This window comes from Anomaloglossus baeobatrachus, chromosome 1 (genome assembly GCF_048569485.1).
Source record: "Anomaloglossus baeobatrachus isolate aAnoBae1 chromosome 1, aAnoBae1.hap1, whole genome shotgun sequence".
Taxonomy (NCBI): Eukaryota; Metazoa; Chordata; class Amphibia; order Anura; family Aromobatidae; genus Anomaloglossus; species Anomaloglossus baeobatrachus.
In genome coordinates this window covers 751,174,891-751,463,248 of record NC_134353.1, presented here as the reverse complement: position 1 = coordinate 751,463,248, position 288,358 = coordinate 751,174,891, and the positions used below count along the sequence as shown (strand labels likewise).

Here is a 288,358-nt window from a genome sequence, read left to right as displayed (position 1 = left end):
TACCTAGCTGTAAACAGCAGATACGCTCACTGTCTTTTTCACTGTGCAGCGGGCACAGCGAAAGTGAAAGCAAGTCATGTGTAGTACAGGAGTCATCACATGACCCTGTGCTACCATGACAACTATCGGAAGTCACGTGATCGCGTCACGTGACTTCCGGTATCGGGCAGTAAGTAAAAGTTTACCGCGATCGCGCTTATAATGGCGCTGTCACATATTGACAGCGCCATATAAGGGGTTAAACGTCACGAGCAGATAACGATTCTGCTCGTGCCTAGCAGGCACACATCTCAGCTGTGAAAATCAGCTGAGATGTGTGCCGATCGCGGCATGCTGCCGCCGGCAGACCGCGGGCAGTAACGTTATGACCGCTAGGACGTAATTTTACTGCCCGCGGTCGTTAAGGGGTTAACATGCAGGATTGCCTGCCATACATATTAATGCCGTAGCCATGTTGGCTACTGGCATTACTGTGATTGGCCTGCCGCATTGCGTCATCGAGTCTCATATAAGACCCAGTGACGCAATGCTCGGCATACTCTCCTCTGGAAGTAGTTCAGGGAGAGTTGATCTAGGAGGGAGAGCTCAGATTAGAGCAGGCATATGGGCAGTGTTTAATTCATATTTCAGTAATTGTTTACCGCTGCTGCACCATTAAAACAAAAGTCCTTTTCAGGGCTACATACTGTACTTTCTCTAGTAAAACTGCTGTTACCTGCATTCAGAGTAGGGATAGCTATTGCAGGAGGGATAGTTTTGGATTACAGGCATACAGTTAGGGTATGTGCACACAATCAGTGTCTGTCCAGGCTTTCACACAGCTGAATCTCCACATGAATCCCACACCTCCGCTCACTTGCATTTTTCATGGCATTTTCTTTAAATACGTTTTTGCTGCATGTGTTGTTTTTTTTTGCTGCATGCATTTTTATCTAATTAAAGTTGGTTGAAAGTCCTGAAGCAGAACAAACAGGAAGTTGACCAAAGCAAAGTAATGTCCCCGCCCCCTACATATGATACACTTGCACCCTTTAGTGCCTTTCATGTGGCACTAAAGGGTGTTTAGCAATGTTAAAAAAAACCTGTGTGGTGTCCCCCCTATTTTTGATAGCCAACCAAGGTACAGCAGACAGATGGGGGTTAATATTATCAGTCTGAGTAGATCCATGGTTATTGGGCCCTTCCCAGTTTAAAAATACCAGCTCGTAGCTCCCCCAGAAGTGGCGCATCACATTAGATGCACCAGATGCTTCACCTAGGCTCTTCCCAATTGCCCTAGTGTGGTGGCAGTTGGGGAGCTACTGAAGCCATCATGCAGTGACTACTCAGGGCCATTATGTAGTATGGGTGATTACTAGAGGCCATCATACAGGGAAGGTGGGGTGTCTACTGAGGGCCATTATACAGTGTAGAGGACTACTGGGGGCCATCATGGAGTGTGGGGAACTACTGGGGGCCATCATGCAATGTGAGGGCTACTGGAGGCTATCATACAGTGTGGGTGGTCTATGGGGGCCATAATACAGTGTGGGGGCTACTGGGGGCAATCATGTAGGGGTCATCAAGCTACATGAAGGGGCTACTTGGAGCCATCAGGAAGTGTGAGAGGCTACTGGAGGCTACTGGGGGCCCATCATGTATCCTGTGGAGACTATTGGGGTCCATCATCAATGTGGTGGGACTGCCGGTGCCATAATGTATCGTGGGAAGCTACTTGAGACCATCATTTAGTGTGGGGGACAGTTGGGGGTCATCATGCAGTGTGGGGGGCCTACTAGTGGCTATAGTATGGTGTGGGAGGATCTACGGGGTCATAATACAATGTATGTGCTATTGAAGATCATTATACAGTATGGAGTGGCTACTGGGGGCCATCATACAATGTGTGAGATCTATCTTACAATGTGTGAGGGTTACAGAAGCCATCATACAGTGTGGGGGTTTCTGAGGGTCATCATGTATCGTGGACTAATAGGGGTTATCATTCATTCTGGGGGGCCTACTGGTGGCTATCATGCAGTGTGGTGGACTACTGGGTTCATCATGTATTTTGAAGGGACTGCTGTGGGCCAACATGCAGTGTGGGGATTACCTGGAGCTATCTTACAATGTGGAGGGCTACTGGGGGCCATCATACAGTGTGGAAGACTACTGGGGGCATCATGTATTGTGGGGGTTACTATGGGTTATTATGCAGCGTAAAAAGACAACTGGGGGCTATCAGGCAGTGTGGAAGACTACTAGATGCTATCACACATGGAGGGGGGACTACTGGGGGCTGTCATGTTGTCTGGGTGACAATTGGGGGCCATCATGCAGTGTGGGGGGGCTACTGGGAGCTATCATATAGTGGGGGGGTTCAGGGGCCATAATACAGAGTATGGGCTACTGGGGGCAATCATACAGTGTAGGGGGCTACTGTGGGTCAGTGTGGGGGTGACAGCAGGAGGCGAATAGATGGAGACTTAATTGGAAATGTGAGACATCACATGTGTCTTTGGTGTAAACTGCAGACGAGTCGTGGCTGGAAGAAGTTATGACTGTGTGGGTCAGATGGAAACGTGAATGACTCCATGAGAAAGAACGTCAACTGTAAGTCGCAATCTATAACTGTACTGTAATCTCTTGTATGTTCTGCAAGACTGATATCTACCATTATATAGTCATCATATGGCAGTAATATCAGTGCTAATCTTTGTATAGTGATTTTTAGTAACAGCATTATTATCTACTGAGGTTCCCCTATACCCACAATTAGGTGCCCACTCAGCTGTTTTGCACCCTCCCGCCATGAGCTGAACCCCTAGCTTTGCCTTTCGCAGAGATCTAAATTAACAAATTATTTTGAATCTGTTTGTGTCAAAATGTCTCTCTCTCTTTCTCTATATATATCTCAATCTGCTCAGCTGCTCCATTTTCATATCATGCTGCCCACCGATCGTACAGCATTAACAGGCTGCATTAGGTTTCTCAGCCATAAAGTTCTTTTCTTAAGCCTTAAGGGCACTTTACACGCTGCGATATCGCTATCGATTTCGCCAACGAGCGTACCCGCCCCCGTCGGTTGTGCGTCACAGGCAAATCGCTGCCCGTGGCGCACAACATCACTTACACCCGTCACACGGACTTACCTTCCCTGCGACGTCCCTGTGGCCGGCGAACCGCCGCCTTTCTAAGGGGGCGGTTCGTGCGACGTCACATGGCAGCCATCCAATAGAAGTGGAGGGGCGGAGATGAGCGGGCGGAATATCCCGCCCACCTCCTTCCTTCCTCATTGCCGGTGGACGCAGGTAAGGAGATGTTCGTTGTTCCTGCGGTGTCACACATAGCGATGTGGGATGCCACAGGAACGACGAACAACCAGCGGCATGCACCACCAACGATATTATGAAAAGGAGCAATGTGTCAACGATCAATGATTTTTGACGTTTCTGCGATCATTGATAGTCGCTCCTAGGTGTCACACGCTGCAATGACGCTAACGACACCGGATGTACGTCACAAACACCGTGACCCCGACGATATATTGTTAGCGATGTCGCAGCGTGTAAAGCACCCTTTAGGCCATGTTTGCACGTACCTGCTGAAATTTCTGCAGTGATTTGACAGCACATGTGCGCTTCACATCGCTGCAGAAACACTGCGCAATGGATGCAGTGTTTCAGCAGAATAAATGCCCGGGATGCTGCCCCCACCATAGACAGAGTGGGAGCCGCATCCATAGCGCACAGAATAATTGACATGCTTCTTTTTTGTACGCACGGATTTGGGTCAAAATTTTGGCATCCAAATCGCTGCGATCAAAAAAGCAACGTGCGCACGTCTCATGTACAATCTACATAGATTGTGCTGGGGACGCAGGACGCATGCATTTACACTGCAGTGCAATACGCAGCGCAAATGTATGCAATTACGCAACGTGTGCACAAACCCTTAAACAGTTCATTCCGATATAGTGTTATATGAATATTGGACACAAATGCTGAGTAAAAAAAAAAAAGGTATTTTGATTGCACAATATTATTTTCCTGGGATTTGTTTCCAGGAAATTGTGGTTTTCTAAAATTCCCTATGCAAGCATTTTTGCATTCATGAAAAAAAATGTTTCATGGTTATTCTGACAAAGAGACTGGTAAATATAGAAACAAAGGAACATTCTGTCTTCTGTCTTCATAGATGGATTGATGCATAGTAGGATGATATCATTATTTATTGTTCTTGCTTATAAAGCGCTGTACAAAGATTGTTATTATTCATTCACTACCTCTGCCCAGCGGCAATCACAATCCAGATTTTACTATATCAAACAAATTCACACAAGGAACCCATAGGAAGTCAATTAAAGGGAACCTGTCAGTAGGATACACAATTCTAAGGGGCACTTTGCACACTACGACAGGTGCGATGTCGGTGGGGTCAAATTGAAAGTGCCGTACATCCGGCGTCGCAGGCGATATCGTAGTGTGTAAATCCTTTATGATACGATTAACGAGCGCAAAAGCGTATCATTGGTGTAGCCTCGGTCATTTCCATGAATTGGAAAATACCGATGTTACGATGTTGTTCCTCGTTCCTGCGGCAGCACACATCACTGTGTATGAAGCCGCAGGAGCGAGGAACATCTCCTACCTGCGTCCTGCGGCTCACGCCGGTTATGCGGTAGGAAGGAGGTGGGCTGGATGTTTACGTCCCGCTCTTCTCCGCCCCTTCGCTTCTATTGGCCGCCTGCTGTGTGACGTCGCTATGATGCCGCACGACCCGCCCCTTAATAAGGAGCGACGTCGCAGGGCAGGTGAGTGCATGTGAAGCAGCCGTTGCGATAATGTTCGCTACTGCAGCTATCACCATGATATAGCAGCTGTGACGGGGGCGGGGACTATCGCCCACGGCATCACAGCATCGGCTTGCGATGTCGTAGTGTGCAAAGTGCCCCTAAGCATTCTACATTCATACGTAGGTCATAGGAAGTTGAGCAAAATGATATCTTGATATCTGGGATCTGATGTTTTATTGCAGTGAAAACCACATTTTTCTTAATATGCAAATGAGCTGTTAAAATCTATGGACTGGACATAGATCTGCATGAGAATGTGTGAGACATTTAGTGACTGACAGTCTGCTCTCCTGCTCTACATGTCTCACACTGTTACACCCCCTTTCATTTAATATAAGCTTTGGATGCATATTCTCTGGGAGATCATTGTCATTCTCATAGATCTTAGGAGCTCATTTAGATATTAAGAAAAAATTGGATTTCTTGGGAATAAGACATCAGATTACAGATATATAGGTATCATTTTTTTTTTATTTTTCTATGTCCTACATGCCCATATAGATGGCTAGGGAAGATTTATCCTATTGACAGATTCCCTTTAACATATCAGTATGTTTTTTTGAATGTGAGTGGAATCCAGCGTATCCACAGGAATCCCACATAACCATAAGGGAAAAAACTGTGGAAAGAGAGCGCAATAGGGTCTTACCCCAAAAACAAATAGGGTGAAAATCACATAGGTTACTCACCAAGTGAAGTTGTGACAGTCACAACCACTATAAAGGCATAGACAATGGGTCAGCGGCAGCAGTTACCCCTCGGATGTAGTAGAAGATATTTTAAGAAAAGGGTGTTTATAGTACCGCGCCAACGACCACTCATGCAGGAGATGAATTTAACGTAACTTTATTCCATGCTCAGGTCTACGCGTTTCAGGAGGCTCTGCTCCCTTCCTCAGGACAATACAAGCACAAGAAACATCAAAATCCTTTTTTTTTTTTTTTTTTTTTTTTTTTAAAAAGAGGAAAGCTCTAGTAGTACTACTAGAGCTTTCCTCTTTTTAAAAAAATAAAAAAAAGAAGAAAAAAAAAAAAAAAAAAAAAAAAAAAAGGATTTTGATGTTTCTTGTGCTTGTATTGTCCTGAGGAAGGGAGCAGAGCCTCCTGAAACGCGTAGACCTGAGCATGGAATAAAGTTACGTTAAATTCATCTCCTGCATGAGTGGTCGTTGGCGCGGTACTATAAACACCCTTTTCTTAAAATATCTTCTACTACATAACCATAAGGAAAACATACCGTCTCTATACAGATTATATGCTTTACTAGATACCATCCCAGCATCTCACTGTAGCATTGCAATAGTCCAACAGTGCTAATCTCCAAGAGACCATGCTGCCAGTGATGTTAATAAGAAGCCAATACTGTCCTGGAGTTTGTGTGGCGCCCTGGACAAGCCAGGGGCCACAGAGAACAACACCCACACACCCCACACTCCTGGTCAGGCACACCGAAGTAAGACACAAACCCTTGTTGCCTTCCTCCAGGGGCTGATGTCCACACCAGGGGGTGGGCCAGGCAGTTGGCCCCGCCCACTGAGGAGTTCACAGTCCTGGAGGCGGGAAAAGCAGACAGATCAGTTTGAGAGTGGAAAGTGAGAGGAAGGAAAGTGGTAGTAGAGCAGACTGAAGTTGGTCCGGGTGTGTGGCCCGGACTGATCAGCAAGGTTGGCAGACGGTGGTGACCGTCTGCAGGAGTGGCCTATTGGAGTTAAGGACCGTGGACGGGTGGTGGCCCGGCGGTACCGGACCGTTACGCAAAGAGAAGCCAGCACCATCCGGCAGGGGCTTACGGACCCAGGCAAGGCTAGGAGTCGCCGTGAATTTGCCAAATCCGTTAGTGAAGGGAACCTCCTGGGTTTCCCAGCAGCCAAGTCCCGTCAGAAGGCAACCGTCCAACCGAGAGAGGGAAACACAGTCACCGCCAAGGCTAAAGTTCCCAGGGCCAGAGCCTGCGGGCAAAAGGGGCTCCTTCGGCAACCATCCAAGCTGGGGAGCGGGTTACCGGTGGGAACCCATTGGAACCATTAAACTACATAGGTGCAGGGAAAGGCAGTCACCATCAACCTGCCGGGAGAAACAACACCGCAGCCGTCTGTGGGACCCGTCCATCCAGCCGTGTGTTTTACCGAGAACTGTGTCCTCATCATTGGCTGAGTGAGTACCACAGTGCCGTGCGGCACAGCGCTGCCCCCGTGACCCTGCACCTCACCAGGCCCCGTAACCCGCCTGACATCCATCCCTACCCCATCACCGGGCCCCGGGACAACCAACCCCCTACCCACGGAGGGGAGAACTAACATCAAAGCTGCTCCCTGTCACCGCTCCCGGGATCCCCGTCCAGAGCAGCGGGGGTGTCACCAACTTCACCACAACCGTGGGTGGCGTCACGGACAATAACCAAATCCCCACTGTGGCGCCCTGGGCAAGCCAGGGGTCACAGGTCATGACACCACCACACCCTACACCCCAGATAGGAACACCGAAGCTACACTAAAAATCCTTGTTGCCTTCCTCCAGGGGCTGATGTCCACACCAGGGGGTGGGCCAGGCAGTTGGCTCCGCCCACCGAGGAGTTCACAGTCCTGGAGGCGGGAAAACCAGGCAGTTGAAGTTAGAGTTCAGTGGAGAGAGTTCAAAGTGAGAGGAAGGAGAAGGAGGACAGTGAGAGTAGTGACAGAGAAAGTGAGAGTTGAGGAAGTCTGAAGTTGGTCCGGGTGTGTGCCCCGGACTGTGACAGCAAGGTCAGCAGACGGCGGTGACCATCTGCAGGAGAGGCTGATCGGAGGTTGCCGAAAGGACCGTGGACGGGTGGTGGCCCGGAACGGTATACAAAGAGAAGCCAGCACCATTGGCAGGGGCCTTTCGGATCCCGGCAAGGCTAGGAGTCGCCGTGAATTTGCCAAATCCGTCAGTGAAGGGGACCTCCTGGGTCTCCCAACAACTAAGTCACGATTGAAGGCAACAGTCCAACCGTAGGAGAGAGACACCGCCACCGCCAGGGCACCAGTTTCTCAGTGCCAGCGCCTGCGGGCAAAGAGGGGCTCCTCCGGCCCATATCCAAGCCGAGGAGTGGGTTACCAGTGGGAACCCATCGCTACCAACATTTCATTAGGTGCAGGGGGACGAAATGGCGACTGGTCGCATGTAGACGCGGCTATACAAGCAAGGACGCTGGGACCCTGCGATTTGCTGAGCCTTGCAAAAAGATGTCTGTTCCACCTAGCTATGCGGAGGCTACCGAGTCGGTATCTGCCGACACTACCGGAGCCAGATCTGCAGGCTGATGGAACAGTGGACCGCGGAGGTGGAGGATGCAGCTGCAGTTGCACGAGTGTATGGAATGGAGGCCATGATGGAGGAGCTGGTGAGTGACCCACGCCCCTGTGTCCCCGAGGGACCGGCCGCTGCGGCTGAGGGACCCGGTCTACCCCTGGCCCCCACGCCACCTCCGTCCTCCTTGCCCGTGCACCGCACTGCGCCTGGCCCGTCGGGCGTATACCCCTCCGTGACAGTGGCGGAGAGAGTGGCAAGCCTGGAAGCTGCGACAGCTGGCGGCAACCCGCCTGACTCAGGGACGGACGATAGTGATTCCGGGCCTGATACCGAGCCCGTTTCGGAGGAGGATGAAGGAGTCGTCGCCCTGCATGGCATGGAGGCCACGTATATTCCCCAAAGTGGAAATAACGGGTATCGGGCGGCCCTTCCTCGCCGTGCTTGCTATGCACTGGAGGGGCTGGTGCCCGTGTTCTTCCACCCAGAGCCGGGTGGGGAGGATGAAAGTGCACAGTAATGGCAGCGGAGCACCGTTGCACCGTCCCCGTTGGGACCACCTGTGTGTACAAGTTAAAGTTTTGAAGTTTTGAAAAGTTTTTGAAGAAAATGAAAATGATTACTGAAGGTTAACCTGATTGTCTGCAACCATGATTTGAAACCAGCCGTTGCCGGCATTGTTGTCCCCGTGGGGACCATCCACAGTTTTGCATAGGGAACTCTCTATGAACAGGCCCGAGAACTTGCAGGGCAACCACAAACGTTAAGTGGAATGTAAATAAATATGTTTGTTGCAGCTAACCGTTACCGCCTCCGGAGAGGCAGGTTGGAGGGAGGGCCCGCAGTGGAGCAGGCTGGGGCCCAGCCACCACCGGAACCGGTGGCTACCCTCTGGAGGGGAAGGACAGATCCCGCTCGGGTAACTTGGTTCAGGACTGGGGTCAAGGGGTGCTGCCTGTTTCTTAGAGGCAGCATCAGGGCCAGGTTACTTGGGTGGGAGAGAGCGGCAGCAGCAACCGTTAAATGTTACCGTAACGTTTAAGAAAAGTGCCTCCCGTTGTGGGATGATGTTATTATATTTGTATTTTTGTTTTTACCTTTTTCAGAAAAATAAAACCGGTGTTGGACGGGCAGCCCGCGGACGGTCTGCATTTTGCTAAGGGGGAATGTGACGCCCTGGGCAAGCCAGGGGTTACAGGTCATGACACCACCACACCCTACATCCCGGATAGGAACACCGAAGCTACACTAAAAATCCTTGTTGCTTTCCTCCAGGAGCTGATGTCCACACCAGGGGGTGGGCCAGGCGGTTGGCTCCGCCCACCGAGGAGTTCACAGTCCTGGAGGCGGGAAAACCAGGCAGTTGAAGTTAGAGTTCAGTGGAGAGAGTTCAGAGTGAGAGGAAGGAGAAGGAGGACAGTGAGAGTAGTGACAGAGAAAGTGAGAGTTGAGGAAGCCTGAAGTTGGTCTGGGTGTGTGCCCCGGACTGAGACAGCAAGGTCAGCAGACGGCGGTGACCATCTGCAGGAGAGGCTGATCGGAGGTTGCCGAAAGGACCGTGGACGGGTAGTGGCCCGGCGGTACCGGAACGGTATACGAAGAGAAGCCAGCACCATTGGCAGGGGCCTTTCGGATCCCGGCAAGGCTAGGAGTCGCCATGAATTTGCCAAATCCGTCAGTGAAGGGGACCTCCTGGGTCTCCCAACAACTAAGTCACGATTGAAGGCAACAGTCCAACCGTAGGAGAGAGACACCGCCACCGCGAGGGCACCAGTTTCTCAGGGCCAGCGCCTGCGGGCAAAGAGGGGCTCCTCCGGCCCATATCCAAGCCGAGGAGCGGGTTACCGGTGGGAACCCATCGCTACCAACATTTCATTAGGTGCAGGGACAGAGACTGTCACCGTCAACTACCGGGGAAAAGCAACAGCAGCCGTCCGTGGGAACCGTCTTTCCAGCCGTGTGTTTTACCGAGAACTGTGTCACCGTCTCAGGCTGAGTGAGTACCACCGTGCCGTGAGGCACAGCGCTGCCCCCGCGACCCTGCATCTCACCGGGCCCTGCACCGGCCCTGCCATCACTCATCACCCACCTCATCACTGGGCCCCGGGACAACCACCTCCTACCCACGGAGGGGAGAACTAACAACTTTGCTGCTCCCTGTCACCGCTCCCGGGATCCCCATACAGAGCAGCGGTGGTGTCCACGCAATCACCACAACCGTGGGTGGCGTCACGGACAATAAACAATCCCCAAAACCAAACCCCTTTTCACTCACGGGCGAGGAGCGCCGCTCGAGTCCCCGGGATCCGGCCCATCGCTCGAGCTACCGAGCAGCAGAGGCCGCAGCAGCGGCGGCCGGACACGAGCAGGAGGAGAGCGCGGCGTCCCCTCCTCCGCCCGCGACACCACCATCCAATCAAATCCCCTTTTCACTCATGGGCGAGGAGCGCCACTCAAGTCCCCGGGATCCGGCCCACCGCTCGAGCCACCACCGAGCAGCAGCGGCCGGACCCGAGCAGTGGGAGAGCGCAGCGTTCCCTCCTCCACCCGCGACATTTGTACATGTCTATTCTAGAAATACTGCTGTGAAAAATACCCCTTGTGCAATATTAAGAGAAATAAAATTTGAGTCATTACAAGTAACCTTTTTTAAAAGATTCTTTCATTAAGGCATAGATGTAAAGAGTTATTCTGGCTCCACTCACATGGGTGCAATCTACAGCATAAATTGACATAATCCAGGTGTAAAATCTGGTTATTTTCTTTGTGGGTTCCACATGGATTTGTGCAAGCCCTTTAATATATAATATAGAGGCTGGTGGCTGTATATATAATATAGAGGCAGAAGATGCATATATTGTGTACACTGCACTATACTGTATACACATATCCACACTATATATATAGTGTACACAGATGTACTGTAATACAGGATATAGTTTGCACCTTACATTTACAGTATGGTGCAATGCATGAACCGAAAAAAGGGGCCTGAAGATAAACACACACAGATTATACTCACCAGATGCAGGCAGCTCCGACACTGAAGACAGAAGGTTCAAATGGAGTCCTGGCACACTCGGTGGTGATTGGTGGGATACTCTCTCCTCACGGCGACGTCATTCCATTCCGGTAAGGTCCTGTTTGTACTGCGCATGGTAGTTTCTTCAGTGCATGTGAATGTCACTATGACTAGGGGATAGTGGGGAACTGGGGTTCCTAAGCTCTCCCTAAAGCTAGGGGGCCCTATGATATCTCTAACCTCAGGGATACTCCTGATGATGGAGGGGCCTGAGTCTTCTTGACCCTGCTCCTGACCAGTCCTGATCTGATTCCCCCTTCCCCTCTGACCAGGGAGGGATGGGACAGGAGTGTGATGAAACCCAGAGATGAAGACAGACAATGGAAAACAAAAACTCTATCACACAGCACGCGCACACAAAGGTAAAGACAATAAGAGGTTCAGGAGGAATCAACAAGAGCAGGTAGAAAGCTACAAAACAACAGGCAATGAGCACAAATTTCACCAGTAAGTCTGGGACACCACACCTCACAGACCAACATAGAATAAATTATAGTAAAGATGGAAGCACGGTCTGGTAGAGCGCTAAGGAGGCCACAGTATTAGATTAATTTTTGTATAATTTATTGTTTTCTATCAGCCACAACGCGTTTCGATATACACAATATCTTCATCATGTGGATATAAAACGGAATGTGGAGAGTACTATTTAAAGGGGCAGGTGCGATTCCATTAGTCAACACCAAATTAATTGAAATGTTAACCATTAATGTATCACAACCAACCCTTCACAATAATATAAAAGCTGATAAAAGATATTTAAAAAGGATTTTTCAAATAGACTCTTTGCCATAAAAACATTGTTTAAAAAACACATGTGATAATATAATCATATAATCATATATTAACTCCTAAAACTGAATACATAAAATCATGAGAACTTTTCAAAAATGATTTGAGTATGCCTGTACCAGCTTTTCAGGAATTTGCTTCCCTGGATGGACATCGTGGGCTAACAGGTTAGAAGATTACTGACACCACACTCCTGCCTTATACCGTGGTTGTGCGAGGGCTGCACAACCACATCAGGTGAGCAGATTCTTTTTCTCCTCCTCACCGCTATCTCCCAGACCCTTCACATGCGCTCCCTTGTTTAATTTTTTATTCATAGAATAAATTATGGCATTGGTGGAAGGTTTCAACCAGTATAAATAGGATGGGAGCAGATGTGATAGGTCTCACCACAACATGTGATCAAAGGAGCAAGCAGATCAGCAGAGATTAACTCTTGCTAGCCTGCCTATGAATTAGGCACAACAGATTGATGCCCGAGTCTGTCCATGTTGAGCTTAGACAACAGAGAAAAGATCAGGCAGAGTGTCAGAATCTGCAATTTGAAAAGCACCCAACGCCGCCATGACAGTCAGTGAAAGTTGTGAAAAACAACATGTGGCAGTACCCCATACACTAATTTTAATGTGCTGGGGTTGAATAGGGAGGTAATATATATTTTGTTAGTGTCTTTTTGCAGGGTATATATTATACACACACAGCTCTGCACTCACCCTCTCAGGGCTAGTGAGGGCATTAGGTATACTGCTCAGTGACAGGGTGAAAGAACCCATATAGGGACACTACGGAGCTCAGGTAACAGCTCAGGTGAGTTCAGGTGGTGTCCTCTCACTCCTCTTCCTAGCAACAGGGTCCACACTTGTTAAAGTATCCCTAATGTACCCTGTGTGTGTTGGCACCCGATTCCTTGGTGTTGGAAGGAATCCTCGTGATAGGTATCCTATACTGTCCCTCACGCTAGGGGACCTTAGGCTAACCCTAACCTCTGGAGTCCCAAGCCTTACTATACTACTGATGAGCAATAAACTGTCCTCCCTCCCCCAGGGAAGGAAGGGGCAAGAGTGTGATGGAAGCACAGATAAGCATAGACAGGGAAAAAACAAAACTTAGATACACTGAAAACTCACAAGAACAAACAGTAAGTAGCTATGGAGAAAAGCAAGAGACGTAAGGCAACAACAAAAAGGACAACAATGGTTAACACCACAACCCCTCATAACAATAAAGTACTACAACAACCAGTAAGACTGGATCACAAAACCTTACCAGACCAGTATAGAGAAGTCATAGCTGGCATTAATAGAATAGTCCAGCCAGCTATATATGGTAGGAGGGGAGCGAATGTGACTGGATTCTCCACAGCATTTAATCAAAGGAGACTAACAAGCAGACCAGCAGAGATTAACTCTTGCTAGCCTGCCTATGGACTACAGGTCTGTGACATGATGCCCGAGTCTGCCTTTGCTGATCACAGACATCAGAGAAGTTAGCTGGCAGAGTGCAGGAATCTGAAGTCTCCACAGATCCTGATGCTGCCATAACAGTGGGCGATGTTTTTAAAAACCTCCTTGTGACTCACATGTGGCCACTTATTGCAGGTTAGAACACTGTGGGGATCAGAAGTAGGTGAGCATTTAGATTTAGGAGCATAGGCATCACTGGATTTTATTTGGAGGGTGGCAGCCATATTGCTTTTCCATAGTCTTTGTTCTACCAGTAAAGTGGTACACCTTGATATTTCAATTGACAGACAATAGACCTGAGTGAGTGTTGGTTTTGTGGGGGTAAGTTAGGGGTTTTATTGGTAACATTTTGGGGTAAAGAACACTGTTTGATCGCTTTCAGTCAAGGCCAGGATAAGGTATTTCAGTGCCCATCCTATATTATAATGTCAGACCCAAGGTCAGTCATGGAAAAAAATATACTGTAACTTAATTATAATGGGGGCCAATTAGTTTCAATGAAGGTGTCCAGATACCCTAATGGAAACTAACAGACTCCATTACAGATAAATGGAAATGTGTGATGTGTTTTAAGTCCGTCATGTGAGAAATACAGTTTTCAACCAATCCGATGGTGGTTCCGGTGCTCTATAACTATAATCTTGGTGGTTTTCGTTTCATATTCCTCAATTGTTAGTGGTTTAGTGATTTTTTTGCATTGATGGGGTTTTTTGTGTGGTATTCCAGTAATGATGGTAGTTCTTATGATATATTCATGTAGTGATGGTTGTTCTGGTACTGTATTCATGTACTACTGATGGCTCTGGTGATATATTGATGATAGTTCTGGTGCTGTATTCATCACCAAAACCATCATCAGTACATGAATATGAAACTAAAATCATCAGTAAATAGAAAACCAGAGCCATCAATAGCACGTAAATACAGCACCAGAACTATAACCAGTAAATATATATAGGTCACTAGAACCACCATCAGTACATGAATACGTCATCAGAACAATCATCAGTACATTAATGTATCACCCAAACCTTAATCAGTACATAAACACATCACAAGAACCACAGTACCTTAATAAATACAACACAGTACCATCGTCAGTACGTTTGTACATCACCAAAACAATCATCAGTACATTAATTCATTATCAGAACCTCAATGAGTACATGAATACATCACAAGAACCACCATCAGTAAATAAATACAACAGTACCATAATCAGTACATGTTTATGTCACCAGAACCACCAAATGTACATGAATACATCAACAAGCTTAGTTTAGGAATCATTTGTAATGTCAAGTCGGTCCCATATACATTTGTATTTCATGAACCTACAACTCTCAGTATGTCCTTAATAATATTAAGGGGATGCTTGGAGTTGTTGTTGTAAGTAATTATCAGATCGCGGACCATGCAAAAACCAGACTACTGATGGGATGTAGGCTGTTTCAACAAGTAAACATTTACATCTGCTCTGATTGAGTCATTTCTTTCTTTGTGTCTTCATCTTGTCCAGACGCCATGATGACTTTTCCCATCCACAAATTTTCTCTGCAGACGTCCCTCTTCTCCACTGTTCTGCGGCACATCCACTAGTCCCACTGCTGCACTAATACAACATAAGGAAAGGTAGACAAACAGGGGAATCAACAAACGGATACAACACCAAACTTCACTGCTGCAGACACCAAGTCTGCAGCCTGGAACACTTTCACCAACAGAACTACAAAAGCAAGGGCTCCGGCGGCAGCAGCTACCTTCCTCCTCACGGCTAATGTTAGACTGTGGATTCTGTATAACCAGCGCCATCTGGTGGTTCATGACAGTATTTAAAGGCAATAGGTGTGGACACAACTGGATGCACATGTGGAGAGGTAATCACAAGCTGCTAGCAAGGAAAACTGACCCTTGGTGCACCATAAGAAAGGAAAACACATTTGATCTCTACAGTCTCACAAGGCTATGGGAGACTCTGTACTCAAACCTGTCACAGGTCTCCTAATAATGGTCTCTCGCTATTCTGCAGTCACATCGTAACAGTGTGTGACATTATTGTAGTGGGAAGAGTGCACTTAACAATTTCTGGGGTGCGTGACTCCAGAAGCTGGGCAGATGCGCTACAATATATGGGAGCACAATGTATGGACACTAAACTGGTATATATGTAATTCTCTAGAAAAAGAGCGTGACGTGGATGCTATAAAATAATCACTGCAGCTATAGATAAATTACTTTGCAGCTATAGATATATTTCTAAAATTTCTACACTACACTTTCGGGGGGTTTATGCTGCTCTGGCACCTTAGGGGCTCTGCAAATGTCGGCTACAAACTATTTTAGCAAAATAAGTTCTCTAAAAGCAAAATAGCGCTGCTTTTTCTCAGCCTTATCGTGTAGCCAAACTGTAGTTTCTGGTGACATATAGGGTATCACTGTGTTTGGGAGAAATTGGGCAATAAATTGTGAGGTCCATTTTCACCTTTAAACCCTTGTGTAACTGACAAATTTGCAGCTAATATTTTTTTTTTATTTTTACCACTAAAATGTTACATTTCCACTTCCAAATATTATATTCTGTGAGGCTCCTGTGGGTTCAAAATACCCACTATACCCGTAGATGAATTCCTTATGCAGTGATGTTTCTAATATGAGGTTACTTGGGGGGTTTCTGATGATCTGGCACCACAGGGGCTTGGCTAATAAAAGTCACAATCTACTCCATTAGAATCTGGGTTCTAAATTGCGCCCCTTCCCTTCTGATCCCCGCCGGGAACTCAAATAGCAATGCACAACCACATATGGGGTACTGCCATGTTCGGTAAAAATTGCATAACAAATTGTCTTGTCTATTTTCTTCTTTTACCCTTTGTGTGTGTGAGTTAAAATTTTGAGGCTAAAGTAAAATCTTAGCTGAAAAACCCCACGTTTTAAAGCCCAGTCTAATAAAATTCTGTGTAATTTTTGGGATAAAAATACTCGCGACACCAATAGATGTGTTCATTATAGGGTTTAGTTTGCCAAATGTGTGTTAAATTTTTGGCACCTCAGGGGTAGTGAAGGTCAGACTCGCAGATAACTGGGATCAGCTTGTCTAACCGGGTTAAAAAAAATAGTTCCAGCCCAGGAATGATCCCGGTTATCTGGCCAGGTGCCACTCCCCATATATGGGGACCTGAATCCAGGAATGAAAACTTGTGGTACAAGGGTTAAGGGGATAGGGGCAAGCAGGTTGTACTTATGGTGTCTCTGGCACAGCTGTAACTGCTCCAACAGCCACTCATTCACTTCCGGGGCCACTTATTTACCTTCATTGCGTATGCACTACCTTCCCCGTCCACCGGCATCTGTGACTGGTTGCAGTCAGACACGCCCCCACCCTCAGTGTCAGCTTGTCAGCTGATTGCTTCCAATCACATATGCTATGTGTGTCTGTCATGGTATAAAAATAAATAAATAAAACAATTAGCTTAGGGTACCCCCATGTTATGATACCCAGCACAGATAAAGCAATCGCTACAGGCTGCAGCCACCAGCCCTGCATTTATTTTGGCTGTGTATCAAAATAAGAGGATCCGCATGTGGCTTTTTTTAAAAATGATTTTAGTAAATAATTTAAAAAAACAGTTTGCGGTTTTCCCCCCTTCAATTTTGATACCCAGCCATGATAAATCCCAACATGCTTATTGGTTCTCCCAGCCTAAAAATAGGAGCCTGCAACCATCCGGAATTGCCACTTCCATTAGATGTGACAATCCCGGTGCTTTACCCGGCTCTTCCCAATTGCCCTAGATTAGTAATGGGATGCATTTCTGAGACCCCCCATTACTAATCTGTAAGTGAAAGTAAATAAACACAAACACCGAAAAAATCCTTTATTTGAAATGAAAGACAAAAAAGCACCCTCTTTCTCCAATTTATTAACCCCCAAAACACCCCTTCATGTCTGACGTAATCCACACGAGGTCCCATGACGATTCCAGCTTTGATACATCTGACTTCACACCAAGCAATCATAGAACAATTACTACCTGCTGTGAGCTGCAGGCAGAGACTGAGTGAATCGCTCGGTGAGCGGTGACATCACCGAGGTGATTTCCGGTCACAGCTGTAGGTTTCCATGGTCCTTCACTTGTGATCGCAGGTAACCTGACCTCAGCTGACCTCATTAAACTCAGGGACCTCCCCTCAGATGAGGTCTCTGAGTTCACAGACCTGCATCTTCTGACAGAAAACTGCAGTTTTTCTTGCCAGGAGATGCAGATTTGGTTCTGAAATTTTTACACCATATTCCTGCCCTAAATCTACACCTCCTGGCAATAAAAAATTGCATCACTACAACATCATGCCGCATGCTGTTTTGATGCATTTTTTTGTCAGGAGGTGTAGATTGGGTTCATGAATATTATGTAAGACTTTCATCACTAAATTTGCATCTTAGCCCAAACATGCAAGAAAACGGTTTTGACTCAATTTCAGGACGGTTCTCTGCCAGGAGGTACAAATTTGATGCTGAAATTTCTGCAGCAGATTTCAGCATCCAATTTGCACTTACTGTTAGAAAACTACACCGAAACGGCGTAAAAAACGGGGGGGGGGGTTTTTGCATTTTTGGGCCAAGAGATGCAAATTTGGTAATGAAATTTTTACACCATATTCCTGCACCCAATCTACACCTCCTGACAAAAAAATCGTATCACTACCATATCATACCGCATGCAGTAGTGATGCGTTTTTTTGCCAGGAGGTGTAGATTGTGTGCAGGAATAAGCTGTTGAAATTTCAGCACGAAATCTGCATCTCTTGGCAAAAACCTGCTAGGAGATGCAGATCTGTGAACGGAGGTAACTGAGGTCATCTAAGGTCAGGTTACCTACAATCACAGGTGGAGGGCCGTGAGAAACTCCAGCTGTGACCGTAACTAACCTGAGTGACGTCACTGCTCATCACACGGATCATTCATTCTCTGCCTAAAGCTCACAGTGGGCGGTCATGTTCTATGGCAGCCTCCTCTCACTTCAGATGTAGCAGAGCTGAAATCATCATGGGACCTTGTGTTGATTACATCTAACCTGGGTGTTTTTGGGATTAATAAATTGGTGAAAAAGGGTGTTGTTTTGTATTTTATTTCAAATAAAGAATTTTTTGGTGTTTTGTGTTTATTTCTTTTCATTTATAGATTAGTAATGGGGGGTCTCATAGACGTTTCCGATTACTAATCTAGGGCTTAGTGACAGCTGTGGGCTGACATTAACTCCTTATTACACCGTTCGGCAAAGCACTAGGGCAATCGGGAAGAGCCAAGTAAAGTTCCGGAATTGTCACATCTAATGAATGCAACAATCCTGGGCAGCTGTAGGCTGCTATTTTTTTTAGCTAATAAGCATGGGTCTACCCAGTCAGAGAATACTAACCCCCAGCTGTTGGGCCTTATCATGGCTGGGTATCAAAATTGGGGGTGACCGCACACCGTTTTTTTTTTAATTATTTACTTAAATAATTTAAAAAGATATATGTGGTGCCTCTTATTTTGATACACAGCTAAGAGAAGTGCATGGCTGGGGGCTGCAGCCTATAGCCGTATGCTTTATCTGTGCTGGGTATCATAATACAGGGGGACCCTACGACAATTTTTTTTATCTATTTTTATCACAATAGTGACCCACAGACAGGGCCAGTGATCGCAAGCAGGCAGACACTGTCACACAAAACGTTTAAAACTGCGCGGATCCAGACTTTTACAGTCAGGGTCCGCCCATCACTAAAGGAGATCAATCTTATGGGTAATGCTCCATGGTAGAATAGTATGCAAATTAGCTCTCTCATCTTTTTCTGGGACATTGAGATTTGTGCACAAAAAATTATTTAAGTGAAAAAATAACGATAAGTGAGCACAATGGTTTTTCAGTCCATGTGATTTTAGAAGGCGGATTTCAATTTCACCTTGGTTTCTGATGCGGTTTTTGAAGGGCTGTTTCCACTTTTTATTTTTTTTTTACTATGAGGCACAACGTCATTTTATACTTATTTTTTTTTCAGCACAGTTTTTAACCCCTTTCTGACCCAACAATATTTTGCTTTCATTTCTTCGTACTGCATCTTCTAAAAGCCATAACTTTTTTATTTTTTTTTTTGTCTACATAAACGTATAAGAGATGATTTTTGCAGTACGAGTTGTAGTTTCCAATGACACCATTCATAATATACTGGAAAATGGGAAAAAAAAGTGAAGTGTGGTAAAATGGGGAAAAAACCCCCACACAATTCCAAGATTGTGTTTAGAGTTTTGTTTACCTGGACATACGGCTCTACAGGGCAGTACAATTATGGCAATAGCAAACTCGTAAAGTATTGGAATAATGAAAAAAGGGTAAATTTGTAAAAGAAAAAAATGGTTTGCGGTATTATTAAAAAAGATAAGTAATGTTTTTATTTTAAAACCTTACTTCAAGCCTGAAGACCTGCTTTTTCAGGGAAGCGTATTATCTTTCTTCCTTAATTATCTGATATCTTTGATTGGGATAGATGCTAATTGACCTACTTTAAATGATCCTGGAGTGGTGGTATATTTTTCTGTAAAACCTTGGAGAGAATGTGTTAGGAGTATATTGATATAAGCTCTGGGACATATATGGATGCTAATCTAAAACTGGTTTCAGAAAAACTTTTGCAAGATTTGTGTTGAGGTCATACCACTCTAATTTTTTGCGGTTGTATGTATATTTTTCAGGAATGGGGAAATATAATTTGGGGATATAACTGCTTAATTGTATTATATATGTGCAGTTGTACAATTTGATCAGGACTGTCCCTTCCCTGTCATCTCTTATATTAGGGTCAGGGAGAAGGAAAGTCGACATGAAACGGTGGCACCCGGTAACTTAGGGTGTCATACCCTCCGTTGGCAGGTAGGGATATATCCTCTCTATCTAGGGTCATCAGGGTCTCCCTCCCAACTAACACCCTCCTTTCTTTCCCACCCCCACCACATTTCCTTGTTGCTCAAAAATTGAGTAATTACAAGGTTCACCTGATCCAGTGTGTGTTATTTTTGTGTTTTTGGAAAATTCTTGTATTTTTAATGAATATTAATAAAACGTACATTTCAACTAGGGTTTGTATGTTAGCCCTCCAAGTACTCTACCCATTACATATATTTTGTTAGATTAAAGTTTTTATTTTATCACTAATGTGATTGTGTGAGGGTTTATTTTTTCAGTGGCAAAATGACATTTTTATTGTTACTATTTTGGGGTACATCTATTTTGATAGCTACTTATTATATTGTCGAGAGGTGGATACTTAAAAACTGCAATTCGGGTGTTTAAAAAAGGATGTGATTTAAGTTTTTAGTCATATTTCTTTTTTTATATATAGATTTTTTTAAACTTTTTGATTGACAGCGGTTTTGAGGTTAATAGTGGCATTTAAGAGCTTAACATTTAGCACAGTCTTAACAAGTTACCCAATCAAGCTACAACTGCAGTCCAATGGGATAATTTGACTGAGTGCTCTCCCCTGAATAAAAGTGTTCTCTTCACTCCACTTTAGGCCTCTTTCACATGTACGTGCCTCCGGTACGTGTTTGGTCAGTTTCCGCAAGTAGCGGAGACACGTACACACGTAGACCTAGGTATTACAATGGATTGGATACACGTATGTATTTACACACGGAACGTGTGTCCATTCCGTACATACGTGTGTACGTGTATTTCTCATGGCAACATGTCCGTTTTCTCTCTGGCATCACAGGTGTCACATGGAACGCTAACGGGTCACACGTAACACAAACGGACCACACGGTTGTGTTCCGTGTGACATGCACCGGAGAAAAGACATGTGTCTGCGAGAAAAAAAAATCAAAACTTTACTCACCTTCTCCAGCCCTCCTGTCTCTGCCGCTGCTGTCACTTGCTGCTGACCGCCGCTCATTATGCTAATTGAATATTCACTTCACTGCGGCCGGAAGCAGCAGCAGCGGGGAGTCGGCAGGACCGGAGACCGAAGTTCAGCACCACGGACAGCAAAGCCAGGGACAGGTGAGTAGAAAGTTCCCGTTCTCCGTGTGTTATCACTGATAACACACGGACAACACACGGCAATAAACACGGCTCACGGAGGGCAAAACGCACCTCTAATCAGGGCTGTGGAGTCGGAGTCGTGGAGTCGGAGCTCATTTTGGTGGAGTCGGAGTCGGTATACAATGGACCGACTTCAACTCCTAAAATATATAATAAATTGGGTCCAGTAGTTCAGTCCAGAATGTGCTGAATATTTTTTCATAGGAATTTGGGAAAGTTATGAAATCTCCTATAAATGGCTTTTCTATTCCTGATCTAAGGGTACATTCACACACAGCATTTTTGCTGCGTTTATTGAGGATACATTTTTCAGCTGCAAAAGCAGATCAGCTTTTTAAAAAACCGCATCACCTGAAAGGTTTCTGAGCTCATAGATAATGTTTGCAATAGCAAAAGCAGATTAGAAAAACACCACACAAGCTGACATGCTCATTCTTTGTGAGGATCTGTTTTGGAGCCCAAAAACGGATCCTCACAAAACCATGTGTCTGAATGACATAGCTTGAAACCCATTGACCTTGCTGGGATGCCCAGAGCCACTGCATTTCACTCAATTATTTTGCCATCAATGTTCGATATGTTTGTGACAAGAAAGAAATTGTTACCAAGACACTGGCAGTAAAAGATAGTAAAGCTCATCACACCAGCCAGATTCTCCAGGCCTTAGTGGAAAAAGTTCTGCAAGATTACGAACTCAAAAAAGAACAGGTTCTTGCTATTGTAACAATGCTTCAATCATAAGTATAATTAAACTGATGAATGAGAGTAATGAACAACAGCTAGAAGAAAATTTAGGATTCAGTATGTTTGAGATGGAAGGCCACAGTGCTGTTCATGTAACTGAGGAACAAACAGATATTACAACAGAAGAACAGCAAAATGATACTTTAGGATTAGATGATCTTGCTGAAGCTGCTTTCACATTCATCACATGCGCTGTGTTGTGCACACACTGCAGCTGGCAATAAGAGATAGTCTGCAAGAGGGACATGCTGGAAATCTGATTGGAAAAGTGAGGAAGTTGGTTATTGCCACCAGAACCCCTAAAATTCCATCTTGAAAAGATGTGCTGGGAAAGGAGCAATTGTTGATCAAGCCACTCGGTGGGGCAGCACTTATTTAATGACTGAGCGATTGCTTGAACTAAATTAGTTTCTTATAGATATTGTGAACCCTCAGGTAACCTTAAATGAAGGTCAATGGACACAGGTGGCTGAATTGAAGTAATTGCTTAATCACCCATTTACTGTGACTAAAAAATTACAAGCTGAGGATTTAAATCCTGGCATTTTCATAAGGGAGTGGAAAAACTTGCTATTTTGCCTGTCCCAAAGAGGAGGTTTAATTGCAGATGACATTTCTGCTTCAATGAAATGGAGAGAGACACAGCTATTGAAAAATAAAATTCTTCTGGCAGCTGTTTATGTGTACCCAAGTCATCGTATACTGCTTGATGATCAACAGCTTACTAAAGGAAAGGAAGCTTTTGTGTGAGGTAGCAGTTAGGATGAGTGGCCTACAGGACTGCCAGGTGCAAGAGGACTTGGGGCCTGACAGTGCTACTGCTGCCATATCTTCATCCTCATCAGATGAGGAGTTTAACTTTGACAAGTATTTGGATGACATGGAGCAGGCAAAGCGTTGCCGCAAGGAAAAAGATTTCAATCCGTCTTCTATAGCAGCAGATTGACCAGATTTCAGAAAAATTTTTCACTTGCTCTCAAAGAAATGGAAAAATTCAACCGTTCATCAAAACCGACTGTGCATGAGGCAATTCCTTTATACCCGGAAATTGTTAGAGATGTTGCCCATGTGGTTACGGCTTTGCCTCCAACCCAAGTCACTGTAGAGAGGTTGTTCCCTAGCCTTAAAATAATTAGGTCAGATTTGAGGTCATCTATGAAGGAGGATCTGATGGAGGCAATTCTATTTCTTAGAACAAATTCATAGACTCACTGCACAAATTTTATTTAGTATGTTTTTGTTGAAAACTGTTTTTTGCCACTTACATAGTGTATTACATAGTTTTATATATATATGTGTGTATATAATATGTAACACTATGTAATACATTATGTAAGTGGCAAAAACAGTTTTCAACAAAAACATACTAAATAACATTCAGTATATTGCTTATATTTAAGTGAAAAATTTATTGTAGTGCAATGTGAACAACATCAGACATTTAATAATTTTTATGATACAATAATCAAGATATTTAGAGAGAACGTAAAATGTATTTATTGGAATACAACTTTAGAACACAAAAAACTAATAACTTATAAATATGTAATACAATATGTAATATATAAATATATATATATATATATATATATACACACAAGATATATGTAATCTGCTGTATATTACATAGTGTAATACATATTTACAATTTATTACAGTTTTGTGTTGTAAAGTTGTATTCCAATAAATATATGTTATGTTCTATCTAAATATCTTGATTAAATCTGATCTAAATCAATGATTAAATGTCTGATGTTCACATTGTACTGCAATATATTTTTCACTTAAATATAAGCAATATGTGTGGGAGTCGGAGTCGGTGCAAGGGAAATTGAGGAGTCAGAGTCGAAGTCGATGGTTTGGCTTACCGACTCCACAGCCCTGCCTCTGACACGTCCATGAAAAACGTGCGTGGTTTTTCACGAACATGTGAAAGAGGCCTTAAGGAGCTGGAAGCCGGAGCAGCGCTGGGGACTTCAGTGCCGGGGACTGCATCACTGGGGACAGGTGAGTATCCAGCTGTGTGTGTGTAGACATATGTGTGTGTGCGCACGTGTGTGTGTGGACATCACTGCACACACACACACACACACACACACACTGCTTGCTTTGTGAATACTCACCTGTCCCTGCGATGCTGTCCTCGGTGGTGCTGTACCCAGCACTTTCCCCACGATGCACTGGCTTCCAGCTCTTCAGTGCAGTGAATAATCAATGAATATAATGAGCGGCGGTCGGGAGCGGGAGGCAGCAGAGCCGAAGAAAACAGCGCTGGATACAGGTAAATATAGAAAATATTTTTAATTCAAAGACCCATGTTTTCTCCGGTACGTGTCACACGTATGCAAACACAGATGTCACATGTGTGACATACGCATGACACACATATGACACATGTATGACCATAACCATGTGTGTGACTTGTACCTGATTAAACACGAATATCGGAAACTGGCCTAAAGGCCACTTTACACGCAGCGACATCGCTAGCGATGTCGCTACCGATCGCATCTGCCCCCATCATTTGTGCGTCATGGGCAAATCTCTGCCCGTGGCGCACAATATCGCTAGTATCCGTCACACGGACTTACCTTCCTAGCGACGTCGCTGTGGCCGCTGAACAGCCTATTTTCTAAGGGGGCGGTTAGTGCGTCGTCACAGCGACGTCACACGGCAGGCGTCCAATAGAAGCAGAGGGGCGTAGAGCAGCCGCATGAAAGACATGCCCACCTCGTTGCCGGAGTACGCAGGTACAGTGTTGTTCGTCGTTCCTGGAGTGTCACACGTAGTGATGTGTGCTGCCTCAGGAACGACGAACAACCTGCGTCCAAAACCAGCAACGACATTTGGGAAATGGACGATGTGTCAACAATCAACGATTTGGTGAGTATTTTACATCGTTATCGGTCGCTCGTACATGTCACACGCAACGACGTCACTAACGAGGCCGGATGTGCGTCACGAATTCCGTGACCCCCAACGACATCTAGTTAGCGATGTCGTTGCGTGTAAAGCGGCCTTTATGTGATATTTAACAGCAGCAACTGTTTCTCAGCTCTTTTATAGGCAAATGCAGGCTATTAGCCGGCATCTCCTGGAAATGGTACAGGCTCAGCTTCTGAGCCTGCTCCATACAGTCCTAAATTGTCAGTAAGGCTATGTGCGCACTAGGCCGTTTTACCCGCGGATTTACCCGCGGATTTGCTGCAGAAATTTCTTGAGAAAGGTTTGAAATCTTTCTGCAGACATTTCCCAGCAAAACCTATGGGAACAAAAAATAGCTGTGCGCATGCTGCGGATTTTTCTCAAGAAAATTTCTTGAGAAAATGTGCATGTCCATTATTTTCCGCAGGTACCTGCGGAATACCCCCAGAATTTCACTCCATTCACTGTAATGTAATCGCGAAATTCCGAGGGTATACCGCAGGTAGCAAATGATGTGCGGTATACCCCCGGTATAGCCGCGATTTACCTGCGGTAATGCTCATCGCTCCCTGCGGTTTTGCAGGGAGTGATGTCATTATGACAGAAGAGGAAGCGGAGCAGAGTAAACACAGACGTCACACTCCCTGGATGCCGCACAGAAGCACTTCCGTGTGACCTCCAGGTGCCCGTGCAGTCTGTGTCTCGCTGCAGCCCCGCCGCTGCCAGCACAGCAGTGTCAGTGTCAGTGTCTGCCCACAGTGTCAGCAGCTTGTCACGCTGCAGCGCAGGCAGACACTGACACACAGCAGTGCGTGCAGCCGCGGGGATGACGGGCGCTGCTGTCAGGAGGTGAGATGAGATCATAATGTGGCGCCCTGGACAAGCCAGGACGTCACAAGCACAACACCAACACACCCCACACTCCCGGTCAGGCACACCAAGGTCAGACAAAAACCCTTGTTGCCTTCCTCCAGGGGCTGATGTTCACACCAGGGGGTGGGCCAGGCGGTTGGCCCCGCCCACCGAGGAGTTCACAGTCCTGGAGGCAGGAAAAGAGGGGGACGAGTTTTGGAAGTGAAAGTGGAAGGAGGGAAGTAGCAGTTGAGCAGACAGAAAGTGGTCCGGGTGTGTGGCCCGGACGGATCAGCAAGGTTGGCAGACGGTGGTGACAGTCTGCAGGAGTGGCCTATTGGAGCTTGCCGTAAGGACCGTGGACGGGCGGTGGCCCGGCGGTACCGGACCGGTACGCAAAGAGAAGCCAGTACCACAGCGCTGCCCCCATGACCCTCCACCTCACCAGGCCCCGTAACCCGCCTGCCTTCCATCCCTATCCCATCACCGGGCCCCGGGACAACCAACCCCCTACCCACGGAGGGGAGAACTAACATCCAGGCTGCTCCCTGTCATCGCTCCCGGGATCCCCGTCCAGAGCAGCGGTGGTGTCACCAATCTCACCACAACCGTGGGTGGCGTCACGGACAATATCCAATCCCCACAATCAATCCCCACCCTTTTCACTCACGGGCGAGGAACGCCGCTCGAGTCCCCGGGATCCGGCCCACTGCTCAGGCCACCACCGAGCAGCAGCAGCCGGACCCGAGCAGTAGGAGAGCGCAGCGCCCCTCCTCCGCCCGCGACAATTACCTGCTGTGACGATCTCCTGCCTCCTGACGTCACCGCTGTCACTGCCGTCTATGCCCATCTCGCGAGCGGCCCGAGACTGTCACTAGCGGTGACGTCACGGGCTCTCGCGATACTGCTGACAACGCGGCGGGCATAGAAGGCAGTGACAGCGCTGATGGCAGGACTGCAGGAGATCATCACAGCATATAATGATCTCATCTATCCTCCTGACAGCAGCGCTCGTCATCCCCTGCAGTGACCTGGGCTATTGATGTTAGCTCAGGTCACTGCATTGCTCTCCCAGCCAATGGGGAACATTCTGTTCTTCATGGACTGGGAAAGTGACTATGGTATGGATCGCCGTGGGATGCCCCCCCCTTATTGGATTACGCCGGACGTGGAATTGATTGTTCTTATCAATAAATTGGTGAAAGAGGGAATGTGGGGAGTGTTTTTTTTTCAAATAAAACTTTTTTTGTTGTCTATTTTATATTTCTTACTGACTGGGTTTGTGATGTCAGGTATCTGATAGACGCGTGACATCACTAACCCCAGGGCTTGATGCCAGGTGACATTACACATCTGGTATCAACCCCATATATTACCTCGTTTGCCACCACACCAGGGCAATGGGATGAGTTGGGGCGAATCGCCAGGATTGGCACATCTAATGGATGCGCCACTTCTGGGGCGGCTGCAGCCTGCTATTTTTAGGCTGGGGAGTGTCCAATAACAGTGGACCTCCCTAGTCTGAGAATATCAGACCCCAGCTGTCCGCTTTACCTTGGCTTGTGATCCAATTTGGGGGGGACCCTACGTTTTTTGTTTTAAATTATTTATTTAATGTAAAATAACAGCGTGGGGTGCCCTCTGTTTTGGATTACCAGCCAAAGTGAAGCTGCCAGGTGTGGTTTGCAGGATGCAGCCGTCTGCTTTACCCTAGCTGGCTACAAAAATAGGGGGAACCCCACGTCATTTTTTTTTAATAATTTATTTATTTTTTGGCTAAATACAAGGCTAGGCAGCCTTTAGTGCCACATGAAAGTCACTAAAGGGTGCCAGCTTAGAATATGCAGGGGGGTGGGACATTATATAGGTCTTTCTCATCTATCTATCTATCTATTCATCTATCCATCTTTCCCTCTATCCATTATCTGTCTCTATCGATTATCTATCTATTATCTATATTATTTATTTCTGTTTAGCATAAAAAAACCGCAGGGACCAACCTGCGGCAAAACCGCGGCAAAATCGCATGCGTTTTTCCCGTGGATTTGGTGCGTTTTTTTACCGCAGGTGCGGTAATCTTCAACTCTCAGAAGTTTCTCAAGAAATTTTCTTGAGAAAAATCACTTTTCTAGTGCGCACATAGCCTAAGGGGTTAAAACACCCTGTGTGAACACAAACATAGAGAATATTTTTGTGTAAAGTGGTGATTTTTATCTACTAGCCACAAAGTACACAGGCATCTCGCATTTGTTTTCTATATTACTAGGGAATATTACCAGGCTTTATTAGATGTCTTTTCTCCCTCCCTGATGAAGCTAATGGGGTGCACAGGCCCCCTAACAGCGAAACACGTGTGGTGGGTTAGGGGGAACTCCTCTTCCTGAGATCTCGCTGTCTGGGCTCCTGCTACTGACATCTGCACAATTGCACTTTACTGGTGGGTACTATTAATATACTACTAATATCTAATGGTGGCTATCATGCCCTGTGAGTTAGGCTATTCATGCATTTGACACCTTAAGAACATTTGGCATGCTGGCATCCTGCTATGGAAATATATGCACTGACACTTTAATATATCATTTTTTGCCTGTAGCCTTTATATATTTTGTACCCCACTGGTATTTATCATCTTTATGTACCTATCCTTTTCCATCAGATTTATGCATTACATGTGCCTGCACCCAGCTCCCATGTTTGTATGTTTTTAATCACTTAACGTTTTATGTATATCCACTTGAACCCCTTTTGTTCCCCTTTTTTGACAATAAAATATTTGCACTATTTTTTCCTCTCTTCTCCTGTTTATTATACAGTTAGGTCCAGAAATATTTGGACAGTGACACAATTTTCGCGAGTTGGGCTCTGCATGCCACCACATTGGATTTGAAATGAAATCTCTACAACAGAATTCAAGTGCAGATTGTAACGTTTAATTTGAAGGTTTGAACAAAAATATTTGATAGAAATTGTAGGAATTGTACACATTTCTTTACAAACACTCCACATTTTAGGAGGTCAAAAGTAATTGGACAAATAAACCAAACCCAAACAAAATATTTTTATTTTCAATATTTTGTTGCGAATCCTTTGGAGGCAATCACTGCCTTAAGTCTGGAACCCATGGACATCACCAAACGCTGAGTTTCCTTCTTCTTAATGCTTTGCCAGGCCTTTACAGCCGCAGCCTTCAGGTCTTGCTTGTTTGTGGGTCTTTCCGTCTTAAGTCTGGATTTGAGCAAGTGAAATGCATGCTCAATTAGGTTAAGATCTGGTGATTGACTTGGCCATTGCAGAATGTTCCACTTTTTTGCACTCATGAACTCCTGGGTAGCTTTGGCTGTATGCTTGGGGTCATTGTCCATTTGTACTTTGAAGCGCCGTCCGATCAACATTGCGGCATTTGGCTGAATCTGGGCTGAAAGTATATCCCGGTACACTTCAGAATTCATCTGGCTACTCTTGTCTGCTGTTATGTCATCAATAAACACAAGTGACCCAGTGCCATTGAAAGCCATGCATGCCCATGCCATCACGTTGCCTCCACCATGTTTTACAGAGGATGTGGTGTGCCTTGGATCATGTGCCGTTCCCTTTCTTCTCCAAACTTTTTTCTTCCCATCATTCTGGTACAGGTTGATCTTTGTCTCATCTGTCCATAGAATACTTTTCCAGAACTGAGCTGGCTTCATGAGGTGTTTTTCAGCAAATTTACCTCTGGCCTGTCTATTTTTAGAATTGATGAATGGTTTGCATCTAGATGTGAACCCTTTGTATTTACTTTCATGGAGTCTTCTCTTTACTGTTGACTTAGAGACAGATACACCTACTTCACTGAGAGTGTTCTGGACTTCAGTTGATGTTGTGAACGGGTTCTTCTTCACCAAAGAAAGTATGCAGCGATCATCCACTACTGTTGTCATCCGTGGACGCCCAGGCCTTTTTGAGTTCCCAAGCTCACCAGTCAATTCCTTTTTTCTCAGAATGTACCCGACTGTTGATTTTGCTACTCCAAGCATGTCTGCTATCTCTCTGATGGATTTTTTCTTTTTTTTCAGCCTCAGGATGTTCTGCTTCACCTCAATTGAGAGTTCCTTAGACCGCATGTTGTCTGGTCACAGCAACAACTTCCAAATGCAAAACCACACACCTGTAATCAACCCCAGACCTTTTAACTACTTCATTGATTACAGGTTAACGAGGGAGACGCCTTCAGAGTTAATTGCAGCCCTTAGAGTCCCTTGTCCAATTACTTTTGGTCCCTTGAAAAAGAGGAGGCTATGCATTACAGAGCTATGATTCCTAAACCCTTTCTCCGATTTGGATGTGAAAACTCTCATATTGCAGCTGGGAGTGTGCACTTTCAGCCCATATTATATATATAATTGTATTTCTGAACATGTTTTTGTAAACAGCTAAAATAACAAAACTTGTGTCACTGTCCAAATATTTCTGGACCTAACTGTATGTTTGTATGGAATTTGTGCTTCCGGCATGTGACCCACGGGCGGCGCTTTGACCGCAGTTATGACCAGTATGGTATCATGGAGTTTTTCTAACTTAATTATATGTTTTCTATATTACTAGGAAATATTACCAGGCTTATTAGACAATTTGTCCCTTCATTGTAGCTCATTACATTATAATGTGGCTTTCTAGCAACAAGACACTTAAGACTTATTTCAAAAGTGTAGTTCCTCTAAATAACCATTAGATGGCCCTTTAAGCAAAGAATAACATTTTTGCAATGTGTTTTGGGCAAAAAATATTTTTAAGATTCAATTTGAAAATTTAGCACAAGCATAAAAAGTTACCAAATCGAGTTACAGCTGCCGTCCAAGGGTATAATTTATGTTGCAGTCAATTTAGTGCACACCGCTATAGCCCTAAAATAACATTTTTAAAAATTAGATTAATTAATTAATTAATTAAATAAACCAAGAAATTAATGTAAATTTTTATGTCGTTACTAATTTTGTATGGAAATTCATGAACAAACTGAGTGGCCTGATTTTACAGTCCAGTGGGCTGATAGGTCCCATTTATTATAAGATCCCAGAGGATAAGTAAGAGGGTTACAAGGAACACAGCAAGCTAAAGTCTTCCTGTGGGCACACTGACGCAGGATGAGATATGTTGTGCTCCATCATACACCCCGGCTTATCTGTTTCCCTCAGGACACCCTTTCACACATGGATGGTGCTTTAAGCAGGATGTCATTTATATTGGGTTACTGGAGCTGTAAAGGGAATTTTATTGCTGATCGTGTAAAATGAGTAAAAGCAGCATAGTAATAATGGCGTAATAATGGCACATAAAGTCTTTATCTCTTTATTTAGAGGGTTGTTACAGGATTGGATTATCTTTTCACCTCTCAGATTTTCTTACTAAGAAGTATTAACTTATTTTTAACATAAAAGGTTAAAGGGAACCTGCCATTGATCATTGCTGCCTTTAACATGAGCAGCACGAATCAGACACTGGCTATGACTTTCCAGCTCTGTACGCTTCATTCTCAAATGTTGGGGAATGCAGAAAAAAGTACTTTAACCCATTCACGGGACTAACATTTTTGCCATTTTTTAGTTTTCGTTTTTTTTTTCTCCTTTTCCCAAGAGCCATATCTTTTTTTGTAAAAATAATTTTAAATCACATCATTCCTTTCATTATGAGATGCACTGAAAAGCGTGGGGAAAAAATCAAAGTGCGTTGAAGTTGCTATAAAAGTGTAATTTGACAATAGTTTTTTGTTTATTTTTAATTTTCACTATGTGGTAAAACTGACCTGGCAGTATGATTATCCAGATCAGTATAATTATGCAGATACCAAACATGTATATACTTTTTTTATTTTATTTAAGTGGTAAAAAAACAATTTGGGAATTTATAGGCATTTTTTATGTGCTTGCGTTGCCATATTCCGAGACCCGCAATGTTGTCAATTTGGGACTTCGTGATGGCTTATTGTTTGTGCCCTGAGCTGATGTTTTTACAGATATCATTTTGGGGGAGATACGATATTTTTATTGCCTCGTAGTCCGTTTTATTGCAATAAAGACCAAAAAGAAACATAATTCTGGTGTTTTGATTTTTTTCTCATTACACCGTTTACAGATTGGATTAATTTACATTATATTTTGATAGATCGGACTTGAACATGCGATCATCTGATCGCTTGTACTATACACAGCAGGGCATCAGCACTGCTATGTATAGCAAAAAATAGTCTCCTATGAACATTAGCTAAATGCTGGATTTCACAGGAGACTTGTCATGACAAGCACGGGGGTCTTCAGCAAAGCTCCTGGCTGTTATGGCAACCTGACACCCTACGATCATGGGAGCATAAAATGGCACAGCCCCCTGCTGGCGTGTGTTAAATGCTGCTGTCAGAGATTCTGCTGTAAGAGGCAGATGATAGCTGAAAAATTCAGCCATCATCTGCCAGGAAATAGTTGTAGCAGCCTCCCTGTGTCATAACAACCTAATGGCGCCAATAGGTGCACGGAATGGTGTGCCCATATGTAGGCATGCGTTATATGTCGCTTTCAGAGATTTGATAGTTTAATTTAAAATGTTAATAGTTGTGGGCAGAGCTGTATAATTCAGCCATCATCTTCCGGGAATGATGTGGGCACGGCGTGCAAGTCTGCGTCAAAGTCAGGGACACGACATATGCTGTAAATGAACAGAATATGTTGTGAAGGGATTAGAGACAAGCTGGGGACAATGTATATATCTATATATATATATATATATATATATATATATATATATATATATATATATATGTATATATACACATACACACATACACACATACATACACACAAACCTCTTTATGTCAACCCACAGATTTTTAATTGCGCTGAGGTCTGGTCACAGGCTGGTCCATTACAAAACTTTGATCTTCTTTTGGCAAAGCCATTTCTTTGTTGATGTGGAGGTATGCTTAGAGTCGTTGTCATTCTGAACAGTAAAATTCCTCTTCATGTTCAGATTTTAAGCAGATGTCTGAAAGTTTTAAGCAAAATTGATTATTTGGAGCTGTTGATAATTCTCTTCATCTTCACTAAAGCTCCAAAAGCTGCAAAACTGCCCAAAAGCATAACATTGCTTTCACCATGCCTCACTTTGGGTATGGTATGGTTTTGCTCAGCATTCGTTTTGCTCTAAACATACCTTTTGGAATTATGGCAAAAAAATCAACTTTGTTCTCAATAGACTATAACATGTTTTCCTATATGCTTTAACAAAACGTGATGTAGGTTTTACCACAATGTTGCCGGGATTGGCTGTTTTTCCTTGTAAAAATTAAATGCTTCAGTCTTGCCACTGTACTCCACAGGCTAGACATATGAAGGATAGGGGAGTTGTTTTTACATGTAGTATACAACCATGTGCTTGCCAGACATTCCTGCAACTCCTCCTTTAATGATGCAGTAAGGCCTATTGGCAGCTTTGTGGTCCAATTTTCTTTTTGGAATAGATAGCGGACATCATGTTTTGGAGGCCCCTCCTATGTCTAAACAGTGGAAACCAAGTGATTCCATTTTGGAAACTAGGCCTCTCAAAAATTTTATCTAGCTGTTTTGTGAGCACCTTGATGCCCCAGGTGATTTACAAAATTTACCAAAAGTTGAGATGTGAAAATGAAAAAAATACATTTTTACCATATACTGTAAATGTTTCTCCACATTTTTCATTTTTACTACGGTAACAGTAGATATTGGACCATACAATTTGTGGAGAAATTTCTCCTGAGTTTGCCAAAACAACTTTTGAGGCACAGTATAAAGTACAGAAGGGAAGGAGCACCATATTTCAGCTCAGATTTAGTTGGAATGGTTTGCGGGTGCCATGTCACATTATCAAAACCCCTGACGTGCCAGAACAGCAAAAATCCCCCACAAGTAACCACATTTTAGAAACTGCACCACTCAATGAATTCATCAGGGTCGCAGTGAGCATACTGACACCTCAGATGTGTTTCAAAATTTTCTACTATTGGGCGATGAAGAAAAAATAATTACATTCTTTACCACTAAAATATTGTTTTAACCCCAGATTTGCAATTTTCCCAAATTGAACAGGTAATAAAAGGCCCCATAGTATGTTGCACAATTTCTCCTGAATGTGGCAATACCCCCCATTAGACTGTAAAGCAGGGCATGATGGACGCTGGGCCATATGGGCACCGTGCTCCTTTGCCAAGGAGACTCCATGTACATGATCAGGCTTCACATCGTTTTAGATGCAGTTTGTTTCAGTTGCGTCCAAAATGCTGCGATATACAGTACAAGCACAGTGGATGGCATTTCTGGAAATCCCATGCCTACTGTGTGTGTACTGCCCGCATTGTTAACATTACCTGCGGTGCGGCTCTCCTAGCCGCAAGCATGTCAATTATTTGCTGCGGAGACACGAGTGTTCTCTGCAGGGTGAACACAGCAAGAGACCGCAACTGCCCAAACCTGGATCGTGGGCACAAGCAGCTGCAGTCACCTGCGGAGGAGACTTGCAGCCTCACAGGTCAGGACCCACCACTTCCAGGATGCAGCAGGTCATGATCGTGTGCACATACTCTTACTGTTTTCTTCAGGCAGGTGTCCATCACCTCACTGCTGGTCCTCGACGTAGACAAAGTAGTAACCAACGCAACAACAGAGTTCACTTGGCAACCAAATTTGTTAAGTTTTTTCTTCATACATCTATGACAAAAATGGCCTCACTTCTCACGGTTTTGATTCAATTGTTTCTGGGTTCTGGGGTACTCTTTCTTGACCTGTCCCCCGTTAGCTTGTAACTCGTCCACAAGCTGTGTCTGTGTCTCTGTTCCCTTCTTTCCTTAAACCTTCGTCCACTTCTGGGCCCCAATGGCCTCTCTGGTTGCTTGATTTTCTAAGCCTGCAGGGGTGAGCTGTAGGCTCCAGACCTCTTGAGGTTACCTCATGCCGATGTCAGCTGCCTGCTGGCCACTTCACGCTGGCTACAGAGAAGGACGCCGCATGATGTGGGAGCTAGGGAGGGTGAGTAAAATGTGGGGGTTTTGGGGGGAAAGGACAGAATAGAAACATATTTACCAGGAGGGGGACAGATATACCAGGAGGGTGACATATATACAAGGAAGGGGACATATATATCAGGAAGGGCCCAGGATGGAAACATATATACCAGGAGGAGGACATATATACCAGGAGGGGGACAAATATACCAGAAGGAACCCAGGAAGGGGACATATATAGCAGAAGGGGCCCAAGATGGGGACATATATACCAGGAGGGGCCCAGGTTGGAAGCATATATACTAGGACGGGGACATATATTCCAACAGGGGCCCAGGATGGGGACATATACCAGGAGGGACCCAGGATGGGGACATATATACCAGGATGGGGACATATACCAGGAGGGGCCAAGGATGGGAGCATATATATACTATGATTATGACATATATTCCAACAGGAGACCAGGATGGGGACATATACCAGGAGGGACACCGGATGGGGACATATATACCAGGATGGGTACATATACCAGGAGGGGCCCAGGATGGTGACATATATACTAGGATGGGGACATATATACAAGGATGGGGTTATATATACTAGGATGTTGCCTAGAATGGGGACATATACTATATAGCAGGATGTGGAACATATATACCAGAATAGGGGACATTTACCATGATGGTGACAAATATACCAGGACGTGGCCTAGGATGGGAAACATGCATACCCGGATAGGAACATATATACCACAAAGGGGACATTTTTACCAGGATGGGGGAATATATACCAAGTTGTTAGCTAGGCTGGGGACATATATACCAGAATGGGGCCTATGAAAGATGGGGACATATATGTCAAAATGGGGCCGAGGATGGGGGCCATATTTACATAGATGTGGGACATTTTTACCAGAAAGTAGCCCAGGATGGGGGATATTTACCATGATGGGGGGTCATATTTACAAGAAAAAAGCCCAGGATGGGGACATACAGTATATACCAGAATGGGGCTTAAGACCGGACAGATTTACCAGGACGGGAACATATATACCAGGTTGGAGAACATATCTACCAGGATGGCGGACATATTTACCAGGACGCAGCCCAGGATGGGGAATATTTAGCATGATGGGGGGTCATATTTACGAGGAAGGAGCCTAGGATGGGGTACATTAGAATAGGATGGGGCACAATTACTGCATAATAGAATCCAGGGCAACTTGTATGTATTTAGAGGATTTAGAACGCTGAATGAATCCACACATATACATACATATGACCAACATGCGGTTGGGGTGGGGGCCACAGGTCCAAATTTTGCACTGGGGCCCATCAAACTTTAGTTACGCCACTGAGAGAAGGGGTTAAAGACACAAGCCCTGATTCATTATTACCATTGCGCCACCTGTTTGTCTGGTTTTGTGTCTTTTTTTGTTTGCAATCAATTCATTATTCTATTTTTGCCTTTTTTAAAACTTTTATTTTCATATTTTCTATAGGAAGGGTTCTGGGATGGTGGACATTGCCTACAGTATGTAGCAGAGGATGGAGGACATTTCTTACAGGATGCGACCCAGGATGGGGACTTTATTAAAGGAAGAGGCCCAGGATGGTGACATTTCTTAGAGGATGCGGGCCAAGATGGGGGACATTATTACAGAAAGGGGCCAGGATGGAGGGCATTTCTTACAGGATGGGGGCCAGGATAAAGGACATTATTATAGGAAGGGGCCAAGAATGGTGAAATTTCTTAAAGGATGCGGCTCATGATGGGGAACATAATTATACAAAGGGACCAGGATGGAGGACATTGACATGGGGGACAAACACATATATCTTTATAGGATATGAACTGCTGCAAGGGTCCATACATCTCAAATGCAGATGGTGGCCCAAGTTCAAATTTTGCATTGGGACCCACTGAACTCTAGTTCCCTCACTGTTAATATCATTTAGATTTGTCTTTTGTTCATTCACTGTCCATTTAGTTAATTTAAAAAAAACAAAACTATTATCTGTTACTGTTGAAAAAGCCATTAAAACCTCCAAAATGTGGATTATGAAGAAACAAATAAATAAATCTGTTCCATGTTAATAGATACTGTATATGCGCAGTGATGTCCTGCATGAAGCTGGCCTGATAGTGTAGTCGTGATCCTACCTCTCCTGATCACAGGCTTGCTCCTCACCTCTGTAGATCTGTGTACATTCCCTGTAGTGCTGTGTTGTCACTGTACAATGGAGGAGGAACAGTGTGAGCCCACGATCTGTACATTCCCTGTAGTGCTGTCCTGTCACTGTGCAGTGGAGGAGGAGCAGTGTGAGCCCACGATCTGCACATTCCCTGTAGTGCTGTTCTGTCACTGTGCAGTGAAGGAGGAGCAATGGGAGCCCACGACCTGCACATTCCCTGTAGTGCTGTGCTGTCACTGTGTAGTGGAGGAGGAGCGTGTGAGCCCACGATCTGCACATTCCCTGTAGTGCTGTCCTGTCACTGTGCAGTGGAGGAGGAGCGGTGTGTGCCCATGATCTGCACATTCCCTGTAGTGCTTTTCTGTCACTGTGCAGTGGAGAAGGAGCAGTGTGAGCCCATAATCTGCACATTCCCTGTAGTGCTGTGTTGTCACTGTACAGTGGAGGAGGAGCAGTGTGAGCCCACGATCTGTACATTCCCTGTAGTGCTGTTCTGTCACTGTGCAGTGAAGGAGGAGCAGTGGGAGCCCACGATCTGCACATTCCCTGTAGTGCTGTTCTCTCACTGTGCAGTGGAGGAGGAGCGGTGTGAGCCCACGATCTGCACATTCCCTGTAGTGCTGTCCTGTCATTGTGCAGTGGAGGAGGAGCGGTGTGAGCCACGATCTGCACATTCCCTGTAGTGCTGTGCTGTCACTGTATGGTGAAGGAGGAGCGGTGTGAGCCCAAGATCTGCACATTCCCTGTAGTGCTGTCCTGCCACTGTGCAGTGGAGGAGGAGCGGTGTGAGCCCACGATCTGCACATTCTCTGTAGTGCTGTCCTGTCACTGTGCAGTGGAGGAGGAGCAGTGTGAGCCCACGATCTGCACATTCCCTGTAGTGCTGTCCTGTCACTGTGCAGTGAAGGAGGAGCAGTGTGAGCCCACGATCTGCACATTCTCTGTAGTGCTGTCCTGTCACTGTGCAGTGGAGGAGGAGCGGTGTGAGCCCACAATCTGTACATTCCCTGTAGTGCTGTCCTGTCAGTGTGCAGTGGAGGAGGAGCGGTGTGAGCCCACGATCTGCACATTCCCTGTAGTGCTGTTCTGTCACTGTGCAGTGGAGGAGGAGCAGTGTGAGCCCACGATCTGCACATTCCCTTGAGAGCTGTCCTGTCACTGTGCAGTGGAGGAGGAGCAGTGTGAGCCCACGATCTGCACATTCACTGTAGTGCTGAGCTGTCACTGTGCAGTGGAGGAGCAGTGTGAGCCCACGATCTACACGTTCCCTGTAGTGCTGTCCAGTCACTGTGCAGTGGAGGAGGAGCGGTGTGAGCCCACGATCTGCACATTCCCTGTAGTGCTATGCTGTCACTGTGCAGTGGAGGAGGAGCAGTCTGAGCCCATGATCTGCTCATTCTCTGTAGTGCTGTTCTGTCACTGTGCAGTGGAGGAGGAGCAGTTTGAGCCCACGATCTGCACATTCCCTGTAGTGCTGTGCTGTCACTGTGCAGTGGAGGAGGAGCGGTGTGAGACCACGATCTGCACATTCCCTTTAGTGCTGTCCTGTCACTGTGCAGTGGAGGAGGAGCGGTGTGAGCCCACGATCTGCACATTCCCTGTAGTGCTGTGCTGTCACTGTGCAGTGGAGGAGGAGCGGTGTGAGCCCATAATCTGCACATTCCCTGTAGTGCTGTGCTGTCACTGTACAGTGGAGGAGGAGCAGTGTGAGCCCATGATCTGCACATTCCCTGTAGTGCTGTGCTGTCACTGTACAGTGGAGGAGGAGCAGTGTGAGCCCACGATCTGTACATTCCCTGTAGTGCTGTCCTGTCACTGTGCAGTGGAGGAGGAGCGGTGTGAGCCACGATCTGCACATTCCCTGTAGTGCTGTGCTGTCACTGTGTAGTGAAGGAGGAGCAGTGTGAGCCCACGATCTGCACATTCCCTGTAGTGCTGTTCTGTCACTGTGCAGTGGAGGAGCAGCAGTGGGAGCCCACGACCTTCACATTCCCTGTAGTGCTGTGCTGTCACTGTGCAGTGGAGGAGGAGCGGTGTGAGCCCACGATCTGCACATTCCCTGTAGTGCTGTGCTGTCACTGTACAGTGGAGGAGGAGCGGTGTGAGCCCACGATCTGCACATTCCCTGTAGTGCTGTTCTGCCACTGTGCAGTGGAGGAGGAGCAGTGTGAGCCCACGATCTGCACATTCCCTGTAGTGCTGTCCTGTCACTGTGCAGTGGAGGAGGAGCCGTGTGAGCCCACGTTCTGCACATTCCCTGTAGTGCTGTCCTGTCACTGTGCAGTGGAGGAGGAGCGGTGTGAGCCCACGATCTGTACATTCCCTGTAGTGCTGTCCTGTCACTGTGCAGTGGAGGAGGAGCAGTGTGAGCCCATGATCTGCACATTCCCTGTAGTGCTGTTCTTCCACTGTGCAGTGGAGGAGGAGCAGTGTGAGCCCACGATCTGCACATTCCCTGTAGTGCTGTTCTGTCACTGTGCAGTGGAGGAAGAGCAGTTTGAGCCCACGATCTGCACATTCCCTAGAGTGCTGTCCTGTCACTGTGCAGTGGAGGAGGAGCAGTGTGAGCCCACGATCTGCACATTCCCTTTAGTGCTGTGCTGTCACTGTGCAGTGGAGAAGCGGTGTGAGCCCACGATCTGCACATTCCCTGTAGTGCTGTTGTCACTGTGCCGTGGAGGAGGAGCAGTTTCAGCCCACGATCTGCACATTCCCTGTAGTGCTGTCCTGTCACTGTGCAGTGGAGGAGGAGCGGTGTGAGCCCACAATCTGCACATTCCCTGTAGTGCTGTCCTGTCACTGTGCAGTGGAGGAGGAGCAGTGTGAGCCCACGATCTGCACATTCACTGTAGTGATGTGCTGTCACTGTGCAGTGGAGGAGGAGCAGTGTGAGCCCACGATCTACACATTCCCTGTAGTGCTGTCCTGTCACTGTGCAGTGGAGGAGGAGCGGTGTGAGCCCACGATCTGCACACTCTCTGTAGTGCTATTCTGTCACTGTGCAGTGGAGGAAGAGCAGTTTGAGCCCACGATCTGCACATTCCCTAGAGTGCTGTCCTGTCACTGTGCAGTGGAGGAGGAGTGGTGTGAGGCCATAATCTGCACATTCCCTGTAGTGCTGTGCTGTCACTGTACAGTGGAGGAGCAGCAGTGTGAGCCCACGACCTTCACATTCCCTGTAGTGCTGTGCTGTCACTGTGCAGTGGAGGAGGAGCGGTGTGAGCCCACGATCTGTACATTCCCTGTAGTGCTGTCCTGTCACTGTGCAGTGGAGGAGGAGCAGTGTGAGCCCATGATCTGCACATTCCCTGTAGTGCTGTTCTTCCACTGTGCAGTGGAGGAGCAGTGTGAGCCCACGATCTGCACATTCCCTAGAGTGCTGTCCTGTCATTGTGCAGTGGAGGAGGAGCAGTGTGAGCCCACGATCTGCACATTCCCTGTAGTGCTGTTCTGTCACTGTGCAGTGGAGGAAGAGCAGTCTGAGCCCACGATCTGCACATTCCCTAGAGTGCTGTCCTGTCACTGTGCAGTGGAGGAGGAGCAGTGTGAGCCCACGATCTGCACATTCCCTGTAGTGCTGTGCTGTCACTTTGCAGTGGAGAAGCGGTGTGAGCCCACGATCTGCACATTCCCTGTAGTGCTGTTCTGTCACTGTGCCGTGGAGGAGGAGCAGTTTGAGCCCATGATCTGCACATTCCCTGTAGTGCTGTGCTGTCACTGTGCAGTGGAGGAGGAGCAGTGTGAGCCCACGATCTGCACATTCCCTGTAGTGCTGTCCTGTCACTGTGCAGTGGAGGAGGAGCGGTGTGAGCCCACAATCTGCACATTCCCTATAGTGCTGTGCTGTCACTGTGCAGTGGAGGAGGAGCAGTGTGAGCCCACGATCTGCACATTCCCTGTAGTGCTGTCCTGTCACTGTGCAGTGGAGGAGGAGCAGTGAGACCCCACGATCTGCACATTCCCTATAGTGCTGTGCTGTCACTGTGCAGTGGAGGAGGAGCAGTGTGAGCCCACGATCTGCACATTCCCTGTAGTGCTGTCCTGTCACTGTTCAGTGGAGAAGGAGCAGTGTGAGCCCACGATCTGCACATTCCCTGTAGTGCTGTTCTGTTACTGTGCAGTGGAGGAGGAGCAGTGTGAGCCCACGATCTGCACATTCCCTCGAGTGCTGTCCTGTCACTGTGCAGTGGAGGAGGAGCAGTGTGAGCCCACGATCTGCACATTCACTGTAGTGCTGTGCTGTCACTGTGCAGTGGAGGAGGAGCAGTGTGAGCCCACGATCTACACATTGCCTGTAGTGCTGTCCTGTCACTGTGCAGTGGAGGAGGAGCGGTGTGAGCCCACGATCTGCACATTCCCTGTAGTGCTATGCTGTCACTGTGCAGTGGAGGAGGAGCAGTGTGAGCCCACGATCTGCACATTCTCTGTAGTGCTGTTCTGTCACTGCGCAGTGGAGGAGGAGCAGTTTGAGCCCACGATCTGCACATTCCCTGTAGTGCTGTGCTGTCACTGTGCAGTGGAGGAGGAGCGGTGTGAGCCCACGATCTGCACATTCCCTGTAGTGCTGTCCTGTCACTGTGCAGTATAGGAGGAGCGGTGTGAGCCCACGATCTGCACATTCCCTGTAGTGCTGTGCTGTCACTGTGCAGTGGAGGAGGAGGATCGGTGTGAGCCCACAATCTGTACATTCCCTGTAGTGCTGTCCTGTCACTGTGCAGTGGAGGAGGAGCAGTGTGAGCCCACGATCTGCACATTCCCTGTAGTGCTGTCCTGTCACTGTGCAGTGGAGGAGGAGCGGTGTGAGCCCATAATCTGCACATTCCCTATAGTGCTGTGCTGTCTCTGTGCAGTGGAGGAGGAGCAGTGTGAGCCCATGATCTGCACATTCCCTGTAGTGCTGTGCTGTCACTGTACAGTGGAGGAGCAGCAGTGTGAGCCCACGATCTATAAATTCCCTGTAGTGCTGTCCTGTCACTGTGCAGTGGAGGAGGAGTGGTGTGAGCCCATAATCTGCACATTCCCTGTAGTGCTGTGCTGTCACTGTACAGTGGAGGAGCAGTGTGAGCCTACGATCTGTACATTCCCTGTAGTGCTGTCCTGTCACTGTGCAGTGGAGGAGGAGCGGTGTGAGCCACGATCTGCACATTCCCTGTAGTGCTGTGCTGTCACTGTGGTGTGGAGGAGCGGTGTGAGCCCACGATCTGCACATTCCCTGTAGTGCTGTTCTGTCACTGTGCAGTGGAGGAGGAGCAGTGTGAGCCCACGATCTGCACATTCCCTGTAGTGCTGTCCTGTCACTCTGCAGTGGAGGAGGAGCGGTGTGAGCCCACAATCTGCCCATTCCCTATAGTGCTGTGCTGTCACTGTGCAGTGGAGGAGGAGCAGTGTGAGCCCACGATCTGCACATTCCCTGTAGTGCTGTCCTGTCACTGTGCAGTGGAGGAGGAGCAGTGTGAGCCCACGATCTGCACATTCCCTGTAGTGCTGTCCTGTCACTGTGCAGTGGAGGAGGAGCAGTGTGAGACCACCATCTGCACATTCACTGTAGTGCTGTGCTGTCACTGTGCATTGGAGGAGGAGTGGCGTGAGCCCACGATCTGCACATTCCCTGTAGTGCTGTTCTGCCACTGTGCAGTGGAGGAGGAGCAGTGTTAGCCCACGATCTGTACATTCCCTGTAGTGCTGTCCTGTCACTGTGCAGTGGAGGAGTAGCCGTGTGAGCCCATGTTCTGCACATTCCCTGTAGTGCTGTCCTGTCACTGTGCAGTGGAGGAGGAGCGGTGTGAGCCCACGATCTGTACATTCCCTGTAGTGCTGTTCTGTCACTGTGCAGTGGAGGAGGAGCGGGGTGAGCCCACGATCTGCACATTCCCTGTAGTGCTGTTCTTCCACTGTGCAGTGGAGGAGGAGCAGTGTGAGCCCACAATCTGCACATTCCCTGTAGTGCTGTTCTGTCACTGTGCAGTGGAAGAGGAGCGGTGTGAGCCCATGATCTGCACATTCCCTCGAGTGCTGTCCTGTCACTGTGCAGTGGAGGAGGAGCGGGGTGAGCCCACGATCTGCACATTCCCTGTAGTGCTGTTCTTCCACTGTACAGTGGAGGAGGAGCAGTGTGAGCCCACAATCTGCACATTCCCTGTAGTGCTGTTCTTTCACTGTGCAGTGGAGGAGGAGCAGTGTGAGCCCACGATCTGCACATTCCCTGTAGTGCTGTCCTGTCACTGTGCAGTGGAAGAGCGGTGTGAGCCCACGATCTGCACATTCCCTGTAGTGCTGTCCTGTCACTGTGCAGTGGAGGAGGAGCAGTGTGAGCCCAAGATCTGCATGTGGCGCCCTGGACTAGCCAGGTCATCACAGGTAACACTCACACCCCCCCACCCCCCAATAGTCAGTAACATTAGCCAAACACAAAACCCTTGTTGCCTCCCTCCAGGGTCTGATGTCCACACCAGGTGGGGCGGAGCCAAGCGGTTGGCCCCACCCACCGAGGAGTTCACAGGCCTGGAGGCGGGAAAAGTGACAGTTTAGTCCAGGAGGTGGAAGTGAGAGGAGTGAAGTGAAGAGTGTCTGGGGTTTGTGGCCCAGGACGGACAACAAGGTTGGCAGACGGTGGTGGCCGTCTGCAGGAGTGGTGAATTGACGCGGAACCGTAGGACCGGGGTCGGGCGTTGGCCCGCCGATACCGACCGGGGAGCGAAGTGAAGCCAGCACACACAGGCAGGGCCATCGGACCCCGACTAGGCTTGGAGTCGCTGTCAACAGTCAAATCCGAGTGTGACAGGAACCCCAGGGGTTTCCTAACAGCCAAAGACCCGATAGAAGGCAACCGCCCACACCGTGAGGGTATACAGCTACCGCCCAAGGCTAGAGACCCAAAGGCCAGCGCCTGCGGGCAAACGGGCTCCTCCGGCATCCATACACCGGGGAGCAGACTACCGTTGGGGATCCACCGTAATCAATCAAGTACATAAAGGTGCAGGGAAAGACAGCCGCCATCACCTGTCCGGGGAGAGACACTGCAGCCGACTGCGGCACCTGTCCATCCAGCCGTTTGGTTTACCAAGGACTTTGTGCATCTCTTACTGAGTGAGTACACCCGTGCCATCCGGCACCGCGCCGCGCTGTCCTTGCAACCCTGCACCTCACCAACCCTTCCTCCTCGTCACACCACCGGGCCCCGGGACCACTGACACCTACCCACGGAGGGGAAAAACAACATCCCAGCTGCTCCATACCATCGCTCCCGGGATCCTCGTCACCAGCAGCGGTGGTGCCTACCTTCACCACAACCCGTGGGTGGCGTCACGGACTAAATCCCCCAAACCAACCACCCCGTTCACTCACGGGCGAGGAGCACCGCTCGAGTCCCCGGATCCGGCCCACCGCTCGAGCCACCGAGCAGCAGCAGCCGCAGCAGTGCCGGACCCGAGCGTTAGCGAGCGCGGCAGCGGCGTCCTCCCCGCCCGCGACAACTTTGCGACACGAACAGGATTGAACCCATCTACTTACCAGTAGAAGTGCGCCTTGTGATCTCCACCGGCGGTGTCCGGACGAAAATTTTGAAGCGTCGCCATCTTTGACGCGAAAATTTCCCGCTCGAGCATCTTCTCCGAGCAGGGAAGGCGCGAAAGCGAAGCCCCGCCCCAACAAGCGGAAGTGCTGAAGAGAACCAAGGGGGGGCGGGTGTGTGTCTGTCTAATGTAGCCGAGGTTATAGAAAGCGGGGACGCCAGGACTCTGCAAGATATCCCGTTCCTGGAGGCCGAGCAAGTAGGATGTCCGTCCCGTCCAGCAGGCCCACACCCGGAACAGCGGCGTGGGTGGAGGCTCGGGTGGCCCAGTTAAGCCGCAGGCTGCAGACCTGGCTCCAGCTCCTGGTGCAAGAATGGGAGGCTGGAATGCTGGAAGTGGTGATGACCGTGCAGGCTCGTGAGGGGAAAGCAGAATCGGAGGAGCGGGTGAGTGACCCACGCCGCTATGTCCCGGAGGGACCGGTCGCTGCGGCCGAGGGGCCCGGTCTGCCATCGCTCAGCCAGCTGCGTTCCCCGCTGCCCGTATTGGTCGGCGCCACCCTGCTGGCCAGCCCGCTGCTCCCGAACCCGACAACAGATGACATCACTCCCGCCTGCGAAGATCCACCTGCAGGTGCTGCCCGCGAACGACAGCTTGCTTGGCCAGCCCCGACCCCGCTCCCCTGGAGGGTGCCCGCTCCCCAAAGGGAGCCATCCAGCTCGGAGGCGGCCGCACCCAAAGAGGCCCCGGCAGTCCGCCCGGCCAGTACAGAGGCGGAGGGTAGCCCGCCTCAAGCCCGGAAGGTTACGCTGACCGCTCTCAAACTCCTGGCCTAGGCTGAGGCTGCGGAGGTTTGCCGCTGCAAGGCAGCAAAGCAGGCCGCGACACAGCGGTGCCCCCCTAACCAGAAGGTGGCGGTCGTGGCCCGCATCGGGGGGTACCAGCTGGGCCCAACCCCCGCGCTGGAGGAGCCGCCATGTTGGGAGGCTGGAATGGTGGAAGTGGTGATGACCGTGCAGGCTCGTGAGGGGAAAGCAGAATCGGAGGAGCGGGTGAGTGACCCACGCCGCTATGTCCCGGAGAGACCGGTCGCTGCGGCCGAGGGGCCCGGTCTGCCATCGCTCAGCCAGCTGCGTTCCCCGCTGCCCGTATTGGTCGGCGCCACCCCGCTGGCCAGCCCGCTGCTCCCGAACCCGACAACAGATGACATCACTCCCGCCTGCGAAGATCCACCTGCAGTTGCTGCCCGCGAACGACAGCTTGCCCGGCCAGCCCCGACCCCGCTCCCCTGGAGGGTGCCCGCTCCCCAAAGGGAGCCATCCAGCTCGGAGGCGGCCGCACCCAAAGAGGCCCCGGCAGTCCGCCCGGCCAGTACAGAGGCGGAGGGTAGCCCGCCTCAAGCCCGGAAGGTGACGCTGACCGCTCTCAAACTCCTGGGCTAGGCTGAGGCTGCGGAGGTTTGCCGCTGCAAGGCAGCAAAGCAGGCCGCGACACAGCGGTGCCCCCCTAACCAGAAGGTGACGGTCGTAGCCCGCATCGGGGGGTACCAGCTGGGCCCAACCCCCGCGCTGGAGGAGCCGCCATGTTGGGAGTGGCAGCCAAACCTGATGGGCCGGGAGACAGAGGCCCGGGAGAAAGAGAAGGCTGCTATCCTGGCCCGCACCGTAGAGGCAAAGGACGCTCTCCGGAGAGCCTCTCCCGAAGCTCGGGGCCCGATCCTTGAAGGTCAAGTCCGGCAGTTCTACCCCCGGCGTGGATGGGGGTTTATTCACGAGCCAAGCCTGGGGGTCGAGGCGTTCTTCTCCAGGCGAGATGTGCAAAGTCGGCTGTCCCAGGGCCATCCGGAGCGTGACCTCTGTGCGGGAGAGTTGGTCACATATACCTGCCACCTGGGAGAGAGGGGCTGGTTCGCCCTGGATGTTCAGAGAAGGGTGAGCCATGATGACCACGAGCAGCCCCGGTCACCTCCTCCGCCATACAGTCCTAGGGCGGATCCGGAGGAAGTAAGTGGCGATGGTTATCTCCAGTAAAGGCAGCGGTCCTCCGTTGCAAGCAAGTTGTCCCCCATTGGGACCCTCAGCAGAATAAATGACAAAAATCAACCGAAAAGATCATCTGATTAGCTACAGTGATTATCCCGGCCGTTGCCGGCAAGTTGTCCCCGGAGGGACTCTGTGTGTTTTTACCACCCACATGAGGAACTACTCATGAACATGGCCGAGAACTGTCAGGCCACCCACGAACTGGTGGGCTTGTAAATAGTTTTGTGGGATGGAAACCGTTGCCGCCTCCGGAGAAGCAGATTGGAGGAAGGGCCCGCAGCAGAGCAGGCTGGGGCCCGGCCACCACCAGGACCAGTGGCCATCCTCCGGGGGTCAGGGGTCCCCCTGGACGTGGGGTCCCCTGAAGTGACAGCCGGGTGCGAGTAACCGTACCCGTTCCCGCTCGGGTAGCCTGAACCTGGACTGGGGTCAAGGGGTGCTGCCCACTTCTTAGGGGCATGATCAGGGCTAGGTTGCTTGGGTGGGAGAGCGGAAGACATCCGTCCGTTCGTTATTATTAAGTGTTTTGATATGTGCAACGTTTAAGTGACCTAAAATGCTTGTGTTTTGATATGTTGACATGCTATTTATGTTTTTTTACAGTTTTGAAAAAAAAATAAATAAAACCGGTGATGGATGGGCAGCCCGCGGACGCATTTCACCAAGGGGGAATATGGCACCCTGGACTAGCCAGGTCGTCACAGGTAACACTCACACACCCCCACCCCCAACTAGACAGTAACATTAGCCAAACACAAAACCCTTGCTGCCTCCCTCCAGGGTCTGATGTCCACACCAGGTGGGGCGGAGCCAAGCGGTTGCCCCCACCACCGAGGAGTTCACAGGCCTGGAGGCGGGAAAAGTGACAGTTTAGTCCAGGAGGTGGAAGTGAGAGGAGTGAAGTGAAGAGTGTCTGGTGTTTGTGGCCCAGGACAGACAACAAGGTTGGCAGACAGTGGTGGCCGTCTGCAGGAGTGGTGAATCGACGCGGAACCGTAGGACCGGGGTCGGGCAATGGCCCGCCGGTACCGACCGGTGAGCGAAGTGAAGCCAGCACACACAGACAGGGCCATCGGACCCCGACTAGGCTTGGAGTCGCCGTCAACAGTCAAATCCGAGTGTGACAGGAACCCCAGGGGTTTCCTAACAGCCAAAGACCCGATAGAAGGCAACCGCCCACACCGTGAGGGTATACAGCTACCGCCTAAGGCTAGAGACCCAAGGGCAAGCGCCTGCGGGCAAACGGGCTCCTCCGGCATCCATACACCGGGGAGCGGACTACCGTTGGGGATCCACCGTAGTCAAACAAGTACACAAAGGTGCAGGGAAAGACAGCCGCCATCACCTGTCCGGGGAGAGACACTTCAGCCGGCTGCGGGACCCGTCCATCCAGCCGTTTGGTTTACCGAGGACTTTGTGCATCTCTTACTGAGTACACCCGTGCCATCCGGCACCGCGCCGCGCTGTCCTTGCAACCCTGCACCTCACCAACCCTTCCTCCCCGTCACACCACCGGGCCCCGGGACCACCGATCCCTACCCACGGAGGGGGAAAACAACATCCCAGCTGCTCCATACCATCGCTCCCGGGATCCCCGTCACCAGCACCGGTGGTGCCTACCTTCACCACAACCCGTGGGTGGCGTCACGGACTAAATCCCCCAAACCAACCACCCCCTTCACTCATGGGCGAGGAGCGCCGCTCGAGTCCCCGGATCCGGCCCACCGCTCGAGCCACCGAGCAGCAGCAGCTGCAGCAGCGCCGGACCCGAGCATTAGCGAGCGCACCAGCGGCGTCCTCCCCGCCCGCGGCATGCACATTCCCTGTAGTGCTGTCCTGTCACTGTGCAGTGGAGGAGGAGCGGTGTGAGCCCAAGATCTGCACATTCCCTGTAGTGCTGTCCTATCACTGTGCAGTGAATGAGGAGCAGTGTGAGCCCATGACCTGCACATTCCCTCGAGTACTGTCCTGTCACTGTGCAGTGGAGGAGGAGCGGTGTGAGCCCACGATCTGCACATTCCCTGTAGTGCTGTTCTGTCACTGTGCAGTGGAGGAGGAGCGGTGTGAGCCCATAATCTGCACATTCCCTGTAGTGCTGTGCTGTCACTGTACAGTGGAGGAGCAGTGTGAGCCCACGATCTGTACATTTCTTGTAGTGCTGTCCTGTCACTGTGCAGTGGAGGAGGAGCGGTGTGAGCCACGATCTGCACATTCCCAGTAGTGCTGTGCTGTCACTGTGCAGTGGAGGAGGAGCGGTGTGAGCCCATGATCTGCACATTCCCTGTAGTGCTGTTCTGTCACTGTGCAGTGGAGGAGGAGCAGTGGGAGCCCACGACCTGCACATTCCCTGTAGTGCTGTGCTGTCACTGTGCAGTGGAGGAGGAGCAGTGTGAGCCCACGATCTGCACATTCCCTGTAGTGCTGTCCTGTCACTGTGCAGTGGAGGAGGAGCGGTGTGAGCCCATGATCTGCACATTCCCTGTAGTGCTGTTCTGTCACTGTGCAGTGGAGGAGGAGCAGTGGGAGCCCACGACCTGCACATTCCCTGTAGTGCTGTGCTGTCACTGTGCAGTGGAGGAGGAGCAGTGTGAGCCCACGATCTGCACATTCCCTGTAGTGCTGTCCTGTCACTGTGCAGTGGAGGAGGAGCGGTGTGAGCCCACGATCTGCACATTCCCTGTAGTGCTGTCACTGTGCAGTGGAGGAGGAGCGGTGTGAGCCCAAGATCTGCACATTCCCTGTAGTGCTGTCCTATCACTGTGCAGTGAATGAGGAGCAGTGTGAGCCCATGACCTGCACATTCCCTCGAGTACTGTCCTGTCACTGTGCAGTGGAGGAGGAGCGGTGTGAGCCCACGATCTGCACATTCCCTGTAGTGCTGTTCTGTCACTGTGCAGTGGAGGAGGAGCGGTGTGAGCCCATAATCTGCACATTCCCTGTAGTGCTGTGCTGTCACTGTACAGTGGAGGAGCAGTGTGAGCCCACGATCTGTACATTTCTTGTAGTGCTGTCCTGTCACTGTGCAGTGGAGGAGGAGCGGTGTGAGCCACGATCTGCACATTCCCAGTAGTGCTGTGCTGTCACTGTGCAGTGGAGGAGGAGCGGTGTGAGCCCACGATCTGCACATTCCCTGTAGTGCTGTGCTGTCACTGTGCAGTGGAGGAGGAGCGGTGTGAGCCCATGATCTGCACATTCCCTGTATTGCTGTTCTGTCACTGTGCAGTGGAGGAGGAGCGGTGTGAGCCCACGATCTGCACATTCCAGTGCACGCCTGCCTGCAGTGTGGCTCTGGTGACAGCACTGTGTAGCCCGGATTGTGACCCTTTCTCGCCTCCACATGCAGAGGACACTGCAGGACAGATAGAGGCATTCCTGCCGCTGCAGCTTTTACATAACTCCTCATTCTCAGCATGGGGAGCGCGGCTCGTGCAGCCACCAGCGGGGATCCGGCAGCGACAGCTCACTGATCAGGGATCCACTGCGGACAGTAACCTGGGATCTGGTGACCCTGGATCTGGTGACCTGGGATCTGGTGACCCGGGATCTTGTGACCCTAACTGGCTATTACAGTGTGAGCGGGCTGACATGCTCGGAGCCCGGCAGCCTGCCCGTGTCTGACACGCAGGGTGGCTGCTGCTCGGCTCGTCCGTGGGAAGTTATGGCTTGAGACAACATGGGGGATCGGAAGAAAAAAGGCTTCTGCAGGTAACGCGGGCGACGACAGTGTGACTGCACACATGGGAGGCGTGCGACACCGCGACCGCTGCGGCCTGTCACGACATACAGGAGTGTCTGCAGCCCCTGGGAGACTGAACCCCCAGCACGCTGCACATGGGACGTGGGGGAGTCATAGCTTTATAGCTTTTATGGGTAGAAATGGCCGTATAGTGCGCAGAAATCCCTCTGCCCTGTGCTGTTATTATGTACATCGCTACAGCCTGTGCTCGCTCCATTACAGAGGAGGGAGGGTTTTCTGAGGTATTTGTGCTGCAGCCGCCCTCATGTCCCTGTGTGGTGACACCATAATACAGTGTCAGAACATGCACATGGCTGCTGCCCTCCATAGGTCCCATACATAGGACTAGTGCTGTGTGCAGGGTCCATTGTACCCTCATACATTATGGGGTCCTTATTACCTCAGCCCCTTAGTGCTGTGTGCAGGGTCCATTATACCCTCATATATATGGAGTCCTTATTACCTCAGCCCCTTAGTGCTGTGTGCAGGGTCCATTATACCCTCATATATATGGGGTCCATATTACCTCAGCCCCTTAGTGCTGTGTGCAGGGTCCATTGTACCCTCATATATATGGGGTCCTTATTACCTCAGCCCCTTAGTGCTGTGTGCAGGGTCCATTGTACCCTCATATATATGGGGTCCTTATTACCTCAGCCCCTTAGTGCTGTGTGCAGGGTCCATTATACCCTCATATATATGGGGTCCTTATTACCTCAGCCCCTTAGTGCTGTGTGCAGGGTCCATTGTACCCTCATACATTATGGGGTCCTTATTACCTCAGCCCCTTAGTGCTGTGTGCAGGGTCCATTATACCCTCATATATATGGGGTCCTTATTACCTCAGCCCCTTAGTGCTGTGTGCAGGGTCCATTGTACCCTCATACATTATGGGGTCCTTATTACCTCAGCCCCTTAGTGCTGTGTGCAGGGTCCATTATACCCTCATATATATGGGGTCCTTATTACCTCAGCCCCTTAGTGCGGGGTGAAGGGTCCATTATACCCTCATATATATATATGGGGTCCACTTAGTGCTGTGTACTGTCCCCATGGCCGCTGTGAGGGGTTTGTGCCCTTTGTGTCCTGTTTGCTTTTACCCCTATAGAATGTGGCCGTTCTCGTGTCACTGGTGATACAGGACAGTCAGTCAGGAAGCTCATGGTAACATATCCGGATGTATCAGGCACATTGCTGTATGGACTCCCCGTGTTCAGTGCGGAAGCCCCGCCGCTGTACACAGTGCTCGGCCTGCGCCGTCCTGTCAGTCCTGCTACATAGGAAATAGCCGTCTGACATATACGGGATAATGTGTGTATGTGCTGCATTCACTATAGCCCTATTACAGCGCCATCTGCAAATATTCTGAAATATGTTGTTTCTTCCCCAAATTCTTAAAATTATTTACTGTGTACAGGGCAGCAAATACAATATATATTATGGCACTGCAAAGAAAGGTCACTCAGGAGATCTGCATCTATGGCTTTAAAGAGTTTCTTCAAAGAGTAACCTCGTATTAGAGTTTACAGGGAATGAACATAAAAAATAGAATTTAACTTCAAATTTCCTTTATTTTGCACCAGGACCGCTATCATAGCGCAGTGTTTATATCAGTGTGTGTGAGCCAAAAGCAGAATTGGTGGCAGATACAGAGGGGTCCAAATCTCTCTGTTATGGTGTATGTGTATGTGTGTGTGTGTATATATAGATGTGTGTGTGTGTTTGTGTATATATAGATGTGTGTGTGTGTTTGTGTATATATAGATGTGTGTGTGTGTGTGTGTGTTTGTGTATATATAGATGTGTGTGTGTGTGTGTTTGTGTATATATAGATGTGTGTGTGTATATATATATGTATGTAATGTGTGTGTGTGTGTGTGTGTATATATATATAGATGTGTTTGTGTATATATAGATGTGTGTGTGTGTGTGTGTGTGTATATATATGTGTGTCTGTGTGTGTGTGTATATATGTGTGTGTGTGTATATATAGATGTGTGTGTGTGTATATATAGATGTGTGTGTGTGTATATATAGATATGTGTGTGTGTGTGTGTATATAGATGTGTGTGTGTGTGTGTGTGTTTGTGTATATATAGATGTGTGTGTGTATATATATATGTGTGTGTTTGTGTATATATAGATGTGTGTGTGTATATATATATAGATGTGTGTGTGTATATATAGATGTGTGTGTGTGTTTGTGTATATATAGATGTGTGTATATATATATATATATATATATATATATATATGTATATATACTATATATATATATATATACACATATATATGTATATATACTTTTATACATATATATGTATATATTTCTTTTATATATATATATATATATATCACAGTGGATGGTGGCATATATATATATATAGCAGATTGTAGCATATATATATTTTTTTATTTATTTTAATTTTTTTTTACATATATCTTTGTACACAGGGGATAGTGGCATATACAGTATATATACTGCTCAAAAAAATGAAGGGAACACTTAAACAAGGATTTTGTATTTTGGTGTTCACTTTATTTTTTTTATATCTATATCACAGTGGATTTTGGCATATATATCTATATATATGTATGTATATAATCTAGAAATATATGCACAGTGGTGTGTGTCATATATTTATATATACATATATATATATATATTTATATATATCTTTGTACACAGTGGATGGTGGCATATATATATCATGCATAATCTACATATATATATTTTTATATATATATATATATATATACACATATATATACCTTTTATAAATATCTATATATATGTACACTGTGGATGGTGGCATAAATATATATATATATATATAATATCTACATATGCTGTATATACATGGCGGTTTGCGGCATATATATCTACATATATACATATATATATATATATGTACACAGCATATGTAGATATTAATATATATATATATATATATGTATATATATATACACACACACATTTATATACATACCTATACACATATGGTGGGTTTTCAGATAAAAAATCCAAAGCAGCGCTGTGAATATGATTGTTAGGAGATAACGTGCAGTGTATTGTGACAGTGACTTTGGATTTGGACCCTGCGGCAATTTCAATGTATAGTGCAGATGTCGGCACAGGTTGCACCTTTTATATGCAGAGAGGACAATGCGCGGCTAACCCCCACTGCCATCACTGTGCATCTCACTTCTGTACTCCAAAAAAAGAGCACATCCAGCACGTCTGGAATAGTGCAAACTTTATTTTCTTCCATTTAATATTAGCAATCCAAGGATGGGATATCAAAGAGGTCAGAAGACAGAAGTCCCAAGGGAGAACATACTATACTGGTTAATATGCTCTCCCTTGGGACTTCTGTCTTCTGACCTCTCTGATATCCCATCCTTGGATTACTAATGTTTAATGGAAGAACCATGTTGGAGTCTTACAGACGTGATGGGGGATGTGCTTTTTTATTGATTGCTTTACACTGTGGATGTGGGATCCATTGCAGTCGCTTGGACAGATGAGAGGCCATGTCACTTCTGTACTTCCATCAATATCCATAATAATAATAATAATAATAATAGTAATGTTCATTTCTATATAGCGCCAACATATTCCACAGCGCTTTACATACCTCAGCAATACCGGCCCCATTGGGGCTCACTATTTAAGTTCCCTATCTGTATGTCTTGGACAATGGTAAGAACCCACCTGCGCTTTCCGGCCTAACATAAGGCCTCATTCAGACAACTGTGGATCACGGACGAGTTCTACCCATGATTCTGACTAATAGAACACAGGCTTATTATTAAGGTGCTGCTCATATGTCCGTACGTCATGGTCCGTACGTGATGGTCCGTACGTCATGGTCCGTACGTTATGGTCCGTACATCATGGTCCGTACGTCATGGTCCGTACGTCATGGTCCGTACGTCATGGTCCGTACGTCATGGTCCGTACGTCATGGTCCGTACGTCATGGTCAGTACGTCATGGTCAGTACGTCATGGTCCGTACGTCATGGTCCGTACGTCATGGTCCGTACGTCATGGTCCGTACGTCATGGTCCATACGTCATGGTCCGTACGTCATGGTCCGTACGTAATGGTCGGAATGTCATGGTCCGTACATGTTTCACACACATATCTGAATTCGGCCTTCGTGCTTATTCAGACTTCTGATACAAGTTCTGTCCGTGTTTTTCACTGATAGCACTCGTACCTGTGATAATCTATGGGGCAATCCACATGTTCAGGATTTTTCACTGCCCATGCAATCCACGGAAAATCGCACAAACATCCAATTTTGATCCAATCAGTAATGCAAATCTATGGGTCCATGAAAAAATCGGAGATGTCCAAGTGTGGGCATAGACTGTCAGAAAGGAGAAGGCTTTGAAACTTTTCTTTTTTTTTGAGCTTGAGAAAAACTGATGACACTCGGATCACAGTCTGATCAAAGTCTAATCCCAAAAAATCGGTCCGTTTTTCTTATATGTGACCGGACGTCTGAATTCAGCCTCAGATGTAGCTGTAGAAAAGTGAACGAGATTTACTCGTGTCATAAACTGCTTACTGCAAAGAATCAGGGGTTTGCAGCTATATGACAAGTGAATTGTTAACAGGATGCAAACATGTAAAATGTTTCTTTCATGTTAGATGGTATCTTTGTAAGGAAGCCAGTCACAAACAGACACACCATTAATGTGATCTGAGGGATTTCCCCCAATACCTCCCCAGCAAGGGTACACAAAACCTCAGCGTCATCTGGAGCAAAGCATGGTGTTGGTAGCTCATGTTTTTAGGACAGTATTGTTTATTTGGAAATAGCTGATGTTTTGTAGAAAACACAATATAAAATAGCAAAGGCCTTTATAGGCTGGGACCTAGTGGTGAAAAGATGCAGTTTTTATTACCACGGATTTGCCTATAGCAGCTCAGATGTGTATTTAGTAGGGGATCCATGGCTGAAATCAGCGGCTGATCTGTACAGGATAAGCCCCATTCAGCAGGGATACTTCACATGGGGCTTTTCTGTGCTGCATCTGTAAGAACAATGAGCATGCCCTTTCATGTGGCTCTCTTTCTGTGGTATGTACAAAAATCTACAGATTTTTTCCGATTCATGTGAATAGAGATACAAAAACCTAGATGTGGAATCTTAGCAGATTTTAATAAGGATTTTAGTGCTGTTTACAAGAGCTTACAATCTATACAATTTTATTATCACATCACACATACATTGAAATGTCTAATTTCCTAGTTTTAGGTTTTAATATATAGAAATGAATGGGTTAACAACATTGCATTTCCTGACTACAAGTGAGCAGTGGTGGGCTTTCTACAATGTTTGGAATGTGAATGTTTTCTAGAATGAGGGGGAATCGATGTGCAACCACGTCTATGCTGAAATACAGAAAACATCCTGTTACCTGTAGGGTATCCTCACCAGCGGATCTGAACCATAACACCGCATTGTAGGCTTTGGCTCATACATATCGCGCTTCTGGGACTGGGCTCATTCTTCAAACAAAAATCATAGATTTTAAGAAAAATAAGATAAAAAATCCGGAATCAGTTGCAGGATGCCTTTTTCATAAGAGCCCCTATACAGTCAGTGAGGCCCTCCGAGACAGAACAGAAACCTGACCACCACGGAGGTATTGCTCCTAGCCCTGTAGCTGTTATCCTGTGCTATTGAGACAACTGCCAGTATATTGTGTAGGGCCTATATTCTCACCTTGTGGTATATGTACTCCAATGGGAACTTGCTAAATTTTAGGGGGTACTAACAGTATCCTCACACAGTATATGATACTATCATTGGGGTTACATTAAAGCACCACTCGAGCGGGAGGAGGGAGGGTTTCAGCCTCAGAGTGGTGCTTTTAATCTAAGGTTCATGCTCCTACTCTTATTCTCTCCTTCCACCGTCTTCACCTTTTATTGAATTCTGTGGCACCATCTTGTGACCGTAACGTCTGACTGGCCAGAAGAAGTTACATCACAAGCTTTTAATGCAAGTCTGTGAGAGCCAGAATGAGGCTCCCATAGAGTTGTATTGAAGAATGACCCTCGGCGCGCTCCATGAAACACTGGTCACAAACTGCCTGAGTCCGACGGGAGTGACGGTGATAGAAAATGAAAATGCTTGAAGATGAATATAAGACTAGGGTCAAGGACCTTAGATTAGACGCACCACTCCAGCTGTAAAATAACAAGATAACGCTGGAGAGGTGCATTAATGGAATTTATTAGAGCAAGGCATATTTTACTTACTCCCTACAGTAGTTTGTTACTGTGCATTTATTACGTAATAGTAAAGAATGTGTAGATGTTCGACTTTTTTTAGTTTATTAGCATACATTTCAGAATGTATTAACACTTAAAGGACAGAGGGCTGAAAGTAGGCCTGCAGGGTCAGACTACCAACTCTGTCTGTATTTTGAGAACATAAATAGAGATGAGCCACCACCCTAGTGTTCGAGTTCAGTTCGGTTCGTCAAACTTGGGGTGTGTTCGTCGAACGTTCGTTGAACACTTTCGAACACCATTGAAAACAATGGCAGGCAAACACATACAAACATGCACAAACACGAACGCACACACACATATTATGCTCACCTTACCTCCCGTTCCATCGCTGGCCTCCTGGGACTTGCAGTTCGCTGGTACAAGATGTAACCATCAAGACCGATGCCGGAAATTCCGCTGACAGAGCACTGACGTCAAAGGCAGGAGCCGCTTGCCTGTGATTGGCCAGTGCGCTGCCTTTGAGTAGCGTCTGACAGAGAGAAGTTCCTCCCTTGTCGCGATGGTTACCTGATACACATCCTGTAGCGGTGAAATACGTGTGTTGGGTAACCATCGCGACGAGGGAGGAACTTCCTCTGTTATGCACTACTCAAAGGCAGCGCACTGGCCAATCAGAGGCAAGCGGCTCCTTCCTTTGACGTCAGTGCTCTGTCAGCGGACGTTCCGACATCGGTCGCATGGTTACCCGATACACATCTTGTACCGGCGAACTGCAAGTCCCAGGAGGCCGGCGATGGAACGGAAGGTAAGGTGAGCATAATATGTGTGTGTGTGTGTGTGTGCTTGTATGTTTGTGTGTGTTTGTGCATGTGTGGAATGGCACAATAGGGGACCAGGATGGGACATTTAACAAATTGTGGAAGGAATTGTCTGCATTGCAATGATTTCCTATGGGAAATCTTGCTCTGCTGAACGAGTAACTTGGTTAACAAGCACAGTCCCAGAACGGATTGTTCTCGTTAACTAAGGTTCCACTGTATTAACATTGAATGACAGTATTACTGTGAAAAGCCAGTTACGCTTTTGGTGATCGAACGATTATCGAACATAACCTCGAACTGTTGAACATGAAGCTAATTGTTCGCGTTCATCGAACGACTCTAACATCACCTAAAACAGGTTAAATTTGAGATTGGCGAACAGTGCGATTCAAACACCGCTCATCTCTAAACATAAACACATAGCTCGGATGTGCTTTATTAGACAGTAGGAGATTTATATTTTTGGATAATTCACTAAAGAAAACTAAATACCAAAAAATAACTTTCATCCTTTTTACTAATTGTGATTTTTTTTCTTTTGATTTTGGCAGTAACCACGTTGCCTGTGAAGAGCAAGAAATAGATGTGCTTTACAGCAGCCACATAGACATAAAACCTGTAAAGTTGTACTGGTCCTGCTCTGAGGCCTGTGCACACACACTACTCACAAAAACAAAGGGATATTTGGCTTTCGGGTGAAACTTATGGAAAACGTAAAAACTTCACACTACAGTGATATCTTATCATGAAACTAGAGCAATTGCGTAGAAGCATGCAATGGTGATTTCCTCATCCCAAACAATTTATTGAAACAAAAGCCAATAACAGTGTTAGGTACACTCCCAAAAAATGTCAATGCCTCAGTAACTTGTCATGTGGCCTTGAACATCTACTAAAATCTACAAACGACGTCTCATGCTGTTGATAAGTCGAATTATTGTCTGCTGAGGCATGGCATCCACTCTACTTGAAGGGCAGCCCTTAGGTCATTGAGGTTCTGGGGTACACTTACAGTTGACTACACGGTTATTCATCTGATCCCGTTGGTTTTCTATGGGATTCGGACCTGGAAATGTGAAGGCCGCTCAATTTGAGGTATCACAGTCTCCAGTAGCAGCCGTTCCCTAATTATACAACCTCAATGAGCTGGAGCATTGTCAGTCATGAAGATGAAATTAGGCCTGTGTTATTGATACAGAGGCACAATGACTGGATTATGATGTTATTCAAGTAGTAGAGGTTTGTCACTGTACCATTCACAAAGTGTAGGACAGTTATGTATTGGCTAGACACATCTGCCCACACTGTAACCCCAACACCAAAGGATCATCTGGTGACTAGTGACTGATGCATAGTCATCATTTTGGCGGTCATCATTTTTGTTTGGTGTGTTCTGGAGGGCAGTGTTCACAATGAAGCGGGCATCAGTGCGGGATGTAGCCAAAGGACGCCCACTTCTATGCCTTTCTTTGACTCTTCCAGTCTCTCTGTATCTCTGTTGCAACCTGCTGCTGACACTGTGACACTCTAAGCTCAGTGGCCACTTTCTGAGGACATCTAGCTTAAAGGCTTGCAATGGTGAGGTACTGTTGATCAATTGTTAGGTGTTGTCTTGGTCTCATGATGTCAAAATGGAAACCGCGTGATGACAAGGACTGTTGAAAATCACATTAAGTTTACCTGAAAAGGTTAGAGTGCATTTTAGGATCATCCTGAAATTTCACACGAAAGCCAAATGTCCCTAACTTTTTGTGAGTAGTGTATATTCCCTTTAATTAACGTTGTTTGCAAAGTTGCTACTTTTATTCATTTGCATTTTACTAAATCAATTAAAATGTACTGCAAAGATGTACATATTCTGTCCTGGTTCTAGGTTTCATTTAAATTAAAGAATTATTCACAAGATTTAACTTTATCACGTATCATATGGATAGGTAATAGTGTTTTTAATAACCCTTAAAGGGAACCTGTCACCAGATTTGGCTACTATAAGCTGCAGCCACAACCGGTGAGCTCTTATATACAGCATTCCAGAATCATGTATATAAGAGCTCAGGTCACTCTGTAGAACGTAAAAATTACTTTTATTATGCTCACCTCTAGGCAGTCCGGTCCGATGGGTGTCGCTGCTCTCCGGTCCGGCGCCTCCTCTCTGCGGCGATCGTCGTCCTCCTTTTACCCAGTCGAGTATGGATGACGTGTCCTGCGCAGGCGCACTTTGATCTACCCTGCGCATGTGCAGCGGTCTTTAACCTGTTCCTGCACCTGCGCATTACAGTACTTGATCTGCCCTGGGTAGGGCAGATCAACGTGCGCCTGTACAGGACTGCAATGCCGGCCTGTGTGGCTGACGGAGGACACGTCATCCATACTTGGCTGGGTAGAAGGAGGACGGTGATCACTGCAGAGAGGAGGAGCCGGACCTGAGAATAGCGACACCGTTCGGACCGGACCGCTCCCTAGGTGAGTATAATAAAAGTGATTTTTACGTTCTACAGCGTGGCCTGGGCTCTTATATAGAGCAAACTGGAATGCTGTACAGTATATAAGAGCTCACTGGTGCTGACCGCAGCTTATAGTCACCAAATATGTGGTGACAGGTTCCCTTTAAGTGAGGCCTCATATACAATTGGTAGTTGTTGCCCAAACCATTATTTTTCTAGCAGCTTTCTCTCCCTGTGTTCTCTTTGAGAGAGCTGCTGGCTGAATCCAATGGCAGCGGCTTATCTTCCAGAGAACAAATGGATCTGCAGTCCGAAATCAGACTTGCCAGATCCTTTAGTCACCCGAGATCACCTGTATGGGAAGAGTTTGGAGACCCCCCCATACACATTGGATTGTTGGCCGACCTCAGCTTTATTTCCGGGTTCTGCCGACCTTGTGTGGTGGCCCTGTTTCATCATTAGGCTCTTCTTGTAGATGCTGTTGAAGACCACATAAATTAGTCACGTTTATTTGAAAAAATAAAAACGCATTTTCGTTCATCTCTTGTAATGGTGCAATTAAGGCTTTTATAAACACAATGACATCATCTGAAAATCTGACACACGCCAAATCCCTAGAGAGGGGGACGTTTGATTAATCCTGGTGCATGCATTTGTCACTGATCTATTTTATGCCGTGTAAGATTGTCACTAAATTGACAGTTTCACTTTCACAAAAACCACAGTGATTGATTTTTTGTCTCAGATATGAGTGTGCAAACAGCAACATGTTTACATTGACAACGGTCGTGTAGTGAACGTCATGTTCTTCCCTAGAACATATCCATATCAAGCTGAAACATTTACTCTGTGACAGTGACACTCATCCAGAGCGGAAATTGCTCCACACAACTGTACTTGTGCAGATCTCAGGGAGCTGGATTCTGCTCTAAGAAAAGCCCTGTTACATTTTTTCAGTCTATTGGAATGTAGCATTCAGAGAGAAAGGGAAAGTGCGAAATCTGTGTAAGAGACATTTATTACCATTGCATAATCACAGATTGATCAATGTAATTGTATTTTTCATGTTTTATTTCTTCTTCAAGCTGTGCAACAAACATGCATCTGAATGTCACATGGTGTTCGGCTAAAAACTCACTGAGTGTCATGGCGGCATCAGACACTGTTCACACTGCAGACTCAGACGCCACACTGTGGTTTCTCTGGTGCTCCTGAGTAATACAGGCAGGCTTGGACGTAGACCAGCTGTGTGCTCATTAGTGATCAGGCAAGCAGGAGTTAATTTATGCTAGCCTGCTGGCTACCTCTACGATCGCATGTTGTGGGAAACCTATCACAGTCACTCCCTGCCTTTTTAAGACGGTGGAATCTGTCTTTCCATGCTGACTATAGCTTTTCCTAAACCTGTCCATGAGCTGATGTGTTCCAGTTGCTGGTGATTTATTGCAAACTGCTTGCTGTGTTGTGGAAATCCTCTCGTCGTCTGGTTACTTCCTCCCTGCTCTTTATTTCCTCCTTATCACGTATTGTCTTATACCTCCGTGTGTGCTAGCGGTGGTTTTCACGTTTGTTTCTTTCTGTGGGTTTACCCCCAGGGAGAGGGAGAGGGGGTATTAGATCAGGGCTGGTCAGGAGCAGGGCAAGGAAGGCGGTCCAGACATCTTCACCTTTAGAGGTACCTCTGGGAAAAGGGACAGCTAGGGCCCCCCTAGCCTGAGGGCTAGTCTAAGAGCCCCTGTCCCCTGTTATCTTCTGAGTCCTGACAGCGTTGGGTCAGTGTGGTGGCTGTGATGTGTTTAGGGACAGACGTTTTCCTTTACTTAGATCCAGTTTCATTTTTGTTATCAAATATTGAAGTCCTATACACAGTCCTAAAAAACAGCCATGTAAACTTTAAATGGCCTCAAGATAAAATCAGCATTGGTTTTTGCTAAAATTCTCCTTCCTATTATCAGTAAATACATTGCAGCACAGCATCTGAGAAGATTAAAGATGCTACAACCGCAATACTGGAGGCATCATCTGTCCTTTAATAACCAGGTCTTAATATTTTCTGGCTGGTTGATTCCAGAACATCAAGTAATTAAAAATATCTGTACAATAAGACATTCATATGTAGAGCACAAATGATAAAAATGAAGGTAGTGTAGTAGCACTGTCTCCAGCCGGTCCTGTAAAGCTTCCTGTAGGCCTCTGGAATGCCAGCATTCTGAAATGAGCCTGGGAGACTTCACTAATCATAACATTATGACATTTCCAGTATCTGGTTTTTGTTTAGCTGGAGGACTCCGTTCTTTACATCTCAACCTTCTCCCAACAAATCAAGCTAAAGATAAAATACTTCTGTCTGAGTGGAATTTGATTCATTAGAATGGAGCGAGGGTGTTGTGGTAGAATATGGATTTCATCGCTTGTAATGTTTGCTAGTAATATTTTTATATACTTTTACTTGTACACACATTCTTGATTTTCATAGTTTCAAGATTGAAAAAAAAGACACAGTTCCGTCGTTGAGGATCGAAACTCTATGAGGCAGATGTTAATTGTCCAATATCTGAGGACAAATTCCTTCCAGACTGTGGCAAAGAGATTAGTTCCCTGGATTAATGTCCCATCACAGAATCTGGTACCCATAGCCTGTAATATTATGTTTTTCAAGAAAAGCATCCAGGTCCTCCTTGAATTTTTTGAGTGAATCAGCCATTACAACAGTGTTCCCCAACTCCAGTTAGGAGCCACCAACAGATCATGTTTTCAGGATTTCCTTAGTATTGACCAGATGATAATTCCGTTACCTGATCTCTAAGCAACTCTTGAGGAACGGAGTTGGGGAACACTGCTTTACAACAGCATGTGGCAGAGAGTCCCATAGTCTCACTGATCTTACAGTAAAGAATCGCCTTCTGTGATTATGATTAAGCCTTCTTTCCTCTAGATCCATGTTGACCAACCCCCATCCTCAAGACCCACCAACAGTGCATGCTTTCAGGATTTCCTTAGTATTGCACAGTTGATAATTAAATTACCTTCCCAGGTGATGATTCCAACTCTTGTGAATTGCTAAGGAAATCCTGAAAACATGCATCGTTGTTGGCTCTTGAGGACTGGAGGTGGGGAACACTGATCTAAACATAGATGATGACCCTTGCCACCATTGTAGGCATAGGTGTTAAAAGATCAATAGAAAGATCTCTGTACTGTCACTTCAAATATTTGTACATTGTAATAAGATCGCCTCAGCCTTCTTTTTTTCCAAGTTTGATAACCTTGGTACTGTGGTCCACCCTTTCCCTTAATATCCTTAGTCACTCTAGTTCAGCTCCTGTCATGTTCTTCTTATACACCTGAGCCCAATATTATACAGCACATTCTAAGGCTATGTGCGCACGTTGCGTAATTGCATGCAGTTACGCTGCGATCTGCACCGCAGCGTAACTGCATGCATCCTGCGTCCCCTGCACAATCTATGGAGATTGTGCAGGAGCCGTGCCCGAAGCGCGCGTTCTAAGAAGTGACATGTCACTTCTTTCCTGTGCTTTGCCTGCATCCCCCGCCCTGTCTATGGGACGGGCTGCTGTCAGAGCGCATGGAATCGGCTTTTTTTCCATTACGGACTGTTTTCTGCAGCGATTTGAAGCGCACGTGTGCTCTTTAAATCGCTGCAGAAATTTCAGCAGGGCCAGTACGCAACCTGCGCACATAGCCTAAGTGTGGTCTGACTGATGACTTGTGTAAAGGCAAAACTGGTCTTGTCATGAGCATCTATGCCTCTTTCAATTTATCCCATTATTTTATTTGCATTACAAGCAGCTACTAGGCAATGGTCTCTAAAGTTGAGTTTGTTGTTCATCAAAAGACCCAGGTCTTTTTCACTCACAGTTTTTCAGTGTTTTACGATTTAATACATATTTGTACATTTAATTTCCTTGGCCCAAGTTCATGGCTTTACATTTATCTATATTAAATTTCAATTGGCGTTTCTCCACCCAAGCCTCAAGCTTATATATTTCTCTTTGTAATATTAAATTATTCTTCTCTGTGTTGATTATCTTGTGGAGTTGTGCATCATCTGTAAATATTGAAATTCTAATCTGAATGCCCTCAACCAGGTCAGTAATAAATATATTAAAAAGAAGATGGCCCAATACTGACCCTGGTGGCACCTACTGGTAACTGTGACCCAATCAGAGTGTGTTACATGAATAACCACCTTGTTTTACCTGTCACGCAGTCTTTTGTTAATCCAATCTCACTTTTTTTCTCTAGCCCTTATTTTTTGTACCAACCTTTTATATGACACTATCAAATGCCTTTAAAGAGTTCAGATAAACAACATCCACAGCCTTACCAAGATCCAGCCCTCATACAAGCTGATCAGATTAGTTTGATAAGACTGATCCCTCATAAACCCATGCTGATATTGGGTTATGAGGTTTTTTTATTTTAGATACTCCGGGATAACATCTCTTTATAACCCCAGTGAGGTTAAACTTACCAACCTATAGTTTATATAGTTTATGTTGCTAGCGATGTTGCTTAGTGTGACGGTACCTTAAGAGTTAGCTTTTTATCCTCTTTTGAATATTGGCACCACATTATCTAAACGTCTATAGACCCTGCTATTATGGAATCCTTGAATATTAGTAATAATTGCGTATCATATTTCTTAATTCTTGTAGACCTTCCTATCCAGATTTAGGGATTTGTCTATTTTAGTCTTTTGGAAGCATCGCTGTACTTCCTTCCCCCCACAGTGACATCAAATTAGGACTAGTTCACATGTTGGCTGATCCACAACATATTTTTTTTCCATCACATGTGAACATTGCCATAGTGTGATTTTTTTTTCTACTTACTTCAGGTTTCTCCACAACTCTAAAAAGATATTTGTATGTCAATAGTCTTTCTTTAAAACGAGGTGTAATATGGACAGCACCTAGATCATATTATTATTCAGTTGGATTTTGCCATTTAAGTAGAAAAGAAGTTTGACATTTTCCTACTTGGCGTAATATAAGAATTTCTGTGGAAGGAAGTGTAAGTGACTAAATGTCTGTGTTGTCCCAGCCTAATCCTGCTTCAGGGCTTCACGGCTTTTCACTTGTCATTGTAGTTTGGGTTTCCATGTGTAGGTGGGTGTTTGGTTGGGCAGGCAGGAACAGGACTGTAATAGAAAACAAGCAGTATTTTATCATCTCTGCACAAACATCATAATGGCGGCTAATACTGTTGCCTGTTGGCCCTTAGTTTGTTCACAGTATTAGGGTTCAGGGGTGACATGTTGATTATTTTATCTCACAGTCAGATTTTCTGTGATAGTTACGAGGATACAACTGGCATTGGGGCCGTTGCCTAATGCGGGCTTTACACGTTACGATCTATCGTGCGATTGCACGAGCGATCGTACCCGCCCCCGTCGTTTGTGCGTCACGGGCAAATCGCTGCCCGTGGCGCACAAAGTCATTAAACCCCCATCACACGTACTTACCTACCGAGCGACGTCGCTGTGGGCGGCGAACATCCTCTTCCTGAAGGGGGAGGGACACTCAGCGTCACAGCAACGTCACACAGCCGCCGGCCAATAGAAGCGGAGGGGCGGAGATGAACGGGACGTAAACATCCCGCCCACCTCCTTCCTTCCGCATAGCCGGCGGGTGCTGCGGGATGCAGGTAAGCTGTGTTCATCGTCCCCAGGGTGTCACACGATGAACAACCGGCGCCATGTTAAATAAACAATTTTTAAAACTCAGCGACGAGTACACAACTCACGATTTGTGAGCGATTCTGCTTCGCTCGGAGGTGCCATACGAGACGGCGTCGTGAACAATGCCAGATGTGCGTCACGAAAACCGTGACCCCGCCGATGCATCGCACGATAGCTCGTCTCATGTAAAGCCCGCATAAGACTATGCTCAAACCATCGTAACTTCGGTCCAAAAAAACTGGTATCACGTGAACCAATGTTATTCAGTAGGGGTGTTCAAGCTGATGGGTTTTTTTTAACACAGACCAAATGTCCACGTGAAAAAAAAATGGCAGCAGCACTATTTTTCTCCAGATTTCAGATGAGACTCACCTAATCAAATCTATGGGTGCTTAAAAAAATCGGATCCTAAATTCAACAACTGTATAACATTCACTTTTTACAGCTAAATTACAATTCTTTAACATAGGAAACTGTATTTGCCCTTGGAAATTTTAATAACTGCTGATTTATAAAATTGATGTTCTATAAATTGCATACAGGAGAAAAAACATACATATTTGGGGGCTGGATCAAAGTCGGATAATTTTTTTATATGCTTGTGGAAATTAGCCGTAGGCTATGTTCACACCTTGTGTTTTTGCTGCTTTTTTCTGCAGCCACAACCTGCTCTCTTGGCTTCCAAAAAGCAGGTTTTGCTGCATTTTCTGCCACTTATTTGTTGCGTTCTTTGGCTGCGTTTTTGGCCTCTTATTTGTCTACAATACATGTTTACGGCCCTGTGCGTTTTTACCCGTGGTTTTTTTTTGCGGTTTTGCTGCAGAAATTTTTTGAGAAAATGGTTGTAACCTTTCTGCAGACATTCCCCAGCAAAACCTATGGAAAAAAATAGCTGCGCGCACACTGCATTTTTCTCAAGAACATTCTTTCTGCAGAATTTCTTGAGAAATAGATTGTTCATGTCACTTCTTTTCTGCAGGTACCTGCATTTTTTTGCAATAGATAATGGTAAAAAAACGCAGGGACCAACCTGCGGTAAAAACGCACAGAAACGCGGTAAAAGCGCATGCATTTTTCAAGGCTTTATTGGTGCGTTTTTTTAACACAAGTGCACTAATCTTTTATGTTTAAACTGTGTTTATTAAGCAATATCGTACAAAGGAATATCAGTACAATATGCATATACATTTTTCCATGAAATACAGAAAAGAGAAACAAACTTGTAATCCTTTAGACTCAAGAAATTTCTTGAGAAAAATCCTTTTTCTAGTGTGCACAGGGCCTAAGGCTATGTGCGCACGTTGCGTTCTGCCATGACAAATATTCCGCAGCGTCACTGCATGTGCGTTTCAAAACGCTGCCGAAAAGCTGCGTTTTGGATGTATTTTGAATGCGGAATTGATGCGGGCTCTGCCCTAGACAGAGAGGGCAAAGCATCCAAAACGCACAAAAGAAGTGACATATTGCTTTTTAGAACGCAGCGATTCGGCCACAAATTTCAGCACGCAAATCGCTGCGTTCTAAAACGCAACGTGCGCATGGAATTTGCACAAGTTACATAGACTTTGCTGGGGACGCAGAATGCATGCGTTTACTCTGCAGTGCAAAGCGCTGCGTAAACGCATGCAAAATGCACACGTGCGCACATGGCCTAATAAAGTTAGTTTCATTCACCACAAACGCAGCAAAAGCGCAGCGGTTGCATTTTTCAATGTTTTTGCACTTTTACATTGCTTTTAATGGTGAAAAATTGCTTAAAGAGTCGACGTGATGCTTTTTTAAAAACTGTCAGTTTTCTATTTCAATCAGGAAAAAAAAGCAATTCTGTGCATGAGGTTTCTGAAATCTCACAGCTGTTGCTGGTACTGTAAAATGCAGCTTTTTATTTGCATAAAAGGAATGAAAAAACGCTGCAAAAAAGCTGCAAAAAAGCTGCAAAAAAACACAACATGTGAACAAAGCCTTAGTGAGCATTCACACATTCAAGAATATTGTCCGAGTGCTGTCCGATTTTTTAAAGTACAGTTCTCAGACCCAGAGAGTGTCACTTGTCCATTCACACTTTCGTGATAATAACAGATCCCAGAAAAAAATTCAAAACATGTCCTATCTGGTGTTGAGGATTAGAAAAGGATTAGAAAAGTGTGAATGTACAGTAAAATGAAATTTTAATAAAAAAATTTTTAAGACACTTACTTAACCCGTTCCCACAAAAGGACATACTATTCACATCTTGGGAAGAGGTCCTCACTTGTAGAGGGGGCACACGAGCTAAGCTCAGATCAGCCTACAGTCATGGCCAAAAGTTTTGAGAATGACACCAAAATGATATTTTCACATGATCTGTTGCCCTCTGGTTTTTAATTGTGTTTGTCTGATGTTTACATCACATACAGAAATATAATTGCAATCATATTATGAGTACCTAAAGGTTATATTGACAGAATGAGTTAATGCAGCAAGTCAATATTTGCAGTGTTGACCCTTCTTCTTCAGGACCTCTGCCATTCTCCCTGGCATGCTCTCAATCAACTTCTGGACCAAATCCTGACTGATAGCTGTCCATTCTTGCATAAGCAATGCTTGCATTTTGCCAGAATTTGTTGGTTTTTTGTTTGTCCACCCGTCTCTTGATGATTGCCCACAAGTTCTCAATGGGATTATGATCTGGGGAGTTTCCAGGCCATGGACCCCAAATCTCTATGTTTTGTTTCATGAGCCATTTAGTGATCACCTTTGCTTTATGGCAAGGTGCTCCATCATGCTGGAAAAGGCATTGTTGGGCGCCAAACTGCTCTTGGACAGTTGGGAGAAGTTGCTCTTGGAGGACATTCTGGTACCATTCTTTATTCATGGCTGTGTTTTTAGGCAAGACTGTGAGTGAGCCGATTCCCTTGGCTGAGAAGCAACCCCACACATGAATCGTTTCAGGATGCTTAACAGTTGGCATGAGACAAGACTGGTGGTAGCGCTCACCTCTTCATCTCCTAATAGGCTGTTTTCCAGATGTCCCAAACAATCGAAAAGGGGATTCATCTGAGAAAATGACTTTACCCCAGTCCTCAGCAGTCCACTCCCTGTACCTTTTGCAGAATATCAGTCGGTCCCTGATGTTTTTTTCTGGAGAGAAGTGGCTTCTTTGCTGCCCTCCTTGAAACCAGGCCTTGCTCAAGCAGTCTCCGCCTCACAGTGCGTGTAGAAGCACTCACACCAGCCTGCTGCCATTGCTGAGCTAGCTCGGCACTGCTGGTAGTCCAATCCCGCAGCTGAAACAGTTTTAAGATACGGTCCTGGCGTTTGCTGGTCCTTCTTGGGCGCCCTGGAGCCTTTTTGGCAACAATGGAAGCTCTCTCCTTGAAGTTCTTGATGATGCGATAGATTGTTGACTGAGGTGCAATCTTTGTAGCTGCGATACTCTTCCCTGTTAGGCCATTTTTGTGCAGAGCAATGATGGCTGCACGTGTTTCTTTAGAGATAACCATGGTTAACTGAAGAGAAACAATGATACCAAGCACCAGCCTCCTTTTAAAGTGTCCAGTGGTGTCATTCTTACTTAATCATGACTGATTGATCGCCAGCCCTGTCCTCATCAACACCCACACCTGTGTTAATGGAACAATCACTAAAACAATGTTAGCTGCTCCTTTTAAGGCAGGAATGCAATGATGTTGAAATGTGTTTTGGGGGTTAAAGTTCATTTTCTTAGCCAATATTGACTTTGCAAGTAATTGCTGTTAAGCTGATCACTCTTTATGACATTCTGGAGTATATGGAAATTGCCATTAGAAAAACTTAAACAGTAGACTTTGTAAAAATTAATATTTGTAGCATTCTCAAAACTTTTGGCCATGACTGTATACTGGCATGTAAGCCTACGGTCACACAACTGTAGATTCTCTCATCAGAGAAAATCGGATCGATTATGTAGATGACACTCTGATCACAGTTTGATCTGAGTATCAGCTTAGGGCGATCCAATTTTCTCAGATGGGAAAATTGGAGCACACTGTGAGGAAAAGATGGAAAACAAAATTTCTCCATCTTCTCCATTGTGTGGGTCCTCGGAAATAGGACTGCACTTGGATGTCATCCGAGCTCAGTCCACGGTTTCACACATACCCATAAGCGGGCTTTACACGCTACGATATCGTTAATGATTTATTGTCGGGGTCACGATGTTTGTGACGCACATCTGGCGTCATTAACGATATTGTAGCGTGTAACAGTTATGTGCGACCTAAAACGATCGCAAAAGCAGTAAAAATCGTTTGCCGCGGAGAGGTTGTACTAAAACAAAAAATCGTTTACCTCTCATTAGCGATGTTGTTCTTCGTTCCTGCGGCAGCACACATCGCTATGTGAGAAGCCGCAGGAGCGACAGACATCTCCTTACCTGCCTCCACCGGCTACGCGGAAGGAAAGGAGATGGGCGGGATGTTATGTCCCGCTCATTTCCGCCCCTCCGCTTCTATTGGACGGCTGCCGTGTGATGTCGCTGTGACGCCGCATGACCCCCCCCTTAGAAAGGAGGCGGATCGCCGGCCAGAGCGACGTCGCCGGACAGGTAAGTGCGTGTGATGGGGGTAAGCGAGGTTGTGCGCGACGGGCAGCGATTTGCTCGTGTCGCACAACCGACGGGGGCGGGTACAATCGCTTGCGATCTCGCTAGCGAGATTGCAGCGTGTAAAGCCCGCTAAAAACTTGCATAGGGGAGTAGCATCTGAATTGTCCTGCAAATTGCAGCATGCTGCGATTCGGCATGAGAAAAAAATCATAGCTCAACACTGCCCCATAGAATAACATAGGACTAAGTGCTATCTGATGTGTACGCTCCCGTGAGCGAGCCCTTATATAGCTGGCATCTGTCTCTCATAGCTGTGGCTGATGACATGTTCTAGCTGTGTGTATGTTAACTATTTAAATGCTGCTGTCAATTTAAATGGAATTGGGCTCCCATTGGCCACTTATGACCAATTGTGACAGCCCTGGAGCTGCTAAAAACCCCTGTCACTGTCAATTCAGTCCTCCTGTGAAGATCCGCCATAGGCTGAGCCCTATACGAGACCAAGATTTTTCCTATGTACAGCAATACTATGGATGAATCAATTGCAGGTTAAAATCTCATAAACAGACTAAAATATAATGTAGGGAAAAAAAGTTTTTAAAAATATAAATAATGTTAATAAAATGTAAAAGTACTAATCACCCATCTTTTCACCCCACTAAAAATTAATTAATGGTGTATTGAGCAAGGCCGTGGCCACTTCTCGAGTTCTGGCCCAGAGTGTGCATATCACACGCACACTTGACCACCATTGCCCGTAGACACAGACGAATCCTCGCAGCGCACAGTGTATGCACTGGGATGATCCACAAAGTCTGCAGTCACACAGTGTGACCACAGACTTTTCATTCTACGCTGCACAACCCCTTTAAATGGCACCCCTTATTTTATGTGTGTTGTGCTGTGTATGTATTTATAGCATATTGGGGGAGTTTGCTTAGATCGGCATTTTATACACCAGTCTTAAACCTGAGCCCCTTGGAATGAAGGACCGCTTTTAATTATTTTTTTGCATCTTTTGACTGTTTGTGCGCCAGAAAGTAAACTTTATGCCAGCTGTGGTCTGGTATAGATTTTCACAATAATTGACTCCACTTTTTGTCCTGAATATCAGTAAATTTGTGAAGCTGTGGAGGCCTTCGCCTTGCCCGGTATTGTGGAATTGTGCTGTGATCTGCACAAAGATGATAAAGCTGCATTTTTTGCGCAAAACTGACACGTGCCAATTTGCACATTTTGCAATATCATGGTATTGTAGTATATAGCATAAGCAACTGAACAATCACAGGTTGGTCTTCTAAGAGGACTAAAAATAAAGTAAAAAAATATAAAAATTAAAATCACCCCTATTTCTTCAATTATAAAGAAATTTAAAAAATAAAAATATTTGGTAATGCCGATGCATGTGGTGAAAAATGAGCAGGTCTATAAAAATATGAACCCATGCAGTAGAGATCATAAAAAAAATGCCAGAATTACATTTTAGTATCACCTCTCCTCTCTAAAAAAAAATTAAATAAAAAGTGATCAATTCATTTAATGTACCCCAAGTTGATATTATTGAAACCATCAGCTTGTCACGTAAAATACAACACCCCATACAGCTCAATTCGTAGAAAAATAAGAACGTTACTACTCTCGGCGACACAAACCAAAAAAAAAATCTGAATATTTTTTCAACACTTAAAATAATAAAAAAAATAATCTTTGCAAGTTTGCTATTGTAATTGTACTGACCTGAAGAATCATGTTTCCAAGTAATTTTTAACATACAATGAACACTGTAAAAGCAAAATCTAAAAAACTAAGGCGGAATTGATTTTTTTTTTCACCATTTTATCCCATTTGTAACTTTTTCCCATTTTTCAGTATATTATTTGGTAATATAAGTCATGTTATTAAAAAATTCAGCTTTTCTCTCCAAAAGCGAGGCTGTGTCGACGTAAAAAGAAAAAGGTTCTGGCCCTCCCTCTAAGAAGGGGAGGTAAAAATGAAAGTGCAAAAATGAAAACTGGCTACAGAGGCAAGGGCAAGGCAATCTATATTCAGGCATTGCGGACAGAAATTAAAAAAAAAAATAGGTCGAGGTTCTGAGAAATGGAAAAAATGCAAAGGAAAAAGAAAAATATATTTGCAACAAAGTCAATAATTTTATGACAAAATAAGTAAGAAAAGTAGGAGCTTTATCCTGAAACGCTCTCCGTGCTCATGCTGTATATTGCACGTTCAGCCTGGTGTCTTGTGTGACGTATTTCGGGCCATACTCCCATCTGTTACACGAGTGCATGGAGTCCTAGTACAGCCTCCGTCTGTGTTATGTGCGGGAGGAAGCTTGGCTAGTGGCTGAAGGGATGCTGAGTCACTTGCTGGCTGGCAGTGACAACTTCGATAGAAAGTCACACTGGGGGGCCCACTAAAGGGCAATAGTGCAGATACACTATGCAACACGTCCTCATACTAAATCCTCCCGTACACGTGGCCGCATTGTGTCTCCGGCAATGTATGTTACATGGGACGTTTACATGGCACTGTGTAAGGGCTCACAGATCAGGGCTGTCAGAATGTCACAGAAAAGGAGGTAACACCTAAAAGACTTGCACAAAACATTACTGGGGAGCATTAAAGAGTACGTTTCCAGTATTAGGGCCCTAATCAACCCCCATATTTCATTTTTATTGACTTATGTAGAGCTGATATAAGGGGGCAGATATGATGTGGTTATTCCAGTCGTACCTGAATTAATTTGTTGACTTCAGTTATGTACATTGGATGGGAAGACGGTGCAATTAAATAAAAGTCATTTAAGGTGAGGAACTGTAATTAAAGGTGTATCCCCATTTTATAAAGTGATGGCACATTCCTAGATTGTGCCAGCACTTCATGATTCCTGGAGGTCTAAGCTCTAGGACACTCTTAGATCTTGAGATGTAAGTGACGTAGTGCTAGTTTATGGAGATAGGCAAGCACTAAAATGCTCAGGTGCTCGATACTCATAATGAGTAGAGATGGGCGAGCACTAAAATGCTCAGGTGCTCGGTACTCATAATGAGTAGAGATGGGCGAGCACTAAAATGCTCAGGTGCTCGGTACTCATAATGAGTAGAGATGGGCGAGCATGAAAATGCTCAGGTGCTTGGTACTCATAATGAGTAGAGATGGACGAGCACGAAAATGCTCAGGTGCCTGGTACTCATAAGGAGTAGAGATGGGCGAGCACTAAAATGCTCAGGTGCTCGGTACTCATAATGAGTAGAGATGGGCGAGCATGAAAATGCTCAGGTGCTTGGTACTCATAATGAGTAGAGATGGACGAGCACGAAAATGCTCAGGTGCCTGGTACTCATAAGGAGTAGAGATGGACGAGCACTAAAATGCTCAGTCGCTCGGTCCTCGAGTCAAGCTGGTCAGACGCTCGGATGAGCTCTACGCGAGAAACAAGTATAATGGAAGTCATTGATTGAGCAGTTCGACTTTTCGCCCACATACAGCCAACCATAAAGAGAGCATTTCTGCGGGGGAGGGAGGGCGGCTTTTTTCTTTTTTTCTTTAGACACACTATATCCAAAAAAGTTGCTATAACCCCAGTGAGAGCCATTGTTATCACACTACATCTGAGAACGTTGTTTTATTCCTTGGGAGAGACGTGCACAGTCTGCAAATGGATCTCCCTGGGGTGCCTGCACAAATCATGCAGTGAAGCCTGCCTGTGCCTTGTTGTGATTGTTTTACGGACGAAACATCCGAGTTCTCGCGATACTTGGCGGAGCTCCACGAGTACCTGAGGACCTCGATGCTCAGTTGAGTGCCGAGCACACTCATTACAGCTAGTTTAGCATTGACTCCCTTTCACTCTTTTTTCCTCTACCCTGTAGTGCTCCACCCAACATCTGTGTAGGACACTGTAGAGCAGCAAAGTGGACAGTGGTCCTCCAGGCCACCCAACAACAGTTCCATGTACAACATGGTAGTGTAGCGCCCCTGAAGCCATCAGGGATCTACAAGGTACTGCATCCCTCACCGGGATGCAGGGCCTACCCCCTAGGGACCCAGAAGACCAGTGCCGGTAACACACAAACACTCCAGATAATCCCTGTTTTTCCCCAACATCCCCCATAGAATGGTACCAGGCTAGGGTGGAGCCAATCCAGTCCATTAGACAACCAGGTAGGAGGGGCAGACAGTGTGAGACAGTAGTTGAGAGGAGACAGTAAGAGCGAGCAGATGGACTGACAGGAGTGAACAGTGACCTGAGGGCCCAGGCGGCTAGTTGCCGGTGGAGTACGCTGGAGTACTCCCGGAACTGCGCACTAACGGGGTACAGAATCCTAGGTCAGGCAAACGCTCCAGGCAGAGCTGATAAAATCTGCACAGTGAAGGGACCATCAAGGACCTCACTGATCTTGAAGTTCGGGACTCAATAGAAAAGGGAGAACCGGTGACAGGACCAGAGACTCCAACCCCACAGGGTTCACGCTACCGTCATACGGATTGCTGAAGAAGACAACTAGGAGGGGACCCCTAGCTGCTCTACGCCACGGGGACCCACCAACCAAAGACAGGTGCAGGGGAAAGAAGCCACCAGGTCACTAAACCGGCACTGGGACTACGGGGTCCTACGGTTAAGATCAGCCAGCCTCGGGTGACCAGTTACCAGCTTGCAGTGAGTAAAGGAACCAGTTACACTGAAACTCCTGTTGTAGCTTACCTTCTTTGAACGCCCATTACATCACCTATCTTCTTGGGCCTGGCCCTGCTTGCATGAGGGCATACCATCCAGTCTGCCACTAACACCAGCCCCAGTTATGAAAACTGTGCAGTGGTGGCTGCATCCACATAGCCGCAAAACCGCAAGTGGCGTCACGTGCGAACATTATTCAAATCCCCTGTAAATATTCCTCTTTTAAAAAAACACCCAGGGCACAGGACCGGTCAACGGCCAACAAAGTGACATTCCCCAGTTATATGCCGCCTGGGACCGAGTACCCTATAACCCTGGGCGACACAGTAGTCAAAAGCACTGCGAATAAAAGAATCAGAATGAGGATAAAGCACTAAACTAGTATTACATAGAATTCATTTTCTGGTCCAGTAATAGACCCTGAGATACAGTGAAGGGAAATTCTAGTGATATGTCTCTATTTTATATGATAGGAAACCTTGAAATATTAATTTCCTCTGACCGTCTGTTCTTATCACTGACACAGTTAGGCTATGTGCCCACGCTGCGGAAAATGCGCGGATTTTGCCGCGGATTTCTCGCGGAAAAGCCGCGGATTTTCCGAAAATCTGCAGCAGCGGCACTTCCAAGCCATTTCAATGGCATTTTGGAAATGCTGTGTCCATGCTGCGGATTTTTCCGCGGCGGATTTTGATCCGGAAAAATCTGCAACATGTCAATTATTGTTGCGGATTTTGATCCGGATTTTGGCTTCAGAATTGTGAAAAAAAAAAAATCCGCATCAAAATCCGCGGCAATTCCGCGGTAAATCCGCGGCAAATCCGCAGCAAAAAAAAGGTGCGGATTTGCCGCGAAAGTCGTGGATTTTCATGCAGAAAAATCCGCAGCAACATTCTACCGTGGACACATAGCCATAGGCCACAGTTAGGCAAAGCATAGGTTGCATACCCCAGCTGTTGTCAAGGCCCCAACACACTCGTAAGCAAGGGATTCTCCGGATCAGGACCTCCACTGATCAAAGGTTAATGCAATTATACAAGTTTAGCAGCCCTATGGAGCATTACTGCTAAAGTAGCTAAATAGGATCTACACCCACCCAGTTCCATCACTCCATTCCAGAGCTGCAATTTTGATTCTCCCCATGTATTTATTTTAATCTCTTATTTAGCGCTATTAATTCCACAGCGCTTTACAGACGTCATCATCACTGTCTCCATTGCGGCTCACAATATAAATTCTTTACAACTGTGTCTTTGGAGCGTGAGAGGATACCAGAGAATCCTGGAGGAAGCCCATGCAAACACAAGGAGAACATATAGTACAAATGTGCAGATGTGGTCCTTCATGGGATTTCGATTGTTTTTTTTGTTTGGAAACGTTTTCCTATCTTTTAGGGCTCCGCCACACATCCGTGAAACACGTGCGTGTTTGGTCCGTTTCCGTGTATACTGGAGACACGGCCAAACGTGCACCAATGTTACTATATCTCAGCGGTTACAATTGCGTTTTTGGTTATGTCCGTGAGTCCGTCTCCGTGATGCGTTTTGTGGGCCGTGTCAAACGCCAGCATGTCCGTTTTATTCACGCAACACGCAGCACGGACCCAATGAAAGTCAATGGGTCTGTGCGCACGTCCGAGTGACACGGACGCATCTCTGTTTGTTCCCTGTATGTTTTGTGTTTTTTTCATGTGATGTCAGTCTTTTTTCTTTTTATGTTTCGTTCTCTCCCTCAGTCCGTCAGTCGGTCTCTATGTCTGTCTGTCCCTCTAGCTGTCTGTCGGTCAGTTCCCCCCCCTCTCATACTTACCATTCCCCGATCTCCGGCGCGGCGCTGCACGGCTGTTATAAAAACTCCGGCGGCTTTTCCTCTTTTGAAAAAGCCGGCCGCCCATTAATCAATCTCGTATTCCCTGCTTTCCCCGCCCACCGGCGGCTGTGATTGGTTGCAGTGAGACACGCCCACCACGCTGAGTGACAGGTGTTACACTGCACCCAATCACAGCAGCCGGTGGGCGTGTCTATACTGTGCATTAAAATAAATAAATAAATAATTAAAAAAACCGGCGTGCGGTCCCCCCCATTTTAATACCAGCCAGATAAAGCCATACGGCTGAAGGCTGGTATTCTCAGGATGGGGAGCTCCACGTTATGGGGGGCCCCCCACCCTAACAATATCAGTCAGCAGCCGCCCAGAATTGCCGCATACATTATATGCGACAGTTCTGGGACTGTACCCGGCTCTTCCCGATTTACCCTGGTGCGTTGGCAAATCGGGGTAATAAGGAGTTATTGGCAGCCCATAGCTGCCAATAAGTCCTAGATTAATCATGTCAGGCGTCTATGAGACACCCTCCATGATTAATCTGTAAATTACAGTAAAAAAAACACACACACCCCTGAAAAAATCCTTTATTAGAAATAAAAAACACAAACAAATTCCCTCATTACCAATTTATTAACCCCCGCAAACCCTCCATGTCCGGCGTACTCCACAGTCCTCCAGCGTCGCGTCCAGCTCTGCTGCATGGAGGTGACAGGAGCAGCAGAAGACACCGCCGCTCCGGTCACCTCCACACAGCAAATGAGATGAGTAGCGCGATCAGCTGCTGTCAGTCAGGTAACTCGCGGCCACCGCTGGATCCAGCGGTGGCCGCGGGTAACCTCTGTGACAGCAGCTGATCGCGCTACTCACCTCAGTTGCTGTGTGGAGGTGACCGGAGCGGCGGTGTCTTCTGCTGCTCCTGTCACCTCCATGCAGCAGAGCTGGACGCGACGCTGGAGGACTGTGGATTATGCCGGACATGGAGGGTTTGCGGGGGTTAATAAATTGGTAATGAGGGAATTTGTTTGTGTTTTTTATTTCTAATAAAGGATTTTTTCAGGGGTGTGCGTGTTTTTTTTACTGTAATTTACAGATTAATCATGGAAGGTGTCTCATAGACGCCTGACATGATTAATCTAGGACTTATTGGCAGCTATGGGCTGCCAATAACTCCTTATTACCCCGATTTGCCAACGCACCAGGGCAAATCGGGAAGAGCCGGGTACTGTCCCAGAACTGTCGCATATAATGTATGCGGCAATTCTGGGCGGCTGCTGACTGATATTGTTAGGGTGGGGGGCCCCCCATAACGTGGAGCTCCCCATCCTGAGAATACCAGCCTTCAGCCGTATGGCTTTATCTGGCTGGTATTAAAATGGGGGGGACCGCACGCCGGTTTTTTTAATTATTTATTTATTTTAATGCACAGTATAGACACGCCCACCGGCTGCTGTGATTGGGTGCAGTGTGACACCTGTCACTCAGTGTGGTGGGCGTGTCTCACTGCAACCAATCACAGCCGCCGGTGGGCGGGGAAAGCAGGGAATACGAGATTGATTAATGGGCGGCCGGCTTTTTCAAATTAGAAAAAGCCGCCGAAGCAGTGTGAATGCCGTGCAGAGCCGGTGATCGGGGAACGGTGAGTATGAGAGAGGGGGGGACACTTCAGTCACTCGGGGGATTAGTGGTCACCGGTGAATCCTTCACAGGTGACCGCTAATCAGTACACAGCACAAAGACAGAGCCGCAGCATGACAATGAAGTCGGGTGAAGTTCACCCGAGTTCATTCTCATCCCGCTACTCTGTCTTCCGACATGTAGTAACGACATTTTGCATCACACACGTACATTTCACACGGACAACACATACACATGTCAGTTATTTCACTCACGCACACACGGACATTCCACACGCACATACGGCTAGCATACGGGATACACACGCAGGCCACACATACCATAAAAACGGACCTAAAAAACGGAAAACGGACCCGAAAAACGGCCCGTTTTACACGGACGTGGTTTTCACGGATGTGTGGCAGAGCCCTTACTGGTATAGCATAGCCATAGGACAGAAGCCCCCAGGGATTATTATAGCTTCCTTTCTCCTACATAAGGTGGTGCTTGAAATGTGGTGACTTCTTCACAGTTTTCCATACTTTTGCATAAAAATTACCTAACACTCCCTAAGTCCTAAAAGCAGTTAAAGGGAACAAAATATAACAAAAAGGTCAAAAATATAAGACCCTATTATTGTTGAAGTGAGGAAAATGAACCAATATCATATGTTTGTGATCCCGTTGTACAGCAATAACTGCATGTAAATGGTTCCGGTCCTGCTCATCTGCCAATTCCACCCTATAAACAGCTTTAAGGGTGCTTTACACGCTGTGACATCGCTAGCGATCTCTTTAGCGATGTGACACGCCAGATCGCAGATGCGATCTACCGAGATCGCACATAGGTCGTCTTTATAGCGCCGGTCACATGTGCGATCTCAGCAGATCGCATTTGCGATCTTGTGTGTCACATCGCTAACGAGATCGCTAGCGATGTCGCAGCGTGTAAAGCAGCCTTTAAAGGCCCCGTCACACACAGAGATAAATCTTTGGCAGATCTGTGGTTGCAGTGAAATCATGGACATATTGTTCCATTTGTACACAGCCACAAACCTGGCACTGATTGTCCACAATTTCACTGCAACCACAGATCTGCCGCAGATTTATCCCTGTGTGTGACAGGGCCTTTAAAGGCCTCTTAACACACTGCAACATCGCAAACGACATCGCTGTAACGTCACGGGTTTTGTGACGTAATAGCGACCTCCCCAGCGACTTTGCAGTGTGTGAAACACATCAGCGACCTGGCCCCTGCTGTGAGGTTGCTGATCACAATACATCTCTCAGGACCATTCTTTGGTCTTTTGTTCCCCGCTGTGCAGCATGTATCGGTGTGTTTGACACCGTTACAGCAACTTCGTTAGCGACTTCCCTTTCAAAAAGCGGCTTTACAACGTCCCCAATGACTAGCTAGGTCGTTCTGCAGGTCCGGATCGCTGTTGCGTCGTTGACCAGGTCTGCCTGTTTGACAGCTCACCAGCGACTCACCAGAGACTTTGTAGTGATCCCGGCCAGGTTGGGATCGCTGGTGGGATCGCTAGAAAGTCTCAGTGTGTAAAGGTTAGTCTGTTATGTTGGTGGATTCTCTACCATGATATATTCGCTTCAGGTCCTTCCACAACATGGATATCGAATTTAGCTCAGAACTTTGCCTTCGCATTCCAAATCTTTAACTTTATTCTTTAACCATTGGTTTATAGAACAGCTTGTGAGCTTTGGGTTATTGTCTTGCTGTATGACCCTCACTTTCTTGAAATTCAACTCCTGGACTGGTGTTCTGACACTTTCCTTTAGAATTTGCTGATAATTTTAAGACATCATTGTTCCATCAATGTTGGCAAGGTGTCCTGGCCCAGATTCAGGAAAAAAGTGCAAACTATAAGACTACTTTACTGTGTTTCACAGATATTGTGAGGTCGTTATGGTATAATGCAGTATTTTTCTTTCTCCAAACATATTGCTTATAAATAAAACCAAAAGGTTTTTGTCTTCATACAGCCATGAAACATTTTTCCAATTACTCTCTGGCTTGTCCAAGAGATCTTTATCAACATGCAGTGGCTTTCTCCTTGCAATCCTGCCATGCACACCATTGTTGTTCAGTGTACTACTTACGTAGCAGCGACCATAGATGATCGTTAGTAAGCTGTCAAACATGTAATAAAAAGCAGCGACGGAGCAGCGATCATAGCGACGTCGACGGTTGTTGTGTGGTTTCAGATGTAGCGTCGCTGCTGCGGTGTCAAACACAAGGATTATCAGCTTATCAGCATGGCGCAGCGGGATAGCAGCGATCAAAAAATGACCTGGAGCATTCAGGAGCGAGCAATGATTTCGCAGCAGGGGTCTGATCGTTGTTATGTGTCACACACAGCGATGTCGCTGTTGAGGTCGCTGCAACGTCACAGAATATGGTGACGTTGCAGCGTTGTCGTTATGTGTGACACCAGCTTTACTGATGATGGACTTTTAAGCACTATAGTACTCGTAAAAAGGAACAAAGATCTCAGCCTTCTGGCTAAGATCAAGTGTAGTAACTTTCGAAAAGGTGGTTTTGTAAGACCGGCTGCCCTAGTAGATTGATTGCAATACTCACTGGGTATTAGTACAGGTGGCTCATATAGCCAACCGGGGGAAACCCAGGCTCTCCAAGATTGGGTATGATTGAAAGCTCGAAGTGCGAAGTGTTCCAGGAGTGGTGACCCCTGAGTGCCCTAACTAACTGGGCGTGGGAAACTAACATGAGTTTTGTCACATTTGTACTTGCACTTCAACTTTTCATTCTTCTCTGGGCCTTTTGGCAAGGATGGGGAACCTTTAAATTCCTGGTAGAAGATCCAGTCAGTGTTACACTGTAAATCCTTCACCAGTTATTTTTATATTTGTTTTTGACAGTGTCACTCGTTACACGTATGTCCACCCTGTCACTAGGATTTTGTCAGGATGGGGGTCCCTCACGGGTTTCTTTCTTGGCAGGTCTAGTGGGGAGTGTGTAGCCCTCAGGTTCGCTCTCCCCTGAACCCTGACTCCCCTCTTTCAGGAGGGAAGCTAACATTCGATGGCTTCCAATTCTCGCCTTGCATGGCACCCGGGGAAGATGCTGGGAGCCTTTCCTTGGATTCGGTGATGGGAGGCTACTAGGCCCTGACCTTCACCTCTCCTGTTGGAGAGGGTTTCAAGTAAACCAGCATCATAGTGAACGTTTTTTGTGGCACTTTGTCACTCTTTTAAGTGCTCCATATTGAGCACAACTTTGGGCATTAAATAAAGAAAAAGAAAAGAAAAGATCTCCTAAGCCCAGAAAGATCATCTGTTTGATGGCCTAAATCCCACCAAGGTCAATGTTTGTAAGGAGTCTTTATGTTCTGCCTGTGTGGGTTTCCCCTGGGTCCTCTGGTCTTCTCCCACACTCCGAAAACATAATGATAGGGAATTTAGATTGTGAGTCCCAATAAGGACAGTAATGATGATGTTTGCAAAGGGCTGTGGAATTAATGTGTTATGTAAGCAAGTAAAGTAAATAAATGGCTCCGATCTGCAAATTAATTCAGAACTAGAATTAATTATTTTCTGCACAACTGTTCAATTACATCTATGAATACCTATCGTAGGTAAATGTATTGTAGGTATAAGTCCCATGAATGGGACCTTCTACATTATCGTAAGTCTACCCATATCACCACTGCAGCCAGTTTCTGGCCTCAGCAATCCAGGACACAAGATCATTTGTAGTGAAATATTTAGTGGCATTTATAATATAAATTTATGAAACCATAGGCTACATTAGTCCCTATGTTAGAGATAAAACTGTAGCTCGAATAACCCGCAAAATGTTAATGTTATGTATTCTTTGATAGCTTGAGTTGGGAAAGTGAATTTTTTAAAAAATTTTTATTATGATTAGGGATGATCGAATACCTCAAATATTCGGCTTTGCAAATATTTTCCGAATAGGTCGCCGCTATTCGACTATTCGCGCATATTCGATGCGCAATGTAAGTCTATGAGAAACCCGAATAACAACTATTCGGAACTATTCGGGCTTCCCATAGACTTACATTGCGCATTGAATATTTGCATATCGGCGACCTATTCGGAAAATATCCGTGAAGCCGAATATTTGAGGTATTCGATCTTCCCTTACTATGATTCATTAAAGATTGAAATGTGTAGCGGCAGATGGGCCTTTATTGGCTCACAACTTAAATGAAAAATTGGGCAGTTTAAGGATAAGTGCACATTCTATCACACGCTACCAGCACATTCTGATGCACAGAAAATGAATGGTTTTTTTCTAGCATCTTTTACTTCACTTTCACGTTTGGTGCAGATTCCATGAAGAATCTACATAAAACAACTGACCTCATTCTTTACCATTTTTTTTCCATGTTTAAACAGCAATGTTATTTTCCCATTAAAACCAATAGGAAGCTTATTCAGAAATTGTTTAAAGAACGTTTTGTGCAGCAGATCCCATTCCAAAATCCACATTAAGAACTCATTGTGAACATAACCTAAATCTGCCTCCATACAAATGTATTTTTCACCAGTACTACATTAATTTTCTGACCGTAAGAGAGAGTTAGGACTTCATTCACACAGCCTTGCATTACTCTCATTTGTTCTGCTGAAAAAAACACCCACTGATGTCTATGAAACCTAATGCCTCTATAGTAGATCCATACAGCAACATTATGTCTTTGGTATTTTATTCATATTGCATTTTTTTAAGAAGCCTTCCCATGAACTCCTCCCCCCAGACGTATATGTAGTGTACTCCGTGTGTTAATATTATCACCTAATGCTGTCTTCTCTGTAATCCAATGCCATGTTTCTGAGTGATGTCACCACTCTTCAGACTCTCCAGGTCTCACTGCGCTGTGCGTGACCTGGAAGTGGCTTCTAAAATGTAAGTCTATGGAGTGCCATAATGAGGCTCCATAGACTTACAGTGTAAAAGAAACTTTCAGCTCACTCATAGAGCAAAGAGTGGACCGGAAGGTCTGAAGACTGGTGACGTCACTGAGAACTGCAGAACGGCGCTGAATACAAGAGAAGATATCGGTAGGTGAGAATATTAACAAACTGACACTACAGTACATGCATAAAAAAGTACATAGGAAGGCTTTTTTTAAGTGAATGCCTAGAAGATAGCACATTAGTACGACATATCAGCACATAGCACATTCGTATAATGGTCAGTTCGGTGTGTTGTCTATGTGTACAGTGGTTTTCACATGGACTGTACCCAGACCATTATAAGTGAATCGGGCATTGCGATTTTACACCTGCACATCAGTATTAGTTCACACTAGCGTGATTTCAGTGTGTTTGCTGTCTGTGCACAATGGACTGTACACAGACCAAAGTAAATAATTGTGCCATGCAAAAAAAAAGCATGCGGATGACACTATTCCAGCTTCACTTGTACCAAAACAGCACAAAACCTTGATCGTTCAGTCACAATGAGGGTTACGCAGTCATGTCCAAAATGCGGCCTCGCTCATCAGTTTAGCTGATCCGAGGTTCACCAGTAAAACTGATACAGGAGTAGCAATATACCTCAGGGCACAACACAATCTAGTAATTTATTATTTTAGGAATATTTCATGAACTGATACAAGTGAAAGTGCATTCTTTTTATAAATATTGGTCCCTTAGAATGTGGTTACATCACTATTTTCTTTATCAATATATAGAGTTGTATACCTTGAATAGGACCAATTTGTACGTAAAGAGGAATTCCTAAAATCAAAATGTGGTCGTATCAAAATGTGTATATTCATTTGTGCCAGTATAACAAATTTTTAAATCTGTCCTGCCCTAAGGCTGCGGTCAGAGAGCTGTAGATTCTCTGAAGCGAGGGTATCGGGCAGGTTATGCTAATGATTCTCGGATCAAACTCTGACAGATCACACATCTGATTCTCTTGCATGATAGAATTGGAACACGCTGTAAGGAAAAGGAAGAGGACAAAAGTTCTCCATCTTTTCCATTCTATGATTCCAATGTCATCCAAGTGCAGTCCAATGAATTCTTCACACCCATAGACTTGAAAGGGTGTGCGCTGTCCAATTTACACTCTCAATCGCAACGTGCTGCAATTTTTTTTCATGCTGAACCGACATTAGAAAACAATACGCTGATCAGGACCCCACCATAGACTGAGGGCTATCCAAAAAAACATTGTTAAGCCTTCATACATGCTATATGCCCATGTGAGAGCAGCCTAAGGATGACCCTCTGGGCTCTATTTGCCCATCAGATGCCATTGGAACTGTGCTTTAGTAATTGCAAGTTGTACTTGGTCCTCCACACTGCAGTGTCCTTCAGCTGGCTTTTTGACAGCATAGTTGTTCTGTGCCTAGAGTGGAGATTCTACTGTGAAGAATGATGCCATGAACAGGGTGGAACCTTCTTCAGTACAGTGCAGAGATCAGGAATCAAGCAGTGCCCTGTGTGCTGGTAACTAAGAAGAGCAATGTACTGCAGGATGGGTCTGCCAAGAGAGGCGGCACCAGCACCGGACAACGGAGACGCCCATATGGCCCACCGCACGACCGTTAGGTAAGTATTATAAAGTGTTTTTTATGTTCTCACACCGGCCTGGGCTCTTATATACAGCATGTTAGAATGCTGTATATAAGAGCCCGGTGGTGGTGGCCACAGCTTATACGCCAAAAAACTGGTGACAGGTTCCCTTTAAAGAGAACCTGTTACCAAATGGCCGGGTCTTGCTTTTCTTTACTCTACTTCCCTGATTATTGCATTTTTTTAAAATCCCCCATATTATCTTAGAGATATGAGCCTTTTTATTTACTGCTAATTTTTAAGGTTTTTGCTAAGGGGGCAATGCCAATAGGGTAATAATTCAGAACAGCCTAAAGACATGCCCCAGGTAATGCCCCCTGTGTAAAGACCATAAAAATAGCACTTAGTAAAGAGGCCCATATATCTGGAACCGTGTGGTGGATTTACAAAATAAATTGAATAAAAAAAAACCTGGCCATTATTAACCTATGGTCCACATTACATGGCCATATCAGCAGAGTAAAGTACAAGCATTATTCACGCTATAATAGAAAGAATTATATTCATAAGGCAGCACCAAAACTGAAAAACAAAATCTATTTGTGGGAAAGGTCACTTATCTAACACCCAGTTTTGAGCACATAACATAATAACCACTGCTATGCTGTGGCGTCTTGTTGAGATGCTCTACTTTGTCATGTGAATTACACTTCAGCCGTTTCTCTGAGACTAGTAGCTTGTAAATTATTATTTAGAATTATTACCCAATTTTATTATTAATATGCCTCAAAAAGTTAAAATACATCCTAAGTAGGGATGAGTGAACCCAGACTGTAAAGTTCAGGGTTCGTACCAAACACCGGTTGTCCAGGGTTCAAACCCGAACATGGACTTTTAAAAACAAGTCTGTGTCTGAGTTCGGGTGCTGTTTGTATACTAATAAAGTTTCTTGAAAAGCTGCAGCATATTCAGAATTTGCCTGTATGCTACTGTGGACAATAGCTAAAATAAAAAAAATGACATGAGCTCCCACCTATTTTTGATAACCAGCCCAGGTAAAGCAGACAACTGAGGACTGCAACCCTCAGCTTTACTTTGGTTGGTTATCAAAAATAGAGGGAATTCCACTGCATTTTTTAAAATTATTTTTGTAAATAAATTAAAAAATAGCATTGGGTCCCCCCTATTTTTGATGGCCAGCCAAAGTAAAACAGACAGCTGGGGGCTGGTATTATCAGTCTGGGAAGGCCCATGGTTATTTGGCTCTTCCCAGCCTAGAAATAGCAGCCCACAGCCACCCCAGAAGGGGCACATCAATTAGATGTGCCAATTCTGTCACTTTGCCTGGCTCTTCCCAAATGACCAAATTGTGAGGTTGATGTCAGCTGCCATCAAGCCCAGGGGTTAGTAATAGATTGACAGCTATCAGAAACCCCCATTACTAATCCAGCAAGTATAGAGTAATAAATAAAACAAAACACACACAGGTAAAAATAGTTTATTTGACTAAAGACTCCCTGACACTCCTTCGTTTACCAATTTATCATTTAAAATTAAAGTTACGACATAATCAAATGGTGTAATCTCCCACGACACCCACTGAATCACCGTCGGTCAGCGGCAGCCCAGCAGTAACTCCTGTATAGCCTTATTCTGAGAAAGTTCTCTGAACGATGTTCCATAGGAATCAATGGATGTTGTCTGACATTACACCATTGGATTATGTTGGAACTTCTGTGATTATCTTTTTAATTAATAAATTGGTGAATGAGGGAGTGTGGGGGGGTCTTTATTCAAATAAACTATTTTTCCCTGTATGGTTTTTTTTTTTTAACTCTATTCAGTGCCTTGGGAAAGTATTCGGCCCCCTTGATTGTTTCAACCTTTTCCCACATTTCAGGCTTCAAATATAAAGATAAAAATTAAAATTTTATGGTGAAGACTCAACAACAAGTGGGACACAATTGTGAAGTTGAAGGAAATTTATTGCTTATTTTAACCTTTTTTAAAAAATAAATAACGGAAAAGTGGGGCGTGCAATGTTGTTTGTCCCCTTTAAGTTAATACTTTGTTTCTCCACATTTTGCTGCAATTACAGCTACAAGTCACTTGGGGTATGTCTCTATCAGTTTTGCACATCGAGAGACTGAAATTCTTGCCCATTCTTCCTTTGCAAACAGCTTGAGCTGAGTGAGGTTGGATGGAGAACGTTTGTGAACAGCAATTTTCAGCTCTTTCCACAGATTCTCGATTGGATTCAGGTCTGGACTTTGACTTCTCCATTTTAACACCTGGATACATTTATTTGTGATCCATTCCATTGTAGATTTTGCTTTATGTTTGGGATCATTGTCTTGTTGGAAGACAAATCTCCGTCCAAATCTCAGGTCTTTTCAGACTCCAACAGGTTTTCTTCAAGAATAGTCCTGTATTTGGCTCCATCCATCTTCCCATCAATTTTAACCATCTTCCCTGTCACTGCTAAAGAAAAGCAGGACCAAACTATGATGCTGCCACCACCATGTTTGACAGTGGGGATGGTGTGTTCAGGATGATGAGCTGTGTTGCTTTTATGCCAAATATATCGTTTGGCATTGTGCCCAAATAGTTCGATTTTGGTTTCATCTGACCAGAGCACCTTCTTCCACATGTTTGGTGTGTCTCCCAGGTGGCTTGTGGCAAACCTTAAACAACACTTTTTATGGATATCTTTGAGAAATGGCTTTCTCCTTGCCACTCTTCCATAAAGGCCAGATTTGTGCAGTGTACAGCTGATTGTTGTCCTATGGACAGACTCTCCCACCTCAGCTGTAGATCTCTGCAGTTCATCCAGAGTGATCATTGGCCTCTTGGCTGCATCTCTGATCAGTCTTCTCCTTGTTTGAGATGAAAGTTTGGATGGACGGACGGGTCTTAGTAGATTTGCAGTGGTATGATACTCCTTCCATTTCATTATGATCGCTTGCACAGTGCTTCTTGGGATGTTTAAAGTTTTGGAAATCTTTTTCTAACCAAATCCAGCTTTAAACTTCTCCATAACAGTATCACGGACCTGCCTGTTATGTTCCTTGGTCTTCATGATGCTCTCTGTGCTTTAAACAAGAACACGGAAACTATCACACAGCAGGTGCATTTATACGGAGACTTGATTACACACAGGTGGCTTATATTTATCATCCTCAGTCATTTAGGACAACATTGGATCATTCAGAGATCCTCAATGAACTTCTGGAATGAGTTTGCTGCATTGAAAGTAAAGGTGACGAATAATATTGCACACCCCACTTTTCAGTTATTTATTTCTTAAAAAAGTTTAAAATAAGTAATACATTTCATTCAACTTCACAATTGTTTCCCACTTGTTGTTGATTCTTCACCATATCATTAAAATTTTTATCTTTATGTTTGAAGCCTGAAATGTGGGAAAAGGTTGAAAAAATCAAGGGCCGAATACTTTCGTAGGGCACTGTACTTGCCTGTTTAGTAATGGGGGTGTCTGATAGATGTCTCCATTACTAGCCCCTGGTCTTGATGCCATCTGTCAATTCACAACTGACATCAACCCCCAAAGTATTACCCCAATTGCAACCACACCAGGGAAATCGGGAAGAGCCAGGCAAAGTGCTAGAATTGGCACTTCTAATGGATGCTCCACTTCTGGGGCGGCTGTGTGTTGCTAATTTTAGGCTGGGATAGGCCAAATTACCATGGATCTTCTCAGTCTGATAATACCAGCCTTCAGCTATCTGCTTTACTTTGGCTGTCTATTAAAAATACGGAGGATCCCATGGTGTTCTTTTAAATGATTTATTTAAATAATTTTTAAAAAACGGTGTGGGATCCCCTTTATTTTTCATAACCAGCCAAGGTAAAGCAGACAGCTGAGGGTTGCAGTCCGCATTTTTGTGCTTTACCTGCTCTGTTATGAAAAATAGGCTGGACCCAACGTCATTTTTTTTTAAATTTATTCCCTATCCACATTTGTTTTTTGTTTACAGGGCAATTTCCCCATTTTGCTTTCTTTTTGCAGCCCCCTAGTCCCTACTACAACCATTTTCCAGTACATAAGCTCAGGTCTCCATTGACTTATATTGGGTCCAGGGTAACGTTCGGGTCAAGTCCAGGTATCGAATCAAAGTGTTTACTACAGTCCGGCCGAACCCTGTGGACCCGAGCTTCCAAGAGTCTGCTTCTCCCTAATCCTGATGAAAGTTTTTTTATATGTATATATAATTGCTACTTATTGGGAGATTTTTGTTTATCCCTTTGTTTTCCAGTCCTCTGCAGAGTATGCTAGCTATTCAGTTTATTTCTAGTGCTAGTATTCAAGATGCATTGAGTGTTATCAACGGACTAACGCCCATGTTTGCCTTGGTTGATGCAATATCAATGAGATGTTGTCTCATGAAAGCCAAGCTAACACAGAAATATATGTTGTATATGTTCTGTATAAATAGAATAACTTTATGTTTTTAATTTCCTGAATGGCATGTGTTTCCAGTTAAAAAGCATGTTGTATATTCCTACAATGGTAATAACAGTTAATAATGTATGAGTAGGCTGTGTTTATACAGGGCTTGTGTCCTATGCTTGATGTGTTGTCCTGATGTATTACCAACAAGCACATACTACCATTATCAGAGCATATGCATTTGTTTATGTTTTTAAAAGAGTATGACTATGGTTTCTAACAACTGAATGTCCCAAAAAAGTATAATGTATGCAATGAATATATCACCTATTGACTGCAGCAGTCGGGTGTTGTAGACAGGATGGCACCTCTTGAGTGGTAGGGGCTTCAACACGTAAGGTAGTGGTCCTCAACCATTATGACCTTGAGAGCCACATTCAGCTCTGATAGAGGGTCATGAGCCACATCCAGCCCTGAGAGAGGTTCACAAGCCATATCCAGCCCTGAGAGAGGGTCACGTGCCACATCCAGCCCTGAGAGAGGTTCACGAGCCACATCCAGCCCTGAGAGAGGTTCACGAGCCACATCCAGCCCTGAGAGAGGGTCACGTGCCACATCCAGCCCTGAGAGAGGTTCACGAGCCACATCCAGCCCTGAGAGAGGGTCACTTGCCACATCCAGCCCTGAGAGAGGTTCACGAGCCACATCCAGCCCTGAGAGAGGGTCACGTGCCACATCCAGCTCCCGTACCTCATAGTAGTGACACACATCATCAGTATGATGACAGCCAAAGCTTCTCCACAGAAATCATACTGAGGTAGTATACCAAGATCCAGGCAATCCTAGCCTACCCCTAGCCAGATCTGCTATTCTATGTGAAGCTCCTCACAAAAGTCACCATCTGGAGACTTGTCCTTCATAGCTGTTTGTTAGACCAGGTGCTTATGCACCAAGTTGGCAGCCATCCGCGAGCCACTCATAATGGACCCAGTCCAAGCTACAGGTTGGGAACCCCTGACGTAAGGGCTCTTTCAGATGTCTGTGATCTTCGGTCCCATCTCAAATTGCAATGCACGGACTGGCCACGTAACTCCCGACCTGAGAGTGACATCTTCAGGTATTTCTATGAGGCTGTCAGATTCGGAGATGCATGGCCAGTCCGTGCATTGTGATCCAATATCAGACCGATGATCACAGAAGTCTGAAAGAGCCTTAAGTACTGCTTTATTTGTTATTTTAAAGCATTAACTACCTGTGTTCAATTGTCTTTTTAAAGGAAGTCTGTCACCTCCAAAAACACTAATCAGTCCGCTTATACACGTTTGGGGTACCTAGTTTCTATAAAAAATTATACCTGTAGGATAGATTTTAGTGTTTTAGTTATCAGAAATAAAATAAATAAGGAGCCTTTGATGCACCCTTGGGCTCAGTGCACCATTACGCTCCTTCACTTTGCAGGCAGAACACTTGGTCATATCTTGATTGACAGCCCTGAAGCAAGCGCTGCCAGATCTCCATCAGAGACTCTTCCGCACCTCATTGGAGGAGCGCGATCGCACTGACAAAGTATCATTGTGTTCTCTCATCCCTGGGTCATGTGTGCGGCCACTGCTTCTACTGATGTATGATAAATGTATGATTTTTTTTCTTTCGTTTTTATAAGATTTAAGTCCCAATGGGAACAAAAAAGGAACAATTCTGTTATTTATGGCGTTTACAAAATTATATTTTCATAGTTCAAAGTTCTAAAATGTTTATATCTCTTACTTGATCTATGGGAAAATGAGGGTGATATAAACTCGTGCTTTTTTATGTTTTTACATTTTTTTTGTCTTTTTTTAATCTCAATAGGGCACTTAAATATGCAGTCCCTTACCACTTGTACAATAAAATGCAAAATGTCTGGATTGCAGTGTGTTTTTCAGATAGCATTCTAATGCTAGTACTGACATGGCAGACATGAGGGCCTTTTTTAGGCCCCTGACTGTCATAATAACCCTTCAGCACCTCACAATCACATTCAATGGGGATGGTTGAGAGGCAGTGGGGTGAATGATCCTGTAACGCTCAATCTTATTGAAAACCTGCAAAGAGTATGGGTTTATTTCTGAATTCCTATTCCATTTCTGGCTGGTGAACATTTGAGGGAGAGGGGGGAGGCTCCTGCTGCATTCATTTGCCGTCCAGCCAGATACTGGATTGCTAGGAGGATGGTGGGTAGCTTGGCTGATGTTCTGGGACACATTGATTTCTTTATCTCTTGCTTAGATTTAATTATAATATGACACAATATGGGTCACTTTTTTGTCAATGTAAATGAGGCTGTTGTGAGGCTTTGCCTGTTCTCAGCTAATTTATTTATCCTTTGTACTATTCCCTGCCTAGCATTCTGCCCAGCAATGTATTTACTCTGGTGACTTTGAAGCTCCTGACAGGTTCTGAGGACATAATTCCCATCACTAAGATCAACATAACAGGAAATAAGGAATATTCCCATCTGCAAGATCCTATCCCAATATGTAGTAGGCGTAATAATAGTATTTGAAAATACCTCCAATTAGAAAAGTAGTATAGTTCTCCTGATTCAGCCATGTCTCTCACCTCATGTGCAGGGCATTGCAGCTTACATATCCATGGTTATGACGACGAGCAACTAACTAACTGTCACTATATGAGTGATCATAACCATGGGATACCTAAGCTGCAATGCCCTGCACATGAGGTAAGTGACATAGTTAATCAGGAGAACTATACTACATTTCTAATTGGAGGTTTTTGCTAATATTATTGTTATAATGCCTACTATGTATTGGGATAGGATCATGGAGATGGAATAACACTTTAATTTTTTTCCCGTTTCATTAAGACGAGCATTGTGCACACTAATGAATGTAACCACTGGAGTAAGATGCTGCTAATTCATAAAGACTCACACGCATCTTAGAGGGAATCTGTCAGCAGATTTTTGATACATCATCTGAGAGCAGCATGATGTAGACAAGTAGATTCTGAATCTAACTATCACTTAGATTAATGGGTGCAGCTGTTCTGACACAATGTACATTTTTAGCTTTAGTCATGTAGCAGAATCCAGAGGGCTGTCTCATACCAGGCTCTCAATGAGATTGTTCATTGACTGTGAGGTGTCAATCAGAGAAAGAGGAGTGCCAGACAACATGGCTCTAGGCAGCTAGACACACCAATGATAAGGGTCTGGGTGCTAAAAAAAACATAGGAAATAAGCAAAAGATTGGACTATGACAACACGGGCATGCCTGAAATTTCTGCCTTAACCCTTACAGCATGCTGGCTTTAGCTTATATAGCAAAAACCTGCTGACAGATTCCTTTTAAGAGTATGGTGGACCTCGGGCAGAAATGTACACCAGTCAGTGACCAGTTTGCATTTCTGACATAAAGTTTGGCACTGATGTTGCATAATTTGTATGATTTTCATGGGCAGACTTAGCAGCCCCTCTCCTTCCCATGCTCCTCCTATATTGGTGCAGCTGGCCAGAAGTGACATGGGATTGCCAAAAGTCGCAGAGTTTTTGCTCATCTTTTGAGTTGCACAAAAATATAGCAATTTTTAAGGTATTTTAATGAATTCCCCCACCCCCCTTGTTGTGATGTTTTAGAATTTCTATCTCCTGATCTATGGTATATCTTTGTATTTATAAGAGATTAAAAAAACACATTTTTATTGATTACTTAAACATTTGTATTATATTTTACAGGCTGGAAAACAGTGGTACCATTGCACAAAGGAGCAATAGCATGTACGTACACCATAAACATTTTTTTTTGGGGGGGGGCATATCCATATGTCATAGCGGAACTGAATATTGTAATTCATTTCACAGTATGCCATTATTTTATGTTATAGATTGGTTTCAAGTATATGTCTTATTTGGGGGGGTTGACATATCTATATATCGTAGCAGAACTGAGTATTCTATTTCATTTCACAGTACGCCATTATTCTATGTTATAAATTGCCACTTTGTTTTCAAGTATTTGTCTTTTTCGAGGCCAATCATTTATGTCAAACCATAACCTGATTCATATAATCTGTTCAGAGCCGTGAATCAGACGTACAAGCTTGTTAGATTGATGCTATGAGATAAGTGTCTTAACCTAGTGAACACTTTATTATAAAGCTTCCTCTTAGCAAGCAAGACAGTGAATTGTCGGCGGAAAGCCCCTCATTTAATGTTTCCTTTTTCTGCTTTCGTAGCATACCACAACTGCTTCAGTCACTGCAATGAATGGGGACACTATTCAACCTGAAAGTTCCTCCGTCCCTCAGGGCTGGAATGAGTTCTGTGAGCTTCATGCCATCTCCACTGCTAGAGAGTTGGCAAAGCAGTATTGGTTGTTTGCTAACCAAAATCCACACCATGACATCCTGGCGGCAGAGAACTTCTCCTTGCAGTTCACGGATCTTTTCCAACAGTATTTCAGGAACGAGGTGAGGGAAAGTTGGGGCATGGACCAATACAGATTCTTTCCCTTCAGTAGAGTAAAAGATTATAGAGAGACAGGTGGCAGGACATCAGAGGAACCTCCTAGTACGGTTGCAGCAAAAGTGGAGGTGGACTTGACAGCTCGCCATGAACACACTGAACAGACAGCTAATGACTCAACTGTCCAACAAGTGCCTAAAGCATGGAGCTCTGAGGAGCTCCAAAGCACCATCACTCCCCCTCCTCCAAGACAATTCATTCGATTCTCATTCAGTGATATCAGGAGAAGTATTCGAAATATATTCCGGAGAAAGTCTGCAGATTCCTCAGAAGCCAGGGACATTGACACGGATTTGGCACAGTCACCGACCTGGCATAAAAGGATTTTGCAGTGGACTTTAAAAAGGGAGCCTGTGGTTGAAATTCGAAAGGAAGGACATTTAAATTACAGCATGGTAGATGAGACAAGCATGGACAGTGGGACTCTTTGGCAGAGGTGTCGGTTGATTGTACGGAAAGCAAGCTCTTTGGAAAATGAGGAATACCTATTAGAATTGTTTGATCCACCCAAGGTAAGTTTAACATTTGTTGGTAGGACTATCATTCTCCATGTGGCAAATAGATGTTTGTAGATGGAAAAAAATGTTTAAAGGTCGGCATTTTACTTTTAATTTCCTAAATCAATAGTACAAATGAAGAAAAGCAACTTTGTAATATATCTTATCAGAGGAATGTTCTTCTTTCATCTACTGGATTGATTTTTCACTCTCAATACATGGGAAAACCTTTCAAATCTGTATTCGGTGAAGACAGATTTTCCCGTTATTGAGTAAGGAGATGGCAGTCGGTGCTGCAAATTCTACTGAAAGGACAGTCATAGTTATCCATAGAACTTTATGAGCGCCAACTGGCATCTCCTATTTCAGTAATGGGAAAATCTGTATTCATGTAGGACGGATTTTACCTTGGAATTGAGAATTTAGAGAATGAATGATTATTTGAGAAGAGATAGGAAGTACATTTCTCTAATAAAGATATACTACAAAGTTTCTTGCTTTCACATGAATTATTGATTTATGAAAAAACAAAATTATAATGGTTACTCTTTAAAGGGATGATGGAAAACGTTTCTGTTGGATATGTACTTGTGTAAAAATTACCACAACGTTCACAAATGGAGTAAACCATTGGCATGATTTCATCGATTGCTGAGTGTTGTGATCACTTCTATAATCTCATGTTTCGACTCTCAGTCATTATAATACTGAGCCCCACTATGGAAGCAACAGGTCCGGGAGATTTTTGTGCAGTACAAGTATGTCTCTAGTGATATGAGAAAGATGGCAGTGCCAGTGCTTTAAATAATGAAGTCAACTCTCTAAGCATTGTATGGTCTCGAACAATCGAGCAGGCTTCAGCCCAAGTGATAGCAGTAGATGAAGGAAGTATGTTCTATGAGGTATATTGATGATTTATTGGAAGTTTTTATTTAATATATTTTATCCTTAATTACCATTCATCCATCTTCTTAAATATTTCATTTTCATGGCGTCCATACATTTTAAAGAACTGTCTTTATCCATACATTTTTGAGGGAAAAAATGTGGCTTTAGACAGTCTAGCGAAACCGAGGAACACACATTTGCTCTGGTTTTATTAGTTATACATTTTTGCTGTGTAGAAGTAATTCAGGATCATTGTTCCTAAACTAGGAATTCAAACATCTTATGAGAAAATATGTTGGTTATTTGATTGTGTAATGTCTTCTACTATGTACAGCTATCATAAATGTTAGAGGGTGCTAAGGTGTTAATATTGATATTTGGTTAATTTAATGAATTGAATGAATAAATGAATGAATGAATGAGTGAATGAAATGGTAAAGGATTATCACCAGTTATCTCTTATCCAAAGGATTGGGGATGCTTTACTAATCTCTGGAGTCTGAGCGATCCTAAGAACAGGGCTCTAAATGTGCAAGAATGGTAGAGCACCATCTTAAATACAACCTGTACTCTATTCATTGTCTATGGGATTGGCAGAAAAAGACAAGGATGTGCATATGAAAATTTGCTCCAAGCTGTAACTCTGTAGAGCCCTGTTCTTGGGGTTCTGGTGGATAAACAGCCCGAAATAAAGTTCTAAAGAAATTCTAGCTGCCCTGCAGGCTTAGCGTGCATCAATGTCAGCGTGAACTATTCATTGACATGTTAATGAAATTAAATGCTATGGTAGGAGACCCAGGAGGACCCCACTGCTCACACAGACATAAAAAGCTAGACTGCAGTTTGCCTAAATGTACATGAGTAAGCTAAAATCCTTCTGGGAAAGCTTCCTGTGGACAGATGAGTCCAAGATAGAGCTTTTTGGTAAAGCACATCATTCTACTTTTTATTGAAAATGGAATGAGGCCTATAATGAAAAGAACACATTGCCTACAGTCAAATATGGTGGAGGTTCAAAGATGTTTTGGGGTTACTTTGCTGGGTGACTTGACTGTGTATAAGTGATCATGAAATCCAAAGATTAGCAAAGGATTTGGGTCGAATTGTAGTGCCCAGCTTCATGTTATGATTTATTAGTTATGAATATGTCAGTGAGCTCATCTCACAACTAGATTTGTAACCAAAATCTCTCCCCTTCTGAACAATCTCATGAGATAACTTAGAACCAGTTGAAAGGTCACCTTTACTGTAGTCATAAAGAAGCTTAGACAATTGATCATGTGAAGACAGATAAGGGTTACAGATCCTGTCAGATACCTTAGCTGTGTAAAGCTGGGTTTACACACTGCAACATCGCAAAGGACATCGCTGTAACGTCACCGGTTTGGTGACGCAATAGCGACCTCCCTAAGTCTCTGCTAAGTCGCTGGTGAGCTGTCAAACAGGCAAACCTGGCCAACAACTCAACAGCGATCCGGACCTGCAGAGCGACCTAGCTGGTTGTTGGGGACGTTGATAAGCAGCCTTTTGAAAGGGAAGTTGCTTACAAAGTCTCTGCAAAGTCTTTCACACACTGAAACTTTCCAGCGATGCATGCTGCACAGCGGGAAACAACGGACCTAGGAATGGTCCTGAACGATTTGTAACGATTACAACTTCACAGCAGGGGCCGGGTCGCTGATAGGTTTCACACACTGCAACATCGCAAACAACATCGCTATTGCGTCACAAAACCGGTGACGTTACAGCGATGTCGTTTGAGATGTTGCAGTGTGTAAACCCAGCTTAATGAATACACAGAGTCTGTAGAAGCAAAGCGGACCAAACTGTTTAATGAATTCTTATTGCAAAAAAAGCCATAGATACATGTATTTTATTTAAAAAAAAAAATAGCTGCAAATGTATATTTATTGTTTAATATTTCCATCCTCATAAATAATGTTTCATAAGCTATTATATCTTTGTAGTCCACATGTGTGAAATTTGGAGCAGAAATGTGTCAATTGTGCCTCTATCGCATGATTTGTTTTCTTTGCTTTGGACTTGGCTATTAGCCCATACCTTTGTGTCGCTAGTTGTATGATACGTACATTGGTTAATCCCATGACAAGAATTCTTGACCATTTTAGTTTAATTCTCAAAGCTTAAGTTAGTATTTGTCTAATAATTCTGTCTGGGGCTCATTCCAATCGATGAGATTACAGGCCTTTTTCTGTTCCTAAACGCACAAATCATTTCTATTGAAATAATCAAACATATGGTGGAGAACGTGAACTTAGATTGGTCATCCCATCAGGACAGCATCTTCTCATCTGGCAGATGAAACCTCTATTGAGCAGCTGATCATAGTGGAAGCTGGGGGTACGGAGGGCACTACTGTAGGTACAGAATTATGCCAGAACCATTTTGTATATAAAATGCATTGTGAGGATTAGCTCAGGTAGGCATAGGCAAGGTCACACAGTTTCTTCATAAGAAATTCCAGCCGTTTATTAAAAACTTGTCATAAACGGCAAACATTAAACATAACAGGCCTTTCCTGGCTTAAGGCAAAAACATAGCACAACCACATACCGTGGGCTTACAGTCCAATACAGTCTCTATTGGAAGTGTGGCGCCTGTACACACTGGCTCCTGCCAGCGAACACTTGCTGTGGCTCCTTCCAAGAACCCAGAGACACTCTGCAGACTCCTGTCTGTCTCTCCACTCCAGGAGAGCTTTGGTCCAGTAGCCACAGCACTAACCAGCCTGGCTTGTACACTACTTCCAGTCTAAACCCAGACTGAATTCCAGAGCCCTGTGTTCAGCCTCCACACAGGCTGATACACCCAGAGCTCCCTGCTTTGCTCTGCAGAACACACACTGCCAGTCTCCTAAATCAGACTGGACACACCCACAGGTGGAGGTCTGTGATTCTCCAGACCTGCACAGCACACTGGGCTTATTAAGGGAACCTGACCGTTATATGCAGAAAGAAGCCTTTGTGGAACTACAAGTCCCATAGTAACCTCTTCAGTTTAATATTGCAGCGACCTTCTCCACTGCGACATATAGCGACCATTTACCATATTGGTGGACGCTACCTCACTGCATGTTCAGCTACTATATTATGGTTATTAATGTAGAAAAAAAATTAGGCCTAATTCACACGTCCGTTGTTATCATACAAGAGATATCTATTTTTTAAATGGATAACACTAAAGGGTGCTTTACACGCTGCGACATTCCTATCGATATATCGTCGGGGTCATGTCATTAGTGACGCACATCCGGCGCCGTTAGCGACATCGTAGCGTGTGACACCTAGGAGCGACAATCAACGATTGCAAAAATGTCAAAAATCGTTGATCGTTGACACGTCGCTCCTTTTCATAATATCGTTTGTGGTGCATGCCGCTGTTTGTGCGTCGTTTCTGCAGCAGCACACATCGCTGTGTGTGACACCGCAGGAACGACGAACATCTCATTACCTCCGTCCACCAGCAATGAGGAAGGAAGGAGGTGGGCAGCATGTTCCCTCCTCTGCTATTGGGCAGCCGCTTAGTGACGCTGTTGTGACGTCGCTGTGACGCCAAACGCACCTCCTCCTTGAAGGAGGGATTGTTCAGCAGCAACAGCGACGTCGCTGAACAGGTATGTGCGTGTGACGCTGCCGTAGCGATGTTATTCGCTACGGCAGCGATCACCACATATCGCAGGAACGACGGGTCCGGGTGCTATCGCTCGCGACATCGCTAGCAATCGCTAGCGATGTTGCAGTGTGTAAAGCGGCCTTAAGACACATTATAGTTTATGGATTACGTTCACACATCTGATTTTTTCGACTGGGTCGGCATTTTTGTATCCGTGTGTCTTCTTGAAACAGTTTTTTTTAATAATGACTTATTAAGCAGATAACCCATTGTTCTAAACATGTATTGTTTTAATTTTCGTTGTGCTGGCACTGAATGAAAACTGAACACACAGTGACAGGTTGCTGATCTTCATGGTCTCACCACCGGGGACACTATGTGATGAGTTTATTGCTGAAGCATACTTGTCAAAATGAATAATTTGTGGCTTTTGAAGTGTGTCGATGAAAATATTAAGACGTAGAAGCAACACTTTTTTGAGGCAAGACCCCATCATATTCCATTTCCCACTTCTACATGCCAATTGGCCAATTGTTCCCCATTTCCACACCACTCCTAACAAGTCAACGGACCCTTGTAACAAATAAGGATGGTCTAATATGGAGAACCCTTTTAAAGGGGTATCCAGTCAATAAAAACAAATCATTAATAAAAGAGTAAGTTATGTAATCCTCTGGTAGCTGCCCAAGTTTGCAGTGTTAGATGCTTCACTTCTATTCCTGTCGATGACACAGGACAGTGCAAAGGTGGACCAAACCAGTGCAAAGGTGGACCAAACCAGTGCAAAGGTGGACCAAACCAGTGCAAAGGTGGACCAAACCAGTGCAAAGGTGGACCAAAAAAAGTGGACCAAACCAGTGCAAAGGTGGACCAAACCAGTGCAAAGGTGGACCAAACCAGTGCAAAGGTGGACCAAACCAGCGCAAAGGTGGACCAAACCAGCGCAAAGGTGGACCAAACCAGTGCAAAGGTGGACCAAACCAGTGCAAAGGTGGACCAAACCTGTGCAAAGGTGGACCAAACCAGTGCAAAGGTCGACCAAACCAGCGCAAAGGTGGACCAAACCAGTGCAAAGGTGGACCAAACCAGTGCAAAGCTGGCCATCTAACTCCTGATTTAAGTAGCTGAGCCTAATTCTTCTTTGTCTATGCAAGACCCGAACAGAGAGAAATGGGGACTGGCTGAGATATTTAATTAAGCAGTCAGTCAGCCCCCTTAAACATTGCTATGGTCATATTCAGAAGCTGGAGCTGCTATGTGAATACTGGCATACCTGTCATCATTGAATAAGTAAGTTACACTTTAAAGCTTATTTGTGTAACATCAGTATTGGTTCCTGCCCCTTTTGCTTTGGCCGCATAGCGGCTTCGCGCATTTGTTGCATTTAGTGAGTGACAGCCACAGTCCTGTTTTATGCCTGAGACTTTTGGTGCCACTTGGTCAGGGAGGTATGGGCCTAATTGTTTTGTTTTGGTTACTTCTTTGTGAGTGTCCTGGGAGGGGATGTCGGCTATTTAACACTAGAACTACTGGACTCGTGACACCTATATAGAAATACATGGTGCAAAGTAGTCAAAATGACTACCTCAGTAGTTCTAGTGTTAAACTCCTGAGACTCTGAATTTCACTGCCAGTCAATAAGTTCTGCTTATCTGGCTTGTAGCTCTAGTCCTTGCTCATGTCTCCAAATACCAGTTTAATTACCTGTTCACATCACGGCGTCATACCCAGACAGGGGTCAGATGTAGCTTTGGATTGCTAGATCCTTTTTCATTTACAAATTATGATGAAGCCATATTTTTAATTAATTGGTCCTATTCTACCATTACATTTATGACAAAAATGTTTTCCTTTTTTTTGTCTCCAATCGGTCCCATACAGTAACAATGTTTAACAATTAGCCCCACATAGTAATTTTGGTCCTAATCCTTTAATACTGTAGCCAAGTAATGTTCCCTTCCTTTAATAATGTTTCCCATCCTGTAATAATGTTCCCCATTTTGGTCCCCATTTTTAAATTATGTCCCTTGTCCTCCAATCATCTTGTAATAATGTCCCCCATCTTGGTTTTCTACTTGTGATAGTGTCCTACATGTTGTAGTCATGTCCCCATCCTGTTCCCATATTATAGTAATGTCCCCAATGCTGGTTTTATATTGTAATAATGCCCCCATCCTGGTCCCCATCCTGTAATAATGCCCCCATCCTGGTCCCCATCCTGTAGTAATGTCCCCATCCTTGTCTTTGATTCCAGGATAGTAATTAGATCTTTACAGTATCTTGTTTATTGGAAAGGCTATGGAACAAAGGAAAAATCGTCGGTGTCGGCTAATCACATCACCACGTCTCTGATTGGTCCTTTGACCAATTGACACAGTTTTATATACTTTATTGCCAGCCGTGTTGTGGGACAGCATCTCCGGTTGGTTCTTTCACCAAATTACAGTTTTATATACTAATAACATCAATGTAGACAATATTATCAAAACATTTCATCTTTCTTTCTGTGATAAGCTGGGTCCTAAGGCGGGCTTTACACGTTGCGACATCGGTAATGATATATCGTCGGGGTCACGTCGTTAGTGACGCACATCTGGCGCCGTTACTGACATCGCAGCGTGTAAACCCTAGGAGCGACGATCAATGATCGCAAAAACTTCAAAAATCGTTGATCGGTGACACGTCTCTCCTTTTCATAATATCACTGCTGCTGCCGGTACGATGTTGTTTGTCGTTCCTGCAGCACCACACCGCTATGTGTGACACCGCAGGAACGACGAACATCTCCTTACCTGCGTCCACCGGCAATGAGGAAGGAAGGAGGTGGGTAGGATGTTATGTCCCGCTCATCCCCGCCCCTCCTCTGCTATTGGCCGGCCACTTAGTGACGTTGCGGTGACATCGCTGTGACGCCGAACGCACCTCCCCCTTGAAGGAGGGATTGTTCGGTGGTCACAGCGACATCGCCGACCAGGTATGTGCGTGTGACACTGCTGTAGCGATAATGTTCGCTACGGCAGCAATCACCACAAATCTCATGTGCGACGGGGTCGGGTGCTATTGCGCTCGACATCGCTAGCAATTGCAATGTCGCAGCGTGTAAAGCCCGCCTAAGGCTATGTGTCCACGGCAGAATGTTGCTGCGGATTTTTCTGCATGAAAATCCGCGGCTTTCCTGCAAAATCCGCACCTTTTCAAAGGTGCGGATTTGCCGCGGATTTAACGCGGAATTGCCGCGGATTTTGGTGCGGATTTTTTTTTTTTCCCCAATTCTGAAGCCAAAATCCGGATCAAAATCTGCAACAATAATTGACATGTTGCAGATTTTTCCGGATCAAAATCTGCACCAAATCCGCCGCGGAAAAATCCGCAGCATGGACACAGCATTTCCAAAAAGCCATAGAAATGGCTGGGAAGTGCCGCTGCTGCAGATTTTAGGGAAATCCGTGGCTTTTCCGCGAGAAATCCGCGGCAAAATCCGCGCATTTTCCGCAGCGTGGACACATAGCCTAAGAGTCCCGAGGAATTTTGACCATCCTGTTGCTCTACAATTTTGTCCCTGACGTGACCTTTTGGCATTGAGCCCACATGGTGACCCTTCTTACCTTCAGCTTGCTTCTCCAGTCAGCAGCTACTCTGTGGCTAAAGCCCAGGGCCCCCTTTGTAAGTCCATATCCCTGTATAGGGGTTTTAAGACTGAAGGCCATGGCAACAACTGGATCTAGTGAACTGAGTGAATGCATAAGGCTGAATTAACACATCCATGTTTCTCAGTCCAACTACAAACCGCAATGTATGGACCAACCATGCTGATAAGGCTGTTGAGTTAGAGTCAGGAGACCTGCAGCCAGTCCGTGCCAGTACTCAGACCGTGAAACATGGATGTGTGAATCCGGCCTTAGATTAGATATGTGTAATCTAGAAGTTTCCATGTCCGAAAAGTAGGCTTTCCTGTTTAAACTAGGTAATACAATTGTAGATGATGATAGTGTTTATATGTTTTTTCAAGTAACTGTGAATGACTGTCTGAGCAAAAAGTGTCAGAACAGCAGTTTGTATGGAAATTTCTTCCCGGAGTAATGTTTATCATGGTTTGTCCATGTTTTGCATACACTTACCTCTGTGTGAAATACACAGTAGGGTCACATATTTGCTTTGGCAAACAGTAGGACAGTTGGGGAATGTTTCATTCGTGTTTCAGTTTTGTTCTGTTGTCTTATTAATTCAGTTTAGTGTGAAAATAGCAGCGTGATAAAAAGTTGTATCTGTAAAGGGCTGAATATCATTGGAAATACGGCTGATTGGCAGCATGTTTACACTGCACGATAGATCTCTCGGTGCACATAGGCTGCCATTATTCAGGATCATGTAAAGGGAACCCGTCACCAGGTTTTTCCCTTCTGAGCTGCGGCCACCACCGGTGAGCCCTTATATATGGCATTCCAGAATACTGAATATAAGAGCCCAGGGTGCTCTGTAGAACGTGCAAAAACACCTTTATAATACTACCTAGGGGGTGGTCCGGCCCGATGTGTGTCGCTGCTCTTGATCTGGCACCTCCTCCATCTTGTGCGATCGCTGTCCTCCTGCCCAACCCCATGTGGATGACGTGTCCTGTGTCATTCACAGAGATCTCCATTGCACTCCTGCGCATGCGCACTTTGATCTGCCCTGCTGAAGACAGGTCAAAGTACTGTAATGCGCAGGCGCGAGAAAAGGTCAAAGACCGACCACGCATGCACACTACAGTACTATGATCTGCCCTCAGCCAGGCAAATCACAGTACGCATGCACAGGAGCGCAATGGATGTCTCTGTGTGAATGACATAGGACTCGTCTTGAACATGGGGCTGGGAAGAAGAACAGCGATCGCACAAGATGGAGGAGCGCCGGACCTAGAGCAGTGACACCCATTGGACCGGGCCGCCCTCTAGGTGAGTATAATACTGGTGTTTTTTACATTATACAGAGTGGCCTGGGCTCTTATATACAGTATTCTGGAGTGCAGTATATAAGAGCTTACTGGTGGCCACAGCTCATAAGGTGAAAACCTGGTGACTGGTTCCCTGTAACCCGATGAACGAGTGTTTTTTTTCTTCCTACAGATGATCAGCAGCTTGTTTACACCTCAACATAAATGTGAAACAAATGTTTTTAAAAGCACTTGTTTATGATTATCTTTCAGGGTAAATGCAACTTAAAGGGGTTGTCCAGTCTAAAACGATAAGTCTGTAGTCACTATGTGCTACTCTATGTGACTGCAGACTTATGAATCCTCACAGTCCACACTGTGTGCTGCAAGGATTCGCCGGTGTCTGAGCTGGGTATAGCGGTCACGTGCCGCAATTGTGTAATATACATGTTCCCGAGCCAGAACCCAACTAGTGGGCGCAGCTTCACGCTATACAAGTATATGGAGAGGGCGTGTGTGACTACTAGACACAGACATTTAGTGGGTACGGCCTTACTCAGTACACTTGTAAGCAAGGCCATGCTCATTAGTCAGGTTCTAGACGGGAACATGCATCTCGCACAATTGAGGTCACGTGATCGCAACCCCGGCTTAGAAAGTGGGGAATCCTCGCACTGCACAGTGTGGACTGTGAGGATTCATAAGTCTGCAGTGACACATAGAGTGACTGCAGACTTATCATTTTAGACTGGACAACCCCTTTAAGGCCCCCTTCACACGCACGTAAAAAAACAAACCGTTTTTTCACGGACGTATTGAAGGGGTGGTTTGCTTCCCGTGTGCCCTGTTTGTGGCACATGCATGTTCTCCGTGTGTTATACGTAATAACACACGGAGAACGGATAATTCCGCCTTACCTGATTCTTCCGGAGCTGTCTGTGGTGCTGAATGACAGTGTTCGGCACAGGCCACGCCCCGCTGACGCTGCTTCCGGCCCCCAGTGAAGAAGATGCGTTATTCAAATTCACTGGGGGTCGGATGCAGGTGACAGCCGAGGCAGAGACTGCAGGTATGGTGGAGGTGAGTTTGTGTTTTTTTTATTTTCAGAATGACATGTGTGTTTCTCCGGCGCGTGTCACGTGGGACCGCATCCACACTACATCCGTGTGGTACGTGTGCGGGCCGCGTGACACCCGTGCTGCCGGAGAAAAACGGACATGCCTCCGTATGGAGCACACGGGCTCACGTCTACTCCACACGGAGGCACGGCCCAATGGCTGAACACGTGCGTGCACATAAACCCATTGATTTTAATGGGTATACGTGTGCCCGTGTCTCTGGTACATGCGTGCACGGACCTAGCACGTACCGGAGACATGTGCGTGTGAAGGGGGCCTTAGGCTGTGTTCACACCATAGCAGATTGTAAAAATGCAGGTGAAACTGCCAAAAGTAAGGAAAATTGCTTTAATGTGTTATCAGCTCGTGGTTTCATTGCATTTCTTTAATGTGAAGTTTTATTGCGGTTCTTAAAGCCTTTTTACATGGCAGTTCATCCATGCAGCCTGCTTTTTTGCTACTGTGCAGAAATGTTTGGTACTTTCTGCAGCTGCTGATGTGTTTCGGTTCCTGCTCAATCAATTAAATAACATTCCACTGTACTGGTGAGAAATCATCACGTAGTGTGCGATTTTCTGTTGAAAATAAACAGATAAGGCATACAAAATAAAAAACAACACAAAAAAGGTTTATATTTGTTTTAGCACTTGTGAAATAACACTGTGTAAAATTTTAAATTCAGATGGATGCTCTTTAAAGACAGGCTATCATCAGAAAATTTTGTATTGATATCAGGATGATGGCTAAAGCTTTTTTCAGTTTTTATTTATATTTTTACATATTACAATCTATATGAAAAAAAATCTAACAGAAATCCTGCAATTTTCACACTTGCATCTGACGCTTTTTTAGACTCTAAAGCGGGCTTTACACGCTACGACATCGCTAATGCAAAGTCGTTGGGGTCACGGAATTTGTGCCGCACATCTGGCCGCATTAGCGATGTCGTTGCGCGTGACACCTATGAGCGATTTTGCATCGTCGCAAAAACGTGCAAAATCGTTCATCGGTGACATGGGGGTCCATTCTCGAATATCGTTGGATCTGCAGGTACGAAGTAGTTTGTCGCTCCTGCGGCAGCACACATCGCTCCGTGTGACGCCGCAGGAACGAGGAACCTCTCCTTACCTGCCGCCGGCCCCAATGCGGAAGGAAGGAGGTGGGCGGGATGTTACATCCCGCTCATCTCCGCCCCTCCACTTCTATTGGTCGGCCGCTCAGTGACGTCGCTGTGACGCCACACGGACCGCCCCCTTAGAAAGGAGGCGGTTCGCCGGTCACAGCGATGTCGCAGGAAAGGTAAGTATGTGTGACGGGTCCGGCCGATGCTGTGCGACACGGGCAGCGATTTGCCCGTGTCGCACAACCGATGGGGGCGGGGACGCACGCTAGCGATATCGGTACCGATATCGCAGCGTGTAAAGCGGCCTTAACTTCCTTGTGTTACAGGAAACAACACATGTACATAGTCACAATGGTCAGACCCTGACCCTATCTTTAGTATTGAAGTGTCTATTGAGTTTGTGCTAAAGTCATTGTGATGGGTAAGGGGGCAGGGTCAGCTGTGAAACTGACCATTGTGATTGATGGGTCCTGCGTTATCAGATGTATGAGGAGGTTTTAGGCCTCTTTCACACATCCGGTTTTTGGCGTCAAGCACAATCCGGCGATTTGTGGAAAAAAATGGATCCGGTGTCTGTTGACGCCGGATCCGTTTTTTTTCGTCATAGACCTGTATTCGCGCCGGATTGTGCCGCATGGCATTGCGTTTCATCCGGCGTGCACCGTATCCAGCGAAATCCCTGTGTCCGGCTGCCGGAAAGGGCGCACAAGGGAACGTTTTTGGTCACCGGCACAAAACCGCACCACGCCGGATCCGGCACCGTGCGGCGTGTTGTAAAATGAAAGCCTATGGGCGCCGGATCCATCGTAATGCGCCAAAAAACGCATTCCACCAACAGATCCGTTTTTTTTAACTGAGCATGCTCAGATGTGTAAATTTCTTTCTGGTTAGAAAATATCTCTCTCTCTCTGTTGGTCACTATCTCTCTCTGTCGATGTCAGTCTCTCTATCTCTCTGTCGGTCTCTCCCTCTCACCTCCTCTCTCATATTTGCCGATCACCGATGCGGAGCTGCACAACTGTCACAAAGCTCCTGCTTTTAAAATGCTGGCTGCTCATTATTCCATGTTGTGTTCGCTGCTTCCCCTGCCCATTGGCGCCTATGATTGGTTGCAGTCAGATGAGCACCTGAGTGACAGCTCTCTCACTGCAGCCAATTATAGCCGCCGGTGGGCGGGTGTAAATCTTGCAGTAAAATAAATAAATAATTTTAAAAAACGGCGTCCCCCCCAATTTTGATACCAGCCAAGGTAAAGCCACTTAGCTGAGGAGCCCCCCAGCCAAAAAATATCACCCAGCAGCCGCCCGAAAATGCTGCATCCATTAGATGCGACAGTCCCGGGACTCTACCCGGCTCATCCCAATTGCCCTGATGCAGTGGTAGTCGGGGTAATAAGGAGTTAATGGCAGCCCATAGCTACCACTAATTCCTAGCTTAGTGATGGCAGGCGTCTATGAGACACCCCCCATCACTAAACTGTAGTGAAAGTAAATACTGTAAACACAAACACCAAAAAATCCTTTATTTGAAATAAAAGACAAAACGATCCCTCTTTCACCACTTTATTAATTCCCAAATACCCCTCCAGATCCGGCGTAATCCCCACGAGGTCCCACGATGCTTTCAGCTCTGCTACATCGGAAGCTGACTGGAGCGGCCATAGAACACCGCCGCTCGCTGTGAGCTCCACAGAGCAACTGAAGTGAGTCGCACTATCAGTGGTGACGTCACTCAGGTTACTCGCAGCCACAGCTGGATTCTTGATACAAACTGCTGCAAGGGATCTGTTTTTTACCGGATCTGTCTCATCAGTTTTACCACAATCTGCGACGGATCCGTTGCATCAGGCAGAAACCGGATTGTGCCTGACGGCAAAAAACTGATGTCATCTTGCCTCTGCTGGATCAGGGTCTGATGCACTATATTATGCTGCTCACAGCAGATGTCAGCTGATCATGGAGTGTTGGGTGTCAGACACGCATCGATTTTGCATTGATGACCTATGCTACATTGAATCTATGGACAACCTCTAACACTTTACTTTTTAATGCAATAAACATATGTCAGTTTAGTATAATAGAAAACTGTGAAGTTTTGCTTTTTCCAATAGTAACAGTGTTTAGCAGTACAGAGACCACCAATGCCGTGTCCTTAGAGATTTACAGAGGAAGTCACAACATCCTCTCCCACTTTCTATAAAAAAATACATGTTTCAAAATATAATGTTGCCTAAAATTCCCTAACCAGTTGCACTTCTTCATACTTAAGTTTTACTTCCCTTGCTGATAGTCTCTATCAATTTCTACAGAAGTCATAATGTGAAGAATGTACTCAGCAAGCTTGAGAAACATAATAAATGTCCTCATTTCTTAGAAGCAAGAGTGTGCCAAAAAGCGTGCTTGATATTTCCCAACACGTCTGAATAGTCTATCGAAGAGCAGTGCAGAATCTTGGTGCACAAATCGTTCTCTAATAGAAAGGAGTATATTTTTTGCCATAAGGGTGCATTGGTAGAATTGATATTTAAAATTTAAAGAGGCTCTTCTTACATGTTGGGAAGGTTTCTTGATATAAACTGATCACAATTGTTCCCCGTTGGGACTCCCAAGCGATCAGTTGTAATCAACAGTACGTGTTCAGTATTTCTGTAGCTCCACCACCGGAGAAATTAAGCTGTGCCTATTAAAATCAATGATTGGCTGGTGTAAAGCTGAACAGGACAGGTCCTCTAGACACTTTTTTGGAACTTTTTCCACTCTGCCGAAAAGTTTTAGATCCTGAACAGATGACCCCTCTATTAAATCAGACATCCCTAAACCCTTTTCTGTCGTCTTGATCCATTTATGAACATTTGATTTCTCTTTTCTTTGACATATATGTGCCTACTTGCAAAAGCGTCTGAAACATTAAGGGGATCTGTCACCACATTAGACCTATCTAAACTATTAATATGGGCATACAGTTATAGAATGCTAAAAAAGCCATACCTGTCTGCCTCATATCAAATGCCTTGTGGATAAATCATCTTTTATTACTTTACATAAATGAGCTCTTCCAGGCTATGGGACGGATGCTGCCTGGTAGATAACTCCGCCTCCAGAGATTTTAACACTAGAACTACTGAGGTAGTCATTTTGACTACTTTGCACCATGTATTGCTATATAGGTGTCACGAGTCCAGTAGTTCTAGTGTTAAATAACAGTGGCTTTACCAGTATGATGGTCGCTCTCTCTGTTGTCACTGCAGAGCTGTGTGTGATTATAAGGCTGCAGTCACACTTGTGTATGACTCGCACTAGTGCAATGTGAGACAATCCCGCATTGCACACGCCCCCATGTTAGACAATGCTGCAGCTCAGATCTGCCAGTGTCTGTGAGAGCCGTATCACTCGCACCCATACAAGTCTATGGGTTTTTTGAGAAACATCGGACTGCACTCGGATGACATCCAAGTGCAGTGCGATATATGCACAGGCTGATAATGGAGGAGATGGGGGGATTAAACCCTCCCTCTCCTCCGCAACTGTGACCCCAATCGCAAGATCGGGTCACAGTTGCATGACCCTCAGCTCACACTCACAGCAGAGCCTGAGCCAGGGTCATTAGCATATTGCATCCGTTGCTCTCGCATCGGACGCCATACGCTAGTGTGACTCCAGCCTAACCTACACTTCTGCAAGTTCCTCTCAGCATCAGCCTCTATCTCACAGGCAGACAGTGCTGCAATATTGTAGCAATGAAGCACAGCTCATGAAGCAGAGCTCACTCAGCTGCAAAAAATGTGTTTGTAAGAATACAAATTTCATTTCTCCTGTTTTGTGTCAGTTACTCTTCTCACTCTGGTAACACCCTTTTTATTTAATATAATCTCTGGAGGCGGAGTTATCTTCCAGACAGAATCCGCCCCATAGCCTGGAAGAGCTCATTTACATAAAGTGATAAAAGATGATTTATCCACAACAAGGCGTCTGATATTCTGATAGGAGGCAGACACGTAGGACATTTTACAGCATTCTATAGCCTGTATGCCAGTATTAATAGTTTAGATAGGTCAAATGTAGTGACAGATCCGCTTTACAGTATTACAAATAGATTATATTTCCAGAAACAGTGCCATATCTGTCCGCAGACCTTGTGTGATAATGCAACATAATGCCACTAAGGCCTCACTCACACATCACTATTCCTGATTAGTATATCATCAGTATTTGTTGCCAAAACCAGAAGTGTCTACAAAACACAGAACAGGCGTCAATCTTTCAATTATAGCTTTTCTCTTCCTCTCCAGTCTTTGGCATGTAGAAACACTGAAGTATCAAAGAGGTTTTCTGGTTTTGGAAATCCCTGTTCCCCAGCTGTGGTGTGTTTTAATATAACAAACTGTCCTTTACGCTCCCTGGTTGGGTCCAGCGCTGAGTCTCCGCCATTGCTTCCAGTGTCTACCATTATCTGCGACATTGACGTCACGTCAGCAGCGCTGCAGCTTTGTGGGTCTGAGCAGCTTGTGCCGTCAACTCGCCGAGTTCAGTTATTGGCTGCAGCGCTGTTGGGACGTCAAAGTTGCAAACAATAAAAGACAAGAGGGTCAGTATGGAGACTCATTATTAGGACTTAGGGAGAGTGAGAAAAGCGCTCTTTGCTTTTTAAAACAAGCTGTAGTCAGAGGAGTGGGATTTTCCAAAACCAGAAAACCCCCTGAGTGCCGTTGAAGACTAGTGCTATACTAACCACTTGAATGTTATGTGGTGTTTCTGATAGAAGTCATATTTCCAAATCCCGAACAGCCATGTTAATTCTCACTAGTGGGTCTGACTATTCCTCAATTCCTTAAAGGGGGATTTCCGTCTCTGAAATCATATCCCAATATGTAATAGGTATAATAATAATATTATTAGCAAATACCTCCAATTAGAAATGTAGTATAGTTCACCAGATATAACTATGTCTCTTACCTCATGTGCACGGCATTGCAGTAGCTTAGGTATCCATGGTTACGACCAGTAGCAACTAACCTAAGTGTAGATTCTGAGCAGCTTGTTTTGTGAGGAATTGGACAATGTCAAAGTTTTTTGGGACAGATTGCAAAATGATCTTTCCGTGTCACGAAGACAGATGACCATTGGCAGAATATGGTCCAAAATCTCTAGTGCATGGCCGACTTAACATGATTTTATTACACCCCATCTGAGAGCAGCATAATGTAGGGGCAGAGACTGGTTACTGGTTCCTACAGTTTTAACTAAAAACTTCTCTCTAAACCGTTTATAACCCGCCTGCACCACAGATTGTCAGCTTTAGGCCGGGGCCACACTCGGCTCTCGCCGGCAACACCGCGGGAGCCGAGTGTCATGCGAGTGTCACTGCGACTGAGGTCCAATCTTGCAATCAAACCACAGCTGCGAGGGGCGAGCCGACTCTGAGGAGGGGAGGGCCAGCGCTGGGGAGGGGAGGGATTTATCTCCCTCTCTCCTCCGTAGCCGGCTATTGCCATTCTCGCACTGCACTTGCGGTACACCGGTGTACCGCGAGTGCAGTGCGATTTTTCTCTCGCCAAATAGACTTGAATGGGTGCGAGAGAAACAAGGATTGCATTGCACCCGCAGCATGCTGCGACTGTTTGCTTGGTCTGATTAGGGCTGAGAAAATAATCACTCATGGGTGCTGGAACATAGGTTAATATTGGTCGGAGTGGAATGCGATGTTTTATCGCATTCCACTCGCTCCGATTTTCATGCCGTGTGTCTTAGGCTACTTTCACACATCCGGTTTGAGCAGTGCGGCTCAATCCGGCTGTGAAACCTATGCAACGGATGCGGCGAAAACACCGCATCCTTTGCATACGTTTTTACATGCGGCCCGTCCGTTTTTTTCCGGTTGCGGCACGCTACTGAGCATGCGCAGTGGAAGAAACCGCATGCGGCAGCCGGATGCGTTTTTTCCGCATCGCGCTGCATCCGGCGTCCATAGGCATGCATTGAAAAATGCGCCGCAGCGGCGCGATGCGTTTTTTTTGCCGAAGCAAAAAACGTTCCAGGCAACGTTCCATCCGGCCGCGGCATCCGCTAAATCTGCTGCATGCGGCAAAAACCGGACCGAACGCAAGCCCATGCGGCACAATACGGCACTAATGTAAGTCTATGCAAAAAAACCGCAACCGGCAGCAAAAAAAACGGTTGCAGTTTTTCTGCAGAGCGCCGTATTGTGCCGCAGAGCAAAAACCGGATGTGTGAAAGTAGCCTTAGGCCTTATGTGTCCACTGTGTGTAGGCAGAAAGCTGCCAATCAGTGGTGGGGGTGTGGATGGACTACAAGGCAGTACATTTACTAGTCTTCTAGTGATAATCTCCTGCTGAAAAACAATGTTTTTATAAAAACTGCAGTAAGCAGACACAGTAAATTACACAAATTAAACATCGCTGGAATCCAGATCTTGAGCATGTAACAGAAGAAAATATTGAGTCAATATTAAACATCATACATGTTGTGGTTTATACTCCTAAACCACTTTCCTTACAGCCCCCACAGCTAAATATTCACCATTACACTCATGCAAAAATACATGATTTTCACACAGGACGTATTGGGTGTGATCCTTACACATCACTACCTCAGTGATATTCTGTAATATTGCATCTGAGCCCAGAATTAGGATACTGTTCAGTATAATGTTAGATATGACACGCAGGCCACTGTCACACGGGTGGATATTATTCAGTATTTGGAAGCCAAAATCAGTAGTAGTGTAAACTCACTAAAATGGGTTAGGAAGGTATATTCTCTCTGTTTTAGACCCTCTCTTGGCGTTGGGTTGGCTTGGCTTACTGGTGTGACATACTAAACTATCAAAATACCAAATATTACCCTGTGAAAGTGACCTGAAATAAGAATATGTCTGTATTTGGCCATTACTAGCCGTCCGGTATAATTGTAATATACTGGTGTTCTCTTTTTAAAAGGAATTTGTCAGTGGGATCAACCCCCCTAAGCTGTCTAATATGCAAGTCATAGGAAGCTGAATAAAATGATACCAACATATCTAAAATCTGATGTGTTTTTCCCGAGAAATCCATGTTTTTCTTTATATGCAAATGATGTCTTAAGAACCTTAAGGCTACTTTCACACCTCCGGCTTTTGCAATGCGGCACAATCCGGCACTTTGCAGGAAAACCGCAACCGTTTTTTTTTGCTGCCGGTTGCGTTTTTCCTGCATAGACTTTAATTAGTGCCGCATTGTGCCGCATGGGCTTGCGTTCGGTCCGGTTTTTGCCGCATGCGGCAGATTTAGCCGATGCGGCGGCCGGATGGAACGTTCCCTGCAACGTTTTTTGCTCCGGCAAAAAAAACCGCATCGCGCCGCATCCAGCCGATGCGGCGCTTTTCCCAATGCATCCCTATGGATGCCGGATGCGGCACGATGCGGCAAAAACCGCATCCGGCCGCCGCATGCGTTTTTTGCCACTGCGCATGCTCAGTAGCATGCCGCAAGCGGCAAAAACCGGACCGGCCGCATGTAAAAAACTTATGCAAAGGATGCGGTGTTTTCACCGCATCCGTTGCATAGGCTTCACAGCCGGATTGAGCCGCACGGCTCAAACCGGATGTGTGAACGTAGCCTAACCCGGACATAGATTTGCCGCCTGAGAATCTGCCTCCAGAGTTTATTTTAAATGAAAAAGGAACTTACCAGTGTGAATCGTGTAGATCAAGAGAATAGACTGTCAGCCATTACATGTCTCACGCTGGTAACACCCCCTATGTAACAAATTTCCTACAATGCACATCAGAAAACAAACTGGAATAAATTGTAGCTGAAATATACTGCAGCACCTAGCTGACATAGGTTCATTTTCTGATAAATAGATATCTCAAGGATATGTAAATATTAAGGGATGGATGCGCAAAATGTATAAAAAGATGCAGCCGACACCATTGAGTTTTTGGTACTTACAGACGTATGAAATGATAGCCATGATATATATTCCCCCCTCCATCAACAACCCACTACACTGACAAGCAAAAGGGTAACAATGTTTTGATCTTTTGACTTTCAGGCTCTATATCTCATCATGCACTACAGCTTCGAAAGTATAGACAGTCATCTTGGCTCATACATTTTGTTGTAATTTGTAGTTACAGGAAGAAAAAAATGACAAACACCAAGAGCAGAACAATAACAAAACAGTGACATGACTAGAATCTGCATAACTAGTCATATGCTAAATAGTTTCAAGTCAACTTTATGCATGAGATAGCCGGTACTCGTAATGAGCAGCTGGTTGCTTAGATGGGCATGACTCAAGTATCTGAATATAATGAAAGTCAATGGGGAACTCGAGCATTTTTCCGGGAAATCTTCTAGAAAAATGCTAAAGTTTCCCATTGACTTCCATTAGAGTACGTAGCCCACGATGAGGATTCACTGCGTACCGTACACGGCGGGTCCTGACCTTCGGGGTTGCGAGTCTCCTCCACAGGAGAACATAGGAGACCACAGCTACTCTTACCCAATATCAGGGTTTGGTGCGTTGTGCTCTCTCACTTATGTTCTCCCTTGGAAAGCCGCACCGCAGGTCAGTTTCCACTGCGAGCCGTACACGCACAGTGGGCATGGGATTTCTAGAAATCCCATTCACTGTGCTTGTACTGTATAGCGCAGTGTTTGATATGCAGCTGAAGCATCCGGTGTCTAAAACGCTGTGAACACTGATCGTGGGCACGTACCCTTATAGTCGGCTACTTGAGTCGCGCCCATCCGAGCATGCACCTGCTCATTACAAGTACCGAGCACCTGAGCATGGTAGAGCTCGCTCATCACTAATTGTTACCCTTTTGCCTGTCACTGTATATGTTTGCTCCCATTAAAATAACAATGCTTATATTGACCGCTGGCGCCATTGCAGCGGTGTTGACCCTCGCTATCCCAGTGATCTCATCACATTGTTCCATTACAAATACGGAGAACACATTCTTCTGAGAACTCTAGATGCTGATGCAGGAAATCAAAAGCAAGCAGGATAGGAAAGAACCCATGTTTTGTTGGGGTATATGTATCTGAAATTACATTTGTGCAATTACCGTAGTAAATACATACCTTTTGCGTCATAGTGCAATACACAGATATTCTGCTGACATACATTTGGGTCTATTTTCCATAACAACACTGAAAAAGTCATGGCTAAAAGTTTTGAGACTTACAAATTTTGGTCTTCACAAGTTTGCTGCTTCAGTTTTTATAGTGGTAGACGACTGGAGAGACAAATAGCGCAAAATAGGATGTATTCTTTCACAGCAAAATGGTGCGCGTGAGCAAACGTGCTCACCCGGAAAGGTTGTGAGAGTCACATCCGCTGAAAAGACATGATATGGCTGCAACAGCCCAAGGTGAATCACTGCTGGAAGACTGGAAGGGGTTAAACTGTGTTGCTGCAGACAAGGAGGCAATTCCTGGATATGATATATGTGTTGACGCGTTTCGGAGTAAAAACTCCTTTTTCAAGACAATCACAATAAAGAATAAACATGGAATCCATAGTATATATTATAGATCAAGTGTTTAGTATTTAAAAAATATTGTATATATTGAAATATTACATATTGTGATTTAATTGTCCTGAAGAAGGAGTTTGTACTCAGAAATCATATCCAGGAGTTGATTCTTATTGTCTGTTTGTCTACAGGAGCTTGGATTAACCGCTTCCTTCCAGATTTCCAGTATTCAGTTATTTTATAGTAGGAATTTGCATTAACTATGGATTGTTATGACTAATCAGATGAATTGAAAAAGAAATGCAGTCATTCCTTGTCCTGAAAATTAACTTAAAGGGGTGGGCGGTGAAACGCTGCCCACAGCCCAGTGACTCACGGAGACTGAGATCGGCCTCGGTGGTGTCAGGTCAACTGGAAGTAGACATGACTCCACCGGACATCAAAGGTCACGCGATTGGGATGAGCGGACAACAATAGCGCCGCTCACAGGCTTTATTGCCAACACAAGGTATTTGAGAGAAGCCTTGTTTCTCAACGTTATGTCAATGTGGCTAGTAATGCTAACTAGTGAACACCCCCTTTAATCACAAAAAAAACCATTTTGACTGATTTTAGCCCTGCCACAAACGCACCTGCTTACATCATTTCAGTTATCTTCTCATTAGCTCAGAAGAAAGTGTTAACAAGGACAAGTCAGCTGATGTACCTGTGTCATGCTGATGGATAAGAGCAAACTGGTTGCTTTAAAAAGGGGACCAGGGCTCAAAATTATTGTCTTTTTCTACCAACCGTGGTTACCTCCTAGGAAACATGCAGTCACCATTGCTTTCCATCATGAGTGGTTTATATGACACTAGGTAAAAGTAGTAACCAAGTGGCATGGTGAAGAAAACATTGAAATGTTGGGTCGATGTCCAGGAAACTCCTGTGATCTCAATCCCACTGAAAACCTCTGGTCAACCCTCTAAAAGAGGGTGAAAACCCCCCAAAACACCGAATTGTGATAAACTCCAAGCACTGATTAGGCAAGAATTGATTGTCACCAGTAAGGCTGGTTTCACACTACGTCTTTTTAACATCCGTCAAAAACGTTTTTTTAACGGAAGTACGGATCCTGTGCAAATCCGCTTTGATGTCAATGCATTTTCAATGGTCTCTCTCTCTCTCTCTCTCTCTCTCTCTCTCTCTCTCTCTCTCTCTCTCTCTCTCTCTCTCTCTCATATCAGGGGGAATTGAAGAAGTCTTGAAAAATAATGATCAACATGGTAAATATTCCATAAATTTCATGTATTTGCCAATAAAAGTATAACATTTTATGAAATGTTTATAATTGTACTTCAGTAACCATGTAAACATCTGACTAAAAAAAAAAAACAAAAAAGTGAAGCAGAAAACTTTGTGAAAACCAAAATTTCTGTCAGTCTCAAAACTCTTGGCCGCGACTGTACATCCCCGTCTCAGTGATTTAGTAATTTCCCGGGAATTATGCAAATTGTCTGTTTGTTACAACAACCATTGATAGGTGATACGTTGGTGAGAAAAAAACATCACAAGCTGATGCTTCAATTTCTATTACTTGTCCTTTTTAAAATAGTTTTTTTCTCCTTGTGAGCTTGTCAAGTAATTAAAGGGGTTTTCTACATTGAATTTTGTTTTGTTAAAGGTGTTCTTCACATCAGGACAATCCCGTTTGAATGTCGCTTGTGTGCTTAAAGAGTAACTAAATATTTGGTATTCATTTTTATGTGTTGTTTTTAAGAGGACATCACACCAAATCTTTCATGTTGAACTGGACACAAGATATACTGTAATAGTGGCTGCAGAGGGGAAAAAAAACATGTTTCTTTAAAAAAAAAAATAAAATATATGTATATATTGATATACAGTATGTACTGTATGTCGCCTCTCCATTGTGGAATTATTTGCAAAGTATTTGCACCTAATGAGTTTAATTTTATTAAGTCCAAGAAGGTGTTTTCAGAGTTTTCACTGTAAGTCTGTACAATCATAAGAAGGCGGCAGCAGCAGGCACAGGAAAGAAGAACACACCCCATTATAGCTTACAGCAGATTTCTCAATGTGTAAGATGTAATAATACAGCCCTGATCTCCTGGTCTAACCTCCTACATGAGTCATTGTGAGCAAGAGGCAGAACAGCTGAGTTTAGCTGTGACACTTTACAACCTATTCTATCAGCTCTCCTCCTCTCATGGCACTGCCAGTTCTGCTCTTCCACCAGTCCCCCCACACTGCCTTTCCGAAGTTGTATCACTATTACATTTATGTCTGGTGTGCTTAACTTGTAATCTTACTGCAGTGAGATCACGGTAGGTAGTCATTACATCTCACACAGGAGTAGTCCAGAGCATGACTGTCACTACTGTGTGAGACGTAATGATGACCCTGATCTCTTTGCAGAACAAGTTCAAGTTGCCTCATAAAAGCACTTAATTGTGATACTGACATAGTGAGTAATCAGGAGAGCTGATAGAAAAGCTTGTAGTGTGACACAGCTAAACTCAGCTGTTCTACCACTCTCCCCATACTGATTCATTTAGGAAGTTAGACCAAAAGATCATGGCTGTCTGTCATTATATATTTTACATACTAAGAAACCTGCTCTAAGCTATTGTATGGCATGTTTGTCTACCCTTTGAGTGTTGCCTGCTTATGATTGATCAACAGTACAGGGAGGAAAAGTATACATCCCCAGTGAAAACTCTGATAACACCCACTTGAACTTAAAAAAAGTTAAAGGGAACATGTCAGGTCCTCTATGCTTTCCAATCCAGCAGCATTGATACCTGTATGCCCATATTCCCTCCCTAACCCCCCCCCCGTATAACGATATTCACTAATATGAATGTTTACAAAAAACGTATAAACCTTGCTGTCCCTATGCAAATTAGGGCCTTGACTAGTCGCAGGGGCGTTAGCTCCCCAGACTAGTTGTCCATTTTTGCTTGTTATCATGCCCTTGTGGGTGTGATCATATGATCTCCATAAGCCAGCGTCACTGCCAGCTAATGGAAACCTTGTGCATGCGTGCAGCTCATTTCGGCCACATCAGTGCTCTACAGAAGAAGGGTGGACCTTCCCAGCTTCATTAGGCTCACTGCGCATGCCTGGAAGTCTAGAAGAAAGCTCAAGTACACGACGTCTGAACCTCCTGTCACGCGCAGTGAGCCTAATGAAGCTGGGAAGTGTACCCCTGGCTTCAAAGATGCACTGGCGCTGGATAAATAAGCCGCGCACATACACAAGTTTTCCAGGTGCTGCGGTGACAACAGCTTGTGGAAATCATGTTATTATACCCACAGGTGAGTGATAACGTGCAAAAAGGGCCGACTAGTCTGGGGAAACAACGCCCCTGCAACTAGTCAAGGCCGCCCTTATCATAGGGAAAGTGAGCTTTATAAGTTGGCATTTTTTAACCTTCATTTTAGTGAATAACATTATATGGGGCTGTTAGGGAGGGAGTTTGGGCATAAAGCCATGAAAGCTGCTGGGTTGGAGGGCACAGGGGGCCTGGCAGGTTAACTTGTTAGGTGACAAAATACTTTGATTGTGAATATCTCTGCAATGGAGAGACGAAATAAAAAAAAACAACAACTACATTTTATTCCTATCTGCAGCCTCTATTACCTTGTGTCCAGTTCAACATGAAACATTTGGAGAAATCACCTCTTTAATTGCAAATAGATTGATAGCGGTCTGGATCCAGAGTCCCTCTCTTCCTTTGATCGAGTAAAAAGACCTTGAGAGGTGCGCAGCTCAGAAGACAGGAGCGCACAGCTTCTCCTTCAGCACGCACACAGTATTGTAAATGGATTCAATAGAAATCCTATGCTTTCTACTGTATGTGTACTCAGATCTGTGTTCTTGCTTGTGTGTTCTTGTCTCCTGATCTGCACACCTCTCGGTGTTTTTGAGCAATTAGTGGGGGTCTCAGGACCCCAACCCCCACTGATCTACTATCACTTACAAGAAAAACAACATATAAAAAATAATAGCAAATGTTAAACCCCATGGTGGTACATCCTTGGTCGCCTACTTCCGGTTACCATGGGCTCTGGCGGCGAGCCCGCGGTATTCCCCACATGTCTGCTGATCTGATCATCAAACATGTGTGGCTAACAAGCGCGGGTGGATTCGAGATCCATCCTTGCCAGTTAACTCCTTAGATAGAGCTGTCAACATCTGACAGCATGATTTGAAGGAGTACAGTGGGGATCTCGCCATTCCTCGCGGCCATCAGTAGCCCTGTGACGCATTCATGGGGCACCAATGTGTTCTCATGGTAGCGCAGAGTCAGCTGATGACCCCTGATGCCACCATGACTCACTTCTTGTAAGAGCAGACTGAGTGCTAGCACACACAGGAGATGAGCATTTCTCCTGATCAAAGCAATGCTACAGCATCACTCTGATTAGCAGAAGCGATTAGATAGTGTTACCATAAATTCGTCTAGGGGGACTAGTAAATTGAAAACAGTTTTAAAAAATATGAAAAAATAAGTTCAAATCACCCCCCCCCCATTTTCCCCATTGAAGATAAAACAATTAAAAAATTACACATATTTGGTATTGCCGCGTTTAGTAATGCCCGCTCTATCGCTCTATAAAATCAATTAATCTGATCGGCAGATGGCACGGCAGCAAAACAAATTACAAACGTCAAAATTACGTTTTATAGTTGTGGTAAAATTGCAGTAAAATGCAATAACAGGTGATCAAAACATCGCATCTACCCTGAAATGGTATAATTAAACATGCCAGCTCAAGATGCAAAAAATAAGCACTCACTGAGCCCCAGATTCCAAAAAATGAGAACGGTACGGGTCTCGGAAAATAGGACAAAAGCGCTATTCTTTTTTTTTGGACAAATATCTGACATTTTTTTTCACTAAATAGATAAAAGAAAAATTCTACATGTTTGGTATCTAGAACCTCATACCAACGTGAGGCATCATACGGATGAATCGGTTTACCATATAGTGAACATGGTGAATAAAAAAAAAAAAAATTGTTGAATTTCACTATTTCTCCACATTTGGAATTTTTTTCCGGTAGAATATATGGTAAAACTAATGGATTCATTCAAAAGTACAACTGATCCCGCAAAAAGCAAGCCCTCATGTGGCAGTATTGATGGAAAAATTAAAAAAAGTTATGGCTCTCAGAAGAAGGGGAGGAAAAAATAAAATAAAGGAAGAGCATACCACCCCTTGACCACCACTGCGCTGGGCGTAGACCCACGCCTAGTCCTCCACAGCATATTCCTAATCCGTTACATGACTGCTGTAATTGTCATCCAATCCGGATGAAGTTTACATGTGTGGACATGAGAGCACTTGCTTCTTCATTTCTACCTTTAAGTCCACTTAACATTGGATTATATTATCAACCAAGAAACAGGTTGTGAATTATAAGGTCTATCAGGGCCAATTTCCTACCGGCTTTTCTGACCTTTGTTGTTCTAATCCAGTACAAAGTTAGGCACAATCACACATTATCTTTGTTGGAAAAGCACAAGTCTACTTCCTTCCTGAGAAACAGTCTGTGTGTACGTTATGGGCCTAACTAAGCCATTAAATGTTATTTCCAGTGCATTTCTCGGCCCCAGCCTATATTGTAGCCACAGATAAGATCTATTTAATACACCCAATTTGCCTGTTTCACTATCTCAAATGTAAACTGCGCTTTCTTTATCCAATTTTATTCTCAAATGCCTTGAGACTATTTACAAGTGTGTTCTTTATTTTTTATTTCTATACAACAAGGCTTTAAGAATAATAAAAAGTATATACAGTACAGACCAAATGTTTGGGCACACCTTCTCATTCAAAGAGTTTTCTTTATTTTCATGACTCTGAAAATTGTAGCTTCACATTGAAGGCATCAAAACTATGAATTAACACATGTGGAATGAAATGCTTAAAGGGGTTATCCGGCTTAATTTGCTTTTTTTTATTATTTCCCTATTGGGCTACATTGGGGCAGGTAAGTAGATAGAGACCACTTACCTGCCCTGCTGTCAGCCCCTCTCCCCCGGCTCAGAGCGGTCATGTGACCGCTCCTGCCGCGATTTTGCTGCTTCCGGTCATTTCACGTCTACATGGGCAGGGCCATGTTGACATGCAAATGTGGAAACAGCATGTCGCCTCCCTGCTGGGCTGTACAGTGCGATGAGCCCCGCCCCCTTCCCTGCACCCTCCCACACATTCCCCCGCACCTCCCCCTGCACTGCTGTGGGGGTCCGTGACCTGGCGGCGGCTGCCATGGTGTCAGCTCCAGCACCAGGCCCCCTGCTCAGGATCACACATTCAAATATACCGGCATCACAGATCACCGATGCCGGTACATTTGAAAGTGCTGATGAGAAGCAGCGCAGCGCTGCTTCTCATCTTGCACGCTGTCTGAGCTCTCTTCAGCACAGCGGTGACGTCACCACTGGGTGGATATGTCTAGAGCACAGACAGCGCACGAACGTGCAGGAGCGGCGGGGACCGATGACGGGTGAATATGTACTCCCTATGGGGTGGTGTGTGTGTGTGTGTGTGTGTGTGTTGCACAGCCCGATGTGTGTGTGTGTATGTATGTTTGTGTATGCGGTGCACAGCCCGATGTGTGTGTGTATGCGGTGCAGAGCCTGATGTGGTGTGGGGTGCAGAGCCCGATGTGGTGTGGGGTGCAGAGCCCGATGTGGGGCTGTTATTTGCAATGCTGTAGTGTAGTGCGCTGCCCTGTAGTGCCCTGCCCTGTAGTGCGCTGCTCTGCAGTGCGCTGCCGTGCAGTGCGCTGCCGTGTAGTGCGCTGCCCTGTAGTGTCCTGTAATGTGCTGCCCTGTAGTGTGCTGCCCTGTAATGATCTGTCCTGTAGTGTCCTGTAATGTGCTGCCCTGTAGTGTCCTGTAATGTGCTGCCCTGTAGTGTCCTGTAATGTGCTGCCCTGTAGTGTCCTGTCCTGTAGTGTCCTGTAATGTGCTGCCCTGTAGTGTCCTGTCCTGTAGTGTCCTGTAATGTGCTGCCCTGTAGTGTCCTGTCCTGTAATGTGCTGCCCTGTAGTGTCCTGTCCTGTAGTGTCCTGTAATGTGCTGCCCTGTAGTGTCCTGTCCTGTAATGTGCTGCCCTGTAGTGCCCTGTAGTGTGCTGCCCTGTAGTGCCCTGTAGTGTGCTGCCCTGTAGTGCCCTGTAGTGTGCTGCCCTGTAGTGATCTGTCCTGTGGTGTCCTGTAATGTGCTGCCCTGTAGTGATCTGTCCTGTAATGTGCTGCCTTGTAGTGTCCTGTAATGTGCTGCCCTGTAGTGTCCTGTCCTGTAATGTGCTGCCCTGTAGTGTCCTGTACTGTAGTGTGCTGCCCTGTAGTGATCTGCCGTGTAGTGATGAGAGGTCAGTGCTGGGGCAGAATATACTGACAGGGAATGTGTGTGCAGGGGGCGGGCAGAGGGTGCGGCTGGACACTGGGGTGGGGCTGGACACTGAGGCCGGGCGGTGCCAGCTGTGACTGGGAGGTTTTGCACAGGAAGTGGTCATGTTTGCTGGAGCTGAATGTAAACAAGAAGCTGCACAGAATAAATGTATAATTCAAGAGGAACAAAAGTTAGAAAACAAAAAAAAACAATGTAGGGGTGATTAATATGACAATACAGCACAGATTAGCTTAAACTCAAACATTTTTGTTATGTCGGACAACCCCTTTAACAAAAAGGTGTGAAACAACTGAAAATATGTCTTATATTCTAGGTTCTTCAAAGTAGCCACCTTTTGCTTTGATTACTGCTTTGCACACTCTTGGTATTCTCTTGATGAGCTTTAACAGGTAGTCACCGGAAATGATTTTCACTTCACAGGTGTGCCCTGTAAAGTTTAATAAGTGGGATTTCTTGCCTTATAAATGGGGTTGGGACCATCAGTTGTGTTGTGCAGAAGTCTGGTGGATACCTAGCTGATCGTCCTACTGAAAAGATTGTTAGAATTTGTATTATGGCAAGAGAAAAGCAGCTAAGTAAAGAAAAACGAGTGGCCATCATTACTTTAAGAAATGAAAGTCAGTCAGTCCGAAAAATTGGTAAAACTTTGAAAGTGTCCCCAAGTGTAGTGGCAAAAAACATCAAAGCTACAAAGAAACAGGCTCACATGAAGACCACCCAGGAAAGGAAGACCAAGAGTCACCTCTGCTGCGGAGGATAAGTTTATCCGAGTCACCAGCCTCAGAAATCGCAGGTTAACAGCAGCTCAGATTAGAGACCAGGTGAATGCCACACAGAGTTCTAGCAGCAGACACATCTCTAGAACAACTGTTAAGAGGAGACTTTGTGCAGCAGGCCTTCATGGTAAAATAGCTGCTAGGAAACCACTGCTAAGGACAGGCAGCAAGCAGAATAGACTTGTTTGGGCTAAAAAACACAAGGAATAGACATTAAACCAGTGGAAATCTGTGCTTTGGTCCGATGAGTCCAAATTTAAGATCTTTGGATCCAACCACCATGTCTTTATGCAACGCAGAAAAGGTGAACAGACGGACTCTACATGCCTGGTTCCCTCTGTGAAGCATGGAGGAGGAGGTGTGATGGTGTGGGGGTGCTTTGCTGGGGACACTGTTGGAGATTTATTCAAGATTGAAGGCATACTGAACCAGCATGCCTACCACAGCATTTTGCAGCGGCCTGCTATTCCATCCGGTTTGCGTTTAGTTGGACCATTATTTATTTTTAAACAGGACAATGACCGCAAACACACCTCTAGGCTGTGTAAGGGCTATTTGACTAAGAAGGAGATTGATGGGATGCTACGCCAGATGACCTGGCCTCCACAGTCACCAGACCTGAACCCAATCGAGATGGTTTGGGGTGAGCTGGACCGCAGAGTGAAGGCAAAAGGGCCAACAAGCGCTAAGCATCTCTGGGAACTCCTTGAAGACTGTTGGAAGATCATTTCCGGTGACTACCTCTTAAAGCTCATCAAGAGAATGCCAAGAGTGTGCAAAGCAGTAATCAAAGCAAAAGGTGGCTACTTTGAAGAACCTAGAATATAAGACATATTTTCAGTTGTTTCACACTTTTTTGTTAAGTATTTCATTCCACATGCGTTATTTCATAGTTTTGATGCCTTCAATGTGAATCTACAATTTTCAGAGTCATGAAAATAAAGAAAACTCTTTGAATGACAATGTGTGTCCAAACTTTTGGTCTGTACTGTATATGTTAAACATCCAACACAAATGAAGTTTTACAGAGGCTCTTATTTTCATTTCCAAAGTCACTGGTTTCCAATCTACAGTTTGGAAAATAAGTATTTGATACACTGGCCATTTTGCAAGTTTTCCCACCTACAAAGAATAAAGAGGTCTGTAATTTTTTTATCTTAGGTACATTTCAACTGTGACAGACCTAATTTTAAGAAAATCACGTTATATGATTTTTAAATTATTAATTTGCATTTTATTTCATTTTATTGCATGAAATAAGTATTTGATTACCTACCAAAAAGCAAGACTTCTGGCTCTTATAGACCTGTTTTGTTTTTGTTTTTTACAAGCCCTCCTTCTCTACACTCATTATCTGCATTAATTGCACCTGATTGAAATTGTTACCTGTATAAAAGACACCTGTCCACACAATCAATCAATCACACTCCAACTTCTGCACCATGGCCAAGACCAAAGAGATGTTTTAGGATGATAGGGACAAAATTCTAGACCTGCACAAGACTGGGATGGGATACAGGACAATAGGCAAGCAGTTTGGTGAGAAGGCAACAACTGTTGTTGCAAGTATTAGAAAATGGAAAAAACACAAGATGATCCTGGGAAAGGACAGGAATCTGCCCAGAACTATATGGGTGGACCTGGTCAATGACCTGAATAGAGCTGGGACCACAGTCTCAAAGGTTACTGTTAGTAACACAGTATGCTGTCTTGGATTAAAATCCTGCAAGGCACGCAAGGTCTCCCTGCTCATGCCAGCACATATCCAGGCCAGTTTGACGTTTGCCAATGACCATCTAGATGATCCAGAGAAGGCATGGGAGAATTTTTTGGTATCATCTCAACTCGTCGTGTTTGGAGGAAGAAGAAGGATGAGTACAATCCCAAGAAAACCATGCCAACTGTGAAGCATAGGGGTAGAGACATCATACTTTGAAGGTGCTTTTCTGCAAAGAGGAAAGGACGACTGCACCATATTGAAAGGAGGATGGATGGGGTCATGTGTTTAGAGACTTTAGCCAACAACATTTCTCCCTCAGTGAGAGCATTGAAGATGGGTTGTGGCTGGGTCTTCAGGCACGACAATGACCCAAAACACACAGCCAGTGAAACTAAGGCGTGGCTCTGTAAGAAGCATTTCAAGGTTCTGGAGTGGCATAGCCAGTCTCCAGACCTGAACCTAATAGAAAATCTTTGGAGGGAGCTAAAACTCAATGTTGCCTAGTGACAGCCCCGAAACCTGAAAGATCTGGAAAAGATCTGTATGGAGGAGGGTGCCAAAATCCCTACTCCAGTGTGTGCAAACTTGGGGAAGAACTATAGGAAATGCCTGACCTCTGTAATAGCAAGCAAAGGTTTCTGTACCAAGAATTAAGTTCTGTTTTTTCTATTGTATCAAATACTTATTTCCTGCAATAAACTGCAAATTAATTATTTAAAAATCATACATTGTGATTTTCTGGTCTTGTTTTATTTTGTCTGTCACAGTGGAACAAGACCTCTCCATTCATTGGAAGAGTGGAAAACTTCCAAAATTGGCAGTGTATCAAATATTTATTTTCTCCACTGTACGTAGTAGCTAAATTCTGGGAATTGTTGTTTTGCAAAATGTGGAAAGACGTAGGTTGGTGATCGATGACCTTATCTGTGGGATAAAAACATGTTATATAAATGACCAGCGTGGGTAATCATCACATGATCAAAGCAAATACAGAAGAAAAACCTGCCAAAGTTATAATATCCCATTTTACAGAAGACTGCAGATTATTGCTGGTGGCAGATTACAGATTAAAAGTAAAAGCACAGAAAAGGGAACTGAAATTCTCCCAAAATTCAATAATTAAAACAGCAAAAAAAAAAAAGGACAACAGTATTTACTTGCCCGGGTCATAGATGAAGCTCAAAGGAAAGTTTAAATCATTTACATTGTACGGTGATACTTAAATGTCTAGTAATGCAAATATAGACTACACTAATCCAGCTTTTCTCATCGCATCTTCCTGCTATTGTCCATTCCATATGTGAAACCAAAGGGATATTCACAAACATAAACCTTAGATCATATAACACACAGTGAATATATACAAAAGGTAAAATCAAAGTGACTGAATATATATATACGGTGTATATATATATATATATATATATATATATATACAGTATATATACGAATGTGTGTGTGTATATGTATATATATAGGCTACAGTTTAGGGCTAAACCAAAGACAATGTCACAGATTAACAAAAGAGGAAAAATGGAAAAAAAAAAAACCTCATGACCTTTTTACGTCTTTTGTTAGCTTATTATATATATGTAAAATCATCACATTATGTAACTTCGGTGTCCCACCACTGCCTCACTTATCCCTCCCGGCAGGGGATGCCAACGCATTCACAGTGGCCACAAATGTGCTCCTTCGGTCCTGGCTTCCCCTGTGGCTTTCAGCCCCCAGGGCCTGTGCATGTCGTGCAGGTCTCCTGGTAACGTCCTTAGAGAGCGCATACACACGCTTAATAATGGGGCACTGTGCGCACTCTCTAAGTGTCCCCAACCTGTGGCTGGGAGGCACTGGCTATTTAAAGCACCCAGCATTGGCAATTTAAGGCACCCTTCTGTCAAGAGACGTGCATGAGCAACTTTAGTACCTAGTCAGTCCTTAACCAACTGGCAGCCAAGTCCTTCCTCACTATCAGAGGATCTGCTAAATACCCGATAGGCACTTAGTTATGCCTGCCCGTGGCACAGTGGTTACACACTCACGTTCTTGAGACAATACACTAAAATCTCAGCATAACTGGACACTTTGCTTTCAGATTATTGCTGTTCAGCTGCCTTCTGTCATCAATAGTATATATCACTTTCCAAAAAGTAATGCCGTAAAGAAACACTACTCAGGTACTTATGAGAGGTTATAAAATAGAGCCAAAAGGTTTGCTTGAATTTTTTTGGTAATTTAAACACTAATTTACGGAACCTTTACAAATTTCCTAAAGTACAGATACTGCCACTAGAACACTAGAACTAGCACAAATGTAATCTACTCCACCAATGTTCATTTTTGGTCACATGTCCTTCACTCTCTCTTTTAGTCCAAACATCTATCTTCGTGTCTTGCTGTTGCATATACTTGACCAATCATGACCAGGAGCTCCAAAAAAAAAAAAATAGATGTCCTTTCCAACATTGTGGTATAGTGTTGTTATGCCTATGTTCTTAAGCACAGCTGAGGCTATGGTTGACATTTTACTGCCGATAAATGGCTTCTGCGGTCATGTATCATCATGGGAATGGCAAAATATAGGCCAACATTACTTTTTTGTTATTTTACATCCCCATCAGCTGTTTAGATTTTTATGGGTCTGAAAAACCCCTTTAAAAAAAAAGTTTCTGGCTTGTGCTGATCCTTCCCTGCAGAATAAGTACAACATGAAGACCAAAGCAAAATGTGAAGAAAGAAGTTTTGAATAAAGCCTGCTTTACACCTTACGATATCACATACGATATCGTATGCGATCGTACCCGCCCCATCGTATGTGCGGCACGTTCAATTTGTTGACCGTGTCGCACAAACGATTATTTCCCATCACACGTACTTACCCTTCCATATGACCTCGATGTGGGCGGCGAACATCCACTTCCTGGAGTGGGAGGGACGTTTGGCGTCACAGCGACGTCACGCGGCAGCCGGCCAATAGAAGCGGAGGGGCCGGAGATGAGCGGGACGTAAACATCCCACCCACCTCCTTCCTTCCGCATTGCCGGCGGGAGCTGCGGGACACAGGTAAGATCTGTTCATCGTTCCCGGGGTGTCACACACTGCGATGTGTGGTACTTCGGGAACATTGAACAACCCGACGTGCAATTTTAAGGAAATGAACGACGTGTATGCGATGAACGGTTTTACGTTTAATCGCAATTGCACATAGCTGTCACACGCTACAACAACACTAACGATGCCGGATGTGCGTCCCTTACGACGTGACCCCGCCGACACATCGTTAGATTTGTTGTAGCGTGTAAAGCCCGCTTAAGTGTTGCCCACAAAACCTTTCGTATAATACAGATTGAGTTTTATTTCAATAATTAGTAAATAAAAACCTTATTTTTGGTGAGGCAGCCTTATTCATCTTATAACGGGAAAAAGAAAAATGAGTTTTTTCCCCAAAAACCAATTACACCAATGCAATAATTAAGCAATAGCCTTAAAACAGTAACAGAATATGTTTTGTAGATGGAACAGCATGCAAAACATAAATTATTCCAAGGAGCGTTTTTAATTTAAAGAAGTGGTTCACCCATTTTTATTATTGGCCACAACGATATTATGTTGAGAAACAAGTTTTCTCTCAAATACCTTGTGTTCATAATAGTGCCTATGAGCGGTGTTATTGTGGTCCACTCTTCCCCATCATCTGACCTCCTGGCTCCGTGACCTTGGGGATCCGGTGATGTCACGTCAACTTCCTGCTCACCTGACATCACTGTGGCCGGCCCCAGTGTCCGTGAATCAGTGTGCTGTGGGCAGTTTCTCTGCTCGTCACAGCCCAGTGTCACAACGCAAAACCGCCCTGCTCACTGCTCCTTTGCTTGCAGAGCGCGCAACTAGAAGAGATATTGGGCTGTGACTAGCGGGGAAACTGCCCACAGCACAGTGAATCACAAAGACTGGGGCCGGCCACAGTGATGTTAGGTGAGCAGGAAGTTGACGTGTCATCACCGGATCCCCGAGGTCTCAGAGCCCAGAGGGTCAGGACATAGGGAAGAGCGGATTGCAATAGCGCCGCACACAGGGCACTATTGGCAACACAAGGTATTTGAGAGACACCTTGTTTCTCAACATAATATCGTTGTGGCTAATAATAAATATGGGTGAACCACTTCTTTAAGGTGGAGGAACACATACTTCTTACACATAATTTGCAGTTCCTCATAGTTTATATTCACGTATGTTATCCTGTAATCCTTATATCATCTAACAATTAATCAATAATACATCTCGTTCTTTATCCCACTGAATCTTGTAAATCTTTGGATTGGTAGAATGCTGCTGAACATTGACAATTATCTTAGTAGTCCTGATTTTCTTTCTATCACCAATCCCCATAAAACCTAAGATAGAAACAAATTGAGCACATACCCTGCTGTAAAAGAAAAACAAAAAAACACAAAATAATTAATAAATAACATTTGCCACATGTCTACTTTACATCAGCATCATTTTTTAAACATATTTTTTTTGTTAGGAAGTTATAAGGGTTAAAGGTTTATCAGCGATTTCTAACTTTTCCAACACCTTTTACAACACACCAATATTTTTAGGGACCACATCACATTTGAAGTCACTTTGAGGGGCCTATGTGATGGAAGAAAATACCCAAAAGTGACACCGTGTAAAGAAACTGCACCCCTCAAACTGTAACCAAATCCAAGAAGTGGACCCTTTTGGTGCTTCACAGGAACTAAAGAAATGTGGAAGGAAAAATGAAAGTTTTAGGTAAGGTGCTTCACAGAATTTTATAACGTTGAACTGTGAAAATGAAAAAAATACATTTTTACCACAAAAATGTTGCATTTAACCCTAATTTTTTTTCATTTTCACAAGAATAACATTAGAAAATGGACCTTTGTTGTCCAATTTCACCTGAGTACAGGGACACCCAATACGTGGTGGCAAACTACTGTTTGGATGCATGGCAGTGCTTGGAAGGGAAGGAGCGCTATTTGAATGTTGAAGCACAAAATTGGCTGGAATAGATAGTGATCACCATGTCGCGTTTGCAGAGCCCCTTATGTGCCTAACTAGTGGAAACCCCCATAAGTCACTCAATTTTGGGAACTAAACCCCCGTTAGGAATTTATCTAGATGTTTGGTGAGTACCTCGAACCCCCAGATGCTTCACAGAATTTTATAACGTTGAATCGTGCAAATGAAAAAGTTCAATTTTACCACAAAAATGATGCTTTAACCCCAAGTTTTTAATTTTCACAAGGGTAGCAGGAGAAAGTGGACCATACAATTTGTTACACAATTTCTCCTCAATTTACCAATACCCCATATGGGGTTGAAAATTTCTTTGGAGGAACAATTTAGTTTGGAATGGTTGATGTCATGTCATATTAGCACAGCCTCTAACATCCCAGAAAAGCAGACCCCCATAAGTGACCCCATTTTACAAATTACACCCTCAATGATATCAGCATGAGGTGCAGTGTGCACCACATCACAGATGTGCTACATAATTTTAGACCAATGGGTGATGAATAAAAAATAATTACATTTGTTTCACTAAAATGTTGTTTTAGACCCAAGTTTTTAATTTTTATATGGGCTAATAAGAAATAAAAAGGACCACAAAGTTTGTTGTAGAATTTTTCCTGAGTGCGCCAATAACCGCCATGTAATCGGGAACTACGTTTGAGGTATAGTACAAAGCTGAGGTGGGAAGGAGCACCATATTGGACTTCAGAATTTGCTGGAATGGTGTTTGCGAATGCTAGATCACATTGTCAGAGCACCTGAGATGCCAAAGCAGCAGAAATCACCCACAGCAACCCTATTTTACAAACTGCACTTTTCAAAGAAATAAATCTAGGTGTGCAGTGACCATATTGACACTACAGGTATGTACAGAATTTTATACCATTCTGTGGTGAAGAATTAATAATTGCATTTTTATCACTAAAATACTGTTTTTAACCCCAGATTTTTTATTTTTACAAAGGGAAATGGCTAAAAAATACCCCATAATTTGTTACATGATTTCTGCTGAACATGGCAATACCTCATATAAAGCTGTACAGTACTGTTTGGCCACATGGCAGGGCTCCAAAGGATCATTGACTTTTGCGGCTCAGATTTTTCTACAATAGTTTGCAGACTCCATTTGCAGAGCCCCAGATGTGCCTAAATGGTGGTGACCCCTTTAAGAATTTACATATTATTTCCAGAAACAAACATGCAGTGGCAGTTAGAGAGTGAAAATGGCAACTCGACCATTCTAGTGCTCAATACATTGTAGGGCCCAATACATTGTGCCCAGCCTGTGCTTCTGGAACCATTCACCTGTAAAATAAGTGGGTTGTCCTCACTGCATTAATGTCAAACATGTGGATGCTAACTGCAGTTTAGGCACACTGTGGGGCTGAGAAGGGAAGGGGGCATGTCGATTTAGGAGCTCAGATTTCGCTAGATTTCTTTTGGTGGAAGCCATGTCGCTTTTCCAGAAACTTTGTGCTTCCAGTAACGTGGAAGCCCCCTATATTTCTTTTAAAAGGTGACGTATCCTAGTGGGGACTTGTTTTTTTGTGGGTTGAATTGAAGCTTTTAAGGTGGCATTTTGGAGTAGAGAACATTTTTTATCAGTTCACATTTATCCCGTGCTATATGCTGAGCTCTTACATCTGGGTTTCCATCTAAATATTTTAAATGCAATTCAGATGAAAATCCCGAAGGATCCATTAACTAATGAGGCAGGCGGATTTGATCTCTGTTTAATGGTGTCCAGCTTTTCAAAGATGCACAAACTTGTGGCTGACCATGCTTTTGTGCATGCCTAAAAAGAGGAACACCACTGGATCATAGGCCAAGTAGAGTCCACAATGTCTCCATCTGCCTCAATATAGGAAATCTTCCTCTGATTGTTCTCTCTGAATCACGTATTTCAGAGAGTTACACAGAAACCACAATGTAAGCGCTCATTGTAGAGCGCAGGATAAATGTGAGCCTTACTCCAATCTTTGGAAGGCAGAATAAACAAATGAACAGCAGGTTTTCTTTCTCTTTTAGGCCGTTCCTCAAGCAGTATGAGTGATTAGAAGGCTTTATAGTTCACTACTGTTACATGGATAACAGATATATATAGTTTTTTTGTTTGGCTACTATCAGGCACAAAGAAATATTTTTTTTATGCATAAAAAAGTTTTTGCATTACTATATTTTGAGAGCTCTAATTTTTCTATATTTCTGCTAAAAGAGTCATGGGAGCGCTTGTTTTTTTGCAGGAGTTGACTTTTTTATTAGTACCATTTTTGGGCACATAATGTTTTTTGCTCGCTTTCCACTCCGATTTTTAATAGGCTGAATGAATATAAAACAGCAATTCAGGAATTGTATTTTTTTTACTGCTGTTCACCTTGTGGTAAAAGTAATAGGACAGTTTTATTCTACGTGTCACTACGATTACAGCGATATTATGTTTATATAATTTTATCTATGTTTTGCTGGTTTTGCACAATAAAAACTATTTCATAGAAAAAATAATTTTTTTACATCGCTATATTCTGAGAGTTATAACTTTTTTATTTTTCTGCTGATGGAGTTGTTTGGCAACTTTTTTTTTGCAGGACGAGATGACGTTTTCAGCAATACCATTTTTACTTACATTTCTCCTTTTGATCGCGTTTTAGTCCCCTTCTTATGTGGCGGTTTTATGAAAAAGCATAGTTTTTTGCCACATTTTTTTATTTTTATTTTTTTACAAGGGTCACTGAAGGTGTTAAATAGTGTGACAGTTTTATAGGTTGGACGTGGTGATACCAAATATGTGTACTTTTTATTTACTGATTATTTTTGTTTTTACATAAATGTTTATACATACATGTTTATACATATTTATTTGTATATCATTTTTTTTTCTTTTTTTGTTCTTTATTTTCTGTTTTGGTTTTTTTTTCAATAGTTTTACAATTTTTTAAAACTTTTTTGGTACTTAGTCCCTATAGTAACTTTTATTACTCTGATTACTGGTAAAATATATTGCAGTGCACAAGCATTGCAATACTTTATACATTATACTTTTCAATGTGACATTGACTGAAGGCTTTTAGACTATGCTCATGGCCTGGTCTAATAGGCTTGCCATAGAAGTCATTGTAACGACCTCAGGTTGCTATGGCAACTATCAGGCTCTCGCAATGACATTGTGGGGATGCCGATCGAAAGGAGATCTCCCTCCCTCTCCCAGCTTCCTAAATGTTGTAAACTATATCAATCACTGTATTTAGGGAATTAAACAGCCCTGAGCAGTGCAGGCACCTTTCCTGTCTGTGAAAGCTTGGCTGTTGAGCTCCCAGCGGTGATCGCGCAAGCACAACTCCTGTGCACCGCGAGATCGCCATGACTTATCTATACGTCATTGGTCAGGAAAGGAACCCCTATCTAGCCATGACATATAGATATGTCAAATGTCGGGAAGGGGTTAATAACTCACCTTGCATCAAACAACATCAATGTATATGGAGGTAGAGAAGGCCCGGAGCCTGACTGTTTGGACACCCTGACATGGGAAGCTATATAAATGAAATATCCAACTCATGAAGAGTAGGCCATGTCCCAGTATGTGCATAACATGAAAAAAGAAAAACAAGGGAAAAACAAAAACATAAGCTGGAGTATAAGTTAGTAGTTAGTATACATGCACTGCATAAAACATATTCATACTGTGACAATTTAACTGATGAAACCTAAGATAAAAGCAAAAGGAGCACATACCCTGCTGTAAAAAAATAAGTAAAAAGTATTCGGACATTTAAATTACATGGGGCTTAGCGTTACCACATACTTTGAGCTACTTTATAGCAGCCCAGTTACAACATCTTAGGGGCTGGACAAGGGAGGGGGAGCAGGGATTAGGGAATCGATAATTAAACATCTACTGGTGAAGGGATTTCTCCTAGACCATCTTGAAGCCTATCTAAAACTGAAGCAAGTGGCCTTCCCACCCTAAGGCGGGCTTTGCACGTTGCGACATCGCAAGCCGATGCTGCGATGTCGCACGCGATAGTCCCCGCCCCCGTCGCAGGTACAATATCTTGTGATAGCTGGCGTAGCGAAAATTATCGCTACGCCAGCTTCACATGCACTCACCTGCCCTGTGACCGTCTCTCTGGCCGGCGACCCGCCTCCTTATTAAGGGGGCGGGTCGTGCGGCGTCATAGCGACGTCACACGGCAGGCGGCCAATAGCGGCGGAGGGGCGGAGATGAGCAGGACGTAAACATCCCGCCCACCTCCTTCCTTCCGTATAGCCGCCGGCGGCAGGTAGGAGATGTCCCTCGCTCCTGCGGCTTCATACACATCGATGTGTGCTGCCGCAGGAACGAGGAACAGCATCGTACCTGTCACGGCACCGGCATTATGAAAAAGTCGGAGCCTGCACCGATGATACGATAACGACGCTTTTGCGCTCGTTAATCGTATCATCTAGGATTTACACACAACGATGTCGAAAGTGACGCTGGATGTGCGTCACTTTCGATTTGACCCCACCGACATCGCACGTGCGATGTTGCAACGTGCAAAGCCGCCCTAACACTAATACACAACGTATGACGTACTTATAAAGAGTTACTGGGTATAAAGGAATGTTACCGATATACTCCTATATGGAATAGCCCCAGGCTGGGTGATGTAAAGCGATTGGAGGGGTTTGGAGAATGGAGGAGGGTGGGCTGCAGATGGGTGTATCAGCTTTTTTTAGATGGAGAGTTCTGCTCATTTGAACAGGTGAAGCAGGACTATGGTTTGCCGAACGCAGATTTTATCCAGTACTTACAATTGAGGTATGCCATAGAATTCAGGGCACTTTCCATTAAGGCTGCTTTCACACATCCGGTTTTTGCTGAGCGGCACAAAATGGAGCTTTGCAGAAAAAACGCAACTGTTTTTTTTGCCGCCGGTTGCGTTTTGTTCTGCATAGACTTGCATTAGCGCCATATTGTGCTGCATGGCCTTGCGTTGCGTCCGTTTTTTTGCCGGACACAGCATATTTAGCCCATGCGGCGGCCGAATGGAATGTTGCCTGACACTTTTTTTGTGCGGCGAAAAAAACGCATCACACAGGATCCGGCGTGATGCGGCGCAATTTACAATGCAAGCCTATAGACGTCGAAAAACGGACGGGCCGCATGGAAAAACTTATGCAACGGATCCGGTTTTTCCGTTGCATACGTTTTTGAGTCGGATTGAGCCGCACTGCAAAAACCAGAGGTGTGCAAGCAGCCTAATACGACCCAGAGAAGGTCCCAATTATTTTTTAAAGCAAAAATGTGTATATTCTCACAGGACGATAGCAATTAAGCAGAGCAATTGTGTAAACAATTGTATTTAATGGAGAGGTCACTATGATACAGTGCCTACAAGTAGTATTCAACCCCCTGCAGATTTAGCAGGTTTGATAAGATGCAAATAAGTTAGAGCCTGCAAACTTCAAACAAGAGCAGGATTTATTAACAGATGCATAAATCTTACAAACCAACAAATTATGTTGCTCAGTTAAATTTTAATAAATTTTCAACATAAAAGTGTGGGTCAATTATTATTCAACCCCTAGGTTTAATATTTTGTGGAATAACCCTTGCTTGCAATTACAGCTAATAGTCGTGTTTTATAAGACCTGATCAGGCCGGCACAGGTCTCTGGAGTTATCTTGGCCCACTCCTCCATGCAGATCTTCTCCAAGTTATCTAGGTTCTTTGGGTGTCTCATGTGGACTTTAATCTTGAGCTCCTTCCACAAGTTTTCAATTGGGTAAAGGTCAGGAGACTGATTAGGCCACTGCAACACCTTGATTTTTTCCCTCTTGAACCAGGCCTTGGTTTTCTTGGCTGTGTGCTTTGGGTCGTTGTCTTGTTGGAAGATGAAATGACGACCCATGTTAAGATCCTTGATGGAGGAGCGGAGGTTCTTGGCCAAAATCTCCAGGTAGGTCGTGCTATCCATCTTCCCATGGAAGCGGACCAGATGGCCAGGCCCCTTGGCTGAGAAACAGCCCCACAGCATGATGCTACCACCACCATGCTTGACTGTAGGGATGGTATTCTTGGGGTCGTATGCAGTGCCATCCAGTCTCCAAACGTCACGTGTGTGGTTGGCACCAAAGATCTCGATCTTGGTCTCATCAGACCAGAGAACCTTGAACCAGTCTGTCTCAGAGTCCTCCAAGTGATCATGAGCAAACTGTAGACGAGCCTTGACATGACGCTTTGAAAGTAAAGGTACCTTACGGGCTCGTCTGGAACGGAGACCATTGCGGTTGAGTACGTTACTTATGGTATTGACTTAAACCAATGTCCCCACTGCCATGAGATCTTCCTGGAGCTCCTTCCTTGTTGTCCTTGGGTTAGCCTTGACTCTTCGGACAAGCCTGGCCTCGGCACGGGTGGAAACTTTCAAAGGCTGTCCAGGCCGTGGAAGGCTAACAGTAGTTCCATAAGCCTTCCACTTCCGGATGATGCTCCCAACAGTGGAGACAGGTAGGCCCAACTCCTTGGAAAGGGTTTTGTACCCCTTGCCAGCCTTGTGACCCTCCACGATCTTGTCTCTGATGGCCTTGGAATGCTCCTTTGTCTTTCCCATGTTGACCAAGTATGAGTGCTGTTCACAAGTTTGTGGAGGGTCTTAATTAGTCAGAAAAGGCTGGAAAAAGAGATAATTAATCCAAACATGTGAAGCTCATTGTTCTTTGTGCCTGAAATACTTCTTAATACTTTAGGGGAACCAAACAGAATTCTTGTGGTTTGAGGGGTTGAATAATAAATGACCCTCTGAATAAACTTTTCACAATTTAAAAAAAAAAATAAAAAAAGAAATAACATTCTTTTTTGCTGCAGTGCATTTCACACTTCCAGGCTGATCTACAGTCCAAATGTCACAATGCCAAATTAATTCCGAATGTGTAAACCTGCTAAATCTGCAGGGGGTTGAATACTACTTGTAGGCACTGTATATATTTAGCAGGTGCCTCTCTATTTGTACTGTCGTCAGTATTGGCGGCTTTGCAAACCAATGATAAATGTGTGTGTTTTAATTTTTTAGCCATGTGATTAAAAGTTATATTTTAATAATTGTTCCCACACATCTGTTTATACAATTGCGCTGCTTAGGCTGCTTTCACACTACGTTTTTTTAACATGCGTCATGAACGTTTTTTTGCTGTAAAAGCGGATCCTGCTTTTACAGTAAAAAAACGCATGCAAACGCATGTGTTATTTTGCAGGATCCTGTCACTTTAAGTTTATGGGTGGGCATTGGAGTCATGTGATCGGGAGTCAGTGGAACTGAACGTGATAGACTGGGAGCCGGCTCGTAATCAAGGTAAACATTGGGTAACTTGCTTGGATAGCCGATATTTATCTTTGTTACCAGCGTCTGCAGATGCTAGGAGCCGGGCTCCCTACACACGTAACCAACGTAAACATCGGGTAACTAAGAGAAGCGCTTTCTTTGGTTACCCGATATTTATCTAGGTTCCGAGTGTCTGCAGCTCTCAGGGGGGGGAGAGGGAGAGGAGAGGGAGAGGGAGGGGAGAGAGAGACTGAACACGTGAGGCTGGCTTCTGGGCATGCTCAGTAGAGCAAGCAGGATCCTGTCTATCAGCATGCCAGCGTTCACATGCGTTTGCGTGCAGTATAGTCAGGATCCAGCAATTTGCAGTATTTGGACACAGCTTAAAAACGCTACAAGTAGCGTTTTTGAAAAATGTTAAAAAACTGCAACTCGCTGGATCCTCACTATAACGCACGCAAACGCAGGTGAACGCATGTTGACGCGAGTCCATTGCAAATGCATTGAAATGAAAACGCATTTCCACTGGATCCGCTTTTGCGTTAAAAAACCGTTCATGACGGATGTTAAAAAAACGTAGTGTGAAAGCAGCCTTAACTGCCACAATTATTTCTGGTCTACAGAACCCCAAAAGCGTTATTTAAAATAAAACTTAGAACTAACGAATAATGTCCAAGCTGCAGCAGGGAGAGCGCAGATTTGCTTCATATGTTCTGGCCGTGCTCCTTTTTAATTGATCTCTAGGAAAAGGTAGGCAACTTGATAGAGTATTCAATGTGGATATACTCTTGAGCCCGAAATTGTGTTTCTTGGGAGTAGTAGGAGAGGAGGTAGGCCCTGCTGCTACACAACTTGCAATATCGAAAATTCTGTATCAGACGAGGAAACGATTGCTAGACACTGGTTGGCCGCTAGCCCACCTGGGATGTCCGAGATAATTGCCAGCCTAAATAATACCATTTTAATGGAGAAAAGAATATATATCAAAAGAGGCGCCATTCCTAAGTTCAGTAAACAATGGGGTGAGTGGATTCGAAGTCCTTCTGTGGTTTCTGATGAGCTTGCCAGCTATGTGCTCTTTAATTGTTTGCTTTTATGATGTTGTATTTGGTATGACTTGTATTGCACATTTTTCTCACCGGGGGGTATAGTTAAGGGGATAGTGGAATGGGTGGGGAGGTAAAAGGGATGGGCTGTTTTTAGTTATATAAAGAGTATTGTGAGCCTTGATTTATATTGTTTCTTGATGTTGCCATGATCTGTTATGACTATTGTGCCTAATAAAATTTGTTTGATTTAAAAAAAATTACCGTATTTTTTTGACTATAAGACGCAAATGTTGGGACAAAGTGGGGGGTGCGTCTTATAGTCTGAATGTAGGGCATGGCTGCGTGGAATGAGGGTGCTGCGGTGGCGCGGGTCATCGTCAGCACGAGCAGGCTGCAGCAGCGCCTACCGTGACCACGTGGCCCGCTCATTTCATATGCATGCCATAATTCCGCCCATCATCTCTCAGCGCTGAAGCTGCTGCTGACAGGTGGGCGGGATGATGGGTGGGGGATGCGCACATTCTAAACAGCCGACCAGCATGATCACCCCTGGCAACTACAGCGTGGAGTGATCATGTGCAGCTGTATTCACTGCCCCCGCGCATCATCATCACCGCAGGGTGCAGTGAACCAGTATACTCACCGGCCACGATCCCTGCAGCATCACTCGTCTTCCCGTCTGTGCCGGCCGCGGCTGTGTGTGGAGACTAGCGGTGAGCACAGCGATGATATCATCGCTGTGCGCACGTGTCCACACCTAGCCGCGGCCGGCACAGACGAGAGATGCTGCAGGGATCGTGGCTGGCTCCACACAGTTCAGCGGCGCTGCTGCTGGCACAGACAGGAGGACGAGCGATGCTGCATGGAGCGAGGAAAGGTGAGTATGAACGTTTATTTTTATGTGTGCCACAGGATGCGGCTATACACCAGGATGGGGTATATAGCAGAATGCGGCCATACACCAGGATGGGATATATAGCAGGATGTGGCCATATACCAGAATGGGGGTATATAGCAGGATGCGGCCATATGCCAGGATGGGGTATATAGCATGATGCAGCCATATGCCAGGATGGGGTGTATAGCAGGATGCGGCCATACACCAGGATGGGGTATATAGCATGATATGACCATATGCCAGGATGGGGTATATAGCAGGATGCGGCCATATACCATGATGGGGGTATATAGCAGGATGCGGCCATATGCCAGGATGGGGTATATAGCAGATTGGGAGCACATACCAGGCTGGCAGTATATAGCAGGATGGACATATAAATATATAAACAAGGCAAAAGGATCATATACAAAGCAGGAGGATCATTACCAGGATGGTGTACCTTAGAGAATTTGGGGACATTACCCCCATAACGGTGTCAGCAGCAGATCCTCGCCCCATAACAGTGTGTAATGACCATATTTTTTGCTTAAAGTTTAAGTTCCTATTTTTCTCCTCTAAAACCAGGGTGCGTCTTATGGTCCGGTGCGTCTTATAGTCTGAAAAATACGGTACATGGGGCAGTTAGTACACACTGTTTTGATAAAAAAAAAAAGGATAAAGTGTACCCTAATCAGGGCGGTCCGTAATCTAATAATGAAACCTCACCTTGCATCAAACAACTTCAATATAGATAGGGGCAGATAAGGGTCGGGGCCCAACTTGTTGATATTTCATTTATATAGCTTCCCATTTAAATGGCCACAGTGTAAACATACTTCTTTGCTGTGCATGGGTACCAACTTATACTCCGTCTCATTATTTTTTTGTTTTTTCCCTAATATCCGTAGCAGCATTGTTTAAATATAGTAAATATGTAAAATACGGTAACTAATTATAAAGGAGATGGGAACAAGAGTTGGGTCCTATTGAGGACAATCAGTGGGCAGAAATTTTGGTAAGAATACCTGATCTGTCTCTGGGGGAAGCCCACAGATTGTCTCAGCTGTATGTGATTCATCAAGTCTATCATACCCCAAAATTTTTGTTTGACATGGGTGCCAGACCGGACTCCACTTGTCCACGATGTGGGGTGGACTCAGCGTCCATGCTCCACATGTTGTGGTTTTGCCCTAGTTTGGAGGTGTTTTGGAGAGGCGTGACTTCAACCATTAATAGAGTGTATACCATAGATCTGAGCCTCACCCCCTTTGTATGTATCCTGGGTTATATCGAAGACCTGAAGATGGAGGAGGAGGGTAAAGTGGCGGTTGCCCGTATGTTATATATGGCAAGGAAATTAATAGCACAATATTAGATTTCAGATTAAGTTCCAACCACATCAGAGTTTGTTAACAAGATCAATTGGATGGTAAATCTGGAGAAAGGAATATATTTAAAACGGAATTGTATGGCCAAATTTGAAAAGATCTGGGCCCCGTGGATAGACGACTCCGGTCTGGCACTTATTTAGGTTCCGATTGGGGTTGTTTTAAGCCATGGTATACATAACTGAAATGTTGTATGGATGCGGCAACTGTAACTTCCTTCTATGGACTCATTGCTTGCTTTTATCTAACTTTTGGCATACATGGTGTTAATCGGGATGAAAATGTTGATGATTCTGGTCCTCTCGTATACCCTTGGACATTGTATTTTCTAAAGAGAACTGCAACATCTATTCATCATACGTGGTGAACAGTGAAATACGTGATTTTTTAAAATTTATTTTCACTTGGGGGGAGAGAGGGATGGGGATTTTGAGGTTTTGTTGACCCCGATTTTGTCTGATTTATGTATTGTATAAAATGTTTAATAAAAACATTTTGGTTTAAAAAAAAAATAACTAATTATAAAAAACAATTTAAAGGAAATTGATATTTAGAAAATTATCTACTGTTTAAGCTGATTATGTGACATGTACTTTATTTTTTAAAAACATTTGGGAATTTCTTTTATTATTCATATCACAATCTGTGTTAAAAAAAATATAGAAATCTTGCCATTTTCACACTGGCCAAAGGGGCTATCCTAGACTCTTGCTTTCTGTTTTTTCTAAAGAAATCTGAATGTACATTAACAGTATTAGACTGAATAAGACACTATCATTTCACTTAAAGTGTCTATTGAGCATGTGCAAAGGTCATTATGAAGGGAGGAGGATCAGGTGGAGCTGTGACATAACCAATTGTGATTGGTAGATCCTGTGTTATTAATTGGTGATTAAGTTGGTACCTGTCTGTCATGATAATGAAGAGTCTGAAAAGTCTTCCTGGAAGAACAAAACGTACCGTATTTTTTCGCTTTATAAGACGCACTTTTGTTCCCCCAAATTTTGGGGGAAAGGTGGCGGGTGCGTCTTATAAACCAAATATACGGATTATATACTGCAGTGTCCAGGGGAGGTGGGGACCGCTCTGGAGCGGTGCTGGGGGCTGCTGGGGGGGCTGGTGGAGGCTGGTGAGCTGCGGGAGGGAGCCTTTGATCTCCTGCTCTCGCTCATATAATATGCACAGCCGCTGTCCATCACCGTGGTGCTGAAACCGTACCGCGGCGATGGGCTGGGGAAGCGGCGCATATTATATGTGCCTGTGCTTACCTTTGATGGCACATGCCCCCCCCTCCTGTGTTAGCTATGGCTCCCATGCTGCTGCCCATAGTAAAATAATAAACTCTTTACTTACCCCCTCCAGCGTGTCTCCCCGGTCTCCCTGCTTCCGCTGTGATCATGCACGCAGAGATATCTCTCTGCTTTGCCGATCACATGCCCGCACTGAGAACCAGGAAGTAGGAAGTGCAGGAGACAGGAGGAGCTCAACCCCACTGAGGGAGACACGAGGCAGGACAGTGCTGGAGAAGGTAAGGAAAGAGTTTATTTTACTAAAAGCAGCAGCATGGGGGCGATATCTAACACAGGGTGATGTGTGCCAGCCACAGTGGGCCGTGTGTGCCAGCCCCAGGGGGGCAGTGTGTGCCAGCCACAGGGGGCAGTGTGCCAGCCATAGGGGCCGTGTGCCAGCCACAGGGGGCCGTGTGCCAGCCATAGAGGACGTGTGCCAGCCATAGGGGACGTGTGCCAGCAATAGGAAACATGTTGCATCACTGCGGGACGTGTGCCAGCACAAGGGGGCTATATTCAATATAAGGTGGCCATATCCAGATTAAGGGGGCTAATTTTAGGATTGGGGGGGCTATGAGGGACATATACTCTATATGATTTGTTAGACGGACACTGGCATTATAAGACAGACCCCATTTATTAAAAAAAAATTCTCTATTCCTTCACCAAATTTGGGGGTGCGTCTTATAATCCGGTGCGTCTTATAAAGCGAAAAATACGGTAAGACTAAAATAGGTCAGTGGCCAGTATGAGTGTAGTTTGTGTGAAAATTACACTTGTTTCTAGTTTATACTGGTGGAGCTTGTCATCAATTACTGTACAATTTTCCTGGAATGTGCAAGTACAAACTAAACTATTTTTTTAAAATTCTTGGAAGACATGGAACGTGACATCATTGGTGACACATTCTTCTACTCTGAAATATTTTAACTCCACGTCTAGTTACTTATTTTTTTGAGAAATCTAGGATAAATATAAAAGATCGGTTGTACTTCCTAAATTTACATAATGTAAATCTTTATTAGGCAACAAACACAAAAATCTAAACAAGACAAATAGACATTTAGAACCTGTTTCGTGGACCAATATTTTGCATTCTGATACAGCTCATATGACAGGCATGATAAGCAATAGAGACATGTAAGTATAATGGATATCTAAGATAGGTGTGAATAGACTCTACCTCTAAAGTGATGTCAGATAGTAATTCCGCAGCGCTTTACAAATTCAAAGGGGACATGTACAGACAATACAGACATTAGGCCGAGGCAGAGGAGGGGAGGGCTGGCGCTGCAGAGGCGAGGGAGGGATTTATCTCCCTCTCTCCTCCATTGCCGGCTGCTGCCATTCTCGCAATGCACTCGCATTACACCGGTGTTCTGCGAGTGCAGTGCGATGTTTCTCTCACCCCATACACTTGAATGGGTGCGAGTGAAACAGGATCGCATTACACCCACAGCATGCTGCGACTGTTTTCTCGGTCCGATTAGGGCTGCGAAAATAATCGCTCATGGGAGCGACCCCATAGAATAATATTGGTCCAAGTGGAATGCAATTTTTTTCATAGCATTCCACTCACAGCGTTTTTCTTGCCGTGTGTCCTAGGCCTTAAAGAGTAACACATAATTCAACAGATACCAAAAGGAGTGAAGGCATTGCTTACAATCTATGAGAAAATAGGGGAAACACAAAAAGGTAGAGGGTCAAAATAAACATAAGAAAAGTATATCAGCCCACCCTGAGAAGTTTGTAGTAGTCCATATCAAGTTGCCTTAGCAGATCAAATGAGGGCAGGTGCACGCATCCATGTGTTTGGCATCGACAGAATGAAGGTATAGGAAGATGAAATCCAGCACCAGGCTTCATTAAACCGTCTGACTTTATTGAGTATCATTAAAACATACATCGGTTAAAATAAGATGACACTGATGCATTTGAGACAGGAGCCTTACTCAGAGGTGACATTTTATATAATATATAGACTTCTTTGAAGTATGTCACCAATGATTAAGGACCATGTCCAAACCGCGTCAGCTGTCATCTTATGTTTAAATCGTACTCAATAAAGACAAGAGTTTTAATTGAGTCTGGCATGATAAGCAATAGAGACATGTAAGTATAATGGATATCTAAGATAGGTGTGAATGGACTCTACCTCTAAAGTGATGTCAGATAGTAATTCCGCAGCGCTTTACAAATTCAAAGGGGACATGTACAGACAATACAGACATTAGGCCGAGGCAGAGGAGGGGAGGGCTGGCGCTGCAGAGGCGAGGGAGGGATTTATCTCCCTCTCTCCTCCATTGCCGGCTGCTGCCATTCTCGCAATGCACTCGCATTACACCGACAAGAGTTTTAATTGAGTCTGGTGCTGGACGGCAACTATAATATAATAAATGGGGAATTCAAATAACACTGCGTGAACCAGTCACCAGCCAGTATGTGTACAAGTACAGGTATAGAGGGCTATTAAGTGCATGAAAGGTGTAAACACATGCTATGAGGGACCAGATTTGGAGGAAAATTTTGTAAGGACAAAATAGTAATTGTTAGATAAGTGAGGTGAGGTGATAGGCCAGTCTAAAGATATACATTTCAAGGACACACATAAAACTATGAGAATTGTGAAATAATTGATTTGTCCTGGGTAGTGCATAGTAGAAAATTGGCGCGGCTCACGTGAAGTCTTGGAGGCGGGAGTGGGAGGTTCGTATTACTGAGGATGTCAATTTTAGTAAATTAGCGGAATGGAGGACACGGGTAGGGTGATAGACAGAGATAAGGGAGAAGATGTAAGGCGGTGCAGAACTGTAGAGAGCTTTCTGTGTGAGAGTGATCATTTTATATTGGATGGTGAATGAGGAGAAGTATCATATGGGAATAATGAAGACCCATTCGAATCGCCACAGGATGTGGCTTCCTCAGGGGTAATGTTTTGGGGCTGGTCTAGTGCTTTATATAATGGACAGTTAAAAAAGATAATTGGGTAAATTACCTAATCTACAGGATGGTGTTACAAAGATGTACCCTGTATTTGTGCCGCCCCTGACCCGGTCAGGGACCACTGAGTACTGCACCCATGCTGGGACAGTACTTCCAGGTAATCCTAAGGGCGAAAACGAGGTGTGTACGCACAGACACATAGCAACCAGGTCTCCCACACATTTAGAGGGGATTCTTGCGTAGTCTCCAGAGGGGGCTAGCTTTCAAATCTTTTCAAGAGGTGTAGTGGAGGGGCTGGGAGCTAAAGTGCAAAGGTTGTCAGGAAGAGAGGAGAGCCAGTCTGATAGTGGAGCATGGCGGTCGCGAGGTGATACGCGCACGGCCACTAGTCAGACCCTGCACGGGGTAGTAGCCATTAGCGGGGGAGAACGGTCACCTGGTCAGTCAGAGAGAAGTGTCCGGGGTGACTAGGCACGTACAGGGTACAGGTCCTTAGAGCAGACTCCAGTTTAACTATCTGCTAAACCTGCCGGTGAGGTGAACTGCAAGTACCTCACCAACCTTACAGAGTCCGAGCCTCAGCAACAACACAGGGACCCATAAGGAGACAGAGCCTGGAGCCATCTCACCTGGTGCACGCTGCCGGCAAACGGGCCAAACACAGGGGAGAAAAGGCAGTTGCGACTCCCTGGATAGATCCCCATGGTACTTCAAGTCAGGGGGTTATCCGAACACAAGAGTGCTAGGAAGTCGAGCTAATAGGTTACCCTCAGACTGGCCCGAAGGAGCCCCTGGTCCTACCTGGTTCATCACAGCAACGCCCGGGTCAGCTCACAGCAACATCAGAACTGAGTAAAAAACAGTTAAAAGACTTTTGGACTCAGTCTGTGTTATTCCTGGACCTGCTACTCTGCTCACCCGAGCCCATGGGGCCTGCCTCACTCACGGGAGGCTACATCATCTGGCTGCAGACCCCATAAGCCCCAAACGCTCGTAAAAACCTGCAGCGGCGGTCATTCACATCCCTGACCGCAAGCCGTGAGTGGCGTTACGACATCCAAAACTGACATTACCTGTTTGCCATATTGAAGAAACCCTGTGGCGTCCCTGAAGAGGATCAGCATCCCTGGGGCGTCACATATTCAGAGATTTCAAGGTGCACATCTACTGGATGATGACATAGCAGACCTAGATTTCGCTACTAAAAAATGACCACATTTACTAAGTACATGATGAATCCCCCCAAAAGTTGCAATAATCAAATGTGTATTGTTCTACTTCACAATGGTTACAGCCTCCAAACAGGTATGATTCTGTACCACCAAAATTGCCACTAACTTCAGGCATAAATCACTATTCGAAAATGAACATAATTACTGAGCATATATCATACCACTCCAAATGGCCATGATCATGAAGTACATGTGGTTCCACTCCAATATGGCTGCAACCACCAGACGCATATTGTTCCATTTCAAAATGGCCACTATCAGTAAGCATGCATGGAACCATTCCAAAATGGCCACAGTCAATAGACATACATTGTTCTACTCCACAATTACCAGGCATCCCATGGACTATTCCGAGATAACTATGATAGATCAGCAAAGATTGCGATGCTACAAAAAATAACCACAATAATCCACAAAAAATAAACATATACAGCGTTACCCCAAAATGCCCCAATCTCTAAATATATCTTTTTCTTCTCAGAAATGGCCACAATTATTAGACTTATGTTGTACCACAACATGGCCTGAATAACTCGAATTGCTATATGTTTTACATGTATTTGGCTAGCACTCCAGTAATACACAGGTGGAGCCCACTACGTGGTTACTTTTTAGAAGTCTAGGCTATAACACAAAGAGAAATCAATCATTATAAAGTATTTATATGTATCTCCATATTTATGCTGTTAATTGGACAATGATGTGTGTAAAGCGCGGTGGAATTAATGCCGTTATATTAGTGAGTAATAAAAGGACCGCCTGCTTCATCACCCAAAATGCTTTTCCATTACTGTACTCACAAATTCAGTTTTTATTCACCGCATTTTTCGCACCTCACTGTAAGATGCACGCTAGGTTTAGACAACAGAAAATAGGAAAAACGTATTATCCTTATATCTGCCTAATGTATGACAAATATAACTGATGGGCTAAATCATAAGTTTACAGGTCTAGAGTTGTAGAGGTTTTCTACTCTAGGCCACGAGAGCGAGCACATTGCACAACAACCATCTACAAAATGAACATTATGTGCACAAATAACCCTGCAGGGTACGACATCTAATAAGGAACAATGATACCCTGTATTGCTGCCCCTGTACCAGATGTGCTGTTTCAGGACGCAGGCGCTTGCTTCACTTGTACGTCACTAGTGAGGTGCATCCGTGCAGTTCTCTGATTCCACTGCGTAGGCCCAAAACGTCCAGCAGTGTCTGGGTGATGTAGAGACATCCACTTCCATCCAGTTAGACGAGGCGGCTTTTGAAGAGATCATGGCTGCACTTATTGCACTCTAGATTCATCCATCGACCGGACAACACAATTTACATGCAGCGCAAGACAAGAATTAAACACTTTTCCAAAGGTATGCAGGGACACCTGTGAGGATATACACTGATTAGCAAAAGGGTAACAATGTTTTGAACTTTTGTATTTCAGGCTCCATATCTCACCATCCCACTACAGCTTCAAACGTAAGACTACCTTCATTTTATAGACAATCATCTTGGCTATCTCATGCATAAATTTGACTTGCAACTATTTAGCATATGATTAGTTATGCAGGTTCTTGCCATGGCACTGCATTGTTACTGTTTTTGAAGATTTGAAATGGGTGCTTTGGACCAATGTGCCGAAAGTCAATAGACTAGGGTCTGATGAGTGCAAATGAGTTTGGAAGAAACAAGGAAAAAAGGGGCTAATGGATCAATAAATTGAAGAAACTCTCAATTTGGAAGGGGAGCCTGATGATTTGTGGTTGTTTCACAGCCAAAGGTGGTGGATACTTGACAGGATCAATAATGGTCTCAATGCTGAGCTATATGTTACTATCATTGTACAAGACGAGTTACTTCTTACACTCAAGTATTGTGGGTATGAAAAGGATGACATAGTGTTCCAGCAGGACAACGACCCAAAGCATATGTCAAGATTGGAGAAGAAATGGTTCAATGACAATGAAGTAGACTATGAAGTAGAGCTGCTGGATTGGCCTCCGCAGACCCCAGACCTCAGACCTCAACCCAATTGGACACTTGTGGGTAGCACTGAAGAAAAAGCTGTATACAAGTCAGTCAACCAGTATACACCAACATTGGGACTCATGTAGAAGAGACCTGGGATCAGATTCCGGTCAAGATATGCTTAAGTCTGATCGAGAGCATGCCAAGAAGGATTCAGGCAGTGTTGAAAGTCATAGGTGGATTTACAAATCACAAAATGATTTAAATTTAGATTTTTAGGCGCAAAACAGTAACAAAGCAGTGACATGACAAGAATCTGCATAACTAAACATATCCTAAATAGTTACAAGTCAAATTTATTTATGACATAGCCAAGATGTCTATAAATTGAAGGTGGTCACAAGTTCAAAGCTGTAGTGGATGGTGAGATATGGAGTCTGAAAGTCAAAAGTTCAAGACATTGTTACCCTTTTGCTCATCAGTGTAAAGAGGTTGTAGGAACCCCATTCACATGATCTTAAAGGTGATTTTGAGTTTTAATGTTTGCAGTGTTATAGATGGGCCATGCATGCAAAATTTCATTCAAATTGGGGGAAAACTGTGGTTTTGTAATCAAAGGGAGCAAACTCACATTTTCCGCTTTATTTTTTTTTATATATATATATAATATATATATATATATATATATAATATATATATATATATATATATATATATATATATATATATATATATAAACAGTGATTACCTCCTCAAAAACCTTTGTAATTTGTTAATTAAAAATATTTCTTAATTTATTTATTGCACTTTTTGTAGTTATTTATTTCTTTATTTAATCACAGAGAACCCCTTCTACATTTTTTTGATATTTGAATCAGCAGAATAATAATGGGTGAGCCCCTGGATTTAGGGTCCACTATTTGTGTTAGTTTATTTTCCTTTTTCTGAAGTTATGGTGAATATGATGTGGGAGAAAACACTTTTTCTTTTAACTAATGATTTGATTCATCATTCTTCGAAGGTGGTGGAATGACTACAACTTTCTAATGCTCATGGCATTGTTTTTTGACTTTATAGAATAGTTTTTTCACATAATAATGTGTATGCTCACTCATTTCTTCGTAAACCACATTGTTTTCCATTCTGGGTATGACACGGAAAAAAACACTTGCATTGCAGCAACCGCATGGCCGGCTTAGTAATCGCTTAGCTGTAACACATTTCTTATTTTGGAAACTACTTCACTCCTTATTACAGTTTAAAGAGCACTTAGCCCTTTATTATGTGGTGTTATGTACATTATTACAAGACTTAACTACTGAGCTGCTAAAGTCAATTACTGATCTTTTTGATATTTATTGTCAGTAAGGAAAATGAACAATTCAATTGGTTGACTCTAAGATATAAGGAAATTTGTGTAGTAAACTCTTTAAACTCACTCAACCTTATAAATTATACTCAGGGGAGGCTGAGTGTTGCTTACGGCCACCCAACACACTCCACTAACGTAAAATTAATGTACTAAGACTCTCTTCAGAGATTTTATTTTTTAACTGTCTAGAAATTTTTGCTGTAAGAGTGTTTTGTTGTCCCGTAGTGGGCGCTGTCATGTTCTCTCTCATTTAATATTTAGCAAAGCGTAATATTCTATGCTCTTTTATATAGAGTAACAGTATATAGTACAGTACACGTGTTTTTTATTTTCCAGTCGTAGTCATGTTTATTATTTAACTTTCTGTTAGAAGTATCCATTGGAGTACACAACATACAATGAGACTAACAAATTTAGGTTATCGCAGTTGTCTTTTAGTCAAATGTTTATATAAATCAGACGTTTCTGGAGTACAATTATAAGCAATTCATAAGTTTTTATACTTTATTAACTAACCCAATTTTATGCAACGACTTAATATTTACAGTGTTGACCCTTATTTCTCAAGACCTTTGCAATTCTATCCTGGCATGCTGGTTATCAGCTTCTGAGCCCAATCCTGACTGATGACAACTCATTCTTTTCAACTCTGTCCAAGGTAGCATTTTTCTCGGACAAATGAAACAAAACAGCCGTTCCAAATAATATATTGTTCCCCTTCAAACCAGTGTTTGATCAAATACAAGACCTGCCTCATATAATTCAGGGTCTTGCAGGCGGCATCAGTATGATTAAATTGCTCAGGCTGAAGTCTATGACCATTTCTAAACACAAGTTAACAAGCCTGACCGATTATCAGGTGACTGCGTATTTCAGGCTCCACCCACCCCATTAGTTCCCAGAGCCAGTGTGTGGAACTCATTATTTGCCAGCTGTAGGATGACCATCTCAGGCTTGGGCCTTTTCTATACCCCCTGATGCTCCAGAACTCTTCACAATTGACTTGTTTTTTAATGCCTTAAGGCTGCTTTACACCTTACGATATCACATACGATATTGTATGCGATCGTACCCGGCCCCATCGTATGTGCGGCACGTTCAATTTGTTGACCGTGTCGCACAAACGATTATTTCCCATCACACGTACTTACCCTTCCATACGACCTTGATGTGGGCGGCGAACATCCACTTCCTGGAGTGAGAGGGACGTTCGGCGTCACAGCGACGTCACGCGGCAGCCGGCCAATAGAAGCGGAGATGAGCGGGACGTAAACATCCCGCCCACCTCCTTCCTTCCGCATAGCCGGCAGGAGCCGCGGGACACAAGTAAGATCTGTTCATTGTTCCCGGGGTGTCACACTGCGATGTGTGCTGCCTCGGGAACATTGAACAACCCAACGTGCAATTTTTAGCAAATGAACGACGTGTATGCGATGAATGGTTTTACATTCAATTGCAATCGCACGTAGCTGTCACCCGCTACAACAACACTAACGATGCCAGATGTGCGTCACTTACGACGTGACCCCGCCGACACATCGTTAGATTTGTTGTAGCGTGTAAAGCCCGCTTTAGAGCTCCTATATGATGACTCCGACTGAGTAGCTTTTGCAGAAAGTAAACTAACAGCCCATTCGTGGGAGCAATCCAGTGGACCCCATTGTAAGACCACATCCCTGTAGAGGGGCTAAAGAGTGAAGGTCAGAGTTGATATGGAATATTCCAGACACAGTGGACATGTGCCAAGTCTGTCCGAGGTAGCCTTTTTGAGCCTGCGTCCTCTGACAGACAAAACATGGTGTTCCATCGTTCTGGAAAAAGCATTGCTCATCACCAACTTGCTCCCAGTCTTTATTCATGCCCAAATCTCTGAATGACTAGCCTGCACACATAAATTGTCTCAGTATGCTTTACTTTTAGCATGAAACAGGACTCATAGTAGTGCTCACCTTTTCTTCTCTGAATCATTCCGGGAAAATAACTTCACCCCAGTTCTCTGCAATTCATACCTTATACAATTTGCAAAGTCATTTTCTCTGATGAAGCCACCTACAGACTGTTTAGGAGGACATCTAAAGAATGATTGTCGGGAGAAGAAAAGGTGAGCACTACCACGAGTCTTGTGTGTCATACATATAGTAAAGCACTGAAAGGGGGAATTACAGAAATCTTAAACAATTAGGGTCAACACTGTAAATATTTAGTCTTTGCATAACTTGATGTTTTTGTCAATGAAAGTATAAAACCTTATGAAATACAGTACGTATAATTGCACTTCAGTAACGACAGAAACAGCTGACTGAAAGGTCTAAAAACACTGAAGGAGCATACCGTACTTTGCGAAAGCCAAAATTTGTGTCTGTCTGAAAACGTTTGGCTATGACTGTATCACTTCAGTGGAAAGTAAAGCTGATAAGTAAATTCATCTTTACAGGTGCTGTCAACGCATTCCAACCTTTGCAATAGCAAAGTCCAGGAATATCTTATGATAATACCTATTAAGGCATCCTTTAGGTAATAATTTTTAAGTCATTATTTTCTTTTTTTCATGCTTTGAAAAAACTATTGCATCAATTATTACCTCTGATTTTTTTTTTGTATTTGATAATTTTAAGAGCTTTCTTTTCTAACTTCATTTAATCCCTTGCTACGTCTTTTCAGACCCTTCAGTAAATATAACTCAGTCCTGTAATCTCCTATTTCTTCATCAAAGCGCCTCTCATTGAAAAAAAGTTATGTATCAACGAAAATTATCCCACGTTTAAGGAACTTGGTTAAGTCACATTACCCACTCTGCAGATTTTAGAGATAAATATTTCTCTATTAAGAGTATGCTCTGAATAGGCCAAAAATAAGGATGTGAGAGTGACTGAAACACACCCAAAATGCTCTTGTGGCGGATGACATACACAATCTTTTGAGCTGATGTGAGCTAAAATAAAGTTTGTGAAGACTTCGAACGTGAATCTAGAATCACTGTGCTTATAAATTTTTGTCATTGTTAAATACCGAAAACAACATTACTGATCACAATATAGTACTTTTTAATGATCTCATATTACAGAATAACCACTATTTTCTTGACATTCCTTGGACCCCTTGAGAATTTTACATAACTCATTTAGTATAAAATGTGTAGCCACATGTGCAGCCATAAAGGGGTTGATCAAGATCAGAAATGTATTTCTAAAGTGCCATATAATGGCTTTATAAATCATCTCCATAAATTGTATATTGTATCTAATCATGTTTTCCTACTTTTTCAGGCCCTTCTGTAGCCGTCCTAATTGTTTACATTGACCACTTGTAATTTCAGCACTTCCAGGCACTGCTTTCTTCAGTTCCCATAATCCCCTGCTTATCACTATGAGGGCACCATCTTGTTTACCTAGCATGCCCGCCCACTGTACCTCCCTGTTTCCTTTTAGTAGTCTTAAAGTCAGCACACACGGCGAGTAATACAGAGCGAGTGGAATGCGATAAAAAATTGCATTCCACTCAGACCAATATTGCTCTAAGGGGCAGCTCCCATGAGCGATTGTTTTCTCAGCCCTAATCGGACCAAGAAAACAGTTGCAGCATGCTACGGGTGGAATGCAATCTTGTTTCACTTGCACCCATTTAAGTCTATGGGGTGAGAGAAACATTGCATTGCACTCGCGTTACACCGGTGTAACATCAGAGCAGTGCGATTCTCACATCAGCCGGCAGCAGAGAAGATAAATTCCTCCTTCCCCTCCGCAGCGCCAGACCGCCCCTCCACAACTGTGGTCTGATCGCATAATCTGACCACAGTGGCATGACACTTGGCTCCCGCTGTGCTGCAAGCGTGAGACGAGTGTCATGCGAGCACTCGCACAAATCCACGTGTGGCCTCAGCCTAATACCTCCTCCCCTTTGGAGCATGCACAATGTTTAGCTCTGGCCAATCTGCTCTCAAACTGTAGAGACATATGCACCACCAACACTCCATGCATGGTCTGAGGATGCTCAGGATCGGCTGGCCCCCTGCTCTGTGATGCAAATCATGATGAGCCATACATTCAGTTCCCAGGAAGCGAAAGACTGAATGGCATTGTACAGGACATAACGACGGGAAGCTAGTAATTCAGCATAGGAGTGGGTCACATTATTAGAATGCCGATCTGCAGTCACAGTCCTAAGAGGCACTTTCCACACTACGACATCGCAGCTGCGATGTCAGTGGGGTCAAATCGAAAGTGACGCACATCCGGCATCGCGGTCGATATCGTAGTGGGTAAATCCTTTTTGATACGATTAAGGAGCGCAAAAACGTCCAAATCGTAACATCGGTGTAGCGTCATTTCCATAATTTTGGAAGGACCGATGTTATGATGTTGTTCCTCGTTCCTGCGGCAGCACACATCGCTGTGTGTGAAGCCGCAGGAGCGAGGAACATCACCTTACCTGCGTCCTACAGGTCACGCCGGATATGCGGAAGGACGGAGGTGGGCGGGATGTTTACGTCCCGCTCAGCTTCGCCCCTCCCCTTCTATTGGCCGCCTGCCGTGTGACGTCGCTATGACGCCGCACGACCCGCCCCCTTAATAAGGAGGCGGTTCGCCGGTCAGAGCGACGTCACAGGGCAGATGAGTGCATGTGAAGCTGCCGTAGCGATAATGTTCGCTACGGCAGCTATCACCTTGATATCGCAGCTGCAACGGAGGCGGGGACTATCGCGCTCGGCATCGCAAGCATCGACTTGCGATGTCGTAGTGTGCAAAGTGCCCCTTAATCTCATTCAAAATCTGTGACAAGACTTGAAAACTGCTGTTCACAGACGACTCCATCGAGTTTCACTGACCTAGAGATACTATGCAAAGAAGAATGTGCAAAAATTTCAGCCTCAAGATGTCCAAAGCTGCTAGAGACAAACCCCAACAGACTAGCAGCAATGATTGCAGTGACAGGTGGTCCTACAAGCTATTGACTGTGGGGGACTGAATACAAATGCACGTCACAATTTTCAAATTCATATTTTTTTAAATATTTGGAAAAAAATTATAATTTCCATTACACATCACAAATACTTGCTACTTAGTGTTGGCACATCACATAAACTACTTTTAAGTTTGTGGTTGCACCATGAAAAATGTGGAATAGGTCACAGGGTAGGATTGCTTTTTTATGGTATGGGATGTTGCTTTGCATACCCTTTAGGATTTGTTCACACTGCATATTTTTCTATAATTCTGTTGGTTTTTCAAGCAAAAGACAATTTAGGAATTGCTCTTTTTCTTTGCAGTTTGGTCTCTGGACATCGTTTTCAAATAAATGTTTTTTTCTACCATTTATTCTGGCCAATGACTATTAGTCATGGGGCCATTTACTCTGTTTAGTACACGTGGTGTTTTTTTTGTATAGTGTAGGGTGTAATGGGGAAATTTATCAATTCCCGTCGGTGAATGGGGGTGCCACAACCCTAGGGTGTCATACCCTCATTGCTAGGTAGGGATAGACAATTAAGGGCTTATTTAAGCGGGCTTTACACACTGCGATCTCGCTAGCGAGATCGCAAGCGATCGTACTCACCCCCGTCGGTTGTGCGACACGGGCATATGGCTGCCCGTGCCGCACAACCTTGCTTACCCCCGTCACACGGACTTACTTGCCATGCGACGTCGCTCTGGCCGGCAAACCGCCTCCTTCCTAAGGGGGCGGGTCGTGCGGCGTCACAGCGATGTCACACGGCAGGCGGCCAATAGAAGCGGAGGGGCGGAGATGAGCGAGACGTAACATTCCGCCCACATTCCGCCCACCTCCTTCCTTCCACATAGCCGGTGGAGGCAGGTAAGGAGATGTTCGTCGCTCCTGCGGTGTCACACATAGCGATGTGTGCTACCGCAGGAATGACGAACAACATCGCTAACATCCTGAAAACGATTTTTTGTTTCAGGACGACCTCTCCACGGCAAACGATTTTGCCCTCTTTTGCGATCGTTTAAGATCGCTCTTAAGTGTTACACGCTGCGATCTCGTTAATGACGCCGGATGTGCGTCACAAACACCGTGACCCCGATGATAATTCATTAACGATACGGTTGCGTGTAAAGCCCGCTTTAGGGCCAGTTGAGTTATAGTTTTTTCCCACCTTGCTATTGTTATTATATTATACCTATTGCCCCCTCCCTAAGTTGTGTGTTGTTGGTCATTTGACCTTTTTATGTTATTATTAAAAGTTAAATTTTATAGAGATTTTTCCTTCTACTAGTATTAGCACACAGTAGGGCTGGGAGGGGAAGAGATCGATGGAAGCATCAGAGCTGCTGCTGCCACCAAGTGCTGCTATCTGCATGAGAAAAGGTTTATATTACTATAATAAGAGTATGGGTTAATTTAGTGGTACATAATAGCACGACTAATGAATATAAAAATGAAATGAGTTAGGATAGTGGATAACGTCTTTAAAGATAGCTGGGTTTTCTTATAAAATGTAATTGCTGGAAAATGAATGTCATCTTTTCGGGCTTGGATTTTTGTGACATGGCAGGTCAGATGGTAGTGAGACCTGTCACCCCTCTCCCTCCAATGCAAGTTTACCCCTTGATGACCAATTATTTCAATTAAAGTCACTATCCTGGTTCATTATTTTGGCTCATTATTTTACGGTGGTTATAGTGAAGCCACAGTGGTTTTACCAGAATGTTTGAAAATAAATGCAAAACGGTCTCTTCAGATACCATATCTACAATACGCAATGCCAAGCCCATCTGCCAGCTAACAATAGCAATATTGTTTTATCAGGATTGCGATTTGGAAAATGAATTCTCGATGTGGAAATGTGATGAGGAAACAGGACAAGAAAGATATCAGACTTTGGTTTACTAATGGGAACCAAAAGCTTTCTTGGAATTTATTTCTCAGGAGACAGATAAAAAGAAATGCTTTGATGCTAATGTTATGTTTAATAAAAGCTTGGTATGTCTGCTTGGACGTACGTACATGAGTTTTAAGCCACATCCAGTGCACCATATATTTTTTACCTTTTGTGTGAAATAAAACTTTATTGAGCAATATACAACATCAATTCCTAAAAAGTTGGGACGCGGTGTAAAATGTAAAATAAACAAGAATGCCTGCAGTGCACACCGTTCACCAATAGGTAAACGTTTAGTGGATTATAAAACGAAAAATCCGGCAAAGAAGACCCAGGACTTTTGAGCAGAATACTACAGTAATCAAGAATGGGACATTTCTCTCCCAACAGCAATTAGTCTCCGCACTTCCCAGACATTTATTATGGGGTACTGTTGGAATTAAATCAGGGGGCTTCTTTAAGTGCCCTGTCACTGCCATCTTTGTACTACTTATGTACTATATGGCTATGCTAACTTATTGTAGTATATTGTCCAAGCAATTAAAGGGAGGCTAAATATATATGAAGGGGGCCGTGAAATGCATATATAATCCTTTCAGAAAATGTAAACTCAATCTATGCCCACCTAGGTCCTCAGTGTACCTCCTTCCTGATGACTTCTCATGCAGCTAAGCACAAACTGCAACTATCAACCAAGCATAGTGAGCGGGGACTGAATACACTTAAAGGGGTGGTTCACCCATTTTTTTTATTTTCTGTATGAGCTCTACTTACCTTTCTAGGCGTCTTCTCCATTGGCTTCTGTTTCCAGTTCTGGCACTGAGTGGCGCTATCCTGCACGCTCAGTGCCTGTCACATGACCCCCTGGAGCTGTGGCCGCCGGCATCCTCTGACGTCCCGGCATTTCCGGGCTCTCAAACAAGACGGGTACGTCACAGGATGCCGGCGCCACTCAGATTGAGTGACAGGGCTGTGGGCGGTGACTACCTGACGTCACAGCTCAGCATCGAGGGGAGGATCCGGAGGACGTTTGTGTGGAGCCGCGTCCTGCAGATGGTGAGACACGGGGCGCCAGTGTGCAGTACAGGGGGGGGGTCTTCAGCTGAATCCCCCCCTGCACGTAAGTATGTGATCACACTGTCCACCCGCCCGCTCTGCTGCGATGTCAGGAGAGCGGCCGGTGTCGGGCAGTGTGATCATCTGCTCCTCCCAGCAGCAAGACACTGACAGGCATGTCACCGCTGTGCTCTGCCATCTGTCCTGCTGCATGGGACCAACTGTCTGCACTCTGTCACCTGCACCACAAGTCACAGAGTGGAGACAGTTGGTGACAGAGCACCTCTGCCCCCCCTCTTCTTTCCCCACTCTCTTCTCTCCCCCCACTCTTCTCCCCCTCCCCTCTTCCCCCTCTTCTCTGCCCCCATCTTATCCCTCTCTACTCTCCCCTCTCTTTTCCCTCGCTCTCTTCCCCCCTCGCTCTCTTTTCCTCCCCCCTGCGCTCTCTTTTCCTCCCCCCTGCGCTCTCTTTTCCTCCCCCCTGCGCTCTCTTTTCCTCCCCCCTGCGCTCTCTTTTCCTCCCCCCTGCGCTCTCTTTTCCTCCCCTCTGCGCTCTCTTTTCCTCCCCCCTGCGCTGTCTTTTCCTCCCCCCTGCGCTCTCTTTTCCTCCCCCCTGCGCTCTCTTTTCCTCCCCCCTGCGCTCTCTTTTCCTCCCCCCTGCGCTCTCTTTTCCTCCCCCGTGCGCTCTCTTTTCCTCCCCCCCTCGCTCTCTTTTCCTCCCCCCTCGCTCTCTTTTCCTCCCCCCCTCGCTCTCTTTTCCTCCTCCCCTCGCTTTCTTTTCCTCCCCCCTAGCTCTCTTTTCCTCCCCCCTCGCTTTCTTTTCCTCCCCCCTCGCTCTCTTTTCCTCCCCCCTCGCTCTCTTTTCCTCCCCCCTCGCTCTCTTTTCCTCCCCCCTCGCTCTCTTTTCCTCCCCCCTCGCTCTCTTCTCCCCCCCTCGCTCTCTTCTCCCCCCCTCGCTCTGTTCTCCCCCCCGCTCGCTCTCTTTTCCTCCCCCCTCGCTCTCTTTTCCTCCCCCCCTCGCTCTCTTTTCCTCCCCCCCTCGCTTTCTTTTCCTCCCCCCTAGCTCTCTTTTCCTCCCCCCCTCGCTTTCTTTTCCTCCCCCCTAGCTCTCTTTTCCTCCCCCCCTCGCTTTCTTTTCCTCCCCCTCGCTCTCTTTTCCTCCCCCCTCGCTCTCTTTTCCTCCCCCCTCGCTCTCTTTTCCTCCCCCTCGCTCTCTTTTCCTCCCCCCTCGCTCTCTTTTCCTCCCCCCTCGCTTTCTTTTCCTCCCCCCTCGCTCTCTTTTCCTCCCCCCTCGCTCTCTTTTCCTCCCCCCTCGCTCTCTTCTCCCCCCCTCGCTCTCTTCTCCCCCCCTCGCTCTGTTCTCCCCCCCGCTCGCTCTCTTTCCCCCTCCGCTCGCTCTCTTTTCCTCCCCCCTCGCTCTCTTTTCCTCCCCCCCTCGCTTTCTTCTCCTCCCCCCTCGCTCTCTTTTCCTCCCCCCTCGCTCTCTTTTCCTCCCCCCTCGCTCTCTTCTCCCCCCCGCTCGCTCTGTTCTCCCCCCCGCTCGCTCTCTTTCCCCCCCCGCTCGCTCTCTTTCCCCCCCCCCTCGCTCTCTTTTCCCTCGCTCTCTCCTGGCATGGTCAGTACAGAAATCTCTCCATCGTGGAGGGGTGAGAGGGAGTAATAAACATGGAGTCCCTACCGTGTCTGTGTATTTATTTCTAATAAAGTATTTTTCTCTGTGTGGTCTTTTTTTTTTAAACCCTTTATTGGAGATTCTTAATGGCCAGGTCAACCTTGGCCTGACATTAAGAATCTCGGGCTTTATACCAGCGGGTAAAACATAGCTGGTATTAACCCCTTATTACCCAGCGTGCCACTTGCCACCAGGGCCACTGGAAGAGTTGGATACAGCGCCAGAAGATGGCGCTTCTATGAAAGCGCCATTTTCTGGGGCGGCTGTGGACTGCAATTCGCAGCGGGGGGGCCAGAAAGTTTGGGCACCCTTCACTGCGGATTCCAATCCCCAGCTGCCTAGTTGTACCTGGCTGGACTCAAAAATTCGGCGAAGCCCATGTCATTTTTTTTTTTAATTATTTCATGAAATTCATGAAATAAAAAAAAAAAAAGGGCTTCTCTATATTTTTGGTTCCCAGCCGGGTACAACTAGGCAGCTGGGGGTTGGGGGCAGCCCGTAGCTGCCTGCTGTACCTGGCTAGCATACAAAAATATGGCGAAGCCCACGGCATTTTCTTAAAAACGTTTTCAGGGAAAAACCTTTATAAAAAAAAAAATGCTTCCCTGCATTTCTATTGCCAGTGAAAGTAACACCAAGCAGCGGGGGCTAGCAGCCAGTAGCTGCTTTGGTTACCCTTAGCAACAGAAAATGCAGCGGGAGCCCACAAACAATGTGATTTTTTTGGTTTTTTATTTTTAATGAATTTTTTTAAAAAAAAATCGGCATGGGCTTCGCCCATCGAGCACCAGAGCATTTTACTGCTCAATTCATCCCAAGTAATCAGATGACTCCAGTGTCGGCCGATTACTTGTTCTGTGTCCCCCTGCATCCATCGCAGCGTGTACGGGCTGTGAGGTCAGCGGAGTGGAGACAGTGACATGCTCTGCTCTGACACATAGTGTGCTGCATGTCACTATCTTTCTCCACTCTGGCACTTGTAGTGCAGGTGACCGGATGCTACATGTCACTAACTGTCTCCACTATGGGACTTGTTGTGCAGGTGACCGGATGCTACATGTCACTAACTGTCTCCACTATGGGACTTGTTGTGCAGGTGAGAGTGTATACAGTTGGTACTATGCAGCAGAAATCACAGAGTGGGGCAGTTAGTGACATGTATCATCCGGTCACCTGCACAACAAGTCCCAGAGTGGATACAGTGACATGCAGCACACTATGTGTCAGAGCAGAGCATGTCACCAACTTGCTCTGCTCTGTCACCTGCGGTGCTGCATGTCACGTTTTTGCCGCGATTTGGTGCCTTTTTTGCTGCGTTTTTGCTCACTGTGTTTTTAATCAGTGCACAATGCCATTAAAGATTGTTGATGAAAAAAATAAAAAAGGTCTGATGTCATTTCCTTATTCAAAATTCATTGTATGCAGGAGAGCAGACAGCAGCTGCAGAACTACAAGGCTCAGCATCATCCATCCAGGACTGTATGCAGTTTTTTACCCAAAAAGAAAAAAAAAATGACGTGGGCTTCGCCATATTTTTGTATGCTAGCCGGGTACAGCAGGCAGGTACGGGCTGCCCCCAACCCCCAGCTGCCTAGTTGTACCCGGCTGGGAACCAAAAATATAGAGAAGCCCTTTTTTTTTTTTTAATTATTTCATGAATTTCATGAAATAATTTAAAAAAAAAATGACGTGAGCTTCGCCTAATTTTGGTGTCCAGCCGGGTACAACTAGGCAGCTGGGGATTGGAATCCACAGTGAAGGGTGCCCAAGCTTTCTGGGCACCCCCACTGCGAATTGCAGTCCGCAGCCACCCCAGAAAATGGCGCTTTCATAGAAGCGCCATCTTCTGGCGCTGTATCCAACTCTTCCAGCTGCCCTGATGTCGGGTGGCTAGCCGGGTAATAATGGAGTTAGGGCTAGCTGTATATTATCAGCTAGCCCTAAGCCCGAAATTCATGGTGTCACGCCAATATTAGACATGGCCACCATGAATTTCTAGTAATGATAAAAAAAAAAACACAACACACAGAAAAATATTTTTATTAGAAATAAAACACAACACAATTAGTGACTCCATCTTTATTGAAATAAACCCCCCTCCGCAGTAATCCTGGGTTAGGGTCCCGCGCCGTCCAATCCGGATCTAATATCATCTGATCGGTTTGCTGGAAGGCAAAGTGATCAGATGATGTGTCAGGTTCTAGGTGCTGAATCCCATCACACATCAGCTGATTGTATAAAAGCCGGTTATACAATCAGCTGATGCATCAGTAGAAAAAAAAAAAATAATACTCACTTATGTGCTGTGCTGATTACCGGCAGCTCCAGGAGCGATCGATTGGACAGGAGTCTGATCCCGTCCGATCGCTGCAGGAGCTGCCGGTAATCAGCTGATGAAGTCCCCTGACGGCAGGATCAGCTGATAGCCGGCCGGGCGCGAAAAAGCCGGCGAGACTACGGTCAGCTGATGCGTCAGGTGACTGCATCAGGTGATCCACGGCCAGGTCCTGCAAGCTTCGTGCATGCACCGGGGAGACTGCACACAGCCGAAGCGGCGGTACCGGGAGGAGGTGGGAGCGGGCATGGCACCGGGACCCTGCAGACAGGTGAGTATGACATACACACACACATACACACTCACTCACACACTGTATATATACACACACACACTGTATATACGCGCACACACACTGTATATACGCGCACACACACTGTATATACGCGCACACACACTGTATATACGCGCACACACACTTTCTTCCCCTGGCTGTGTAGAGCTGCTGCTGTCTCTGTATGATTGATCTCAGTGCACATCCACTGGGAAGAGGCAGGGAGGAGGGTTTGGGTGGGAGCAGAGTGGGTGTATTAGACACAATGGGTGTGTTAGATAAGCCAGACACCGCCCTAGAGCCACAAAGAATTCTGGGACTTGTAGGAACTGAACACAGGAAGTCAGAGGAGAGATTAACCCCATCAGAGCTGGAGCCAGCAATGAGCATGTGCTGCTAGTGCACAATGAAAGGTAATTTTGCTGAAAAAACATAATAGATGTGTTGAGGGGCACATATTAGCAAGATTTATCAGAAAAAAAAAAATCAGTTTTGGTAACTGGACAACTTCTTTAAGGCCTGATTCATTATTGCCTTTGCTCCTGTTTTTTGTCTAGTTTTGGCGTTTTTCTTGTGGGGATTTTTTTTATTTAATTTTACTGTTTTTGACATTTTGAAAAGTTAAAAAAAAATTTGCAAGTGTATGTGCCATTTTGAAGCTTTAGGCATAAAAACTGTCAAAAATAACGACAAGGAAAAAAAAGTAAAGCAACAAAAAGAAAATGCAATTGATGTATCAGGGCCTTAGACTTATGAGAGACTTTCTATTACTCTGTAGCGAAAAAAAACAGGCCCTGCAAAAATCATTTTTTTTCAAAACGGACAAGAAAGTTATGTTTGCACAACATTGCTGCTGAATCCGTTCTAACGGATGATGTATGGACATGGGAACTTAGCCTAAAAAAGTTATTAACCTGCAGATATGTAGTTAAGCGGGCTTTACACGCTACGATATCGTTAATGAATTATCGTCGGGGTCACGGTGTTTGTGACGGACATCCGGCTTCATTAACGAGATCGCAGTGTGTGACACTTATGAGCGACTTTAAACGATCGCAAAAGCGGTCAAAATCGTTTGCCGCGGAGAGGTCGTCCTGAAACAAAAAATCGTTTTCTGCTAAATAGCGATGTTGTTCCTTGTTCCTGCGGCAACACACATCGCTGTGTGTGCCACCGCAGGAGCGACGAACATCTCCTTATCTGCCTCGACCGGCAATGTGAAAGGAAGGAGGTGAGCGGGATGTTACGTCTGCCCCTCCTCTTCTATTTGACGCCTGCCGTGTGACGTCGCACAAACCGCCCCCTTAGACAGGAGGCGGTTCGCCGGCCAGAGCGACGTTGCAGAGCAGGTATGTGCGTTAGATGCTGCCGTAGCGATAATGTTCGCTATGGCAGCGATCACCACATATCGGCTGTATGACGGGGGCGGGTGCTAGCCAAATGCTAGCGATGTGGCAGCGTGTAAAGCCCGCTTAAGGTTTACGCAGCTTTTGGAGCAGAAACTGAACAAACATTCTCCAGATCTTTCTCCAAATCTCAAAACCATTATAAAACTTTGAAAAAACTCCCCAAAAAACTGATTTTGCACATATGTGTTGGGTCTGTGCATCAATGGGCCTGAGTCATCGAAACTTACGCCAATAAAATTTTTGCAACTTTTGCCATTCTCCAACATTTTCGCCAAAGTAGTCGGGGGGTTGTGGCATCAATTTATGATACCACAAATCTTACTCCAGCAGTGACTAGGGTGAGATTCATGGTTAGGCGCATACCAGGGTGTACACCATGCCGTGAATGCTCCTGATCCATGAAGAGGCACGTGCCTTTATGACTCTACATCTCTTCATTAAGACCGGCTTGATGAATCAGGCCCATTATCTTTAATACAGCGACAAACATGCTGAGGTTTTTCTTGGCCGTGACGCTTCTAGAAAGATCTGGCAGCGATTTCCCTGAAATGGCTTCATAGCCACTTTTGCCATTGTGTCTTGAATATGAGAAAATCACAAATGTCTCAATGAGGTCTATCAGGGTTATCTGAGTTGTAATGAAAATGTATTTATATTTTTTTTTATAACCTTGCCTCTTGTTTTAATTTTGCTGCCTTAATAAAATAGCCATTTTTATTGCATGAGTAGTCCAGAAATGTGTGTTGAAATGGGTTCATTTCTCCCAAGCATACACATTACTCAGAGTTTATGACAGCAGAAACAGGGGACATGTCATATGATGACTTGTTTGTACTTGGCAGATTGTAATTTTTCATTGCCAAACATTATGCTTTTTGTATTAAACTCAGATCAGATGTTTTCTTTACTTAATTTGTAGAAAATCGTTTTAATACAGCAGTTGCTATTCCATTAAATTTGGTTTAATTCATTTGCAGTAGTGTAATCGTAAATCTTCTGGGAACCTTCTGAATACCCCCACGTCTGCCATGTCAGCTTTCCTCTGAAGGCCAGCCTGTGGCCTCGATATTTTGCAGCAAGTCCAGAAAAGAGCAAGCAAGATGGTAGAAGGTCTGCAAACCCTGTCATATGAAGACAGGCTAAAAGAACTAGGAATGTTTAGTTTGCAAAAGAGAAGGCTGAGAGGAGACTTAATAGCGGTTTACAAATATCTGAAAGGTAGTCACAGTGCAGAGGGAACCACCCTATTCTCATTAGCTCAAGCAAGTACAAGAAGCAATGGGATGAAAAGGAAGTAGATTCAGACTAGACATTAGGATAAACTTTCTGACAGTGAGGGCAGTCAGGGAGTGGAACAGGCGACCACGGGAGGTGGTGAGCTCTCCATCAATGGAAATCTCCAAGCTGAAGCTGGATAAAAATATAGCTGGGATGCTTTAGGAAAACCTGCACCTTGCAGGGAGTTGGCCCGATGGCCCTTGAGGTCCTTCTCAATTCTATGATTCTATGATTCACATGCCTCTGGAAAAGTAGTCACAGTGGTCATGTGTGTCATGCCACTACAATGATGTACCAGATCTACTAATCTGAAGGCCTCAAACTAGTGAAGTGATCCTGTGAGTCATTTTGCTCAACTCTGGTGTTAATCTAATCTTTGGCGGGTATCCTTGGAGGTAGACATCCGATCAAACATTGAAGGCCGTTCCTAAATATGAGTGATCATTTTTTGATGCTCTTTATCATTTCTTAATGTCATATATGTCTTATATAATATAAAATAAAAGTACAACTGTTTTATTTTTATTCTGTGATCATCATGTAGTCTTCTTACAAAGATTAATTGGACAGTATTTCCGTGTTGGCAGCAGTGATGTAGAACATTGTGATATATCTTTTATCTGTACCTTGTCATTCATCTCCAGAGATCATAGGACAAGTCAGTTGAACCCAGAAACAGAAAACCATAGATTAGCTACATTGAACCTAAAATGCCCTTTTAATACAGGCCATAATACTAAGACCAGTGCACGACTTTAATTTACTTTTTATTTCAAAAGTTTTAAATATATTTTTAAAGGTAAGCTGATTAAACACTTATAAAGTTATGACAGTTTCTAATTCTCAAAGAGGGAACAGCATTTCCACAGAAAAAGAAAGAACAATGAGTAGTACTGAAGTTTCTTCAGCAGAGACCTGATATTTCCTCTTTTTGCTTCCTTAAATTTACCTAAGTAACTAGACATAGCGGAAAATCTCTTTATTGGGGTTGTCCTATACTGGACTTTATTACTATGTCTTCCTCTAACAATGGTGTTTTCCCAGCCACATTTATATTGCAATAATACCTAGGTATTGAAGGATCATTCCCAACATGAAACGCTATCACTTATCCATAGGACACTTATCACTTGGTTTTTGGTGGGTGTCAAATTGCTCCGAACCCAATTTTTAGGATTAGGAAAGCTCTGATGTATCTCATCACAATGACGAAGTGACCGTGCTTGCAAGCCACTACTCAATTTTTTGTGTGAGATAGCCGAATTCAGTGTTTGGCTTTTGCTGACAGTATCATAGCTAATTAATAGAGTGATGGACGGCAATCTTTACATTCTGATGGGGCCATTTAGAGCCCTATTCTTGGAATTGTTAAGGATATCAGTGGTTATACCCAACCAGTCATCAAGTTGTCCTTTTTCCTACAGATAGGTATAACTTATTGTTGGAAATAAGACTTATATTTCGTTATTGATTTGGGAATAGATGAGTTATAAGTTAGGCTAGATTCATTCATCTGTTTCTTATAGTCTGAGCACATATCTTTATGCATGGAGTGGCCGCAGGTCTCCTAACCCAAGCTCATCTTATGCCTATGAGGCTGCTGAGTTCAGATCAGAAGACCCGCTGACACTGAGTACATCACGGTCCATGCTCAGACCGTGACAAACGGATGTGTGAATCTAGCTTTAACAAGGGTTATTCCTCTTGTCAAGAATATTTTTTCTTTTCTTGACTATGTATTGTTACTGCTTTTCCATCCTTTTGTTATGTCATTTGGTACAGTACTAAACCACTACACGTACAGTCTTGATGCCATAATAAAAATAAGATTAAACAATCTGTTTGCTGATTATTCCACTGACTTAAAGTTGAATTTACACTGAGAAATTATCATGAAAGAGTGCTCTTAACCTTCAGTTAGTCTCACCAAAATACCAGCTCATGGGGCCACAAGAACTTCCCTGTGGCATGTGTAGTCTAAGCCGCGACACACAATGCACTGGATTGAGGATGGAGGGATGCCTGAGCTGGGAAGCTGCCAAAACAGATGGTTACATATCTTCCAAACTTTGGGAGGTATGTCGAAAACAAACTCGCTTGGTGTCCAATGGACCCTATGTGAATTATTATTATTATTATTTATTTATAGAGCACCATTAATTCCATGGTGCTGTACATGAGAAGGGGTTACATACAGAATACATACACAAGTTACAGTAGACAGACTAGTACAGAGGGAAGAGGGCCCTGCCCTTGCGGGCTTACATTCTATAGGATTTTGGGGAGGAGACAGTAGATGGGGTGTAGTTTGGGCAGCAGCTCCGCACGGTGGTCGGGCGTCAGCTCTGCACGGTGAATAATTACAAATTAGGAACGCTCATTTCATGAAAATCTTTCAGTGTATAAAGGTTTCTGATCACCCGATGAATGAACAAAAAACTCATTCATTGGGTGATGATCTTTAGTACAGCGCAAAAAGTCATCATTTCTGCCAAAACATCGTCCTTTGTCAACAGGACTCACATTGCCGACAACAGTGCTATTACCGATCATTTGTATACTGCCAGAACGGAAAGCCAATCATGGGTAGAACTAGGTAAAGTGGGTTAAAAAGGGAACTGTACAGTTGCAGCAGGACACATTATTTTATCCAGGAGAGAAGCACATGATGGGCATCTCCTACGACCTAGAGATGACTTATATTACATCTTTGCCAAGAATGCTTTTGAGTAATATTGAGAGGGAAGTTTCCTGGGTGGGGGGGTGGTGGTTCTTCTTTATTCCCATGTCCAAGCTCTTACTAATTTTCTGGCAGGAATGAAAAAATCTGGAGTCAGCTCTAAAATTCCAGATAAGAAATTTCAATGTTTAATCATAGATTACCCAAGCAATCCTGTGTATGCATGAGTAATACGGCCATTACTCATAGTCTGCCTTCATGGTAGAGTACCGCTCTTTCACTTTCAGTCTGTCTGTATTTTATTTAAAGGAATATTGCCTTATGATAGATTGTGGTCAATAATATATTATGTAGTATTAAACAGTATTATTACACTGAGTTTATTTATGAAATATATCAATTCTATATAATTATATATACTATAAAGATAAAGATCAATAATTAACTGGTTACTGAAATTTTTTCTAAATATTGTGTGGTTCATTTTTTTACATTGAGGTGTAATCATTAAAAAAAAGACTGATTGGCTACAGCAGTTACAGGAATTATGACAGGTGGTTGCTACAGACAGTAAGCAGCAACCCGGAGCTGTGGTGATAGAATTGTCAGGCATTATTTTTTTGTTACAAGGGGTTGTATGGTCTAAGAAGCAAAGTATTCAGTCAATATACATGACCGCAGACAGCCAAATCATGACATTGTGCAATGCGCACACTGTTATAATTCCCCTTTATCTTCCGTTCAAAAGGGCAGTCATAAACACGGATAGGATGCGTACATGAAGAACCGATGTCTGAAGAAGCTTTCAGACAACTGGACCTCATCCTCACCACATGACCATGGTAGGCTCCTAGTAAACAATAAAGTTCCTGTTCAATGAATGCAAGCAGGGATCCTGAAAACTGCGAGGAAATTCTAGAGAAGTTATACTACAAAACAAGGAACGTTTCATTATAACATAAATAACCGAATCTGTCAGTCCCCAAACCACCACTACTGCCTACCATCATTTATAAAGAGCTGCCCCTATACATGTAATTAGTGCCTGGATCCTTGTAACATGGATTGTGCACTCTGCACATGCTCTATGCAAATACAGTACATTTTTTGCACCCATGTAACTAGAGGTAGTCAAGTCTTATTGGCCGTTCCCTAACAGTGCCCATTCAGTCAAGATATTAACCAACAAGTTGGTGTCTCCAACAAGTGCAGTGTGCCAATGAAGTCTGGACAGATGCCACCAGCCTCAATGTCCAAGCCTCTGTAGCAAGAGAATACTAGGGATTTCAAATGGGTATGCATAGACATTTTTAGTTGGAGCATTAATACCATCTATACATTCTAATGACACAAACTCCATTATCTTTTTGCTTTTTAAAGTCACATGATAAAAAAACTTTGTGTGGACATAATGTATCTGCTGCCTTATGTACTAAAAAAAAGTAAAGAACTATGGGAATGAAATGTAAACATTCTTAGTTTTTTATGCATTCAACTAGATTGAAATCATTATCGACACTACATAATGCTACGTATTTGCTGATCATGGGACACCAAGTGATCTTGAAAATGTGGGCTCCGAAAACCCAAGAAGTGGGCCTTGAATGGTTCAGAGGTGTTCATGCCCAACCTTCCCTCCATTCAACTGCTGGAAATAGTCAAGCGCTGAACTTTGCTTTCTCCAGCAGTCCCGTAGAAAAATGTCGAAGTTGAGTATGTGCACCTCTGCGCTATTCAAGACTGTTCAAAGCGCTGAAGAGAACCCCATTCTCAAGATTGGTGGGGTTCCCAGTCTTCGGGCCACCAGTGATCAGCATGTCATCCCCTATTCTACTGAAAGAGGATGACTTGCAATTTTGGGAAACCTCATTTAAGTGGCTGATTAATTAAGGCTGATATTTCTTACACCTTTCTTGAATATTGCCAGCTGGTGTGAAATGTGCTAAATTCATCAAAAAGGTTGCTTCATGGTTAAAATTCCAAAGTGCTTTTAAAAACAAGAAACATTGCAATTAACCTCTTATTAAAAGCCCTCTTCATTCTCAAGAAGAGAGGGATTTTTACCATTACATTTTACATCTTTGTCTAGGCTACCTCCTGCTGTTCTGCAGTGGCTGGTTACCTAGGCAAAGCGTGCACGCCACTTAACGGCTCTATGCATCAGAACCTATAAGCGCCACCCCTTGTGCTTCTACAGAGGCAATGTTACCTCGGAGAGAATACAGTTCAGCAGATATGCTGCTCGGCTGAACTGTCATTTTTCAGGAGCCCACCACCCCCAGCAACCAGGAAGCCGCGAGGCAGTGGAGCGCTGTCCTCCTGAACACAGAACCGTAGAACACTCCTCTAAGAGGCATAATTACCACTTTCCGGAAAAAATTATAGTAAATATATCATGCTTCAATGGTCTCGCCCCCTTCTGCAAATATTCACCCACTTTTTGGAAACATGGCTTAGCTGGAAAAAGTCACAAAACATTTGCACAATGAGGTTTTGCACAAAAAACTGTGACTCTTACATCCGAGTTTCCTGAGATAAACTATTTAATAAAATTCTACCTTAACACAAGATGGTGAGATAACTTGCAAGATTTCATTCTTTGCCAGTGATGGATGGGCTACCGAGGGTTGTGGGATCCCACGCTCCATGACGGGATCTTACAACCGGGAAGTTCATACTTTACTGTTACTAGAATGTCAGATTTTACAGGGGTGTATCAGTGCTACTTCTTTTCATTTCTTTTAATTAATGCAGTTTAGTAAAATCACCAATGTGTACCTGCCCACTATTTTCTTACACAAAATGGGCAGGCGCAGACAAGTTGATAAGTACTCTATAAGGTGTCATTATCTAGAGCACCGTTCCCCAATTCCAGTCCTCAAGGCCCAACAACAGTGTATGTTTTCAGGATTAATTCAATATTGCACATGATAAATTTAATTACCTGCACAAGTGAAGATTCCAACACCTGTGCAATACTGAGGAAATCCTAAAAAGCTGCACTGGTGGTGGACCTTGAGGATTGAAGTTGGAAATAGAGGAAATAGAGAGAGAACCTTCCGATTCCAAGCAACATGGGCCACCTGAGCATCGTTTTATCAAGATGTATATGAAAATGATCCTACGTTCCACATATTAGAAGATGTCTCGTCTCGTTTTGCACTGTATATAATGAGCTTGCAAGTTCTAGCCCGGTTTTGCTCATCACGGGAGGTGTGCTCAAGCACATGAGCTGTAAAAGCGACAGGAAGCCAAGCGGGCTGAATTTACTTTCACTTTGAGTTAACTATTACTACTGGAGGAAAATAAAAAATAGATAATGCTGGTACATATGTAAAAATATAAGTGAATAAATATTATTATTATTATTATATGTGGGGAAAGGCAGCTGTAAACAGACGTTATTCCATTTTTCAGTCTCCATTTTCTTAAACTGGACTGTGCTCCCATGAGCTTGCAGTACTTTGCAAAGTTTATAAATCGAATCCAATAAAATCAAACTTTATCCACGGGGATTTTTATCACATTGAAATGTCAAAAGCTCTATATGTTATATGTCAGTAACACGACCAAACCATTGCACAATGGAAGGAGGAAACATAGACCTCCAAGAAGAGGAATACAGTCCTTTGCTGAAGTAATTAAATATTATAACAGTGACTGTTCATAATATTCAAGGGAAATATTACTGTAGACAGTGTACCCAAACTCCAGTCCTCAAGAGTCTCCAACAGTGTATGTTTTCAGGATTTCTTCACTTTTGCACATGTGATAATTTAAAGCGCACCAATCACCAGGATTTTCATATATAACCTAAAGCCAGTGCTCTACTGGTACTATCATGCAGATTCTATACATACCTTAGTTGTCAGCTCGGATGTATAGGTTTTGAAACACAAGCAAGTAAAGTTTGTAAAATCAGCAGCTTTTTGATTGACAGCAGCTGCAGCAGCTGGTAGCTGGGGTGGGTATTCATAGTTATACTCTCCCCCTGTTATTCATGCTAATTCTATTATAGAATCGATTTACTTTGTGACTTGAAGGACCTCTGCTGATGTCATACTTATGTGACCAGAAGGTCAGGGCCTCAGCCATATAGCTGATACTAGGAAGCAACATTTTTCTGTTGGCTGAGGCAAAATCCTGATGATTAGTGCACTTTTATGGCCTGTGCAATACTAAGTAAATGCTGAAAACTGTTGGAGACTTTTGAGGACTGGAGTTGGGGAACAATGTTGTAGAAGATCTCTGGATCTTCACTAAGCGATCTGCCTTTGAGGTCAGAAGTTATTCTACAGACTTCAAGAAATGTGTGAAGAGTTTACATGACCAAAACTATTGGTTTCCTCCTCTAATCCACATTGCTAGAACATGGGCAAGGAGTCATGAAAAATATTTGCACACATTCATCAAGATTTGCAATTTTTATGCTGGTCTTGATGAGGGGGCATGGTGCAGTCTGACACTCCTGATTTATGAAGAGCTACATGCCTCTTCATGAAATCTGAGCATTTCACAAGTAGTGTGGGACCCCATGCACCATGCCACAAATCTTACACCAGTCCCTGACTAGAGTAATATTTCTGGCGTACCGCCACATCATTCATTGCACAAGTTGTGGATTCACACCCCTGCCGTGCCTCCTTCTTGCCCCAGCATTTGGGCGGAGCTGGGAGAAATTGCCATGAAAATTCAAAAAGTTGCAAAATGTTTGCACAACTCTGAGTTTCGTAAAAATGTTGCATCTCAAAGCAATTTATAAAGAACTCTGGTGAAATTGCTTTGATGAATCAGGGACTTAGTATAAATCTTAAGGGAAAAGTGTTATGTGCTACAAAACAATAATCTTCATCATTCTTCTCTTGTACAAGTGGTTTAGAGATCTCATAGGAAGTTGAGATGTGTTCAATGGATTCTGATCATGGCAAGTCAACGGGATTTCTTAAAGGGAACCTGTCACCACTTTTATGGCCTATACGCTGCGGCCACCACCAGTGGCTCTTATATACAGCATTCTAACATGTTGTATATAAGAGCGCAGGCCACTGTGAGAACATAAAAAACCCTTTTTTAATGCTCACCTAAAGCGGATGCTGCAGTGCTGGTAGGCCCGGTGGGCGGCGCTGTTCTCCGGGACTGGCGCCTCCTCTCTCGGCCATCTTGCTCCTCCGTCTTCTGAAGCCTGTGTGCATGACGCGTCCACATCATACACACTCGCCGGCACTGAGGTCCTGCGCGTCATGCACACAGACTGATTTGGCTATCCTACATGTGTGTATGCCATTGTTATAAAAGGTTTTGAGGTGAAGATCTTGGTCAAGATGAGAGTGTGGTTCATTTCCAAATGTTACAGAATGGGGGCTCAGAGGATGTACAACATTTTGGACCTGAGCAGAGCTATTTAATTTGAAGAATGTGACCATTCTTATTCTCTTTGGGCGACATAAGAAGTCTCCAGGATTTCCAGGAACTAGTTATTTCAGTTTTATAATCACAGCTAAGCTTGGCACTTCTATCGACTGTGTATACAGACAGTTAATATAAGCAGATGACCAAGCCTAAGAAATGTGCTTCTCTGCTTAGCTCCTGGGGGCAAAGGGGCCAAAATCACTGCATGACTATGCAGGAGTGACAGGGTTAATCTTGCATGGGAATGCACAGTTAAGAATCTGTGGTTGTAAGCAGAGCACTTCCTTGAGCAAAGAGTATTGTGACAGTCATGTGAATTCCCTAAACGGATGCTGTTAATTGTGTTATACGCTGGTTTCACATTGGCCGAATCAATAGAACAGTGCGGCTTCTGGTGGAAAGTAACAGTTACTTGTGTGATACCAATCTGACTTCTTCTGTCCCCTTCTCATCTGAGGTCACACATCATGAGTCTCAAGACAAGTTCCCCGATAATGGATTCCGCCTGAGATAAGTTCAACAGGAACTCTTATCACGATAGCTTTCTGGAACCGAGACTCGGGCCTAATGCTCTTCTATTAAACCCGGCTCATCCACTTTTTAATGTTTGACAGTAGAGTATGTAAATTTTAAAGGGCGTCTGTCACCAATGTGCGATTACATACTCAGATATTAATTATATTCTGCTCGTCATTTGTGGCCACAATTTGTTTTAGTTAATAAACCTGCAGCTGTGCTGAATTATCTCTCTATTTTGGAAGGGTTTTCCTGTTTTATGGAGGTAAAGGTAATTCTAATAACGATTAATGCATACTCATATGCCGCAGATAAATCCACCGTGGCTTTTACAAAATCCATGGCAGAAATCTGCAGCTAATTTCTCAGAGTTTTGTCATTGTTTGACCAGCAATACTGCATGTGGTTAACCCTTTTCCAACCAGTGGAGCTTATCCATTCTGTATGGAATCCGTGGCAATAATGATCAAGTAGATTTTCAGCAGGTTTTTAATTTCATGACTTAGGGTACGGTTCCACTTGCGTTTTGCACGGATGAGTGCATTTCGATAAAACATTGGACTGCACTCACACCAGTACAAAACTATGGAGCAGTGGCCATCTGCGACCCATTTCTCATGCCATAGCGGCATGCGGAATGAATCACAGAATGCTGTGTTTGGCAGCGAGTCTCGGCGCACGCACCCCCATACAAGTCTATGGGAGCGTGGGAAGCATTGCACTGCACTCGCATGTCATCCGACTGCAGTGCGATGTATGCAGAGACAGGCTGCAGAAGAGGAGAGAGAAGGTGCTCCCTCCTCTCTTCTCCGCAGAGGTGATCCGATCGCATGACCCTCGGCTGACGCTCGCAGCAGAGGTTCATTAGGATATCACTTCTGATGCTCTCGCAACGGAAACTATGCACAAGTGTAACCGTACCCTTATACACATGCAGTTCTACAGAATCCTTGTGTGTGATGGTGTCTCTATATCTGTAGTCCTGCTTTCAGATTAGGGTCTTTATAACACATTAGATTAAAGTGTGACGAATACTCCAATGTTAGCAGAATTAGCAGATCATATAGGCTGTGTGCGCTGCTGCATTTTTTGCCGCTTTGTTTGTGCAGTTTATTAACCAATCTGCAAGTCTTTCCTTCTCCTAGCAAAGTCTATGGGAATTCAGGAATGTGCATGTTGCTTTTTTTCTCCTTGTAGTTGTTCTGCGTTTTTTAGCCCTTCCAGCCATTGATTGCACTAAAACAAATGCATTTAACAAAAAAGCGCAATAAATGTGCAAAGAACACATGCGTTTTCTGACACAAGGTGCGTTTTTCTGCCACCAGCTGCAGTTTTTTTAAGAACAATTTTTCTTAATGTGTATGTGGGGCTCCTGACTGGAACAATATTAAGCAGTTTCAATTCTCATATGCTGAGTGTCTGTCATCTGCTTACTTCAGTTTCCCTATTGAAAACACATGCATGCTCAGTAGAACTTACATATCCACGGGAGAGTTGGGAGAGCGGGCTGTCAACTGAATAAGGCTACTTTCACACTTGCGTTGGACGGCTTTCGTTGCTATCCGCAGCCTTGAGGAATTACGGTAACCGTTGCAGGAAACCATTTGATTCCTCATAGACTTCTATTAGGTACGGATAGCAACGGATGGCCTTGCATTGCGTCCGCCCTGCGGCGCATCATTTCTTTTGACGCTGACCGTCAGTGACCGTTGGGCGGATGGAACGCTGCATGTAGCGTTTTTCTGCACTTGGCGGAGTGTCAAAAAAACGCAACCTGCAGGAATCCGTTGGCGTCCGTTGTTTTTATATTGGACGCCTATGGTGGCGGATTCCGTTAGAATCCGTCATTTGACGGATTTCGTTAACGCATCCATCTTTACACAACTGCGCATGCCCAGATGTGTGAAGTCAAGGAAAAAAACCTATAACGGATTGCATTATTATGTACGATCCGTAGCATCCGTTGTGCCACTATATGCAACGCATCCGTTGCATGCGTCACACAACGCAATGCTACGGATGCCGTTCAACGCAAGTGTGAAAGTAGCCTAAGTGTTCATCTAACACATATCTAAGGTATTTGGGCCCTTTTATTAGTGGATAGTAAGTAATGCTCTGTGAGCTAAACCACCCCACACCAGTATTTTGCCGATGGAGCGTGCCCTAAACCATGATACAATCCACATTTCAGAGAGCATGACTAGCTGTTTAGAGATTCACATTCTCATTCAGGATTTACCAGCAACTTGGTCAAATGGGTGATCAGTATAAGGGCTTGTGCGCACGTTACGTACTTACATGCATTTACGCTGCGTATTGCACTGCAGCGTAAATGCATGCGTCCTGCGTCCCCTGCACAATCTTTGTAGATTGTGCATGATACGTGCGCACATTGCTTTTTTTGAACGCAGCGATTTGGGTGCTAAAATTTTGACCCAAATCCGTGCGTTCATAAAAGCAGCATGTCACTTATTCCGTGCACTATGGATGCAGCTCCCACTCTGTCTATGGTGGGGGCAGCAGCAATAGCGCATGAAATCGGCTTTTTTTTTAAGAAAAATACTGCATTCATTATGCAGTTTTTCTGCAGCGATTTGAAGCGCACATGTGCTGTCATATCGCTGCAGAATATCATGCAGTTACGTGCGCATGAGCCCTCAAGCTGCAATCTACTGCACATACACTACTAAATAAATGATGCTCTGGGGTATGGAGTAGGGTAAACCATACATTGGCCACGTCCCTTGCGGAGTACAGCTGATTGTCAGGGGTGCCCAGATTTGGACTTGTTAGCTTTCATGGTGTGCGCTTGGTCATTGGTGTATACGGGCGATCTACATTCCAGGTATATTTCCATTCTGGCATTGCAAGCATTCTTTACATTGAGGAGTTTTTCTGTAAACTATTTGTGTCAGAATGCAATTTTAAAGCATAGAGAAGCTCAGAATGTTCTCTGCATTTACACATAGTGCTTTCTTTGTATTCGGATGGGATAGTACATACCAAAGTTCATAAAGTGGTTTGCTACAATGATTCACCCATTCCTATAGTGCTGGAAGTTTGGAATGTGCTGAGATGTCCTGTGAGGCTTTTCCTGTATCTGGCCCTGTCTTCATAACATATAACCGTGACCTCCTGTGCAGTCCACTGACTAACACGTTAGTGCCGTCACTTCTGCCAGCTAGAGAAATGAGACCCTGTTTCCCTTTAGGCCCTGTGCGCACTAGGTGTTTTTACCCACAGTTTTACCCGCGGTTTTGCTGCAGAAATTTCTTGAGAAATGTTTGTAATCTTCCTGCAGACATTTCCCAGCAAAACCTATGGGAAAAAAAAATAGCTGTGCGCACGCTGCGTTTTTTTCTCAAGAAAATTCTTTCTGAAGATTTTCTTGAGAAAATTTCTTGAGAAAATGTGCATGTCACTTCTTTTCCGCAGGTACCTGCAGTATACCTCCGGTATTTCACTCCATTCACTGTAATGTAATCGCAAAATACCGGGGGTATACCGCAGGTAGGAAATGATGTGCGGTATACCCTTGGTATAGCCGAGATTTACCTGCGGTAATGTTCATCGCTGCCTGCGGTTTTGCAGGAAGCGATGTCATTATGCCAGGAAGAGGAAGCGGAGCAGAGTAAACACACACGTCACACTCCCTGGACGCCGCACAGAAGCACTTCCGTGTGACCTCCAGGTGCCCTTGCAGTCTGTGTCTTGCTGCAGCCCCGCGGCTGCCCGCCCTGCAGTGTCAGTGTTTGCCCGCAGTGTCAGCAGCTTCTCACCCTGCAGTGTGTGCAGTCGCCGGGATGACAAGCGCTACTGTCAGGAGGTGAGATGAGAACATTACCTGCAGTGACGATCTCCTGCCTCCTGACGTCCCTGCTGTAACTGCCGTCTATGCCCGCTGCCCGAGACTGTCACTAGCGGTGACGTCACGGGCTCTCGCGATACTGCTGAGAACGCAGCGGGCATAGAAGGCAGTGACAGCGCTGATGGCAGGACTGCAAGAGATCATCACAGCAGGTAATGATCTCATCTAACCTCCTGATGGTAGCGCTCGGCATCCCCTGCAGTGACCTGGGCTGACCTATTGATGTTAGCTCAGGTCACTGCACTGCTCTCCCAGCCAATGGGGAACATTCTGTTTTTCATTGACTGGGACAGTGACTATGGTATGGATCACCGTGGGACCCCCTTATTGGATTATGCCGGACCAGGAATTGATGGTTCTTGTCAATAAATTGGTGAAAGAGGGAATGTGGGGAGTGTTTTTTCAAATAAAACTTTTTTTGTTGTCTATTTTTTATTTCTTACTGACTGGGTTGGTGATGTCGGGTATCTGATAGACGCGTGACATCACTAACCCCAGGGCCTGATGCCAGGTGACATTACACATCTGGCATCAACCCCATATATTACCCCGTTTGCCACCACACCAGGGCAACGGGATGAGTTGGGGCGAAGGCAACGGGATGAGTTGGGGCAAAGCGCCAAGATTGGCACGTCTAATGGATGCGCCACTTCTGGGGCGGCTGCAGCCTGCTATTTTTAGGCTGGGGAGTGTCCAATAACAGAGGACCTCCCTAGTCTGAGAATATCAGACCCCAGCTGTCCGCTTTACCTTGGCTGGTGATCCAATTTGGGGGGGACCCCACGTTTTTTGTTTTAAATTATTTATTTAATATAAAATAACAGCGTGGGGTGCCCTCTGTTTTGGATTACCATCCAAGGTTAAGCTGCCAGCTGTGGTCTGCAGGCTGCAGCCGTCTGCTTTACCCTAGCTGGCTACAAAAGATGGGGAGACTTCATGTCATTTTTTTTTTAATTATTTATTTATTTTTTGGCTAAAACAAGGCTAAGCACCCTTTAGTGTCACATGAAAGTCACTAAAGGGTGCCAGCTTAGAATATGCAGGGGGGTGGGACATTATATAGGTCTTTCTCATCTATCTATCCATCTATCTAGCTATCTTTCCCTCTATCCATTATCTGTCTATCTATCGATTATCTATCTATTATCTATATTATTTATTGCAGTTCAGCATAAAAAAAACGCAGGGACCAACCTGCGGAAAAACCGCGGCAAAAATGCGGCAAAATCGCGACAAAAAACGCATGCGGTTTTCGTGCGTTTTTTTACCGCAGGTGCGGTAATCTTCAACTCCCAGAAGTTTCTCAAGAAATTTTCTTGAGAAAAATCACTTTTCTAGTACGCACATTAAAGGGGTTTTCCCACAAGCAAAGTTCATTTTAATCAATATATCTTGGAATAATAATAATTTCCATAATTGGATGAGTTTATTTTTTTCCTGTGCTGGGAATCTTATATACATGTTCCTGCTATGTACTGTGTAATGGCCGAATCTGACCGTACAGGGACATGGTCTGATCATACCACATTTCCTGGGTAGGGGAGGACACAAGAGAGAGTATATAGATAGCAAAGCACAGGATCACAGCTGATTTTTTTTGTGAGGTAGAACATTTCCCTGCCTGTTTTTAAGCAATATTTTACCTCAAAGAGATAATAATTTGTGATCCCAAACTATAATGTCTCTATCCTCTTTTGTATCCTCCTGTCCAGGAGATGTGGCATGATAAGAACATGTCCCTGTAGATCAGATACAGCCATTACACAGTACATAGCAGGGGCACATATAGAAGATTATCTCAGCACAGGAACATTTATTTTAAACACATCCAATTGTGGAAATTATTATTATTGCAAGGTCTATTTATTTGCAATATTTTGTAGCAAAAAATTGTCTGTCAATTCATTGTGTCCGAGAGCCAGTAAGGGTGGTGTCACACACAGCGACCACGACAACGACGTCGCTGCTACGTCACCATTTTCTGTGACGTTGCAGCGACGTCCCGTCGCTGTCGCTGTGTGTGACATCCAGCAGCAACCTGGCCCCTGCTGTGAGGTCGCCGGTCGTTGCTGAATGTCCAGCTTCATTTTTTGGTCGTAGCTCTCCCGCTGTGACGCACACATCGCTGTGTGTGACAGCGAGAGAGCGACGAAATGAAGCGAGCAGGCAGCAGGAGCCGGCATCTGGCAGCTGCGGTAAGCTGTAACCAGGGTAAACATCGGGTAACCAAGGGAAGACCTTTCCCTGGTTACCTGATATTTACCTTCGTTACCAGCGTCCGCCGCTCTCGCTGTCAGTGCCGGCTCCCTGCTCTCTGCACATGTAGCTGCAGTACACATCGGGTAATTAACTCGATGTATACTGTAGCTAGGAGTGCAGGGAGCCAGCGCTAAGCAGTGTGCATGGCTCCCTGCTCTCTGCACATGTAGCACAGCGACGCGTGTCGTTATGATCGCTGCTGCATCTGCTGTGTTTGACAGCTAAGCAGCGATCATAACAGGGACTTACAAGGTCACTGTTGCGTCACAGAAAATGGTGACTTAACAGCGACGTCGTTGTCGCTGTCGCTATGTGTGAACCCAGCTTAACTCTTTTATCTGTTATTTACTGAGTTTCTCTGTCACACGGTGTTCAGCTCTGAACTCACCAGGTGTCATGGCGCCTTCTGACCCTGTTCACACTGTAGAGTTTGACAGGCATCAACCTGTTGTGGGCTTACTAATGATCGGTCTAGCAGAAGTTAATTTCTGTAAGGCCGGCATCACATTTGCGATTGACTCGCACAAGTGCAATGTGAGAAAATCTCGCATTGCACTCGAACCAATGTTAAGCAATGAGGCAGCTCCGATCTGCTATTTTTTCTCAGCTCAAATCGGACTTAGGCGGGCTTTGCACGTTGCGACATCGCAAGCCGATGCTGCGATGTCGCACGCGATAGTCCCCGCCCCCGTCGCAGGTACGATATCTTGTGATAGCTGGCGTAGCGAACATTATTGCTACGCCAGCTTCACATGCACTCACCTACCCTGCGACCGTCGCTCTGGCCGGCGACCTGCCTCCTTCCTAAGGGGGCAGGTCGTGCGGCATCATAGCGACGTCACACGGCAGGCGGCCAATAGCGGCGGAGATGAGCGGGACGTAAACATCCCGCCCACCTCCTTCCTTCTGCATAGCCGCTGGCGGCAGGTAAGGAGATGTTCCTCGCTCCTGCGGCTTTACACACAGCAATGTGTGCTGCCGCAGGAACGGCGTCGTACATGGCGCGACAGCATAATTATGAAAAAGTCGGAGCCTGCACCAATGATACGATAACGATGCTTTTGCGCTCGTTAATCGTATCATCTAGGATTTACACACAACGATGTCGAAAGTGACGCCAGATGTGCGTCACTTTCGATTTGACCCCACCGACATCGCACGTGCGATGTTGCAACGTGCAAAGCCGCCCTTAGAGTTTCTTGCACGAGTCTCTCCAATGCAAGTCTATGGGTGCGAGAAAAAAAAACGGATGTCATACGGACGACACAGGGACCATCTTAGTGACATGCGTTTTTCTAAATACATTTAACCCATGTTGCAGAGAACACTGTAAATGAATGAGGTCTGTCGATGTCGGTCAATCTCTCTCTCTCTGTCAGTCGGTCTCTCCATCTCTGTCTCTATCTCTCTGTCGGTCGGTCTCTCTCTCTCGGTCTCTATCTCTCTCTGTCGGTCTCTCCCTCTCACCCCCTCTCTCATACACACCGATCACCAGCGCAGCTGCTGCACAGCTGTCACTAAGCTCTTTTGCTCTTTTGAAAATGCCGGCCACTCATTATTCCATCTCGTATTCACTGCTTTCCCCACCCACCGACGCCACATGATTGGTTGCAGTCAGACACACCCCCACATTGAATGAGAGCTGTCTCACTGCAACCAATCACAGCTGCCAGTGGGCGGGTCTATATCGTGCAGTAAAATAAATAAATAAATAAATAATTTAAAAAACGGCGTGTGGTCCCCCCCAATTTTCATACCAGCCAAGGTAAAGCCATACGGCTGGATGCTGGTATTGTCAGGATGGGGAGCCCCACGTTATGGGGAGACCCCCACTCTAAAAATATCAGCCAGCAGCCGCCCGGATTTGCCGCATCCATTAGATGCGACAGTCCCGGGACTGTACCCGGCTCATCCCAAATTGCCCTGGTGCAGTGACAATTGGGGTAATAAGGTGTTAATGGCAGCCCATAGCTGCCACTAAGTCCTAGGTTAATCATGGAAGGCGTCTCCCTGAGAAACCTTCCATGATTAACCTGTAAATTAAAGAAAATAAACACATACACCTAAAAATCCTTTATTTGGAATAAATGACAAAAAAAAACCACCCTCTTTCACCACTATATTAAAATCCCCAAATACCCCTCCAGGTTCGACGTAATCCCCAGAGGTCCCATGACGCTCTCAGCTCTGCTACATCGGAAGCTGACAGCGGCCACAGACCACGACCGCTCTCTGTGAGCTCCCCACAGCAACTGAAGTGAGTCGCACTATCAGCGATGACGTCACTCAGGTTACCCACAGCCACAGATCGCAGTTGGAGGACTTCAGCTGTGGCCGCGGGTAACCTGAGTGACGGCACCGCTGATCACGCAGATCACTTCAGTCACTCAGGGAATTTGCGGTCACCGGTGAGACCTTCACCGGTGAACAAAAATTTGGCCCCGACACACACAGACAGAGCTGCGGGATGACAATGAAGTTGGGTGAAGTTCATCCGAGTTCATACTGATCGCGCGGCTCTTCTGTGTCTGCTGTCAGCGGGCATGTAGCAGAGCTGAATGGCAGATGACATAGCTGCTGAGAATAAAAACGGGTCACATACGGATCACACATGGATTGCACACGGACTACAATCTAGAGAAAAATCACAGAATCGCATTGCACATGGATCAACACTCGGACAGAGCTCATGGTACTTTCTAGTATGAGAATCGGACCGATTTTACAGTTGCAAGTGTGATGCCTGCCTTAGCCTGTGAATTGCTGCTGGGGTCATGGGTTTCTGGAGACCTATCACGGCCACCTCCGCCCTTTAAAAGATGGTGGAACATTCTCCTCTATACCGATAATAGCTTTTGCGATTCCAGTCAATGTGCATGGTCATCCAGCTCCTGGTGAACTGTATGCTATCTGGTGTGTTGTGGAAATACTCCTGTCATTTTATTATTTCCTCCTTTTCTTTATTTCCTCCTGGGTACCATTTGTCTATGCCTCTTTGAGTGACTGTCTTCCTGTGTAGGATTTACCACTTCAGTCCTGGCCCTTTCCTGGTTTGGGGGTGAGGGGGTATTAGACCTAAGGCTGATGAGGAGTCAGGGCTAAGCTTGCAGTCCAGACCTCTTCGCCTTCAGAAGTACCTCTAGAATAATGGACAGGTAGGACTCCCTAGCCTGAGAGCCAGTTTAGGAACCTCTGTTCCCAGTTACTACGTCTTCTCATGACATTCTCTTCTCTAACCTGATTTATGATCACCTGGCGGTTCAGCCCACCTTTGGTGTGATTTGTGGTCATAAATCTGCTGAGAGGAGAGCAGTGAATGACAGATAAATGAGTAACAAACGCCTGATCAGAAGATGCTACAGCTTCAACTGACAATAATGAGCTGGAAAACAAATGGGTGGAATATTTTAATTAAACTGAATAGTAAAAAAATACTTTTTTTCATCCCTAAATACATGTGTTTATCTTTTATAAAGAAGAGGCTTCCGATTTACACATGCACTTACATATCAACTCAAGTAAAATAGGAATGGGCTGTGCATTTAAAGGTATTGCTGTACTTATCTGAAAAAAAGGTACATGGGCATATAAAAATTTGGAAGGGGGTAATCCTGCTGGTAATTCCCTTGAAGGTCTGTGAATCCTGCTGGTAATTCCCTTGAAGGTAGCCTTGAATTGAGCACTCTTGAAAATAAAAGAATCATATTCATTCTTGCTCCATGGTTTGAGAATTTGGTCTTGAAAATGACTTTGAATTCCATTATACTGGGGCCATGATCTGTTTGTGCAAATATGTACCAGTGATCTACAGCACTTTTAAGGGTTAATAAAACCTTGGGGGAAATCCATGAATTACAATAGCAAATGTGATGTCTGGTTTGCAGATTATTTTTTGTTTCAGGAAAGATGTATTTCTCATTTGCTTGAGTTCTGCCATATTTACACATATTCTTAGTTTTAATCATTGCGAAATCCAATAATAGATTTTTTTTTTTGCACAGAGGAGGGAGACTCTAAACTATAAGCCGATACAATGTTTAGATAGAAAAATGTCACCCTGTTATTTATTCCTTGTGGATAAGTGGCAACAAATACAATAATCCGAGTTTGCAGTGTGTTACCGAAGCTCATACACACGGTAATTATTATGGCTTTGTACTATGGTATTAATATTAGACTAAATCTGCAAGATAACATCTGATTATCAGGATTTTTCTGTTAAACTTTGCAGAAATTTGACAGAATTGAACATAGTATGTCTTTGCATTAAATCGGAAGCATACTCTGATTTATATCCCCATAGACTGCATTGTTCTTTTCAGTACAGTTTCTTTCTTTATGCAGGATTCTCTATATTTAAAAGTCTAGCTTCACTATGCGTTCTACTACAGTGAAGAAGCTAATGTCAGATGGATGCTTTTTGCAATACATTGGGCCCAAACGTATACCATATCCCAGCGGAATTGTATAAAGGATTTGTCCACCACTAGGAAAACCCCGTCTGATTCCACATGTTTACCCCAGGTAAAATAGTAAAGCCTATACTCACCTACCATGCCGGCGCCCTTCCAGCAGTGTCAGTGTTCACGGTGCCGGGGCTAACCTGGGGTTGTGACGTCACGTGAGCCCCGCATCCAATCAGTCCCAGCTTCCTCCTTCCCGCCTTCAAATCAAACGAGCAATCAACAGGAAGTGAGCGCTACCCACCAGCACGTGTTAGATTGCGCTGTCAGAGTTTGACCGCACAATCTAACTAGTTAACAGGCGCAGATGAATCAGAGATCCACCCGCACCTGATAGCTGCACATGTCGGCTGACCAGATCAGCTGACATGTGTTGGGAAAAATGCGGGCTCACCATGCAAGCCTGCATTAAAGGGACAGATATGACCTAGGATGTACAGGTACGTCCAAGGTCATGAAGGGGTTAAATAGACTAACACAGAACATGGGAAATTAACTTTGTCTTCTTGCAAATACATTTTTAGCAGCTCTATGAGCTCTGCTGTATTGCAACAATATTTTAAAACTGTCTGCCTGTGAGATAGAAACTGAAGAGGAACCTGCAGAAGTGTCAGTTATAATCACACACAGCTCTGCAGTGAGAGCAGAGAGCGGCCATTATACATCACACTGGTAACGTTCCTTTTATTTAAAATCTCTGGAGGCGGAGTTATCTTCCAGACAGCATCCGCCCCGTAGCCTGGAAGAGCTCAGTTACATCAAGTGATAAAAGCCACAACAAGGCTTCTGATATGAGGCAGCAGGTCTAATTATTTTGAGCAGTCTATAACCTGTTTATCCATATTAATAGTTGAGATAGGTCAAATGTGGTGACAGATTCCCTTTAAGTACAGTCATAGAGGATTGCATGTTGTGATAGAGGTATGTGGGGGTAGTGGGGTGGTATGATAGCTAAGTTGGATGACTACTAAAGCAGAACTCATTTAATTGTTATAGAGCCTTCTCCGCAATGTATGTAACTTATAGCACAAATACCTAGGGCTTCTACCCTCATCCTATGGCACTGTATGCTGTCTGCCTCACAACCCTGGCAATCGGTCTGATGATGAGTTAGGCTATGTTCACACACTTCTTCTTTTCTTAACCGCAAAGATGCTGCGTTTTTGGCCCCAAGAAAACGCCCCCCTCTGCAAAAACGCATCAAAAAACGCATGCACTTTTACCGCATTTTTTATCACATTTTGCCCAAAGTGTTTTTTAAGTCAAATCTATTGACTGGAAGGGCTCAAAAACGCTGGAAAAAGAATTGAAATAATGTATCTTAGGTGCGTCTTCAAAAACGCAGCCAAAAAAAGATGCCCAGTGTGGACAGCAAAATAGAAATCTCATAGACATTGCTGGGAGAAGGAAATGCATGCATTTAGGTGCATCTTTGTAACATTTGTAATCTCAAAAATGCACTAAAAACGCAGTAAAAGATGCAGTATGTGAACATAGCCTTATAGACCAAAACTGCACTATATTGTGGATTGTCACTAATAAATCAAGTTACCTAATTTCATCATTGGAGTGACACTCTTTTCAGGTTTTCATTTAGACTTTTTTTTAAATTTGTACCTTTTTTAAATTCAGTTTTGTATGTGTAGTCCCGGTCTTTTTATGTTCACCAATGTTGGCAAGGTTTAGCGTTTTCAAAGGATTCCAACGGATTCATCAATTGCGATATTTTAAAAAGTCCGTCGTGATGGGATTTTATGTTCACTTGAAATTTTGGCTCAAATTTTCTATTTAGCGGAACATGTGATATTTTTTCCTCTAAGAAAGGTGCAAAAAAATATAAAAGACCAAAATAATAACCTGTTTTAATTTACACAAAATTCATGATTTTAAAGAAATTGATGGGAAAAAAAAGTCTACAAATACAAGAAAAAAAGTTACTTAAAAAATAAATGCAAATGAATTGAGCTTTTAGTTTCTTTCATATTTCTTGAACACTAACAGCAGCACTAAGTGGAATGTGAACAAAAATAACCAACACAATGTGCATTAAAAAAACATAAACCAACACACAAAAGAACAAAGGTAATACAAGGCCGACTGATAACCAGAAAAGCAAAAAAAAAAATACATAGCAAACTAGAGAGTAGAAATACAAAAAAAAATGCATCGATACAATACAAAGTGCATGCATGAAGAGCAATGTATAACAATAATATACATAACAGTCCAAGCTTATCTAGATGAACAGTTAGCAACAAAATCAAACGAATAACAGTATTTCCCACCAGATTTCGCAGCTGATAGTCTGGAACCTATGACATCTGATGTGTGTTTTGCACAGCATTTGATAGGTTGTCATTAAAGATGAGCGGATTCGCAGATAACCGGGACAGCGGGTCCCTGTTCTTTTTTTTTTTTTTAAATCCAGATCCTATCCAGAATCCGGTCCCCATATAAGTCTATGAGTATTAGAATCCGGAGATTAAAAATGGTGGTAGGAGGCGATAGGGGAGTGGAAGCAAACGCATTGTACTTATCAAGGTTCCGGCATGGCTGTACACTGCTCCCAGGCCTCGCATTCACTTCCTGAGCCACTAATTATTGATCATGCATATGCACGGCTTTCCCCACCCACTGATGCCTCTGATTGGTTGCAGTCAGACAGCCCCACCCTGAGTGTCAGCGTGTCAGCTGACTGCAACCAATAACAGGCACCAGGACGGCTGGTGGGCGGGGAAAGCAGTGTAAATGTCTCCAGGTCAGTATCATGTGATAGTGGTGTGTTGAAATGACATCATACCTGGAGGGAGCCAGTACACTCTAGCGTCTACCATGAGCTTAGAATGTACGGTTCCCTTCCAGGTAAGTGGGCATGACTCGCTTGGTTGGTGATTGTTGCAATGTTTCCTCTTGTCCCCCTCCCTGCACTCCTCCTGCCTGGGGCTTTTACACCAGACCCCCACTTCCATTATAATCAACTCCATGCCCACATGGACTTAGAAGAATAATGTTTATTCTAACTGGAAATGTTGGATTGCATTTTGAACACGCCCCTAGCCTCCAGCCACCCAGTATTGTTGCAATAAGCCTGGCACTTTACCCGGCTCTTCCCAATTGCCCTGATGCGGTGGCAACCAGTGTAATATAAGGGGTTAATAACAGCCCACAGCTGTCACTATGTCAGATTAGTGATGGCAGTCGTCTATGAGACCCCCCCCCCATTAATAATCTGTAAGTGAGAGTAAATAAACAAACGCCGAAAAAATCCTTTATTTGGAATAAAATACAAAACAACACCCTCTTATTAACCCTAAAATACCTACAGGTCCGAAATAATCGACACGAGATCCCACGACGATTCCAGTTCTGCTGTATCTGAACCTCACTGTGCACGATCACGGAACATGACTGCCCGCTGTGAGCTCCAGAAAATAAATGAGCCACAGCGATCAGTGTTACCATCACTCAGCCTAGTTGCGGTCACAGCTGGAGTTCAAGTTACCTGTGACCACAGGTAACCTGACCTCAAAGGACCTTTGATGATCTCATTAAACTCAGTGAACTTACCTGCTTCTCCTGGCACCAAAAAAACAAACATTTTTTTGCCAAGAGATGCAGATTTGGTACAGAAATTTTTAGACCATATTCCTAGACCCATTCGGCACCTTCTGGCAAAAAATGGCATTATATCTCATGCAGTTTTTGATGCGTTTTTTTTTGCCAGGAGGTGTAGATTGGGTGCATGAATAGTTTCAAAATGTCATCACCAAATTTGCATCTCTTGGCCCAAAAAATACAAAAAAGTACCCCACATATTCTTCTGCCAGGAGGAGCAAATTTGGTGCTGAAATAATTTCAGCACCACATTTGCACTTCTTGGCAGAAAACCACAGCCAAAAACCGCAGCAAAAAATTAGTTCAAAATAAGTGGGTTTTTTGCTAGGAGGCATAGACTAGGTGCAGGGGTATGGTGTAAAAATGTAATCTCTAAATTTGCATCACTTGGCCTAAAAATGCAAATAAAAACATTTTTTTCTGCCAGGAGGTCCAAATTTGGTGCTGAAATATGGTGCAGACATTTCAGCACCACATTTGCACCTCCTGCAGAAAACTGAATCAAAACCGCAGCAAAAAACGTTTCCTTTCTCGCCTTTTCATTGGGGGACACAGACAGTGGGTTATATGTTGTCTCCAGGGGAGGCTTGACACTAGATTTAAAAAAGAGTTAGCTCCTCCTCCCACAGCATATAACCCCAGCTAGGCGGGAACTAGCCCAGTTCTTTTTAGTGTCAGCAGGGAGGCTGACATGTCTGGACTGAGCTCCACCAGAGGTGCCTCAGCCCAGCTTATTTTTACTTTTTATTTTGTTTTTCTTATTCATTCTATTTTTGATAGGGGCAATACCAGGGTGCCTCGCCACCCCCGTTCCCCCCGTGTACGGGCAGAGGAAACCTGGCGTGCACAAGCCGTCAGTCTTCCCTCGCGACCAAGTGGTCATGTCTGCGTACCCCTCCAGGCTCCCTGGAAGCACCTCACAGAGGTAGCTCCAGAGGGCTAGGCAGAATCGAGTACCTGCTAGCCTTGAGCCGAAGATGCGTCCCCGAGATCCCCGCATCCCAGGACCGACGCATCTTCAGACGGAGCAAGGGCAGGTAGGGAGACGACGAGTCAGTCCCCTGCATTCAGACCGCCGCCTGAGATAGCGCCGGTGGGGCGATGCAGGCCGTGATCCCGGGGAAGCATCATTAATTTAGCTCCCGGCGTATGCCTGCATGTTTAGCAACACCCCCTCCACTGCTCTAGAAGCCGCTCCCTCTAGTGGGCCGTCTCTCCCCTCCACGCTGCCAGAGAATCCTGGACGCCATTACACGTGGGGAGCAGACTTGGATGAGACCGCCTCCTTGGCTCTGCAACTCTGCAGCACTATATACCGCTCTGTTCAGTGGTATATCGCTGTCTTCCTAGCGGTGTGTGTCTGCTGGCTGGCGGTGTACATCAGCTTTCAGTGGTATATACTGAGTGTGCTGCAGGTATATATTGACTGTTTGGCAGTGTGTGCCACTTTACTATTGGTATATACCAGCTCTGTATAGCAGTCCCTTTCTAATACTGCTAGTAGCTCCTCACCCACAGTAGTGTAATACTGCTAAAGGCTCACAGTATAATTATACGTTTGTTGCTGACATGCGTAAAAACCGCAAGGGTGATAAAGCTTCCCAGGCATCCTCTATGGACCTGTACTATGCTTGCACCACCTGTGGAAGCTCGTTTCCCAATGGGCGAAGCTATCCACTCTGCCGAGGCTGCGATGCCCCTACTACAATGTCACAACAGGCGTTGCCGGACCAGGAGGTCGTGCAATCTGTGGGTTCGGCCCCGGCCGCCATTCAGGCAGCACCCCCATCTGAGGAGGCTATCCATGCATGGGCTCTTCTGATGTCTAAAAGGTTAGATGATCTGGCCGCTCAGATATCTCAGCCTTCCACAGGCTCCCACGGCCTCCCTCCCGGCTCAGCTCCCTCAGAGGAGCCCGCCTTCGTCTGGTGTATCATCCCCAGTACGTAAAAAGGCTGTCTCCAAAAGGCGCCATTGCGACCGCTCCGCCTCATCTGATTCACACGATGGTCAGTCTGACTCAGACTCCGTGACCTTTAGTAGTCACGATTCCCGAGACTCTGACTCTGATTCAGATGTCCCTTCTGAGTCTAGGCATATGGAAGACACTCTGATAGCGGCTGTCAATCACTCTCTGTCGATTTCTGATCAGCCCTCGGACCCGACTTCTCAGTCGGCAATCAAGCGAGCCAAGAAGCCACCTAAGTCCTTTGCCCAGGATCCGATTTTTCATCAAATCGTATCTAAACGGTGGGATCACCCTGATAGGAGGTTTAATAAAAAATCGTCCTCTTCATTCGCTTATCCCTTTCCCCCGGAAATGGTTAAGCCCTGGTCGGTACCCCACGTGGTGGATCCGCCAGTATCCAGACTGGCTAAACACACGGTTATGTCTGTTTCAGACAACGTGTCTCTTAAGGACTCGTCTGACCGCGCAGTTGAGGCTGCGGTCAAATATATTTTTCTGGCTTCGGGCTCCTCTCTACGCCCCCTGTTTACCATAACAGGGGTGGCTAGAGCTATGAGCGTGTGGAGTAGGAACTTGCGCAAGTTGCTCCGCCCTTGCAATATTCCTCCGGAGGCTCTTGAGATTCTTGATTTGTTCTCTCTCGCCTCTAATTATCTTCTTCACGGCTCTCTAGATGCAGCCAGCTGGTCAGCCCTAACGGCAGCCAATGCTGTCTTCGCCCGCAGGGTTCTGTGGCTAAAAAATCTGGAATGCGGACAGTGCCTCCAAAAAGTCTCTGTCCACACTTCCCTTCCAGGGTCTTCGTCTATTTAGTGAATCCCTGGACAAGCTCATATCTGAGGCGACGGGTGGTAAAAGTACCATTCTACCACACAAGCGGCCTGTAGCCAGAAATTTCAAAAAATCTTCCTGGCGCAGGCAGTCCTTTCGGCCGGCTCCCCAAAAGCCATCGGCCCAAGGACCGTCACAACTCTCAGATCAAGGATCCGGTCCCTCAAGGGGCTCTTCTTGGCGTTCCCACTCCAAGCAGCCCAAATCCAAGGGACCTCGATCTGTACAGGCCCCCTCAGCATGACGCCAGGTATCCCGCAGATCCGACACCTGTGGGAGGACGGCTTCTGCTTTTCCGGGATATCTGGCTAGAACACACTCACGATGCCTGGGTTCGAGAAATCGTCACCTCGGGTTACAAGATTGATTTCCATTCCCTGCCGGCCACTAGGTTTCTGCGTTCTCGTCTCCCAAAGTCCAAGACGTAAAACCAGGCCTTAATTCAGCCCATAGCTTCTTTACAAAAGGCAAACGTTATCATTCCAGTGCCCCTGGAACAGCGCGGCAAAGGTTTCTATTCAAACCTTTTTGTCGTTCCCAAAAAAGATGGCTCTGTTCGCCCTATCTTGGACCTCAAACGGCTAAACAAATTCGTACGCATTCGTGCTTTCTGAATTAAATCTCTGAGAGCAGTGCTAGCCGCCATGGGACCTGGAGAATTCCTAGCTTCCATAGACGTTCAAGATGCCTATTTACACATCCCCATATGTGTCTCTCATCAACGGTTCCTTCGCTTTGCCATAGGACACCGTCATTTCCAATTCAGGGCCCTTCCCTTTGGACTAGCTACTGTGCCTCGGGTCTTCACAAAGGTCATGGCGGCCGTCATGTCCATTTTACACCCCAGAGGCATCCTGGTCGTTCCCTACTTGGACGACCTTCTGGTCAAAAGGAGCTCTCCTCACGCCCTTCGGAACGGAATGAGAGTGTTAGGCAAAATGGTGGCGGTCATGGAAGCCGTGTCCTTTGCCCAATTCCATCTGCGCCCTCTACAACTGGATCTTCTATCCTCCTGGGACAAGAATCCAGCTTCCCTGGACCGGTCAGTCCGCCTGTCTCAGGCTGTGCTCAGCTCCCTCGTCTGGTGGACTCAAGTCTCATCCCTATCTCAAGGGAAGTCCTTCCGCCCGGTCCACTGACAGGTTGTCACGACGGATGCCAGCCTGATAGGCTGGGGGGTGGTGTTTCTCCACCACACTGTTCAGGGACGCTGGTCTCCTTCCGAGCGCTCTCTGCACATCAATGTTCTGGAGATCAGAGCCATATTTTTGGCCCTTCAGAATCTTCAACCCTTATTACTGGGCCTCCATGTTCGGATCCAGTCAGACAATGCCACGGCCGTGGCTTACATCAACCGTCAGGGAGGAACTCGCAGCAGGGCAACGATGAAGGAGGTATCCAAAATTCTTCGTTGGGCAGAGAAGCACATCCCCATCATCTCAGCTGTCCATATCCCAGGGGTAGACAACTGGGCCGCAGACTTTCTCAGCAGGCAAGGTCTAGCGGCGGGAGAATGGTCCCTCCACGACGAAGTGTTCCATCAGATCACTCTTCGTTGGGGGCTCCCGGATGTGGACCTCATGGCGTCTCGAATGAATGCCAAGATACGTCCCTTCATATCGCGGTCGAGAGACCCGCTAGCGTTAGGCTCCGACGCTCTAGTCTTTCCCTGGTCGCAGTTCCGCCTACCCTACATCTTCCCTTCATTTCCTCTCATTCCGAGAGTAATCAAGAAAATCAAAGCGGAGGGAATTCCGGTGATCCTCGTGGCCACGGACTAGCCCAGGAGGGCCTGGTACCCAGAGCTCATCCAACTTCTCAGCGACACTCCCTGGCGTCTTCCCGACCGCCCGGATCTTCTGTCGCAAGGGCCAATATTCCACCAGAATACGGCACAGCTGCATTTGACTGCGTGGCGCTTGAATCCCTGATTCTAGCCAGATCAGGGTTTTCTCCCAGGGTAGTTCATACTATGCTTAATGCTCGGAAGCCTTCCTCCGCCAGCATTTACCACAGGACCTGGAAGACCTATCTTGCCTGGTGTGACCGTCATGATCGGTCACCCCTGACCTCTTCAATCCCTAACGTTCTTGCTTTTCTGCAAGACGGTCTGGACTCGGGTCTTGCTCTCAGTACCCTTAAAGGACAAGTTTCTGCCTTGTCGATCTTTTTCCAGAAGCAGCTGGCTTCTCGCCCTCAGGTCTGTACCTTCCTTCAAGGGGTAGCGCATTTGGTCCCTCCTTATCGCCACCCCTTGGATCCCTGGGATCTGAATCTGGTTCTGGGAGTTCTTCAACTTCCTCCCTTCGAACCTCTGAGAGAAATCTCTCTTCAAAGACTATCTTGGAAAGTTGCCTTTTTAGTCGCTATCACCTCTATCAGGCGAGTGTCCGAACTGGTAGCTCTTTCCTGTCGTTCACCTTACCTGATATTCCATCATGATAAGGTGGTTCTTCGGCCTTCCCCTGCCTTCCTTCCGAAGGTCGTATCCTCTTTCCACCTGAACGAGGACTTTGTGTTGCCGTCATTCTGCCCGGCCCCGGTCCACTCCTTTGAGAAAGCCCTTCACAATCTGGATCTTGTCAGGGCTTGGCGGATCTACATTTCCAGGACAGCGCCGTTGCGCAAATCTGATGCCCTTTTCGTCCTCCCAGTAGGACACACGAAGGGCAACCCAGCATCTAAATCCACGATTTCCCAATGGATCAGGACTGCTATCTGTGAGGCATACAAGGCACGAGGTGCCGTTCCCCCTCAATCTGTGCGTGCCCATTTTTCACGGGCAGTGGTCCAGTGTGCACACGTTCACTAAATTCTACAGAGTGCATACGCATGCCTCCGCGGATGCTGCTCTTGGAAGACAAGTTCTTCAGGCGGCGGTGGCCCATTTATAAGTGGCCACTGCTCGGTTCTAACAGTGTTTTCATATGAGTTCACTGCTGTTGCAGTTGTTAGTCAGCTCTTAGCCTGACGTTATACACTGTTGTTAGTTCAGTTCCCACCCAGGGACTGCTTTGGGACGTCCCACTGTCTGTGTCCCCCAATGAAAAGGCGAGAAAGGAAAGGACATTTTTGTGTACTCACCGTAAAATGTCTTTCTTGGAGCCTTTCATTGGGGGACACAGCTCCCGCCCTTGTGGTTTTGGTTATCCTTTTCCTACTGCTTTTACACCAAACTGGGCTAGTTCCCGCCTAGCTGGGGTTATATGCTGTGAGAGGAGGAGCTAACTCTTTTTTAAATCTAGTGTCAAGCCTCCCCAGGAGACAACATATAACCCACTGTCTGTGTCCTCCAATGAAAGGCTCCAAGAAAGACATTTTACGGTGAGTACACAAAAATGTCCTTTTTTTTGCCAGTTGGTGTTGATTCTGTGCAGGAATATGATGCAAAAATGTCATCACTAAATTTTGCATCTCTTGCCCCAAAAATGCATCAAAACCACGGCAAAAAACTTAAAAAAACACTTTTTAACAGGAGGTGTAGATTGGTTGCAGGAGTATGGTGTAAAATTTCAGCACCAAATTTACATTGCTTGCAAAATAACCCCGCGGTTTTCTGCCAGGAGATGCAGGTCTCACCTGTGGTGAGATCACTGACTTTACTGAGGTCACATGAGGTCGGGTTACCTGCTGTTACAGGTGGAGGACCGTGGGAACCTCCAGCTGTGACAGTAAATCACCTGAGTGATGTCACCGCTGATCGCCGCTCAGTCTTTGTCTGCACTCACAGCGGGCAATCATGCTTTAAGGCCACTCGCTGTGACTTACATGTAGCAGAGCTGAATCATCCTGGGACCTTGTGTGGGTTACATCAGACCTGCAGTGGTGTTTGGGGAGTTAATAAAGTGGTGAAAGAGGGTATTTTTTTGTATTTTATTCTAAATCAAGAAGATTTTTGGTGTTTGTGTTTATTTACTTTCACTTAGATTAGTGATGGAGGTATTTCATAGATGCCTTCCATCACTAATCCAGGGCTTAGTGACTGCTGTGGGCTTCCATTAACTTCCTCATTTCATCAATTGCCACCACACCAGGGCAATCGGGTAAAGCGCCAGGCTTGTCGTATCTAATAGATGCGACAATTTCGGGGCGGCTGTAGGTTACTATTTTTAGGCTGAGGAGTGGCCAATAACCATGGACCACCCCAGTCTGAGAATATCAGCCCCTAGCTTTATCTTGGCTGGGTATCAAAATTTGGGGGCACTGCATGTCGTTTTTAAAATTATTTATTTAAACAATGAAACAAAAAGCCACAAGTGGTTGCTCTTATTTTGATACACAGCTAAGATGAGCGCAGGGCTGGGGGCTGCATCCTGTAGCTATCTGTTTTATCTGTGCTGGATATCATAATATGGGGGAACCCTACGCCAAATATTTTATTTTTCAGTATGATACTGACCCGCATACAGTGCCCTAGAGTGGTTACAGGCAGACGCTGTCACACAGGCTGGGAGCTGGTCTAACTGCAACCAGTCACAGATGCCAGGACAGGCGGTGGGTAGGGTAAGCAGTGCATATGCGATGACCTTATTGAGCGGCACCGGAAGTGAATACGCGATCTGGAAGCAGTTTGCTGCCATGACGGAGCCTCGGCTCATTCTTATTTTCTTTATTTTTCCTTTACTATTTAATTTCTTGAGTGCTGGATTCGGATCAAACACCCAGAAGCCAGGGGCCAGCTCCCGGGCACCTTTGAAGCCGCGCGCATCTGGTCTTTTACAGTCCGGGTCATCTATTTGTTCAGAACGCATTTAATAAAACAACTTATTTTTTTTGAGTACATTCACCCTTGCATGCTTTTTGTGTTTTTTTTTAGTTGAGCACTAACAGGTTAAAACATAAAAGCAGAGTTCTGCACTAGTGTTTTCCTGTAAGGAGTCAGGCAGTTCCCAGAGTGGGAGTAATAGCGGAACATATCCGTTTCATTCTATTAATTGGAAACATTAGATTTAGGGGTTGCCGGAGACATTTTTAATCTGAGAGGAGACCCATCTAGATAAGCCAGTGCCTGGAAAAAGTAACAGCTCTGAAAGCGTTAACAGCCCATAGGGAGTGTTGCTGGTTTAAGAATCGTCTAACACACACATGGAGTGGAGTTGGTTTATGTGAAAAACACACACAGGTTGCGTAGGCCAGAATTTTCTGGACACAGCAGAAGTTTCCTGTGGAAAGGATGAGGCAGGTTTAATATGTGCATCTGTGCCGGACGCTTGGTATAATAGGGTTTAGGGAGCTCCCACAGAGAGTGGACTAACGCGAAGTCCAAGGAGTAATGGGGCTCGCAAAGAAAAGTATTTCATATATCACTGCACAGAAAACTAAATGGTGAGCACATTACCTTTCCTAATATAAAGACTTCATCAAAAACTCCATTGTCGTCTGCTGTTATTTTAAGAGAAATCCCTCTGCAAATATACTGGTTCATATTTTCTCTCATTAAATCTGTACATTTGTGCATGTAGAATAGTGTGAGTGTATTCATATTTATTTATTTCACTCACTTCTATAGCACTGTTAATTCCATAGCGCTTTACAGACGTGATCTTCACTGTCCCCATTGGGGCTCACAATCTAAATTCCCTATCAGTATGTCTTTGGTGTGTGGGACGAAAACGGAGAACCCGGAGGAAACGCCCACAAACACGGGGAGAACATACAAACTTGTTGAGGATGTTGTTTTTGGTGGGATTTGCAGCCAAGGACCCCAGCGCTGCAAGATTGCAGTGCTAACCACTGAGACACCATGCTGCCCTTACCTACCGCCACTTTCTCCGGGATCCAGCAGCATTCTGCTCCGCTCTCCAGTAGCATCACTGCTCTTCAGACTCTGTGGCTTTTACAATGAAAGTCTATAGAGCGTCAGAACAAGGCTTCATAGGCTTTCATTGTAAATTAGATTTCCAGCTCACGCATAGTCTGAAGTGCAGAAACGTCACTAAGCAGAGGAGGGTAACGACATTGGATCCCGGGGGAAGCAGTGGTAGGAGAGCATATTATCACACACACTACTACACTGTACTGTAAGAAACCCCCACCAATTTGCTCATTATTATGGACGATTGACTGAAACAAATGCAGGGGTGGCTAAGGGACAACCAGGCAATGCTAGTGCCACTCATCACATGGAAACCCAAGGCTGTAAAAAAAAAGCCAACATTGCCTATTCCCTGGGATTAAATTGCTGGTAGAATGTCCCATCTATCAGCATTAATCTGCTAGTAAATATCATCCGAAATTATTGGCTCTGCTGATAACAGATCATATATGAGCTGTTTAAGGTTCACAAGTAGTGATGAGCGAGTACTAAAAAGCTCGGGTGCTCGAGGCTCGGGCCGAGCATCCCAAGATACTCGTGTACTCAGCCCGAGCACCGAGCCCAATGTTATCCTATGGGAGACCCGAGTATTTTTATGAAATGACCCCCGGCAGCATGTAGAAACCCTAAAAATGTCACAAAAGTCTCAGAAGAGTGCTCAAATGACATGGCAACAGCATGAGGAAGACCCCTTGAAGCATTTATCACTCAAAAGAACCAACTGTGAACAATTTTGTCCGCGTTTTACGCCATTTTTACGGACTCACCAGGAAACCTTCAAAATGACACCAAAATGAATTTTCATGGCGGAAATGTTAAGGGCACATACCCAATAGTGAGATAGAGCTGGTGTATGTTACTTTTTGAGATTAATACATGAAAGATTTTATGTAAAACATTGTGTGGCACTCCGATGTCCCTGAGAAGAGACGTACATGAAGGCCTCTTGAGTCTAATATGCCCATTTTGAGGAAGTGAGTTTTTGTAGTATTTTCCTTTGCCAGGGCAGTCCAAAATTGTGAGGTTCACCAATGCCCCTGCATACAGACGTGCATGATGGCCTGTAAACCTGAAGTGCCCATTGTAAGGAAGTGGGTCTATTGTAGTATAGCCCTTTGGCAGGGCAGCCAAAAATTGGGAGGCTCCACATTGTCCCTGGATAGAGACGTGCATGAGGGCCTGTAAACCTGAAGTGCCCATTGTAAGGAAGTGGGTCAATTGTAGTATAGCCCTTTGGCAGGGCAGCCAAAAATTGGGAGGCTCCACGTTGTCCCTGGATAGAGACGTGCATGATGGCCTGTAAACCTGAAGTGCCCATTGTAAGGAAGTGGGTCTATTGTAGTATAGCCCTTTGGCAGGGCAGCCAAAAATTGGGAGGCTCCACGTTGTCCCTGGATAGAGACGTGCATGAGGGCCTGTAAACCTGAAGTGCCCATTGTAAGGAAGTGGGTCTATTGTAGTATAGCCCTTTGGCAGGGCAGCCAAAAATTGGGAGGCTCCACATTGTCCCTGGATAGAGACCTGTTAGGTTCTTAGTGCGTCCGTGCTTGCATTTAAAAACCACACATGTGTGCCTGTTGGTGGCAGCGTTCAGGTGCACTTGTGTGCGTTTTGCAAAAACTTGGATATAACGCACAAGTCTAGTGAATACACATCAGCACAGCATTGCAAAATGCGCAAGGGCGTTGGCAACGAACAAGGAAGTGGACGTGATGGTGGTGCAGGCAAAGACCGAGGTCGTGTGCAAGCTCTAATTTCGCAACAACAAAGGGCCACATCTACTCGCTCGCACGTCCTGTCCCAAATTCTTGGGGACCGCAGTAGTACACCGCTCTTGAACCAAGACCAGTGTCAACAGGTTGTTAGTTGGATAGCGGATAATGCTTCCAGTCAGATTGGCACCACCACAAACACTCTGTCTTCCACACGGTCAAGTGTCAGTAGCCGTGATACTGCACCGCACATTTCAGAACCTGATCCTCCTTCCTACCACCAGGCCGAGTACACGTCCACGGACATTACTGATCCCACACTTGGAAACTCGGAAGAGCTGTTCACGTTTCCATTCACACATTCTGGCCTCTCGCCAGCTCCTGTTGAAGTGGGCCATGACGAGATTGTATGTACAGATGCCCAAATATTTGAGCAGCCACGTTCTCACGAAGTTGGCAACGTGTCTCAACAAGGGGTGGACGATGATGAGACACAATTGTCAGGAAGTCAGGAGGAGGAGCAGGGTGCGGAAGAGGAAGACGACGTGGTGGATGATCCAGTAACTGACCCAACCTGGCAGGAGGATATGCAGAGCGAGGACAGCAGTGCACAGGGGGAGGGAGGCGTAGCATCCCAACAGGCAGTAAGAAGCAGGGTGGTGGCCCCAGGCAGACGTCAGGCAACCGTTCCCCGGAACAACAACACGACACAAGGTGCCTGTACAAATGTTAGGTCTTCCCGAGTCTGGCAGTTTTTTAAGTTGGCTCCAGATGATTCTAAAAAGGCCATTTGCAACACCTGCCATGCCAGCATCAGCAGGGGTACCAAAACTAGCAGCCTGACCACCACCAGCATGATCAGGCACATGTCAGCCAAGCACCCGACTTTGTGGGATGTACAACAGAGTCGAGGAGCAGTGCTTGCTGATGTCACTGCTACGTCTTCGCTTGTTGTGCATGCGAGCCAATCCCCTGTCCATGCTGCCCGCGAACAAGCCTCCTCCGGCCCTGCACCTGCAGTTGCCCACGCAGAAATAACACCATCATCAAGCACGTCCTTGTCTCAGCGCAGCGTTCAGTTATCCATTCACCAAACCTTTCAACGCAGGCGCAAATACACTGCCAACGCCCCACATGCCACACTTCTAAATGCTAACATTTCGCGACTGCTTGCACTGGAAATGTTGCCTTTTAGGCTGGTGGAGACAGAAGCATTCCGCGACCTGATGGTGGCAGCTGTCCCACGTTACTCGGTCCCCAGCCGCCACTATTTCTCCCGGTGTGCCGTCCCCGCATTGCATAACCACGTGTCACAAAACATCACATGTGCCCTGAACAACGCTGTTTCAGCCAAAGTCCACCTAACCACAGACACGTGGACAAGTGCTTGAGGGCAAGGCCGCTACATCTCGTTGACGGCACACTGGGTTAATATTGTGGAAGCTGGGACCCAGTCTGAGCGAGGGACGGAACACGTCCTTCCCACACCAAGTTTTGCAGGCCCTACCTCAGTCAGGGTTTCACCCACACTCTACAGCTCCGGAATGTCATGCTCCTCAGCCTCCTCCTCCTCCTGCGCATCCTCATCCACTTTACCCTGCACACCAGTCCCAAGCTGGAAGTGTCACGGGCGGAGGAGGGGACGCTGTGCTCTCCCACTGCTCGGGTCCGGCTGCCGCTGCTCTACGGCTGCTGCTGCTCGGTGGCTCGAGCGATGGCCGGATCCCGGGGACTCGAGCGGCGCTCCTCGCCCGTGAGTGAAAAGGGGTGGTTTGGGTTTTGGGGATATTGTCCGTGACGCCACCCACGGTTGTGTTGATTGTGTGGACACCACCGCTGCTCTGGACGGGGATCCCGGGAGCCTGTGACAGGGAGCAGCTTTGTTGTTATTTCTCCCCTCCGTGGGTAGGGGGTTTGGTTGTCCCGGGGCCCGGTGATGGGATAGAGATGGATGACAGGCGGGTTGCGGGGCCTGATGAGGTGCAGGGTCGCAGGGGCAGCGCTGTGCCGCACGGCACGGAGGTACTCACTCAGCCCAATGATGATGACACAGTTCACGGTAAAACAAGCGGCTGTATGGACGGGTCCCTCGGACGGCTGCGGTTGTTCCTCCCTGCAGGTTAGTGATGACTGTCTCTCCCTGCACCTAAGTTCAGTGTTGGTAGTGATGGTTTCCCACCGGTAACCCGCTCCCCGACCTGGATATGGGCCGGAGGAGCCCCTTTTGCCCACAGGCGCTGGCCCTGGGAGACGGTTGCCCTTGGCGGTGGCGGTGTCTCCCCTTCACGGTTGGACGGTTGCCTTCTATCGGGACTTGGCTGTTTGGAAACCCGGAGGTCCCCTTCACTAACGGATTTGGCAAATTCACGGCGACACCAAGCCTTGCCGGGATCCGAAAGGTCCCTGCCAATGGTGCTGGCTTCTCTTTGTATACCGGTCCGGTACCGCCGGGTCACCACCCGTCCACGGTCCTTACGGCAGACTCCAATCGGCCTCCACTGCAGACGGTCACCACATCCTGCCAACGTTGCTGTCCTGTCCGGGCCACACACCCGGACCAACTTCAGGCTCTTTGCTGTCACTTTTCTCCTCTCTACTACTTTCCTCCTTCCACTTCCTTAGCTTAACTCTCACTGCCTGTGTTTTCTCTCCTCCAGGACTGTGAACTCCTTGGTGGGTGGAGACCAACCGCTTGGCTCCACCCCCTGGTGTGGACAACAGCCCCTGGGGAAGGCAACAAGGATTTTGGGTTTTGACTATGATGTGCCTGCAGGGAGTGTGGGGTGTGTAAGTGTTGTGCTCTGTGGCCCCTGGCTTGTCCAGGGCGACACAGAAGCACTGCAGCACTGCCTCGGCGAAGCGGCAACAGGCTGTGCTGAAGCTAATCTGCATAGGTGACAAACCTCACAATGCAGAAGAGGTGTGGACAGCTCTGAAACAGCATGCAGATCACTGGCTCACACCTCTGAACCTAAAGCCAGGAAAGGTTGTGTGTGACAATGGCCGGAACCTGGTGGCGGCTTTGAGGCGAGGCCAGCTGACACATGGTCCATGCGAGGCCCATGTGCTCAACCTCATGGTTCAGCGGTTTCTAAAGTCATACCCAGAGCTGTCTGATCTGCTGGTAAAAGTTCGCCGCCTGTCTGCACATTTTCGAAAGTCATCTACTGCTTCAGCCGGCCTTGCCGGCTTTCAGCGCCATTTGCATCTTCCGGCTCACAGACTGGTGTGTGATGTCCCCACGCGTTGGAATTCAACTCTGCACATGTTGGTCAGGATATGTGAGCAGAAGAGGGCAGTTGTTGAGTACCTGCATCACCTAAGCCGTAGGGAAATGGGTCAAACTCCACACATAACACCTGAGGAGTGGAGATGGATGTCCGACCTATGTACCATCCGCCAAAACTTTGAGGACTCCACCAAGATGGTGAGCGGCGATGACGACATTATTAGCGTCACCATACCGCTTCTCTGCCTTCTAAAATGGTCTCTGCTCAAAAACAAACATGATGCATTGCAGGCGGAGCGCGATGAGTTGGAGCAAGAAACAGTAGTGGGTGTGGGTGATAACACACAGCCCAGCCTCGTCTCATCACAACGTGCAGTGGAGGACTATGACGAGGAGGAGGATGAAGACATGGAGCAACTCTCCGGCCAAATTGAGGATATGACATGCAGTCATATCCTCGGTTCAGCGTGGCTGGCCAGAGGACAGGGTAGATGATGAGGAGGAGGAGGAGGAGGACAGCATGTTCAGTCATCGTGTTGGTCAGGATACTGAAGTGATGGCTGTTAAGAGTCTGGCACACATGGCTGACTTTATGGTAAGCTGCCTGTCTCGTGACCCTCGCGTTAAGAACATCTTGGCCGACAATCATTACTGGTTGGTAACACTGTTAGACCCACGCTAAAAGGAGAACTTTATGTCTCTTATTCCCGAGGCGGAGAGGTCAGGCAAATGCAGCAGTTCCAGAAAGCCATAGTCACGGAAGTAGACAAAGCATTCCCCTCACAAAACGCTAGCGGCATAGGTCAGGAATCAGTGGACAACCAAGTCGTACAGCCGAGAGGGGCACAAGTCCAATCCGCCAGAGGTAGGGGAACAGTCTTTAAGATGTGGGACAGTTTTCTCAGCCCCTCACATACCACAGCCCCTGAGGTGCGGGGTAGTGCCACAAGAAATCCTAAGTTTGCCCAGATGCTCAAGGAGTACCTTGCAGATCAAACAACTGTACTCCGACATTCCTCTGTGCCTTACAATTAATGGTTATCCAAGGTGGACACGTGGCATGAATTGGCTCTCTACGCCTTGGAAGTCCTGGCCTGCCCTGCCGCTAGCGTTTTGTCAGAGCGTGTTTTTAGTGCCGCAGGTGGAATCATTACAGATAAACGCACCCGCCTGTCAACTGAAAATGCTGACAGGCTGACTCTGATCAAGATGAACAAGGGTTGGATTGGGCCAGACTTCACCACACCACCAGCAAATGACAGCGGAATTTAAAGTTTGTAACGGGAATTTGCCATGTACCTCCACTCACCCATGGTAACACACTTCTGGACTTTGGCTAATCGCTGGACTGCTCCTCCTTCTCCTCATGCGCCATCATGATGACCGTTACAATAGTTAGGCCGTTGTTTCAGGTATACCCCCAGTGGTAAATTTTTTCGCCCATTCTTTCAGAATGGGCATTACAACGACAGGAGACCCGCTCCTTTGCAATGGGAACAATGTTTTGAGGCCCTCATGCACATCTCTATCCAGGGACAATGTGGAGCCTCCAAATTTTTGGCTGCCCTGCCTAAGGGCTATACTACAATAGACCCACTTCCTTACAATGGGCACTTCAGGTTTACAGGCCATCATGCACGTCTCTATCCAGGGACAATATGGAGCCTGACGCTGCCACCGACTGCCACACACGTGTGGTTTTTAAATGCAAGCACGGACGCACTAAGAACCTAACAGGTTTTTAGGAGCGACAATTACTGAGAAGTCTGACACTATCAGCCACTGCTGACTGACGTGTATTATTCACTAGACTTGTGCGTTATATAATAGTTTGTGCAAAACGTGCACCTGTACGCTGCCACCGACAGGCACACACGTGCGGTTTTTAAATGCAAGCACGGACGCACTAAGAACCTAACAGGTTTTCAGGAGTGACAATTACTGAGAAGTCTGACACTATCTGGACTGTTTTAGACTGTGTACACCAGCCCCAGATATGATGAAGGCTGGTATACGGTCACCACTAGGAATGGCTATATACCCTGCCTGCCTGCCTGCCTGTATACTGCTACAATAGTCCTGACAAGGACTCTTCTGGTCACTAGCCTGTATTCCGACCTGGCTATACCCTGCCTGTATACAGCAACAATAGTCCTGAGAAGGACTCTGCTACTGTACTCCGACCTGGCTATACCCTGCCTGCCTGTATACAACTATAATAGTCCTGAGAAGGACTTCTGGTCACACTGTTTGCAGCCCTGCTACGGAAATAGCTATAAAGGGCCGCAAACCTTTCCCTGAAGCAGCAACACTCTCCCTGCACTGATTGTCTGGATGGCTGTGTGCAGAGCACAGCGCGCCCGCCGGTATAAAGGCTCGGTCACGCTGTGCAGGCCGGCCAATCACTGCAATTCCACAACTAACAGGGCTGTGGCATTGCAGTGGTCTGCCAGCCAATCCCTGCATGAGGGCTGGCTCTCAAAAGAGCGCCAACATGCAGAAATGAAGACCACGAGTACAGCACGAGTATCGCGAGATTACTCGGTCCCCGCCGAGTAGCCCGAGTACAGTGATACTCGTGCGAGTACCGAGTAGTAACAAGCATACTCGCTCATCACTATTCATAAGGTCAAAGAGACTGATAATACTTAAAGGAGTTGTCCGACATAAACTCAAAAATTTTTGGTAAGCTAATCTGTGCTGTATTGTAATATAAAACACCCCTACATTGTTATTTCTTGTTTTCTAACTTTTGTTCCTCTTGAATTCACCCTTTATTCTCTGCAGCTCCTTGTTTACATTCAGCTCTAGCAAACTGACCACTTCCTGTGCCAAACCTCAGTCAGAGCTGGCACCGCCCGGCCTCAGTGTCCAGCCTCGCCCCCTGCCCGCCTCCTGCACACACATTCCCTGTCAGTATTCAGCCTCAGCACTGACCTGTTATCACTACAGCGTTGCAAATAACAGCCCCACATCTGCACCGCACGCGCACATTGGGCTCTGCACTGCACGCGCACATCGGGCTCTGCACCGCACGCGCACATCCGGCTCTGCACCGCACGCGCACATCCGGCTCTGCACCGCACGCGCACATCCAGCTCTGCAGCACACACGCACACATATGGCTCTGCACCGCACATGCACACATATGGCTCTGCACCGCACATGCACACATATGGCTCTGCACCACACACACACACACATATGGCTCTGCACCGCACACACACACACATATGGCTCTGTACCGCACGTGGCGCTCTGCACCGACACCCCCATCCCCATCCCCATAGGGAACACATGTAGGGAGTACATACTCACCCGTCCTCGGTCCCCGCCGCTCCTGCACGTTCATCCGCTGTCTGTGCTCTGGCCATATCAGCACAGTAGTGACGTCACCGCTGTGCTGAAGAGAGCACAGACAGTGGGACAGTGATGAGAAGCTGCGCTCCTTCTCATCAGCGCTTTCAAATGTACCGGCATCTGATCTGTGATGCCGGTACATTTGAATGTGCGATCCTGAGCAGGGGCCCGGTGCTGGAGCTGACACCACGGCAGCCGCCGCCAGGCCCCGCCCCCAGGTGATGGACCCCACAGCAGTGCAGGGGGAGGTTGTGGGGAGAGTAAGAGGTGCGGGGGAATGTGTGGGAGGTTGCAGGGAAGGGGGGCGGGGCTCATCGCACCATAGCCGCCCAACAGGGAGGCGACATGCTGTTCCAGATTTGCATGTCAACATGGCCCTGCCCATGTTGACATGAAATGACCGGAAGCAGCAAAATCGCGGCAGGAGCGGTCACATGACCACTCTGAGCTGGGGGAGAGGGGCTGACAGCAGGGCAGGTAAGTGGTCTCTATCTACTTACCTGCCCCAATGTAGCCCAATAGGGAAATAAAAAAAAAAGTCAAAAGAAGCCGGATAACCCCTTTAATCACAGTATTTTCATGTGCAGAGATTGGACCGATATATTGTCCTTCATCCATTTGAAGTCTGCTGGTAGTATACGCCTCTGACATGGTCCTCCTTTCCATCGGTGTTTTGTGTAGACTACCTTCCATTGGGTCATTCATACCTTTGTTGCCCGTGTAGGGAGTAAGGAGACACCATTAGGCCGGCTTCACACTTGCGATTAACACGCACAAGTGCAATGCTAGAATTTCTCGCATTGCACTCGGACCCATGTTAATCAATGAATCAGCTCCCATCTGCTATTTTTTTCTCAGTCCAGATCGGACTGAGAAAAAAATCGCAGCATGCTGCGTTTTGGTGAGTTTCTCGCACGAGTCTCTCCAATGCAAGTCTATGGGAGCGTATAGGCCATCCTAGTGACATGCGTTTTTCACAATAGATTTCTAGCAAGTAGCAGAGAATAATGTAAGTGCTTCTGTACATAACATTACATGAGTAGCAGCTGCTGAGGGTAAAAACTGATTGCACACTGATTGCACACTGACAGCACACGGATGAAAAGTGAACTAAAATCGTCCGACCTTCTGGCATGAGAATCGGACCGATTTTACACGCGCAAGTGTGATTCCAGCCTAAATCCCCAGCTATCACTGTGTCCTTGACAGATGAACTCCAGTTGTTTGGGCTATAAGTTTTTTTTCTATGGAGGTTGAGGTTATTAGAGCGTGTGTGGTGAAGTGGCCTGGAAAATGTGTGTTTAATCCATTCCTGAAGCACATTGTTCTCAGAAATATATTTAGTAAAAAGTCACTATACTGACTGCTTAATAAAGACAATATCCAAGTCTGTATTGAGTTTCTCTCATCCAACTCCTGTCATATTAATCAAAAGAGCTCATACTTCCTAATAAGGACAAAAATGGGTTTTGTAAGAGAAGCTTCTGCCTATTCTTCCCCTGCAGCGTAAAACCAGAGTATACAGAAAGAGCAGGTTGTCCTCCATTGTAAACTTAGTAACAGGGCCGGATTCAGCCCTGGCATTTGAAGGTGCACAGGCCCACTAGTCGTGTGGTGAATATGTGCACTCATAGGTTACAATTTAGGCTGCTTTCACACTACGTTTTTTTAACATGCGTCCTGAACATTTTTTTAACGTAAAAACGGATCCAGTGCAAATGCGTTTTTATTTCAATGCATTTGCAATGGACTTGCGTCAACATGCGTTCACATGCGTTTGCGTGCGTTATAGTGAGGATCCAGCGACTTGCAGATTTTTAACATTTTTCAAAAATGCTACTTGTAGCGTTTTTGAGCTGCGTCCAAATACTGCAAATTGCTGGATCCTGACTATACTGCATGCAAACGCATGTGAACGCTGGCATGCTGATAGACAGGATCCTGCTTGCTCTACTGCACAGAAACCAGCCTCGCGTGATCAGTCTCTCTCTTCCCCTCCCTCTCTCCCCCTTCCTCTCTGTCTCTCTCCCCCTCCCTCTCCCTCTCCTCTCTCTCCCCCGCCTGAGAGCTGCGGACACTCGTAACCAAGGTAAATATCGGGTAACCAAGCAAAGCGCTTCTCTTAGTTACCCGATGTTTACGTTGGTTACGTGTGCAGGGAGCAGGCAGCCCGGCTCCTAGCAGCTGCGGATGCTCGTAACCAAGGTAAATATCGGATATCCAAGCAAGTTACCCGATGTTTACCTTGGTTACGAGCCTCCGCAGCTGTCAGAAGCCCGCTCCCAGTCTATCACGTTCAGTTCCACTGACTCCCGATTACATGACTCCAATGCCCGCCCATAAGCTTAAAGTGACAGGATCCTGCAAAATAACACTTGCGTTTGCATGTGTTTTTTTGCTGTAAAAGCAGGATCCGATTTTAAAGCAAAAAAACGTTCATGACGCATGTTAAAAAAACGTAGTGTGAAAGCAGCCTAAGTGGAGTGTAACATGACTATATAACATATAGTCACAGCTGTGTCCAGTACTACTGCTCACTTCTATTTATTAGTCTTAAAAGGAACCTGTCACCAGGTTTTTCCCTTATGAGCTGTGGCCACCACCAGTAGGCTCTTATATACAGTACAGCATCCTAGAATGCTATATATAAGACCACTTTGTATAATGTAAAAAACAGCTCTATTATACTCACCTAGGGGGGTGGTCCGGTCTGATGGGTGTCACTGCTCTCGGTCCGGCGCCTCCTCTCTTCTTGCAATCTCTGTCTTTCTGCCCAGCCCCGTGTGCATGACGTATACTGCATCATTCACAGAGAGGCCTCCATTGTGTTCATGCACATTTTGATATGCCTTATTGAGGGCCCGCGCAATGGAGAAAACTCTGTGAATGACGCAGGACTTGTCATGCACACTGCACACGGGACTGGGTAGGAGGACGGCAATCTCACAAGATGGAGAAGGTGACAGACTGAGAGCAGTGATACCCAACGGACCAGACCACCCCCCAGGTGAGTATAATAAAGGGTGTTTTTACATTATAAAAAAAAACGAATTGCGCTGGATTCGGTGCCGTACAGCATGTTTTATAATTGAAGCCTATGGCGTAATGCGGCAAAACACGGATCCGGCCACCGGATCCGTTTTTTTGAACTGAGCATGCTCAGTATCACACCGGATCTGTCAAAAAACTGAAGGAACTGATGGAAAAAACTGACGCAACTGTTCCTTTTTTTTTGCCAGATCCGTCGCATCAGTTTTTTCGCTGGATTGTGCCTGATGCCAAAAAAACTGATGTGTGAAAGCAGCCTAAGGGGCACTTTGCACACTGCGACATTGCAGGTGCGATGTCGGTGGGGTCAAATTGAAAATGACGCACTTCCGGCATCGCATGCGACATCGCAGTGTGTTAAGGCTGGATGATACGATTAACGAGCGCAAAAGCGTCGTAATCGTATCATCGGTGCAGCGTCGGCGTAATCCATGATTACGCTGACGCGACGGTCCGATGTTGTTCCTCGCTCCTGCGGCAGCACACATCGCTGTGTGTGAAGTCGCAGGAGCGAGGAACGTCTCCTACCGGCCTCACTGCGGCTTCCGTAGGATATGCGGAAGGAAGGAGGTGGGCAGGATGTTTACATCCTGCTCATCTCCGCCCCTCCGCTCTGATTGGCTGCCTGCCGTGTGACGTCGCAGTGACGCCGCACGACCCGCCCCCTTAACAAGGAGGCGGGTCGCCGGCCACAGGGACGTCGCACGGCAGGTGAGTGTGTGTGTGAAGCTGGCGTAGCGATAACTTTCGCTACGCCAGCTATCACCACATATCGCTGCTGCGACGGGGGCGGGCACTATCGCACTCGGCATCGCAGCATCGGGCTGCGATGTCGTAGTGTGCAAAGCCCGCCTTAGTGCAATGAAAATTAAAGCACTACCCCATGGTTTGTTTTTTAATGTTACCTCTAGAATGGTCATACTAATCTAAAATCCCTGACCCTAGTGTTCTGCTTACCAGCCACCGTCTTCATCTGTCGCTCCGCTCTGGTTGGTCTGCACTAGATTGTGTTCTGCCAGATCGCTGCACTGTTTGCTGGCTGAGCCAGAGGTCACTGCTCAATGTAAGTCTATGAGAACCAGAAGTTGCGGTCAGAAGATGGTACTGCGGGAACGGAGTGGTGCCGGGAAGAGCTGAACTGAAGACTGTAGCTAGTTAGAATAATACTACAGGCAGGGAACTTACACCACTGCAGAGCTGAAATAGATAAAAATGCTTCAATGCAGCTTACCAATAGATATAACTGACATAACTGAAATGAAATGTTATCTTTATTCGGCAAATACAATGGCGACAATACCAAATGTATATACTACATTATTATATACAATATTTCTTTATCGTTCCTTCCATGGGAGACCCAAACCATGGGTGTATAGCTAGCGCCTCCGGAGGACACACAAAGTACTACACTCAAACGTGTAGCTCCTCCCTCCGGGCTATATACACTCCCTGGATGACAATCCACCCAGTTCATTGCTTTGTGTTTCAGGAGGATACACACACTTGCATTCTCTGATATTTTTTTCTCATTTTTATTTTATTTTAAAGATTTGGAAGAAAAGCGGGTCCAGTCTGGACTCCCGGCATGTCCCTTCACACCCCACTCTGTCGGCGGTGCTGTTAAGGTTGACTTTATAAGGCTGGAGCCTTCACATGCCGCGCTCCTTCACATCCTCTAAGAGGCTCTGGGTTGAAGTGGGAGCCTCCACGGTCCTCTCTGCTTGCAGAAGACCGGTCTCCATCCGCAGCCCTGTCTGGTCCCTGCTGGAAGGAGCATTTACCCCCCTCTCCAGGGACATGGCCCTGCGTCTCAAAGCTAAGTATAGAGACGTTTTTCAGGGGTCCCGGGTACTTTTATTAGGGGGACAGTATGTGTTTTAGCGTTACTGTAAATTCCGGCCGATTCTGGGGATTTCCCCTGAGAACCGTGCCGAAGGTGCCTGCTCGTCGGCCGCATTGTTAAATCTAGGCCCCGGCTTCTGTTTGGGCCTAGTTTCGGTTTTGGCTTCTCTGCATGTTTTGCATACAGCGCCGCCCACCGCCCGACCAGCAGAGGGGAGGGCACTCCTCTCTGGGGAGATGTTCCCTCCCCTGTATATCGTCCTGTATCTCTCTGCCCTCTGTTTTTCCCGCTCCTGGGCTTATACACGCCCCCCCTCTTTCTCCCAGCGCCATTTTCTCAGCGTTCTTACGCTGGAGGGCGCTGGATGCTGCAGCTGCATACTATCAGGAAGGCTAACGCTTCACAGGGGAGCGGTGGAATCCGGAGGGCACACAGAGAGCACGGGCTGGTAAGCCACAACCTCTGGTTGTGGACTTTTATTACACTCTCAGGCATTCTACAGGAGTGTATTCTGGCTGCAGAGCCTCCACCTCAGCAGCATGTCTGTCACTAGGAGCAAGGCTGCAAACATGTACGCTATATGCACTGCTTGTAAGCTCATTCTGCCAGAGCCAAGCACATACCCACATTGTGATGCCTGTGCTAACATGGTTGTGTCTCAGCCTGGAGCCTCCGCAGGGGTCCCTCCGGTTGCTTTGGCCTCGGTGGCTGAACCCCCGGCTGGGGTAGCATCCTTTTCACAAGCTATTTCCAAGTCTTTTGCCGACTCCATGGGGCAGCTGTCCCGGACACTGCTGACCATGCATCAGCCCCCTTCTCAGGGTGCTTCGGCTGCTCCTAGCTCTGCAGAGCTCCCAGAGCATGTCCCAGGACCCCGTCCCCCTAAACGGAGACGCAGGGACCCTTCCCCTTCCTCTTCCCACGGCTCTGATTCACGTGCCGAGGTGCAGGGCGAGGAGGACTCGTTTACTGTGGGCTCAGACGCTACCTCTATGTACCCCATTGACTTGTCTGAGGGTGATGCGGATGTTAGTGACTTGATTGCGTCCATTAACTCCGTACTGAACCTCAACCCACCAGAGTCTGAGGAACAAGCCTCTCTGGTAGAGATACACCAGTTTACCTCACCTAAGAAAGCTAAAAGTATGTTTTTTAACCACTCCAGCTTTCAGGCCACTGTTACCAAACCCAAGGCCTGTCCTGACAAACGTTTTCCGAAGCGTAGTTCAGATGACCGTTTTCCTTTTCCACCAGATGTGGTTAAGGAATGGGCTCAGTCCCCAAAGGTAGACCCTCCGGTGTCCAGAATCTCAGCCCGCACAGTCGTGGCTGTGGCTGATGGCACTTCTCTTAAGGATCCCACTGACCGTCAGGTTGACCTTTTGGCCAAGTCTGTATATGAGGCGGCTGGTGCCTCGTTCTCCCCGTCTTTTGCGGCAGTGTGGGCTCTTAAGGCAGTCTCTGCTCTCTGGAGGAGATGCATTCCCTCACCAGAGACTCTATGCCTGAGCTGGAGGCCTTCACCTCTCAAGCTTCGGCTTTTGCATCCTACGCCATGTCTGCCATCCTGGAGGCTTCTCACCGCACGGCGGTGGCCTCCGCTAACTCCCTCGCGATCCGCAGGATCTTGTGGCTTCGAGAGTGGAAAGCAGACGCTTCCTCAAAAAAGTACCTTGCGAGTCTCCCTTTTGCTGGGTCCCGGCTGTTTGGGGAACAGCTGGATGACATAATCAAGGAGGCTACTGGCGGGAAGAGTACTTCCTTGCCTCAATCTAAGGCCAGGAAACCTGTCCAGGGCAGGATCCAATCGAGGTTTCGTTCCTTTCGTTCCTCTAACTGGTCATCCTCCAAGCCCTCGACCGCGTCCACTACCGCAGCCAAGGATCGTAAATCGAACTGGCGCGCAAAGCCGCGTCCTCAAAAGACCGGAGGAGCCGCTGCCACTAAGGCAGCCTCCTCTTGACTATCTGGCCGAGCCAGCAACGTCCTTGGTCGGTGGCAGGCTCTCCCACTTTGGAGACGTGTGGTTCCAACACGTCACCGATCAGTGGGTGCGGGATATTATCTCCCACGGCTACAGGATAGAATTTTCTTCCAGCCCGCCAAACAGATTTTTTCTGTCCACACCCCCTTGCTCCAAGGCCGCCGCCTTCTCTCAGTCCGTGGCATCCCTGCAGGCCAACGGGGTAATTGTTCCGGTTCCCGCCCGGGAACGGTTCAGCGGTTTCTACTCAAACCTCTTTCTAGTCCCCAAGAAGGACGGTTCCTCCCGGCCCATCCTGGATCTCAAGCTTCTCAACAAGCATGTTCAGGGGCGGCACTTTCGCATGGAATCTCTGAGATCGGTCATTGCCTCAATGACCCAAGGAGATTTTCTGGCATCCATCGACATCAGAGATGCCTATCTGCATGTGCCTATTGCGGTCTCACACCAGCGTTGGCTACGCTTTGCAATCGGAGAGGAACATTTCCAGTTCGTGGCTCTTCCCTTTGGCTTAGCCACGGCCCCTCGAGTGTTCACCAAGGTCATGGCAGCAGTGGTTGCGGTCCTGCACCTCCAGGGATTGGCAGTGATCCCTTACCTGGACGACCTTCTAGTCAAGGCCTCATCCAGTGTAGACTGCCAGCGGAGTGTCTCTCTCACTGTCGCCACGCTAGTTCAGTTCGGGTGGCTTGTCAACCTGCCCAAGTCCACTCTGACCCCGACCCAGGTACTTCTGTACCTAGGGATGCAATTCGAGACTCTGCCGGCACTTGTCAAGTTGCCCTTAGTCAAACAGCAGTCCCTTCGTCTGGCGGTGCACTCTCTGCTGAGGCACCGCCGTCATTCCATCAGACACCTCATGCAGGTGCTGGGTCAGATGGTGGCGTCAATGGAAGCGGTTCCCTTTGCCCAGTTCCATCTGCGTCCCTTGCAGCTGGACATTCTCCGCTGTTGGGACAAGCGGATCTCTTCCTTGGACAGGCTGGTGGCTCTGTCATCACAGGCCAGGAACTCCCTTCAGTGGTGGCTTCAGCCTCTCTCCCTGTCACAGGGACGCTCCTTCCTGACTCCGTCCTGGGTGATCCTCACCACGGATGCCAGCCTCTCCGGTTGGGGAGCAGTATTTCTCCATCACCGAGCACAGGGCACGTGGACTCCGTCCGAATCAGCCCTCCCGATCAATGTGCTGGAGATCAGAGCTGTGTTTCTAGCTCTCCTAGACTTTCACCACCTGTTGGCGGGCAAGCACATTCGGGTTCAGTCGGACAACGCGACAGCGGTTGCCTACATCAATCACCAGGGCGGGACTCACAGCCGTCTGGCGATGTTGGAGGTTCAACGAATCCTCCAGTGGACGGAGGACTTCAAGTCCACCATATCTGCAGTCCACATCCCAGGCGTGGAAAACTGGGAGGCCGATTATCTCAGCCGTCAAACCGTGGACGGCGGCGAGTGGGCCCTGCATCCGTCAGTGTTCAGATCGATCTGCCGCAAGTGGGGCACTCCGGAAGTGGATCTAATGGCTTCCTGGCACAACAACAAGGTTCCGGTTTACGTGGCTCGCTCCCACGATCCTCAAGCCTTCGCAGCAGACGCACTGGTTCAAGATTGGTCTCAGTTCCGTCTGGCCTATGTGTTTCCCCCTCTAGCGCTCTTGCCCAGGGTTCTGCGCAAGATCGGAACGGAGGGCCGTCGAGTCATACTCATTGCTCCGGACTGGCCCAGGCGAGCTTGGTACCCAGACCTGCTCCGCCTGTCCGTAGAGGTGCCGTGGCATCTCCCGGACCGCCCAGACCTTCTCTCTCAAGGTCCGTTCTTCCGCCAGAATTCTGCGGCTCTCAGATTGACGGCGTGGCTCTTGAGTCCTGGATCCTGACGGCTTCAGGCATTCCCTCTGAGGTCATCTCCACCATGACTCAGGCTCGGAAGTCTTCCTCGGCCAAGATTTACCACAGGACTTGGAGAATTTTCCTGTCCTGGTGTCGCTCTTCCGGCCATGCTCCTTGGCCGTTCTCCTTGCCGACCATCCTGTCTTTTCTACAGTCAGGTCTACAGTTAGGTCTGTCCCTCAATTCCCTCAAGGGACAGGTGTCGGCTTTGTCGGTATTGTTCCAGCGGCGTATCGCCCGACTGGCTCAGGTGCGCACCTTCATGCAGGGCGCATCTCACATCATCCCTCCTTACCGGCGGCCCTTGGATCTCTGGGACCTTACTCTGGTCCTCACGGCCTTACAGAAACCCCCTTTTGAGCCTCTCAGGGAGGTTCCTTTGTCTAGACTTTCACAGAAAGTTGTCTTTCTAGTAGCCATAACTTCTCTCAGGAGAGTTTCTGATTTGGCTGCGCTTTCTTCGGAATCCCCCTTTTTGGTGTTTCACCAAGACAAGGTGGTTCTTCGTCCGACTCCGGACTTTCTCCCTAAGGTGGTGTCTTCCTTCCACCTTAACCAGGACATTTCATTGCCCTCTCTTTGTCCGGCCCCTGTGCATCGCTTTGAGAAGGCGTTGCACACCTTGGATTTGGTGCGGGCGCTCCGAATCTATGTGTCACGCACCGGTGCACCTCACTTTTTGTGCTAACCACGGGTCAGCGCAAGGGTCTCTCTGCTTCTAAACCGACCCTGGCTCGTTGGGTTAGGTCGGCTATCGCTGATGCCTACCAGTGTTCTCAGGTGCCTCCCCCGCCGGGGATTAAGGCGCACTCGACCAGAGCTGTCGGTGCCTCCTGGGCTTTCAGGCACCAGGCTACGGCTCAGCAGGTGTGTCAGGCTGCCACTTGGTCCAGTCTGCACACTTTTTCGAAGCACTACCAAGTGCATGCTCATGCTTCGGCAGATGCGAGCTTGGGCAGACGCATCCTTCAGGCGGCTGTCGCCCATTTGTGAAGTTAGGTTTTGCCTACTTCTCAGTTTGGTTTATTTCCCACCCATGGACTGCTTTGGAACGTCCCATGGTTTGGGTCTCCCATGGAAGGAACGATAAAGAAAAAGAGAATTTTGTTTACTTACCGTAAATTCTTTTTCTTGTAGTTCCGACATGGGAGACCCAGCACCCTCCCTGTTGCCTGTTGGCAGTTTTTTGTTCCGTGTGTTTCACCGGCTGTTGTTAGTAGACAGAGTTATGGTTTTGCCGAGTTTTACTCTATCTCTACTTATGGGTGGATGTCCTCCTTCAGCTTTTGCACTGAACTGGGTGGATTGTCATCCAGGGAGTGTATATAGCCCGGAGGGAGGAGCTACACGTTTGAGTGTAGTACTTTGTGTGTCCTCCGGAGGCGCTAGCTATACACCCATGGTTTGGGTCTCCCATGTCGGAACTACAAGAAAAAGAATTTACGGTAAGTAAACAAAATTCTCTTTTTTAATCAAATATTTTTTTTTGCTCACCAATTTTCCGAGACATATAACTTTGTTTTTTTGGAGGTGGGGGAAATGGGGTCAGGAAGCTGTAGTGTTCACTGGTACCTTTTTTGGGTACATACCACTTAGGCCGGGCATGTGCATATGACAATTTAAAGGGCAGATCCCGCATAGAAATTACTATGAAGAATACTCAAATGAAAGAACATATGCATTTCTATAAAAAAAAGGTTGCTGTGCACAGGTTCAGGCTTTTGAGAATCTTTTAATTACTTCATGTTTCTAAAAACACCAAGCGGTTAAAGAAAAAAGAAATGACTGGTCTAGTCTGGTGTTTTCCACTCTGAAGATGCTCTGTACTTTACAATACAGGTAAAAAAAAAAGGCTTTGAAGATGCCCTGACGTCTTTTGTTGCATTTTACCATTGCTTTTGCTTAAAAACACTGTAAAAAAGACTTTAGAAAAAATAACAACATCAAAGCACTTAAACAAAAAAAAAAACACTGGCCAAAACCATAAGAAAAATGCCAACGAAACAACTGTAGAACCTTCCAGAAGATGGTTCAGCAAAAGAAAGCACCATTGTCTTCAACATCTTCTGCTTTAAAAGCTGGGTGGTTTTGCTTGAGTTTAAAATATCTTGTGTGCACATACTCTTAAAGTGCTCTTCTGGTTTTAGAAACCCATTTCTAAAGCCCCCAACACACGCTTCAATATATCTCACAATCCGTCGTTGGGGTCAAGTTGTAAGTGACGCACATCCGGCATCGTTTGTGAGGTATCTGCGTGTGACAGCTACGTGCGATCAGGATTGAACGCAAAACCGTTGATCGCAAACACATCGTATCTTTGTCTAGAATTGGGCGTTTTGTTGCACGAACCTAGTCAATTGTAACGTGTGACATCCCTCATACGATTTTGGTGTCTGAGGCTATGTGCGCAGGTGTGCGCTCTGCACTGCAGCTTAAAAAAGGTCTGCTTCAGAGCGCAGCTGAAAAGCTGCGTTGTGAAGCGCCTCACAATGTCTGTCATTCACTAATCTCTGTCAGTCGGTCACTATCTCTGTCCCTCTCTCTCTGTCCATGTCAGTCTATCCCCCTCTCTCATACTCACCGATCCCCGATCTCCGAGGTTACCCGCTGTCACTGGATACAGCGGTGGCCGCGGGTAACCTCAGTGACAGCTCAGCTGATCGCGCTATTGCCTTCATTAGCTGCGTGGAGGTGAGAGGAGCGGCGGTGAGTAGCGCGATCAGCTGAGCTGTCACTGAGGTTACCCGCGGCCACCGCTGGATCCACCGCTGTATCCAGTGACAGCGGGTAACCTCAGTGACAGCTCAGCTGATCGCGCGGCTGTCTTCAGTTGCTGCATGGAGGTGACAGGAGCGGCGGTGTATTCTGCAGCTCCGGTCACCTCCATGCAGCAGCGCTGCAAGCGACGCTGGACCATCCTGGATTCCGCCGGACATGGAGGGCTTTTTTGAGCTGATTAAAGTGGTTAACCAGGGTATATGTTTGTGTTTTTTATTTCTAATAAAGGATTTTTCAGGTGTGTGTGTGTTTATTTACTGTCACTTACAGATTAATCATGGAAGGTATCTCGGGGAGACGCCTGACATGATTAATCTAGGAGTTATTGGCAGGTATGGGCTGCCAATAACTCCTTATTACCCCGATTTGCCAACGCACCAGGGCAAATCGGGAAGAGCCGGGTACAGTCCCAGAACTGTCGCATATAATGTATGCGGCAATTCTGGGCGGCTGTTGGCTGATATTGTTAGGCTGGGGGGGCTCCCCATAACGTGGAGCTCCCCATCCTGAGAATACCAGCCTTCAGCCGTATGGCTTTATCTGGCTGGTTTTAAAATTGGGGGGACCGCACGCCGTTTTTTTTTAATTATTTAATTATTTATTTCACTGCACAGTATAGACACGCCCACCGGCTGCTGTGATTGGGTGCAGTGTGACACCTGTCACTCAGCGTGGGGGCGTGTCTCTCTGCAACCAATCATAGGCGCCTGTGGGCGGGGTAAGCAGGGAATACGAGATTGTTTAATGGGCGGCCGGCTTTTTCAAAACAGTAAAAGCCGCCGGAGCAGTGTGAATGCCGTGCAGAGCCGGGGATCGGGGATCGGTGAGTATGAGAGGGCTGCTCAATTCAGTTACTCAGGAGTTTAGCGGTCACCGGTGAGTCCTTCACTGGTGACCGCTAATCAGGACGTGACACAGACAGAGCCGCAGCATGACAATGAAGTCGGGTGAAGTTCACCCGAGTTCATTCTGACAGTGCGGCTCTGTCTGTGTCTGCTGTCATCTGCCATTCAGCTCTGCTACATGGCTGTCTGTGTCTGCTGTCAGCGGCCATGTAGCAGAGCTGAATGGCAGATGACATAGTAAAAACGCATCCCTACACATTACACACGCTTGGCAAGTCAATAAATAAAAAAAAAAAAGGGTGCCCAATGCATACGTCACAGAACACATGATCTAAAGCAGGGGTCGGGAACCTATGGCTCGCGAGCCAGATATGGCTCTTTTGATGGCCGTATCTGGCTCGCAGACAGGGCTCCTACCTGTCTATGGGAAGGATCAGGGCCGGCGCCAGCACAATTGAGAGCAATGATGAGAGAGTGAGCGGCGCTCTCTCTCTTATCATTCTCCCCGCTGTGACTGTCGGCGTTCTTCTGACAGCTCTGCAGCGAGCGCGGTGACGTCATCACTGCGCGCCTGCTGAGAGGTCAGAGCGAGCGACAGCAATGGACGACGAGCCGAGGAGACCGGATCAGCGGGGGAACGAGAAGTGAGCCGCCCCTCTAGTGACACTGGGCTCCCCTGACTCACAGGCCGGCCACTACACAGCGGCACTACACATAGGGGCCCGGCAGCCGCTCTGCGTCTATGTGTAGTGCTGCTGTGTAGTGGCCGGCCTGTGAGTCAGGGGAGCCCAGTGTCAGTAGAGGGGCCCCTGACCTGGAGAGGCCACCAGCCGTGTCTGAGCTGCAGGAGTGCTCCTGACCTGCACAGCAGACGGAATCTCCATCCTGCAGGACCTGCGATGATGTCACGCCCATGTGACTGTGTGGGAGGAGACACAGGAGGCCGGGCAGAAAGCAAGATACTGAATCCTGAAGGAGATTTGGACACATGACTGGTAATAAGAAAAGAGGGGACATGAGGGTGAGGGGGGCTGCAGGGTGAGTGGCATGTGAGGGCTGCAGACTGTGACAGAAGCATGTGAAGGGGTGCAGAGTGTTTGAGAGGGGTAAGTTGGGGTACAGGCAGGGTGAGATATGTGAGCAGGGTGTGTGAGATATGGGGGTGTATTGTGTGTGATATGGGGGGTGCAGGCTGTATGGGAAGCAGGGTATGTGACATATGGGGGTGTAGTGTGTGAGATCTGGGGGGTGCAGGCTGTATGGGAAGCAGGGTGTGTGTGATATGGGGGTGTAGTGTGTGAGATCTGGGGGGTGCAGGCTGTATGGGAAGCAGTGTGTGTGTGTGTGTGTGTGTGGGATATGGGGGGTGCAGGCCGTATGGGGAGCAGTGTGTGTGTGTGTGTGTGTGTGTGTGATATGGGGGGTGCAGGCTGTATGGGAAGCAGGGTGTGAGAGATATGGGGGTGTAGGCTGTATGGGAAGCAGGGTGTGTGAGATATGGGGGTGTAGTGTGTGTGATATGGGGGGTGCAGGCTGTATGGGGAGCAGTGTGTGTGTGTGATATGGGGGGGGTGCAGGCTGTATGGGAAGCAGGGTATGCGACATATGGGGGTGTAGTGTGTGGGATATGGGGGGTGCAGGCTGCATGGGAAGCAGTGTGTGTGTGTGGGATATGGGGGGTGCAGGCTGTATGGGGAGCAGTGTGTGTGTGTGATATGGGGGGTGCAGGCTGTATGGGGAGCAGTGTGTGTGTGTGATATGGGGGGTGCAGGCTGTATGGGAAGCAGGGTGTCTGGGCCACTGACAGATACAATTGCTCCAGCGGTCACTTAGTACACAAAGGAGTGTTCCTCTCTGCTGCACTAAGCCACCGCTGGACCTAAACAATAATTCGCTGTAAAATAATAAAATAGATAATTGACATAACTGACAGTGCGTTGTGTGACATGTCCAATATTCCAGCTTCTTTCTTCTGCGAATGCCTCAAAGCTGGCATTCTCTCAACATCAGGTGGGAAGAATGCCAGCTTCCAGTCATGCGCAGGAAAAAGAAGAAGCCAGACTGCTGGACTGATGTCATGCATCGCAAGTTCACAATGTAAGTTATTTATTTGATTTTTTTACTGCTAATTACCATTGTTTCAGTCCAGTTGTGGCTTTATACAGCAGGGAGGAGCATTCCTTGCTGTACTAAGTGAACATTGGAGCGATTGATCTGTCAATGGCCCTTTAAACATATTGTACGGCTCTCGCGGAATTATATTTCAAAATATGTGGCGTTTACGGCTCTCTTAGCCAAAAAGGTTCCTGACCCCTGATCTAAAGGATCGCACACAAAATTGATCAATTTAACATAGACTACTAACGCTCATGTGACAGCAAATGAACGACCAACGTGCAATCTCATAAGATCCCGTATGCAACCTGGGCGTGTCACATCGCAAATGCGATTGTACAACTAATTGCAACGTGTAAAGCAGGCCTTAGATTGTTTGTTTGTAAAACATACAAACTGTGCCTTATGCACTCTCCCCAGGTCTGCTATTGTCTGCGCTGATGTCACATCAAAATGACAGCGCTGCAACCATTCAAGTAACTCAGCAGCTAACTGATTGGCTACAGCGCTGTTAACGTGATTCCAGAGATCCAGACAATTGTAGATGCCAGGCGCAATAGCAGTTTGTATTTTTTATATAAAAAAGGCAAATCATACTATCAGCCAGCCTCATGTAAGGGGTACTTACATGAATACATCACCAAGACTAACATCAGTACATTGATATATCACTAGAACTAAATTTTGAGTATTTGAGGATGATTTAGAGAGATTATGCTCAGTTTCTGCTCCAAAAAATAAGTGTGAACATATGTTAATTTACACTGGATTTTTTTTTAGCAGAAACTGCCCCTCTCCACAATATCCCCTGTTGTGAATGTCAGTTATGCTTTTGCTGCTGTGAGGCTCCCTCTTGTGGCCATGAACGGTTTGGACAAAGACCAGGTGTGTTGAGCAATGGGCGTTTCCATTGCTAACTCTCTGCCTATTTAAACCCTGGTCTCCTAGCAGGCTATGCCGGATGTCAGTTGTTCTTTGTTCACCAGCCTGCTTCATCCTGCTCCAGACCACATCTACCATAGATAAGTGCTTGGCTCTTTATTTGTTGTTTGCTTCTTTTTGCTCTTATCTGAGTTTGTCATTTACTGTGGTTGTTTTCAGTTTATTTGCATGCAGGGATCTTCCCTCTCAGTTGCTCAGCTGGGAAGCTCCCTGCAGCTATGTTTGGAGTATTGCTCCTATTAGTCCATGTGTTTGTTGCTTCTTGAATTTGTAATGGTTCCTGCTTTCTGTTCATTGGTATGACAAGAGCGCCTGGTATAGGACAGAGTTCAGATCTAGTGATCTGAGGGCCTTTTGTGTTATCAGGTTTTTGGATTTTTGCAGGGTTTTTCTCTGGCCACAATCAGTCCCTTTCCTATCCTGTCCTATTTAGTCAGTAGGGCCTCACCTTTTGCTAATCCTATCATCTATCTGTGTATTGTGTTTTTCCTATATCACCGCAGTCTTTGAATGTGGGGGGCTTGCTATTCTTTATCTATTTTCTGAGGCAGAGAGTTATTAATCTTTCCTTCCTTTAGGATAACTAGGTTAGCAAGGGGATGGCGGACAGATTAGTTGCCAATGCTCTTGTCACCTTTTACCAATTATTTATGGTGGTCTTCCATGGTTCCGGATCATAACAATCCCCCCTCACACACACTGACTCTCTGAATAATGTACCTCCCATTGCCTCTCGCGAAACTGTGCTCCATTTCACAATTGTTACCCCATAATGGGCCTTAACCCACTCCCCCACTCTTCCACATAGATAAAATATTCCATCTTCAGCTCCTCCATACATGTGTCTGCGATGCCAGCAGCAGTATGATGACGTCAGCAACATGGTGACCTCCTCACGCTGCTGCACATCAGGGCTGGGGATGATGGGCCCTCCTCTGCTCCAGGCCTGTCGGCACATCATTCAAATGTATTTACGTTTGAAAGATAAGAATACATTTGATTAGGAACGAAGGAGCAACATCTGCAGGACAGGTCCGCGAGCCTGATATAGAAACTTCATCATCATTTCCACTTTCTCTTCAGCAGCCCACACAATCTCGCTGTACAACTGAAATCAGCAGGGCCAAGGGGTGGCACAAAACAGCACAGCACACCGTCACCTGTTTCAGCTGGGAAGTGCAGCACGATCGTGTGCACAAGGCAAGTTAATGCTGCCTGGCATGTATTTTTCTGAAGAGAGAGTGAAAGTGACGATAGCTCAATTGGCTCACTACATAGACCGGACCTTCTGGCATTTGCCTGAAATGCCAGATGGCCAGTCCGACCCTGCTTTGTAATGTGCGTGGTTAACCCAACCAATGCATTACACCTGTACACATCGCCATCAATACATAATACGTATCCTTAACATTAACAATAAGGCTTCATTTTCTTATTCTTGTACTCATATTTATTGTTATCTACACCCATTTCTCTCTTCTAATTTCTTTTTGTTTCTCCCTTTCCATTCTTGTCCTATTTCTCATAGACCTCTGGCTGGGAGACAGCTTGCTGTAGCAGAAATCTTCCTCCAATGCTCTGACTGCAGCTGGAGACTATCCATTCAATGTTTTTTTTTATAATTTGTTTTGTTTGGAGGTTTTTTGTCTTTTTGGGGGTTTTTTAGCTGTTGCAGTCTGTTTTGTAGTTGTCTCATGTTAAGAATCACTATGGTAGTTTGCCGTTCCACCTATATTTTTCATACCAGCAGATTGCTCACTTCTTTTCGGATATCATGAGGAGGGAAGTGCCACCTCGTCCATCGGAGTTTGAGACCCTGTGTTCGAGACAGATCTCAACCAGAGGCCTGATTTCAGCTATTTATTCTATACTGGCAAGTAGAATAGCATTAGGATTAGTTCCACATTCATACATGAAGAGGTGGGAGGGTTGGGTGGGCCGTTCTTTGCCGGAGGCAGTTTGGTCTGTGGTGTGGTCCAGGACTTTTCGGTCCTCTGTCAGCACTCTTTATAAGGAAAACCAAGTTAAGGTTCTTATGTCATGGTATCACACCCCGGATCTTCTGCACAGGTTTAATCGTGCCTACCCAGATAGTTGCTGGAGATGCAGTGGGGGAGCTGCGTCTTTATATCACATCTTTTGGACATGCCCAGGGATTGTGGGTTTTTGGGTAGAGGTGGAGTCTTTATTAGGAAAGGTGCTGGGTAGGGGAGTAAGTAGAGATCCGGTGGCATATTTATTGAATGTCCTTCCATCATCACTAGGCAAGAACGAAATTAAACTTGTTTTGCACATCCTTACAGCTGCTAAGTGTTTGATATCACTATTTTGGAAGAGGGTAGCTCCGCCATGAATCGCTGACCTGTACGCCCGGATACAAGATGTTAGGGTCATGGAACGGTTCACAGCGCAGCTACACGACACGATGGATAGGTTTATTTCGATATGGTCTGGCTGGGACGCCTTTATAGACACTTTTCAAATTTAATGTACTGCCTAGAGCTGTATCACCTTGATCCCTGAATGCAGGTCCGGTCATGGGGATGGGGAGTTCTTAAATCTGCTATATTTCCGGTTGTAAGATTTGAGTTGATTCTGTCTTGATGTATAGTTCTGCCTATCTGTGAACTGATGTACATGCTGATTACCTGTGATTGTTTATATATATATATATATATATATATATATATATATATATATATATATATATATATATTCACATAATTGTAATGTTTTGTTTTTTTTCCTGATTGTAAAAATCTTTGCAAAAATAAAAAGTTGACAAAAAAAAAGAATCACCATCCTATTCTGTACTATCTATATGACAATTTGCATTATCGTGCTAATCGTGTGGCTTATATAAAATAATAAAGCAGTGACTATATGAATTTAACCAAGGACTATAAAACTGCCCTACTAATATTTTTGAAAAAATATATAAGCAGACTAGGAGTGTTTCATATGTAAGATTTGTAAATATTTTTCGAGCTGATTCGGCCGCTTTCTATATTTCTTTCTACTAAGGAGTACACCGAAATAAGGTGTAAATTTGACATGCTATTTACACCCCTATATTTTGGAGTATGACTATGGCACTGTGATATAATACATCACAAATGCCATAGTCTTCTACAGCTTTCTCTCCTTGAAGTACCTTGTATTACGCACCTTGTCAGCATCAATGACCTCCTATAGAATAGTTCATTTCCCAATGCTTGACTCCTGTGTGCCTTTTAGCACTGAAGGATAATAGGTGTTTGTATGATCTTGGCAAAATTTTTCTAACATCCACAGGAATAACATTTCAAGGAATCCTATTTTATTTCTTTAGCGGATTACAAAGGCAAAAGCCCTGCAATCACTTTTTTTCCCCTATGGAGACTTTGTGTGATCTGAGAATGTCCAGACTGGACAACCCAATCATAGAAAATCTGTTTGTACCATACTCCACTTTTGTTGTGTAGAATTGATTTGTAATATTTGCTTATACTATCATATATTCAACCATGAAATAACAGCATACACGTTCAGGGTGAGTTGCCCAAAGTGCTGTGCCTGTAGTCTTTGCTGTTGCTATTTCTGTTTTGTGACCTATGTGCTTCTATATTGCTCTATTGAAACTATCTGGCTTTATTGGCTGATGTTGCTATTATAACATTGTGTGCTGTTTTGCCACTTTTATTGAAGGAGGACCTGACACCTCTCCAGATATTTCTGCCTAAATAAATATTTATATTCCCTATTAAATTATAACTCTGGAGCATCTTCTCTTATGTTCCTGCACAATCTGTCATTCCTCTGTTATTCTTCCGAGGAATTTATGAATAAATTGACAACTGGGTGTAACCATTCTGACAATCTTAGGCCATGTGCGCACGTTGCATTCTATTCCGCAGCGTGTAAGTCACTGCCTGTGCGTCTCAGAACGCAGCTGAAAAAGCTGCGTTCTGAGTCGCATTCGGCAAAATGCAATGTGCGCACAATCCTGGAGAATTCATATGTTCTGGATGCTTTCTCTGCCATAGACATAGTGGGAAAAGCATCCAGAACGCACATTTTTCACAGTGCAGTCTAACTCGGCTCTGCCGCATCCCCATAGACTTGCAGCAGAGCCGAGTGGGATCGCACTGTCGAAAAGAGCATGGCTGGCTGCGAGACAGTGCCGCACGATCAGAATGAACTCGGATAAACTTCACCTGACTTCATTGTGATTGCGCAGCTCTGTGCGCATGCCGTGGCTTGATTTGCGGTCACACGTGAAGGACTCCCCTGTAATCACAAATCCCCTGAGTGACTGCAGTGAATTGCGTGATCAGTTGTGCTTTCACTCAGGTTACTCGCGGCCACAGCTGCAGTCCTCCACCTAAGAGAGCGGTGGCCGCGAGTAACCTCAGAGACAGCACAGCTGATCGCGCTACTCACTTCAGTTGCTGCATGGAGCTCACAGGAGTGGTGGTGTTTTACTGTCGCTCCTATCAGCTTCTGATTGTTGCAGAGCTGAAAGCGTCATGGGACCTTGCGTGGATTATGACGGACCTGGAGTTGTTTTTGAGGGGTTAATAAAGTGGTGAAAGAGGGTGTTTTTTTGTCTTTCATTTCAAATAAAGGATTTTTTGGATGTGTGTGTTTATTTTCTTTAACTTACAGGTTAATCATGGAAGGTATCTTGGGGAGACGCCTGCCATGATTAACCTAGGACTTAGTGGCAGCTATGGGCTGCTGCCATTAACTCCTTATTACCCACCGCACCAGGGCAATTCGGGATGAGCCAGGTAAAGTCCCGGGACTGTCGCATCTAATGGATGTGGCAATTCCGGGCGGCTGCTGGCTGATATTGTTAGGCTGGGGAGCTCCCCATAACGTGGAGCTCCCCATCCTGAGAATACCAGCCTTCAGCCATGTGGCATTACCCTGGCTGGTATCCAAATTGGAGGGACCGCACGTCGTTTTTTTTTTCAAATATTTATTTTTTTTTTACTGCTCGATATAGACACGCCCACCTGAGGCTCTGATTGGTTGCAGTGAGACAGCTGTCACTCAGTGTGGGGGCAACCAATCATGGACGCCGGTGGGCGGGGGAAGCAGGGAATACGTTATGGATTAATGAGCGGTCGGCATTTTCAAAAGAGAAGCCGCCACAGTGTGAACGCCGTGCAGCGCCGCGCCGGTGATCGTGGATGGGTGAGTATGAGAGAGGGGGTGGGAGGGAGAGACCAACATGAACAGAGAGAGAGAGAGACATAGAGAGAGAAACCGACCGAGAGAGAAAGACGAAAGACCTGCCTTTGTTATGTTAAAAAAAAACCTGCGGATCGCAACAATAATGCAATGCAAATGCACTGCTTAACATTTTGGCAGCGAATTTCTACAACTCATTGATTTCAATGGGTATAGAACGCTGCCAAAATAGCATAAACAATTGACATGTTGCTTCTTCAAACGCAGAGATTTTGACAAATTTTTGATAATCAAAACGCTGCGTTTCAAAAAGCATCGTGTGCACAGATTTTGCATGATTCTCATAGACTTTGCTGGGGAATCAGAACACATGCATTTTGTCAATGACACAGTGCAGTTGTAAACGCAGCCAAAACGCAGAAAAAAAACGCAACGTGCGCACATGGCCTTAAAGGGTGCGTCAGCACTGTTTGGGTAGTGTTAGAGTGTGTAAAAGGAATGGTAGCATACAGGGACAAAAAAAGATACTGCAAAATTCTTATATAATGGTTACTATAAGTACTAAAATAGATAATTCAGGGGACGTGATACACCTATAAAGAAAATACAAAGCTACAGAAACTGGATCTACGGTAATTCTTTGTAAAAACATCACATGTAAACCTAGACTTTGTATCATACTTTATTAATCTCTTGATCTGGGACATTGGGTCTCCTCACTAATTTTAATTAATGAAAATCTTGCTTCACAATCTCAGTACGAAATAACTAGTCTTAGTCCAGAAACAGAGACAGACGTGTATGTATGCATATGAATGATGTATGAATAAAGCCGACATCATGTAACCCGCTGTGCAGATAGATGCAGGTCCTGGCAGTTGGACAATCACCTACCGTATTACACATTCATATTATATCCTGTGGTTATGTCATAAATGTACCATGTGAGAATAACCTTGCAACTAATAATATTTCCTGGCTATAGAGTTTGGTGTAAGCAACTTTTATAAAGACTCAGAGTATATTCCACGCGACACTTAAACATTTTGGGTATATCACAGCAGAAAAATCAAAATGGCAAAAATCCACACCAAATTTTGTGTACTTTGCTATGTTAATTCTGCAGTTTGCAACAGGAAAAATCCGTTCTAAAAATCAACACAATAGATAGACATGGATAACTATTTTGCAGCACCTGTCAATTTCTGCTGTGGATTTTCTCGGCAACATGTGGATCTCATGCACAATGATCTACTGGCGCATTTAGTTCCATGGTACTGTAAATGTGAAGAGGATTTACATAATAATACATATAGAAAACCTACAATTTTGACCACTACTCAAAGAAAGAAACCATAACAACTAAAGAACAACCAGGTAGTTGCTCAGTGGGAAATCAATACCTATAAAACTACCCGGAAATAAATCCAATTGATTTTGAATCAAACATAATCTTTTTTACAAGAAAAATACATAAAATACACAGCATTATAAAATGTAGAAATGAGTATGTGGCACATGAAGATAACTGATAGTCACACAATGCACAACTGCCAGCGTGAATTTTAAACCATCATAGGTAATTATTACATGAAACTTGACAGCGTGCAATAATGTTCACAATCACCAAACAGTGGGAATAATTAATATATAAGGTATTAGCTGTGCCACAAAAATAAATGGTGAAACCTACATTAATAGTAAGATGACATAGGCATAATATGATAGCAATGTGGAACAATGTAAAAATTAGTAAGATAGCAAATGAAAAATAATGAATAATAATAAGTATGTCAGGGACAAGAATATTAGAACCCTGATACAAAAGTAACTAAACTAACAAATGCCAATAGACGATTATACCACATTGCTACATATTAATAAAGCTTTACCAATGAGACACCCTGACACTTTTCGCCGTGGCTTTTTCCAAGGGCATATGTATATATAAAATGCAGTAAACAAACTAACAATGACAGACTGGTATAGTGGGGAGAGGACTCTGCCCTCAACAGCTTGGTATCTTATGGGTATTGGGGAAAGAGGCAGTAGGTGGGGGGTTGGAAAAGCTGCCGTGGTAGTGAGGTGGCAGCATGATTATTGCTGGCTGTAGGCTTTTCTGCAGAAATGCATTTTCAGATTGCATCCGGTTTCAGTTGTGGGAGACAATGCCGATACATGAGGGATACTCGGGAAGTGGTTGAGCGAGGAACACACAAGGGCAGAGGAGAGTAGGAGATCTTGTGAGGACAGGAGATTATTTGTGGAAAAGTTTGGGGAGATTAGTTTGGAAATGTATGGAGTAGACAGATTATGGATAGCCTTGTTAGTCATTGTTAGAACTACTGAAGTAGTTAGAATGGTCAACTGTGTTGAAGACAGAGAACAGGGCTAGAAGGAGGAGTATATAGTATTGTCTGTTGGTTTTGGCAGTTAGTAGGTCATTTGTGACTTTGGTTAGGGTGGTTTCTATGTAGTGTTGGGGATGGAATTGGATTGTAGACTTTCCAAGAGTGTGTTGGATGACAGATGGAAGGAAAGTTTAATCTGGATGTACTGTTCAAGTAGTTTTGAGGCAAAAGGGAGTAGTGATATGTGTACCTAGCTGGACATAGAAGGTGGGTCAAGTGATATCTTCTTAAGGATGGGTGTGATGGTTGCATGTTTGAAAGAAGAAGGGAAGACACCTTAAGGATAAGTTGAAGAGATGTCTTAGGGCAGGGATAAGTATGGTGGTAAGGTTTCGAATGAGATGGGATACCATAGCACCAAGCACAGAAGTGGTCAGATGTGATTTGGAAACAAAATAAGCACGTTTTTCTTCAGTGATAACGTGAAAAAAGGTCCATGGCTGAAGGACATTGATCTCTTATGTAGAAGTGTTGTGCTACTTGAATACTAAAGCTTTCTTTGATCTTGTTTTTGAAATGTGAGGTAATGTCTTCAGCTGAAATGAGTAAGGTGGTGGGGCAATGGTGGACACAGGAAGGAATTAATTAAATGTGCCGCAGCATTTTTGTGAGGTTGGTGTGCCGAGTTATGTATTCATGCATCACATTCTGCCATTCATGAGAGGGGCGACTGAGTCAATAGCTGATGCCAATGTGGCATTGTAGAAAATGGTGGTTGTGTTGTAGAGTGAAGACATGATGGACAGCGACAGAAGAGTCAGTGTGTGAATGTCTAGGTGTGAGATATTTCTGGGGGGTGTGTTAATTGCTGGACTTGGAGGGTAATTCAAGAGGACAGGGATGAGAATGGGTGTAAATGGTGGTCAGAGAGGGGGAGAGATCAGGTTATAAAGCTAGATAAGGAACGCAGGCAGTTGAAGATGAGACCTAGTGTATGTCCGTCTACATGAGTGGTTGTACAAGACCATTGTGGGAGACCAAAGGATGACGCAAGTGACAAGGGTTTGAAGGCTGCTGACTGGTTGGTGCCAATGGAAATATGATGATGGCAGGAATACCAGCAGAGAGAAAGTGTGGAAGACAGTTGGAGAAGTTAATAAAAGTCATGACTGCTTTGATAGATCCATTATGAGGTCCAAAAGGACACTTATGGAAACCATTGACTTTAACAAGGTCCACAAAGTTTTCTTCCACCTTCTGGTATTTTTGTTAGCAATTTGCTGTCAATTATATTGGAAAGCTTGATGGAAACTCTGAACAGGGCCTAATGGATATTCTAAACTTAATTATTAGTGTTTCTAGCTTTGTGTAGAAATATCAACAGTTCTTACACTAAAATATGTTATTGTTATATTGTCCAACGTTGTTTTTTAAACACTAGTTTTGCATTTGTTATTAATTCTTTAGTAAAAAAAAACATATATCTGTATCTCCCCTGCAGTGCTCCAAACCAAAGTTACGGGTTCCATGTTCTGCAATCCACGACATCCGAAAATGCACCCGACTGGAGATGCCGGATAATGTTAACACATTTGTGATAAAGGTAGGTGCCATTCAGAGAAGCTTTACAGATGCACATTGTGAGCTTGATGTGTGACGGAGACCCATGAGGACAGAACTTTCTTCCGATCACTGCCACTAGATGGATCATGGGCACTTACGGCATACTGTCTTATTCATTTACAATATTCAACAGTGTAGTGTAAATATATTCACTAGAAAATAATAGTAGTAATATAAGCTTTTATTTTAATTACTAAAAAAAAATCATTTTACTTTTACATTTTAAGATTTAGGATACAAAAGCGCCCAAGTTATATTTTTAGCCTGGAGCCGTGACTTTTAGCAAACCTTCACATCAAGTATTTTTCCTAATAATTACTGTGAAAGTGAAAGCTGGCAAGTGATTGGCTGCTATTGAAGACGTCTTTCCTCTTCTGTGTTACATTTTATTCTGAAGGCCCAGGTTATGAGCTTGTCATTGAATACACATAAAACATTTTCTTTTGCTTATAGCATCTGACTGTAAACATTTCTTATCATCAATGCTAATTGCCCTCCATGTCTGGTGCTTGCTATTCTCCCATGTGCAGGTACATGATAAGAACATTTGCGCCTTTGCTTCACTCAATGCTTTTGTTCCATTTCATCATATCACATATGAAAATTGTCAAGAAAGAGTTAAGATGATGACAATTAATAAGCATTTAGTTTGGATGTCTTGTATCAACTTTTACATTTTCAGATTAGACTAATGTCGTCCGAATATGTTGATATCAACGGGTTCGAAGAACAGTATGATGGGTATTGGTGCCACAGACTGATGATTTCAGACTCTGTCCTTTTGTTTTCCAGAGCTGTCTGGCAGCGGCTTCCTCATAGAGATCACAGGAGCGCTTAGCTCTGAGATAGCGGCCGGACAAATGATCAACTGATATCTGTTCTGCCGACAACATCTACGGTGTTTGGGGGGGCTTAAATTAAAGAGGGTATCCGGTCTAAGGTGACAAGTCTGCAGTCACTCTATGTATTGAGCAAGACTGTGCCCACTAGATAGCCACACCCACTGGTCGGTTATGCCCACTCCATACACTTGTACCCACTAGTCAGGTTCTGGCCAGGAACATGCACGTCACACAATTGCTGTTCCATTTGCACTGGGATTATACAGAAGACTGCAGTAACATATGAATATAACAAATCCAGTGAATACAGTCACTATTGCACAAATCCCTCAGTAGATCAATTATAATAGCAACAGCTGAGGCGATATAAGAAAATGTAAATTTTAATATTACTGATAAAGAACAAACACAATAAGGTGCCTTAGTGAATAAAGTGCAAAATGTTTATCAAGTATTCCACTCCTATATCATCCCTCACAGAGGTGAAGGTATGGTGATATTTAACTCCGGGCCCTAGTTTCCAGATCAATCCAAATACAGTGGAACCTTGGATTACGAACATAATTGGTTCCAGGAGTGCGCTTTTAAACCAAGTTACTCTTGTATCAAAGCGAATTTTCCCATAGGAAATAATTGAAATGCAGACAATTCGTTCCACAACCCAAAAATATTTATAGTATTTATACAAACTTATTACAGTAATACAAAATAATGTACTGTATTCATATAAAATTATTACAGTACACTATTACAAAATACTGTACAGTAAAAAAAAAAATTAAACTGCACCTTAGTTTCCAATAGAATTGTTGGTGTGCGGGAGGCATAGTATAAGCAATGTCCTGTACTGGTTAGCCGAAAGAGAGCACAATACTGTATCCAAAAAAATGCAAATTGATAGAAATGGTATATAGTATATACTGTACTATGCAATGGTATACTGTATACAGTACATATGGACAGAAAATTACCTCCAGAGCGGGTCAGAGTGCGATGAAAGGATAGAACCGGAAGTGTGCACGGTGGGAATTTGCTCTTATTGCAAAGCATAGCTCTTAAACCAAGTTAAACATTTTTAAAAAGCTTTGCTTGTCTTGCAAAACGCTCTCAAACCAAGTTACTCTTAAACCAAGCTTCCTCTGTACTTAGATTGAGGTGGTATTGCACCATAGGTCATATATCGTACTAGGCACAATTTATATTACCTATCTGGTGATATATAGTCACATCTATTGAAGGTCGTGGTCACAGCTATAACCCAATATGCATACACCCTATATCAAGGAAAGGTTCAACCGTTATAGCAAATCCATTACTGACCCAAATAAACCTTTAGATGTGACTAATCATTCAGTATCACAATGGTGACTATGTAGGCGTATAAATCACAGTCAATAAAATAAATGGTGTGGTCTCAGCCATTAACAGAAGTCTCATGTGGTGGGGTCACTATATGATAATCACAGCACCTGTCCTCAAGATGCTAGGCACTATCCCTGAGGTACTTAACAAACTGACCCCTGTGATTCCTTGACTCCCACCCTAAAAGGGCAGTCCACAGCTGACCCTATGGAATCTGTGGCATTTTACATCCCTATTGGTCTCTCAACGTGTTTTCACCCTCAGGATTCATCAGGGGAATCTGCGTAGTGAATTCAGGGCTATCATTCAGACATCAGAACCTATACCTATGTTGAGTACCAGATCATCGATCACATTGAATGAGGTCATACCCACTAGTTGGGTTCTGGCTGGGAACATGCATATTGCACAATTTCGGTCATGACCACCATTCCTGGCTCAGAAACCGGTGAATCCCCACCGTGCAGTGTGTGCGGTGTGAGGATTCATAAATCTGTAGTCAGAATGGTGACAATTTAGGCAATTTTGAAGTTTATGAGAAATATTTTTGGAATTATGAAAACACTTTTCATACACTTAAAAATTGCCAAGACAAAACTCAATTTTTTTTATTTATTTATTTTTTTTAAATTGGTCATTAATAATTATATTTCATGTGGCATAAAATGTAGCTGATGGCAAGACAAGTTATGATCTGAAGATGGTGACATACAGTACAGAAATAAATGTGAAATACACTGTGTGCAGAATTATTAGGCAAATGAGTATTTTGATCACATGATAGTTTTTATACACGTTGTCCTACTCCAAGCTGTATAGGCGTGAGAGCCAACTACCAATTAAGTAAATCAGGTGATGTGCATCTCTGTATTGAGGAGGGGTGCGGTGTAATGACATCAACACCCTATATAAGGTGTGCTTAATTATTAGGTAACTTCTGTTCCTTTGGCAAAATGGGTGAGAAGAGAGATTTGACGAGCTCTGAAAAGTCCAAAATTGTGAGATGTTTGGCAGAGGGATGCAGCAGTCTTGAAATTGCCAAACTTTTGAAGCGTGATCACCGAACAATCAAGCGTTTCATGGCAAATAGCCAACAGGGTCGCAAGAAGCGTGTTGGGCTAAAAAGGTGCAAAATAACTGCCCATGAATTGAGGAAAATCAAGCGCGAAGTTGTCAAGAAGCCATTTGCCACCAGTTTGGCCATATTTCAGAGCTGCAATGTTACTGGAGTATCAAAAAGCACAAGGTGTGCCATACTCAGGGAAATGGCCAAGGTATCGAAGGTTGAAATACAACCACCTTTGAACAAGAATCATAAGATATAACGTCAAGACTGGGCCAAGAAATATCTTAAGACTGATTTTTCAAAGATTTTATGGATTGATGAAATGAGATTGACTCTTGATGGGCCAGAAGCTGGATCAGTAAAGGGCAGAGAGCTCCACTCTGACTCAGACACCAGCAAGGTGGAAGTGGGGTACTGGTATGGGCTGGTATCATCAAAGATGAACTTGTGGGACCTTTTCGGGTTGAGGATGGAGTGAATCTCAACTCCCAGACCTACTGCCAGATCCTGGAAGACAACTTCTTCAAGCAGTGGTACAGGAAGAAGTCGGTATGGTTCAAGAAAAACATGATTTTCATGAAGGACAATGCTCCATCACATGCATCCAACTACTCCACAGCGTGGCTGGCCAGTAAAGGTCTAAAAGATCAAAAAATAATGACATGGCCCCCTTGTTCACCTGATCTGAACCACATAGAGAACCTGTGGTCCCTCATAAAATGTGAGATCTACAGGGAGGGAAACCAGTACACCTCTGGGAACAGTGTCTGGAAGGCTGTGGTGGCTGCTACACGCAATGTTGATCGTAAACAGATCAAGCAACTGACAGAATCTATGGATGGTAGGCTGTTGAGTGTCATCATAAAGAAAGGTTGGCTATATTGGCTATATTTGGCTATACTACACAAGTCCTTCTATAAGGTCATAACAAATTGGTATTTCACTCCCTCTAAGCTACATAACATAGAACCCAAAAATACTCCACTTTGTTGGAGAAATTGTAACGAAAAAGGAACGTTGGTCCACATCTTATGGAATTGCCCAAAGATAAGACATCTCTGGAGGTAAGTGCCAAATTTAATTAATCGAGTTACAAATTCCAACATCAAATTATCGCCCCAAATGGCGCTTCTTTCTATGGATATGGCAAAACTAGACCAAATGAAGATCCCGATTGTGATTCACATTTTTTTGATCACAAAACAACTTTTATTGGCCAAATGGAAAAGTGATACTGTTCCAAATATTTCTGAAGTAATCAAGATGTTATCCATGCACCACAAATTTGAAAATAAACACGCGATATACAATAACCTGTTCCAACCCTATCAAAAGAGATGGGTACCTGGCTAATCTACATAGAGCAATTCAAACAATAAGCTTCTATAGTAGAAATTTTGAAGCTAAAAACACAAATAGTCCTTTGACAAATACCCCAATCAATTTTTTCCTTTCTTTCTTGCTTGCTTTTCTTGCTTCCTCTTTTTTTCTTTCTTGTACATATTTCTTAAAAGAAATGATTCTCAATATTTGCAAAGAAGATATAACTAAACTAAGCTATATATATGTTGCACAGAAGTCTTAGCAAATGATTATTATGCATGGTAGTTCTCCTTCTAACCATTTTCCTAATCCCATTTCACCTTTCTTTTCCCGGTTTCCCCAATAAGGATCTCTCCTTCCGCCTTCCCTCCCCAGCTTACCTCCCCTCAAACAAAAAATGCAAATGTTTGATCTGTTTACAAAGAAATTGTCTAATGTTTCTACTTTGTTCCACTAAACTAATGTAATATATAAATGTTCTAATATGTAATAAAAATATTGTAACCAGATCAAGCAACTGACAGAATCTATGGATGGTAGGCTGTCGAGTGACATCATAAAGAAAGGTGGCTATATTGGTCACTAATTTTTGAGGGTTTTGTTTTTGCATGTCAGAAAATGTTTATTTCTAAATTTTGTGCAGTTATAATGGTTTACCTGTGAAAATAAACAAGTGAGATGGGAATATATTTGGTTTTTATTAAGTTGCCTAATAATTCTGTACAGTAATAGTTACCTGCACAAACAGATATCCTCCTAAGGCTATGTGCCCATGGGGACATTGTCCTGCGGATATATCCACAAGACATTCCGCCGGTGCTCCCAGAAATCCGCAATAGAACTTTCTCTGTTTCAATGCTGCAGATTCACAACGGAATGTCGTGCGGATATGGTGCGGGCATTCTGCATTGAGGATACAGTACCATGGCTTCGGCACTGCATCCTCAATGCAGAACAAGTGCTGCAGTGATCGGGGTGCTCATACTTACCTCCATCATGCAGCACCTCGCTTTCCGGCGGCCGGGTCACTGTCAGGCAGCGTCTAGTTCACTCATGTGCTGGAGGTGGGCGGGCCTGAACTAGCTCCGGCTGTCACATGACCAGAGCTCGTGCAGGCCCCGCCCACCTCTTCCTTCCTGTACCTGGCTGGATCCACCGCGCTGCTGTACACTGGATGGAGAAGTGACTCGGGTCTCTATCAAGGCAGGTAAGTATATGGGACCCTGCGGAGAAATCCGCAACAATAATTGACATGCTGCAGATTTTTCCGCACGAAAATCCGCACGATTTCCTCTGCGGAAAAATCCGCAGCGTGGGCACAGCATTTCCCAAATGTCATAGAAATGGCTGGGGAGTAGCTGTGCTGCAGATTTCCGGAAAATCTGCGGATTTTCCGCGAAAAATCTGCGGCAAAATCTGCGCATTTTCCGCAGCGTGGGCACATAGCCTTAGATAGCCAAATCTAAAAAAAAACACTCCAACTTGCAAAAATATTAAGCTTTGATATTTATGAGTCTTTTGGGTTGATTGAGAACATAGTTGTTTGTTCAATAATAAAAAAATCCTCTAAAATACAACTTGCCTAATAATTCTGCACACAGTGTATAATATAACAAATTGATCAGCACTTGTTTACGTACAATGTCTGGTGTCACCTAGTTTAAAAGGTTCCTGTGTGAAAGTAACATCTTGAACAGCTTTATAGGCATTGTCCACAATTTGTATATAAATGACCTATGCATAGAATAAATCACCAATATCTGATCAGTAAAGGGCTGGCGCTCATAGTCCTTCAGCGGCCAGATGTGCACAGTGTACGGAGCAGAACACCACATCTATTCTCTCTCAATACTGTCCATCTCAGTAAGTACAGTGGTGATCCAAGCTAAAAAACAATTCCAAAACAATTCCATCCAAAGCCTTTAGCTTATTACAGGCTTGGCCGTATCTTTCTCAGGTCTAGAAGCCTGTAGTGGGGACAGGAGGAGTAATGGTGGGAGCACACTATTCACAGAGCTTTCTGCCGCCTTAGCAGGAAACTAGATGAATGATGTGAACAGTCTGATCGCTCACAGCCCAGCTGCAAGTCTGCTATTACATCCTGCAGTAGAAAACGCCCCGGGCGTAAAAATGGATGGAGTTTGGGTTCTGCAATTGAAAGAATAAAGATGTATAATATAAGCCAAAAGTCAGAGTTTGGACTTAGAGTACAGACTGCACTGCTGATTTGGACATTTAAAAAAAAAATCTACAAAGATCTGATCTCTTCCTTCATTCTCCGCCATCCTTCTCTTTAATGTTTGCAAGTTGCCATCATGTACATTAACGATTTTCCATGTATGTATTTTGATAAGATCATTAATAGAATAGGATATCTGTTAATGTCTTATTTAGCTAGCACTGAGAACACAGCTAAAAAAATGCACAAGGAACGGTTAATAGTCGAGTCATTATAATATCTTTGAGTCATTAGTATGTGTCAGAGAATTCTCAGCTTTGCGATAGAATTGGTATTTCAATGTAAAAGAGTCCGATTGTGAAATCATTCTAAAATGTTAGGTCACATTTACACTAGGAAAATACTCTGCACTGAGCACTAACGTGATCTGCATGTTCATCAATTAGGTAACAGACCTGCTGTTAATAATAAACTCAGAACCATGTCACCAACAGAGGGAGGTACTCCTAATAATACGCTACATGAAAAGATCCATTGGTGAAATTATTAAGGACAACTACCATGTTTCCCCGAAAATAAGATCTAGATTTAGATGTTTAGATTTTGGGAATATGCATTTGTTGGCTCCAAAAGATGTGCCAGGGCTTGTTCCCAGGGTATGTTTTATATTTTGTATTGGTGTCACTAATTGGGTCACTTGTTATTGAAAAATGAATATATGCACCCTTTCCCCACCCACCCATGTGCGTGCTCAGTGATTCACTCAGACTGTAATATTACTGCCCAAGGATTGAAGCAGGATGCTCGCAATGGCTAGCGTGTCTTCTGACCCGATCGTGTCAGCGTGTATTTCTATGCAGCTGTCACAATCAGGTAAGGAGAGCCGACAGGCAGTGTAAGCATTGCACTGCAATCCTCTGGCAGTAATATGACAGTCTGATTGTATCACTGACACCCCGCATAGAGGGGTGGGCGAGGAAGGGGGTGAATATTCCTTTTTTCATTAACACAAGTTCCAGTTACTGGTGGCGGCAGAGGAGTGGGTGGGGAAGGGGGTGAATATTGATTTTTTCATTAACACAAATTCCAATCACTGACAGCGGCAGAGGGGTGGGCGGGATTATGGGCAGGAAGAGGAGTGAATATTCATTCCATTAACTAGCTGACAAGTGACTATACTCTTCCTGGGCCTTTTTTCACAGCATAAGCTAAGTGTTTGCGATTATACAGATGCTGTTATACCCTGTTTAGCCTTTTGACAAATTTGCATACAGTGGATGTACTCATACCTTTTGAAATTAGATCTATTGATGTAAGATAAATATTAGATCTGGCATTAGGGTATTTATTTAGGATATTGATTTGAATTGAGATATACATTTATGATCCAAAGCTAGGATTTATTGAGGTATCCTACTCTGCATAAAAATATATGGTGTGACTATTTCACTGTGTTTATGTTATGTCCCAACACTTAGGATAGCAGCACGTATAAGGCTGTCACTGTAGGGATAGGAGGGTCAGTCTTCGGTGAGCGGGTGCGCCACTTCGTATTTCCTAGGGTACCAACCTCCGCAGCTAGGAAGGGAAACATTAGGGCTATAGCCCTACTCCCTTCCCCTTCCTTGTATTGAATAAGATTTTATCTGAAGATTTCTCTAGTATTTCACACGGGTATGTGGTGTTTCTAAACGATTTTAAGTGATATTAATAAAATCTAGTTTTAAAGGGTTTCTTTTGGTTTGGTTTACGTTGATAGACACCCTAGTTACATATTCAAATGGTTTACTTACAGCAACATACACCAATACTACTTCAGTAATACAGGTTACTATTAGTATGATGATCCGCAACTAGGGCTTATTTTTGGAGTAGGGCTTATAAGACAATATTTTATTTTCGGGGAAACACAGTATTACCACACAACTAAAATCTAATTTTGAAACACTGGTAAGAAGTTAAATGGGTGAGTTCATGAAAAAAAACTAATTTGGTGAGTGCCAGCAATATGTTGGCCAACTGGTCATTTATTCAGTGAAGATTCGACATAGAAGGTCTTTTATAGTGTTTCACTCTTTCTGAGTAATCAATCAGAACATTTGTATTAGTTAGTTTACAGATCTATTGGATTCTATTCAGTAGAACATTATAGTGTTCCATTGTTTCCTCTAGGACAGGGTACTACGCAAGACTGGCTAACAATGGTGGTTTATGTCCTGCTCACAGATCGCATGCCCTGAAGGCTGGATTTGGTCTTGTGTCTCCTGAATACTTAATATTGCCTACTTGTTTCTGGACAATCCTTCTAAAACTCCAGGAACAATCCTCCACATTGTTCTTTGGGTGTGTCCATGTCACCACATACACCACTCCTTTTCCAAAGCAGTTAATAATATCATGGATGTGTAGAAGTTTCAGATGGCAGCTGTCATAAAAGATGTTAATCTTTTCATATATTGGTGAACTTTACTATAGTTTTCCACATATTTGGCCAATTCTCCTTTTCCAAAAAAACATGCATTTGTTCCACCATTCCTGGAAGAGTTAAGCATTTTGTGTACACAGGTGATCCCCCATTGAGTTGGATTTGAGATGGTGGTACTTTTTAGAATTAAAAGGAAATACTTTGGAGTTATAATAATTGGTAGAGGTCCTCTATTAGTACAATTATCTGTCTATGTGTGTAAGTGGTGCAGAAGATAAAGCTATGCAGAGCCTCCATATCTAAGCTAATCAAACATACCTTACACTGTGTGCAGAATTATTAAGCAAATGAGTATTTTGATCATATAATAATTGTTATACATGTTGTCCTACTCCAAGCTGTATAGGCTTGAGAGCCAACTACCAATTACGTAAATCAGGTGATGTGCATCTTTGTAATGAGGAGGAGTGTGGTGTAATGACATCAACACCCTATATAAAGTGTGCTTAATTATTAGGCAAATTCCGTTCCTTTGGCAAAATGGGTCAGAAGAGAGATTTGACGGGCTCTGAAAAGTCGAAAATTGTGAGATGTCTTGCAGAGGGATGCAGCAGTCTTGAAATTGCCAAACATTTAAAGCATGATCACCAAACAATCAAACAATCATGGCAAATAGCCAACAGGGCCGCAAGAAGCATGTTGGGCAAAAAAGTCGCAAAATGAATGCCCATGAATTGAGGAAAATCAGGCGTGAAGCTGCCAAGCTGCCATTTCCCACCAGTTTGGCCATATTTCAGAGCTGCAACGTTACTGGAGTATCAAAAACCACAAGATGTGCCATACTCAGGGACATGGCCAAGGTAAGGAAGGCTGAAAAACGACCACCCTGGACTGATGAAATAAGATTGACTCTTCATGGGCCACATGGATGGGCCAGAGGCTGGATAAGTTAAGGGCAGGCTCCACTCCGACTCAGACGCCAGCAAGGTGGAGGTGGGGTACTGGTATGGGCTGGTATCAAAGATCAAAGATGAACTTGTGGGACCTTTTCGGGTTTAGGATGGAGTGAAGCTCAACTCCCAGACCTACTGCCAGTTTCTGGAAGACAATTTCTTCAAGCAGTGGTACAAGAAGAAGTCGGTATCGTTCAAGAAAAACATGATTTTCATACAGCACAATGCTCCATCACATGGATCCAACTACTCCACAGCGTGGCTGGCCAGTAAAGGTCTAAAAGATGAAAAAATAATGACATGGCCCCCTTGTTCACCTGATCTGAACCCTATAGAGAACCTGTGGTTCCTCATAAAATGTAAGATCTACAGGGAGGGAAAACAGTACACCTCTCTGAACAGTGGCTAAGGGGCTGTGGTGGCTGCTGCACGCAATGTTGATTGGAAACAGATCAAGCAACTGACAGAATCTATGGATGGTAGGCTGTTGACTGTCATCATAAAGAAAGGTGGCTATATTGGTCACTCATTTTTTTGGGGTTTTGTTTTTGTATGTCAGAAATGTTTATTTCTATTTCTAATTCTATTTCTAATTTTGTGCAGTTATATTGGCTTACCTGATGAAAATAAACAAGTGAGACTGGAATATATTTGGTTTTTATTAAGTTGCTTAAATAATTCTGCACAGTAATAGTTACCTGTAAAAACAGATATCCTCCTAAGATAGCCAAATCTAAAAAAACCCACTCCAACTTCCAAAAATATTAAGCTTTGATATTTGAGTCTTTTGGGTTGATTGAGAACATAGTTGTTGATCAATAATAAAAAAAAATCCTCTAAAATACAACTTGCCTAATAATTCTTCAGACAGTGTAGATTCAATACTATTGTCATCCAAGCAGTTCAGTATATCCATACCCTCAACTGACATATGAAAGCTAAATCATGACGATCCTACTTTTTGAAGCAATATCAGGTTGCAATTTAGGGGTTTTTATAACCTGACTGACCTATGATCATATGATCTAGGTTTAGGGGTGCTACATAACCTTTAGGCTATGTGCACACGTTTTTCGCGGCGTTTTTGCGCATTTTTCGGGTGCGTTTTTAGCCTCAAAACTGCATGACTTTGCTTCCCCAGCAAAGTCTATGAGTTTTCATTTTTGCTGTTTGCACACAACTTTTTTTTAAGGTGCTTTTTTGAGCTTAAAAAAAATGGACATGTCAATTCTTTCCTGCGTTTTTCTGCGTTTTCCCCTATGCAGTGCATTGAAAAAATGCAGCCAAAAACGCACCAAATCGCCGTAAAAACGCATGCATTTTTTGCCGCGTTTTTTTGCCGCGGGTGCGTTTTTGAGCGTTTTTAGCGGCCAAAAACGCAGCGTCAAAAAAACGCTGCGTGTGCACATAGCCTTACTGGTACAAGGTCCAAATTATCAGGCTTTTGTAAATAAACTAGCAAGATCAATACATTTCAGGTTGAGACACAGACAAAAAATTTTTATTTGCTTTGACAAGCCTCTTAAAGTTAAATATTGTCCTACTCAGCACCTCTGCTTTCTTAAGGAAGTAAGAAATATTCTGCTGCATGAATAGCAAGCAGCAAAGTGCTATAGTGGTCTCAAACCTGTGACTTTTGAGCTGTTGAGTAACTCCTACATAACTTTTAAATAGATGTCAATACTATAAATGAACTTTCTCACTCACAAGGTTGTTTCTCAAGAAAATACACTGGCAAGCAAAAGGGCAACAATGGTTTGAACTTTTGACTTTCAGGCTCCATATCTCACCATCCACTACAGCTTCAAACGGAGACTACCTTTTATAGACAATCATCTTGGCCATCTCATATATAAATTGGACTTGCAACTATTTAGCTCATGATTGTTATGCAGATTCTTGTCATGTCATTGTATTGTTACTGTTTTGCTCTTAAAAATCTAAATGTTAAATTTTATTATTTTGTTAGTATTTTACAAATCCACCTTTGGCTTTCAGCACTGACTGAATCCTTCTAGGCATGCTCTCTATCAGATTCAAGCATATCTTGCCTGAAATTTGATCACAGGTCTCTTCTACACATTCCCAATGTTGGTGCATAATGATCAACTCACTACATCTCTTCATTCAACTTTTCCTTCATCTCTTTCCACAATTATTCGATTGGGTTGAGGTCTAGGTACTTTGGGGGCCAATACAGCGCCTCTACTTCATTGTCATTGAACCATATCTGTGCCAATCTGGACATATGATTCGGTTCATTGTCCTGCTAGAATACTTTGTCATCCTTTTCATACCCGCCCGAGTGTATGAAGTATCTCGTCTTTTAGGATACTCACATATAGCTCAGCATTGAGACTACCATCGATCCTGGTCAAGTGTCCAGTGCCTTTTTCTGTGAAACAATCCCATATCATCATGCTTCCTCTACTGAACTTGACAGTGCCCTTAATTTCTCTGTTAGACTCTTTTTCCCTTGTTTCTTCCAGACTTATTTAATCCCATCAGAGCCTAGTCTATTGACTTTTGCCTCATTTCTCCAAATCACCTTTTTCCACTTTTTGTACTTTCTTGCAAACTCGAGCCAATGCTTCTTAGGCCCCTTTCACACGTCAGTGATTCTGGTACGTTTGTGCTTTTTTTTACACGTACCAGAATCACTGACATACGCAGACCCATTATAATGAATGGGTCTGCTCACACATCAGTGATTTTTCACTGCACGTGTCTCCGTGCGGCGTACCCGCGTGTGCGTGATTGCCGCACGGAGACATGTCCATTTTTTTCTGGCATCACTGATGTCCCACGGACCACGCAGTGGTGTGATCCGTGAGACACGTGCCAGAAAAAAAACGTGCTTTTAAAATAGAAATCATTTTTACTCACCCGGCTCCATCGACGCTCTCTGCAGCCCGTTCTGCCGGCTGCTTCTGAGCCGGCTCATTACTGTCGCGCATATTCATTATGCACGACACAGCCGACCCGGAAGCAGCTGCTGCGGGGGTCAGCGCCGGCCGGATGCTGCACCGCGGGAGCGATCAGCACCATGGAGAGCGGGAGCGCGCACAGGTGAGTTAATCTCTAAGTGCAATTACAGGCCACGGAGAACGGAGCCCGGATTGCACTTAGACAACCCATGTGTGCCGTGATTCACGGCACACGGAGGGACATGTGCGTGTTTTACACGCCAGTGAAAAACGTCAGTGTTTTTCACTGACGTGTGAAACGGGCCTTATGGTGATATTGAAGTTGAAGCTTTTTTCACCTTTTTTAGGCCACCATTCCAGGCTTGTGCTTGCATGGTTGTCTGTGATCTCCCTATTATGAAGCATAGGAGCCACCTTCACTGCCATGTTTGTCGCGCCAGAAATGATAGACCTTGTGATGAGCCAACTTGTTGACTCCCGATCTTTTGCCTGGGCGTCCACATTTTGGCTTTGGAATAGATGGACGGACTTAATTTTTTATACTCCCAACTGTCATGATACTCATATGATTCAGTTTGGCAATTTTTTGGCCGAGAGACTGCTCTCGATGAAATAGATAATGCTGATTCTCTTTTCTTGGGAAATCTATTCATGGCTGCTTCTAGATTCATCCTAGTGACCTTTTGCTTAGAAATCAACATAATAACACACTAAGTTATTAGGGAATGTGAGAAAAAGTTTTATTTTGTAGTGTACAGGATGAAAAAGATTTTTCCACCTCCAGGAGCAAAACAGTAACAATCTAGAGCTATGACAAGAATCCGCATAACTAATCATAAGCTAATTAGTTGCAAGTAAAATGTAGATATGAGATAGCCAAGATGATTGTCTGTAAAATGAAGATTCTTATTCACAAAGATGTAGTGGATGGTGAAATATGGAGCCTGAAATTAAAAAGTTTAAAACATTGTTACCCTTTTGCACGTCAGTGTATTGACTTTTTAAAAGGTCCGGCACTTCTCTTGCCCCATCTAATCAGCTGTTATCAGTCTGCCATACACCATGATGCATTGTGTGTTGCCCATTTTAATGAATAATAGGGATGATCGAATACCTCAAATATTCGGCTTCGCAAATATCTGACGAATATATCGTCGCTATGCAAATATTCAATGTGCAATGTAAGTCTATGGGAAGCCCGAATAGTTCCGAATAGTTGTTATTCGGATTTCCCATAGAGTTACATTGCGCATCGAATATTCTCGAATAGTCAAATAGCGGCGAGCTATTCGGCAAATATTTGCGAAGCCGAATATTTGAGGTATTCGATCATCCCTAATGAATAACCATTTCTGTAATTGGTTGGCCAGGTTGAGGTTGTCGCCTGTGCAGGAGACATTCCTGTATGGCTCTCTTTTCTGGCCCAAAGAATAAGACACATGAACAGGGGTTGTCTTACCGAGATGACCCATTTAAGGCATACTGTTGGCTGCTGGCAAGCCTTTTTTTTTACTAGTTCATATTGTAAGTAAAAAGTAGATACAATGGACAATAATTGTACCGGTTTATGAGTGAAAACATCTGTTTTGTCTAACCAAAATAGCAAACGTCTGTCGCAATAACCTTCCAATGTGTGTACTAACAGCCCTAAGGAGAATAAGCAGTCCTTACATGACAGAATGTGTTCTCACACACTGATATAGATAGCCCTTTTAGATGTGGATAAGCACATTTCAAAGGAAGCCTTTGTGGGTTTCATCCAGAATTAAGAGTGTTTTGTGATATTTATCTTTTTTCCTGTTTTCCTATATTTTTTTTTTTTAGGTTAATACAACTGAAGTTATTTTTGAAGTTGTAGATGACCAGCAGCTAAATTCCTGGACTTCAGAAATCAAAGAGTGCATGAACTGCGGGTAGGCCATCCACTTTGTTTTATGGTGGGAGATTTGTTGTTTTTTTTTGTTTTTTTTTCCAGTTTTAACTAAACAAAAAAAACTTTTCATTATTGCCAGACAAGTGGTGGCCAGACAATGGGACTTCAGTGATATTAATAGAATGATTAGGATTTTATGTAATTCCAAAGCTCCTAATACACATCTTATTTCAGAATGCAAAATCCTTCATTTATATCTAAATATGATGTTTCGTTCTTCTGCTGTACCTGTCTTTATATAATATATGTACATTTGAATAGTCTTTTCTCAACACTTACCTTATTCCTAGGCTGGTAGGTTAGACGATCATTGATAACAGTAAATACGTGGTTTGTTTTTTTCTATTTGCACAGTTTCATATTTTACATGACGTTTCACATCTGATTCAACACTAGAAACCTTGAATTATATTATAGTCGCACACAGATTTGTTGCAGAATTTTTTTCTAACCTTCCCATTCAACATGAAGTTTATGTGCTTAAAGGGTTACTCTCTAGAGATGAGGTTCGGTGTTTGTACCAAGCACAGACTTTACAAAAAAAATAGACTTCAGGGTCAGAGTTATGGTAGCTTTACGTATGCAAATTGCTTGTGTGAGCATCTCTGTGCTCAGATACGCACAGTGCTTGGTCCAGTGTGAGCCACTTAGAGTGTTTGAATGACTCGCCCTGGTGGTAATAACAGCGTGACCGGATGTAGTGTGCACCCAAAAAAATGGAAAAACTCTGCCCAACCTTCTGTGAAGTGTTCTGTTTATGGCTGGCTGCATATAGACGGAGACCCAAACTGCCTAATTAGTGACTTCCATTGGGGTTCAGGTCAAGTCCACTCCCCAAACCAAACTTTATCTAAAGTGCGACTGAACCCGCCGAACCAAACGTCCGTGGGTTTACTCATCTCTATTAAGCCTGCTTTACACGTTGCAATTTCGCATGCGATTTCGTATGCGATTTGCAATGCCCCATCCTATGTGTGGCACGTTCAATATGTTGAACGTGCTGCACATAGGAGTAACCCCCCGTCACACGTACTTACCCGTCCATACGACCTCGATGTGGGCGGCGAACGTCCACTTCCTGGAGTGGGAGGGACGTTCTGCGTCACATCGACATCACGCGGCAGCCGGCCAATAGAAGCGGAGGGGTGGACCTGAGCGGGACGTAAACATCCCGCCCACCTCCTTCCTTCCGCATTGTGGGCCGGGAGCCGCAGGACGTAGGTAAGATCTGTTCGTCGTTCCCGGGGTGTCACACACTGCAATGTGTGCTACCCCGGGTACGATGAACAATCTAACTCTAGAGACAGGTACGATGTGTATGCAATGAACGTTTTAACGTTCAATCGCACTTACCTGTCACACACTGCACTGTAACTTACAATGCCGGATGTGTGTCACTTACGACATGACCCCGCCGACACATTGTAAGATACATTGCAGCGTGTAAAGCGGGTTTTACTCTCGTCTCAGCCTTTCATGACTGGGTCGTATTAACTCTGTCCAGACCCTGATTGGTGGAGCTTTGGAAACTTGTGAGAACAGCTAAGTCATGGTTGAATGGGAGTCATGGAAGCTGGAAAGCACAGGGACCTATACTGTTTCCGTAACACAGGAGTACCAGAAACATCTTAGCTCTTTTTCCTTTGAGGTCTATATTCATCTTTATGTTCATCTTCATTTTGGAGTATATATACAGATAAAATTGCCAATAATTACTGCACCCACAATTAAACAATTTTCAGAACTGTAGTGTATGTGATAGAAGAGAGTCCCCTGCTCTATTAGCCAAAGCGAAGAGTGACTCTCCCCCATTAAAGACACAACCACTGCTTTCTTTACTTGGACATCCTGCTTATAAAGAAGGGGGCACCATTTTGACAAGTTCTTTAGTGCAGCCTAGTAACATGCAGGCATTTTGTTATTTCCTGTGTCGTTGGACTTACAATGGATAGAGATGAGCGGACCCATTGAAGTTTGGTGTGGCGGGTTCAGACGGACTTTAGATGTTTGAATCGGGACCCGAACGTGACCTGAACCCCATTGGAAGCCACTAATTGGACAGTTCGGGTCGCCCAAATACAGCCAGCCATAAACAGAGCCCTCCTGGGGGAGAGAGAAAGTGTTTTTTTTCTTTTTTTTTTGTGGACACTACATCCGACAACACTGATTTTACCTCGAGTGTGTGCCATTCAAACACTGCAAGCGTCTCATTCTGGGCTGAGCACCAAGTGTACCCGAACCCAGCGATGCTTGTTCAAGTAGTTTGCAGTTTGACATAAAGCACCCAAACTCGAACACTGATTTTTTTTGTAAAGGCTGTATTCAGTATGAACACCGAACTTTATTGTTCAGGTCCGATAATCTCTAACAATGGACTTTGGAAACTTGCTCTGAGTAAACAGTTACCGTAAAGGGGGCTTTACACGCTACGATATCATTGCCGATATCGCTAGCGTGCGTACCCGCCCCCATCGTTTGTGCGACACGGGCATATCGCTGCCCGTCACGCACAAAATCGCGCACCCCCGTCACACGGACTTACCTGCCCTGCGACGTGGATCTGGCCGGCGATCCGCCTCCTTTCTAAGGGGGTGGGTCGTGCGGCGTCACAGCGACGTCACACGGCAAGCGTCCAATAGAAGCGGAGGGGCGGAGATGAGCGGGACGTAACATCCCGCCCACCTCCTTCCTTCCGCATAGCCGGTGGAGACAGGTAAGGAGATGTTCCTCGCTCCTGCAGTGTCACACATAGCGATGTGTGCTGCCGCAGGAACGAGGAACAACATCGCTAATGAGCATTAAACGATTTTCGGTTTTAGGACGACCTCTCCGCGGCAAACGATATTGGCCACTTTTACGATCGTTTTAGGTCGCACAAAAGTGTCACACGCTGTGATATTGTTAATGACGCCGAATGTGCGTCACTAACGGCGTGACCCCGACGATAAAACATTAACGTAGCGTGTAAAGCCCCCTTTACAGTTAAAGAATGACCAGCCCTGGTATGACATGAATGGTATGATATGCGACTCTTGTAGGTCCAATTTACAAATTATGAAAATTTGCCCAAAGCTTCTTTTTTAAGAGTGTTGTGCAAAGTTCTGTTCTCAGATTGTGGATATTTCAGAAAATCTGTTGCAGAAATTGGAAAATGAACATAAGAATTTCTGCAACAGGTTAGCCGTTTTGTAATACACTAGAGCCAGAATCCGCTGCAATATTCCACGTTATGGATTTTAAGATCTGGAGCTTGTTCATTATTCCAAAGTGGATATTTTTGCCAGTGTACATGATTGGTTGGGGTTTAAAGTCCCTTACTTGCATTGCCGGCAGAATTCTGTAAAGATCTAGGTGTGGACGGATTCGATGCTTGAATGCGTGGACATAACATAATGGAAGCTTTTGTGTATTCCTAAGTCATTGCATAAACCATTAGTCTGGAGAGATTGTATATTTCTGTATTCCGTGTGCAGTCTGGTTATGAATTTCTGTACATTGGGTTCTTAGACTAAATAGGACATAGACTATAAGACAGAAGTTGAAGGTCAAAGTCCAGCTGTTTTCCTTGGCGTACTACTGTGGAGTAGGTCTGTGATAGTTCAGGTGGTTGTCATGCATGATTTGGAGAAGTCACCTGCTGCCGGGGATCACTGCATGTGTGATTTGCTGTGTAGGTGATAATTGCTGTTTCTAAAGCAGGAAGCAGAGGAAGTGCATGTTGACCTGTAGGGTTTGCATATGGTTCAGCCTCCAGCGCTATGCTGAAAGGCTTTTCCTGTTATTGAAATACCAAGAACTCTGTTAGCAATTAATCATTGTGAGATTTCCAGAGCTTGTCCTCCTCCAGCTCTGTTCTCCTTGCTTTGAATTTCCATGAATTACAAGTGTGTTTCCGCCGCTTTCAGAGCCTCGTATTCGTAGCTTGTCTGTTACAGGTGACATCTCATGTATTCAGCGACACAGGTTAAAAGGCAGAGCAATAGTTTTGCTACTCACGTTACTTAGCCTCTATCTTTAGAAAGTGACATATTCCATGTAATGTGGTTTCAAGTGTTTGTAAAGATCTAGACATTATAAGAGATCTAAAAAATCTCTTTAAACATCATATAGGTCACCAGCTCAGTCACCCAAAAAAGCTATTGCAACTAAAAATGAGTGAATCTGACCGGTAAAGTTGGGGGTTTGTACCGGACACCGGGTGTCCCAGGTTCGGACTTTAACACAGACTTTTAGAAAAGTCCGAGTTCGGTGTTTGTTTACTGTTCGTATGTAGAGATGAGCGAACCCTGAACGTTCAGTGTTCGTACAAAACACAGACTTTACAAAAAAAAATAAAAATCGGTGCATTGATGTGCTCAGGTACGCTCCATGCTTGGGTACGCTCAGTGCGAGCCGCTTGCAGTGTTTAGATGGCTCACACTGGGGGTAACAACAGCATTATCAGATGTAGTAGCTACGAAATAAAAACCCTCCCCTGGAAGTGTTCTGTTTATGGCTGGCTATATGTGGGAGGAGCGCTGAACTGCCAAATTAGTGAGTTGAAATAAGGTTCGTGTCAAGTTCAGGTCCAGAACAGAACTTTGTTTAAAATTCGCTGAACCTACAGAGCCCAAACTTCCACGGGTCCGCTCATCTCTAAATGCAAAACTTTCAGAATGATGGGGGATTTGCAGCCAGTACCTCTAACTGGTCGGCTGTCAGCAGCTCCAGCAGGGCCAGATGTAAACATTATATGCAGCGGAACAGCACAGGTTCGTCATGGTCCACTATTGGGTACTGTGGATCTGCGCCCATTAATTTGCATACCCAAGAATGGTAACTAACCATGGAGATAGACCTGTCATGTTCCGCTTCATATACTGTTTACATCTGGCGAATATTGGAGTTAACAGCTGAACAAATAGAAGTCCTGAATGTCAGTACATTACTGATCTATTATATATGACCAATCCTTAGGATAGGTCATCAACGTAAAAATTGTCGACAACTCACTTAACCTTTGTCAGGCTGCATAATTTTGCCAAAATTTCTCGACCCCTTATCTCGGAAGGGGGTGGAGATATTTTATGAAATTTGGCCAATATATTCTGGACCAAAACTGCTGAGATGTCACGAAATTTCAGCCCTCTATGGCTTTTCGAAAAAAAAAATTATTGCAATTTAAAAAGGGAATAGTTACAATTGTACCTATTCAGCCGGACGAAGGTTAAAGGGGATGTCCACTACTCTGACAACCCCTACTCATTTCCCTTGTTCGCCCCCGTAAAAGTAAGTAATACCAGGAAGTTTAAAAAAGCAGGTATATTTAATGGATGACACACCAAACAGAGACAAAAAAGGCAGCATCAAAACTCGATAAAAAAAACTGCAGATTGAATGTTTGGATACTGTAAAGTCCACCACTTCTTCATCCCTGAAACTGCTTTCCTAATGAGGGCACCATACAGAAATAGCAATTGGTAGTGTGATCGGTTGGCTCTCTTCAGATCATTGGGTCTGCAGAAGGCATAGATTGCCTCTTCCCATGCAACCACTGGGTAAGATGTGATACACATCTATTGAAGCATATGTGTGGAGCTCACCTTTTATCCTGATATTCAATACTGCAGTCAAAATACATGTTGTAAGCTTTACTTATCTTAGTAGTTTTACTTTTGTGCCGCAAAAGTAATTTCTCTGCATATGCAGCAAAAACTATCCAGGCATAGGCATATCTAAAAAAAAACATATAGAAACATGTAAATATGTTATGAAACTAAGCTAAGAATCATAAAAAGAAATTACACAGACGGCATTTATAAAAGGAGGTGAAGCAACTTTAATTAGGGTTACATCAATGGAGCTGAGTTGGTGGTTGTTAATTGGCCACCGAAGATGGTAGAATACTGAAGGCTCAATAGACTAAATAGATGATGTAATAGACTAGCTACTAAGAATCCAATAATTATGATGAAATATTAAAGTCACAATTTATCTTTAGGCCTGCAAGAAAGGTGTCATAAGTGATTACAACCTCTGCTTGAAAATTAGAGCCTGTCAGCAAAGTTAAGCATTACATTCGTTTTCAGCACCATATAGTAAAGGACACTTTACACGCTGTGATCTCGCTAGCTCGGTTGTGCGCCCCGGCAAATCGCTGTCCGTGGCGCACAACATCGCTTACAACCGTCACAAGGACTTACCTTCCCTGCGACGTCGCTATGGCCGGCGAACCGCATCCTTTCTAAGGGGGCGGTTCGTGCGGCGTCATAGCGACGTCACACGGCAGCTGTCCAATAGAAGCGGAGGGGCGGAGATGAGTGGGCGGAAGATCCCGCCCACCTCCTTCCTTCCTCATTGCCGGTAGACGCAGGTAAGGAGATGTTCGTCGTTCCTGCGGTGTCACACATAGCGATGTGTGGTGCCGCTGGAACGCCGAACAACATCGTACCTGCAGCAGCAACGATATTATGAAAAGGAGCGACGTGTCAACAATCAACGATTTTTGACATTTTTACGATCGTTGATCGGCGCTCCTAGCTGTCACACGCTGCGATGTCGCTAACGGCGCCGGATGTGCGTCACAATCACCGTGACCCCGACGATATATCGTTAGCGATGTCGCAGCGTGTAAAGCACCCTTTAGTTGAGTTTAACTGTTATTGTCTCTGAGCTAATTTGGCTGTAAAACAGTGTATTTAGCACCTATCTTAAAGGGGTTGTTCAGTCTCAGAAGAAAAATCTGTAATCACTTCATATCACCAAATCGGGACAAGGTGTGATGCTCACACCGCCATTATTACCCATGGTAGTGGGCGGTCACATAACCGCATGTATGGGATTGGCATACCTGCAGTCACAGTCACCATTGGCTACTTTCTTAGGTCAGGAGTGTGTGCTTGTAAGCTGTTTGGTATATGGCCTGCAAACACTGCTCTGAGGCCTGCTGGATTGCTGGATCCAGCCATCTCTGTAGCATCAGAGAGCACTTGGTTTATGCCAGTAGCGTGAGCATGCCATTGGTCTGAACTGACAGTCTTCAGGAGCGCACTGACCCCTGGCAAACAGGAAGCCAGAAGGCAAAGGAGAGGTGCGCTACTGAAGAAAGAAGATTAGAACAACCCATTCAAAATTGGTCATCAAATCATAGTAGTGGAAAGCCCCTGTAACTAAAACAAACTACTAAAAAGCAGGCAAACTGCTGAATAGGTAGAAAGAAAAGATATAGCCAGCTCACCTGTGCGATGTGGAGATGGAGCAAGGAAGCAACGCCCTGACCAGCATGAAGAGTCCACATTTCAAACAAAAAAAATCCAGCTCCAAGGTGAAGATAATATTAATCCATCTTATTTAGAACTGTTTACAATCCAAGTTCAGAATCCATGATTAAAAAATTATTTGTTTCCTACCCAGCTTGGCAAAAGGACACAGGATAGCATCTGAAACGCGTGGGCTTTCCCTGTGATCTGCCTCCATGTGCCTTTAGTGGTTTATCCTCTGTGCTTCAGGAAATAAAGAATTTTTTACTCACGGATTCTGAGCTTGGATTTTAAACAATTCTAATAATGATAGATTAATTTTACCTTCACCTTGGCGCTGGATTTTTTTTGTCTGGATTGTAAACTGCTGAATTGAACTGTGCATTTCTGAGCAAAGAAAGGGGTTGTCTGAGAGCTTCAAACATTCAACTCTCTGGGAAATGTAATAAATAAAAACAAACTTTATTCTTTTTATAAATCGCTTCAGTGCAGATACTCTGATGTTCCCCTCTGGTCTTTATTTTCCTGAAATAATGACATGTTCTATCACATGCGCCTGCTACAGCCAGTCACGGGATGACGTTGGTGCCATTCCTTTTTCTTTCTGCAGTGACTACGTATGCAGATGTATGTGATGTTTTTATAGGTGGTGCACATGTGGTACCTATAGTTATGAAAGAACTATTCCAAAAACAGATTCTTCTTCCCCCCAAAAATTGCTCAAAGTCACAGCAAAAAAACAGATGTCAAACATGGGTTATAGATAAGAGCACCTGTAAATGTAAAAACCTGCAAAGTGTGAGCTGGAAGGTCCAACAAATTAGTGTGGATTCTAAGTACATATTCCCCTTAATCTGTTCACAGTGCTACACTAATGCTGCAATCTGTGGATTATGAATTAAGTCATATACAACATCTACTTTGCCCACAAATATTTACTGTATAAGGCCATGTTGCACTGTACAACTTTAAAGAGAACCTGTCAAGTCCCTTATGCCCTCCAACCCAGCAGCATTCACATCTGTATAACCAAATTCCCTGCCTAACCAGCCAAGTAAAATGCTATTTACTAAAATCAATGTTTATAAAAAGCATGTATAAACTCGGCAAAGGGGCGTTGTTTCCCCAGACTAGTCAATCCTATTTCCATGTTGTCACGTCCTTGTGTGTGTGCATGATAACATGATTTCCAAGCCCCGGTGTTATCACACCTCCTGGAAATCTTGCGCATGCGCACAGTTCATTTTGACAGTGTTACTGCTCCTTTGAAGCCAGGTGTACGCTTCCCGGCTTCAGAGTGGCGCACTGTGCATGATCGGAAGGGCAGAAGCTGTTTTTCTGATCATGCAGACTGTGCCTCTATGAAGCCAGGATGCCTACACCCCGCCTCAGAGGCGCACTGCGCAAGATCAGATTTACACAAATCCAAAACTATACACATTTCTACCATGGATTGGTGAATGGATCCTCAAATGGATTAGTCCCATTTTAGTTTAACCAGAATAATCCACCTTTTCCATGTAGAATCCACAGCAAATTTTGAGTATGTTGCCAATATTAAAATCTACAGCATGGTAATTATTTTTATTGTTTTTATTTTTTTTACAGCATGTGAATGTAAATAAAATACTTCATTCCACTGTATTTCTGGCAGGTTGTCTGTGGATATTATTAATTTGGTCTTAATATACAGTCATATGAAAACGTTTGGGCTCCCCAATTAATGTTAACCTTTTTTCTTTATAACAATTTGGGTTTTTGCAACAGCTATTTCAGTTTCATATATCTAATAACTGATGGACTAATATTTCTGGATTGAAATGAGGTTTATTGTACTAACAGAAAATGTTCAATTCGCATTTAAACAAAATTTGACCGGTGCAAAAATATGGGCACCTCAACATAAAAGTGACATTAATATTTTATAGATCCTCCTTTTGCAAATATAATAGCCTCTAGTCGCTTCCTGTAGCTTTTAATGAGTTCCTGGATCCTGGATGAAGGTATATTTGACCATTCCTGTTTACAAAACAATTCCAGTTCAGTTAAGTTTGATGGTCGCCGAGCATGGACAGCACGCTTAAAATCATCCCACAGATTTTCAATGATATTCAGGTCTGGGGACTGGGATGTGTTACGAGGGGGACCCGGGGAAGCGTGCCAAGATGGTATATGGACAGCTTCCGCCGGTCAAGGTCCACTGTGCGGTGTAAGGGACCGCTGCTATGGTGGGAGAAGAGTGAGCGGGTTGCTGCTAGCGATCGTCTGGAATGTCACAGACGATCTGCGTACACCTGTCCGCCCTAACCCGTGAGGGTTGTATGGCACGGGGCTCACAACTCGGTGTACCTGTTGCACGGGGACGCACAGAGGTGCCTACGCACGTGTGCCAGCGGGAGTCACAGGAATATGGCACGAGGGTAGCACAGAGGTGCCCACGCACGTGTGCTTCAGAAACCAGGTGAGTCCGACAGAGATTCAAGGAGCTCACCTGGGACAGGAACACAGCCTGTTAAACGGAATACTGCCGGAGCAGCAAGGCAGGGGCGAGACCTGCAAAATACAATGTCTGTACAGTGGCGTGGCAGCACGCTGCCAGACATCCAAACATAGAAGGACGGTTGCGCGCCGCCATGATGGCAGGAGGGGTTTTTATGGAGATGTAGCTCCAGCCAAGGGCGGGCGCGAGACGGATGTGACCCAATCATGATCTGTGACGTCCTGGCCCGGCCAGTCAGGATTCAGCACATCACCAGCCTCGTTATCTGGCCGTGTGATACCAGTGAGCGAATCAGAAGACGTCACGTGGGGCACATGCTCAACCTCCTGCCTCTGGGTCATAAAGGCGGGATCTTCAGTTTCACAATGTGCAGAGCTAAGGGAAGTCTTGCTGCTTCCCTGAGCATCTATCCTTTGCACACTGTGCAACCACTCCGACCCTCTGCGATGCTGAGCAGGACGACACGTGGCAGGCAAGGGATGGGAGACCACTCCATTCCTTACAAGGAGTAAACCACTAGGTGTCACCCTTCTGCTGCATCTAGGAGGAGGAAACTCCTGCAGTCTCCCAGGCCTTTGGCGCTGCTGAGCAAGAGGGCTCGCGGCAGACAAGGAATGGGGGACCACCTCATTCCTTGCAAGAGGAGAGCCACGAGATGTAACATTACCCCCCCGTCTAGGGCCCCCCCGCCGCCTGTGCTCAAAGGCTGCTACCAAACCCGGAGCGTGGACATGATCCCCCAATTCCCAGGTCCTATGCTTCGGTCCACGACCGACCCACTCCACGAGGAAGTACCTCTTGCCCTGAACGATTTTTGTTTTAACCAACCTCGCTACTGCAGGGTTGTCGGACGAGGAGTCGGCCGTCGGCCACCAATCATGCCTGGCCTCTAGAACTCTGGTCCTTTTGGACCTGAAGAGGCCCACGACCTTGGAGGTATGGTCCCAGGAAAGTACATCATTCCGTTACCTAGGGGGAACGAGGGTCTGGCCAGGTGGCACCAGGTCTAGGGGAGTGGGTGACCCGGTGGTCCCGAGGTGTTCTTTACATGACCCTGCCCAGGACGAGATCTCCCCTGTTGTCCAGTTGAGTATCGGAGCATGCCGTTTCAACCAGGGGAGTCCTAGTAGGATCTCATCCGTCCCTTCTGGAAGCACCAGAAAGGACACCTGCTCATTGTGGCCTGGTGGTACATCCATCCTGAGAGGGACGGTGATCTGGGTAATGGGTTTGGCAAGTAGGGACCCGTTGACTACCTGGACACTGATTGGTTTAGGCAACAGGACCAGGGGAACAGAGTACCTAGTTGCCAGGGAGGCTGAAATGAAATTGCCGTCAGCGCCAGTGTCTAAGCAAGCCAGGGCAGGGAAGACAGTGGTGCCGAACTGCAACTGGGCGCTGAGGGTTAATTTAGAAGGAGAGGCAGCGTCTAGGGTTTCTCCTCTGATGGAAACCAGACTTTGTCTCTTTTCCGATGGTTTTGAACATCGGGTAGCTACATGTCCCCTCTGCCCACAGGCAAAGCAAACGACCGGCGGCCGAGAGCCTGTGGTAGAGGAGACCACTTTGGAGACTTCCATGGGCTCCACAGAGTCATCAACAGAACTGGCTGGGAGACTGGTCTGGTGGGGAAGGAGAGTCAGAGGCTCTGTAGGCCAGGTAGACGTGGGTGCTGAAGAGTCCTCGAGCCTCCGCTCCGCGTGGCGGATGGCTATGCGAGAAGCAAGCCGTATCAAGGCCTCTAAGGTGGTCGGCACATCACGCGTGGCCAGTGCGTCTTTGACGAACCCTGCCAGACCCTCCCAGAACACAGGGACAAGGACTTTATCTGGCCAGTCCAGCTCTGCGGCGAGTGTCCTGAACTGCACCGCAAAGTCCCCGACTGAAGTGGACTTTTGCCGAAGGCGTAGGAGTCGCAGCGCGGAGTCGTGGGTGACTTGAGGCCCGAGGAACACCTTTCTCATGGCCTCAAGATAAACTGGAAGGTGATTCACCACCCGATCTCCGCGCTCCCACAACGGCGTGGACCATTTTAGCGCTCTCCCTGTGAGCAGGGACTGGACGAATGCTACTTTCGCCTTCTCAGTAGCATAAAGAGTGGCGGACATCTCCAAGTAGGTGGTAACCTGGTTTATGAAACCACGGCACTCGGAGCTGTCCCCGTTGAAGCGCTCTGGGAGCGCAAGGCGAGGCGACTTTCCGCTCAATTCCACAGCCTGAGTAGCCGCTTGGGTGGCAATTGTCGCTAGAGCAGCCTTATCGGGGGAAGACCGCTCCACAGCTGCCAATCGTGACTCCAACTGCTGCACATAACGCAGCAACTGCTGCTGCTCTTCTGCCATAGCCAGACCTTTGGCGCGACCGTAATGTTACGAGGGGGACCCGGGGAAGCGTGCCAAGATGGTATATGGACAGCTTCCGCCGGTCAAGGTCCACTGTGCGGTGTAAGGGACCGCTGCTATGGTGGGAGAAGAGTGAGCGGGTTGCTGCTAGCGATCGTCTGGAATGTCACAGACAATCTGCGTACACCTGTCCGCCCTAACCCGTGAGGGTTGTATGGCACGGGGCTCACAACTCGGTGTACCTGTTGCACGGGGACGCACAGAGGTGCCTACGCACGTGTGCCAGCGGGAGTCACAGGAATATGGCACGAGGGTAGCACAGAGGTGCCCACGCACGTGTGCTTCAGAAACCAGGTGAGTCCGACAGAAATTCAAGGAGCTCACCTGGGACAGGAACACAGCCTGTTAAACGGAATACTGCAGGAGCAGCAAGGCAGGGGCGAGACCTGCAAAATACAATGTCTGTACAGTGGCGTGGCAGCACGCTGCCAGACATCCAAACATAGAAGGACGGTCGCGCACCGCCATGATGGCAGGAGGGGTTTTTATGGAGATGTAGCTCCAGCCAAGGGCGGGCGCGAGACGGATGTGACCCAATCATGATCTGTGACGTCCTGGCCCGGCCAGTCAGGATTCAGCACATCACCAGCCTCGTTATCTGGCCGTGTGATACCAGTGAGCGAATCAGAAGACGTCACGTGGGGCACATGCTCAACCTCCTGCCTCTGGGTCATAAAGGCGGGATCTTCAGTTTCACAATGTGCAGAGCTAAGGGAAGTCTTGCTGCTTCCCTGAGCATCTATCCTTTGCACACTGTGCAACCACTCCGACCCTCTGCGATGCTGAGCAGGACAACACGTGGCAGGCAAGGGATGGGAGACCACTCCATTCCTTACAAGGAGTAAACCACTAGGTGTCACCCTTCTGCTGCATCTAGGAGGAGGAAACTCCTGCAGTCTCCCAGGCCTTTGGCGCTGCTGAACAAGAGGGCTCGCGGCAGACAAGGAATGGGGGACCACCTCATTCCTTGCAAGAGGAGAGCCACGAGATGTAACAGGGATGGCCGTTCCAGAACATTGTAATTGTTCCTCTGCATGAATTCCTGAGTAGATTTGGAGAGGTGTTTTGGATCATTGTCTTGCTGAAATATCCATCCCCTGCGTAACTTCAACTTCGTCACTGATTCTTGCACATTATTGTCAAGAATCTGCTGAGTTGAATCCATGCGACCCTCAACTTTAACAAGATTCTTGATGCCAGCATTGGCCACACAACTCAAAGCATGATGGAACCTCCACCAAATTTTACTGTGGGTAGCAAGTGCCTTTCTTGGAATGCCGTGTTTTTTTGCCTCCATGCATAACGCCTTTTTGTATGACCAAACAACTCAATCTTTGTTTCATCAGTCCACAAGACCTTCTTCCAAAATGTAACTGGCTTGTCCAAATGTGCTTTTGCATACCTCAGGCGACTCTGTTTGTGGCGTGCTTGCAGAAACTGCTTCTTTTGCATCACTCTCCAATACAGCTTCTCCTTGTACAACGTGCGCTGTATTTTTGACCGATGCACATTGACACCATCTGCAGCAAGATGATGCTGCAGGTCTTTGGAGGTGGTCTGTGGATTGTCCTTGACTGTTTTCACCATTCTTCTTCTCTGCCTTTCTGGTATTTTTCTTGGCCTGCCGCTTCTGGGCTTAACAAGAACTGTATCTGTGTTCTTCTATTTCCTTACTATGTTCCTCACAGTGGAAACTGACAGTTTAAATTTCTGAGACAACTTTTTGTATCCTTAACCTGAACAACTATGTTGAATAATCTTTGTTTTCAGATCATTTGAGAGTTGTTTTGGGGAGCCCATGATGCCACTCTTCATAGGAGATTCAAATAGGAGAACAACTTGCAAGTGGCCACCTTAAATACCTTTTCTCATGATTGGATACACCTGCCTATGAAGTTCAAAGCTCAATGAGGTTACAAAACCAATTTAGTGCTTTAGTAAGTCAGTAAAAAGTAGTTAGGAGTGTTCAAATCAAGAAATTGGTAAGGGTGTCCATACTTTTGCACAGGTCAAATTTTGTTTAAATGCGGATTGAACATTTTCTGTTAGTACAATAAACCTCATTTCAATCCAGAAATATTACTCAGTCCATCAGTTATTAGATATATGAAACTGAAATAGCTGTTGCAAAAACCCAAATTGTTATAAAGAAAAAAGGTTAACATTAATAGGGGTGCCCAAACTTTTTTATATGACTGTATATGCACAAGGGACAGACTAGTTGTATAAAGCGGGCTTTACTTGCAATGACATCGCTAACGAGATGTCGTTGGGGTCACTGAATTTGTGACGCACATCCGGCCTCGTTAGCGACGTTGTTGCGTGTGAAATGCAGGAACGACCTGTTAACGATCAAAATTACTTACCAAATCGTTGACCAGTCGTTCCTATCCAGATAATCATTGCTGTTGCAGGTACGATGTTGTTCATCGTTCCTGCGGCAGCACACATCGCTATGTGTGACACCGCAAGAACGAGGAACAACCTCGTACCTGCGGCTGCCCGCAATGAGGAAGGAAGGAGGTGGGCGGGATGTTCGGCCCGCTCATCTCCACCCCTCCGCTTCTATTGGGCTATTAGTGACGCCGAACGAACCGCCCCCTTAGAAAGGAGGCGGTTCGTTGGCCACAACGATGTCGCTAGGCAGGTAAGTTCGTGTGACGGGTGTAAACGATGTTGTGCGCCACGGGCAGCGATTTGCCCATGACGCACAACCGACGGGGGCGGGTGCTTTCACCAGCGACATCGCTAGCGATGTCGCTGTGTGTAAAGCCCGCTTTAATCTCTGCAAATGTCTCGTTCATCTGAATTGAGTTTACAGAAATGTTTGCGTTTTCCACAGAAATAACCCAATAGAGGTTATGTTAATATATTAGACGTCTTTGTATGCTAAAACCTCCTTTTTTTATTTTAGGACAGAGGAGGTTGATATAGAGTCGCAGGTGTCTCCTCCGTCAGATCCAGCTCCACAGAGTCCCAACAGTGGCAGCACTGATTCCATCAACCAAGGTTTGTTCTTGCCGTGTGAGTAATATGGACAATTTCAATATCATTCACCAGATTGATTCCACTAAGGCCTCATTTAGACATCTGTTCATTTATTTATTCGCATCCGAAAAAAATTGTTTGTCATCACTGTTGGATTTTCATTATTTTTGGTCTGTGTTCGTTTTTACCATCTGTGTGGCACCCATATTTCATGTATGCAAAAATGAAAAATGTTTCCAAATTTCTCCTAACCATTAAATAGTAAAACGGACAGTACTTGGCTGATATACCGATGGCATCTGAGTGCTATCCGTTTGTATTCCCAGACCCAGTAATTGAAATTGAATAGTTTATCCATCAATTGGTTTAATAAAGTGGTCTCATTTTTCTTTTTTTTTTAAACGGATATTTGAACAGCCCTGTAGACGAAAAAACACATATATGAAACATGGTTGTCTAAAAGAGGCCTCAATAAATTGTAAAGAGACTGGACAGTATTCCTATTATTTTAAACACTGTTTGGAATTTGTACTTTTTCTCTATTTTTTTTAATACTCCCTACATTTTCTTCTTTTTTTTTTTTTTTAAACATCTTTTTTATTAAAATTTTTAAACGTAACAAAAAAATTAAACAGTCAATTCCATGGTCAAATAGTAAACATCAGCCTATATTTTCTTTAGTTACTTTTGTTGCCTTAAATGCCACACCTTTGTACTAAATTAGGTTCAACTTAGAGCTTCTCAGCCTGTGACTAGTTTTAAAACAGGGCATATTTCTCTCCTGTATGGTGGTTAAATGAATTTCGAGCTCACATCCACTTTCAAGCTTATGGCTGGAAACACATCTATGCGAGTAAAATCGGTCCGAGTTGGCTGAAAAAAACTCGGCTGATTTTAGTTCACGTTAGGTCAGAGTGCAATGCAACTGCACTGCGATCCTGAGATTTTTCTCAGGATTGCAGTGCGTGTCCAATGCGTGTTTGATCCGTGTGTGATCCTTTTTTTCTCAGCAGCTGTCATCTGCCATTCAGCTCTGCTACATGGCCACTGACATAATTACAAGAAAAAAGAGGAAAACGGACCTCATTATTACATCATTGGGTCACTCCCATAAACCGCATCAAACATCAAAAAGAAAAAGATTGGGAGTTTATGACCCTTGTATATTTGCAACAGTATAAGTAAAGCTCATGCTCAAGTTGTTTAATAATTTAGTAAATTTTATTAATCACAAAATTTCCAAAAAACAATTCATTATATCAAATATACTGAATGCACAATCAATAACCGTAATTCAATACATAACCAAAAATTGGATGACAGATAAAAAGTGTGGACACATAAAAAAGCCCAAAATAGGGAGGGAGCCGGAAACAGGGCATGCACTGGCCCAGACCAAATAGTGGGGTAAGAAAGATATATATTATATTGAACTATTATCTGGTGCACTAAATCCAGTATATAGAGCAGTGAAGCAAAAATTGCGGCTGTTATACTAAACAGACACTGGGTGGCGCTCAAGTACACAATACACACCAGTCAGTCTGTGTATGCAGCAACAGATCTTAACCGCACAGTGCACCAGACTTACCCATAATATGTGGAGCAATGCTCGGTCACCGGGTCCCTTCCCTCGCCCGACGTACGTTTCGAGGTAGATCTTCTTCGGGGGCCATGGCCACTGACAGCAGCCACAGACAGCCATGTAGCAGAGCTGAATGGCCGCTAACAGCAGACACAGATAGAGCCGCACGATCAGAATGAACTCGGGTGAACTTCACCCGACTTCATTGTCATGCCGCGGCTCTGTCTGTGTCGCGTCCTGATTAGCGGTCACCCGTGAAGGACTCACCGGTGACCGCTAATCTCCTGAGTGACTGAATTGAGCAGCGCGATTAGTGCTGCCGTCACTGTTGGAGGATCCAGCGGTGGCCGCGAGTAACCTCAGTGACAGCTCAGCTGATCACGCTTCTCACCTCAGTTGCTGCGTGGAGGTGACAGGAGGGGCGGTGTCTTCTGCAGCTCCTGTCACCTTCATCTAGCAGAGCTGGAAGCGACGCTGGAACTCCGTGGATTACGCCGAACATGGATGGGTTTTTTGGGTACTTAATAAAGTGGTGAACGACGGTATTTGTTATTGTTTATTATTTCAAATAAATGATTTTTTCACTGTGTGTGTTTATTAACTTTAATTTACAGGTTAATCATTGGGGGTGTCTCATAGACGCCTGCAATGATTAATCTAGGATTTAGTGGCAGCTATGGGCTGCCATTAACTCCTTATTACCCCGATTGCCAACGCACCAGGGCAAATGGTGAAGAGCCGGGTACAGTCCCAGAACTGTCGCATATAATGTATGCGGCAATTCTGGGCGGCTGCTGACTGATATTGTTAGGCTGGGGGGCTCCCCATAACGTGGAGCTCCCCATCCTGAGAATACCAGCCTTCAGCCGTATGGCTTTATCTGGCTGGTATTAAAATTGGGGGGGACTGCACACCGTTTTTTTTAATTATTTATTTATTTTACTGCACAGCATAGACACGCCCACCGGCTGCTGTGATTGGTTGCAGTGAGACAGCTGTCACTCAGCGTGGGGGCATGTCTGACTGCAACCAATCATAGGTGCCGGTGGGTGGGTAAAGCAGGGAATACGAGATTGAATAAAGAGCGGCCGGCTTTTTCAAAAGAGGAGAAGCAGCCGGAGCAGTGTGAACGCCGTGCAGCGCCGAGCTGGTGATCGGGGATTGGTGAGTATGAGAGAGGGGGGGAGAGGGATAGACCGACATGGACAGAGAGAGAGGGACAGAGATAGTGACCGACCGACAGAGAGAGAATAGAGAGCTAGAGGGAGAGACCGACTGACAGAGAATAGTGATTGACAGACATTGTGAGACATCACTCGTTTCCAGTGTTTTAGGAAACATGCGATAAATGTATTTAGAAAATCGGATGTCAGTAGGATGGTGTGAGTGCCGTCCCGTGACATCCGATTTTTTACACGCTCCCATAGACTTGCATGGGAGAGACTCGCAGAAGAAACTCGCAAAAAAGCAGCATGCTGCGATTTTTTTCTCAGTCCGATTTGGACTGAGAAAAATATCGCAAATGCGAGCTGAATCATTCACTAACATGTGTCCGATTCCAATGCGAGATTTTTTTCGCATTGCTCTACTGCGAGAAACTCGCAAGTGAGAAGCAGCCCTAATTCATCTAATATGACCATCAGGCCTGTGTGAGAAACCTCAGAACAAGAAAATGTACTATTTCTTTAGAAATACTAGTGATGAGCAAGCAGTACCATGCTTCGATGCTCGGTACCGGAAACGAGCAAGTTGAAAGCACTTGGACAAGCGTGACTTGATTGCCGAGAATAATGGAAGTCAATGGGAAACTCAAGCATACTTCTGGAAGATTTTCCAGAAAAATGTTCCAGTTTCCCATTGACTTCCTTATACTCGGTACATGAGTCTAGCTCATCCAAGAGCATCCGACCTGCTCGTTTCCAGTACCAAGCGCCCGAGCATGGTAGTGCTCACTCATCAGTAGACATGACATGCAAATACTGTAATACTAGAATGGCTTTATATTTTAAATACATTAAAATGCTTATCTACAAACTAGAAATATTTTGAAGCTGTAGTTCTTCATCAATGTCCAGTTATCATATGATCGCACAGTAAATTGCTCTGAATAGTACACAGTCAGAAATCAGTTAGGACTCATAGGGCTCATTAATGGTACAATAAAAATATTTGCACCAGGCTCGGCTGTCAATATTATCGTTAATACTGTATTATGGAACATAGTGGTGTAATTATGCTACATACACCATAATTTAGTATGCAGTATTCTAGAAGTCCCAACCAATTTATGTACTCCGCACCTCTGCTCAGCATTATTGCATCCTCATTCATGACATTTATGAGATGGTTTATAGCTAGAGATAAAAGAACCCGAATTGTAAAGATCGGGGTTCGTACTGAACAGTGGGTGTCCGAGGCTCGAATCCGAACACGGTCTTTTAAAAAAAGTTTGTGTCCCAGTTCGGATTCTGCTTGTGTGCTAACCAGTTGATTGAGCATCTGGGTGTTCAGGTACACTCTGTACTTAGTCCAGTGAGAGCCACTTTCAGTCTCTGATTGGGGGTAAAAATAACATTTTTGGATACTATATGTGTAAACAAAAAAAACCTCAATCAGAAATGCTCTGTTTATGGCTGGTTGTATGTGGTCGTAGAGCCGGACAGTCCAATCAGTGACTTCCATTATAGTCGTTACTAGAGCTGAGCTCAGGTCTGCATTGACTTATATGGGGATTGGGAACAAGTTCAGGTCAAGCCTGGGTCCAGAAATTAACTTTTAACTAAAGACTGGCTAAACCCGAACATCCACGGGTCCGCTCATCTCCACTCAACTGTATAGCAGCTAGGTCAACTTTCTCGTTTTAAAGAAAATTTGAGTAATTATCATGCAGTATGAGTTCTGGAAAGGAGGGTTATTTATATAGAAATGCAATCAATACAGAATGATAACAGATTTAACGCAAATAAAGTACCTTAATTGTTTTATGATATTTTTTCTAACTAGGGAAACACTTTCAAGCTACTTATGAAGCCGGGATTTGTGCATATGCATAGCAGGGTTTCCTAAATACGTGTATTTCTTGTAGTTTGTGGCATACAGAGCAGTCACTTTTATTCAAATAGGTATTCTAAACCACAGGCAAATATATCACATAGCAGCTGATGTGGTCAAGAGGACGGCCACTCTGGTAAGGTAGAGGACGGCCACTCTGGTGAGGTTGAGGACGGCCACTCTGGTGAGGTTGAGGACAGCCACTCTGGTGAGGTTGAGGACGGCCACTCTGGTGAGGTTGAGGTCGGCCACTCTGGTGAGGTTGAGGTCGGCCACTCTGGTGAGGTTGAGGACGGCCGCTCTGGTGAGGTTGAGGTCGGCCACTCTGGTGAGGTTGAGGACGGCCACTCTGGTGACGTTGAGGTCGGCCACTCTGGTGAGGTTGAGGACGGCCGCTCTGGTGAGGTTGAGGACGGCCGCTCTGGTGAGGTTGAGGTCGGCCACTCTGGTGAGGTTGAGGTCGGCCACTCTGGTGAGGTTGAGGACGGCCGCTCTGGTGAGGTTGAGGTCGGCCACTCTGGTGAGGTTGAGGTCGGCCACTCTGGTGGCTTGCTGCAATCTAGAGTGGGGTATCTGATGTATGACGCTGTTATTATTATTCCTGTCACAAGGTGGTGAGAGCCCATCTTACTTTGTTCTGGCTTTCTATGGATTATATTTATGCTTTTATTCCAAACCGTTTTATCCACACAACGCTACTGTATAATATGACTTTTTAATGTATTCCAATGTTTATTCTTCTCAGGTGCTGCCGTCTTTGTGCCTCCAGAGCAGTGCTGCCACAAGACTGACCATTTTTTGTCACCATATCCGTGGTTTCATGGACCTATCTCTCGGGTGAAAGCAGCTCAGCTTGTTCAATCCCAGGGATTTGAGGGACATGGGGTCTTCCTTGTGAGACAAAGCGAAACCCGCAGAGGGGAGTATGTCCTCACATTTAATTTTCAAGGCAGAGCTAAGGTAAAGAGATGTGCAAGGCTTTGTTCATACAGATCTAAGTAACTTAACACATGGCTACAGATCCAAAGATAAAAGAAATTACAGTCTCTGTATTCTATTACCATAATGCATGTCACTAACGCCATTCTGCACTTGCATTTATAAATCATATGAACCACACCTGCCAAAGTATTGTAATGTGTTGTTTTGTGCGGTAGTTGCATTTAGTGAATATATTTTTTAAATCATATGTTTTTAAGTATAATTTTTCATGACACTACATGATTTTACCACTGACAGTAGGTTCTTCTCACAGCTCACCTCCTCCCCCTTCGTGAAAAATGACTTATCCACAGGTCACAGCATGCCTGCAACTCTCTGACATACACTCCTCAGCATTGAAATTGTGACACCAAATAGGAAGAGTATTAGACTATTGGTGTTATGGAAATAACATGAAAAACATATGTAAATGATTACAAAATTGAAGCAAATTTTTCAAAACATCTTGATTAATTCAGTATCAAGTACAAGCACCATGCACAGAAATACACGTACTTGCACACCTTGGTTGCTATCAATGAGGTTAGTAGTGGTTGTCTGACAAATGTTCCACCACACTGATTGCATTTGGGCAAGCAAATGATCAAGATCCACAGCTGTCAGCTTCCTTTACAATTGCCGACCAATGTTGTCCCAGATGTGCTCAATGGGAAAGAAGTCCATAGACACTACAGGTTATCTTAGCAGGTTTAGACCATGGAGGCTGCTCACAGTATCATAAGCAACATGTGGCCTTGGGTTGTCTCATTCAAAAATTATTACTGGAACACTTTGGAGAAATGTCCGTAGCACTGATTCCACAACTAAGTCAATGTAACAGTGATTGGTTAGTGTACCAAGAATGAAGACTAGACAGGTCCAATAACTGTACATTACACCAACTCACATCTTAGAATTATTGGTGTGATCTTTACTCATAAAGGCCTCTTTATGAAGTTGCTAATGGGGTCTCATCAGATTTAAAGAATGGTGCCTATTGGATCATTCTGAACTGTAAATGAAATCTAATATCACATACCAAGCCTAAAGCATCAAACAGTGTCAACATAGACTATTATGAGGTATTTGGATATCATTTGGAACCAAGCCAGACACCCAGCTACATGTATTTCATTGACCTCACGCCACCTCTTTCAAAGACTATGAAAGTGTAGAGTATAATGGCAATGGAAGCTGAAATGTGCTATCATGGTCTGCAGCATCTCTAGACTTGTCTTCCACGAGCACATCTGGGATATCACTGGTTGGGAATTACACAGGTAGCTGCCAGTATAAAATATTGATGATTTGCATGCCCAAGTGCATCCAGTGTGACAAAACATCCCTCAGATAACCTCAGATATTATGCCAAGGGAAGCAAGTGATACTGAATAAATTTCAGATGTTTTGAAAAATTTGTTTCCATTTGTTCATAATTTGCATATCATTAGCATGTCTTTCCATACTGTAATTTCCATAATTCCACAACTTTTCCTTCTGGGTATTGCAATTTCATTGTTTAGGAGCATAGAAATCTATGAGTTATCTCAAGTTTATTATTTCTTATAGTCCAAGTGGCAGCTGTAAATCACATTTCTGAACATTGTTATCAGATCAACCATAATCCAGTTACATATTTGATGGTGTTTATTCATATTCACATACATATACACTGGTGCTTGAAATTTTATAAGCTCTTCAGAATGTTTCATATTTGGACATATATTTGTCCTAAAGCTGCATCAGATTTTCACACAAGTCATTTACCGTATTTTTCGGACTATAGGACGCACCGGACCATAAGACGCACCCTGGTTTTAGAGAAGGAAAATAAAATTTTAAGCAAAAAATGTGGTCATACATACTGTTATGGGGCGAGGATCTGCTGCTGACACTGTTATGGGGGTAATGTCCCCAAATTCTCTACTAAGGTACCCCAGCCTGGTAATGATCCTCCTGCCTTGTATATATATATGTCCCTCATCCTGGTATAGCCCCATCCTGCTATATACCCCATCCTGGCATATGGCCACATCCTGTCCTGCTATATATCCCATCCTGGCATATGGCCGCATTCTGCTATATACCCCCATCCTGGTATGTGCTCCCATCCTGCTATATACCCCCATCCTGCTATATACACCATCATCCTGCTATATAAACCATCATCCTGCTATATGCCAACATCCAGCTATATGCCATCATGCTGCTATATGCCATCATGCTGCTATATGCCATCATCCAGCTATATGCCATCATGCTGCCATATGCCATCATGCTGCTATATGCCATCATGCTGCTATATGCCATCATCCTGCTATATACCCCCATCCTGCTATATGTCCTGCATCCTGTGGCACACAAAAAAAAAAAAACTTTTATACTCACCTTTCCTCGCTCCATGCAGAATCGCTCCTCCTCCCGTCTGTGCCGGCAGCGCTGTGTGGAGTCGGCCACGATCCCTGCAGCATCGCAATGTCCTCTTGTCTGTGCCGGCGCCGCTTTGTGGACACGTGCGCACAGCGATGACGTCATTGCTGTGAGTACTGCTAATCTCCACACACCGCCGCGCCGGCACAGACAGGAGAAGATTGCGGTGCTGCAGGGGAACGGTGAGTACAGTATACTGATCACTACACCCCGTGCTGATGATGATGCACGGGGAGCAGTGAATACAGCCGCACATGATCACTCCAAGCTGTAGTTGCCAGGGGTGATCATGCGGCCGGCTGTTTAGTAAGCGCGCAGCCCCCGCCCATCATCCCGCCCACCTATCAGCGACGGCTTCAGCGCTCAGAGATGGGCGGGAGGATGGGCGTGCATATGTAATGAGCGGGCCCACGTGGTCACGGCAGGCGCTGCTGCAGCCTGCTCGTGCCCCCGATGACCCACTCCACCGCAGCACCCTCATTCCCCGTAGCCCTATATTCAGACCATAAGACACACACCCCACTTTCCCCTAACATTTGGGGGGAAAAAAGTGCTTCTTATAGTCCGAAAAATACGGTAAGTAGGTAAAGAGAAGCTCATAAATGAGTGAAAAGTATTAGATATTGTCGTTTTTAAATGAGAAAATGATTGAATATCAGATCTGTGATTGGCTAAAGTACGTGAAGGTAAAAATAGTAAATAATTTGAAGGTAAAATCAGAGTTTGGTCTTTTCAATGGGATGACAATCAAGTGTGATTTGTTAACCTGTTTTATTCAAATTCAGAGATCTAATAAAGTCTGATCTTTACAACACACATTTGTGGAAGTGCATCATACGTTGAGAAAAATAAAATTCTCAAAACCTCAGAAGAGTTGTTAATGTTCATCAGGCTGGAAAAGGTTACAAACCCATCTCTAGGTACTCCAACAATCCACAATCAGAAAGATTGTATCCAAAGGGAAGAAATTCAAGACCATTACCCTTCACATGAGTGATTGACTGACAAAGATCACTTCAAAAACAGGGTGTTAAATAGTCCACAAAGTATCAAAGGTACCCAAAGTAACCTCTGAGTAACTAAAGGCCTCTCTCACACTAGCGAATATTAATATTCATGAGATCTCCATCAGGAGAACACTGAACAACGATGGTTGTGTACATGGCAGCATTTCAAGAAGAAAACAACTACTCCTCTAAAAGAATATTGAAGCCATCTGCAGTTTACTTAAAAAAACAGAATATTGGAACAATATTTTCTGACAAATGAAACTAAAATAGAGTTTTTTGGTTTAAATCACCACTCTAGCGTTTTTTTCCCTCACCTTTGTAGGGGTGCTTTATATCTAATTCCTCTGACCCCTGTCTTATACTCACCATCCGGCAGATTCATTCTTTTTTCAGTGTCATTCTGGTCCTACTGCGCCATCTTGTGCCTGTAATTTCTTACTGGCAAGAAGTCTATGAGTGCAAAAACAAGGCTCTCATAGATTTGTATTGAAAAGTGGCTCCAGTGCACTCCATGAAACACTGGAGTTGCCGGCAGGTCTCAAATCACTGGAGACCAACCGAAGTGGCAGTGATAACAGAAGAAGATGTTGGCAAGTAAATATAAGACTAGGGCAGCAGACGTAGATTTACAGCACCACTCCAGTGGTGAAAAAATATGATGACATGGTGTTTTAAATGGGAAGTGTTATGTTTGGAGAAAGAAAATCACTGCATAATGGCATAAAAACCTCCTACCATCTATGAAGCATGGTGGTTGTAGTATCATGGTTTTGGTCTGTTTTGTTGCACCTGGATGTTTGATAGAACAAGGAATTCTGAATTACACCAGCATCTCGCACGCTCTCTCCCCGCAAGCAGGAGCGATGCTGGGCTGTGACGAGCGGTGAAACTCCACCCACAGCCCAGTCACTCGGGGCGACTGGGGTCGGCTGCGGTGATGTCGTGTCAACTGGAAGTTGGCGTGACATCACCGGATCTCAGTGCTCACGGATCCTGGGAGGTTCATGTGATGGGCAAGAACGGACCGCAATAGAGCTGCTCAGAGGCATAATTGACTAAACAAGGTATTTGAAAAAAGCCTTCTTTATAAGGTTTACATCGATGTGTGGCCACTGTGCTGTGTAGTGAACCACCTTTTTAACTCATTCTTCATCCAGCAATAAACAGCACAGCATAGAGGCTAAAAAATAATGCAACTTTGTTAATGAATCCTAATTACAAAAATGATTTTAGCCAAAAATACATGTATTCAAATAAGAAAAAAATGGCCCAAAGGTGGACATCCCCTTTAAGGAATTGTTTATGCTATTTCAACACAATTAATGTATTTCTAGAGGACACCTGTAGTGCAAAATCCTTTAGTCCTGATGTAATTTCATTAAAATAATATAGCATACTGTCAAATAATCCAGAAGACTTTACCATTGTCTCTTTTTTCTAGCACCTGCGACTCACATTGACAGAAAGAGGTCAGTGCCGGGTCCAACACCTCCGTTTCCTGTCTGTAATCGAAATGCTTCACTACTTCCGTTTGCACCCAATACCACTAGAGTGTGGCGCTGCCGGAGACGTGAAGTTGTCTAGTTATATAGTGTCAGCAGTTCATTCACAAGGTAAAAGTGCTCTGCTTTATGTCATTAGTGGGAAGTTGTTTACTCATCAACACATTGTGTACAGTACGCACCGCTCATATGACTGTCTGCACTCAGTAAAATGGTCTCATTGTTTCCATATGCTTCCAACAGCCAAATGTGTAGCTTTTTGGCAGAAGAACAGAGAGAGAGTGACTTCAGATACGTCATGGAGGTGGAGAACGAGGTTTATGTCCGGTCCTGTGTTATTTAGAAATGTTTCTAAAAATGATTCGTTTTTTTGCCTGGCAGCAGGGAACCGTGCCCATTTAATTCCTGACTCCACGAAAAAAAGGTTTTCATTTGATTAATTCATTCTTACGTTTTGTCTGCTATTTTATGGGAATCTTTAGGGAACCCAATAAATTCAACACTTCTTCACAATAGTAGATTTCATCTGAGTTTTCTTACCAACAGATATGGGTGTAGTGTAGTGCCCATATGTGAAAGTTCATATCAATCTCATTTTATACAGGCACCAATCGGGTATAACATTAAAACCACTGACATGTGAGGCCAATAATATTGATTATCTCAATATAATGGTACCTATTAGTAACTGCAAAAGTTTCTCCCAACAGGGGCAGAGCAAGGGCGCGAATGGGGCTTGACTTAGATGGGCAGAAATCTTACTCCAGGCTAGAGTTAGATTTGAAGCAAGGCGCATGGAGGTGCACGGCACCCATCAGATCCTACTAATGAATCAGAAACCTCTGACTCTAAAGGCCCAGTCACACACAACGACTTACCAGCGATCCCGAAAACGATGCGACCTGATAGGGATCGCAGGTAAGTCGCTGGGAGGTCGCAGGTGAGATGTCACACAGTCAGATCTTACCAGCGATGCAGGAACAATACAGGACGCAGTAGTGACCTGTATAACGATCTCAGCAGTCACTGTGACCCTGTCACACAGTGTCAAACACAGCGATGTGTCCTGCCCAGCAGGACATCGCCTTTGAAGAAAATGGCCTGGACCATTCTGCAACGACTAGCGATCTCACAGCAGGGGCCTGATCGCTGGTAGGTTTCACACATAACAAGATCGCTAACGGGATCGCTACTGCATCACGGATACCGTGACTCAGCTGCAATCTCGTTATGTGTGACGGTACCTTTACACACCATCATCCATGAATTGGAGCCCACTTGCCTTTTAGATCCAGATCAGAGGTTCTGAGGGCCCCTGCAGATTTTTGTTTACTTTTGAATGCAATATCTTGCTGTTCTTACTGGCATGATACTTGAGCACTCATGATGGGCGCAAGCATGGTACATGACCAGGAAAGGGAATCTGTCAGCAGGTTTTTGCCACCTCATCTGAGAGCAGCATGATGTAAACAAAGAGATCCCGAATCCAACAATGTATCACTTAGATTACTGGGTGCAGTTGTTCAGACACAATCAGAATTTTTCAATTTAGTCATGTAACAGAGCTCAGAAAGTTGTACTGTGCACACCAGGCTCTCAAGAGAGATTTGTATTTTGACAGTGAGGTGTCAGTCAAAAGAGGGGGCATGCTGGACTGCCGTGCATGACATTGTAATCTGAGCAATGAGAAGTCCTGCTTCTTAAACAAACATAGTAAGTAAACAATAGATTAGACCTTGACAAAACAGACATCCCTGAATTCTCTTCTAAAGGTCCAGTCACACATAACGAGATCGTGAACGAGATCGCTACTACGTCACACTTTCTGGATCGTTTATGAGTCGTTGTTAAAATCGCATGTTGGGTGTCACACATAACGAGTTTATGAACGAGCATGCGTCCCGTATAACGATCTTTCAAATCGCTGGGACCCTGTCACACAGCAACTATGTTAACGATTCTAATCCCATTAGGGGCGTAGTAAAATGCAGTGAGTCACGTAGGCGTGCATTTGCGTCGCCTTTTCCATACCCCCCCTCCGCTTTCATTGGCGGCCAATACTGCGTTCTGATTGGGGGCGTATCTAGCGGTTAAATTTTGGATCGCGTCACCCTTTGTCACTTCTTTTGCGCTTTGCTTTGAGATAGAACCTGCGTCTCCACCCTGATTCCTTCGTCCATTGTACCCGGTCGCTTTGTTGGTGTGTTTTTCGGATCGAAGCCGCACCTGCACCTGGAGCTAACCAATCGGTGCAGAGAGGGGCGCGGAAACGGGGACGCAACAACACGCCTTCGTGCATCTCATCTAGGTCGTCAACGAAATCGTTAATAGGGTGTCAAACATACAGATTCATGCAGCCCAGCAGGACTCCAACGAGCCAGAAATGGCCCAAGCTGTTCGGCATCGATCAGCGATTTCGCAGCAGGGGGTGAATCGTTGGTACGTGTCAAACGTGACGAGATCGCAATTGAAGTCGTTCTTGCGTCACAGAAACTGTGACGTAGTAACGATCTCGTTTACGATCTCGTTATGTGTGAAGTGGCCTTAACCCTTGCAGTGTGCTGTCTTCAACTTACATATCAAAAACCTGCTGACAGATTCCATTTAAGGTCCGTGATTGACTGCAGCGGTCTTGTGCTGGTATGGAGAAACATCACAGACCAGTGGGGAGCCCCAGTTCCTCTGCAGAGGACCCGTAGGAGATTGAAGAGATAACTCGTGTTATTTTTTTGTTATTTAGGAACATTTTTTAGTCTTCTTTTATTTCAAACTCTTGTACAATCCTTCAATATGAAATGGGAATAGTGTGTGTCATTACTTGTCAGAATGCTTAAAGTATATTGTTATATCAATGATTCCCAAATTAAAAGGTATTTCAAATATTGGAACAAATAAATTTACACTGCAACCAAAGCAAATCTTCCAGGTTCTCTGTACAGAAGGGAGGTTTTATTTAGTGTGCAGCTGTGCCTCGCTCAGAACTCGCTGTTCAAGTTTTCATTTCAGAACTGAATTGATTCATTGATAGCAGCCTCAGATGTTTCTCAGTTATCCATTTCATTAGGGTGAAGCTCAAGCATTCACGAACATATACTACATACACTATGCAGTCAGCAAATGCAGAGAGATTTAAAAATAAATTGCACGTTTTGCCATTTACACAGGTCATTCATTACTCTGTTACTACTCACAGGCTAGAGGCTGCTAAGCTTCTGCTTTATCTTTATTCTTATGGCTTTTGTAAATTCATAGGATAGCTACGCTGAAGATCTACACAGAACATTCAAATAGTATGATCATCATTCACAGCACATCATGATTGTGCACTAAATTTTACTAACAAACCATAAGTAAAGGCCCATTTTGACAGGCTGATAATTAGGGGCAAGCCATCATAGGAACAGTCATTGCGCTGTTATCAACCTGTGCAAAGCTGTATTTACTCGCAAGGATAATCGTGAACGAGCGTGCTTAAAGGAATATATCCTGGACTTATATATATATATATAAATATATATATATATATATATATATATATATATATATATATATATATATATATATATATATATATAACTGGACTTTAAATTAAAAAATGTGCGCCAGCATTAACAGGCGGGTAGTTGCTACCTAACTGCCTGCTGTGCCAGGTGCCGTTCTTTGGCGGCACAGAGTGGTCAGAGACTATTCCTGCCGGTCATACAATGGCTTCATCATTAGAGCGGGATGGTTGTTTACCGCTCTACTCTTTTGATGGGGCAGGACAGCCAATATCATTTTGCTTAACACCTGGCTCCCCACTGCCTAACGGGGGGAGCCGGCTGCCAATTAGCCTGACATTGGCTGTCTCACCCTGTCTACAGAATAGAGCGAACGAGAAGCTGCAGCTCTGTTGTCACGAAATTAGCGGAAACAAATGAATCGCCGGCAGGAGCAGTCTGTGACCAACCTGTGCCAATGAATGATTGGTGCCAGGCCTAACAGACAGGTAGGTAGAAACTACCTGCGTATTAGTGCTTAAAGACATTTATGTTTAATTTTTTAAAGTCCCGGATATACTCTTTAAGGATTCTCAGTTCACAATAATTTTTCTGTGCAAACATAGCCAAATGAATGATCAAAATGCTCTTTCATCGGGTGAAGTGGTGAGCTCTTGCACAGCGCAAAAGATCATGGTTCCCAGCAGCGCAGGTTATGTTTACTCAGGATAATGCACCGCCTATTCTTTGGCCTGTTTAGACATTAGCTGCATGTAGCTAATTGGTATTTACTTAACGGCCTCGGATGGCCAATCTGAGTGGAATTCAAAGCTGTCTGTGTGTCTGCAGAGGAACTAGATAGCTACGTCCTTTTGAATGCAGGAGCATCAGCGCTGATTCAATCAGCAAGAGGCATAGGGACGGTGGACTAGCCTATGAGACTAGCAAAAAGAGTGACTGTGACTGGGCTGCAGTTTCCCTATTACTATAACATTATGTTTATCTATAACTTTAGGAGCCTCAGAAAGTATACCTTTTAAAGAGGCCCTTTCACCAACTTTTTCATGTTGAACCAAACATATGATGTAATAATGCCTGCAGAGTGGAATAAAACATTTTTCTATCTGAAGCTGATGAGAATAGGAGAGCTAGTAGAAGGGTTTTTAATGTGACACAGCCAAACTCAGCTCTGTTGCCTCTCCCCCCACAGAGACCTTATCTGAAAGGTGTGCCTTATCTGTGCTCTGATCTACCTGCACTTTCTAATCATGCAGGAGGATAGACCAGGACATCAGAGCTGTATCCTTACCTCACACACTGAGAAATCTAAGCTATGGTAGAGACATGTTGTTTTTCTTATGTTGCTACCTGCTTATGATTGGGCAACCCATACATAGAGAAGTATACACCCATAGTGAAGACTATCTGATAACACCCACTTGACATTGACAAAATTTAACTCATTAGGTGCCAAATTCTTTGATTGCTATTATCAGCTTAACGGTGGGGTGAAGTTAATAAAAAAAGTTTTATTCCGCTCTGCATTACATTACACATTACTACATTACAGAACTTTTATTCATGGAACTCTCCAAATAGTTTTTAATAAACAAATTTTTTGTTTGGTGACAACTAATGTTGAATAATTTTTTGTTTTGTATTCCACAGACCAGAGCCCCGCAGTCAGTCCATTACTGTTCCCACTGCCAATCCAGAGATCAAGTTTGGAATGCAGTGTTACCCACTTCCATCAACCAAACCTGCAGCGAAATCCCTATTCAGATGACATGCTCCCTGGATCTTATTCTGAACAAATTTTCCACTTAGTTCCCCCACCAGAAGAGCTGGAACGCAACTTTCTACGCAGTGAGTCCGGGAGGGCACAGTCGAGCAGTCAAAGGGAATCTGACTACGAGATGGACTCTGCCTCAAGGGGCCGTATACGAGCAATAGACAATCCTTACACGCCTCTATGACATTGTGGTCGTGTGCTGTAAATACTGAACTGACACGTTTACCTTCCTACAATCACAAAAGCCTTAACACATGCTGATCAGCCAAGAATGTAATCTGTCTTTTTTATTGTGTATTATTTCTTTATATTGCAGGGATGAGTAAAGTTGTACATCCCCTTTGGGTGTTATTGTATTAGGCCTGTTAAAGGGCCCCGCTTTCTCCTGCCTGGTATGTGCCAATATAGGGTGCAGTGAAGGGTTAAGCTGTAAGCAACTTATCAGTTAGTTTTCTGTGTTACTGTTTACAAAAGGCAGTTAAGTAAAAGTGAACTGTTTCAGTTCCAAGAGATGTGTGGAGTAGTTGTCCTCTTCTGTGTTATTTACATTATCAACCAAGACTGTCCATCTGTATCCCTTTGCAGAGATTGACAATCTAGTTTCAAGTAGCACTTAAAGGGTGGGTTGTAAGATTGAAGACATTTTCATCTAAATCCGTATTTTTATTGCATTAATCTAAACTTATTTCTAATATGGCTGCAATAAAAATTCCCTATCCTTGCCTGACTTCACTAGCTAACTGCTAATGATTTTTTCCCTACTTCCTGTCTGATGACGCTTCATTTGAAATTCCTAGTACATGCTGGGATATTCAAACAAAGTGTCATTAGTGGGCAGAGGCTGAGGACACTACTGCAGCTTCTGCACCTCAAGTGCAATGAAGCATCATGGTTCGGCAACACAGAGCGCACTGTCACTGTGCAAATTTCACATTGAAACTGCAAAGATGAGCCCAGCCTCTGAAACAAGCATCACTTATGATGCTTTGTTTCACTCAGGGTGCAGAAGCTGCATCATTGACAACAGCTTCTTTCCTCCTGATGATGCTTTGTTTGGGAATCCTAGCATGTACTAGGATTAATGCAACCATATTAGAAATTAGCTTAGATTATGGCAATAAATAGGATAGATAGGGATTTAGATTAAAATTTCTTCAGCCTTTGGATGACCCCTTTATCTTTGGACCTACAGTAGTATCTACAAGAGTAAGGTCAGTGTTGCTTGTAACACAAAAATGCTAGCAATCACTAAATCACTATCTGGATAGCTATGTAAAATTGCAACTAAATAGCACATACTATTGTTTCCTTTTGGGGTGACTAAGAAAATGTAGCCCCGTCTATCTGTTAAGGACATAGAAGCCATGTTATTGTGTGAGCACAGAATACATGTCCATGTATTCAGAAGAAGGGATTATTCGTTGTGTAATATATACACTAGTGTAATCGTATTCCCAGTGTAGCATTTCATATTCTATCGCCTAGGAGCCTTAAACTAGGACTTCACTGACACTAGTAAAATTTCACATGGTCAGACTTTTACGACCAATGATTAAGAAAAATATATGTATGGATCATTTGACAAAGCATTAAATGTGCAAAGTTCAGCTTGGATCATGAGATTATTTACTTGAACTGTGTCCATATTCACAAGTGAATAAACAGTTTCACTCCAACAACTATTTATTGAAGATAAGTAATACCTTTCCATATAGCTTAATATAAAGTTAGAGTTCAGGACTGACCACTAAACATGCTCTATTTATGGAAAGGTTTAGAAACCCTTTAAAGGAGTTATCTGACTTACAAAAATGTTTTTTCAAAAGGCAGTGAGTGTTATAAAATAATAGAAGAAGCCATATTGCAGCCATCAAGTTACTGAGGCAGGACGTCATTGCTTCCTGTCCTGGTGGAGACCACCCAGAGTGGCCTGCACCGGACTGGAGCCATTGAGAATACCTTCTTAGATTACAGTATAGCATTCAGTGCCTTTTGAGAAATAAAAACTTTTGTAAACAAGCATGGTCTTTAAACACATCAGTGCCTTATCCCAAACCATAAGGAACAATCAATGGCTTAATACAAGTCAGGTTTCCACCTGGTCACAGAGAATTATTAATTTCAAGTGCCTTCTTGATCAAAAAAGAGCTAATATATATTATATATATATGATTATTTTCCTAATGCATTTAATTATGGCAGCTTTATACTACAGTCTGTCAGCATAACCTCCAAGTTTATCTACAAGATGATGATCCGGTCCTCTCATTTTCCTTTTCCTTTTAATCTATTTATGTCACTCTATTGCTTATGCCATGAGCGTTTCTTATATCTGCGTTGTGACCTTCTTAGAAGTGTTCCTAGAGGAATCTTGCAGTGGGCTCACACAAGTATATTATTATTATATCATGAGCTGCATAAAAATAGTCTTCTCCTAGATCAGCACTTAATACCAGCCAGCACTTTTATTTTAAGTGTCCCCAAATGCCCGGTGTAATGGGAGGGGAGGGTGAGATATGGTGGTGTGGTCACTCCACTGTATATTTGTGACAGGGCATGTTGTCTGCCTGCATTGTTCTAAATGCAGCATGACAGAATACAGCACGCGGTTACTGACAGGGATCTCTAAATGGGAATGTGTCCTGGGAGAGGCAGGGCAGCCAAACAGGTTGGGGGAAAAAAGGGGGTAAATACAACTCTTCTTAAAAATTCTAAACTTTTAATGCCAATATGGTGTAAAGGTATTACCTTTAATATGTTTAAATAGAGAATAAAATACCTCTGCTAGTCTATGCCTCGTTAGAGCCAAAAACCTTTCAATATCTTATATGCAGAGAGCAATTTTAGTTGTTTGGTGTATGTGGAGTGTGGTCAGCTTCTAAAGGATTTGTCCAAGAGTCTACGAAATTAAACTAGCTTCAATAAATTTTGTAAAACAGGACTAACCGGTCAAATCAACTGCTACTCTAAGACCAGTAATGCGGTGGTTCCCGACAGTCTGTTTAGTTATCTGGAGCTGTGCCGTGACAAAATGGGATCTGAGTACTGCAGCCAATTACTGGCTTCAATAGGTATGCTAGCATGTATAGTCAAATGGATAAATGGCATGTTATCTCTCCAATATCATTAGTATTTGCTTTCAGTGCCAACCAAACAAATTAGGTTTTGCTCAATAGAAAAAAAAATAGCAATGAATGGAAATACTACAGGGACACTGATGCATACATACAGAGGGAGAAATGAGTACTGAACATGTCACCTGTTTTCTAAGTAACTATATTTCTAAAGGTGTTATTGACATGAATTTGTCACCAGATATCAGAAACAACCCATCAAAGTCTCACAGGCAAAGAAATCAAACCAAAGATGTCCATAAATTAAGTTTTGTGTAATAAGAGATGACACAGGGAAAAAGTATCGAACACATGAAGAAAGAGAGGTGCAAAAAGTCATGGAAAGTCATGACATCAGCTGAAATCTATCAGTAATTAGAAAGCAATCCTGCCACTTAGTGAAAAATATAATGAAAAGATGTCTCATTATCAAGGTGCTACACAATAAACATCTCATGATGGGTAAAACCAGTGAGCTGTCTTCAGACCTTCACAACCTTATTGTTGCAAAACATATTGATTGGTTATAGAATAATTTCTAAACTACTGAAAATTCCAATGAGTTCTCTTGGAGCCATAATCCAGAAGTGAAAATAACCTAATTTCACCATAAACCTGCCACGACCAGGTGCTCTTTTAAAGTTTGCTCAACAACATTTAGACAAGCCTGTAAAATACTAGGAGAATATAGTCTGGTCAGATAAGACTAAAATTGAACTCTTAGATGTTATAATATACACCATGTTGTGGGGCTGTTTTTCAGCATACGTCACTTTCAAATTTAAGGAAGGATGAATGGACAAATTTACTGAGAAATTCCTGATAAAAATATGTTGCCATCTACGAGGATGATGAAGCTCAAACAAGGGTTGACATTTCATCCAGACAATGATCCCAAACACACAGTCATGGAAAAGCTCACTTGGTTTCAGAATAATAAAATAAAGCTTCTAGAATACCCCAGCCAATCACCTGACCTGAATCCAATAGAAAATTTATGGAGATAACTATAGCCCAGCGTTCATAGAAAAAGCCCATGTAACTTTCAGGATTTGAAGATTGTATGTGTGAAATTATGGGCCCAAATTACAACTGAGCAATAAATGTCACTAGTTTCTCCATACAGCATGTTGATGCTGTCGTCACCAACAAAGGCTTGTGTATGAAGCATTAAAGGGAACCTGTCAGGTCGAATATGCACCCAGAACCACGAGCAGTTCTGGGTGCATATTGCTAATCCCTGCCTAACCGTCCCTATATACACTAGCATAGATAAAGGGATCTTTAGAAACAGTATTTCTAAAGATCTTTTATCGTATGCTAATGAGCTCAGGTACTAGTCCCAAGGGCATTGCTTCCCTTGCTAGTCGTCCCCATTAGCATATTAGCACTCCCCTGTGAGCGTGCTAACATGCTAATGAATGTGTGGCGTCACAAGATGATCTCACTCACCTCTCCGCTACCATCGCTGCCCAACGCTGGATTTCGGCTCAGTGCGCATGATCCCGAACTTTCGGTCATGTGCACTACTTCAGGTTGCAGCCGGGAAGCATAAGCCCCACAGAGGTGTGCTAACATGCTAAAGGGACTGACTAGCAAGGAAAGCAACGCCTTTGGGACTAGTCCCCAATCTCATTAGCATACGATAAAAGATCTTTAGAAATACTTTTTCTAAAGATCTCTTTAGCTATGCTACGAGATGCAGGGACGGTTAGGCAGGAAATAGCAATATTCACCCAGTCGTGGTTCTGGGTGCATATTGGACTTGACAGGTTTCCTTTAAATACATTTCAGAAAGCAAGTTCAATACTTTTTCCCTGTGTTATTTCTCATGATTACACATCACTAAATTTATTGACATCTATGGTTTGATTTCTTTGGGTTGATTGGATAGATTGTAACCGACATCTGGTGAGGAATTCATGTAAATTCTAGCTTTACAAATATATTTTTTAGAATGCTTAATTTACAATGGGTGAAGTACGTATTGAGCATATCACCAATTTTCTAAGTAGGCTTCAATTTGCAAATTCTGCCTGTAAAACAAATAGAACTAGCATAATTCTGATATATATATATATATATATATATATATATATATATAAAATATGCATAAATAGGTCTAGATTAGCACTGTATTTCAGTCCTCCAAAAACAGACGAAATGAGGTCTAAGACATAATAAAGTCAGGATTTCCGGGGTTGTCCAACCATGATCCTTTTTCTGAAAACAACAATAAATTTAAGTAAAAATAGAAGTCATAATCACCTTATTGATTCAGTTCTGAGTTTTCCCGGTCCCCTGCCGGTCTTTGTACTAGGGCTGCTCAAACTAAGAGAAACCTTTGAGAATTCACCTGGTTGTGGCTGTAACGTAGTCGGTGAGCAGTGCTGTCCTTTCTTTGGCTGCATTGCTCTATAATTTATCATCATTATTGACTCATTCTATTCTAATTATAGTGATACACTAGGTTTACGAAAAATGGAAAGGGGAGATTTTTTACAAAAATTTGATTATGTACTTTCACTTCAGCTGGTGAGGCCCAGACATAACCCTTAGACATCGATGCAGCAAAGCTTTACCCCAGAAAAGGGGTGTAAAAAGCTTTGAAAATTTGATAAAAAAAATTGCTTACCTTGGAGTTGCAGAAAAATGATGGGACTTTTGGTATTTATACACCAGTTTTTCCTAGCTCTGCCAAAATTGACAAGATGACGGTGTGAAGCCACATTTTGTCTAATTCATAACAAGCTTATGGCGTTCCTTACCCTAGAAATTTCACTTCAGTCACTGACTGGAGCAAGATTTGTAGCAAAGCGCACACAACTTGTCAGACGCTTCTGATTCATTAAGAGGCATGTGCCTCCTCATGAATTAGGAACATTTGACTCCAACAGGCCACCTCATCAAGGCCGGTATGAAAATAGTGGTTTTGATCAATCGGGTATCAGTATATCAGGTGAGACCAAGGTATTATCTTAGTTTGATGAGAGCTCAGTAGAAAAAGTTCTAGAAGCCCTGCTCTACATAACCCCTCATTATGGCTGCAGTGGTCATATGTCTAGTCACTATGTGACCAGTTCCAAAGAGGTAGAAAGACTGGTGGGGGACTGGAAAGTATTGCAATCAGCGAGCGGGTGTGGTCATAGGCTGGGTAGTAAAGAATACCTGGATGTCATTGAAAACACTGTAGTTGTTGTTACTAAGCGTATAATTCTCAAGTCTCAAATTACTGCCTAAGCTACATTTGTTATTGCGCAAACAGCCAATAAGGCAAAAATAATAGCGTGGCAGACAAGCCATACTATACCACACATCAACCTGCTATTTTAAATTCAATAAAAATGCAGCCTTAATGCTGTTTAGATCTAATTTAACAAATATGTTTATATATTTTCTGTCTTTTATAAATGAGAGATTCATGTTGATTGCCAATAGCTATGCCAACCACACCCCAAGTTACCAATACCATTTCTACTTGTTGTTCTGCAACTGTAACACCCAAAATAAAAAGCAAATATCTGATGTGCCTTACTGGGCAGCAGCTCTATTTTATTTTTTAATTCCAAAAATCCCATTTAAACAAATGTATACCTGAATACACAAACTCATGTTCTAAATATCATGTACATTATAGTCTGGACACCGTAAAAGCCACTAACCACTCTAACATAAGGGCTTTGTAATGACATAGTGGTCATTGGAGGTCTCAGGTTGGGGTTACCATCTTATTTGTCCACGAAAAGGGATATGTCAATCTTACAATCTTATGGCATATGTCTTAAAGGGAATCTGTCAGCAGGTTTTTGCTAATTCATCAGAGAGGAGCATGATGTAGGCATCGAGGCCCTGAGTTCAATGATGTATCACTTATTAGTGGCTGACACAGGGAAAGATTTTAGATTTTGCATGTATCAGAGCTCTGAGAGCTGTCCCCTCCATCAGGCTTTCAGTGTACATTTCCATACACAGAAGCTGCTAATCACAGAGGGGGGGTGGAGTTGGACTACAACTCATACACTGCTGAGACCCACTAATGATAAAGATAACAGGCTTAAAGAGAACCTGTCACCAGATCTGGTGACTATAAGCTGCGGGCACCACCAGTGGGCTCTTATATACAGCATTCTAACAAGCCGCTGTGTAGAAAGTAAAAATCACTTTATAATACTAGCCTAAATAGTCGGTGTGGTGCAGACTGGTCGGATGGGTGTCTCTGTTCTCTGGGTCCAGCGCCTCTGCTTTTAGCCATCTTTGTCCTCCTTCTTCTGAAGCTTGGGTGCATGACGCGTCCTACATCATGCACACAGGCCGGTATTGAGGTCCCGTGCATGCACACTACAATACTTTGATCTGCCCTGCTCAGGGCAGATCAAAGTGCGCCTGCGCAGGACCTCAATCATGGCCTGTGTGCATGACGTAGGATGCGTCATGCACTCAGGCTTCCGAAGAAGGAAGACAAAGATGGCCGAACAAAGCGGCCTGGGTTCTTATATACAGCATGCTAGAATGCTGTATATAAGAGCCCACTGGTGGTGGCCGCAGCTTATAGTCATCAAATCCGGTGACAGGTTCGCTTTAAGCTAACATTGCAGGTAAACCAAAAAAGACTGAGATAACAGAGGCAGGGCTCACATCTCTGCTTGAACACTTGCAGCATGCTATCTTCAGATTACATTGCTGACAGAGTCCCTTTAACACCATATGCCATTCTAAAAATATTGAGACTGAGATCCGCCCCTTTAGTGTCGTTCATTAAATTGGGTTATTGCTAAGTCTTCACTTTATAACAAGAGAAAATCCATTTTAAATCATTGGAAAAAAATTCTACTTCACAATGAAAGGATAGTCAGTGATAACGGACTGAACAATTAATTGCATAATCAGTGCAAATTTGTTATTTTATGCATCAGATCTTCAATTTGTCTTGCACTGACTGTTGTAAAACCCGAAGACATAGCATGCTTCACTGTGTGCTTGAATATAATAATAAGGAATATAATCCTGAGATAGAGTTGTTAATTTGCATTTTGAATAAAACAAGAAGGTCAAGAATAAAAAGCAAGTGTGAATAAGGCCTCCAAGGGCCGCATGCGCAATGCACCACCTTCTTGTGCTATATGTTTAAGTTTCTCTAAAGGAATGTTTCACGGAATGGATTTCTAACTGGAAGAGAAAAAAAAAGCTCGATGTCTTTCAAGTCCTTGTACTGCTAGTAAAAGGAAGAAAGAACAGGCTCTGACCCAAAATAAACAACCTAACTTGTGAGGTTTACTTCCACAGGGAGTGAAAGCTGGTTGTGTTAACTATAGTATTACATTTATTTTTATTTAAGAAAATATAAAATTGTATACAAATTAGATTGACTTCATAAGTAGACAACTTTCTAAACTTATGTACTATGATTATTATTATTGTTATTGGATGAGGTCAGAGTAAGGACTTGTGTACACGGCTGCATCTGTGCTCTACGTTCCTTAACATAAATGTTTGCCAAAATGAATTAAAAGGATGGAAACAAGAACCACAAATATCTCCATAAGTTGGAACCTTTCCAGGTTGTCACTAAGAATGTCACATTTGTTAATCAGAAATTTCTATATTTAAATCTTATGCAATTAAATTAATTTAATTAAAAGTCCTTGTGCAACTTCTTCTAATTTGCTTTTCTTTTCGGTCTGCCAGTAAGATGCACATGTTTCTAATGAAAGTCCCCAATTTTTATGTTTGGAAATACTGTGTATATCTATGGTGTTGTGTCATCTGCAGTGATTAGTTAGATTGGTATACCGTAAATGATGATGGCTGAAATATTAGATATCCCGCTGTAGTGTGCTATATTGTGCAACAAATATCAATATCAGTCAGAGTTTCTTTAGCCATATAGTAAATTGTGGCGTGAAATTTAAAGGGAACCTGACAGCTGATCCGTGCTGCCCGATCCTATGTTTGACACTGGAATGCTGCGGCGTTTCAGAGAAAAACATTCTGTTATCTTTTTCTCTCTGCTCGCTGCCAGTGCCTGACAGTTCTCTCTTTATACATACATGCAGGGAGAGACCTGTCACTCCAGGGAAGTGGGCGGAGAGAAGTAGTCGAGGACCCACCTGTCCTACAAGTCTCTTGTTCGGCTCAGAAGGGTATCAGGTCCACATTGTCTAAGCATGGGGTCGGGAACCTTTTTGGCTGAGAGAGCCATGAACGCCACATATTTTAAAATGTAATTCCGTGAAAGCCATACAATATGTTTAAGCAAAAAACAAAAACTATAGTATCGTGCAAAGGGTAAATGAAGGTATATGACAAGATTCAGAGGTAATGGAGAAGTCTAGATCAGCAAGACAAAAGAATAGAAAAAAATGAAAAAAGGGTAACTAGAAAAGATCAGAGAAAATGACATGTGGATAGTCACCATAACAAGAAAAGTGGAATACACTACTTTTTAACTTCTGAGTTAAAAAAAAGGCATAGGTGGCCAGTAGCGATGTAGTGAAAGCACCCTGTGACCACTCCCAGAAGTGTCCGCATCCAGAGTTGCTAGGGAGATGGCATGCAAACAGCGCATTCGCCCCTGACGTGGCCATTGAAAAGAAGAAGCAGTCTGTGCATGCGTTGGTGACGTGAACGAGAAAGAGGCCGGGTTAGGCTCCGGACGCACAGGAAGCCGTCACCCGGGATATAAGGTGCCCGCTCTTGTGATGGTTGCATCTCTCCTGTGAGCCAGAAGCAGCCATCAAAAGAGCCACATCTGGCTCGCGAGCTATAGGTTCCCGACCCCTGGTCTAAGCTATTGATTTCACTAATTGGCTCCCTTGCTGTGACACCAGAGCCGCAGCCAATGCCAGACATCGGGAGCTGCATAAGAGACTCCACCAGTGGACCTGGGAAAGGTGGGTAGAGCTAGGTTTGTGGGGTTTTTTCATATTAAGGGACGAAATTTAACTGAAAGGACTCGATAACTTTGAGTAAATATAAAGTTGGAAAACCTGTCACTTGTGGCATCTGACCTGTTTTCTTCTGTGCAACAGTTCTCAGAATTAAAGACAATCATGAGACATTTTAAAGAAACTGTGCTAGCCATTGTATTTTTTATATACAGTACACAGAAGCCTGTCCCCGCAGCACTATTCATACATGATTACCTAGAAAGAGGCAACACAACATTGCTGATAGAATGTAAAAGTAATCCGTTTGCGCTCATCTCACAAGACACCATGACTTCTTGTCTATAGTCAGTTTTTTCATTTTGAATTCTTGTTGGTTTTGGCTGTAAAATGGTAATCGGAAGAGGAAGTAACCGCACACATTTCTGAGAGATTTTCTTGGCAAGCCACAGTATAACATCCAGCTGTGCTAATGAAAATAGATCATTTCAAACACTAATAGTCAGTCATCTCACATACATGTTCAAGCAGCATTAAGTAGTCCAGGACGTTACCTCAAATTTCATTTTCTTAACCTTTTCAGCTCTGCTGCTTTTTCTTACAATACTTTGTTGTGTAGGCAGCTGACCCAGGCAATTTACAACTGTTTCATATCGACTCTTCCTTTTCCATATCAGATGTGTTAAACAGAATGTTTTTCCTTTTAAAATTACTCTCGTAATCCAACTATTATCTGTTATTTTTTATTATAGTCTGAAACCTCAGATCACATACTAAAATGACTGTAAGTCAAGGAGAGAATACCTTAGTAACACAGTTGAAGTTTGCCAATTTTTTTATATAGAATCAAACAGAAAAAAAACCCATAAATTCAGTGATTATAGTAAGTTCCAAAGTTCAGAGTTACAGCAACATACAACTTAGACAATTTATGGATCCTGAATATGCTCAGGATCAGACTGTATCACAGGGGAATTCCCCGGTAGACCCCTTTTACAGAACTGGGCTCCACAGAAGTATTAATCCAAGTGACTTTATAAAGTAATTGTCACAAGGTGACTGTTAGTATAGCGGGGGACAGGGGCTCCTATGCTATCCCTCACGCTAGGGGACCCTAGGCTCTTTCTAACCTCAGGGTTACTCCTGATGGTGAAGATGCTTGAGTCCCGTGCCTGCCTATGTTCCTGATCCGTACCACTCTGATTCCCCCCTCCCACCAGGGAAGGATGGGGCAAGAATGTGATGCAAAACAGATAAAAACAGACAAGCGAAAACCAAAACTCTGACACACTGCACACACACATAGTAATAGAGAATGAGAGACTCAGGAGAAATGCAAGAGCAGGAAGGTAACAACAAAAAGGCAACAAGGGTTAATTCCACAACCACACTCAGCAACAGGTTTAACAACCACCAGATAGTCTGGATAACAATACCTCACCAGACTGGCTAAGATAAACTAAAGCTGGCATAGGTGGAAGGATCTAGTCAGCATATAGGTGGGGAACAGATGTGATCGGTTTCCCCACAACATATGATCAAAGGAGACTAGCAAGCAGACTAGCAGAGATTAACTCTTGCTAGCCTGCCTATGAATTACCACTCTGCAGGTTGACGTCCAAGTCTGCCTGTGTTGATCACAGACACCACAGAAGTTATCGATCAGAGTGTCAGAATCTGTAGTCTGAACAGAACCTGCCGCCGCCATGACAGTCAGTGAAGTTTGTGCAAGACTCTGTGTGACAAACCCTGATGTAAGTGCTCAGCGTAGAGCGCAGGATAAATGTGAGCTGAGCCTTACGGCAATCTTTGGAAGCCAAAACCATTTGTGAAAATCTCTGTGACAGTAATGCTTGTAACTCACAAATCTAAACACACATCTGCTACTGCCAAGATAGTCCAATTCAATATTTACAATTAAGTTACTTTTAGTTCCAATACCAGATTATGCACCAAAATTAATTTAGAACGTTTTTTAGAAGTCATCGAGTCTTGTAAAAATGTAGCAGTGGATAGATGATCTGTCTGATTTTATTCAAAATCTGGTGGATGTTTGCATATGCATATTATGCAGCTAGGTTTACACTAATTTATATTGTGTAGTATAAATAAAGCTACACAAGAACAGGGCTTATTTGGGAAACTTGATGTTTTTTCCCCAGTAAAGTCCATAAAAAAATTGTGACAAAAAAGCCATAATAGATAATAGATGCAGTTAAAATTAATGCAGAATCACTCACATCAAATGTTGCCATTTTGTGCGAATTTGCTACTGTTAACTGGTTGTACTGTCTGATCTGGAAACACTTGTCTGGTCCCCAGATGGCTTCTGTATACCAAGATCACGTCTTGTCACATGTGACTACCCAATCACAGGTCACATATGATGACGAGACATCACATGAGCCCATATGTACATATACTGGAGGGGGACCTGACTACAGAAGTGTTAACTTTGAAAATATGCCTGGAAAATTTTGGCAGCAAATGGGTAATGTTTATTGAAAGCTTATCTACTTTCCTGCTGCTCTACTCCCACGTCAATTGTCCATGAAAAGAGACATAAAGAAAATCTGCAGCAATTTTGGTAAGTATTTATTATCTTACAGTTACTGTAGTTAAAGGGGTTTTCCTAGGAATAAAGTACATTTTAATCACTAGATCTTGAAATAGCAAAAAGTTCCACAATTAGATGCGTGTAAAAAATGTTCCTGTGCTGAGATAATCTTATAAATGCACTCCTGTTATGTACTGTGTAATGGCTGTGTCTGACCGTGTAGGAACATGGTCAGCACATACCAAAGCTCCTGGCCAGGTTAGGAAATAAAAGAGGATATGAACAGAATAGTTTGGGGTCGCACCTAATTCATTCTGTGAGGTAAAATATTTCTCTGCCTTTTTATCACAGGAGTGAGTGCTTCGGCCATGTCTTTAGCCTTCTGAGTGCAACACAAATCAAGTTAGTGACTTATGAGTTCAGCGGCAGGTGGAATTACTATCTCACTGACATGATTTATGATGAGCTCAGATTACTGGAGATGTGGTAGAAACATTAACTAATGATTAAACAGGCAGAATGCATTACCTCACAGAAAGCACAGGCTGAAAGTTACTGCTACTGTATGTCCTCTGTATAATTACTAATTCTTCCTCCTCTGTTCAGGAGCTGTGGCATGTGCCAACCTTGTTTCTGTACAGTCAGACACAACCGTCACACAGTAAAAGGGACACATATATAAGATTATGTCAGAACAGG

At 44.8% G+C, this 288,358-nt stretch overlaps 1 protein-coding gene across 2 annotated transcripts; it reads left to right on the top strand.

The window, feature by feature from the left end:
- The first annotated feature begins 50,027 nt into the window (after window positions 1-50,027).
- Window positions 50,028-279,480, top strand: SH2B3 (SH2B adaptor protein 3). 2 transcript variants are annotated; one of them, XM_075323834.1, is made up of 9 exons: window positions 50,028-50,502; window positions 93,123-93,164; window positions 93,623-94,423; window positions 229,016-229,117; window positions 244,039-244,127; window positions 259,202-259,296; window positions 264,657-264,871; window positions 269,774-269,945; window positions 274,982-279,480. In XM_075323834.1, exons 3-9 carry the CDS (start codon window positions 93,650-93,652, stop codon window positions 275,287-275,289), a joined length of 1,755 nt encoding a protein of 584 aa, XP_075179949.1. In that variant the 5' UTR covers window positions 50,028-50,502; window positions 93,123-93,164; window positions 93,623-93,649; the 3' UTR covers window positions 275,290-279,480. The 2 variants fall into 2 exon arrangements, with proteins under 2 accessions (XP_075179949.1, XP_075179938.1); XM_075323823.1 differs by having other exon boundaries at window positions 259,202-259,311.
- The last annotated feature ends 8,878 nt before the right edge of the window (window positions 279,481-288,358 follow it).

What these genes read in the sequence shown, in the direction of transcription:
- SH2B3 (XM_075323823.1), top strand. Translation starts at nt 93,650, where the DNA reads ATGAATGGGGACACTATTCAACCTGAAAGTTCCTCCGTCCCTCAGGGC. An exon ending in AATTGTTTGATCCACCCAAG is followed by an intron (nt 94,424 to 229,015) that starts GTAAGTTTAACA and finishes TCTCCCCTGCAG; the next exon opens with TGCTCCAAACCAAAGTTACG. An exon ending in CCAAGGTTTGTTCTTGCCGT is followed by an intron (nt 259,312 to 264,656) that starts GTGAGTAATATG and finishes TATTCTTCTCAG; the next exon opens with GTGCTGCCGTCTTTGTGCCT.